The sequence below is a fragment of the Pleurodeles waltl genome, chromosome 4_1 (genome assembly GCF_031143425.1).
Source record: "Pleurodeles waltl isolate 20211129_DDA chromosome 4_1, aPleWal1.hap1.20221129, whole genome shotgun sequence".
Taxonomy (NCBI): Eukaryota; Metazoa; Chordata; class Amphibia; order Caudata; family Salamandridae; genus Pleurodeles; species Pleurodeles waltl.
This window is the reverse complement of record NC_090442.1, coordinates 858024671-858313028: the sequence shown is the minus strand read 5'-3', so window position 1 is coordinate 858313028 and position 288358 is coordinate 858024671. Positions and strand designations below refer to the sequence as shown.

The 288358-nt window shown below is 45.6% G+C and overlaps 1 protein-coding gene across 2 annotated transcripts; it reads left to right on the top strand.

The window, feature by feature from the left end:
- The first annotated feature begins 71777 nt into the window (after positions 1-71777).
- On the top strand, positions 71778-276215 carry RLIG1 (RNA 5'-phosphate and 3'-OH ligase 1). Of its 2 annotated transcripts, XM_069229620.1 has the most exons (8): positions 71811-72032; positions 118315-118432; positions 118742-118837; positions 148965-149081; positions 157801-157998; positions 185254-185423; positions 217721-217934; positions 274575-276215. In XM_069229620.1, exons 1-7 carry the CDS (start codon positions 71943-71945, stop codon positions 217910-217912), a joined length of 981 nt encoding a protein of 326 aa, XP_069085721.1. In that variant the 5' UTR covers positions 71811-71942; the 3' UTR covers positions 217913-217934; positions 274575-276215. The 2 variants fall into 2 exon arrangements, with proteins under 2 accessions (XP_069085720.1, XP_069085721.1); XM_069229619.1 differs by lacking the exon at positions 274575-276215 and having other exon boundaries at positions 71778-72032; positions 217721-219397.
- Positions 276216-288358: the final 12143 nt, after the last annotated feature.

Here is a 288358-nt window from a genome sequence, read left to right as displayed (position 1 = left end):
AAAGTGGGGGTAACAATGCTAGAAAGAGGCTACCTTCCTACATCAGGCAACACCACTGCCAACAACATCTGCACCTGCTACTGGAATTGAGGCCCAGCAGGAGGACCCACAGGCCACCAACATTCCTACCCCTGCAGTGGAGGGACCCCCGCAAAAGAGGTTACCCATCCAGACATCCTGCAGGGCCTGAGGCCAAGACCAATCTCCCCACCAGGAAGTGATCCCTCATCTGAACTGTCACCCTTGTGTGCCACTGTTACATCCTGTTGGCTGTCCAAAACCAAGTACACATCATACCGGGCAAATGCATAAAGGACCTGTGAGACACACAGCTGTACCACCCCCTCTGATCAGCAACCAGACCATTACCCCACTCCTCTGGACTGTTATGTCATACACCTAATAAACATAAATTCACACAAGTCATGGTGCACGTCTCCTCATTGTATGTAGTAACAATCCTGTTTCCAAGCAGCAAATATATACACATGTCGGCACCACAACAATATTAAACTGACAGATGTAATGGGATACCCCAGCAGATGTGTAAGTACATCCAAACTGTAATGAGATCAATTCTCAACGATGGCAACAGACAATACAGTAATCAGGGTACAGACAGAGATGTGACCTGAAGAAGGAAAATGAAATGGAATCAGGCATAATGTGAACCAAGTCATACATCCTCAGCATTTGAACACATACACAGGATGACTGACCCAGCACCTATGATACCACATATGTAAGGGCCTGCATAGACACTCACACACAGTCTCCTTTTGTACTTTCTGTTTCCGCCAGGTTTTTTGTGGCGGCCAGCCTGCCCCGGATACCTAGGTGGCGTGGTGACTCGGAATATGGTGGGGGGACATTGGCTTCCCCTGCATGAAGTTGGCTTCCGCCGCCGGATGCTGCTCGTTGACGGTGAGGGTGCTGGCGGTGAGTTGTCTGTGTTGCATTGGGTTTACCGCCTTACTCGTTATATGGTGGTCTGCACCGCCACTCTGGCGGCGGTCATAACACCGCCACCAGCGTGGCAGTCAGGTTACCGCCAAACTCAGAATGACCACCTGAGTTTTTCTTCATAATGTGATTGCCTCTTTTTCTGCATGATTGGATGTGATTCCTCTCTTCTGATTCCTCCCAGGTTCCGATGGGTACAAAACCGAATTAGAGAGAAAAGGAAGGAGGTTCTTGTTGCACTCAAGAAAGAGGATGTTACGTGCAGAGTGACCCGGCATAAAAAGAACTCTGCTCGCTCATTGGTGGTTTAGTACTGTAGTGTTTTTCCTTAGTGCTGATGGGAAAGTTAGTTCATACTGTTAATGTTGAAGCTGCTGAATTGTAATTAAGGAAGAAAGCAAGGCATAATCCTCACCTCCGTGTCCTTAATAGAATTGAAACTTGATGTAGGTGTAGGTGTAGATCTAACAGTTTCTATCTCTGGGGGGAAACTCATGCCAACTAAAAATAAACACTAACATAACAACTACCAGAGTAACAGCATTTCAAATTCTACATATAGCCTTGGTAAGGAAGCACATATTTGTCTAGAGTCAGACATTTGGTAGAATATATCAGCAGGCAGATTCAATATTCTGCCCCAACTTCTACTTGTGCAAATTGAGCAAAACTTTCAATTGTTAACTTGTGGTTATTTCATTCAGGTTATACACAATAGCCTTCCTGAGGCATCCCTAGCCCTACTCTATCTTCTTCTAAGTGTGTTAACCCTGCTCACCCACAGCAACCTTGGCCCTAAGGAATTCTCCTTAATAATTTATATTTGTCTATGTTAGAAAATAGTTGTCACGTTAATTTGTCACAGTCTTTATAGTTTGATGTAGGCACAGTACATTATTTGTAAAATCAGATACAATTTCGCTGAAATAAATCAAATAGATATTGATTGTCAGGTCTTATTTTATAGTATTGTCTCAAGTGCGTGAATTAAATGTTGTCTTAGTGGACATTAAATGCAAGAACAACAAGGTGATGGATGGAATGCTTGAATTAATCTCAGCCACTGGTAATTGCTCAGGGCCACATCCCAATCCATTGTTTTCTTGCCCACCATGCCACCCCAGTTTGGACCCAACCATATGCAAATCAGTCTTGACCCTGCTCCCCAAAGAACAGTCCAGCCCAAACTGCCAGGCTAGTTTCTCCCTAGACTGAAAACAGGCATCCTGGGGCGGGTTACGGGGTATCACCCATCTTTAGCCAGGCTAGCTTGAATCCAGTGGGACAATGAGCCCGGGACCCACATCTGGGCATATCCAGCGCACTTAGGGTAGCAAAGACAAAAACAACAAGGTGATGGATGGGATGCTCAAATTAATCTCAACCACTGGCAATTGCTCAAGCCGCATCTCAAGCCATCCTTTTTTGCCCACCATGCCACCCCAGTTTGGTGTATTTTCTGGTTGAGGGAGGACCTGGCTTGCTAGTTCAGGCTGGACTGTTCCTATTGAAGCAGGGTCAAGAACGATTTGCATATGACTGGGTCCAAGCTGAGGTGGCATGGCATGCAAAATAACGATGGACTGGATGCGGCCCAAAGTTATTATCAGTGGCTGAGATTAATTCAAGCATTCCATCCAACACTTTTGCATACTTTATTATGTCTAAGTGTGATATGTCACAGAGGGTCGAGTGATTCTGATCTCAGTTTATTGGGCTCTTGATTCTTTGTATTAGGCACATTTTCTGTGGAGTAGGTCCACTGCGACAAGGTGCCTGCACTCTCTTGGATTTCCTTGGTGCCTGTTGATTTTTTTCTGTGTCACTTCTACCTCTAGATTCTGTTTCTTTGATGATGGTTTGTGTTATGCATTCAATTGACACACTAGATATCAGTTGTCTCCTACTACTTGCCATTCCAATCCCAATTGTGGCCTTTCCTTTTTCACACTTGTTCCTTCATCAGGATCATGTGTTTGTTCTGATGCCAAGCCAATGGCTCCCCTACTTTCAGTACTCAAATCTTTATCTTCAGGGGATACTTCCATACCACTTTGTGAAATATTCAGGAACTTGGATGTCACCCACTCTGGTCCTTTAGCATGCATGGACACAGAGCTCCTCAGACATGGCTCTAATGTTGCCACTTCATCAAGCGGATACCTCACTCTGTAAGTAAGAAATGCATGTACCTAATTGTGTTTTCTATCACATTTCACAGCAGTGTCAGTGATTACATTCACCTGATAGGGTCCCTTCGACCTTGGTTCCAAGCAGGATTTTCAAACAACTTTTTAACAAGGACCCAGTAACCAGGTTTAAGGTTGTGATACAGCTTCTTGCTCACGTGGCATTCACAGCTCCAACCTGGTAAGAAGCAGAACGCACACCATCAGCTAACCTCCTGCAATAGTCAAGAAGAATGTCATCTGTGATATTTAGCATTTGCAGGCACAGCAGGTAGTGACATAGAACATCCTATGAGTATATCATGTGGAGACAATCCTGTCCTTCTGTCATGAGTGCTTCTAAGACGTATCAGTAGTAATGGCAAAGCATCACGTCATTTCAGAGAAGCAGGTGCACAACCTTTGGCTAAACTAAGTTCCTCAACTATTCCTGATGCTTTAGATTGGTAGCTGTAAAGCAGTCTCTGTTGCACTTGACTTGCTACACACAGCCTTCTGTGGACCTTGTTATTAAAATGGGTCTCTCGGTCTGACTCCAGAGAAACTAGAAATCTGAACCTTGGAATGATTTCACGTAACATCAGTTTGGCTAATGTGAAATTGTCAGTTCTTCATGTTGGGTAGGCTTCCACCCATCAGGACAAACTTCATAATATAGCCAGGATGTATTTCAGTCTGTTACAAACAGATATTTTGATAAACTTCAAGTACATCCTATTAAAGGGTCCCCCTGATCTTCCTGTGTGGCTCAGTGCTACATGGGTTCTTCTCCCTACATCCATCTGCTGACATGTCACACACCTATGGCATAAATCTTCAGCAAAAAAGCTGATTAAACCAGTTCTGCCTAAATAATCTCACCATTATGCCCTTCCAATGTGTGCAGGGCCATGAAAATGTATTTTTTATGGGAAATAACACGTATTCAGGTCATCCATCAGCTGAAACCCAAATGTCATTAGAATTTTTAGCACATCCTGCTTTGATTCATCCTTGCTTCTGCCTCTGAAACTTATTTCTGCAATCTCTTCACTTCCTCCTATGTATCAGCTACAGGCAACAGCATTGAAAAGGTGGTTTCCTCGTCAGATTCATTTCTATATTCTCTGTTAAAAGTGCATGCCACAATCCAACAATACTGAGCAACGTCATTGGCATATCTGTTTCCAACAGTTGCATAATCATTTCTACTCCTGTAGGCTGTACTGCAATTCTTGTGGCAATTGTAATTCTTGCAACAATCTCATCACATGTTTCCCATTCTGGATTACTGATCCTGATGAAGTCATGAATCCCCTTTCTGACCACAACCATCCGGAATCATGGACCAAACCAAAGCCTTACTGTCTGTCCATAAATATATTTGCATGCTATTGTGCTTCCAGATAGCAGGTTCATGTAAGGGTGATCAATGCTGTTATTTGTACAGAGTTTGTACCTTGTAGCCAGAAGGCTTCCACCACTTCCCGAATTGTACAAACAGCATATGCTGCTCTTAACATCCTCTCATTATCTCTTAAACATGAGCCATTGACATCCTTAATGTCAGGTTTTAGCTTCTTGCAGAAATCTGTAACATTTGACATTCATGCTCAACCTCTTCCCCATCAAATATTGAGTCTTTGTATGTGTGACCACAACTTCCACAGAGTTAGGGACCATTCTCTGCAAGAGGATTTCCCATAACTGTGCTCTTGCTTCTTTCAATACTGCCACCAGCTGTCGCAACCGATGTTAGGCAGCCGGGCACTCCTGCGGCAAAAGTGTCAAGTGTAGTTGAAAAATATGCCACACGTCTATGAGAGCCTCCATGCAATTAAGTAAACACTGAGAGTGCAACCCTCCCTCTTATTGCAAAATAAAGTGAACATTGTACTGTAAACAGGCATCCCCACTGCCAGGGCATCACAGAGAATGTCTCTCAACACTAGGATCGCTTTTGAGCAGTCGTTTTCCTATGTGCGCAGATGACGCGCATCCTTGTGTGTCAGCCTCATTAAAGGTTTGGCCATTAGCGAAAATTTGGGTATCAGCTTTCTACAGTATCCCACCATTCCCATAAACATTCTGAATTCCCTCTCCATTTTTGGTGGATTAATTTTTTCAAAATTGCTGTTTTTCTCTTTTATGACAACTTTCTCATTCCTTTTTCAATAAGATATGCTAAATACAGGACTTCTTTTTTCAGTGTTGCAACTTACTCAGGCACACATTGTAGGAGGCTGGCTTGCTTTGTAGTGGGTACCAAAGGTATTTGCACCTTATACCAGGTCTAGTTATCCCTTATTAGTGAAATTTAGTCAGTGTCTAGAAGCCAGGCTGTCTGGAGGTATCTGTAGGCAGAGCAGCCAAGGCTGAACTTGGAGACATGCAACCTCTTGCAAAACCATCCAAGTCACACAGTACTCACACACATGAAAGACAATATTCAGTGTTACAAAAATAAAGGTACTTTATTTTAGTCACACAATGCCAAAAATACTTGGAGACTATACTCCCTTAGGAGATAAGTAACTCATACAATATATACACTAGTAACCAGAAACAGGGAAGTACACAGTAGTAAAACAGTGCAATAGTGAAAATCACAATAGTTGCAATGGGCTTAGGGGGAACACAAACCATATACTAAAATAGTGGAATGCGAAAGTAGGTTTCCCACCTAGGCAAGTGTAGTGTGTAGAGTGGTGCTGGGAGTGTAAGAAAACACCAAAACACCAAAGGTAAGTAATGTACCCCACCCCGGAGCCCAGGAAAGCAGGAGTAAAACACAGAAAGTTTCCTAAAACACATAAGAAGTTGTGACAGAAGATAATGCAAGAACAAGAAGAGACCGAAAGACACCAGCGATGGATTCCTGGACCTGAAGACCTGTGGAAGAAGGGGACCAAGTCTAAGAAGCACTGAAGAGTCCAGGGAGAACAGGCGCCCCTTCTAACCCAGATGAAGGTGCAACACAAAAGACAAGACAAAGTCAATATTGCACCAAAGAAGACAGATGCGTGTTCCTGGTTGGTGCAGAAGATGTCCCACGCCAGATGGATGAATGCAGTCTGGTTTGCGTCGCTGGATTCTGCCAACAAGTCTTGGCACGCGCAAAGCTCACGGTTAGCAGAAAATGGTGCTGCCTGGGACCAGGAGGGACCTGGTGGCCTCTACCCAGGAGGAGAAGACAGAGGGGGCTCTCAGCAACTCAGCGAGCCCTTAGAAGACCAGGCAGCGTAACACAGGAGTCCCACAGCACGGGGACAAAGGAGGTACAAATGGAGGTCCACGCAGCATGACACAAAGGATTCCTGCACCGCCGGAGAACCACTCATGAAACTATGCATCACAGGATGGAGTGCTGGGGGCCTAAGCTGTGCTCTACATGAAGAACTTCTTGGAAGGTCGCACACAAGCCTTGGCAACTGCAAGTCACACAGTGCACGGGGTACTGTCTTCCATGGGAGGCAAGCTCTTACCTCCACCAAATTTGGACAGCTGGACATTGGGTCTGTCGGAGTTACTTTAGTCCACCACCCATGTCGCTGGATCCACGCCTGTCGCCTGGAGAGAGGACCCAAGCCACTGGTTGTTGCTGCAGGGAGGTGCCTGCTGAAGCAGGGAAGTGACTCTGTCACTCCACTGGAGATTCCTTTGGTTCTTCTGGTGCAGGCTGAAGATAGGCAGTCCTGGAAACCGTTGCAGTTGCTGGCAGGAGCTGAAGATACAATGTTGCAGAAGTCATCTTAGCTTCTTTGTTGCACTTCTGTAGAGTTCCTGGAACAGTCAGTGGTTGATCTGTCAGTAGAAGATGAAGTAAAGGATGCAGAGGATTCCTGATGGAGTCTTTCAATCTGAATCTGAAGAAACACCCAGAGGAGAGACCCTAAATAGCCCTGAGAGAGAGAGGGACTGGTCACCTAACCAGGTAAGCACTTATCAGGAGGGGTCTCTGATGTCACTTGCTGGCACTGGCCACTCAGATGCTCCTAGAGTTCCCTGACCATCCTGAAAACCAGATAGCAGAACCCAGGGTCACTCTGGAGGAGCTCTGGGCACCACCCCTGGGGTGGTGATGGACAGGGGAGTGGTCACTCTCCTCTCCTTTTTCCAGTTTCATGCCAGAGCAGGGCCTGGGGGTCCCTGAACCGGTGTAGACTAGATTATGCAAGGAGGGCACCATCTGTGCCCTTCAAAGCATTTCCAGAGGCTCTGGGAGGATAGCCCTCCCATGCCTGTAACACCTATTTTCAAAGGGAGAGGGTGTAACACCCCTCTCCTAAAGGAAATACATTGTTCTGCCTTCCTGGGATTGAGCTGCTCAAGCCCCAGGAGGGCAGAAGGCTGTCTGTGAGATGGCAGCAGCTGGAGCTGCAGTGGAAACCTCAGAAGGCTGGTATGACAGTACTGGGGGTCCACTGTGGAGCCCCCAGAGTGCATGGAATTGTGCAAACAATACTGAAATCAGTATTGGGGTACAATTCTCAGTTGTTAGACACCTTTCTTGGCCATATTCGGAGTTACCATTGTGAATCTGTGTATAGGTATTGACCTACAGACAGCACACACTTAAAAAGGCATCCCCACACTCACGAAGTCCAGAAAAATGGGCCTGGATGATGTTGGAGCACCTCTGCTAGTGTAGTGGTGCCTTCACACACAGGTACTTTGCACCCAGCCTTCAGGGTTGGAAGACCTGATATATAGGTGACGAATAAGTACAAGTATTAAACATGGAGTAGGTCTTGAGTCATTGAGATATATGTTAAATCGTAGATCAGTTAGTCTGCTTAAACATACAAAAATGATCCTGATGATGGTGGATTTAATTTTAAACCACAATGTATTTCTTTTCAACAACCAATGGTATAAACAAAAACAAGGAGTGGCGATGGGAGCCAGATTCTCCCCTTCTTATGCCAATCTCTTCATGGTGTGGTTTGAGAAGAGGTGGTTTTGGGGGACCTGGTGCCAGAGGGTGGCAAGACTATATACTATACTGGGGAAGATTAATTGACTATTGTTTCATTTTTGGACAGGCAATACAGCACAACTTATTGCATGTTGTGATTATTTGAATAACAATGATGTGAATATCAGGTTTACCTACAAATATAGTAAAGACAAAATAGAGTTTCTAGATGTAGAACTCTTTATCAATGAGGATCAGATTCACAGCAGACTATTTAGGAAACCCACTTTGTGTAATGCAATATTACATGCTTCAAGTGCACGTCCAAAACACCAAATACAAGCAATTCCATTTGGGTAGCTAGTGAGGGCGAGACGCAATTGTAGCAGGGATGATGATTTTGAGAAATGTTTACAAGATATGACTTTACGCTTTGAACAAAGAGGCTATACCAGGATTACTATCAAGGCTGCACAAGAAAGGATCAAGAATATCAAGAGAACAGAGGGGGTTATTCTAACTTTGGAGGAGTGTTAATCCGTCCCAAAAGTGACGGTAAAGTGACGGATATACCACCAGCCGTATTACGAGTTCCATAGGATATAATGGACTCGTAATACGGCTGGTGGTAAATCCGTCACTTTTCCGTCACTTTTGGGACGGATTAACACCTCCTCCAAAGTTAGAATAACCCCCAGAGTCTCTACTACCACGCCTTAAATCTCAAGAGGAAGATACTAAAAAGGTATGAGTGATTACAGACTTCAATGACAGTGCATATATCATGAAAAAGATGATGAAACGACATTGGAACATTCTTAAACAAGACAATATTTTGAACAATTTTAAATTGTCAGGTCCGCTAATTACATATAGAAGAGGAAGATCATTGAAGAATCTATTGTGTCGGACCTAATCAAGACCCAAAACCAAGGAGAATTGGCTTACTGTAAAGAATTTAGGCTTCTACAATTGTGCCCATTGTGGTGTTTGCAAATGGGCTTGTCATACCTTAACGAAGTATGTTGATTGTAGCGGAAATGTATATCAACTAAGATCACATATGACCTGTGGCACAAAGTATGCAATTTATATAATCAAATGCAAATGTGAACGTATAAATGTTGGTAGCACAATACATCCATTGAGAGTAAGATTTAGTGAACACTTGAGGGCATTAAAACAAATGGTTGAGAGATATCCGATTGTACAACATATAGGGGGTGATTCTAATTCTGGCGGGCGGCGGAGGCCGCCCGCCAGAATTCCGCCCCCATAATACCGCTCCGCGGTCAGAAGACCGCGGAGGGTATTATGAGTTTTTCCCTGGGCTGGCGGGCGGTCTCCAAAAGACCGCCCGCCAGCCCAGGGAAAAACTCCCTTCCCACGAGGATGCCGGCTCGTAATCGAGCCGGCGGAGTGGGAAGGTGCGACGGGTGCAGTAGCACCCGTCGTGTATTTCAGTGTCTGCAAGGCAGACACTGAAATACCTTGCGGGGCCCTCTTACGGGGGCCCCTGCCGTGCCCATGCCATTGGCATGGGCACGGCAGGGGCCCCCAGGGGCCCCGCGACCCCCCCTACCGCCATCCTGTTCATGGCGGCTTTCCCGCCATGAACAGGATGGCGGTAGGGGGGGTCAGAATCCCCCATGGCGGCGCAGCAAGCTGCGCCGCCATGGGGGATTCTGAGGGCAGCGGTAAACCGGCGGGAGACCGCCGGTTTACCCTTTCTGACCGCGGCCAAAGCGCCGCGGTCAGAATGCCCTGCGGGGCACCGCCGGCCTGTCGGCCATACTGTCTTGCACTGATCAAAATACCTATGCAAATATAAAATTCTTTGGTATTCCTATGGATCCCAGGGGAAGTCACAGGGAATTACAGCTGAGACATAAGGAATCGTTATGGATTATGAAATTACAAGCGGTGAAGGTGGGTCTAAACACAGACCATGAGCTGGAATACTTGTTAGGAACATAATACATGATTTTAAGAAAAATCCCACACATTAGGTCAATTAGAAAACATGCACACACATTTTGTTTTTTATTTTAGCAAAATTTGCAGCTCATAATCAATATATATGCATAAGTAATATTCTAGATTCGGTCAATAATCACTATCATTAATACCTACAGGCATTAGCCAATGTAGTAATAGAACAATGAAGTAGAAATAATAATATTACTGTCTATTTGAAAATATATATATTCAACAATTTCTATTGAATTAATTAACTTGGTAACATGATTTAGAATAGGTAACAGATTAATACACATGAATCACAGTAGGAATCCAAATGGATAGTAATTTTCTTATTTAGCTATAATATTCACGATTACTAAATATCATCAGGATCCTTATCTTGAATAGTAGACTTCTCTGATCTATGTTTTACACTTGGGGCAAGAGTAATATTATTTATGTATGAGTGAGACAGATAGTTTTAGTACACATGACAGAAGACACAGGGGGTCATTACGACCTTGGCGGGCAGGGCCCCCATTACGACATCCCCGCTGGGCCACCGGGCGCAAACCAAGTTTGTGCCCGCCGGCCCAGCGGGGATGAGACCGCAACATAGGAGCCGGCTCCTAATGGAGCCGGCGGTGTTGCGGCCGTGCAACGGGTGCAGTAGCACCCGTCGCGCTTTTCACTGTCTGCTATGCAGACAGTGAAAAGCTGGCCGGGGCCCTGTTAGGGGGCCCCTGCACTGCCCATGACAGTGGCATGGGCAGTGCAGGGGCCCCCAGGGGCCCCAGGACACCCCTTACCACCAGCCTCTTCCTGGCGGTGCAAACCGCCAGAAACAGGCTGGCGGTAGGGGTGTCATAATCCCCAGGGCAGCGCTGCTTGCAGCGCTGCCCTGGCGGATTATCACCGCCGGGGCTAAAACGGTGGGAAACCGCCGGCCCCGGTGGTGCGACCGCGGCACTACCGCCGCGGTCGTAATAAGGGCCTCCGTACGGCCAGCCTGTTGGCGATACGGACGCTACATTACCCCTGGCGGTCGTAATGACCCCCATAGTGTTTTAGTCCTCTTTCTGTTACTCTGAATGGTGGAGAGACAAAGAAATTGAAGTAGGACAAAGCAAAACGGGGTGCCAGCTTACGCGCGCAATACGCAGATGCGGTTATTTAAACATCGGGTTCTTATCGCACTCGTTTGATGAGCGTACTTACATTGCATGGGAAAGAAATACAGGAAATTGCCATGAGAAGATAAGCGGGTGGAGGTGCCACAAATATAACCTTAGCAATACAGTTTGGTAACTGAGATATAATCATATTGAAAAGTTCAAATGATTGCATACTTTAATGTGGGCACTTGAAGCAGCTCTAGAATTACATGAGCGCTAATATGGACATTACCGGTTAGAAACTATACTCAGGAGTAATGAGGGTGCTGCTAATAGAATTTAGCAGTATAGCCCGTGGAATTGATTTGGAACCATACTGAGGGGCTAAAATGATCATATACCTCAATGTGGGCACTTGCAGCGGCTCCATAAATACATGAGCGTTACTTTGGTTATTTTGGATATAACCATTGAAATACATTTTATTTATGTTTAAACTAGATGGTGACTGATCGATATACATTCTAACTTTAACTTATCAGTTAGGACTCTGAATAATTACAGATAACATACTATACAAGTAAGTCATATAAACCACTGGTATTCTAGAGAAATGGAGAATAAACAACGGTATACTTAGATGGCCACTCAACTATGAACAAGGAATTTATGACAGCATGAGGATTAATACTGGGAAATAAGGAACTTAATAAATAATGGTCAGTTTACATTATAAATATGGCAATATTCACAGGTGTGTGCATGTACACAGGGTGTGCACTAATTTGGAAACAGGGTGAATAATTGCATGGGAACTAGTATAATTCTCACATAATGTAATTAAGACATTGGGAATGTAACCACCTTATAGTACTCATTACTTCACAACTTAATATAGAGTCTACACAGGGGGAATATTACACAGATAATTTTCAACCAGAATATTGGAGATTTCATATTGTCACCCTCTTGACACCGCATGGTGAGCTAAATTAGCAACATTACAAATCTGTTACTTTGAACTAAATTCTATGTTATATATTTTCACAGCCCTGATAAAGTCTAATGGGAGATTTTCCTGATGAAACAAGTGTTGGCTGAGTTGATGAATATAAGGCTGTTGTAACGTGGAGATTTAACGCAAAGTTTATATGATTTAAACTTGGATGGATACTTAAAGGATTTCTGTTGGACTTTCAAAAATTATAAGGATCGCTGGGGATGCCACATGGGCATGTATATGGACTATGAGAAATTACAGTAAACACTATATGAAACAATGGATACTGATTATATACTGTGAAATATATGAACTGTAAATGACTAGCTGGATGAGTGCCTGACAATAACTACATGTGACATATAAGTGACCTGGTGCAGTGAAAATGGCTGTGAAATAGTGCATGTACTATTTCACACAGGCTGCAATGGCAGTCCTGTAGAAGCCTTTGTAAGGAGTCCTTATGGGTAGAAGAAGAAATGCTGCAGCCTATAAGGATCCTCTGGAACCCCAATGCCCTGGGTACCTATGTACCATATACTAGGGACTTATAAGGGGGTTCCCTATGCCAATATTGAGTGAAATAGAGAGTCACTAGTATGTAGTGACAAATTTAGAAACAGAGAGAGCATGAGCATTGGAGTTCTGATTAGCAGGACTCTAGTAACTATTTAGAAACAGTGAAACACACTGACAAGCAGGCCATAAACCATAAGCACTGGGGTCCTGACTAGCAGGATCCCAGTGGCACAGTCACAAACACGCTGACATTAGCCAGAAATTTGGGGGTAACATGCCAAAAAGAGGGTACTTCCCTACACATGTTGAGTCCCTTCTCAGCCAAATGATTACATACATCAATTGTGTCCCATTTACAAGCTTCTTGTGTGCTTGAAGCCACAAGTAGGTCCTCAATCCACTGCACAAGAACTGAGTTACAAGGAATTTGTAAAGTCTCAAGATTCTTTTTCAAGAGCCGATTTAAGATTGAAGGACTCTTCGTACACCCCTGTGGAACCCAGCACCATGCAAAGCCCTATCTCTGAACACAAAAGAGAACAAGAAATTATAGAACTGAAAAAAGGCCTGGTAGACATCCACAACAGGAAACCATTCTGTATCACAAGGAATCTGAAATAATATTGTAGCTGGATTCCAGTACCCGCGGACAACATGGAACAACTATACTGTTCATTTTTCAAGGATCCTGTACAGTTCCACACTTACTGTTAGGCTTCTGTCAACCCATATTCAGCAAATTGCAAGGACTTCCAACTATTTCTCTGAACATTGTTTCAATCGCTGGAGTGATTCGAGCCACTATTTCAAATGCAAGATTATATGGTGGCATTCTCGGAAACACTGCATTCTCTTTTATTGTTATTCAGACTGGTTCATAACTTTTGATTAGTCCAATGTCTCTCCCTGAAAAATCCCACACTTCTGATTTTGCACACTTCAGGGACTTATCTAAAGGTTTTGTCTGCCAACAAATCACATTCTTTTATGTGCATACTGATTCCTGTTAGTACCGCAAGAATGAACAGTGACACAAAAATCCCCATAGCTCACTTTTCATGATTTTCTTGTCCACTGTGCTTCCTGAATACTTGTAACAATTGTTCATAATAAGCATGCATTGACTCTTTAGCTTTGTGAGTTGTTCTGGTAATTTTCAACTAATCAATGTCCCTTGCTGGTACCTTTCCCTTCAAAAAGGTAATCACCTCATCATACTTTGTCATCATTATAGATGAGGGAGCACGGGTACGCACATCTCTTGGAGGCTCTGTGCATAGCCATTGCATAGCTATCTTACATTCAGCCCATAAATCACTTGGTACCACAGTCTTACAGAAAGTGTTCGAATCTGTTTACAGTACCTTTGAAATTTTCACAAACCTGTCAGCTTGTGTAAACCATTGGATAGAATTCTCTCTCAAGTTTTGGAAAGTTGCTTGTGAATGTCGCCAAATCACTTCTACTCCATAGTACATGAACATACCCTCCACCTGGTACCTCCCTCATTGGGAACGTTAGAGACTGATCTTCATCTAGGGGTAATGGTGGTGGCCTAACATTAACTTCTGTAGTATCTTATTATTTAGTTTTCTTCTTTCTTTGCCCACATGCTTTCTAATCTATCAAAACCGCTCCATTTCCAAATGCACTTAAGCAATTTAGCAATGTGCACTGTCATTCCTGAGGATCACATACTCAAAATAGCTTCATCATCTAGCCTACCCTAAAGCTTTTCTGTAAAGGAATACTTGTGGAGAGGTCCTCCTTGTATTTACCTGCCAATTTATTGTGTGTGGCAGCTGCACTTCTTATAATTTCCTTACTTAGGTATATCAGATAATTTTCCTGATTTTGATTCAAATGTGAAATATCTAACCTTCCACAAATACTTTCTTCCAACTTCACCTTCAGTATCAGTACATCTATGAGCCTCGCCCTTTCTTGACTAGTAGATGGTCTCTCAATATCTCCTGTTCCTTTATTCTCAGGAGTAACCTCAAACCATGGTGTAAATATTCTATTAACAAACGGTCCTGTCTCTCCCTGTGCAACTGGAGATGTTAAAATAGTTCTTCTCCCTTCTCTTACTGATTGGACTTTCTGTGGTGAGGTCCAAGCAACAATTCTTTAGCTTTGCGACATCAGAATAAACCCTATAATTTTCTACTGCTACAGCTCCAGTGATGACAAGATTCGGAGCAATGTTATTTAGTGCAGTTGCAACAGGAATTGCTAATGTCTGAGCTGATGCACCTTGTGTCTCTGGTGCAGAAACAGTAGCAATAGAAGATGCAAAACCTGGAGCAATTACATTAGTGGATGCTTCTGTAATCATAATTGTTGGAGGTAGTCCCCCAATCTGAATTATATTCAGGTCAATAGGGGTTGTAGCTACTGCACCACTAGTGGTCTTAACACTTTCCGAACTTTATGATGGAGCTGCATATGGTGGTGGACATGAAGACAACAAAGCATCTAATAAGTCATCCCCGAATGACAATGAGTAAATGTTTTCCTTACAGTCTCCTCAGATTAATTTCCCTGCTTTGGGTTTTTAGGATTGAGCGTGCAAAGCGCTCTGTCCCTGGTGTAATCTCTCTGTGGGCTTTTAACCACGCCCATCAGTTTAATTACTTTGAGGGCTTACCTTTTAAAATTCTCTTGATTTCATTAGTGAAAGGCATGCATAAGTCATGCCTTTTCCGGTGTTTAGCCCTCGTCAAGCACTGGCCAACTCCTGAAAACTTACCAGGCTCCATGTATGGTTTCTGGACTACTTTTTCTCTTTATTACCTATGCATAGTGATCTCGCTGGGCAGTAATCGAGCTCTTTGCATGACATTGACCTTGTTACATGGATAATTGCACTTTTGCCAGTTACATGTAAAATTGCACTTTTGCTGGTTGCATGGATATTTGCACTTTTGCCGGTTACATGGATAATTGCACGTTTACCAATATGTTTCACTGCGAGCGAACTTCTGTTTCCTTTTGTGTGTTTGCTTTGTGCTCTTGGCGGCCATCGGCTTGCTTATATGAAACTGTTTTACTTTTCATTTTCAGTTTATGTGGCAAGAAAAGTCTGTTTCCGAGTTTACAAAGCTAATAGCTTTAACTCAAACAAACGCAAGACCCATTGCATTGAAATGCTTATTTTTTTTTGTCTTTTTCTATAAATATGGCTGGGTACATCCTCTCTGTAGGAAAGTACTATCTTTCTTGGTATATTACCCCCAATTTCTGCCTGTTTGTCAGTGTGTTTTGCCTGTCTCACTGGGTTCCTCCTAGCCAATACTCCAGTGCTCATAGTTAATGGCCTATGTATGTATTAGTATGCTTAACTATCACTGAAGTTCTGCCAATCAGAACTCCAGTGCTTATGCTCTCTCTACTTACAAAACTTGTCACTACACTTTAGTGACTCCATGTTCCAATTCTGAGTGGCACATTGGACCCTCCTTATAACTCCCTAGTATATGGTACCTACCTAACCAGGGCATTGGGGTTCCAGGAGATCCTTATGGGCCGCAGCATTTATTTTGCAACCCATAAGGAGCCCATACAAACCTTTCACCAGGACTGCCAATGCAGCCTGAGTGAAATAGTGCCCACACTATTTCACAGCCATTTTCACTGCACATAGGTAACTTATAAGTCACCTATGTCTAACCTTTACTGAAGGCTAGGTGCAAAGTTACTGTGTCTGAGGGCGCCCTTGCAAAGGTGCCCCCACGTTGTCCAGTGCCAATTCCCCAGACTCCGTGAATGTGGGATATCATTTTAAGCGTGCACTACATACATGTCAATACATATATGTAGCTTCACAATGGTAACCCCGAACATGGCCATTCTCCCCCAAATCCAAATCTGGTATTGGGGGCAATCCCATGCACCCTGGGGTTTCAACCATGGACCCACAGTACTGCCAAACCAGCTCTCTGAGGTTTCCACTGCAGCCCCAGCTGGTGCCACCTCACAGACAGGTTTCTGCCCTCCTGGGGACTGAGCAGCTCAATCCCAGGAAGGCAGAATAATGCATTTCCTTTGGGAGGAGGGTGTTACACCCTCTCTTTGGAAATAGGTGTTACAGGCATGGGAGGGGTAGCCTCCCAGAGCCTCTGGAAATGCTTGGAAGGCACAAACGGTGCCCTCCTTGCATAATCTAGTCTACACCAGTTCAGGGACCCCCAGCCCCTTATCAGGGGCGAAACTGGACAAATAAAAGGGGAGTGACCACTCCCCTGTCCATCCCCACCCCAGGGGTGGTGCCCAGAGCTCCACCAGAGGTTCCCAGGTGTTAGCCATCTTGGATTCCAAAGTGTGGGGACCCAATGGAGACCTCTGAGGGGCCAGTGCCAGCAGGTGATGTCACAGATCACTCCTGATAGGTGCATACCTTGGTAGGTAGCCAATCCCCCTTTCAGGGCTATTTAGGGTCTCTCCTCTGGGTGTTTCCTCAGATTCGGTTTGCAAGATTCCTCCAGGACTCCTCTGCATCCTCTGCTTCAGCTTCTGACCGTCTGCTCAACCGCAGACTGCTCCAGGAATCGCTGTAACTGCAACAAAGTGTCCAGGACAACTCCTGTGACCTGCAACTTCAGCTCCAGCCAGCTTTTGGAACAGTTTCCAAGGTATGCACCCTCTGAAGGACTGCCTGTCTTCACCCTGCACCAGAAGAACTGAAGGAATCTCCCTTGGAGTGACGGAGTCACTTCCCTGCTTCTGCAGGCACCCTTCTGTGATGACAACCGGTACTCTTGGACTCCTCTCCTGATGACGAGCTTGCTCCCTGGAACACAGGTGGTGGACCGAAGTGACCCAGACTGTCAAAGGTCCAGTTGTCCAAATTTGGTGGAGGTAAGAGCTTGCCTCCCTGTGCTGCAACAATACCCCTGTACACCGTGTCTTCTGCAGCTCCTTGGGCTTCTGTGCTCTTCTTCCAAGAATCCTTTGTGCACACCATAGCCCAGATCTCCAGCACTCCATCCTGTGACGCACAGCTCCCTGAGTTGTTCTCTGGCAGCGCGGGACCCTCCAGTGTAGTGCTGCGATGACCGTACTTTGCATCTTCTTTGTCCCCGTGTTCTGGAACTCCTGTGGGTGCTGCCTGGTCTTCTGAGGGCTCTCTGAAGTGCTGAGAGCCCCCTCCATCTCCTCAGACCGAGTTGAGAGCCCCAGGTCCCTCCGGGTCCAGGCTGCTCCTTTTTGATGGAAACCTCGTACTTGCTTGAAACAAGACTTGTTGGCGGAACCCAACAACGCAAACAGCCTGCATCCGACAATTTGATGTGGGACATCTCCTGCACCATGCAGGAGCCTGCAGCCATCTTCTTTGGTGCTCTTCTGTACTTTTCTTCTGACCGGAGAATCCATTTTTGCACCTCCTTCTAGGTTGGCAGGGGCTCCTGTCATTCCTGGACTAATCTTCCACTTCTGGACTTGGTCTCCTCTCTCCACAGGTCCTCAGGTCCAGGAATCCATCGTTTGTCGCTTGCAGTCTTGCTTAGTTCTTGCAAAATCCTTTATTACGACTCATAGTGTGTCCCAAGGAAACTTGCTGTACTTTACTCCTGCTTGCCTTTGGTCTTTCTTTACCCTCTCAGTGCCCCTCTACACACTACACTTGCCTGGGGGGAATTCAACATTTGCATTCCACTATTTTAGTACATGATTTGTGTTGCCCCTAGGCCCATTGCAATCTATTGTACTTTCTACTGTTTGCACTATTCTATGACTGTTTACTTACCTGATTTTAGTTACTAGTGTACATATTGTGTATAATACTTACCTCCAGATGGAGTATTGCCTCTAAGATATTTTTGGCCTTGTGTCACTAAAATAAAGTACCTTTATTTTTGGTAACACTGAGTATTGTTTTTTATTGTGTATTAGTACTCTGTATCTATAGTGGTATTTCAGGAGCTTTGCAAGTTTCCTAGTTCAGCCTAAGCTGCTCTGCTACAGCTACCTCTATCAGCCTAAGCTGCTAGAACACTACTACACTTCAATAATAAGGGATAACTGGACCTGGTATAAGGTGTAAGTACCTTAGGTACCCACTACAAACGAGGCCAGCCTCCTACACTCGCTCTGTCAAATACTTTTTCATTGATCTTGTGCTACTGACGAAGCCACAAGCATGTATGAATCCCTTCATTTGTCACCATATAATGACCTGGCATACCTTCTGGTGGAGACTCCTCATCGTTATGGACAGAGACTCGCACATCACCTCTAATTAAAGTCCTAAGGGCTTTATAACATTTCATGACAACAGAAATTTAACAACAAATGAACAAATATCATTTAAATTAATTTCAATGTTTTTGTTCAATTTTTAGTTCCATACAATACAGTATTTGCTTCCAAATACAACACAATTTCTTCTTTGTGTGTCTATCACAATACATCAACTGATGATTCACCAACCGATCCCAGCACAGCACCTTGCACCGACTGACCTATCACAGCGCGACACACTGTGGCGCATTTCTCACTCCTACCTGTAGTTCACCTCGATTTACAATTTTCTTGTACACGAAATCATACATTATTTAAGCAAGCACAATAAACAAATAACTCTTGTCTGCTTTGCTAAACATCAAGAAACATTCAGAAATAATACCTTCTGACTTCCTCTCATACACACACTGATCAAGTCCTGACCAGCAGAAATTCACCCTGACTGATATAGTTTCCTCTTTGTGCAATAGGTTCTTGTTAGAAATGGGGTCTTTGGTTGGCAGTCAGGTTACCCCCTGTCCAAGCAAGGACCCTCACTCTAGTCAGTGTAAGTCACACACAATCCAAATTAGCCTGTGCCCACCATCTGGTAGCTTGGCACTGAGCAGTCAGGCTTAACTTAGAAGGCAATGTGTAAAGTATTTGTGCAATAAATCATACAATACCACCATATAGCACCACAAAATACACCACACAGTGTTTAGAAAAATATATAATATGTATCTGGATAAAGGCAGGTCAAAACGATCAAAGATGCAATAAGTAAATGTAGAGATATCACTGAAAAGTGATATAAAGTGTCTTTTAAAAACCAAAAAATTCTCTTTCAAGCACAAAGTACCTGGTTCACGTGAAATATCTCCGCAAAGAACCGCAGAGGAGGAGATGCGTGGAAACAAAGGGGTGTGCGTTGATTTCTCAGGTCGCACACAGCGATTTAGTTTTCACGCAGGGACGGCTGTGCGTCGCTTTCCGCCGGTCAGTCGTGGATCCTCTTCGGGTTGCAGGGTTTTCAGATGCCCCGGGAATGGGGCATGGATTTCCTGCACTGGTAGGACAAAATCACAGGAGCTGCGTCCATCCGGTGGGCATTGTGTAACATTTTCTACCGCACGGCAGGCGCTGCGTCGATTCCTCTCTGGAAGTCAGGCTGGTCGTTCCGGCTCAGCTGTGCGCAGATCCAGTGGGCCGTGCGTCTAATTTCTGGTTGCTACACTGGCGCTGCATTGATCTTCTCATTGCAAAGTCGAGCTGCATCGTTCCGGTTCGGCGTGCGTTTCAATTTTCACTGCGGTGCAGGCTGTGCGTTTTCTGGAAGGCTGTGTGTCGAATTTCGCCGCAAAAGGAGTCCTTCTTGAAGAGAAGAAGTCTTTTTGGTCCTGAGACTTCAGGGAACAGGAGGGAAGCTCTATCCAAGCCCTTGGGGAGCACTTCTTCACATCAGCCAAAGAGCAGCAAGGCAGCAGGGCAACAGCAAGGCAGCAGTCCTACACAGAAAGCAGTTAGGTGAGTCCTTTGGGCAGCCACGCAGTTCTATTTGGCAGGATGCAGGTTCTGGTTACAAGTTTCTTCTCCAGGAAGTGTCTCAGTTGGTAGGGGCAGAGGCCCTGTTTATATACCCAAATGTGCCTTTGAAGTGGGAGAGACTTCAAAGAGTGGCTTAGAAGTGCACCAGGTCCTCTTTCAGTTCAATCCTGTCTGCCAGGGTCCCAGTACGGGGTGTAGCAGTCCTTTGTGTGAGAGCAGGCCCTCCACCCTCCCAGCTCAGGAAGACCCATTCAAAATGCAGATGTATGCAAGTGAGGCTGAGTATCCTGTGTTTGGGGTGTGTCTGAGTGAATGTACACGGAGCTGTCAACTAAACCCAGCCAGACATAGATTGTAAGGCACAGATTTAAGAGCAGGGAAATGCTCAATTTCTAAAAGTGGCATTTCAAAAATAGTAATATTAAATCCAACTTCACCAGTCAGCAGGATTTAATATCACGATTCTGGCCGTACTAAATATGACCTTCCTACTCCTTCCAGATCAGCAGCTACCATTCAAACAATGTATGAGGGCAGCCCCAATGTTAGCCTGTGAAGGGAGCAGGCCTCACAGCAGTGTAAAAACTAATTTAGGAGTTTTACACTAACAGGACATGTAAACTACATAGGTACAGGTCCTGCCTTTTGCCTACACAGCACCCTGCCCTATGGGTTACCTAGGGCACACCTTAGGGGTGTCTTATATGTAGAAAAAGGGGAGTTTTAGGCTTGGCATGTACTTTTAAATACCAAGTCACCTTGGCAGTGAAACTGCACACACAGGCCTTGCAATGGCAGGCCTGAGACAAGGTTAAGGGGCTACTTAAGTGGGTGGCACAATCAGTGCTGCAGGCCCACTAGTAGCATTTAATCTACAGGGACTGGGCACACATAGTGCCCTCTACTAGGGACTTATAAGTAAATTTAATAGTCCAATTGGGTATGATCCAATTATACCATGTTTAAAGGGAGAGAGCATACATACTTTAGCACTGGTTAGCAGTGGTAAAGTGTGCAGAGTCTTAAAACCAGCAAAAACAGTGTCTAAAAAGTGAAGGGAGGCAGGCAAAAAGTTAGGGGTGACCACCCTAAGGCTGTCAGGTCTAACAGTTCTGCTAATACCAATCACTATTAATATGATCACAACAATTTTTTATAGCTCCTGTCTCAATTGTGCAGTAGATGGTACATCAGGAACGTATACCACAATAACTGGGCAGACAAGTAATACCACAATTTCTTATTTTCCTATCTTATCTGTCCCAGGATCTTGGACTACCCTGAATCTGATAACAACTTTAACTGGTCAACATCAAAACGCATAAGCACAACTAAACTATAAACTTTACTAGAACGCAAACACATAACTTCCACAATGTAACTCAAACCCAACATAGACAATTGAGAACACCAACCCTATTGATACTCACACCACCACTCCAACCACCGTTGGAACTGCGAGCTTCTTCAGTCTTCAAGTTTGGGCTTTGAATTTAAGGGACACGGGCACTTCTAAACTGAGGCAACTATTTAATTTCAAGCTCCTTTCTCATGTCACATTAACCTTCCTCCTGCTACCACTTGAAGGTGCAGAGATCTTTGTACCTTAGTCTTCTGGTGTAATCATAAACCAACCCACACAACTGGCCATATGGATTTTTATTTGTCAACAAGGAGAATTTAAAAGAAACAATCATTTACATCAAACTCACATAAACAATAATATCCATTTAAGCTTTATAATAATGAATGAAGAGGATCTGAATGAGTTAAAGGGTTTTATTATCAATCCAATAAAGTTAAATTGCCTTATTGAACAAAGATTAATCAATAAGTCATCATTGTTACAAATTCAAATAATCCATTAATTGATCATTCAAAACAAGGTTAGATACCAAATTAGTAAGTAATACAAATAAAATTGAGATAATATAGCAAGTGTGCTCCATAAAGGAATTCTCTAATCTAGTTTAAGCAGGAAATTATAGTTTCTTAAATCAGCATAGAATGGTATCAGCTCAGAAATCCCAAAACAAGTTCTGTTGAGAGAAGAAAAATGCATGAAGCCTTTGCAAATAAAGAATATTTCCAGCTGGAAAGTATTAGCAGTTATAAATCAGCAGACATCTTTTGGAAGGGAAAGGTTAAAAAGGAAACCTCTCCTGAAGAGAGCTAGTCCTGCAGATGGCAATAAAGAATACAGTAGGCTCTTGATGACTAGAAGCCAGAATGCCAGACTACTCTAGGAACATACGCTAATATACATTTTCAAAATAAGTTGAAACAATTGACACATTCCCTATACTGACATCCAGACAGATGTAAGTAGGCTCCTGGGAACAGGTAAACTCCCTAGTTTCTCATATCTTCACAATAGCCTACAGGAACATGTCCTTGAAAAGATACTTCGTCAACATATTGCAGTACAGACAGTTCTTCCTATGAGTCATGCTTTCTGCCATCTCCACTCCTCCCAGTGAGATCCTCACTGTCAGTTGTCTAATACATAACAAATGCCTATTCGCTAACTAACAGAGGCTTCAGGAAAGTTACAGCATCTGAAGTGGAAGGGAAAAACATCTTTTGCAAAGCAACAGTTCAATGTGAAAACAGGCCTTTCAATGCTAGTGTATAAATCAGTGTAAATATGGCATCAGTAGTTAGGCTAACTTAAGTCATTACATTATTATTTTTGGTATGCTTATAATACCTAAGTATGAATACCTACCACAAAATTTGTATTTACAATACATATGTTATTTTGCACAGACTTTCGCATTTTCTATTTGAATGTGCTTTTACTTTCAAAAAGGAGGAAAATTTGCTCTGTCAAGGACAAACCTAGTTTTAATAATAGAACATATTTAGGTTCAACACTTACCTGTGGTAATACCTGCTTCAGGGGAAAAAAGGAGCAAAAAGAAAATTATAAATGCCACATCTCATGAGAGCTCAGTCTATGAGATGTGAGAGAGCTATATAAAGGTGCACTCCATAAAACTTCAGTATAGTCCCTGCAGTCATGGAGGAGGAAGGGCATACAGCAGTCTGTAGAAAGGTACGCATTGATGAGAACACTTATGTGAAGGCAGTTGAGCAGGAAGTTCCAGTTTAACAGCATTTTTCTTCTCCTCAGGACCTTTAAGGGATAATAAATAAGGCAGTGGCCACTGCCTTGAAGGCGCAAGAACCTCCACCTAAGCAGTCAAAGGTTTCAGATCCAGTAGAGGATGAGTCTGAACAGAGAGGTCGCAACATTCAAGGTCTAGATTGTTTGGAGTTACTTAACTATATCAGGCAGAACCTGGGATTTCCTGAACCAGCCTCAGTTGATAAAGATAATTTCTTTGCTCAGTATCAGGAATCTAAGTCCTTATATTTACATCTTGCTATTGAAAGGATTTTTTCAAAGGAATGGAAGGATGTTAAGAAGCCAGTTTATCCTAGGTTTCTCTCAAAAAGATATCCTTTGGGAAGTTTTCAGGAGAAGGATCTATCCTGAATAAAGGTTGACTTTCTCATGGTGGGGTTATCCTCTCACGGTTCCATAGTTTCGAGGATGCCTCGTCTTGAGATGTGGTTGATAAGAAGGTAGATACTGTGGCCAAGACAGTCTGTTCAGCATCTGCCTTTGTTGTTAGAGCTTCAGCTTAAGCATCATATACTATTCAATACCTGTTTAAAAATTTCAAGCATTGTTGTAAGGGATCCAGCAAGACTCAGACTTCAATGAGAGACTGTCAGCTATAGAACAGCAGGTCAGATTCCTGGCAGCCATTTCTTTTTATTTTCTGTTTGCTTTTGCTTCCACCTCAATATCTGCCATTTCAGCAAGAAGACATACATGGATGCATTCTTAGAGAGTTTATGTAGTTCAAAAGGCTATGCTGAGCTATTTTTCTTTTACTGGAACAAAACTGTTTGGAATGCAGATCTAGGAGTTGAAGAAAAAATTAGCTGAACACATGAAACTAATGGCTTCCCCTTACCCTTCAAGCAGAGTTTGTTGGTTTTTGGGCAAGCACTGTTGTTCTTCTCAGAAAGGGGTTGAGGCTTCTTTTCAGCCCTTTCAAGGAAGAGGATGTGGCAAGGGTAACCCTCACTATGAAAAATCCCAGTCTCAAACAGCAGGATCATCATAGTCAACAACTTAAAAATCCTGATTATGCCGCACTGGTTGGAGGTCAGCTTCTTCAGTTTATCGTCATTTGGAATGGGTCAATCTCAGATGCATGGTTACAAAATAGAATTTCAGGAAGACCCAGAAGATGTTTTGTAAATACTCCAGTTCCTCAGTACCCTCAAAAAGGAAGGTCATCCTCCAGGTTGAGGAGAAAGCTATAGTTCCTGTCCCTCAAGAGAAATGTGGGAAGGGGTGTTGTTCAATAATGCTTAAGGTAAAGAAGCCTTCAAGAGACTCCGGGCCTCTCCTGGACCTAAAGAAACTGAATTGATATCTCAACACAGATCTTTCAAAATTGTAACTTTACAACTGATTTCTCCTTCAATTTGTAAGGGAGATTTTTAGCATCTTTAAACTTATAGGATGGTTACCTGAACCTCCCTGTTCATGAGCACTTTCAGAGGGTCCTGCCAGTCTGTGTATTACAGAAGCACAACCAGTTTAGAGAACAGCATTTTGGACTTTCCCGAGCACCAAGATTGTATGCTAAGGCGCTCGCACCTTTGGTTCGTCTAATACTTGGGCAAGGCAATAATCTTTTTTCTTACCTTGATGATTTACTAATGTGCATTTTCTCTTTCTAAGACACTACTTCATGTTCAGACTGCATGCTGAGTTCTTTAGAACTGTGGGGTATTTTTGAACTTCAAAAAATTCCAGTTGAAGCCATCCCAGTCTCTCCAAGACATAGGAACAGTTTTTTAGACACAGGAGGCAAAGTCAACCCTTCTAGATCAGGTGAAACTGAAGTTCACTCAGCAATTGAGAAATCTGTTGATAAAGGATTCATGTCTTATTTATTGATTGTTCCTTGATCCTGTCTTAATTTGTTTCCTGTGGTGAAGCACCAGTTAAACCATTAAAACTCATGGTCTCAGGAAGAATTGTCCCTGTATACAAGGAGGGGAACAAAGATATTCCTCATTGTTACCGGCTGATTTGTTTGATTGGTGCTGTTGTGAAGGTTATTGGAAGGGTGCTCTTAGACAGGTTAATGATGTGGACGGAGACGAATAATTTAATTTCTGAGTTACAATATGGCATTAGGCCAGGGAGGCAATGACTGATTAATGTCTGAATTTATATATGATCATAAAAAAACACGTTGTTGCTCAGTTGGAGTCGATCCACCTTGCTTTTATGGATCTCAACTCTGCTTTTGGCAGTTAATTGAGAGAAGCTGTGCAGTCTGCTTCTCTCGATGGAGGTAGACCCTGACATTGTGATCCTTTTAAGAGATTTATATGCATGTACCTCAGCATCTTTTCGGTACACCCAGCACTCTGCTAGTACCTGAGTTTTCAGAACTAGGAGAGGGGTATGTCAGGGGTATATCCTTGCCTCTTTTATGTTAACCCTTTATGTAAATGAGTTAGAACATGGCTGCCTGTCGGTGGAGGCAGACTGCCCAAAGGTAGGGGTGAAGTTGCTCTCTGTGCTACTTTATGCTGATGATGCAGTCCTAATGGCTATGCCCACCATTGGTTTACAGCTGTTATTGAATACCTTTGTAGCTTTCATGGGCAGCCTGGATCTTTCAGTTAATTCAAAAATCTTATTTTATGGTAGTGAGCCCACAGCCTACTAGAACCAAATCTTTTCAGGTGGGTAATCACAACTTGGCCAAAATGCCAGCTTTTTCCTATCTTGGAGTTTTGTTTCATTCATGCAGAAATTGGAAGCCTCTTATTGCTAACAAGAAAAAAAAGTTTCTCAGGGCCAAATAGCTTTGTCCAGAGTTCAGGGTCTAGACGACCCTGTGCCCTAGCCAAGGTTCATCAGGCCAAATGTGTTGCCAAGATCTTATATGGAAGCGAAGTCTGGGGTAGGAGGGCAGACATCCTGCAGACTGATGAAAATGTATTTTTAAGGTGTTTGCTGAGGGTGCTCTAAAGTGTTCCAGCATTTTGTGTGCATGAGGAACCAGAGGATAAGTGTACTTGGGACATTATTGCTGCTATGCTGGATCAAGATTTGGACATGGCAGGAACCGCAGTTGAACATGCTGATCCTTAAGGACTGTCTGTCACCCGACTATACTGGTAAGATCCTGTGGGTCGATTTTGTTGACAAGGTTCAGATTAAGTATGCTGCATTATTTAATGGCTTCTCCTAGTGGTTGGAGTCAGCTCGGCCCACATGTGACAATGCGTCTCCTCAGGACACCCTACACTTTATAATGTTTCAAAGGTTACCCAGGAAAATGTTTATAATTCCCTCAATGAACTTTTATGCAAGTTCGACCTGCTTTTATGTTTTTGCATGTTTTATCTAAAAAGAACATTATTTTGAAAGTGATCTGTTTTTCAAGAGCTGCAATGAGATTGAGGAATTCTAAGCTTGATTACCTTTGTTGTTGTTGATTGGTGATTTTAGTTATATGACCTTGCTATTGATATCTTGTAGGGTTTTCTATGCTGATTTTATTGTTTAAACTGTAATATGTATGTTTAGATCATTGTTGTAGTTATGTATGAGTATGATAAGGTATTGTTTGCTTGGCCTGCATACTTTTATAGTATGATAATGATATTGATGATGATGATACGAAAGACTCCTTTCAGTGACAGAGACTACAAGACAAGACTTGAACTGGTTGCTAGTTCTGAAGTATGTGGTCAAAGGGTTGTCCCTGATTACTTTGGACCCAAGGAATATCACTACAGGTGCCGGTCTGAAGCATTAGGGAGCAGTATTGAACAATCATTTCACTTAGGATCTCTAGCCACAGAAGGAAAAAAAATTAAATCTAATTGGTTAGAGCCAATAGCTATCTTCAGATCTCCTCAAGTCTTCCTGTTTGTAGCTCACTACTAGGCAGCCAGGATAAAGACAGACAATCAGGAAGCCAAGGTGTATATAAATCCTTATCAGGAACAAAATTTTGAGCCTTGGCGGTGCTAGATCGGGAGATAGGGATCTAATAAAGAAACTAATCTCCTCTCTCCGAGAGCAGTTCATCTTCCAGGGTGGGAGAATGGGCTTGCAGACCTGCTAAACAGAGATTTCCGCTGTCTATCTTGATGAGTACATTTCCTGTTATTTTCAAATAGATCATCCAAAGATTTGGGCTTCCTTGGATAGACATGTTTGCCACAGAAGAGAAATAAATGATTCCCTGATTTCGATCCTTGGATCCTTCTCAGAAGGCTTGGGCCCAGGATGTTCTGTTGATTCAGTGGTAGAAGACCCTATTTTAGGCCTTCCTTCTTCTTCCCTTAATCTTCATAGTTCTCAGGAAGGACAATCAGGGAAAGGCCTTGGTTCTCTAGTAGCCCCTCATTTGCCACGGAGACCGTGTTTTCCACTTCACCTCAGGTTGGCAGTGGGGGATCCTTGGATCCTACCATCTACACCATCTCCATTGACAGTTCCTCTTTTGCCAGGGTTCTACCTCTTGAGACTCAGACTAATAGAATGGAACTTAAGAGGTCAAGACTAATTAGCCAGGATGTTCTGAGGAGATAGCTCCTCAATTCACCAATCTAGAAGATTTTCCATCTATTACTGTCGGAGCAGGAAAAACTTTGAGGTCTGGTTTAGTCAATAGTTTTGTCTACTGTCTCCTTTCTTCCTAGTCTTAGTCTAGAGATTTTAAGGGATGGGCTTTTGCTAGGACTTACAGCGTTCACCTTGTGTAGTCAATGGGGAGCTATTACGATCTTCAGGGACAGATGATTTGTAAATTCTAGTTTCCTAGCAAAGTCTAGTTGTCAGATTGCTCAAAGCTTTTTCTAATAAAAGGCATTTTATTCACGCTTCCATTGCTCAATGGGGTGTCCCTTTAGCTCTTAAAGTTCTACAAGATCCCCAATTTAGCCTCTAGATTCTGTCCCTTAAAATGATTAACATGCAAGTTATTTTTTTACTAGTTGCCATTATGTCTGACTGAAGACTGGAGAAAATTGGCGCCACACACAAGTTATTTCCAGACAAGGTAACAATAAGAGCTGATCCAGCTCTCTCACAAATGGCATTTTCTTTCCACTTAAAGGAGAACATTTTTTGCCAGTTTTTCCCCCTTCCTCTTCTTTGGATGAAGAAGCTTCTCTACATTTGTAAGATATCCAAAGAGGCTTATCTATCCACAAGGTTTGTTCTACTTAGTACAGGAAGGTTCAGTTCCCATTTGTAAATTTTGGAATTTCTAATAAGAGACTTCGCTAAAATTCACCTACTTTAAGTAGGTGGGTGTTAGAGATGGGGTCTTTGGTTGGCAGTCAAGTTACCCCCTGTCCAAGCAAGGACCCTCACTCTAGTCAGGGTAAAAGAGAATCACCCTCAGCTAAGCCCTGGTCACTCCCTTGGTAGCTTGGCACGAGCAGGCAGGCTTAACTTCAGAGTACTAGGTGTGAAGTATTTGTACCAACACACACAGTAACTTAGTGAAATCAATACTAAATGACACAAAACCAGTTTAGCAAAATAGGAAATATTTATCTAAACAAAACAAGACCAAAACGACAAAAATCCACCATACACAAGTAAAGTTAATAATTAAAAAGCAAAAAGAGTCTTAAATCCTTTGGTAAACAGATAAAACACTGTTAGCGTTGAAAAGTACCTGGGTCGCATTAAAATAACACGCATGCGCGAGTGTGCATCGAAAAAGGTAAGCAGTGCATTGATTTCTCACCCGCAAGCGAGCTCGTGCATCGTTTCTCCTTCTTCAGTCAGTCCGGCGTGCGTTGCTTTTCCTCCCCGTAGGGGAGCGATGCATCGATCTGGGCAGCACTTGGGTGCGGGCAGTTGTTTCGTCATTTTTCCACGCCCAGCAGGGTTTGTGTTGAAAATGCTGCTGTACGGTGATAGCAAAACTGTGCTGTGTGGGTTGAGACGATACCAGCCTCCATCAGCGATGCAGTGCTTTGTTTCTCCAGCCGCGTGCATCGATCTCCCAGCCGCGCTGCGTCAATTTCAGCCACGGAGCCGGCAGCACATCGTTTCTTCAGCCGTTCTCGGAGGTTGTGTCGAAAATCTCCCTGCACAGCAGTTGGAGCCTGGATTTTCAGGCTTGGTCTGCCAGCTTCACCTGTCAAGGCCCCAGGAACTGGATAGGGCACCACTTGGCAGGGCAGGAGTCTCAGCAGAGTGTCCAGGTACTGGGAGGGGAAGTCTTTGATGGCCCTGACACTTCAACAACAGGAGGCTAGCTAAGGGCAAGCCCTTGGAGATTTCTTCACAAGCAGGAATGCACAATAAAGTCCAATCTTTGCCCCCTTTCACCAGGCAGAAGCAGCAACTGCAAGATAGCTCCACAAAGCATAGACACAGACAGGGCATCTCTTTCCTCAGCTCTTCAGCCCTTCTCCAGGCAGCGGTTCTTCTTGATTTCTAGAAGTGATCTAAAGTCTGTGGTTTTGGGTGCCCTTCTTATACCCATTTTTCCCTTTGAAGTAGGCTTACTTCAAAGAAAAGTCTCTCTTGTTTGTGAAATCCTGCCTTGACCAGGCCCCAGACACACACCAGGGGGTTGGAGACTGCATTGTGTGAGGGCAGGCACAGCCCTTTCAGGTGTGAGTGACCACTCCTCTCCTTCCTCCTAGCACAGATGGCTCATCAGGATATGCCGGCAACACCCCAGCTCCCTTTGTGTCACTGTCTAGAGAGAGGTGCAAACATCTCAACTGTCAAACTGACCCAGGCAGGAAATCCACAAACAGGCAGAGTCACAGAATAGTTTAAGCAAGAAAATGCTCACTTTCTAAAAGTGGCATTTTCAAACACACAATCTTAAAATCAACTTTACTAAAAGATGTATTTTTAAATTGTTAGCTCAGAGACCACAAACTCCACATGCTTATCCGCTTCCAAAGGGAACCTACACTTTAATCATATTTAAAGGCAGCCCCCATGTTAAGCTATGAGAGGGATAGGCCTTGCAACAATGAAAAAGATTTTGGCAGTATTTCACTGTTAGGACACATAAAACACATTAGTATATGTCATACCTTAAACATACACTGCACTCTGCCCATGGGGCTACCTAGGGCCTACTTTAGGGGTGTCTTACATGTAAGAAAAGGGAAGGTTTAGGCCTGGCAAGTGGGTACACTTGCCAAGTCGAACTGGCAGTTTAAAACTGCACACACAGACACTGCAGTGACAGGTCTGAGCCATGTTTACAGAGCTACTAATGTGGGTGGCACAACCAGTGTTGCAGGCCCACTAGTAGCATTTGATTTACAGGCCCTGGGCACCTCTAGTGCACTGTACTAGGGACTTACCAGTAAATCAAATATTCCAATCATGGATGAACCAATTACATTCACATTTTGTATAGGAGCACTTGCACTTTAGCACTGGATAGTAGTGGTAAAGTGCCCAGAGTAACAAAAACAGCAAAAACAGAGTCCAACACACATCAAACACCTGGGAAACAGAGGCAAAAAGTTAGGGGAGACCATGCCAAGAATGCCAAGTCTAACACGTGCCCCCCAGCTGAAAGTGGGGAGCAACTACCTAACTTCATGGGAGCTCTCATCACCAAGGATTAGAATCTGGACAGACCATCAGCACTGGTGTGTTCTGTACCAGGACGGTGTTCCAAAGTAAGGTCCATCCCCTTTAGGGAAATGGACCACCTTAACAGTTTTGGATTCTCAACCCTCATCTGCATTAACCATCAGAGGGGGCTGTGGTCGGTCTGAACCCAGAAGTGAGTCCCAAACAAGTAGGGTCTTAGCTTGTTCAGCTCCCAGACCACAGCAAAAGCTTCACGTTCTATGGCACTCCACCTATGTTCCTTGGGAAATAACCTCATGCTAATGAAAGCTACGGGCTGATTTAGGCCCTCTTCATTAGGCTGTGAGAGTACTGTTCCAATACCATGCTCTGAGGCGTCTGTTTGCACAACAAACTCCTTGGAGCAGTCAAGTGCCTTCCTCACAGATGCTGTGCATATGGCAGCCTTCAGGGCATCAAAAGCAGTGTGGAAAGCCTCTGTCCAGATCACCTTTTTGGGTTGCTTCTTAGAAGTCAACTCAGTCAAGGGGGTAACAATGGTACCATACCCCTTGACAAACCTCCTGTGGTAGCCAGTGAGGCCTAAAAAGGCTGTCACCTCAGTCTGAGTTTTGGGAGGCTCCCAAGCCAGAATGGTGTCACTTTTTGGCTGTAGGGGTGCCACTTGTCCACTCCCTACCTGGTGTCCCAAGTACACCCCAGAACCCTGCCCTATTTGGCACTTGCTTGCCTTAATAGTGAGGCCTGCCTTATGCAGAGCCTCCAACACTCTGCAGAGGTGTTGCAGATGTTCCTCCCATGTGGAACTAAAAACAGCAATGTCATCCAGGTCGGCGGCACTGAACTCATCCAGCCCAGCCAACACCTGGTTGACCAACCTCTGAAAGGTGGCAGGGGCATTCTTCATCCCAAATGGTATCACTTTAAATTGAAAGTGCCCATCTGGGGTAAAAAAATACAGACCTCCCATTGGCCCTCTCAGTTAAGGCAATCTGCCAGTACCCAGACGTTAAGTCAAACGTTCTGAGGTAGGTGGCAGCTCTCAACCGATCAATGAGCTTATCAGCTCGGGAGATGGGGTGTGCATCAGTCTTGCTGACCGCACTGAGTCCCCGGAAGAACACACAGAACCTGAGTTCTGGAGTGACACCAGGTGCAGCGACCTTTGGGACCAATACTACTGGGCTGCCCAAGGACTGCTGGAATGCTCAATAACCCCTAGGGTTAACATTTTGGATACCTCACCCTTAATGCTAGTCCTTCCCCTGTCAGTCAACTTTCTGTTTAATGGGTGGACTGTTCCCAGTGTCTACGTCATGTGTGCACAAGTGTGTGACCCCTGGGATCAGAGAAAATAGTGAGGCGAACTGTTTCAACACCTGGTAACAGTCCCTCTGCTGCTCTGCAGTCAGGGAGGGGGAGAGGGTCACTCCCTCCACGGACCCATCATTTTCTCCTGCAGTCAGGAGGTCAGGAAGAGGCTCACTTTCCTCTTCCACCCCATCATCTGTTGCAAGGAGCATGGACAGTTCAGTCCTCTCAAAGTGTGGTTTGAGGCGGATAACATGCAGGACCCTTAAAGGGTTCCTGCGAGTCTGCAAGTCTACCAGACAGATGGCTTCACTCTTGCGCTCCACCACCTCAAAGGGCCCAGTCCACTTGTCTTGGAGCGCCCTAGGCTCTACTGGTGCCCTCACCCACACTTTTTGACCAGGCTGACACTCAACCAGAGTGGCATTCCGGTCATACCACTGTTTAATATCCTCCTGGCGTGCTTCCAGGTTCTCCTGTGCAAGACTCCTGAAGCGGGCAGTCTGGTTTCTCAGAGCCAGCATGTAGCTAAATACATCCTGGGGGTGTTTACTAGGAGCTTTTTTCCAAAGCCTCCTTCACCAGACTTAAAGGTCCCCTCACAGGGTGGCCATAGATCAGCTCAAGGGACTAAACCCAAGTCGTTTTTGAGGCACCTCCCTGTAAGTGAACAGAAGGCATGGTAAGAGGATGTACCACTTCCGCCTCAAGTGCTCTGACAGGCCCATAATCATGCCTTTCAAGGTGCGGTTGAATCTCTCATTCAGACCATTGCTTTGGGGGTGGTAAGGGGTGGTGAACTTGTAGGTTACCCCACACTCCTAACACAGAGACTTCATATACGTAGATATGAAGTTGGTACCCCTATCACATACCACTTCTTTGGGGAACCCCATGTGGGTAAAAACTCCTATTAAAGCACGACCCACCACAGGGGAAGTGATTGACCTCAGAGGAATGGCTTCTGGGTACCGCGTGGCATGGTCCACCAAGACCAGGATGAACCTGTTGCCCATGGCTGTCTTGGGATCCAGAGGCCGCACAATGTCAATACCAACCCTTACAACGGGGGTACTAACAACAGAAAAAGGTTGGAGGGGAGCCTTACATTTCCCCCCACTTTTGCCACTTGCCTGGCAAGTTTGGCAAGACCTGCAATATGCATCTGAGTGCCTGCGCATTAGGGGCCAGTGAAAGTGGGTGACAAGCCTCTCAAAGATCTTGTCCCGCCCCAAATGTCCAGCTAAAGGCACAACATGAGCCAACCCCAATAGGAAGGCCCTGAAGCACTGGGGTACCACCAGCACACGGGCTGACCCAGGCTCAGGAACCTTAGGCTCAATATACAGGAGGTTGTCCTCCCAGTAGATCAGTTGAGATCCTGGCTCCTTGCCAGCCGCCTGGTCTGCAGCCTGCTGCTGCAAACCCTCCAGAGTGGGGCATGTCTTCTGTGCTGCACAGAATGCTTCCCTGGTGGGCCCCCTTCCTTCTGCCACTGCGACAGCTCAGAGACCTCCCCCAGTTCAGCCACCTGTTCCCCTGTAGGCTCCAGGGCATCACCGTCAGGCTCCGCCTCCTCCCGGACTGTGGGAACTTCTGGGGCTGGGTTGCCCACGCCCCTTGTCCTTCTTTTTGGTAGTCCCCTGGGCCACTGTTTCAGGCTCCGGGGGCTCTTGACAACCCTGATGGGTTGCCATTGACCTGGTAGATATGCATACCCACCCATGCAAACCCAACATCTCCAAGTGTGACCTGTGTTCCACCTATTTCCAAGGGGAATCCTCCAGGTCATTACCAAGCAAACAATCTACAGGCATGGTTGGACTCACACCTACCTTCAAGGAACCTGAGACCCCCCCCCCCCATTCAGAGGGAACCTGTGCCACTCTACACAGGCGCTCTGAGTTGTCCACTGCAACTATTTGGTGAAATACATGGGGGTCAATCTGCTCTTCAGACACCAGGTGACTCCTCACTGTAGTCACACTGGCTCCTGTGTCTCTCAGAGCCTCCACCCTCTGTCCATTGATAGTCACCCACTGCCTGTACTTCTTAGTGTTCTCAGCCACGAGGGTTCTCTGGACCATCTCATTGTCCCCTAGAGAGACAAGGGTCATCTCAGCTGGCTCCCACCCACCTGGAACCATCTCATCCCCAAGCGCTACACTAGCCAAACCCTGGGACTGAGCACCAGTGGGTGCCGGTGTACTCTTGGGGCATTTGGGCTCCCCCCTCACATGACCAACTTGGTCACATGCATAAAACTTATGTAGGGGGCCCCCTGCCACTGGCTTCCCTTTGGAGAACCATAGTTTCTTTTCACTGGGGGGCTTGGACTCTTTACCCTGGGAATCAGATTGGGGCCCTTTAGAGAACTCCCCCTGTTTACCCTTACCCCCCCTTTCTTCTGAGAGGGATCCTGCCCACCCTTGGCGTGGTCTCCCCCATACCTCTTGAGGACCCTGGTGCTCTCCCAGCAGTCCGCTTCCTGTGCAAGCTTCTTGGGGTCAGTCAGCTTGCTGTCAATTAGGTGCTGGCGCAGCTCTGGAAAACATAAACTGTACAAGTGCTTCTAAGCAATCAAATTGTAAAGCCCCTCATACGTTGTTACCTTACTGCCCTTCACCCAACCATCCAGTGACCTGCAGAATGAATCAACACATTCCAACCAAGTTTGGGATTCCTTCTTCTTATAGGACCTAAACTTGTCTTTATACTGCTCAGGGGTGAGACCATATCTTGTGAGTAGGGCATCCTTCATGATAGAGTAAGTGAGCCCCTGAGAATCCCCTAAGAATGTCTGAGTATCCCTCCCCTCTACCTCAAAGTGCTTCCACAGACCTGCCCTCCCAATGAGCTTCAGGGGCCAGATTCATGTGGAGAGCAGACTCATACCCCTTGAACCACAAGTATATGTCATCCTCTCTCTTGTAATTCTTCAGTATGTCTTTTGGAATGTGTACCCTTCTCTCAAGCTGCACTGTGCTATTGCTGCCACCATCTCTACTGGACTGGCTCCTATGATCTAACTCCTTCAAGCTAAGCTCATGAGCCAGCATCCTCTTCCTTTCCTCAATGGCCATCCTTCTCTCTTCCATCTCTAGAATGAGCTTCTTCAGCTCCAATTGGTTATCTCTCTCTGCCTGTCTGTCCTGTAACTCTTCAGGTGTCAGACCCTTGGAGGACACACTGCTACCTGCCCTGGAGACCCTCTCCTTGGACATAATAGGCCCACCCACTACATCATTGTGAGTGACTTGCACCCCCTCCTATCCTTCTTGCTTCTCCTCTGTGTGCCCCTCAGCTTCTTTGGCTGTCACCCAGGCCCTCATCGCCTTTTGCAGCTCCTCTTTCTTGGATGAGCTCTTACTGGGATAGGCAAAATCTTTACAGAACTGCTTCAACTGAGCCACTGTACAGCTCTCCAATTTCTCTAGGTCAAAAGCAGCTCCAGCTGATGCATCTCCAGATTGAGACATGAGGAAGAGTTAAAAAGTGCAAAGTTCCAAAGGCAGAAAATCACTACAAAATGACACAACAACAGTTTAGGAAAATAGGACATACTTATCTAAACAAAACAAGACCAAAACGACAAAACTCCACCATACACAAGTCAAGTTAATAATTAAAAAGCAAATAGAGTCTTAAATCCTTTGGTAAACAGATAAAACACTGTTAGCATTGAAAAATACCTGGGTCGCTTTAAAATACACGCACGGGCGAGTGTGCGTCAAAAAAGGTAAGCAGTGCGCCTGAATTCTCACCCGCAAGCTAGCTTGTGTGTTGTTTCTCCTTCTCCAGTCGGACCGGCGTGCGTCCGGGCAGCACTCGGGTCGGGGCAGTCGTTGTGTGTTTTTTTTCCACACCCAGCAAGGTTTGCATCGAAAATCCTGCCGCACGGTGATAGCAAAACCATGCTCTGTGGATTGCGACAATACCAGCCTCTATCAGCGATGATGTGCATAGTTTCTCCAGCCGTGTGCATCGATCTCCCAGCCGCGCTGCAAGCACTGTGTCAATTTCAGCCATGGAGCCGGCGGTGTGTCGTTTCTTCAGCCGCTCTGAGGTTGCGTCGGAAATTTCCCTGCATGGCTGTCTGTGTGTGGATTTTCAGGCTTGGTCTGCCAGCTTCACCTGTCAAGGCCCCAGGAACAGGATAGGGCACCACTTGGCAAGTACTGGCAGGGGAAGTCTTTGATGTCCCTGAGACTTCAACAACAGGAGGCAAGCTCAGGACAAGCCCTTTGAGATTTCTTCACAAGAAGGAATGCACAACAATGTCCAGTCTTTGTCCCCTTTCACCAGGTAGAAGCAGCTACTGCAGGATAGCTCCACAAAGCACAGTCATAGGCAGGGCAGCTCTTCATCCTCAATTATTCAGCTCTTCAGCAATTCTCCAGGCAGAGGCTCCTCTTGATTTCCCGAAGTGATCTAAAGTCTGTGGTTTTGGGCACCCTTCTTATACCCATTTTGCCCTTTGAAGATTTTCCTCTAAATCCAGTTAAGGGAAAATCAACAACAGCAATGTCCGCTTCTTGGGCAGCATACAAGGGAGTATCCCTTAAGGATATTTGTAGTGTGACTATCTGGTTTCCCCAAAAAACACATAATATACATGCATGAGCAATTTTGTTTCCATGATTACTCACATGAAATCTTGTTTCCATAGTTGTTCCCTATATCGTGAGTTTTTAAGCAATGCACTCACATTATAAATATGAGCACAAGGTATAACTGGAGTTGTGTCAGACCCTTGGAGTCATTTTTAGGTCTCAGCTCTAAACGGCTCACATGCAATGTCTCGTACCGAGACATTCTGTGGCTACATTGTGGGCTTCAGCCCATCCTTAGGCTTGTCATTGGATGGCTCCATCGTCACTCTCACACTGTATTTCACCATTTGTGCATGGCATGCATTTGAGATTTCTTCTGTTTTCCCCTCCCAGACAGCAGAGATTAAGTACACAATCCCTCCACTATTCCTAATTTTATTACCATTTTAGAGACTTCTTCTAATGACAGTGTGCAGCAGACTGGATGTTTTAAATCCAGATGGTTGTATGATGGTGATTTACTTTTTCACATTGGTTGTGTTCATTTAATCTTATTGTATGAATGCATACTGGTTGTATGTCCTGGTAGTGTTTTGTCTAACTTAACTTGATAAAACATAATGTGGTAAATAAAATAACCATTGGCCCAATAATTACTAGTGTTGGACCTGGCATTCTTGGCATGGTCTCCCCTAACTTTTTGCCTTTGCTTTCCCAGGTTGTTGCTGTGTGCTGGACGCTGTCTTTACTGTTTTTGATACTCTGGGCACTCTATCACTGCTGACCAGTGATAAAGTGCAAGTGCTCCCTATGTGGCATTGTATGTGTAATTGGATTTCCATAATTGGCATATTTGATTTACTAGTACCTCCCTAGTAAAGTGCACTAGAGGTGCCTAGGGTTTGTAAATCAAATTCTACTAGTGAACCTACATTACTGATTGTGCCAGCCACATGAGTAGCCCTGTAAACATGGCCCAGACATGCCACTGCAGTGTCTGTGTGTGTAGTTTTAAACTGCCAAGTCAACTTGGCAAGTGTACCCACTTGCCAGGCCTAAACCTTCCCTTTTCTTACATGTAAGACACCCCTAAGGTAGGCCTAGGTAGCCCCATGGGCAGGGTGCAGTATATGTTGAAGGGGGGACATATACTGATGTGTTTTACATGTCCTAACAGTGAAATACAAACAAATGTGGTTTTCACTGTTGCATCTCTCTCATAGGTTAACATGTAGACTACCTTGAAATATTCTTAAAGTGCAGATTCCCTTTGAGAGCAGATCTAAATGTGGAGTTTGGGGTCTCTGAACTCACAATTTTAAAATGCATATTTTAGTGAAGTTGTTTTTTATATTGTTAGTTTGAAAATGCTACTTTTAGAAAGTAAGCATTTTCTTGCTTAACCATTCTGTGACTCTGCCTGTTTGTGGATTCCCTGTCTGGGTCAGACTGACAGTTGGGCTGTTTGTGAATCTCCTCTAGACAGAGACACAAAGGGAGCTGAGGTGTAGCATGCATATCCGGATGAGCCATCTGGGCTAGAGTAGAGGGAGGAGTGGTCACTTACACCTGAATGGGCTGTGCCTGCCCTCACACAATGCAGTCTCCAACCCCTAGTGTGTGTCTTGGGCCTGGACTAGGCAAAGCAGGATCCTATAAACAACGGAGACTTTTCTTTGAAGTTGGGCAACTTTAAAGGCAGAAAAGGGTATAAGTATTGGACCCAAAACCCCAGACTTTAGATCACTTCTGGATTAAAGAGTAACCTCTGCCAAGGAGAAGAACTGAGGAAAAGTACTGCCCCTGCCTGTGACTGTGCTTTGTTGAGATATCCTGCAGTTGCTGCTTCTGCCTGTGAAAGGGGACAAAGTCTAGAATTTGTGGTATATTCCTGCTTTAAAAGAATCTCCAAGGGCTTGGACTGCGCTTGCCCCTGTTCTGAAGTCTCAGAGCCATCAAAGACATGCCTGACATCGACTCCTCTGGATGTACGCGGATCCAACATTTCACACCGACGCCGCCTCACCTCCAACACTCCCTAGCAAAGACCCAATGCCTCTTCATGACACCTCCGCTCCTTCGCTCCACAGCACAAAATCCAACGCTGCCTCAGATCCAGCAACAGGGTGATCCCCAACTCCTGGGGGTCTGTGTGACTCCATGACCGGTGCCACTGGTATCGGATTGTTGGGAACAACGCCGTGATATCACCAATTCGAAACATTTGTATTTCTAAGCACTATTTTTGTGTTTAAACTTTAAAAATTCGTAACTTGACTTGTGTATGTTGGATGTTTGTTGCTTTACTCAGAAAAAAATATTGACTATTTTTCTAACATGGTCTTGAGTCATTTTGTAGTGTTTTTACTGTATTACTGTGTGTGTTGGTACCGATACTTTACACATTGTCTCTGGGTTAAGCCTTTCTGCTTGTGCCAAGCTACCAAGGGGGTGGGCGGGGGTTAACAAGGTGTGTTTCTCCTTTGCTCTGAATAGAGGGAGGGTCCTTGCTTGGACAGGGGGTAAACCTGACTGTCAACCAAAGACCCCATTTCTAACATTGGTGGCAGCGGTGGGATTAGACTTGTCTTTCTACTTCACATACAGTGATTAAGTGTACACTACTATTTTCAGTGCAGACCATTACGTAACCACATACCACTTGTTTGGTGATATTGTTTCTTTTCTCTTCTTGGACTTCATCTGCTTCCATTTTTTTTTCATTTTTGAACTTCTCATTGGGAACTCTTTGTTCTGCCTTGGAACTTTGCACTTTTAACTTGACGTCATGTCTCAATCAGGAAATGCACCAGCTAGGGCTGGTTTTGAGTTCAAGAAGCTAGAGAGTTATGTAGTTGCTGAGCTGAAACAGTTCAGTCAGTATCTTGCCTGTCCCATTATGAGCTCCTCCAGGAAGGAGAAGTTGCAAAAGGCACTGAGGGCCTCGGTGACAGCCAAGGAGGTTGGGGTCACACAGAGGAGGAGCTTGAGGGAGAGGAGGTGCAAGACACCCATGAGGGTGTAGTAGAGGTACTTGTACTGCCAGAGGGAGGGTTTTTAGGGCGGGTAGCTGTGTGTCCTCTAAGGGTCTGACTCCTGAAAAGTTGCAGGACAGACAGGCAGAGACGGTGCACCTGTTTGAATTAGAGAAGCCTAAGATGGAGCAGGAGATGGAAGAGCGGAGGATGGCCATTGAGGAGAAAAGATTCTCTTGGCTCACGAGCTTAGTTTGAGGGAACTAGATCAGAGGAACCAGTCTAGTATAGATGGTGGCAGCAGTTCCATTGTGCAGCTTGAGAACAGGGTGCACATTCCTAAAGACCCAGTGAAGGATTGTAAGGAAATGCCTCCTTGGCATGGTTACCCCTGACTTTTTGCCTTTTATTGATGCCAGTTATGATTGAAAGTGTGCTGGGATCCTGCTAACCAGGCCCCAGCACCAGTGTTCTTTCCCTAAACTGTACCTTTGTTCCCCCAATTGGCACAGCCCTGGCACAAATATAAGTCCCTTGTAAATGGTACCCCTGGTACCAAGAGCCCTGTTGCCAGGGAAGGTCTCTAAAGGCTGCATCATGTCTTATGCCACCCTGAGGACCCCTCACTCAGCACATGCACACTGCCTCACAGCTTGTGTGTGCTGCTGGGGAGAAAAAGACTACAACATGGCACTCCCCTCAAAGTGCCATGACCACAACCCACTACCTGTGGCATAGGTAAGTCACCCCTTTAGCAGGCCTTACAGCCCTAAGGCAGGGTGCACTATACCACAGGTGAGGGCATAGCTTCATGAGCACTATGCCCCTACAGTGTCTAAGCAAAACCTTAGACATTGTAAGTGCATAATGAGTATATGGTCTGGGAGTTTGTCAAATACGAACTCCACAGTTCCATAATGGCTACACTGAAATCTGAGAAGTTTGGTATCAAACTTCTCAGCACAATAAATGCACACAGATGCCAGTGTGGGATCTATTGAAAAATACACCCAGAGGGCATCTTAGAGAGGCCCCCTGAATACCAGTCCTATTCCTAGTGCTAGTCCGACCAGTTTCTGCCAGCCTGCCACAACCAGACGAGTTGCTGGCCACATGAGGGGAGTGCCTTTGTCACTCTGTGGCCAGGAACAAAGCCTGTACTGGGTGGAGGTGCTTCTCACCGCCCCCTGCAGGAACTGTAACACCTTGCGGTGAGCCTCAAAGGCTCATGCCTTTTGTTACAGCACCCCATGGCATCCCAGCTAGTGGAGATGCCCGCCCCTCCGGCCACTGCCCCCACTTTTGGTGGCAAGGGTGGAGGAGATAATGAGGAAAACAAGGAGGAGCCACCCACCAGGCAGGACAGCCCCTAAGGTGCCCTGGAGTGACTCCTGCCTTTAGAAATCTTCCATCTTGAGATTGGAGGATTCCCCCAGGAAAAGGGATGTGCAACCCATCCCCTCAGGGAGGAGGCACAAAGAGGCACTGGTTACTGCCCCCAGACCTAAACACACCCCTAAATTTAGTATTTAGGGGCGACCCTGAACCCAGGAAATCAGATTCCTGCAACCTACACAAAGAAGAAGGACTGCTGATCTGAAAGCCCTGCAGAGACAACAGAGATGACAACTGACTTGGCCCCAGCCCTACCGGCCTGTCTCCCGACTCAAAGAACCTGCACAGCGACGCATCCGACAGGGACCAGCGACCTCTGAGGACTCAGAGGACTGCCCTGAACCCGAAGGACCAAGAAACTCCTGAGAACATCGGCAATGTTCAACAACAGCAAAATCTTTGTGACAAAGAAGCAACTTTTAAAGAACTCACTCTTCCCACCGGAAGCGTGAGACTTCACACTCTGCACCCGACGCCCCCGGCTCGAGCTCCAGTGAACTAACACCACAGAAAGGACTCCCAGGTGACTGCAACTTCATGAGTAACCTGAGAAGACCCCCCTGCACCCCCACTGCGACGCCTGTAGAGAGGATCCAGAGGCTCCCCCTGACCGTGACTGCCTGGTAACAAGGAACCCAACACCTGGACCAAGCACTGCACCCGCAGCCCCCAGGACCGAAAGCAACCAAACTCCAGTGCAGGGTGGACCAGCAGGCGGTCCTCTTCCTAGCCCAGTCAGTTGCTGGCCCGAGAAGACCCCCTGTGCCCTGCCTGCAACACCTAAGTGACCACCGGGTCCCTCCATTGCTTTCTATAGCAAACCCAATGCCAACATTACACACTGCACCCGGCTGCCCCTGTGCCGCTGAGGGTGTGTTTGTGTCCCCCCAGTGCTCTACAAAACCACCCTGGTCTGCTCCCCGAGGATGCGAGTACTTACCTGCCAGCAGACCGGAACCAGAGCACCCCTGTTCTCCATAGGCGCCTATGTGTTTCGGGCCCTCCTTTAACCTCTGCACCTGTCCGGCCCTGTGGTGCTGGTGCAGTGACTTTGGGGGTTGCCTTGAACCCCCAACAATGGGCTGCCTATGCACAGGAGACTGAACTTGTAAGTGCCTTACTTACCTCAGAAACTTAAACATACTTACCTCCCCCAGGAACTGTTGATTTTTGCAGTGTCTACTTTTAAAATAGCTTATTACCATTTTAACCTATACTGTGTGTACTACTGTTTTAATTCAAAGTTCCTTACTTACCTGTGTGGAGTACCTGGCATTTTATGTATTTACTTCAAATCTTGAATCTTGTGGTTCTAAAATAAATTAAGAAAATATATTTTTCTATATTAAAAACTATTGGCCTGGAGTTAAGTCTTTGAGTGTGTGTTCCTCATTTATTGCCTGTGTGTGTACAACAAATGCTTAACACTACCCTCTGATAAGCCTACTGCTCGACCACACTACCACAAAATAGAGCATTAGAATTATCTAATTTTGCTACTATCAACCTCTAAGGGGAACCCATGGACTCTGTGCACACTATGGCGGTCATTATGAACATGGCAGGAAAGACCGCCGACCACCGCGGTGAACAGAATCCCGCCATTGGCGGTGAATCGAAACCCGCAATATAATGAATGAAAAACCCAACCCCGCCAAAAATTCCCAGACCACCACTCCCTGCCATGACTGTCAGCTGAAATCCCGGCCCACCCCACCCTCCAAATAATGATGCACAATTCACCTCGGCGGACAGCGGAGGCCAGACGAACATTGGCGGCTTTGACCGCCACGGGCAGCAAGTGGACTTAACAGCAACAAGTGCACACATTGGATAGGCGTATCACCCACACACCTAACACACATCCAGAACCCCATAAAACACCCCCAGACACACCCCACAAGCCCTTGCAACGAAACCAGGACAAGAATACAGAGAGCACCAGAGCCAGACAGCGAACGCCAGCATACAGGAGACGCACATCGACCCACAGAGAAGCATCCTTACCCCATCCCAAAGCCATCCACCACACTCACCATGTCCCCCCCAAAAATCCACGGTTCACCGAAAGGGAGCTAAGGACCATGGTGGACGAGATCCTGAAGGTAGAGCCATAAATATTCGGGCCGAGGTACAGCACACACCCATCGCGCGGAAATTGGAGCTGTGGCAGACCATTGTCAACAGGGTGAATGCAGTGGGACACCATCCACGCACCAGGGACGACATCCGGAAGAGATGGAACGACCTGCAGGGGAAGGTCAGGGCCATGGCATCTGGGCACCACATCGCAGTGCAAAGACTGGGGGAGGGCCGCCAACAACACCACCGGACTAAACCGACTGGGAGGAGAAGGTCCTTGCCATCCTGCACCCAGAGGGACTAACTGGACTCACTGGAGGAATGGACTCGGGTAAGTCATCTCCAATACCCCATATACAACACATCTGCAATGCATGTACCACCCCTCCCACACCCACCTGGGCCTACACCCCACCCAGCCATTACTCACCACATCCACCACCCTGCATTACCTACAACCCACTAACAGGCCGACATCACTCCCGCTGTGCACAGCCACCCACCCCTGCACGTACCCAGAGTGGAACAATACCTCCCACCACAATGCAACCTCACCACTGGCGCTAAATGCTATGTCAGCCTCTCAAAGGCACCCTGGAAGGCAACTGAAATTAACACCAGCACAAAATAGCACAGTCCTGTACACCTCAAACCTACATGCATATGTAACAGACGTGTATGTCCCCCAACAGGCACCACCACCCATGCAACCCTAACGGACGGGACAAGGAGTGCCACTGCCCTCCAGTGAGACAGACCCACCTCACAAGACCTTGGTGAATGATCCCTGGACACTGATGAGCAGGCAGGCCCCTCACACAGTCCTGGATTCTCACCATGCAGCAGCCCCACCCAGGAAACCACTGTCACCCCTAACACCCAGTCAAGACCAGCAGGCCAGGGAAGGCGTACCCACACCAGTGTACCCAGGGCACAGACTGGTGGAACATAGCTACAGAGGCCACAGTCTCCCACTCCCAACATGCAGGAAGGTGAGGGCCCCAGTACAAGTGGCACGTCCAGACCTGTGCAGGGGACACAGGCACAGGGGGCTAGGGCAAGTTCGAGTGTCCCAGTGGGCCAGGTGGGAGGCCACAGGATGGATGCAGCAGCCCAGGACGTTATTGCAGAGGTATTGGGGGCCTACCAACATACCCAAGACAGGTTGGCACAAATTGTGTCCACCCTGGAGCAAAGTCAGAGGATGCAGCAGCAACAACACCAACAGGCCATGGAGCAGTGGAAAGAGCACAATGCCACAATGGCCACCATTGCTGGAGCACTGCTGCAGTTGGTAAAAAACCAGTCTGACACCCACACCGGACAAGACACCGTCACAACCGCCCTGGACAACCAGCATCTACTGACCCAAGCAGCAGAAACACCCCAGGAAATACCCTCCCAGGAAACACAAGGGCCAACCATGCCTCCCCAAGAAGCTCCACAGCAGGCGCCCAAACGTACACTTAGGCCAAGATATGGCACTGGAAACCCAGCTAAGAACAAGGCCCCCTCCAACAATTGACTCTGCTACTAATGCAAAGCAACCATCCCACCCATTCACCAACAACACTTAGCTGAGGGCAATATGAAGTACTGTTCGACAAAATGGACCCATCTAAACCATCCAACAAGGCTGCCACCAAGTTGGTTTTGAGGACACCCAACCCTTACAACTCCCATCACTGTATATAGCACAATTCACTCAATTCTACCAATAAAACACATTTCATACTTGTAACGCTGTCCCCTGTCTTAAATTGTGAACAAAGTGGAGTATGGATGTAACTGGCAGAGAACAACTTAATTGGCAAATTGTGCTTGATGGTGGTACTGTGGGCCCAAATGGTGGCAAGGGGGGAATGCATATATTTTCTGTCAGTACCATGCAGAAGTGGTCCATGTATCGCTTATCATGACCAATCCCCGTAATATGACAGAGCATACTGACAGTATTAGTCACTAACCCCAATGACAGGCTTAAATCTCACACAGTTATTGGAAGTAGAGTTGTATCAGTTTGTTCCCGGAATGGACATCTTACCCTTCCTCATCCTCACCATCACTCTCCTCACCTCTCTAAGGTAGCTGATCAGGACCTATAGCACCCTCCACCTTCAAGAGGGGGATAGAATATCTCACTGCCACATTGTGCAGCATGCAGCAGGCCACCACTATTCTACACACCTTATCAGGCCCATAGGCCAGGGAACCCCCAGATATATGTAGACACTGGAATCTTTCCTTCAGGAGACCCATGGTACGCTCTATTACCCTCCTAGTACGTCCATGGGCTTCATTGTATTTCCTCAGTGCATCCGTCCTGGGATTCCTCACTGGTGTCAGGAGCCAACGCAAGTTTGGATAGCCAGAATCGCCTACAAAATGGTTCAATACAGACTCGTCATTGTTATGTCAGACAGGTTGGTTTTCAGCAATGTGTCAGTTATTGACAGGCAAACTTACCTATGATCCACCCTCTGTCCTCTTGTAGTTGTTCCATCTTCTGTAGCACACTACTGTTCCTCAACACAAATAAATCATGGACTGAACCTGGAAACATGGCATTCACATGTGAAATGTGCTGGTCTGCAGTACACACCAATTGGATGTTCATGGAGTGAAAAGTTCTTCCTGTTTCTGTACACCTGTTCACTCACTCTTGGAGGGATGATGGATATGTGTGTGCCATCGATGGCACCTATGACATAGGGAATGTTTGCAAAGGCATAGAAGTCAGACTTGATGGCAGGGAGGTCAGTACTTTGGGGAAACCGCACATAGGATTGCAGATGTTCTACAAATGCATTCAGAAAACTTGTCAGTACCTGGCTGAACATTGGCTGTGAGAAACCAGCACCCATGCCCACTGTCACTTGAAATGAGCCTGTGGCCAGGGAATGGAGTGCGGCGAGCACCTGAACTTCAGTTGGAATGGCATGCTGATCACGATTTCCCAGAGTTAGTGCAGGATCCAGTAATGCATAAAGGTCCTGAATAGTTGCACGTGTGCGTCTGTAAGTGATTATGATCTGACGCTCCACCATGTTCCCCATATCCACAAGTGGTCTGTACACCGATGGTGCCCTTCCTGGCCACAAGGGTCGGTACCTACGAGGGTTTACAAAAAGGAGTGATGAAGACAAATACATAGGCACACTTTTCAACATTTCTGCACTGCATTGTTCATTGTAATGGCTCTCCAATAACTGCTACCTGACAGATATACATGTACATCACTAGGAGGGAACAGAGTAATTCATGTGTGATACTATACGGAATGGATAAAAGCCTAGGTGCTTCATGTGGCTAGTAGGCCCTGCATTGTGAGTAGTAGGAAATTCAAGATGCGTAGGTGATGGCAAAATGTCTGCCCACTGTAGATCGGCCCCTTCGTTGTGGAAGTGACCTCATACCGCTAGCGGTTGACGTCACAGTGTAAGGCGGTTTTGACTGCTGTTCGCACCTTCATTGGCTAACATGGATGCGAATGGGGAATCCTGGCATATCATGATTGCCACCGGCGGTGACGGTGCATACCGCCGCGGGACGTGCGCACGTTCATCATCGTTTGATCACTTGACTCCCTGATCTTGTGTGGACAGGTAGTCCACTCTGTGTACTGCTGTGGCCTGCCTCTGGCTATGGATGTGCCACATGGTGCAGGTGAAAGGGCCTCGGCCTTCACCCAGGAAGAACTGGAGAAGCTAGTGGACAGGGTCTTGCCCCTGTACAGCAAGCTCTACGGACAGCCAGAGGTACAGGTGAGTCTGGGTTTCGAGGGCACTGTGTGAGTAATGGATGGTGTGGATTGGACATATGTGTGCTCCTCTGAGTCTGCATGGGCCATGGTGCATGGAATGCTGTGTGCGACTGTCCTGTATGTCTGAGAGTAATGGCCGTCCCATGTTGGACAATTTGCCAGCTGTTCCTATCGTGCAAGTGCCTGACCTCTGTGTTCCATTTCTGTGTCGCCCTTCTAGGTCAGCGCCCACCAGAAGAGGGCACATTGGCATGCCATTGCCAAGGAGGTGCGGACCCTGGGGGTCTACAATCGGCGGAGCACCCACTGTCGAAAGAGGTGGGAGGATCTGCGGCGCTGGGCGCGAAAGATCAGTGAGGCCCAGCTGTGGAAGTCCTCCCAAGGTGGAAGGGGTGCCTGTCCGGCACTGACCCCCCTCATGCGACGGATCCTGGCAGTGACGTACCCAGATCTGGATGGGCGCTTGAAGGCTGCACAGCAGTCACAAGGGGGTGAGTACTCATTGACCATACTGCAGTCTGGAAGGATGACTAGGTGTGCAATAGGGCTCATGCTGCTTAGAGCAGGGAATTTGACTGGTGTCCATCTACTGTATGTTCCCCAAAGGGTGTAGGGGTGTCCCTGTCAGGTTTCACCTACCTCTCCATAATTATTTCAGGGGATGGGTGTAGAGCAGTATTCTGGTCAGTAGTCAAGGGCATGGCCATGGGCATAGTGTACGGTGCTGCCTATTGGGTGTGTTTGCTGGGTGAGTGTATGTCTGGCCATTCAGCTATTTACAAGTGTCTCTCCTGTTTTGTCTCCCCATCCCTGTTCTCTTGTGTTGGTTTGGTACAGCATCAACATCAGGCAAGGGAGCTGAGGCACCAGCACGTGGGGAGGCAGCGGCCCATGGATCCTCTGAGGCAGAGACAACGGACGCCCAGGGGACCAGTGGGTGGGAGGGCGAGGGGACTTCCACCGGGGAGGCTACTACCACAGGAGGTAGTGACTCTGAGACCTCCACCGATGGGGGTACCCCGGCAGTGGCAGACTCAAGTGCACACAGCACTACCCTGAGATCTTCCGCCATCCCCATACCATCACTGCCCTCCCTTCTGCTTCCCACCAAGTTGCCCATGCCCGCCCACCCAGAAAGGTGGGCGTCTCCTTTGCCCCAGGCACCTCCTCCCCTGCCCCAGTAAGCCCTGCTGCCCTCACAGAGGAGGCTATTGACCTCCTGAGAACCATCTCTGTAGGGCAGACAACCATCGTCAATGCCATCCAGGGGCTAGCATCAGAGGTGCAGCAGACCAATGCCTATCTGTAGGAAAGTACCATCTTGCCTGGCATGTTACCCCCATATTTCACTGTATATATGTTGTTTTAGTCTATGTGTCACTGGGACCCTGCCAGGCAGGGCCCCAGTGCTCATTAGTACGTGCCCTGTATGTGTTCCCTGTGTGATGCCTAACTGTCTCACTGAGGCTCTGCTAACCAGAACCTCAGTGGTTATGTTCTCTCTGCTTTCCAAATTTGTCACTAACAGGCTAGTGAATAAATGTACCAATTCACATTGGCATACTGGTACACCCATATAATTCCTTAGTATATGGTACTAAGATACCCAGGTTATTGGGGTTCCAGGAGATCCCTATGGGCTGCAGCATTTCTTTTGCCACCCATAGGGAGCTCTGACAATTCTTACACAGGCCTGCCAGTGCAGCCTGAGTGAAATAACGTCCACGTTATTTCACAGCCATTTACCACTGCACTTAAGTAACTTATAAGTCACCTATATGTCTAACCTTCACCTGGTGAAGGTCGGGTGCAAAGTTACTTAGTGTGAGGGCACCCTGGCACTAGCCAAGGTACCCCCACATCGTTCAGGGCAAATTCCCCGGACATTGTGAGTGCGGGGACACCATTACACGTGTGCACTGTACATAGGTACCTACGTATGTACAGCGTCACAATGGTAACTCCGAACATGGCCATGTAACATGTCTAGGATCATGTAATTGTCATCCCAGTGCCATTCTGGCATTGGAGGGACAATTCCATGATCCCACGGGTCTCTAACACAGAACCCGGGTACTGCCAAACTGCCTTTCCGGGGTCTCCACTGCAGCTGCTGCTGCTGCCAACCCCTCAGACAGGTTTCGGCCCTCCTGGGGTCCAGGCAGCCCTGGCCCAGGAAGGCAGAACAAAGGACTTCCTCTGAGAGAGGGTGTAATACCCTCTCCCTTTGGAAATAGGTGTGAAGGCTGGGAGGAGTAGCCTCCCCCAGCCTCTGGAAATGCTTTGATGGGCACAGATGGTGCCCATCTATGCATAAGCCAGTCTATACCAGTTCAGGGATCCCCCAGCCCTGCTCTGGTGCGAAACTGGACAAAGGAAAGGGGAGTGACCACTCCCCTGACCTGCACCTCCCAGGGGAGGTGCCCAGAGCTCCTCCAGTGTGTCCCAGACCTCTGCCATCTTGGAAACAGAGGTGTTTGTGGCACACTGGACTGCTCTGAGTGGCCAGTGCCAGCAGGTGACGTCAGAGGCTCCTTCTGATAGGCTCTTACCTTTCTTGGTCGCCAATCCTTCTTCCTAGGTAGCCAAACCTCCTTTTCTGGCTATTTAGGGTCTCTGCTTTGGGGATCTCACCAGATAACGAATGCAAGAGCTCACCAGAGTTCCTCTGCATCTCCTGCTTCACCTGCCAAAGGATCGACCGCTGACTGCTCAGGACGCCTGCAAAACCGCAACAAAGTAGCAAGACGACTACTAGCAACCTTGTATCGCTTCATCCTGCCGGCTTTCTCGACTGTTTCCAGGTGGTGCATGCTCTGGGGGCAGCCTGCCTCCTCTCTGCACCAGGAGCTCTGAAGAAATCTCTCGTGGGTAGACGGAATCTTCCCCCTGCAACCGCAGGCAACAAAAGACTGCGTCACCGGTCCTCTGGGTCCCCTCTCAGCACGACGAGCGTGGTCCCTGGAACTCAGCAACTCTGTAAAAGTGACTTCCACAGTCCAGTGACTCTTCAGTCCAAGTTTGGTGGAGGTAAGTCCTTGCCTCCCCACGCTAGACTGCATTGCTGGGTACCGCGTGATTTGCAGCTGCTCCGACTCCTGTGCACTCTTCCAGGATTTCCTTTGTGCACAGCCAAGCCTGGGTCCCCGACACTCTAACCTGCAGTGCACAACCTTCTGAGTTGTCCTCCAGCGTCGTGGGACGCCCTTTTGTGACTTCGGGTGGACTCCGGTTCACTTTTCTTCTAAGTGCCTGTTCAGGTACTTCTGCGGGTCCTGTCTGCTTCTGTGAGGGCTCCCTACGTTGCTGGGAGCCCCCTCTGTCTCCTCATCCAAGTGGCGACATCCTGGTCCCTCCTGGGCCACAGCAGCATCCAAAAACCCTAACCACAACCCTTGCAGCTAGCAAGGCTTGTTTGCGGTCTTTCTGCTTGGGAACACCTCTGCAAGCTTCTTCATGACGTGGGACATCCATCCTCCAAAAGGGAAGGTCCTAGTCCTCTTCGTTCTTGCAGAACACCAAGCTTCTTCCAAGAGGTAGCAGCTTCCTTGCACCCTCAGCTGGCATTTCCTGGGCTCCTGCCCACTCTCGACACTGTTGCAACTCTTGGACTTGGTCCCCTTGTCTTACAGGTACTCAAGTCCGGAAATCCACTGTTGTTGCATTGCTGGTGTTTGTTTTCCTTGCAGAATCACCCTATCACGACTTCTGTGCTCTCTTGGGGTTGTAGGTGCACTTTACACCTACCTTTCAGGGTCTTGGGGTGCGCTATTTTTCTAACCCTCACTGTTTTCTTACAGTCCCAGCGACCCTCTACAAGCCCACATAGGTTTGGGGTCCATTCGTTGTTCGCATTCCACTTTTGGAGTATATGGTTTGTGTTGCCCCATACTATGTGCTCCTATTGCAATCTACTGTAACTTTACATTGCTTGCATTACTTCCTTTTGCTATTTCTTGCATAATTTTGGTTTGTGTACATATATCTTGTGTATATAACTTATCCTCATACTGAGGGTACTCACTGAGATACTTTTGGCATATTGTCATAAAAATAAAGTACCTTTATTTTTAGTATATCTGTGTATTGTGTTTTCTTATGATATTGTGCATATGACACCAGTGGTATAGTAGGAGCTTTACACGTCTCCTATTTCAGCCTAAGCTGCTTTGCCATAGCTACCTTCTATCAGCCTAAGCTGCTAGAAGCACCTCTTCTACACTTATAATGGATAACTGGACCTGGCACAAGGTGTAAGTACCTCTGGTACCCACTACAAGCCAGGCCAGCCTCCTACATTGGTTGTGCAGCGGTGGGATAAGTAACTACTTACCACTTTGTCATTGTGTACTTTTCATAAGAGAATAATATACAAAACAAGTTCAGTGTATGTACACCTAACCAAAAAGTTTTGCTTTTCTCCTCTGATACATTCTACTAAGTGCTGAAAAGTACTCTAAAACTTCTAAAAAGTTTCTAAAAGTTTGAAAAAGTTTTTTCTCTGTTCTTTAAAAAGTCCTGAAACTTGTTCTTTCTTCTCACTGTCTCTAAACCTTCTTTTATCATGTCTGCTGTGGAGTCTGCTCTTAAAATGGTCAATACTACCTATGACAATTTAAATTTCAAGAGCCTAAGGAGTCTCTGCTTAGATAGAGGTTTAGTGATAGGAAAGAACCCTACAAGAGAGTTTCTGTATAACATGCTCATTGTGAATGATGAGTCCCCAGCAGGCACTTCAAATGAGAAGTTAATAGATAGCTCCCATTCTGACTCTGGGGAACTCCTTGAGGGAGGTGGGGAGGGTTCTGTTCTAAATCTGCCCCTTAGCAGACCACCTAGCAATGCTGGTAGTAATAGGAGCTCCCATCATAGTAGGGATGTTTTTAATCCTGGAGGCCAGGTTGTTAGAGTCCAAGCTGTTAGGGACAGATCTCCCTCTGTTGTTTCCAATTTATCCTCAGTGTCCAAGCATTCCCAACCCACCCACCCTGAAGACAACATGTTAGAAAGGGAACTCAAAAGGTTGAGAGTGGAAGAGACCAGTCTGAAGCTTAAACAGCAACAGCTGGCTCTAGACAGGGAATCCCTAGACCTGGAGAAGGAGAGACAGAGATTGGGGTTAGGACCCCATGGTGGCAGCAGCAGTATTCCTGATAGTAATCCTGTTAGAGAGCATGATTCCAGGAATCTGCACAAGATAGTTCCCCCTTACAAGGAGGGGGTGACATCAACAAGTGGTTTGCTGCACTTGAGAGGGCCTGTATGGTACAGGGGGTCACTCAAAGGCAGTGGGCTGCTATATTGTGGCTATCTTTCAATGGAAAGGGTAGGGATAGGCTCCTTACTGTTAGAGAAAGTGATGCTAACAATTTTGCAGTTTTGAAGGATGCACTCTTGGATGGATTTGGTTTAACCACTGAACAATACAGGATTAAGTTCAGAGACACCAGAAAAGAGTCCTCACAAGACTGGATAGACTTTGTTGACTGTTCAGTGAAGGCCTTGGAGGGTTGGTTACATGGCAGTAAAGTTTCTGACTGAGAAAGCCTGTATAATCTTATTCTGAGAGAGCATATTCTGAATAACTGTGTGTCTGACTTGTTACACCAATATCTAGTGGACTCAGATCTGCCTCTCCCCAAGAATTGGGAAAGAAGGCAGACAAATGGGTCAGAACAAGAGTGAACAGAAAAGTTCATACAGGGGGTGACAAGGATGGCAAGAAGAAGGATGGTAAGTCTTCTGACAAGGGTGGGGACAAAAGTAAAACTGAGTCTTCATCAGGCCCACAAAAGTCCTCTGGTGGGGGTGGTGGGTCCAAATCCTCTTCAAATCAAGTTAAAAAGCCTTGGTGTTATTTGTGTAAAGTCAAGGACCATTGGACAACTGATGCCAGTTGTCCAAAGAAAAACACCAAACCTCCCACTACCACAACCCCTACTGCAAATTCTAGTGTCCCTAGTAATAGCAGTGGTGGTGGGAGCAAACCTACTAATAGCCAATCCAAGGGAATAGCTTGGCTCACTTATGGTAATTTAGTTGGGGTTGGTCTTGTTAGGGAGACCACAGAGGCTGTGTTAGTCTCTGAAGGTGCCATTGATTTGGCCACCTTGGTTGCTTGTCCCCTTAATATGGATAAGTACAAGCAACTTCCCCTAATCAAGGGTGTTGAGGTTCAGGCCTACAGGGACACAGGTGCCAGTGTTACCATGGTAATAGAGAAACTGGTACACCCTGAACAACACCTACTTGGTCAGCAGTACCAAGTGACAGACAATCATAACAACACTCTTAGCCACCCCATGGCTGTTGTGAATCTCACCTGGGGGGGGGGGGGTTACTGATCCAAAGAAAGTTGTGGTTGCCTCAGATTTACCTGTAGACTGTCTACTAGGGAACGATTTAGAGACATCAGCTTGGGCAGAAGTGGAGTTGGAGGCTCATGCAGCAATGAAGGGCATTCCTGGGCATATTTTTGCTTTGACAAGGGCTCAGGCCAAAAAGCAAAAAGGACAGGGTAACTTGGATCCTGGAACAATGGACCAAGTGCTCCCTAAAGCTAGGGTTAGCAAGGGAAAATGCCTACCCACTATCCCTCCCTCTACAGATGATTCTCCTTCTGAGGAAGAAGAATTTCCTACCTGTGCAGAACCTTCACCAGATGAGCTGGCAGCAGACACTGCTGAGCTTTTGGGTGGAGGGGGGCCTGCCAGGGAAGAGCTGAGTGTGGCACAGCAATCCTGTCCCACATTAGAGGGTCTCAGACAGCAAGCTCTCAAACAGCAAAATGGGGATGTCAGTGACTCACATAGAGTTTACTGGGAGGACAACCTCTTGTACACAGAGGCAAGGGACCCAAAACCTGGAGCAGCCAGGAGATTGGTCATTCCCCTGCAGTACAGGGGGTTCCTCCTAACTCTGGCACATGACATTCCTTTGGCTGGGCATTTGGGCCAGATCAAAACATGGGAAAGGCTTGTCCCCCTGTTTCACTGGCCTAGGATGTCAGAGGACACAAAAGATTTCTGTAAGTCTGGTGTGACCTGCCAAGCCAGTGGCAAGACTGGTGGCACACCAGAGGCTCCCCTTATTCCACTACCTGTGGTTGGGGTTCCCTTTGAAAGGGTAGGGGTTGACACAGTTGGCCCCCTTGACCCTCCTACTGCTTCAGGCAATAGGTTTATCTTGGTGGTTGTGGACCATGCCACAAGATATCCTGAAGCAATTCCTCTAAGGACCACTACAGCACCTGCAGTAGCAAAGGCCCTCCTGTGAATCTTTTCCAGGGTGGGTTTCCCAAACGAGGTTGTATCAGACAGGGGTAGCAACTTTATGTCTGCATACTTGAAGGCTATGTGGAAGGAATGTGGTGTAACCTGCAAATTCACCACACCTTATCATCCACAGACTAATGGACTGGTAGAGAGATTTAATAAAACTCTCAAAGGAATGATAATGGGACTCCCTGAAAAACTCAGGAGGAGATGGGATGTCCTGTTACCTTGCCTCCTTTTTGCTTACAGGGAGGTACCCCAGAAAGGAGAGGGCTTCAGCCCCTTTGAACTCCTATTTGGGAACCCTGTAAGAGGTCCACTAACACTTATGAAGGAGGGTTAGGAACAACCTTTAAAAGCTTCCAAACAGGACAAAGTGGACTATGTACTTGGCCTAAGATCCAGAATGGCTGAGTACATGAAAAAGGCCAGTAAAAACCTTCAGGCCAGCCAAGAGCTGTCGCGCCGCACCGCGCGGCGCGAGCCGAGCGTTCGGCACAAGCCGTGTGTTCGGCTCGGGCCGCGCTTCGCGTCTTTAAGACGCGGCGCGCCCCGAGCCTTTCCTGCACCCTACGAGGCCCCAGGGCTTACTTGGGGCCTCGCGCTGCTCTCTCCCTCCGTCTTGTTGGGGTCTCCTGACCCCTCTTACCTGTTTGGGCTCCTTTTCTTCTTTTTTCTGTCTTCTTCCTTTTTTGGGTCTGTTTCTTACTCTTTCCTTTATGTCTTTTCCCCTTCCCAGGTTACCCTTGTCTTCCCAGCATTCCTCCTTCCCTATTCTCTATGGTTTCTGCTCCAGTCTATTCTATCTACTTTTCCCTGTCCAAGATGGTGTCCTTTTTCTTCCTGTGGGTCACTTCCTGTTTTATGGTATTTAAGGGTGGTGTTTTCTTTTCCTCTTTGCGCTGCAACACTCTCTGTTTCAGTTAGTGTCCTCGCTCCTGATTTCCTAGCCTTTGGCTCTGGATTTCGCCATTTCAGTGTTATTACGTCAGTTCCTTTGATTCCTGTTCCTCTGTTCTTGTTCCAGGAATCCTCTGCGAATCTTCTTGGAGGTTTTTTCCTCTTCTTCTGAAGGGGTTTTTTCCCTCTGGCGCTACTTTCTCACGGTCACGGTCTGTCCTTGGCGTTTCCTTTGCCTACAGCACCGTGGCTACCAGAAAGAGTCGCCCCTTTTTGGGCCAAAGTCGAACTCTCAAGATCCACGCCTCAAGATCTGCAAACTCCAGGCGCAAGCAGCACGTGAGTCGTGACAGATTGCAGCGCCCAACCATCCCGACGTCTTCTAACACCATGGAAGACACTGTGGTAGCTGCTGCGGATCCGGATCAAGCTCTGCTAACTACAATTCAGCAACAAGCTCAAGAATTACAGCAACTACGCAGTGAGAATGCTGCGCTGCGACAGGCTTTGGCTTTCCGCAGTGGTGATGTCCCGACGCTCTCCGCCTCTACCCATCTTTTTTCGGGTGAACCAACCAAGCTGCGTGAGTTCCTTGATTCCTTAACAGTGTACTTCGCCTTCCGACCCACCCAATTCTCCCATGACAGAACAAAGGTGGGTTATCTCATCAGTGCCTTATCTGGTCCTGCCTTGACCTGGGCAACCCCGATGGTATCATCTAACGATCCGGTATTGTCGGATTATTCCGCCTTTGTGAACCGCTTCAAGCTGATGTTTAGTCGTCCGGGATTGGAGGCTTCAGCGGAAGAGGCCTTATGCGATATTCATCAAGGTTCACAAGATGTCCTTCAATACATTACACGCTTTCGTCAACTAGCGGCAGAGACCACCTGGGTGGAACGTACTTTGGTGACTTTGTTTCGTAGAGGACTCAAAGAAGAAATCAAAGACGAACTAGTACATTCCACCAGAGTGGAAGATCTTCGTGGCCTGATGGATCAAGCCCTCTCCATCGAGTATCGCCTTCAGGAACGGAGAGCAGAGAAGAGAAAGAGCAGAGGGTCTTTTCAACCAAGCACCTCACGAGTTTTTCCGCATCGTTCTGAGGAACCTCGCCCTCCTGTCAGAGACACCGAAGGAGAACCCATGCAGGTGGATACAACTCGAGGCCCTCTCTCCGCTAGCGAACGAGAAGATAGACGAAAGAAGGGTTTGTGTTTATACTGCGGTTCTGCCGGCCACATACTGCGTACCTGTCCAGTACGTCCATCAAGGCCATCGGGAAACGCCGCTTCCCGTCCTCTGTAAGAAGGGAGGGGACGGGATTAGCAGCTATACCTTCCATCAGTTCTTTCAATGACAATACCACATCCTTGTTCATTTTACCAGTAATGTTACAATTACCTGATGGCCGTCAAGAGAAGTCTATGGCACTACTAGATTGTGGAGCTAGTGGTATTTATATGGATAAGAAGTGGGCCACCACTCAACAAGTTCCTATACAACCTAAGGAGATCCCAGAACAAGTACACACGGTGGACGGATCTTTGATATCATCGGGTCCAGTAGATACAACTACCCTGATGCTGAATCTACAGATCAGTAACCATCAGGAACACATCTCCTTTGATCTTATAACTTCCCCCAACCATACCATCATTCTTGGAATCCCGTGGTTCATCAGACATAATCCATATGTGAACTGGGCTACCCGGACGGTTTCCTTATCTTCACAGTTCTGTCACGAGCACTGTTTTGCTTCAGACAAGTATTGGTCGCCTAAGAGATCAATAATCACGGAGGGTACTACCGGTTCGACCATAAATACAGTCCAAGGAGTTCCTGAACACTATTTGGATTTTCAAGATGTCTTCCAAAAACCTTCCAAACCTGTGTTACCTCCACATCGAGATTACGATTGTGCTATTCCCTTGGAACCTGGCACTATCGTTCCTTTTGGCAGGATGTATTCCCTCACGGAAACTGAAAAGGAAGTACTAAAGGAGTATTTGGATGAAAATATTCAAAGTGGTCTTATTGTTCCATCGTCTTCTCCGGCCGGGGCTCCTCTCTTTTTCGTACCCAAGAAGACAAAGGATCTTCGCCCTTGCCTGGATTTTCGAGGCCTGAATAAAATAACTATTAAAGATCGTTATCCTTTGCCTCTCATAAGGGACATTTTAGAGGCAGTCAGAGGGGCCCAACGGTTTACCAAACTAGATCTACGGGGAGCCTATCACCTCTTACGCATTAAAGAAGGAGATGAGTGGAAAACGCCCTTTAGGACTCCATTTGGTCACTTTGAATACAGGGTAATGCCTTTCGGTCTTACTAATGCCCCGGCAATCTTTCAGAGATTTATGGACTCAGTATTCTCGGATCTCCTGAATCAGACAGTTGTAATCTACCTTGATGATATTCTTATTTTTTCCAGAAAACCCGAACTCCATTCTTCCCATGTGAAACAAGTCCTTCAACGACTCCGGGCACATCAACTATTTTGCAAACCCGAAAAGTGTGAGTTTGACAAGACGGAAGTCAAATATCTAGGATATCATTTAAGTACCACCGGAGTAGCTATGGATCAAGAAAAGGTACAAGCTATCCTAGATTGGCCTTCTCCATCTTCTATTAAAGAAACACAATGCTTTCTAGGATTGGCGAACTTCTATCGACAATTCATCGCAGACTTTGCAAAACAAACTAGCCATATAACTCACACTTTAAAGAAGGAAAATCTTATTAAAGGGTTTGTCTGGACTAAAGCTGCCGAAGCAGCCTTTCAGGATTTAAAGAAGGCATTTACACAAGCTCCCATCTTAAGACATCCCGATACCAACAAACAATTTATTGTCGTCACCGATGCTTCTGAAAAAGCCATTGGTGCCGTCCTACTCCAACAACAAGAGGATGATGGACTTGAACATCCTGTTTTCTATTTGTCTCACATACTCTCTATTGCAGAACAACATTACTCAGTATTGGAAAGAGAATTGTTGGCTCTGAAAACAGCTTGTATTGAATGGAGGCAGTTTCTGATGGGTTCCAAGGAACCTTTTGAAGTGAGAACAGACCATCGAAACTTACAATGTTTACGAAATTTCGTATGCCAAAATAGTCATCAAGCTCGTTGGGCCTTCTTCTTCAGCCAGTATGATTTCTACATTACATATATTCCTGGCTCCCAAAACATTCTGGCTGATGCTCTGTCGCGTCGTTATCCAGATTGTACTCCTGTCCCAGCTCAACCCCTACTGGAACCTAGTAAGATCATTGGGGTAGCTCAGTCTTTTCTGGAGGAGGTACAACTGGAATACCCCAATCTATCTGATGATGAAGTAGAGAACTTAAGGCCTCTTTTACATAAGAGACAAGGATACTATTATTATCACGATCTGTTATTCATCCCTACTAACAGAGTGAGAGAAAAGGCATTACAAATGTGTCATGATTCACCGGTTGCTGGTCATAGAGGCATCAAGGCCACACAAGAACTGTTATCACGATTTTTCTGGTGGCCTACTTGGAAACAGGATATTGAAACATACGTTCAGGCTTGTCCCACATGCGCTCAAGTCAAGATTCCCCGAACCAGACCTGCAGGATTACTCCAGCCCTTGCCGGTCCCGCCTACTCCATGGCACACCATCTCTACTGATTTCATGTGTTCGTTACCACTCTCAGCAGGAAACCGGGTAATCATGGTCACTGTGGACTCCTTTACTAAGATGGCTCACTTCACTGCCTTGAAAAAGCTACCTACATCCCAAGAATTAAGCCAGATATTCATCGAACATATCTTCCGTCTTCATGGACTTCCTCATACTCTTATATCTGATAGAGGACCTCAGTACATTTCCCGGTTTTGGAGGTATTTTTGTAATACACTAAACATCGATAGAGCTCTGTCATCGGGCTTCCATCCTCAGACCAATGGACAGACCGAGCGTCTGAACCAAGGCTTAGAACAATACCTTCGTTGTTTTTGCAACTCAACTCAAAGCAACTGGAACACTTATCTCCCTATTGCTGAATTTTCTTACAATAACTCAGTCCATAGTGCCTCCAAGACCACTCCTTTTTTCTGTTCTTATGGTTTTCATCCTACCTCTTTTCCTACTTCTTCTCTGTCTCCCACTCCCTTGCCCGCTATTACTCATTTTTCCAAACGTCTTCTACAAATCCATAGACTGATTCGTTCTAATCTCTTACACACCAAGAGATATATGAAGAAAGTAGCAGACAAGAAACGTAGGGCCACTCCGGACTACCATCCACAGGATAAAGTTTGGCTTTCTTCTAAATTCTTACCCTCACGTCTTTCTCAGAACAAATTCACACCTCGCTACTACGGGCCTTTCCGTATTCTCCAGTTGCTTAATCCTGTCACTGTCCGTCTTCACTTGCCTCACACGTGGAAGATTCATCCAGTCTTCCATGTCTCCCAACTCAAACCTTATGTACCAGATCCGTATTCTCGTCAGTTTTCCTGTCCTCCTCCTGTCTTAGTGGATGATGTTCCTGAATATGAGGTTCAGGAGATTTGTGACTCTCGTCTTTTTCACAGCCGTCTGCAGTATCTTATTCATTGGAAGGGTTATCCTCTCAGTGAATGTTCTTGGGAAGATGCATCTTCTGTTCATGCTCCTCTTCTGACTCAGCGCTTTCACCGTTTATTTCCTTTCAAACCAGGGCCTTCGGGAGGGGGGCCTACTGTCGTGCCGCACCGCGCGGCGCGAGCCGAGCGTTCGGCACAAGCCGCGCGTTCGGCTCGGGCCGCGCTTCGCGTCTTTAAGACGCGGCGCGCCCCGAGCCTTTCCTGCACCCTACGAGGCCCCAGGGCTTACTTGGGGCCTCGCGCTGCTCTCTCCCTCCGTCTTGTTGGGGTCTCCTGACCCCTCTTACCTGTTTGGGCTCCTTTTCTTCTTTTTTCTGTCTTCTTCCTTTTTTGGGTCTGTTTCTTACTCTTTCCTTTATGTCTTTTCCCCTTCCCAGGTTACCCTTGTCTTCCCAGCATTCCTCCTTCCCTATTCTCTATGGTTTCTGCTCCAGTCTATTCTATCTACTTTTCCCTGTCCAAGATGGTGTCCTTTTTCTTCCTGTGGGTCACTTCCTGTTTTATGGTATTTAAGGGTGGTGTTTTCTTTTCCTCTTTGCGCTGCAACACTCTCTGTTTCAGTTAGTGTCCTCGCTCCTGATTTCCTAGCCTTTGGCTCTGGATTTCGCCATTTCAGTGTTATTACGTCAGTTCCTTTGATTCCTGTTCCTCTGTTCTTGTTCCAGGAATCCTCTGCGAATCTTCTTGGAGGTTTTTTCCTCTTCTTCTGAAGGGGTTTTTTCCCTCTGGCGCTACTTTCTCACGGTCACGGTCTGTCCTTGGCGTTTCCTTTGCCTACAGCACCGTGGCTACCAGAAAGAGTCGCCCCTTTTTGGGCCAAAGTCGAACTCTCAAGATCCACGCCTCAAGATCTGCAAACTCCAGGCGCAAGCAGCACGTGAGTCGTGACAAGAGCTCCAAAAGCAATGGCATGACCAGACGGCTGTTCTGATTCAGTACCAACCAGGACAGAAGGTGTGGGTATTGGAGCCTGTGGCCCCTAGAGCACTCCAAGACAAATGGAGTGGACCCCACCTCATTGTTGAGAAAAAGGGCGAGGTCACCTACTTGGTTGACCTGGGCACTGCCAGGAGTCCCCTTAGGGTGATTCATGTCAACCGCCTAAAACCCTACTATGACAGGGCTGATCTCACCCTGCTCATGGCAACAGATGAAGGGCAGGAAGAAGAGAGTGACCCTCTCCCCGATCTCTTCTCCTCCACTGAAGAGGATGCTCTAGTGGAGGGAGTAGTTTTAGCAGATTGTCTGACTGCAGAACAGAAAGACAACTGCATAAATCTCCTTGGACAGTTTTCTGAACTCTCTTCAACTGTGCCAGGCACCACATCTTGGTGTGAACACACAATTGATACTGGAGACAGCATGCCTGTCAAAAGTAAAATCTATAGGCAGCCTGACCATGTCAGGGACTGCATAAAACAAGAGGTTCAGAAAATGTTTGATCTAGGAGTGGTTGAACCTTCTGAAATCCCATGGGTGAGTCCTGTGGTGCTTGTACCAAAGCCTCACTCAAAAGATGGAAAAAGGGAGATGAGGTTTTGTGTGGACTACAGAGGTCTCAATCAGGTAACAAAAACTGATGCTCACCCTATACCCAGGGCAGATGAGCTCATAGATACACTGGCATCTGCCAAGTATCTAAGCACCTTTGATTTGACTGCAGAGTATTGGCAGATCAAATTGGCAGAGGATGCTAAACCTAAAACTGCATTTTCAACTATAGGAGGGCACTACCAATTTACAGTGATGCCCTTTGGGTTGAAAAATGCACCTGCCACTTTTCAGAGGTTGGTGAACACAGTCCTGCAAGGGTTGGAGGCTTTTAGTGCAGCATATCTTGATGATATAGCTGTCTTTAGCTCCACCTGTGATGAGCACCTGGTACACCTTTGGAAAGTTTTGGAGGCCCTGCACAAGGCAGGCCTCACTATTAAGGCTTCAAAGTGCCAGGTAGGGCAGGGAAAGGTGGTTTATCTGGGACACCTGGTAGGTGGAGAACAGATTGCACCACTTCAGGGGAAAATCCAGACAATCATGGATTGGGTTCCCCCTACAACACAGACCCAGGTGAGAGCCTTCTTAGGCCTCACGGGTATTACAGGAGATTCATTAAAAACTATGGCTCCATTGCAGCCCCACTTAATGATCTCACCAGTAAAAAGATGCCTAAAAAGGTATTGTGGACAGCTAGCTGTCAGAAAGCTTTTGAGGAGCTCAAACAGGCCATGTGCACTGCACCTGTCCTAAAAAAGCCCATGTTACTCCAAGAAATTCATTGTTCAAACTGATGCATCTGAATTAGGGGTAGGGGCAGTCTTATCACAACTGAATTCTGAGGGCCAGGATCAACCAGTTGCTTTTATCAGCAGAAGGTTGACTCCTAGAGAAAAGCGTTGGTCTGCCATAGAGAGGGAGGCCTTTGCTGTGGTCTGGGCACTGAAAAAGTTGAGGCCATACCTGTTTGGCACTCACTTTATTGTTCAGACAGACCACAAACCTCTACTTTGGCTAAAACAAATGAAAGGTGAAAATCCTAAATTGTTGAGGTGGTCCACATCCCTACAGGGAATGGACTATACAGTGGAACATAGACCTGGGAGTACCCACTCCAATGCAGATGGACTCTCCAGATATTTCCACTTAGACAATGAAGACTCATCAGGTCATGGCTAGTTTTATTGTACTTCGTTTGGGGGGGGGGGGTTTGTGTTGAAAGTACCATCTTGCCTGGCATGTTACCCCCATATTTCACTGTATATATGTTGTTTTAGTCTATGTAGTCCCAGTGCTCATAGGTATGTGCCCTGTATGTGTTCCCTGTGTGATGCCTAACTGTCTCACTGAGGCTCTGCTAACCAGAACCTCAGTGGTTATGCTCTCTCTGCTTTCCAAATTTGTCACTAACAGGCTAGTGACTAAATTTACCAATTCACATTGGCATACTGGTACACCCATATAATTCCCTAGTATATGGTACTAAGGTACCCAGGGTATTGGGGTTCAAGGAGATCCCTATGGGCTGCAGCATTTCTTTTGCCACCCATAGGGAGCTCTGACAATTCTTACACAGGCCTGCCAGTGCAGCCTGAGTGAAATAACGTCCACATTATTTCACAGCCATTTACCACTGCACTTAAGTAACTTATAAGTCACCTATATGTCTAAACTTCACCTGGTGAAGGTTGGGTGCAACGTTACTTAGTGTGAGGGCACCCTGGCACTAGCCAAGGTACCCCCACATCGTTCAGGGCAAATTCCCCGGACTTTGTGAGTGCGGGACACCATTACACGTGTGCACTGTACATAGGTACCTACCTATGTACAGGGTCACAATGGTAACTCTGAAAATGACCATGTAACATGGCTAGGATCATGGAATTGTCCCCCAATGCCATTCTGGCATTGGGGGGACAATTCCATGATCCCCCGGGTCTCTAGCACAGAACCCGGGTACTGCCAAACTGCCTCTCCGGGGTCTCCACTGCAGCTGCTGCCAACCCCTCAGACAGGTTTCTGCCCTCCTGGGGTCCAGGCAGCCCTGGCCCAGGAAGGAAGAACAAAGGACTTCCTCTGAGAGAAGGTGTGAAGGCTGGGGAGGAGTAGCCTCCCCCAGCCTCTGGAAATGCTTTGATGGGCACAGATGGTGCCCATCTGTGCCTAAGCCAGTCTACACCGGTTCAGGGATCCCCCAGCCCTGCTCTGGCGCGAAACTGGACAAAGGAAAGGGGAGTGACCACTCCCCTGGCCTGCACCTCCCAGGGGAGGTGCCCAGAGCTCCTCCAGTGTGTCCCAGACATCTACCATCTTGGAAACAGAGGTGTTTGTGGCACACTGGACTGCTCTGAGTGGCCAGTGCCAGCAGGTGACGTCAGAGGCTCCTTCCGATAGGCTCTTACCTCTCTTGGTAGCCAATCCTCCTTCCTAGGTAGCCAAACCTCCTTTTTTGGCTATTTAGGGTCTCTGCTTTGGGGATCTCACCAGATAACAAATGCAAGAGCTCACCAGAGTTCCTCTACATCTCCCTCTTCACCTTCTGCCAAAGGATTGACCGCTGACTGCTCAGGACGCGGGCAAAACCGCAACAAAGTAGCAAGATGACTACTAGCAACCTTGTATCGCTTCATCCTGCCAGCTTTCTCTACTGTTTCCAGGTGGTGCATGCTCTGGGGGTAGCCTGCCTCTTCTCTGCACCAGGATCTCTGAAGAAATCTCCAGTGGGTCGACGGAATCTTCCCCCTGCAACCGCAGGCAACAAAAGACTGCATCACCGGTCCTCTGGGTCCCCTCTCAGCATGACGAGCGTGGTCCCTGGAACTCAGCAACTCTGTCCAAGTGACTTCCACAGTCCAGTGACTCTTCAGTCCAAGTTTGGTGGAGGTAAGTCCTTGCCTCCCCACGCTAGACTGCATTGCTGGGTACCGCGTGATTTGCAGCTGCTCCGGCTCCTGTGCATTCTTCCAGGATTTCCTTTGTGCACAGCCAAGCCTGGGTCCCCGACACTCTAACCTGCAGTGCACAACCTTATGAGTTGTCCTCCGGTGTCGTGGGACTCCCTTTTGAGACTTCGGGTAGACTCCGGTTCACTTTTCTTCTAAGTGCCTGTTCAGGTACTTCTGCGTGTGCTGCCTACTTCTGTGAGGGCTCCCTACGTTGCTGGGCGCCCCCTCTGTCTCCTCATCCAAGTGGAGACATCCTGGTCCCTCCTGGGCCACAGCAGCATCCAAAATCCCTAACCGCGACCCTTGCAGCTAGCAAGGCTTGTTTGCGGTCTTTCTGCGTGGGAACACCTCTGCAAGCTTCTTCACGACGTGGGACGTCCATCCTCCAAAGGGGAAGTTCCTAGTCCTCTTCGTTCTTGCAGAACACCAAGCTTCTTCCAACAGGTGGCAGCTTCCTTGCACCCTCAGCTGGCATTTCCTGGGCTCCTGCCCACTCTCGACACTGTCGCGACCCCTTGTCTTACAGGTACTCAGGTCCGGAAATCCACTGTTGTTGCATTGCTGGTGTTTGTTTTCCTTGCAGAATCACCCTATCACGACTTCTGTGCTCTCTGGGGGTCTTGGGGTGGGCTATTTTTCTAACCCTCACTGTTTTCTTACAGTCCCAGTGACCCTCTACAAGCTCACAAAAGTTTGGGGTCCATTCGTGGTTCGCATTCCACTTTTGGAGTATATGGTTTGTGTTGCCCCTATACCTATGTGCTCCTATTGCAATCTACTGTAACTTTACATTGCTTGCATTACTTCCTTTTGCTATTTCTTGCATAATTTTGGTTTGTGTACATATATCTTGTGTATATAACTTATCCTCATACTGAGGGTACTCACTGAGATAATTTTGGCATATTGTCATAAAAATAAAGTACCTTTTTTTTTAGTATATCTGTGTATTGTGTTTTCTTATGATATTGTGCATATGACACCAGTGGTATAGTAGGAGCTTTACATGTCTCCTAGTTCAGCCTAAGCTGCTTTGCCATAGCTACCTTCTATCAGCCTAAGCTGCTAGAAACACCTCTTCTACACTAATAATGGATACCTGGACCTGGCACAGGGTGTAAGTACCTCTGGTACCCACTACAAGCCAGGCCAGCCTCCTACACTATCTGGATGGCATTCACTGTGCCGTGTCTGCCCTACAGAGATCTTTTCAGGCTCTGGCCTCCTCTCGGACAGCAGACAGTTTCCCTGGCCATTCCCCCCCCTCCAACCTCCTCTACCCCTTCCAGCACCCCACTCCCTTTACCCATCCAAAGCACACAAGCAGACCCGCTGACAGGCACATCAACACACAAGAAGGACACTTCAAAACACAAGCACCACACCTCCCACCACAACCATTCGCACAGCCAACAGACACCTGCACACACAACGTCCACTTCTCCCAGTGTGCCCACCTCTTCCACCTCCCTGTCTGTACCCTCTACATCCACACCCTCATGCACTGCACCTTCACTCACTGTTACTACTCCTCTTCCTGCACTCACCACAATAGCAGGCAGCCATACATGCACTTCATACACCACACCTGCACTCACCACCTCTACTGTAGTTGACACATGCAGCACTCACCATACTTGCAGACACCCACCCAACATACATCCACACTAGCTGTCTGTCTTCTCCCACTGTGTCCACCCCCCCACCTCCCAAGACACACAAACGCACAAGACACCCACCCATCAGACATCCACCACACTATAGCATACTGAGCAGTCAACTGCACCCACTACACGCACCCCTACACCCCATACATCCACTCCCTCTGCCTCCACTCCCATGCCCTCATCCACGCCCACCCCAATTGCTCCCAAGAAACGTTTCCTCTCCCGTGCTGACCTCTTCCAACCCACTCGCCCACCCCGTCTTGTCCCCAAACATGCCTACCTCCTTGCCCTTTCCGCTCCTTCCACATCACAGCCCACCCTGGTCCACCCTTCACATTCCTGTGCTCCTTCCCCAGAAAGAAGAAGGCCCGGACAGAGCCTAGGCCATCCAGCTCCACCCAAGCCAAACTGCCCCCACCCCCTTCAAAGGAGAAGCCTACCCCCATCCACCCTCCACAAGAAAGTCAAAGGCCTACCCCTGTCGAAAATCCCCTGACCCCCACTACCCCCTGCCCCCTTCCGTGAGGTGCCCGAATCCCCATATGGTGCCCCATTTTGTGGAGTACCCAGCACTTGTGGGAGTCAGGTGGGGCCCGTTGTGGCCCATGACAATTGGAATTTTACGGACTGGCCATTGGCCCTGTTTGCACTGTTTGCACTGTTTGGCTCAGTGAGCTTCCTAATAAAGTTTCTGTATGGCCTGTGTTTGGGCTGCACGCAGTTACACCCTGGTGTTTGTTTTGATTTTTAATGAGTGTGGGGCTTTTGTATATACTATAGTCAAGTTGCATTAGCCTTTGGTCACTGGATGGTTGGGTGAAGGCCAGTAAGGTAGTAAGGAAGGGCTTTACAACTTAATTGCTTGGGAGCATTTGTACAATCTTTATTTTCCAGAGCTGCACCAGCACCTGATTGACAGCAAGCTGACTGACTCCAGAAAGCTTGTGCAGGAAGCGGACGGTTGGAAGAGCACCAGGGAGCAAAAGAGGTATGGAGGAGACCACACCAAGGGTGGCAGGGTCCCTCTTAGAAGAATGGAGGAGTAAGGGTAAACAGGGGGAGTTCTTGTCTTGTCCCCAAACGTGCCCAACTCATTGCCCTTTCCGCTCCTTCCACATCACAGCCCACCCTGTCCACCCTTCACATTCCCGTGCCCCTTCCCCAGAGAAGAAGACGGCCCAGTCAGAGCCTAGGCCATCCAGCTCCACCCGAGCCAAACTGCCCCAACCCCCTTCAAAGGAGAAGCCCACTCCCATCTGCCCTCCACAAGAAAGTCAAAGGCCCACCCATGTCAAAAATCCCCAGACCCCACCACTCCCTACCCCCCTTCCGTGAGATGCCTGAATCCCCATATGGTGGCCTGTTCTGTGGAGTACCCAGCACTTGTGGGAGTCAGGTGGGGTCTGTTGTGGCCCATGACAATTGGCACTTTACAGTTTGGCCATTGGCCCTATTTGCACTGTTTGGCTCAGTGAGCTTCCTATTAGAGTTTCTGTGTGGCCTGTTTTGAGCTGCACGCAGTTACACCCTGGTATTTGTTTTGACTTTTAATGGGTGTGGGGCTTTTGTATATACTATGGTCAAGTTTCATTAGCCTTCGGTCGGGTACGTACCTCTTGGTGAGGGGTGTATGACTTGTGCTGCTGGGAAGGGTTGGGGGGTCGTTGCCTGATGGGTGGAGTGGGTGGGTATGTAACTGTGCCCTTTCCTCCCTTGTGTCGTAGGTTGCGGTACTTAACGTCGACGTCTTCGTGGTTGGTCTCTGTCGTGTAGGTGTATGGCAAGGAGCAGGGACGGCATGATCTGCAGCTCTCTATCCATGGCTGCCACTGCACGTTCTGTGGGACTCCGGTACGTGGTTCCTTATATTTGGTTCATTTCCGCCTGGCTTTGTGTGGCGGTGGTTCCCGCCCCGGAACTAGCGGTGGAATGGTGGTTCATAATTTGATGGGCGGGTTGAGCCTTTCCGACGGCCTGTGGGCGGACTCTGCCGTCGGCGGCGGAACTCCTCTCCTGGCGGTGGGTAGTTTGCGGGATGCGTTTGTTTCTTTGGATCATTATTTGGCAGTCCGGACCACTCCTCTGTTGGCAGTTTCTACCGCCACCGCTGGCGTAGCGGAATGGACCGCCATGTTCGTAATGAGGGCTTATCTCTCACTTTGAGATAGTATATACAGAGCCAACTTCCTACAAGGATTATAAGAGGGAGGATGATATCTACTTGTGGTTTGAGGGGTAAGAGTCTGCTCTCCACATGAACATGGTCCCTGAAGCCCTTTGGGGGGTGGGTCTGTGGAAGAACTTTGAGTTAGAAGGGAGGGACACCTTGACATCCTTAGGGGATCCTCAGGGACTCACCTACACTATCATGAAGGACGCACTACTCACAAGGTATGGTCTCACGCCAAGCAGTACAAGGACAAGTTTAGGTCCTACAAAAAGAAAGAATCCCAAACTTAGCTAGAATGTGTTGACTCTTTCTGCAGGTCACTGGATGGTTGGGTGAAGGCCAGTAAGGTAACAACGTATGAAGGGCTTTACAACTTAATTGCTTGGGAGCACTTGTACAATCTTTATTTTCCAGAGCTGCGCCAGCACCTGATTGACAGCAAGCTGACTGACTCCAGAAAACTTGTGCAGGAAGCGGACGGTTGGAAGAGCACCAGGGAGCAAAAGAGGTATGGGGGACACCACGCCAAGGGTGGCAGGGTCCCCCTTAGAAGAATGGGGGGGTAAGGGTAAACAGGGAGTGTTCTCTAAAGGACCCCAACCTAGTTCTCAGGGTAACGATCCCCAGCCCCCAGTAGAGAAGAAGCTATGGTTTTCTAAAGGGAAACCTGCAGAGGACGTCCCCGCAAGTGTTATGCATGTGACCAGGTGGGTCATGTGAGGGGGCATCCGAAATGTGCTAAGTGGACACCGGCACCCACTGGTGCTTAGTCACAGGGTTTGGCCAGTATAGCCCTTGGGGAGGAGTTGGTTCCAGGTGGGTGGGAGCCAGCTGAGATGACCCTTGTCTCACTTGGGGATATTGTGAAGGTCCAGGGAACCCTTGTGCCTGAGAACACTAAGACGTACAGGCAGTGGGTGACAATCAATGGAGAGAGGGTGAAGGCTCTGAGAGACACAGGAGCCAGTGTGACTACTGTGAGAAGTCACCTGGTGTCTGAAGAGCAGATAGATCCCCATGTACTTTACCAAGTAGTTGTGGCAGAGCGGTGCAGGTTCCCTTTGAATGGGGGATGGTCTCAGGTGCCTTGAGAGTAGTTGTGAGTCCAACCGTGCCTGTAGATTGTCTGCTTGGCAATTACCTGGAAGATTTCTCTTGAAAGGAGGTGGCACACAGGTCTCACTTGGAGATGTTGGGTCTGCCTGGGTGGGTGTGTGTGTGTCCACCCGATCAATGGCAGCCCGTCAGGGTGATTTGGAGACCCTGGAGCCTGGAAGAGTGGCCCAGGTGTCTGCCAGAAGGAGGAAGGGCAAGGGGTATTGGAAACCTGCTCCAGAAGTTCCCACGGTCTGGGAGGAGGCTGAAACTGAGGGGGGTGCCCCAGAGCCTACAGGGGAACAGGTGGCTGAACTGGGGGAGGTCCCAGAGCTGACTCAGTGGCAGCAGGAAGATGGACCCATCAGGGAAGCATTCTGTGAGTCACAGAAGACATGCCCTACTCCGGAGGGTTTGTCGCAGCAGGCTGCAGACCAGGCGTCTGGATCACACTTGAACTACTGGGAGTACGGTCTCCTATATAGTGACCCTAAGGTTGTTGAGCCTGGGTCAGCCAGTATGCTGGTGGTACCACAGTGCTACAGAGCCTTCCTACTGGGTCTGGCTCATGATGTGCCTTTAGCTGGACATCTGGGGCAGGACAAGACCTTTGAACGGTTTGTCACCTACTTTTACTGGCCCAAAATGCACAGGCACTCAGATGCATACTGTAGGTCTTGCCAAACTTGCCTGGCAAGTGGCAAAAGTAGGGGGGGTGTAAGGCTCCCCTCCAACCTTTTCCTATGGCCAGCACCCCCTTTGAAAGGGTTGGTATTGACATTGTGGGGCCTCTGGATCCCAAGACAGCCATGGGCAACAGGTTTATACTGGTCTTGGTGAACCATGCCACCCGGTACCCAGAAGCCATTCCTTTGAGGTCAATCACCTCCCCTGTGGAGGGACGTGCATTGATGGGGGGGGGGGGGTTATCTTGCATGGGGTTCCCCAAAGAGGTGATACCTGATAGGGGTACCAACTTCATTTCAACATAAATGAAGTCTGTATGGAAGGAGTGTGGGATGACATATAAGTTCACCACTCCTTATCACCCCCAAAGTAAAAGTCTGGTTGAGAGGTTCAACCGCACCTTGAAGGGCAGGAGCATGTGGGAGGTTTGTTGAGCTATAGAGCTGAGGAGAAGTTCTGTCCCTGCCTGTGACTGTGCTTTGTTGGGCTATCCTGTAGTTGCTGCTTTGGCCTGTAAAAGGGGACAAAGACTGGACTTTGTAGTATATTCCTGCTTGAGAAGAATCTCCAAGGGCTTGGACTGAACTTGCCCCCTGTTCTGAAGTCTCAGGGCCATTAAAGACTTCCTCTGCCAGCACTTGGACTCTCTGCTGAGACCCCTGCCCTGCCAAGGAGTGCCTAATCCAGATAAATAGGAATATGCTGTGAAGCAAGCTGAGACATGGGGTGGAGGGGAAACACAGGATAATGCTGTGAAGCAAGATGAGAAGAGGGATAGCTGAACTGTACAGCACAATTTAAGGATAACAAATAATGCGCTCCACTAAATGCCACAATGTAGGCAAGGGGAGGTACAATGTAAAGTAATTAAGGATAAATCCTGAAGAGGCGACAAATTACAGTACCTTAGCTTGGTAACTTCTCTCAGAGTGATTCCACGTATCGAAAGGGAGAGACAACCAACGCATATAAGAACATGTCAATGTCACCATGAGGATGTCGAGGTACACAGTCTGCTTGCGCAGACCAATCACCGCCAATGTTAAAGACAACACAAAGTGAAGTACAGGTCTTTATTTTGTGTCTCCTCTCTCACTTCTTTTCAGCTCCTTCATAGGATTCTCACAGATCATAATTCTCAGCATCAACATTCTAAGGCAGGCTGCATTCCTCAACTGAAGGAATACACCAACTGTGGTTAAAAGAAGGGGATGAGTAAGGGGAATGAACTAATATATATAAAAGTGAATAAAGAATTATATATGAATTATAATAAAAAGGATAATAACTGCACATTATATCAAGTACCTTGCAAATATGGGGGTATTGGCACATTTTACCATTTTATATTACACAAGAGTTGCATTTTCTGTGGGTGTTGTAGTTATACGACATAAATGCGTTTTTCTTCAAGATGACGCGTCACTCATTGTATCACACATAAGACATGAAAATTTCACACATTTGCAAATTGAACATTTGGCAACTACGTACACGTACTCAACATGCCTTTCTGTAGTAGCATACAGGTGCAGCAGTGTAAAGATAGAGAGGGGTATTTTTCTCCCAGAAACAGCGTGATCATTTTTAGTGAACAGACAGCCTGGCTCTAAAATGTCTGCCGCACAGGACGGAATACCCGCTGTAACATCATCATCCTGGATGTAGTGCGTAATTAACGAGAAACGGTATAAAAAAATGTGGGCCATATGGGGGCGGGCGGAGTGCGTAGAGGACACCATTGGTGGCCATAGCCGCATAAAAAAAAAGCCTTCTAGAAGAAAACAAGTTCGACCTTTCCATAGGTAAGACACGCTTAACATGGCCGCCACAGTACGCAAGTACGCTAGCTAGACTTATTTGGATCGTGCTGAGTTGACTTGCTTCTGCAGGAGCTTAGTCTTTGCCGTTTCTAGAACGGGTAGTGCGAGCTGAGTAGGAAGAGCCATGCAACGGCCGGGATCCGTACAGCGGAAGATCCCCTGCTTATTCCTGACGGAGGTGAAGGATGAACCCTCGCACAAAAGGGAGAACCAGGTAAGGAGGCCCGTGGCTGTGCAACGCCAGCAGCTCCAGGCTGGGAATGTTTGAAAGTGAGTGATTTCCGCGACAGGGGGCGCTCTTGCCAAGCTCATGATAGCCCTGGGCTTTCTTTGGTCTTCCTGAAAAGAAACGTGTGGTCGGTCTACTTAGCTGTAGTAGTTGTTTTGAAGCTAATAAAGACAGCCTGGTGGTGCTAATATACTAGTTTGTGGGGAGGGATAGGAGCGCTTGCTTCATGCTTATATGGCATCTCAAGCACACAATCGTTTATCGTAGTATAACGGCCCTTTCACAAGAGAGCCCCAACTGCGCAGGTGTCTTTTGCAAGGTATTATTTATAGTTGTGAACGGTCACAACGAGTAGCGACTGACATGCACAGCCACACGACTTCACTTTCTTTTGTACGATTTTACATAGCCATCTCTTTTGTTTGCAGTTTAATTTCACGTGAACTGAACCACTTTATGTTGAGTCTACGCAGGACCTAACCTGGTTTCCCTGTTCCAAAGTCAGCAGCTCTGGTCTATGTTCCTCGCCAAACACTCGAGCTCCGACACCTGTTTGAGAAAGCAGAATGCATAACCCCCGCACTTAGCTTAATCCCATTACTACACATGCCACATAACCTTTTCTGAATACATTTCCACCAGCCGTGTGTTCGCATTGCTGTGGGAATAGTTGGCCGCAGTTTCATTGCATGCATGGTTTCTACCTTGCATCATTGACCTAATAAATCACAGTGTTCAGTTACAATTCAAGATGACAAGGTTATACAACATTATTACTGTGTCATAACAAGTTCTGAGTGGCATAAATTATTCTGGCATGATCATGAATCATAATTAGACCAGTCATAAACCAAATTTGACAGGTCATACATAAATCCTTTCAACAGGATCATAAAAACCTCTCTGTGTGACGGTCATAAATCATCAACAGTTGATATGTCCTGAATCATCTCTCCCATACATCAATCAAGTCCTTGTCATTTGCTTGACATAATTTTGACACCATTGTCATCGAGGCTATCCTCCATGCTGCTTTTGGGGTCAAAGTTTTTTGTTCTTTCATTCGTGAGGGGGGTAGCCTCTTACTGCTGTTGGGCTCAACTCGCTGCCTTGTCTGTCCATTTTGTGCCTTGCCAACCGCTTACTCCCCCGTCGGCCTACTTGCCCTGCTTCCTTTCCATCCAACGTACACCCCTTTTACCGCTCACTTGCTCTCTCAGCCCTCCGACAATGCTGCTGTTCTGGTGTGGGTCTCAACATTTCTTGCTCACTGCCCCTACCGCACAAATGTACCTTCTGCAGGGGCAGCACGGTACTCTTAACGCCCGTGCCGCAGCTGAGGGTGCGTTGGTGTCCCCAGCGGCTGTTATAGCGCCAGCTCCAGATGTCCTCTTAGGGGATGGCCTCCGCCAAAGTTTGTTTACTGCAAGGAACTTCCAAAATATTTCAAGATTCAGCAGAAAGATACATGTTGCAAAGAAATGTCAGCCAGTTTTCTCTGTTAGCATGTACTGCACCTCCTTCATGTGTAACCATCATCAACCTGTGATATGCATAGACCAGATTCAGGTGGGATACTCCTGGTTTTTGAAGCCTAAAATAGTTTTATTTTTGGATGTTTCCCACCTGAAATTGCCTTTCCTTCAATAAGTCAATGTGGGTAATATATTTTCCTCATTTTTTTTTTTTTTTCTTTGAAATCACCCACTTTTTTTCAAGTGTTGGCATGTTATGATTTGATCCCAATATATGCATGTCAAACACTGATACACCTTAATCACCTATTTTGATATTCTGATATTCACCTACATGCAGTGTTCCCCCCCCCCCCCCCTTCCCTTCCTCCCAACACACACACGCTTTGATAGATGGCTTGGTACATAAAATCAAATGTGCTTGTATAGCGCATAGCTACCAAAACCGGGCCTCCCAGCAATAAATGCAAAACAACCCTTTACAGACTTACCGCTGCTTCCTCATTCTGCCATTAAAAAAGATGTGTTTTTAGCATTTTTCTAAAACTGGCTTCTGATGCTTGCTTTCTAAGGAACACCTGCAGGGAATTCCAGAGCCTGTCAGTAAGAAAAACAAAAGAGCAACCTACACTCCTTGATCCTTGGTACCACAAGACATCCTTGGTTGCTAGACCTTAAGGTTCTTCCTGAAAAATCGGGCTCGAATAACAACCAAATGATTGAGGGGCCTTTCGCTTAAATGCCAAAGCTGCTCTGGCTGTCTGATATTTTGGAATTCTGTAGAGCGTTCTTGCAGCAGCATATTGTATCACCTGGAGCCTCTTAATCGCATATTTTGATCTTCACAAGTATAGGGCATTTCCATAAACAAGACAGGAGCTTATAAAACTCTGTACCACTATTCTTCTTGTGGCAAAATGTAGCATCTACAAGAATTTTCTTAAAGATCTTAACATGCCAATGCATACCTGTAGGAAGCTGTCTCTGTATATACTATCTCAGAGTGAGAGATAGTGTGCACAGAGTCCAGGGGTTCCCCAAGAGGCTTGACAGAGACAATAATAGATAATACTAATGCTCTATTTGTGGTAGTGTGGTCGAGCAGTTAGGCTTTGTAGGAGGCTGGACTGGCTTGTAGTGAGTACCAAGGGGTACTTGCACCTTGCACCAGGCCCAGTTATCCCTTATTAGTGTATAGGGTGTCTAGCAGCTTAGGCTGATAGATAATGGTAGCTTAGCAAAGCAGCTCAGGCTGAACTAGGAGACGTGTGAAGCTACTACAGTACCACTTAGTGTCATATGCACAATATCATAAGAAAACACAATACACAGTTATACTAAAAATAAAGGTACTTTATTTTTATGACAATATGCCAAAGTATCTTAGAGTGTACCCTCAGTGAGAGGATAGGAAATATACACAAGATATATATACACAATAGCAAAAATATGCAGTATAGTCTTAGAAAACAGTGCAAACAATGTATAATTACAATAGGATGCAATGGGGAAACATAGGGATAGGGGCAACACAAACCATATACTCCAAAAGTGGAATGTGAACCACGAATGGACCCCAAACCTATGTGACCTTGTAGAGGGTCGCTGGGACTATTAGAAAATAGTGAGAGTTAGAAAAATAACCCTCCCCAAGACCCTGAAAAGTGAGTGCAAAGTGCACCAAAGTTCCCCTGAGGACAAAATAGTCGTGTTAGAGGGAGAATGCAAGGAAAACACAAATCAGCAATGCAACAACGATGGATTCCTGTCTGAGGGTACCTGTGGAACAAGGGGACCAAGTCCAAAAGTCACAAGCAGCTCGGAGATGGGCAGATACCCAAGAAATGCCAGCGGTTGGTGCAAAGAAGCTCTTACTAGGCTGAAGAACTGTGAATACTGCAGGAACGACAAGGGCTAGAGACTTCCCCTTTGGAGGATGGATCCCCCACGCCTTGGAAAGTCGTGCAGAAGTGTTTTCCCGCCGGATGGACGCCAACAAGCCTTGCTACACGCAAATCGTGCGTTTGGCGTTTTTGGACGCTGCTGGGGCCCAGGAGGGACCAGGAGGTCGCAAATTGGACCTGCAGAGAGAGGGGACGTCGAGCAAGACAAAGAGCCCTCACTAAAGCAGGTAGCACCCGGAGAAGTGCCAGAAACAGGCACTACGAGGATGCGTGAAACGGTGCTCGCCGAAGTTGCACAAAGGAGTCCCACGTCGCCGGAGACCAACTTAGAAAGTCGTGCAATGCAGGTTAGAGTGCCGTGGACCCAGGCTTGGCTGTGCACGAAGGATTTCCGCCGGAAGTGCACAGGGGCCGGAGTAGCTTGCAAAGTCGCGGTTCCCAGCAATGCAGCCCAGAGAGGTGAGGCAAGGACTTACCTCCACCAAACTTGGGCTGAAGAGTCACTGGACTGTGGGGGTCACTTGGACGGTGTCGCTGGATTCGAGGGACCTCGCTCGTCGTGCTGAGAGGAGACCCAAGGGACCGGAAATGCAGCTTTTTGGTGCCTGCGGTTGCAGGGGGAAGATTCCGTCGACCCACGGGAGATTTCTTCGGAGCTTCTGGTGCAGAGAGGAGGCAGACTACCCCTACAGCATGCACAAGCAGGAAAACAGTCGAGAAGGCGGCAGGATCAGCGTTACAGAGTTGCAGTAGTCGTCTTTGCTACTATGTTGCAGGTTTGCAGGCTTCCAGCGCGGTCAGCGGTCGATTCCTTATCAGAAGGTGAAGAGGGAGATGCAGAGGAACTCGGCTGAGCTCATGCATTCGTTATCTAAAGTTTCCCCAGAGACAGAGACCCTAAATAGCCAGAAAAGAGGGTTTGGCTACCTAGGAGAGAGGAAAGGCTACTAACACCTGAAGGAGCCTATCACAAGGAGTCTCTGACGTCACCTGGTGGCACTGGCCACTCAGAGCAGTCCAGTGTGCCAGCAGCACCTCTGTTTCCAAGATGGCAGAGGTCTGGAGCACACTGGAGGAGCTCTGGACACCTCCCAGGGGAGGTGCAGGTCAGGGGAGTGGTCACTCCCCTTTCCTTTGTCCAGTTTCGCGCCAGAGCAGGGGCTAAGGGGTCCCTGAACCGGTGTAGACTGGCTTATGCAGAATTGGGCACCTCTGTGCCCAACAAAGCATTTCCAGAGGCTGGGGGAGGCTACTCCTCCCCTGCCTTCACACCATTTTCCAAAGGGAGAGGGTGTCACACCCTCTCTCAGAGGAAGTTCTTTGTTCTGCCATCCTGGGCCAGGCCTGGCTGGACCCCAGGAGGGCAGCTGCCTGTCTGAGGGGTTGGCAGCAGCAGCAGCTGCAGAGAAACCCCAGGAAGGGCAGTCTGGCAGTACCAGGGTCTGTGCTACAGACCACTGGGATCATGGAATTGTCCCAACAATGCCAGGATGGCATAGAGGGGGCAATTCCATGATCATAGACATGTTACATGGCCATATTCGGAGTTACCATGGTGAAGCTACATATAGGTAGTGACCTATATGTAGTGCACGCGTGTAATGGTGTCCCCGCACTCACAAAGTTCAGTGAATTGGCTCTGAACAATGTGGGGGCACCTTGGCTAGTGCCAGGGTGCCCTCACACTAAGTAACTTTGCACCTAACCTTTACCAGGTAAAGGTTAGACATATAGGTGACTTATAAGTTACTTAAGTGCAGTGTAAAATGGCTGTGAAATAACGTGGACGTTATTTCACTCAGGCTGCAGTGGCAGGCCTGTGTAAGAATTGTCAGAGCTCCCTATGGGTGGCAAAAGAAATGCTGCAGCCCATAGGGATCTCCTGGAACCCCAATACCCTGGGTACCTCAGTACCATATACTAGGGGATTATAAGGGTGTTCCAGTAAGCCAATGTAAATTGGTAAAAATGGTCACTAGCCTGTCAGTGACAATTTGGAAAGAAATGAGAGAGCATAACCACTGAGGTTCTGATTAGCAGAGCCTCAGTGAGACAGTTAGTCACTACACAGGTAACACATACAGGCACACTTATGAGCACTGGGGCCCTGGGTTACCAGGGTCCCAGTGACACATACAACTAAAACAACATATATACAGTGAAAAATGGGGGTAACATGCCAGGCAAGATGGTACTTTCCTACACAACCCCCCCCCAAACGAAGGACAATAAGACTAGCCATTACCTGATGAGTCTTCATTGTCTAAGTGGAAATATCTGGAGAGTCCATCTGCATTGGAGTGGCTACTCCCAGGTCTATGTTCCACTGTATAGTCCATTCCCTGTAGGGATATGGACCACCTCAACAATTTAGGATTTTCACCTTTCATTTGTTTTAGCCAAAGTAGAGGTTTGTGGTCTGTCTGAACAATGAAGTGAGTGCCAAACAGGTATGGCCTCAACTTCTTCAGAGCCCAGACCACAGCAAAGGCCTCCCTCTCAATGGCAGACCAACGCTTTTCTCTAGGGGTCAACCTTCTACTAATAAAAGCAACAGGTTGATCCTGGCCCTCAGAATTAAGTTGTGATAGGACTGCCCCTACTCCTAATTCAGATGCATCAGTTTGGACATAGAATTTTTTAGAGTAACAAGGGCTTTTCAGGACAGGTGCAGAGCACATGGCCTGCTTCAGCTCCTCAAAAGCTTTCTGACAGTTTGCTGTCCATAATACCTTTTTAGGCATTTTCTTGGATGTGAGGTCATTAAGAGGGGCTGCAATGGAGCCATAGTTCTTAATGAACCTCCTGTAATACCCAGTGAGGCCTAGGAAGGCTCTCACCTGAGTCTGAGTGGTAGGGGGAATCCAATCAATAATAGTTTGGATTTTCCCCTGAAGTGGTGCAATCTGTTCCCCACCAACAAGGTGTCCCAGATAAACCACTTTACCCTGCCCTATCTGGCACTTTGAAGCCTTGATAGTGAGGCCTGCCTTTTGCAGGGCCTCCAAAACTTTCCAAAGGTGGACCAGGTGATCATCCCAGCTGGAGCTAAAGACAGCTATATCATCCAAATATGCTGCACTGAAAGCTTCCAGCCCTTGCAGGACTGTGTTCACCAACCTCTGAAAAGTGGCAGGTGCATTTTTCAAACCAAAAGGCATTACAGTAAACTGGTAATGTCCTCCAATGGTAGAAAATGCAGTCTTAGGTTTAGCATCTTCTGACATTTTGATCTGCCAATACCCTGCAGTCAAATCAAAAGTGCTTAGATACTTGGCAGATGCCAGTGTATCTATTAGCTCATCTGCCCTGGGTATAGGGTGAGCATCTGTTTTGGTTACCAAGTTGAGACCTCTATAGTCTACACAAAACCTCATTTCCTTCTTTCCATCTTTAGAATTGGGTTTTGGTACCAGTACCACAGGAGAAGCCCATGGACTGTCAGAGTGCTCAACCACTCCTAGTTCCAACATCTTCTGAACTTCTTGCTTTATGCAGTCCCTGACATGGTCAGGCTGCCTATAGATCTTACTTTTGACAGGTAAACTGTCTCCAGTATCTATAGTGTGCTCACACCAAGAAGTGGTGCCTGGCACAATGGAGAAGAGTTCTGAAAATTGTCCTAGGAGATTTATGCAATTATCTTTCTGCTCAGCAGTAAGACAATCAGCCAAAACTACCCCTTCCACAAGAGCATCTTGTTCTGTGGAAGAGAAGAGATCAGGTAGAGGATCACTGTCTTCTTCCTGTCCCTCATCTGTTGCCATGAGCAGGGTGAGATCAGCCCTGTCATAGTAGGGTTTCAGGCGGTTGACATGGAGCACCCTAAGGGGACTCCTGGCAGTGCCTAAGTCAACCAAGTAGGTGACTTCACCCTTCTTTTCAACAATTGTGTGTGGACCACTCCATTTATCTTGGAGTGCTCTTGGGGCCACAGGCTCCAAGACCCACACTTTCTGCCCTGGTTGGTACTGAACCAAAACAGCCTTCTGATCATGCCATTGCTTCTGGAGCTCTTGGCTGGCCTGAAGGTTTTTACTGGCCTTTTTCATGTACTCAGCCATCCTTGATCTGAGGCCAAGTACATAGTCCACAATATCCTGCTTAGGAGCTTTTAAAGGTTGTTCCCAACCCTCCTTTACAAGTGTGAGTGGACCCCTAACAGGGTGTCCAAAAAGAAGTTCAAAGGGGCTGAAGCCCACTCCTTTCTGGGGTACCTCCCTGTAGGCAAAAAGGAGGCATGGTAGAAGGATATCCCATCTCCTGCGGAGTTTTTCAGGGAGTCCCATAATCATGCCTTTGAGAGTTTTATTAAATCTCTCCACCAGTCCATTTGTTTGTGGATGATAGGGTGTTGTGAACTTGTAAGTTACACCACACTCCTTCCACATGGCCTTTAAGTATGCAGACATGAAATTGCTTCCTCTGTCTGATACTACTTCCTTTGGGAAGCCCACCCTGGAAAATATTCCCAGGAGGGCCTTTGCCACTGCAGGAGCTGTAGTGGTCCTTAAAGGAATAGCTTCAGGATATCTTGTGGCATGGTCCACTACCACCAAGATAAACCTATTGCCTGAAGCAGTAGGAGGGTCCAGGGGGCCAACTATGTCAACCCCTACCCTTTCAAAGGGAACCCCAACCACAGGCAGTGGGATAAGGGGTGCCTTTGGAGTGCCACCTGTCTTGCCACTGGCTTGACAGGTTTCACAGGACTTACAAAAATCTTTTGTGTCCTCAGACATCCTAGGCCAATGAAACAGTGGTACCAATCTGTCCCAAGTTTTCATTTGACCCAGGTGCCCAGCTAAGGGAATGTCATGTGCCAGTGTTAGGAGGAACTTTCTGTACTCCTGAGGAATCACTAATCTCCTGGCAGCTCCAGGTTTAGGATCCCTTTGCTCAGTGTACAAGAGGTTGTCCTCCCAGTAAACTCTGTGTGAGTCACTGACATCCCCATTAGCCTGTTTGACAGCTTGCTGTCTGAGACCCTCTAATGTGGGACAGGTTTGCTGTGCCACACTCAGCTCCTCTCTGGCAGGCCCCCCTTCACCCAAAAGCTCAGCAGTGTCTGCTTCCAGCTCCTCTGGTGTAGGTTCTGCACAGGGAGGGAATTCTTCTTCCTCAGAAGTAGAATCCACTGTAGAGGGAGGGATAGTAGGAAGTGGTTTGCTTCTACTAGCCCTAGCTTTAGGGAGCACTTGGTCCATTGTTCCAGGATCCAAGCTTCCCTGTCCTTTTTGCTTTTTGGCCTGAGCCCTTGTCAAAGCAAAAATATGCCCTGGGATGCCCAGCATTGCTGCATGGGCCTCCAACTCCACATCTGACCAAGCTGATGTCTCCAAATCGTTCCCTAATAGACAGTCTACAGGTAAATCTGAAGCTACCACAACTTTCTTTGGACCAGATACCCCCCCCCAGTTGAGATTTACAACAGCCATGGGGTGGCTTTGTGTTATGTTGTGAGCATCGGTTACTTGGTACTGGTGTCCAAGTATGTGTTGTTCAGGGTGCACCAGTTTCTCAATCACCATTGTGACACTGGCACCTGTGTCCCTGTAGGCCTGGACCTCAACACCATTTATTAGGGTTAGTTGCTTGTACTTCTCCAAGTTATGGGGGCAAGCAACCAAAGTGGCTAAGTCAATAGCCCCTTCAGAGACTAAAGTAGCCTCTGTGGTCTCCCTAATCAGACCAACCCCAACTAAATTACCAAAAGTGAGCCCAGCTACTCCCTTGGATTGGCTATTAGTAGGTTTGCTCCCACCACCACTGCTATTAGTAGGGACACTAGGTGTAGCAGTAGGGGTTGTAGTGGTAGGAGCTGTGGTGCCTTTCTTTGGACAACTGGGATCTGTTGTCCAATGGCCTTTTATCTTACATAAATAGCACCATGATTTCCTTTCCTTGTTCTGATTAGAGGAAGGTTTGGGCCCACCACCCCCACCAGAGTGTTTTTGTGGGCCTGATGAAGACTCATTTTTAGATTTGTCCCCACCCTTGTCAGAAGACTTACCATCCTTCTTTTTGTTGCCATCTTTGTCACCCCCTGTATGAACTTTTCTGTTCACTCTTGTTCTGACCCATTTGTCTGCCTTCTTTCCCAATTCTTGGGGAGAGGTCAGATCAGAGTCCACCAAGTACTGGTGCAACAAATCAGACACACAATTATTAAGAATATGCTCTCTCAGGATTAAGTTATACAGGCTGTCATAATCAGTAACTTTACTGCCATGTAACCACCCCTCCAAGGCCTTCACTGCCTGGTCAATGAAATCAACCCAGTCTTGTGAAGACTCCTTTTTGGTATCTCTGAACTTGATCCTGTACTGTTCAGTGGTTAAGCCATAACCATCCAGGAGTGCATTCTTAAGAACTTGGAAATTGTTAGCATCATTTTCTTTTACAGTAAGGAGCCTATCCCTACCTTTTCCAGTAAATGATAGCCATAGGATAGCAGCCCACTGCCTTTGAGGGACATCCTGTACAGCACAGGCCCTCTCAAGTGCAGCAAACCACTTGTTAATGTCATCCCCCTCCTTGTAAGGGGGAACTATCTTATGCAGATTCCTGGAATCATGCTCTTTTGCAGGATGACTATGGGGAATACTGCTGCTGCCACCATGGGTATCTAAACCCATCTTCTGTCTTTCCCTCTCTATTTCTAAAGACTGTCTATCCAAATCCAGCTGTTGCTTCTTGAGCTTCAGTCTGGTTTGCTCCACTCTCAATCTATTGAGCTCCCTTTCTAACAATCTGTCATCGGGGTGGGTGGGAGGGACATTTCTAGATACAGAGGTATGATGGGAATGAACAGAAGGAGACCTGTCCCTTACAGAGGGCACCCTAACAGCTTGGCTACCAGTATAATGTGAGAGCACATCATCAGTATGATGTGATTCAACCTCTGTACCAACTATGCTAGACTGTCTAGTAATGGGCAGGCTGAGAAGTTTCTTTCCTGAACCTTTTCCTGGGGGAGTCCCTGGATCAGATTGAGAACCATTAGCTACTTTTTCTACAGATTGGGCACTTATGGCCTTATCTTGTACTCTAAGCATATTAATTAACAGTTCTAAAGAAGGATTCTTCCCTACACTCAAACCTCTCTCTATGCAGAGACTCCTTGCTCCTTTCCAGCTAAGGTGATCATATGCAAGTTTGGACAGTTCAATTTTTTGGCCTGTGCCAGACATTTTTTAGAGAGAGTAAAAGTGATAGACAAAGAGAAAAAAGTTTTCAGAACTTTTTGGAAAGACAGAAAAAACTTTTTAAACTTTTAAGAACTTTTTGAAAGTTTAGAAGTACTTTTCAGCACTTAGAAAAGAGTGAAAAGAGGAAATGCAAAACTTTTTGGCTATGTGTATATACACTGACCTTGTTTTGTATATTTTTCTCTTATGAAAAGTACAATGACAAGAGTGGTAAGTAGTCTCAAAGCACTTATCCCACCACTGCACAACCAATGTAGGAGGCTGGACTGGCTTGTAGTGAGTACCAAGGGGTACTTGCACCTTGCACCAGGCCCAGTTATCCCTTATTAGTGTATAGGGTGTCTAGCAGCTTAGGCTGATAGATAATGGTAGCTTAGCAAAGCAGCTCAGGCTGAACTAGGAGACGTGTGAAGCTACTACAGTACCACTTAGTGTCATATGCACAATATCATAAGAAAACACAATACACAGTTATACTAAAAATAAAGGTACTTTATTTTTATGACAATATGCCAAAGTATCTTAGAGTGTACCCTCAGTGAGAGGATAGGAAATATACACAAGATATATATACACAATAGCAAAAATATGCAGTATAGTCTTAGAAAACAGTGCAAACAATGTATAATTACAATAGGATGCAATGGGGAAACATAGGGATAGGGGCAACACAAACCATATACTCCAAAAGTGGAATGTGAACCACGAATGGACCCCAAACCTATGTGACCTTGTAGAGGGTCGCTGGGACTATTAGAAAATAGTGAGAGTTAGAAAAATAACCCTCCCCAAGACCCTGAAAAGTGAGTGCAAAGTGCACCAAAGTTCCCCTGAGGACAAAATAGTCGTGTTAGAGGGAGAATGCAAGGAAAACACAAATCAGCAATGCAACAACGATGGATTCCTGTCTGAGGGTACCTGTGGAACAAGGGGACCAAGTCCAAAAGTCACAAGCAGCTCGGAGATGGGCAGATACCCAAGAAATGCCAGCGGTTGGTGCAAAGAAGCTCTTACTAGGCTGAAGAACTGTGAATACTGCAGGAACGACAAGGGCTAGAGACTTCCCCTTTGGAGGATGGATCCCCCACGCCTTGGAAAGTCGTGCAGAAGTGTTTTCCCGCCGGATGGACGCCAACAAGCCTTGCTACACGCAAATCGTGCGTTTGGCGTTTTTGGACGCTGCTGGGGCCCAGGAGGGACCAGGAGGTCGCAAATTGGACCTGCAGAGAGAGGGGACGTCGAGCAAGACAAAGAGCCCTCACTAAAGCAGGTAGCACCCGGAGAAGTGCCAGAAACAGGCACTACGAGGATGCGTGAAACGGTGCTCGCCGAAGTTGCACAAAGGAGTCCCACGTCGCCGGAGACCAACTTAGAAAGTCGTGCAATGCAGGTTAGAGTGCCGTGGACCCAGGCTTGGCTGTGCACGAAGGATTTCCGCCGGAAGTGCACAGGGGCCGGAGTAGCTTGCAAAGTCGCGGTTCCCAGCAATGCAGCCCAGAGAGGTGAGGCAAGGACTTACCTCCACCAAACTTGGGCTGAAGAGTCACTGGACTGTGGGGGTCACTTGGACGGTGTCGCTGGATTCGAGGGACCTCGCTCGTCGTGCTGAGAGGAGACCCAAGGGACCGGAAATGCAGCTTTTTGGTGCCTGCGGTTGCAGGGGGAAGATTCCGTCGACCCACGGGAGATTTCTTCGGAGCTTCTGGTGCAGAGAGGAGGCAGACTACCCCTACAGCATGCACAAGCAGGAAAACAGTCGAGAAGGCGGCAGGATCAGCGTTACAGAGTTGCAGTAGTCGTCTTTGCTACTATGTTGCAGGTTTGCAGGCTTCCAGCGCGGTCAGCGGTCGATTCCTTATCAGAAGGTGAAGAGGGAGATGCAGAGGAACTCGGCTGAGCTCATGCATTCGTTATCTAAAGTTTCCCCAGAGACAGAGACCCTAAATAGCCAGAAAAGAGGGTTTGGCTACCTAGGAGAGAGGAAAGGCTACTAACACCTGAAGGAGCCTATCACAAGGAGTCTCTGACGTCACCTGGTGGCACTGGCCACTCAGAGCAGTCCAGTGTGCCAGCAGCACCTCTGTTTCCAAGATGGCAGAGGTCTGGAGCACACTGGAGGAGCTCTGGACACCTCCCAGGGGAGGTGCAGGTCAGGGGAGTGGTCACTCCCCTTTCCTTTGTCCAGTTTCGCGCCAGAGCAGGGGCTAAGGGGTCCCTGAACCGGTGTAGACTGGCTTATGCAGAATTGGGCACCTCTGTGCCCAACAAAGCATTTCCAGAGGCTGGGGGAGGCTACTCCTCCCCTGCCTTCACACCATTTTCCAAAGGGAGAGGGTGTCACACCCTCTCTCAGAGGAAGTTCTTTGTTCTGCCATCCTGGGCCAGGCCTGGCTGGACCCCAGGAGGGCAGCTGCCTGTCTGAGGGGTTGGCAGCAGCAGCAGCTGCAGAGAAACCCCAGGAAGGGCAGTCTGGCAGTACCAGGGTCTGTGCTACAGACCACTGGGATCATGGAATTGTCCCAACAATGCCAGGATGGCATAGAGGGGGCAATTCCATGATCATAGACATGTTACATGGCCATATTCGGAGTTACCATGGTGAAGCTACATATAGGTAGTGACCTATATGTAGTGCACGCGTGTAATGGTGTCCCCGCACTCACAAAGTTCAGTGAATTGGCTCTGAACAATGTGGGGGCACCTTGGCTAGTGCCAGGGTGCCCTCACACTAAGTAACTTTGCACCTAACCTTTACCAGGTAAAGGTTAGACATATAGGTGACTTATAAGTTACTTAAGTGCAGTGTAAAATGGCTGTGAAATAACGTGGACGTTATTTCACTCAGGCTGCAGTGGCAGGCCTGTGTAAGAATTGTCAGAGCTCCCTATGGGTGGCAAAAGAAATGCTGCAGCCCATAGGGATCTCCTGGAACCCCAATACCCTGGGTACCTCAGTACCATATACTAGGGGATTATAAGGGTGTTCCAGTAAGCCAATGTAAATTGGTAAAAATGGTCACTAGCCTGTCAGTGACAATTTGGAAAGAAATGAGAGAGCATAACCACTGAGGTTCTGATTAGCAGAGCCTCAGTGAGACAGTTAGTCACTACACAGGTAACACATACAGGCACACTTATGAGCACTGGGGCCCTGGGTTACCAGGGTCCCAGTGACACATACAACTAAAACAACATATATACAGTGAAAAATGGGGGTAACATGCCAGGCAAGATGGTACTTTCCTACAGGCTTATCAGAGGGTAGTGTTAAAAATTTGTTGTACACACACAGGCAATAAATGAGAACACTTACTCAATGACTTAACTCCAGGCCAATAGGTTTTTATATAGAAAAATATTATTTTCTTAATTTATTTTAGAACCACAAGAGTCAAATTGAGGGTAAGTACCTTAAAAGTAAGGTGCTTTGCATAGGTATAGATAGATCTTTGAAACAAAACAGTAATGTACACAGTTTTGCATAAAATGGCATTAAGCTATTTTAAATGTGGACGCAGTGCAAAATTCAACAGTTCCTGGGGGAGGTAAGTACAGGTTAGTTTTGGAGGTAATTAAAGCACCTACAAGTTAAGTCTCTCTGGGGCATAGGCAGCCCACAGTTGCAGGTTCAAGTCAACCCCAAACACCCAGCACCAGCAACACAGTGCCGGTCAGGTGCAGAGGTCAAAGAGGGGCCCAAATAACATAAGTGCTTATGAAAACTAGGGGTGCTCTGGTTCCAGTCTTATAGCAGGTAAGTACCTGCATCCTCCGGGGCGGGGAAGACCAGGTGGTTTTGTAGAGCACTGAGGGTGGGTCCGAAGAAGGCACACAAAATACACCCTCAGCGGCACAGGGGCGGCTGTGTGCAGTGGCAAACAAGTTATCTGGTTTTATATAGAAATCAATGGAGGGACCTAGAGGTCACTCAGACGTTGCAGTCAGGGCACAGGGGGGTTTCTCCGGTCAGCCACAGACTGGGCAAGGGTGAGGGCCACTTGCTGGTCACTGCTGCACTGGTGGTTGGTTCTTCACAGGCCTGAGGGCTGTGGGTGCAGTGCTTCTTTCAGGCATCGGGTTTCTTTGTTACTGGGCAGACGCGGTCAGGGGGGATCCTCTGGATTCCCCCTGCAGGCGTCGTCATGGGGGTGCAGAGAGGTTTGCTCAGGGTGGACACATCGTCAGAGTTGCCTGGGGATCCTCTCTGCGGCATTGGTTTCCCTGGACACAGGCCAGGGGCGTCGGGTGCAGAGTGGTGGGGACTCACGCTTCTGAAGTGAGGTGAGAGGCCCTCTTAAAGATGGTTTCTTCTTCTTGCTTTAGACAGAGCTGTTTCCACAGGAGTTTCTTGGTCATTTGGAGTTGCAGGGCAGTCCTCTGAGTCGGCAGAGATCGCTGGGCCCACAGGATGCGTCACTGTTGCAGGTTCTTTGAATCGGGAGACAGGCCGGTAGGGCTGGGACCAAAGCAGTTGTTGTCTCCTTCTTCTCTGCAGGGTTTTCAGGTCAGCAGTCCTTGTTAGGTCGTCAGGAATCTGATTTCCTGGGTTCAGGGTCGCCCCTAAATACTAGATTTGGGGGTGTGTTACGGGCTGGAGGGCAGTAGCAAATGGCTTGTCCATGAGGGTGGCTACACCCTCCTTGTGCCTCCTCCCTTTGGGGACTGGGGCACATCCCTAATCCTATTGGGTTAAATCCTCCAAAGCAAAATGGAGGATTTTCTAAGGACTGGGTCACATCAGCTCTGGTCACCTTAGGGTTGGACCGGGCTGAGGGGGTGACTCCTCCTTGTTTTTCTTATTATCTCCCCGGACTTGGCGCCAAAAGTGGGGGCTGTCTGGGGAGCGGGCATCTCCACTAGCTGGAGTGCCGTGGGGTGTTGTACCACCAGGCTTGAGCTTTTGAGGCTCACCGCCAGTTGTTACACTTCCTGCAGGGGAGGTGTGAAGCACCTCTACCCAGGACAGGCTTTGTTCCTGGTCACAGAGTGCACAAAGGCACTCACCCCATGTGGCCAGTTACTAGTCTGGAAGCAGCAGGCTGGCAGAGACCGGTCAGCCTACCACTAGCAGTTGGGCTGGCATGCAGGGGGCATGTCTAAGATGCCCTCTGTGTGCATTTCCCAATAAATCTCACACTGGCATCAGTGTGGATTTATTGTCCTGAGAAGTTTGATACCAAACTTGCCAGTTTTCAGTGTAGCCATTATGGAACTGTGGAGTTCATGTTTGCCAAACTCCCAGACCATAAACTCTTTATGGCTGCCCTGCACTTACAATGTCTAAGAATTGGTTTAGACACTGTAGTGGCATAGTGCTCATGCAGCTATGCCCTCACCTGTGGTATAGTGCACCCTGCCTTAGGGCTGTAAGGCCTGCTAGAGGGGTGACTTACCTATGCCACAGGTAGTGGGTTGTGGGCATGGCACTCTGAAGGAAGTGCCATGTCGACTTAGTCTTTTTCTCCCCTGCAGCACACACAAGCTGTGAGGCAGTGTGCACGTGCTGAGTGAGGCAACCCCAGGGTGGCATAATACATGCTGCAGCCCTTAGAGACCTTCCCTTGACACAGGGCCCTTGGTACCAATTTACAAAGGACTTATCTGTGTGCCAGGGCTGTGCCAATTGTGAGACACAGGTACAGTTTTAGGGAAAGAATACTGGTGATGGGGCCTCGCTAGGAGGGTCCCAGCACACTTGAAAAAGGCAAAGATTTAGGGGGTAACCATGCCAACAGTGGCATTTTCCTACACAACCCCCCCCCCCCCCAAACAAAAGAGGATGAGACAAACCTTTCCCTAGAGAGTCTTCTTTTTTTAAGTGGAAGAACCTGGAAAGGCCATCTGCATTGGCATGGGGCAGTCCCAGGTCTTTGTTCTACTCCAAAGTCCATTCTGTGTAGGGATATGAACCACTTCACTGTCACCTTTCATCTGCATGAGCCATCTGAGAGTTCTGTGGTCAGTTTGAACTATAAAGTGAGTTCCAAACAGGTATGGTCTCAACTTTTTCAGTGACCAAACCACAGCAAAGACCTCCCTCTCAATGGCAATCCAACACTGCTCCCTGGGGAGCAACCTCCTGCTAATAAAAGCAACAGGCTGGTCAAGGCCATCATCATGGTTTGGGATAGGACTGCTTCTATCCCATGTTCAGAGGCAGCTGTCTGCACAACGAATTGTGTAGAATAATCTGGAGCTTTCAGAACTGGTGCTGAGCACATAGCTTCTTTTAGGGTGTCAAAGCCCTTTGACAGTCTAAAGTCCAGTTAACCTTCTTTGGCATCTTTTTGGAGATGAGTTCTGTGTGGGGAGTTACTATGGATCCATATCCCTTCACAAACCTATAGTATCCAGTCAAGCCAAGGAATGCTCTGACTTGAGTCTGGGTTTGTGGAGGTTCCTAGTCCAGAATTGTCTGGATCTTGGGTTGTAATGGTTGCATTTAGCCTCCACCTACAAGGTGTCCCAAGTAAACCACTGTACCCTGCCCTATCTGACATTTGGATGCCTTGATAGAGAGGCCTGCTGCTTGCAGGTCCTGCAAAACCTTCTTCAGGTTGACCAGGTGATCCTGCCATTTGGAGCTAAAGACAGCAATATTGTCTAGATATGCTGCACTAAAGGACTCCAAACAAGAACTTGATTCACCAACCTTTGCAAGGTGGCAGGGGCATTCTTTAAGCCAAAGGGCATAACAGTAAACTGATGATGCCCATCAGGTGTTGAGAATGCTGTTTTCTCTTTTGCTCCTGGTGCCATTTTAATTTGCAAGTGCCCTGCTGTCAAGTCAAAGGTACTTAAAAATTTGGCTGCGCCTAATTTGTCAATTAGTTCATCTGCTCTTGGTATGGGGTGAGCATCTGTCTTGGTGACAGAGTTGAGCCCTCTGTAGTCGACACAAAACCTCATCTCTCTCTTTCCATCCTTGGTGTGAGGTTTGGGGACCAAGACCACTGGGCTAGCCCAGGGACTGTCTGAGTGCTCTGTCACTCCCAACTCCAGCATCTTGTGGGCTTCCACTTTGGTGCTTTTCTTGACTTGGTCAGACTGTCTGAAATTTTGTTTTTGACAGGTAAACTGTCTCCTATGTCCATATCATGGATATACAGATGTGTCTGACCAGGGGTCAAAGAAAAGAGCTCAGCAAACTGCTGTAAGGCTTGCCTGCAGTCAGCTTGCTGTTGGCCAGAGAGGGTGTCTGAATAGACAACTCCAGCTACTGATCCATCTTTAGGGCCAGTTGAGAGGAGGTCAGGGAGAGGTTCTCTCTCTGCTTCCTGATCCTTATCAGTAACCATCAGCATGGTTATTTCTGCCCTGTCATTCTAGAGTTTAAGGCGGTTAACATGGATCACCCTCTTGGGTGTCCTGCTAGTGCCCAGGTCCACTAGGTAAGTGACCTGACTCTTCTTTTCTAGCACTGGGAATGGGCCACTGCATCTGTCCTGGAGTGCCCTGGAAGCCATAGACTCCAAAACCCAGACTTTCTGCCTTGGTTGGAATTCAACTATTGCCGCCTTTTGGTCATATCACAACTTCTGGAGTTATTGGCTGGCCTCAAGGTTTTTGCTTGACTTTTCCATGTACTCTGCCATCCTTGAGCTGAGGCCTAGTACATAGTCCACTACATCTTGTTTAGGCTCATGGAGAGGTCTCTCCCAGCCTTCTTTTACAAGTGCTAGTGGTCCCCCTTACAGGATGGCCAAACAGAAGTTCAAAGGGGGAAAACCCTACTCCCTTCTGTCGCACCTCTCTGTAGGCGAAAAGCAGGCATGGCAGGAGGACATCCCATCTCTTTTTGAGTTTTTCAGGGAGCCCCATGATCAAGCCCTTCAGTGTCTTGTTAAATATTTCTACACGACCATTGGCTTGTAGATGATAAGGTGTGGTGAACTTATAAGTCACCCCACACTCATTCCACATATGTTTCAGGTAAGCTGACATGAAGTTGGTACCTCTGTCAGAAACCACCTCCTTAGGAAAGCCTACTCTGGTAAAGATACCTATGAGTGCCTTGGCTACTGCAGGGGCAGTAGTCGACCTAAGGGGAATTGCTTCAGAGTAGAGGGTAGTATGATCCACTACTACCAGTATGTATTTGTTCCCTGAGGCTGTGGGAGGTTGAAGTGGACCCACTGTGTCAATCAGTAATTTGTTTAGTGCGCTACTCACACGGTAGGGTCTCAAGGCGTGGGGGGGGGGTGCTACTGCTCGAAGAGCCAGGTCTTGAGGTGCTTCCTGAAGGTCAGGAGGTCCTGGGTCAGACGTAGGTTGACAGTGCGGGAGTTCCAGGTCTTTGCGGCAAGGTGGGAGAAGGATCTGCCCCCAGCTGTGGTGCGGTGGACGAGGGGGATGGTGGCGAGGTTGGCAGAGCGGAGCTGGCTTGTCAGAGTGTATAAGTTGAGGTAGGCAGGTCCAGTGTCGTGTAGAGCCTTGTGGGCGTGGATCAGGAGTTTGAAGGTGATCCTTTTGTTGACGGGGAGCCAGTGGAGGTCTCTGAAGTGGGCTGAGATGTGTTTGTGGCGAGGGAGGTTGAGGATGAGTCATGCTGAGGCGTTCTGGATACACTGGAGTTTTCTCTGGAGCTTGGTAGTTGTTCCTGCGTAGAGTGTGTTACCGTAGTCCAGTCTGCTGCTGACAAGGGCGTGGATGACCGTTCTTCTGGTTTCTATGGGAATCCATCTGAAGGTCTTGCAAAGGGTGTTAAAGCATGAGGATGAGATGGCGTTGACTTGCTGGGTCATAGTGAGCGATGAGTCCAGTATGAAGCAGAGGTTGCATGAGTGGGTGGTGGGCGTTGGGGCGGTTCCCAATGTGGCAGGCCACCAGGAGTCATCCCAAGCTGCTTTGTTGGAGCCGAAGATCATGATCTCAGTCTTCTCCGAGTTTAGTTTGAGGTGGCTTGTCTCCATCCAGTTGGCGATGGTGTGGAGGTTGGTCTTGGCGGTTGCGGGGTCCTTCGTGAGAGAGGATCAGCTGAGTGTCATCCGCGTAGGACACGATGTTGAAGCCGTAGGATCGGACGCTGTTGGTGAGCAGAGCCATGTAGACATTGAAGAGGGTGGGGCTGAGTGAGGATCCCTGGGGGACTCCGCAGATGGTGTTGGTGGCTTTTGACAGGAACGGTGGGTGGCGGACTCTTTGCGTTCTGCCCGAGAGGAAGGATGTGAGCCAGTCCAGGGCTTTGTGGGGGATTCCAGCGTCGTGGAGGCGTGTGCAAAGTGTGTGGTGACAGATGGTGTTGAAGGCTGCAGAGAGGTCAAAGAGGATGAGCGCAGCGGTTTCCCCTTTGTCGAGCCTGCTTCTGATGTCGTCGGTGGCAGTGATAAGGGTGGTCTCAGTGCTGTGGTTCTTGAGAAAGCCGGACTAGGAGATGTCGAGTAGGTTGTTGTCCTCCAGGAAGCAAGATAGCTGGCTGTTGACTATCTTCTCGATGACCTTCGCAGGGAAGGGGAGCAGGGAGATGGGCTGGTAGTTCTTGAGGTCTTCGGGGTCGGCTTTGGGCTTTTTGAGCAGGGCGTTGACTTAGGCGTGTTTCCAGCTCTCCGGGAAAAAATGGCGGTTTCGAAGGAGCTGTTGATGATGGTCCGGAGCTGGGGGGCAATGATTTGTCTGGCTTTATTGAAGACGTGGTGAGGGCAGGGGTCGGCGTGGGATCAGGAGTGGATGGTGCTCATGGTCTTGGTGGTTTCTTCGTCATTGCACTGGGTCAAGGCATTCAGGGTGTTGGAGCAGATGGGTGCGTTGCTGTCGGCGTTGGCCGTAGTGGTGGTGGGAAGCGGCGTTATGAAGCTTTCATGGATGTCTGTGATCTTGCGGTGGAAAAAGGTAGCGAGGGAGTCGCAGAAGTCTTATGAGTTAGGGGGGTCGGCAGAACAGGATTTGGGGTTGGTGAGTTCCTTGATGACGTTGAAGAGCTCCTTGCTGTTATGTGCGTTGTCAATCCGTTCTTTGTAGAAAGCTCTTTTGGTGGTCCTGATGAGCTGGTGATATTTGCAAATGGCTGATTTGAGGGCGGTGTGGTTGCTTTCTGTTTGCTCTTGGTGCCAGGTCTTCTCGGCTTTCCGGCATTCCCTCTTGGAGGTTTGCTGGTCTGTGGTGAACCAGGGAGCTATCTTGCTGGTGCGGGTGTTGGTAGTTTTTCTGAGTGGTGCGAGGGTGTTGGCGCAGTCGAGCCATTGCTTGAGGTTGAGGGCGGCGGTGTTGGGGTGAAGGGGCGTGGGCGAGGGTGGAGATCAGTTGGTCCTTGGAGATCGTGTTCCACTTGCAGTGAGGGGTCTGATGCTGTTGGTGGTGGATGGTGGGTTTCTGAGAGGACAAATGGACACAGTGGTGGTCGGTCCAGTGGAGTTCGGTGGTGAAGGTGATGTGGCTGCTGGTGAAGATGATGGCATCGAGTGTTTGGCCGGCTGAGTGGGTGGGCGTGGTAACAAGTTGCTTGAGGCCGAGGCTGGCGAGGTTGTCCAGTAGTGCTGAGGTGTTGCTGTCGTTGTTGTTCTCCGGGTGGAAATTCAGGTTGGCAAGGAGCATGTAGTCCGTGGAGGTGAGGGTGGGGGAGCTGATTGTGTCGGCGATGGCGTCGCAGAATTGTGGGCGGGGACCCCGGAGTCTGTAGACAAGGGTTCCTCTCAGGGTGGTGTTGGCGTTGACGTGGATCTTGAAGAGCAGAAGTTCAGCGGCATCTAGGGCGTCGTGGGTGTCGGTAGAGATCCTGATGGAGCTCCTGTGGACTGTGGCTAATCCTCCTCCTGGTTTGTTGGTGCGGTCTCTTCGGATGATTTTGTAGCCCTCAGGGATGGTTTTGGAGATGCCTGGTTCCGAGGAGGGGTTCATCCAGGTTTCTGTGAGGAAGGCGATGTCTGGGGAGGTAGATGTGAGCAAGTCCCATAGCTCAACGGTGTGCTTGTGGACGGAGTGGGTGTTGAGGAGGATGCAGCTGAGGTGGTTGTTGTGGGTGGTGTTGTTGGGGTGCTTGGTGAGTTGAGCGCAGGTTAAGTTGCAGGTTTGTTTCGAGAAGGGTCCATGGGTGTGCCTAGGGGAGGTCTGGATGCAGGGAGTGGGGCAGCCAGGGTTGAGCGCAAGGAGTTCTTCTGCAGTGTAGCAGCATCTGGCAGCGTGAGGGGTGCCTGGGCCAGGGGGACTGGCGCTAGGCGTGGTCCAGGCTCAGACAGGTGCATACTGGCTTGCCTCTGCGCGCGGCCGCCATTAAGAGTGGGAGGGAGGAGCAGCTGGGAGGTGGGGATCGGTGGCAAATAGGGGGGCGGGACCGCAGGGGACGCAGTGGCAGGAACGGGAAGAGGCAAAAAACAGCCAAGACCGAAGGAAAACAAAAAGGCAGTAAGCAGAGTCAGAAAGGCAGTAAGCAGAGTCAGAAAAACTGAATAAGGCACAGAACAAGGCACAGAATGTGAAAAAGTGGCACAAATAAGAGGACAAATAACAATAACAGGACAAACACGCAATACTTACGGCAACCACTAGACACCAGGGATGAGGCGTAGGTGGGTGCCTGCTTGTGGTGGAGGGCCTCAAACTCGCGGCAGTAGCGAGGTCGGGGGCACGGTGGCAAACCGGGGGAGCTGCGCAGCATGTAGAGTGAAACCTGGCCTTTAAAACAGGTCAGGGGTCACACCACACCAACCCTTTCAAAGGGGACCCGCACCACTGGAAGTGAAATGAGGGGGGCCTTTGGATGGCCACCTGTCTTGCCACTTGCTTGACAGGTGACACAGGAGCTGCAAAACTCCTTTACCTTCTGGGACATATTGGCCCAATAGAAATGGTTAACTAATCTTTCCCAAGTCTTGGTTTGTCCCAAATGCCCAGCTAGTAGAATGTCATGGGCTAAGGTGAGGATGAACTCTCTAAACTCCTGAGACACTACTACTCTTCTAGTGGCACCAGGTTTGGGATCTCTTGCCTCAGTGTAAAGGAGTCCATCCTCCCAATGGACCCTGTGGGATCCACTGACACTTCCTTTTTCCTTCTCAGCTGCTTGCTGTTTCAGGCCTTCAAGAGTGGGACAAGTCTTTTGTCCCTGGCACAGCTGTTCCCTTGAGGGTCCCCCTGGGCCCAAGAGCTCTACATGATAAGGCTCCAGCTCCATGGACTCAGTTCCCCCAGGGGATAGGGCATCTTCCTGGGAAGAGTGGTCCTGTTTCTGTTGCTGTACAGAGGCTTGTCCCCCAGTCCTTTTACCTTTTCCCTTGGAAGGTTGGGCCATTATGCCAGACTCCAATATTTGTTTTTCACCCTGTGCTCTTGTCTTAACACACACCAGTTCAGGGATACCCCACATGGCTGCATGGGTCTTGAGCTCTACCTCAGATCATGCTGAGGACTCCAGATCATTCCCTAGCAAACACTCCACTGGAATTGCAGAAGAGACTACTACCTGTTTCAAGCCACTAACCCCTCCCCATTCAAAGTCACCATTGCCATGGGACGGACTTTAGTTTCATTGTCAGTATTGGTGACTGGATATGTCTGTCCAGCCAGATACTGTCGTAGGGAAACCAGTTTGTCATCAGGGTGACACTGGCACCTGTATCCCTCAGGGCTTCTACTTTGTTCCCATTTATCAAGAGCTGCTGCCTGTATTTTTGCATGTTAGGCTGCCCGGCAGCTAGTGTGGCTAAATCCACCCCACCCTCAGAGACTAAAGTAGCTTCAGTGAGAACCCTGATTAACTCTGGGCACACTTTTGATCCCACCTGGAGACTGGCTATTCCAGGGCTAACTGGAGTAGTAGTAGTTGTGGGACTTTTCTTGGGACAGGCCTTGTCTCCAGTTTGGTGTCCATGCTGTCTACAGTTGTGACACCAGGCCTTCTTGGGATCAGAGTTATTACCGTGGTACCCATTTATGGACTGTGAAGAGGCTCGGGCCCACCCTCCTGAGCAGGGTTTTGGGGCCCTTGTGAAGACTCTTTATTTTTGTCCTCTGATGTCTCACCACCCTTCCCCTGGGGAGTCCCTGGGGACTCACACTTCTGGAGTGAGATGAGAGTTTCTTCTACTTGTTGCTTTAGACAGGACTGCTGTCCACTGCAGTTCCTTGGTCCTTTGGAGTTGCAGGGCAGTCTTCTGATTCGGCAGAGGTTGCTGGCCCTGCGGGATGCGTTGCTGTTGCAGGTTCATTGAATCAGGAAACAGGCCGGTAGGGCTGGGGCCAAAGCAGTTGTCGTCTCCTTCTTCTCTGTGGGGTTTTCACGTCAGCAGTCCTTCTTGTTAGGTAGTCAGTAATCTGATTTCCTGGGTTCAGGGTCGCCCCTAAATATTAGATTTAGGGGTGTGTTTAGGGCTGGAGGGTAGTAGCCAATGGCTACACGTTCCTTGTGCCTCCTCCCTTTGGGGAGTGGGGCACATCCCTAATCCTATTGGGCTAAATCCTCCAATGCAAAATGAAGGATTTTCTAAGGAGTGGGTCACATCAGCTCTGGTCACCTTAGGGTTGGACCTGGCTGAGGGGGTGACTCTTCCTTGTTTTTCTCATTATCTCCCCAGACTTGCCTGCCAAAATGTGGGGGCTGTGTCTGGGGTGTGAGCATCTCCACTAGCTGGAGTGCCCTGGGGCATTGTAACACCAGGCTTGAGCCTTTGAGGCTCACCGCCAGGTGTTACACTTCCTGCAGGGAGAGATGTGAAGCACCTCCACCCAGGACAGGCTTTGTTCCTGGTCACAGAGTGCACAAAGGCACTCACCTCATGTGGTCAGAAACTAGTCCGGAAGTGGCAGGCTGGCAGAGACTGGTCAGCCTAGCACTAGCAGTTTGGCTGCCATACACGGACAACTCTAAGCTGCCCTCTGTGTGCATTTCTCAATAAATACCACACTGGCATCAGTTTTGATTTATTGTGCTGAGAAGTTTGGCACCAAACTTCCCAGTATTCAATATAGCCATTATGGAACTGTGGAGTTCGTGTTTGACAGACTCCCAGACCATAAACTCTTTATGGCTACCCTGCACTTAAAATGTCTAAGAATTGGTTTAGACACTGTAGGGGCATAGTGCTCATGAAGCTATGCCCTCACCCGTGGTATAGTGCACCCTGCCTTAGGGCTGTAAGGCCTGCTAGAGGGGTGACTTACCTATGCCACAGGCAGTGGGTTGTGGTCATGGCACTTTGAGGGTAGTGCCATGTTGATGTAGTCTTTTTCTCCCCAGCAGCACACACAAGCTGTGAGGCAGTGCGCATATGCTGAGTGAGGGGTCCCTTAGGGTGGCATAATACATGCTGCATCCCTTTTCAGACCTTCCCTGGTCACAGTGCCCTTGCTACCAGGGTTTCCTTTTACAAGGGACTTATCTGTGTGCCAGGGCTGTGTCAATTGTGGAGACAAAGGTACAGTTTTAGGGAAAGAACACTGGTGCTGGGGCCTGGTTAGCAGGGTCCCAGCACACTTTCAATCAAAGCTGGCATCAACAAAAGACAAGAGTTTCGGGGGTAACCATGCCAAGAGTGGCATTTTCCTTCAATACCCAAGCCAATTTGTTGGCTTGAGTCTCCATTGTGAGCTTGTCATGTATTCACACGACCCAGGCTTTTTACTCTTGGGATGTTTTCAGTTTGTCTCTCTGATAGTCTGGTCATGCAAGTTCCTGCCACCTAGAACTAGTGTTGCCTACCACCAACACCTCAGTTGTCTCCTCATTGAGCTTTAATCTGCTGTTAGACATCCAATCTGTGACTTCGCTTAGACAGGGATTTAATTGTTCAGTGGCTTGAGAAGTGTTAGGTGTCACAGCCAGAATAATCTGCATCTCGTCTGCGTATGACAGTAAAGCCAGCCCATAAGAATGATCAATGTCTGCCAGTGGGCGTACATACCAATTAAATAAAGTGGGGCTAAGTGACGAGCCTTGTGGGACCCCACAGGTCACAGCATAGATAGTGGAGGCAAAGGAGTTGTTGAACACTTGAAAGCTCCTGTCTGTTAGAAAGGATTCCACCATTTAATAGTGGTCCCTGTTATTCCAACCTCCCTCACCCTTTAAATTAGGATAGCATGTGAGACCTTATCAAAGGCTGCACTCAGGTCCAACATGATCATCACTGCTGAGTCGCCTTGATCCAATGCCATTAATGCATTTTTCATACTGGGACCTGTCCTGAAGCCTATCTGGGTAGGATGGTAGATGCTGTGCATTTCTAAAAAAAAAAAAAAAAACACTAGACAGGTGCTGGTTAACATGTTTTTCCAGTATTTTGCTGACTTATCGGAGCAAGGTGATCGGTCTATAGCTATCTGCTAGTTCGAGGTTTGGCGAAGGCTTTTTAACAAAGGCTTCACAATGGAATGCTTCCAGGCTTTCGGTACGTCTGCTGATTAATGTCAGTGATTAGTAATACCCCTAATAAATTCATGCACCAGCTGCGCACCTCATCCTAAGATATCTGGTTGGGCTAAATCTAGCAGGGAGCCAGATTTGATAAATCAAATTCATAGTTTCGCTATTTAGAGCTGTCAAGGTAGGTCCAGTATATTCCTTGTCTTATCTATTTATGTTGGGGACAGTAGCTGATGGGAGGAGAGTAAGGATTTTGTTGATTTTTTTTTTTAGTGAAATAATTGGCCAACATATTGCAGCGCTCCATGGATGGTGAGAGCCTGAGGTACATGATGGTAGATGTAGGATAGTGCCCCTTTTGGCATGGTTACCCCCCACGTTTTGCCTGATATCTGTTGATAACTTAGTGTGTGCTGGGATCCTGCTAACCAGGCCCCAGCACTTGTGTTCTTTCACTAAATTGCACCATTGCTTCCACAATTGGCACACACCTGGCACACAGCTACGTCCCTTGTAAAATGTACCGGGGTACCATGGGCCCTGATGTCAGGGATGGTCCCTAAGGGCTTCAGCATGTATTATGGCACCCTAAGGGACCCCTCACCAAACACATGCACACTGCCTTTGCAGCATTTGTGTGCTGTTGGGGATAAAATGATAAAGTTGACATGGCATCCCTCTCTGGGTGCCATGCCCACAAACCTCTGCCTGTGGCATAGGTAAGTCACCTCTCTAGCAGGCCTTATAGTCCTAAAGCAGGGTGCACTAAACCACAGTCGAGGGCATAGCTGTTTAAGCAATATACCCCTACAGTGTCTAAGTCCATTCTTAGACATTGCAAGTGCAGTGTGGCCAAATTGAGTACATGGACTAGGAGGTTGTCATTATGAACGCCACAGCTCCATGATGGCTTCACTGAAGAATGGGATATTTGGTATCAAACTTCTCAGCTCAGTAAGTCCACACTGATGCCAGTGTTGGATTTATTGAAAATGCGCACAGATGGCATCTTAGAGATGCCCCCTGTATTTCACCCAACCCTTTAGTGTAAGCCTGGCCGGTCCATGCCAGGCTGGCACTAACAGACAAGTTCCTGACCCCATGGGGTGAGAGCCTTTGTGCTCTCTTGGGTCTGGAACAAAACCTGCTCTGGGCTGAGGTGCTTCACACCTACCCTTGCAGGAACTGCAACACCTGCCTACACTGCCACAAGGCACTCCCACTAATGGAAGATGCCCACCCTCTGGACCAAGCCCCACTTTTGGCAGCAGGTGTGGCAGGAAAATTAGTAAATGCAGGAGGTGTACCCACCCCAGCTAGGACCACCCCTAGGGTGCCCAGAGCTGAGGTCAACCCACCCGGACAGAATCCTTCATCTTGCTTCGGAGGGTATTAGCAAATAGAGCTAGGAATGTGCCCTGCTCCCCAAAGGGGGTGGTCAAAGGAAGGGTGTAGCTACCCTTGGGGGCAGTAGCCGTTGGCCGCTTCCCTCTGACCCCTGTAATACCCCTAAATCTAGGATTTAGGGGCACCCCTGAGCCTTGCTGTTCAGATTCCTGAAAACCTAATTATAATAAGAAGAAGAACGGAAGAGCCGCACCAGCAGAAAAGATTTCAGATGACAACTGACTCGGCCCCTGTCCTAACGGCCTGTCTGCAGCTTCAGGACTCCTCCTACCGGAAGACGACTAGTTCTAGAATGCCAGCAGCCTCTACAAACCTCCAGAGGACTGCCTGCCTATCCAAGGACCAAGATCTTCGAAAGACATGGGCCCTGTCCACAAAACCCTCCAACAAGGACTCCAGAACCGCCTCAGATCTGCAGTTGCTGCCCACTCTGCACTCGACACCCACATCTAGGTTGCCCACTGGTCCAGAGAAAGTCCCCAGGCGATTCTAACCTTGATTCCAACCTGGGCTGACCCCTCCTCAACACGACAACGTCTACAACCTAAATCCCGAAGAGCTTGCCCCCCTCCCTGCCCCCGTGACCGGCTCCGGTGAAGATTTGTTGACGCCTAAAGGTACCCCTACACCCGCAGCTCCCTGGCCTTGGGGGAACCCAACTGATGTTCCAGCAATGTCCAGTGGGCTCTGTACCTACCTGTCCAGCAGTTGGTTTTCTTAAGTCGACACCCTGGACAACGCCTGCAGCATCTTTGTGACCCCCAGGGTTACCTCATTTAAAAGTATTGGGCGCCCAATGCTGTGTTTGCTCCCTGCACCTGGCCGCCCCTGTGCCGCTGAAGATGTGTGTTAGGTGCTGGTCTGTGCCCTGAAGTCGTGGGTACTTACCTGCAAGCTGTTTCTTTCCAAGTGCCCCCTTTCTCCATAGGATTCCATTGGACGCCCGATACCAAATTTAACCTCTGCACCTGACCAGCCCCATGTTGCTGGTGGTGCACCCATGATGTATTCCTAAACTTCGACCTGTGGACATCTTAACCCTCGAAGACTGGGATCGTAAGTCGAGTACTTACCTGAAAATTGTGTTACTTTTTCTCCCCTAGGATTGCATTGCTTTCTATGAGAAATTGCACTAGGTCTCCTTTTGAAACTGAAAAGTATTACTTACCTGTAAATTGTTTTACCATGGAATTCCAAACATCGTGCATTTGGTACTTGAAAGTGATACATTCTTGAAACTCACCACAGAGATCCTTTTGCTTCTAGAAATAAAGTAACAAAGTATATTTTTGATACATAAAACATTGGCTTGGAGTTAGTCATTGAGTGTGTGCCTCATTTCTTGACTGTGTGTGTACAACAAATTCTTAGCACTACTGTCTGGTAAGCCTAACTGCTTGACCACACTACCAGAATAGATAGCATTATTATTTTCTACTAGCCTCTGTAAAGCCTCTGGGGGTCCACTGGACTCTGCACCATATACTTTACCTTGATATAGTATAGACAGAGCCAGCTTCATACAATACGGCCATGAAGCTTTTAACTTCAGGGAACAATTTCCTTGTTTTGTTAGGAGACACTTTTATTTTCATTTGAAGATACTGAATTTTGATCTGCTTTATCTCCTGTTTGTACTTTTTAAAGGCATTTTTATATCCCTTTTTACAGTCCTCATATACGCTTTTCCTAATTGTCTTTTGCTTCTTCCTAGTTTTTCTTTTTAGATGGGTTAACTCTGATGTAAACCAGGGAGACCTCTTCTTATGTTGCCCTACTTTGGTCAGCCTAAGGGGAATTCTCAAGGTTAGTAAATACATTTAATGTTGATGCTTGGATTACTTACTGGTAATCTCTTCATTAACATTGTATTTCAAAACCACAATTTTAAACCCTCTCCAACAATTTCTCTAAGGGAGCGGAGTGTCGGAAAGTAGGACTATGATGAGAAAGACTATGAATCAGAGAAATGCAGATAAACAGTAAGTAATCTGAGCATTGCCTTCCTTGCCCATCTTCCTTGTCACAGTCCTCACGGGTGAATGTATAACCAAAATGTGTGAAAGATTATTTCAGAAAATACACACTACAAACATAACTGATTTATTACATGATATCAGAAACTTATTGTGCTACTGGCAACACCGCTGAGCCAAAAGAAGGCACCCCACTCTAAAATTGTAGTGTGAAATTAAAGTATTTGGGGAGTACCAAGTTGCTGCATCACATATATCCGTTAGGGAAGGTCCTTTAAAAGTCAGACATACTCCTAGTGAACCAACCCTGTATCAAAGAGCGAATAGGAATATTTTATTTTTGGTAGACCAAAGAAATGGACATTTTCACCTACCTACTGAGAGTAGAAGCCAAGGGAAGGTGTCATACCATATGTGACTAATAAGTCTACTATTCGAAATATGGCTTTGTCTATTTATCTGCTAAGAGCAACCCTATCTACATCCAGAAGGTGCCAAAGAAATCACTGTTCATTAGAGGGAGAAGGAAAAACCTCAGGCAACACCAGTTCTTGGGAGAAATGGAAAGAAAGGATCAGGTATTAGAACTACCGTATCCAGTGCGTAAAAAATCTCAAAATAGGTTCGATGGCTGGAAGGCCTCAGTCTCTCCCTGTCTATGCCCTGAATAAATGACCACAATGAAAAAAATACTTGGAGTTGAATTTAACTCTAATGGGGCAAATGGAGAACACTGAAGTGTAGCTAAAAACAGTGGGAGAGAACTGGAGTGTGAACCACAGGCCGTTTGATGGGGAAAAAAAACTTCTCAGCAGCTCTGAGGCTAAGTAGTCAAATCCATCTATAGAATTGAGCTTTATGGGCCTGATCACTGCCCATTGGCAACAGCATATTAACACAGATAACCTTATCAGAAATCCATTTTTCAAAAATTCTAGCATCAGATGACCTTTCCTTGCTTCTAATCTTCACCTTTCAGTCACCAAACTGCAAGGGAAAGGCACATGAGAGTCCTCCCTGGAAGTACTAGGTATCTCAGAGGAGATGGAGAGATCAGGATAACCCAAGGTGATCCCATCACCAGTTGACAAAAAATTAGAATTCAAGTACTCTGGGCAGAGTGAGAAGCCACTGAGAGCACTTCTATTTGTTCTTCCTTGTCTGTGGACAAAACGCTCCTTAGTACTGCAAACAGGAGGTGGGGAGAATGGGGGAATTGGGGGGGACGGGTAGGTGGATTGATGAACACCAGACCCCTGGGCTCCCTGGAACTCATTGCATCCACTGCCCAAGAATTCAGGTATGGCGGAAGGGAACATCATTTAGGAACCAGTGAATGGCAAAATAATCTAACCAGGGCATCCCCATATTCATTTTACTTATCTGAACCTAGGGACAATGTCTCATGGATACTGAGGATTTTCCTTCAAAGATAAATTGCCATTAAAGCAATTACTGTCTCCTCTGCCCAGATCCAAGTGTGGTCGCAAGGTGCTCTAGTTATGGAACAATTGTGTTTCCTAAATGGTTTACATATGCTCTTTCACCTGACTGTCCATATGGAGTCTCTCCGTCTGGTTCTTGGGGAAAAAAGGACAAGGCAATACTGACTTTGTATACTGCTGGCAGGTTATTCCAGTTGGAAGAGTGAACTGTCCCTCTTTGACCACAGACCTTGCACTGACTGATCTCTCATCTTTGCCCCCCCAGGCCAGACTGCTGGCATCTGCGGTCACTGATCGAAGTGGGGGGGGGGAGGGGAGCTAGCAAAACCCCTTTGTTGAGACTGGAAGGGTTAAGGGTTAAGCCAGCATTGCTACTTGACCACTATCTCTGGAGAGATCGGAGCCATGATGTTGTACTCTTTTAATCCAGGGTCCCAGTGGGTCAGAAGGTAATTCAATAGATGATATAGATGTAGGTGAGCCCAGGGAACTAGGAAAAGAGAGGCTGCCATGCCTCACTGAACTGCCAGCCAATGTCTTACTGGAGCCTCCTAGAGGCTGAGCAGAAGTCTGTTGTTTCTTTGGTTTCTGCATTCTTGCTGAAGGAATACATACCCTTCCCATGTCTGTCATGAACAGGGCTCTGATAAATTGCAGTCTCTGGACCAGCAGAAGCTGAGATTTGTTCTTGCTCAATAGGAAGCTGTGGGATGACGATATCTTGAAAACCATTCGAACTGCCTTGAGACCCTTTGAGAAAGAAGAGGCAAAAATTAGCCAGTCATCAAGGTAGCGAAAGACTAACATACACAAAGCATGCAGATTACCCATCAGTGGAGCTGCATCGGACCTGTAAGATGCAGGAAGGGGGCTGAACCTGCTCCAGTCACCTGGTGAGTGGGTGCCCCGCTGAGCAGGAGGGGCAGCTGACAGAAGGGACGCACCGGCTACGGAGAGCCACTCATGAAGACACTAAAAAAACCATAGTTGGTGCCAGAGGATAAACTGAGTACTCTATGGCCTATCTCAAATGACCATGATTGTTGTTAACAGCCTCTCAGGTACTGGGCGCCTCACTTCTGACCTCTGGACTGGATGACTGGGCTGCCACTGTGATGAGGGTGAGACTGATCCCCATAATTTGCCACAAACACTGGCTGTGAACGTGCAACACTGGTGATACCGTATCTACCCAGGAGACTAGTGCAAGGACATGGTCCAATTAGCCAGGTGGATCCTCAACAGCTGCCCCCATCTCACTCTCAGTGATGTGACCCACATTAATCCCCAGGATACAGTTTCATTACAGCAGGCAACAGTGAGATGGGTAGCCAACTTCCTACTAAATACTGAGAAACCCTATGGACCGACCTTGGCATTGGGGATCACTTAGCAATATAGGCCTAAAGGATATAAAGGGGTAGGCACAACACCAGGATACTGCCCCTATCACAAGGACAATAGTAAGCTAGACCCACAATGGCACAGTGACTGTTACACTAGAAGCACACTGCCACGTTCGAGGCCATACTACAAGCAGCCTTAGATGTTAAAACCACCCTAGAACCCAAGATTGACACAGTGGGACTTGGGCTGCTGCAGGTGGAGCATAAAAAACTGACAGACGGAGTGGTGAAAAACTAGTCCACGCTCACAATTGTCCGTCTCACAGTATGAGATACGCAAGATGCTGTGTGAGGAAGTACATAACCTGAAAATCAAAGCAGATGATGTAGGGGAGTGCTCCCAGCAGAATAACATGTGCATAGTGGGTCCGACTGAGCGAGTGGAGTGACCCAGCATGGACTACTACCTTCAAGAATGGTTAACACACATAGGGGGTCATTACGACCCTGGTGGCGGGTGGTAAGCTGGCAGTAACACCGCCAACAGGCTGGCGGTGTTATGCCAGCAATTATGACCGTGGCGGAATTGCCACGGCCATACCGCCGGCCCCTCCACTTTCCCGCCAGGATTCCGCCTGGCGGTCATAATGAGTCCCCGGGCAATAGCCTGTCCGTGGCAGTAAGGGGACTTGGGGTGCCCCTGGGGGCCCCTGCACTGCCCATGCACTGCCCATGCACTTGGCGTGGGCAGTGCATGGGCCCCCAGGCATAGCCCCGTCGCGCATTTCACTGCCCGAATTTCGGGCAGTGCAATGCACGACTGGTGCTACTGCACCCGCTGCACATCAGCATTGCCGCCTGCTCTATTACGAGCCGGCAGCAATGTTGATGTGACATTTCCGCTGGGCCAGCAGACGGTAACACTGTTACCGTCGGCTGGCCAAGCAGAAATGTCATAATAGGGAGCCAGGAATACCGTCAGCAGCTACTGAGCAGATGGCCAAGAAAAGCACCAAAGTGGTCTCAGCAGTGGAAATGCAACACAGCCCTCAAACAGAGACACCACGAGATGAGTCAGCACCTCACCTGGAGACTGATAGTGACAACACCAACAGTGCTATTGCTAACTTGAAACAAGGCCCGGACCATACACCAATGACTGTTGATGACCTAATTTGACAGGTGCGTTGTCAGGAGTGCCCTGCTCTGAAAACAATGTACTGTAACTCTATGAGTCGGGACAGATGGGAAGCCACAGCAGCAAGACTCCCACTTGACTACATTACAGTGACACATAAGACTGGGCAATGTTGATGTTGAACGGAGTCACACATAACATAGCGGGGAGGCAAGGAAGCATGACAACAGACATGGACACTCTCACGGTATCCGAGAGGGATCAGTTTTCTGTGCAGCTGTTTTGTGTACACATTGTGGGAGGGCAAGTTTAATAGCTACTGCCAAGGTTGGGGAGTTGGGAATTCTTTATCTTCATGTTGCGAGTTAGGCCTAGCTACTGCAAAATGTACTTTGAGTGGGCTGCTCGGGTGAGTTTTGGGGAGGTGGAGGCCCTGGAGCGAGCACTACCTTCACATCCTTCATAATAAGGATGCCGAGGATTAGTGGATATACTGCCTCCCAGTATACAGTTCTCACTTGGAATGTCAGGGGCATGGCTAGACCTACAAAAGTTTATACGAATATCTCATATCTGAAAAGGCAACATGTACACTTCGCATGCCTTTAGGACACAAACTTGATACTGTCCAAGCTAGAAAACTACAAAAAGGCTGGTGAGGGAGTGCGATAGGCACTGCGTATTGTGGTAATGCCCGAGGAGTGTTGCAATGGGTGGCTCCCGGAGTTCAGTTTACCCTTCATTCTAGCATGGTTGACACAGTGGACAGGTATGTAGGAGTGGTTGGGGAGCTGGAGAGTGGCCCCATATCGTTAGTGGCTATATATGTGCCTAACACAGGAATACACATGTTCTTCTCAACTCTGACACCAGCCCTTTTGAACAACGCACAAGTACAATGTATTACCTGGGAGGAGACTTTAATTGTGTGCCAGACATCCATCGAGTCCACTCTACTCACTCCCACCCCCCCTTATTATCGGGTACTCAACCAACAATGGCAATGCAGGGACTCCAACAATGGGTGCAATATATGGGGGCTCCTTATACCCAGACACCCAGGACTATTCGGTATTCATTCTACTCTGTACTGCACACACTCCACATGAGAATAGATTTATTCTATTGCATAGTGGGCATAATCAACAAAGTTAGAAATGTGGAATACTTAGGCCATAATCTGTCTCACAAATGCCCACTCAAACTAACCTTCCAGTGAGGCCACTCACAAATGTGGGTACCAATGTGGAGAATGTACCCGGAGGCACCTAATGATATGGTGTTCTAACATACTGAGAAGCACAACGTAGATTAAGTCATCAGGAACAGCTGGACTGGCTTGCGCAACAAAATGCAGAAGAGGACAAGGCAGGGCATTTACTGACTAGTCTTCTGTGCACTGGCCAACTGCGCACACATTAGGGCAATCTGTAACCTAAAAGAGGAGATAGTAAATATACGAGTGAGATTAATGCAATATCTCATTCTTACTATGCAAGCCTATATGCCTCACAGGAGAGACCCCACTCGGCTGCGCAGCTTCCGAGAGAAAATATTTCTCCCGGTTGTTAATGCACTCCAATGAATGGAACTTGAAGAACCGGTAACGCCCCAAGAGTTTAAAAACACACTAGCTATTGCCCCCAAGTTCTTATAGCTGAATAAAACTGCAAAAGTGCAACAGGTTTCTCCCTCACTGAGAGAGGCAAAACTGGGGCGGGACCCCCTGTCATTGACCTCCTACCGTCCTCTCTCATCATTATTGAATGTAGACTGGAAAATATTGGGATAGGTGCTGGCAAACGGATTACTACCCCTGGCACAGACCCTGATACATCAAGGCCAGAATAGTTTTATACCAGGGCGGGAACCTTTTTAAACCTCTGCCTCTTATTTAGCGTCATGAACTAGGTGAGGTGCCACCAAAAAAAAAACAATGGATTGCACTGCTTGATATTGAAAAAATGTTTGACACGCTGGTGTGGTAATACCTGATGAAGTATTGCAGAGGATGTGATTTGGGGTCGAAGTTCTGTTGCTGGGTGTGGCATCTCTGCACAACCCCCATGGCGAGAGTATGTACTGGCAATCTTGATAATATCAGAAATTATACACATACAGAGGAGCATCAGAGAGGGGTGCCTCTCTACCCCATCATCTTTGCCTGGCAATTGAGCCCATGGCTTGCCTGCTGCACACTAAAGTCCTAGAATAGGGGATATTGATGTGCAGGACCTGGCACCTAGGCCCTCATTATGAACATGATGGTCTGGGCTGCCATGTCGGTAGTGGCAGTAATTACCGCCACCGGCATGGTGGCCCAGACCGCCATATAATATCCATAGCAGAACCGCCACTTTTGTAACTCTGCAACCGCCAGGCAGCCTGGCGATGGCGGAGTTAAATATCCGACAGGGCAGTGCTGCCTGCTGGATAATGTTGCTGGTTCCACCAGCCCTTCCCTGGCAGTTTACCCCGCCAGGGAAAAGCTGGCAGAATGGGTGCCTCAGGGCCCCTGCACCAGGGGCCCCCGTGCACAGCCCTATCGTGCATTTCACTGCCTGATTTACGGGCAGTGAAATGCGCGACAGGTGCTGCTGCACCCACTGCACTGCTACATTACCACCGGCTCCAGGTGGAGCCGGTGTCAATGTACAGGCCCTACATTCAGCTGGGCCTGCTGGTGGAAACACTGTTTCCGCCCGCCGGTCTTGCTGAATGTACATTATGTGGCTGGCGGGGTCTTCTGCGCGCTGGCGGTCTTTTGTTGACCGCCAGCGCCGAACTCGGTGGGTTTTCCTGCTGAGTTCATAATGACCCCCTTAGTGTCTCTATATGCAGAGGATAGACTGATCTACCTTTGTAATGAGACTTTAAATAATCGGGAACTGTCGTAGGTCAAGGAAATAGTAAATTACTTTGGGATAGTGTCAGGTTGCAGGTTAGTTCATGTTTATTCACCTTGATCAAGATACCGCAGACGGTACAAAAGATTTTTCCCACAGAAGGGGTGCGAGTAACTTGCTACCTTTAAACCACCTAGTGTTCCGTAGCTTCACGGAGAAAGAGATCTGATTGATTGCAACCTGGGGAAGTCTCTGAAATCCATCCACCAATCCCTGCCATTCTGGAATATATTGGCACTGGGGCATAGAACAATAGCCAAAATGGTAATACTACCCAGACTGCTATATTTCTTTGTGGCACTACAGGTGATACTGATTTTTTTTTTTATATATTTTTTTATTTTTATTGTGGTCTTTAGTTGACAGAGGTACACTCCCTTATCCAACTAGGGACCACAATCCTAGTGAGTGAGTCACAACACAATCCAAATTATCCCGTGCTCACCCTCGGGTAGCTTGGCACAGAGCAGGTAGGCGCAACTTAGAAGACAATGGGTAAAGTATTTGTGCAATAACTCGTACAGTAACACAGTGAAAACACCACAAAAGTACTCCACACCAATTTAGAAAGATACTTCTCTGAATAAAATAAGATCAAAATGACAAAAATCCAATATGCATAAGTCGAGATAGCACTTTTTAAAAGTTTAAATTAGTTTCAATCCTTAAAAATCAGTGGTAATATCCATGTAACACACAGTACCTGGGATGCGTCAAAAAGAATGATGCATGGGTGCCGCAGAGGAGGAGATGCCGCGTTGGATTTTCTGGCGCGTCTCAGACGATACGTAGTTTCTTTCCACACTGTAAGGTGATGCATCAGTTTCCAGGAGCACTGCCTTGGTTCCTCACTGCGTTGCGGGGATATTTTGACTGCCAGGGACGAACCGCTGAAAATCCTTGACCTGCTGGTAGAAGGAGCAGGTGCTGCGTTGGTCCGGTAAGCAATGCAGCAATTTTATTATTTTTTTTCTTCCCATTGCGAGGCAGTCGCTGCGTTGATTTCTGCAGGCATTACGCCTGGGGTGTAGCCTTTGTTGCCCTGAGACTCAGAACAGGCAGCAAGCTCAATTCAAGCCCTTGGAGAGCACTTGTGGGGAAGGTAGAGTCCTTCCAGCAGAGTCAGGGGCTAGCGGGAAGCAGGGCAGTAGTCCTTCTCAGCAAAGCAGTCCAGATGAGTCCTTGAACAGCCAGGCAGTCCTTCTGACAGAGTGATGGTGTAGATCCAAAAGTGTCTGATTTGTTGGGTCACAGACCCAGTATACATACCAAAAAATGTCTTTGAAGTGGAGAAAACTTCAAAGAGTGGTTTTGAAGTGCACAAGTTAACCTTTCAGCCCAATCCTGTCTGCCAGGATCCATGTGGGGGAGGGAGGGTTTATCAGTCTTTTGCGTGAGGGCTGGCCACTGGCCTTTGAAGTGTAAGAGAGAGCACCTTCACCCTTAAGGACCCAGGGAGACCCATTCAGTATGCATATGTGACTGAGGGTCCTGTGTTTATTGCTGTCTGGGTGGAATGCACAAGAGGAGCTGTAAACCGGCACAGACAAGATGTGGATTAGAGACCGGCTGTAAGGCACAGATGGCAGCAAGTGCAGAGAAATGTCCACTTTCTAAAAGTGGCATTTCTAAAATAGTAATATTAAATCAAACTTCACCACTAAGCAGGATTTGCTATTACCATTCTGGCCATACTAAACATGACAGGGCTACTCATTCCAGATCAGAATCTACCACTTAAAAGTATATAAGGGCAGTTATAATGCAGGCCTATGAGAGGAGCAGGCCTTACAGTAGTGAAAAACTCATTTATGAGTCTTCTCCTACCAGGACATGTAGAACACAAAAGTACATATCCTGCCTTTTACTTACATAGCACCCTGCCATATGGGTTAACTAGGGCCTACCTCAGGGTTAACTTATATGTAGAAAAAGGGTAGTTTAAAGCTTAGCCAGTAGTTTTAAAAGCTAAGTCGAAGTGGCAGTGAAACTGCACACACAGGCCTTGCCATGGCAGGCCTGAGACATGGTTAAGAGGCTACTTATGTGGGTAGCACAAACAGTGCTGCAGGCTCACTAGTAGTATTTAATTTACAGGCCCTGGGCACTTCTAGTGCACATTACTAGGGTCTTACAAGTAAATTAAATATGCCAACTGGGTAGAAACCAATGTTACCATGTTTAGGGGAGAGCACATGCACTTTAACACTGGTCAGCAGTGGTAAAGTGCACAGGGTCCTAAAACCAGCAAAAACAGGGTCATAAAAATTGAGGGAGTTAGGCAAAAAGTTAGGGGGTGGCCACCCTAAGGCTGTCGGGTCTAACAATTACTCACTGCCTTGATTTGGGGAGAGGGCCACTGCCAAATGGCACTTCAGATAGTGTATTCTCCTAAGAAATGGTGGGGGCTAGGAGCTCCCAATTATGAACTTCCCTACCACAACCTAAAACTAATGTCCAATGCGATGAATGGTCAATGGCGTGGGATAGGGAGACATTATATGTGCAATCTCATCTGGTGCACTGATCCATAATACAGTGGTTGATGACCCACGGTAATGAAACAGTCAAACACCACTCCTTGATGACTGTATTTAAACAGTGCTGGATGACATATGTTACAAAAAAAGAATCTTCATTGCCATACGCACCGCAGCTACCGCTGTGGTTCTTGCCAGAATCACCTATGTTGGCAATGCTGCACGACATACACCAATGGCAGGAGGCAGAAATACAGGAGTGGAGGCACTTGATTATGGACAGAGGTCTGAAAATATTTGAAGAAATCCAAGATGAATATAACTGAGTAGGATGGCAGCATCCATATGGTTGCTGGGATGGGAGGGACCAAAACCTCAATCTTACTCCAAGTCCTCCTTGTACATTGCACCTCCAGGCGGACAATTAGGTTCCTATATGCCACCCTGTTCCAACAGGGGGAACCTCATTATGTCTGTTGAAGGAGCGGTGAGAGGCGCGACGAGGCTGGAGATGGTGACTGGGGGTGTGGACTACGCAGCTTGAAACTTATTTCTAAAAATTCAAGACTGAGATGCAAACATTTCAACTACCTACACAAACATGCTTGACACCAGCACATATAGAACATATGTACCCAGGAGCATTTATCCAATGCCTGGTAACAGAAGCACATATTATCCACCTGGTGTGAACATGCCCTTTGGTAGAACAATTCTGGGAGGAAATAATACAGACGATCTCTGAGCTCATGGGGAGGCTGTTCCTGGGAATGATGGAGCTGGGCATAACCAAGAACACCGAGAAAACTAAATATCAATGCAGATTTATCACCGTAGCAGTGGTGCTGGCCAAGAGGCACATAGCCATGGCATGGAAGGCAGCCCTAGCACTGAATACAAGGGAATAGCTGTAAGACTTGCCCAAGTAGACCGTGGTGGAAATACATACCTTGTCGGCTCTTCGGGCAGAGGGAGGAACGAGAACAGGTACACCCACTTAGATGATATTCTAGTGAAGATCGAAGGCAAATCTGACAATCTGCCCCCCTGAAGGGATCACATTAGAGACCCATATGAGAATATCAATACTAATGCAATGCTCATACAGTCATAAAGCACCACATGATCACTGACTCGACCTCTACAAATGGGATCAGATTGGACCTGTCCCTGCTCCCCATAACCCTCCCACTGCACCACCCTCACTAGGTTTGAAACACTGACTGAATATGCTCACACATGGGGAGGGCCCTGGAACACATCCAGTACACCCGATTAGTAAATGCCTGACCTTAGTTGGGTTATGTATTCAATGTTAATAATGGTTATGTTTTCCCAGGCATTGTAGTTGACTCCTGCGACCATCGAATGCCGATGGCTTGGTAAAGCACAGTGAATAATTGTAACTACAGCTTGATCTGTGCAGTGATGGTATGTATTTTTGTGAGACGAAGCTGTCTTCTATACTTTATTAAATTAAAATGAATAATGAACTACGATAAATATCATTATGTACACCTATCGGGAATTAGCCAATTTCTACGTTTTAGGGGTCTGAGCACGAACACTGGTGAAGGTGACAGAAATGTCTCAGTGCAAGTTCTATAACCAGCAATAAAATTCAGCCTAAAAATGGAGGTGGCCACTCAAAGGGGCATTTTCTCACAGGAGCCAATATTGAGCATCCCTATGTCACTCCAGAAAAGGAGTTGACCTATCCACTGGCTCTATGTGGTGTGGTTGTAAACATAAGTAGGGCCCGTACTGGACAAGTTGAGACAATTTTCTGCTCTGTCCAGGCTTGTAATAAGTTTACGAACAAACGTATTGGTTCAGTTCTGTGCACATCATATTCTTTTAAAAGTTAAATGGGACCTGCTTTTGAAATCCAGATATAAAGTCATTGAAGGCATTTTAAACATTGTGATTAAAGACTCAAACATACGTATTTGTGCATAATTAATTTAATTATGCTGAGCATTATAACAATTTAATATGCACCCCATGTTGGCAGCTGCATATAACTTTAGAAGGGCAACCTTTTATTTGAGGGGAAATGTACACTTTTCGTCGACTCTGCTAGTTACTGGGATGATTGAGTGCATCCTAAATGTGAGAGACAAGGACAACTGTTCCCTTTATTAAATTGTTCTTCACAAAATTAGATCAGGTCAGTGTAGTTTTGTAGTAAATGGAGATCTCTGTTGTAATACCGATGAAACCAAGACGAAAATAAAAATCTTAATTAATGTTAAGATCAATGAATTAAAATCATGTATTTGTTCCTATTTTTGCACACTAGACCCACTCACGGTCTACCTACAAGTGAGCATACTCTAGCTACAAGTGAGGTTCTGCTTCTAGGTCAGTCACTTACTATATATGATAGGATTGAATTACTTACTGTAGGAGGCTGGCCTGGCTTATAGCGGGTACCAATGGTACTTACACCTTGTGCCAGGTCCAGTTATCCCTTATTAGTAGATTAGAGGTGTTCTAGCAGCTTAGGCTGATAGAGGTAGCTATAGCAGAGCAGCTTAGGCTGAACTAGGAGACATGTAAAGCTCCTACTATACCACTTATATCACTTAGTACTATATCACAAGAAAACACAATACTCGGAGTTAATAAAAATAAAGGTACTTTATTTTAGTGACAATATGCCAAAGGTATCTCAGAGGATATACTCCCTTGGGAGGTAAGTAATATACCCAAAATATACACACATAAACCAAATCAGGCAAGTAACCAGTTAGAAAGTAGTGCAAACACTGTAGAACACAATAGAATGCAATAGGGAAAAATAGGCCTAGGGGCAACACAAACCATATACCCCAAAAGTTTAATGCGAACCACGGATGGACCCCAGGCCTAGTGTAGTGTATAGAGGGTCGCTGGGAGTGTAAGAAAACACTAAGGGTGTCCAAGATACCCCACCCCAAGACCCTGCAAAGTAGGAGTAAAGTTACCCTACTACCCCAGAAAGACAGTAAAGTTGGGATAGGGGATTCTGCAAGGACAACAACTGACTGCAAAACACTGAAGACGGATTCCTTGACCTGAGGACCTGTAAAGGAAGGGGACCAAGTCCAAGAGTCACGCAAGTGTTCAGGGGGGGCAGGAGCCCACTAAACCCCAGATGAAGGTGCAAAAGGGCTGCCTCTGGGTGGAAGAAGCTGAAGATTCTGCAACAATGGAAGGCACCAGGAACTTCTCCTTTGGTCAGAAGATGTCCCTTGGCGTGCTGGAGGATGCAGAGTTGTTTCCACGCAGAAAGACTGCAGACAAGCCTTGCTAGCTGAGAGTCGCGGTTGAAGGTTTTGGGTGCTGCGAGGGCCCAGGAAGGACCAGGAGGTCGCCCCTTGGAGGAGGAGACAGAGGGGGCGCTCAGCAACACACAGACCACACAGAAGCAGACAGCACCCACAGAAGCACCTGAACAGGCGTTGAGAAGACCGGAGTATGACGGTCGACTCAGCACAACAAAAGGGAGTCCCACGAAGTCGAGTCCAACTCAGTGTGTTGGGCAATGTAGGACAGAGTGCTGGGGACCTGGGCTAGGCTGTGCAGGAAGGAAGTCTTGCAGAAGTGCACAGAAGCCCGAGCAGCTGCAGTTCACGCAGTACAAAGGATTACTGTCTGGGTGGGGAGGCAATGACTTACCTCCACCAAATGTGGACAGAAGGGCCACTGAGCTGTCGGGGACACTTGGACCCAGCTCCTGTGTTCCAGGGACCAAGCTCATCAAGATGAGAGGGGACCCAGAGGACCGGTGATGCAGAAGTTTGGTGCCTGCGTTGGCAGGGGGAAGATTCCGTCGACCCACAGGAGATTTCTTCTTGGCTTCCAGTGCAGGGTGAAGGCAGTCAGCCCTCCGAGTATGCACCACCAGGAAACAGTCGAGAAAGCCGGCAGGATGAGGCGCTATAATGTTGCTGGTAGTCGTCTTGCTACTTTGTTGCAGTTTTGCAGGCGTCCTGGAGCAGTCAGCGGTCGATCCTTGGCAGAAGTCGAAGAGCGAGGTGCAGCAGAACTTTGGTGAGCTCTTGCATTTGTTATCTGGCGAGATACCCACAGGAGAGACCCTAAATAGCCCTCAGAGGAGGATTGGCTACAGAGAAAGGTAAGCACCTATTGGGAGAGGTCTCTGACGTCACCTGCTGGCACTGGCCACTCAGAGCTGTCCATTGTGCCCTCACACCTCTGCATCCAAGATGGCAGAGGTCTGGGACACACTGGAGGAGCTCTGGGCACCTCCCCTGGGAGGTGCTTGTCAGGGGAGTGGTCACTCCCCTTTCCTTAGTCCAGTTTCACGCCAGAGCAGGGCTGGTGGGATCCCTGAACCAGTGTAGACTGGCTTTTGAAAGGAGGGCACCATCTGTGCCCTTGAAAGCATTTCCAGAGGCTGGGGTAGGCTACTCCTCCCCAGCCCTTAACACCTATTTCCAAAGGGAGAGGGTGTAACACCTTCTCTCTGAGGAAATCCTTTGTTCTGCCTTCCTGGGACTGGGCTACCCAGGCCTCAGGGGGGCAGAAACCTGTCTGTGGGTTGGCAGCAGCGGTAGCTGCAGAGAAAACCCCGGAAAGTTAGTTTGGCAGTACCCGGGCTCTATGCTGGAGACCCGGGGATGCATGGAAGTGTCCCCCCACCCCCAATACCAGAATGGTATTGGGGGGGACAATTCCATGATCCTAGACGTGTTACATGGCCATGTTCGGAGTTACCATGGTGACGCTACATATAGATATTGACCTATATGTAGTGCACGCGTGTAATGGTGTCCCCGCACTCAAAGTCTGGGGAAATTGCCCTGAACAATGTGGGGGCACCCTGGCTAGTACCAGGGTGCCTACACACTAATTAACTCCGCACCTAACTTTCACTAAGTGAGGGTTCGACATATAGGTGACTTATAAGTTACTTAGGTGCAGTTAAAATGACTGTGAAATAACGTGGACGTTATTTCACTCAGGCTGCAGTGGCAGTCCTGTGTAAGAATTGTCTGAGCTCCCTATGGGTGGCAAAAGAAATGCTGCAGCCCATAGGGATCTCCTGGAACCCCAATACCCTGGGTACCCAAGTACCATTTACTAGGGAATTATAAGGGTGTTCCAGTGTGCCAATCGGAATTGGTAAAATTAGTCACTAGCCTGCAGTGACAGTTTTGAAAGCAGAGAGAGCATAAACACAGAGGTTCTGGTTAGCAGAGCCTCAGTGATACAGTTAGGCACCACACAGAGAACACACACAGGGCACAAACTTATGAGCACTGGGGTCCTGGCTAGCAGGATCCCAGTGACACATATCAAACATACTGACAACATAGGATTTTCAGTATGAGCACTGGGCCCTGGCTAGCAGGATCCCAGTGAGACAGTAAAAACACCCTAACATATACTCACAAACAGGCCAAAAGTTGGGGTAACAAGGCTAGAAAGAGGCTACCTTCCTACACTTACGGTTACTCTTACTTCTTCATTGTCTAACTTTAGACACTGACTTATTGTATTTTGATGCAAGCTTTTCGCTATCTGCACATAAGCACGCTGACTAAGGCAATGGGTGTTTTTGTCTGGACTCAGTTTCATGTTTCGTACTCGAGATCATTTTTTGGCACGCTACTATATAAACTAAAGGCTTCACCAACAGAGTTCTGATTCTGATTGGGAAAGGAGTAAGGCGTTCTATGTAGAAAAGGCCCTCCTGCTCCCAGGTAGATGACTGGTTTAATGAGATAGCAGTGGCCAGTGCTCACGATAAATCTTACTGTGCTGACATTCCACATTGCTCTAGCACAGCTGTTCTTAACCTGTGGTCCGGAGACCCCTTGGGGCAGACACACCTACTAAGGGGTTCCACGTCTGCTTAGAAAAGTAGATAATTATTAACATATTAATAAAGGGGATATAAATAAAGAAAGACATGTAAAATTTAAAAATCTAAAACGTCCATAAATGTGAACAAATGTGAAATTGGAGGCTAAAAATGAAGTTGATTTCCTCAGATTGATTCGTAAGGGTGCTGCCGATGCTTCATATATAGATGATGGGGACCTGAGTTACATTTACAAAAGCCCCATTCTTCTTTTTGTTCTTTATATTTGTGAAGTAAATAAAATATTTCATCGTGTGTATTGTTTGAATGTCTGGTTCTGTATTTTTGTTTATTTAAAATCATTGAAATTGCATATGGCAGTGTCCCCAACTTCCAGTAATATATCAGCAATGATCCCTCCCGTATTCCAACAGCGATTCGGTTGTGGGGTTCCCGGATTCTGGGAGTGATTAAGTGAGGGTCCACATAAGTCAGAAGGTTAATAACCACTACTCTGGGACATCTGTAGAATTTATAAATATGTTTGGTTTATGTGCATGCCGAATTTCCTGCTATTTAACTGTTCCACATTGCGCTATAGCATGGATACTCAAAGTACGGCCCGGGGGCCGCATGCGGCCCTCCTGGCCTCTAATTGTGGCCCCCTGGTGAACAGCAGCACTTGGCTGCTGTTCACTTGACAAAGCAGACAAATTCAGAAACGGGCATACTTTATTTACACATTAAGTGACCTAGACAACTTATTTGTAGGAATACGTTTACTTTTAAAAGTATCTTGCACTAAAAGTAAAAATGTGATAAACTGTCTGCAAACTTCAAAAAAATGCATTTTATTAAAATACATAAGCGTTTTACCTTACTAGATCAGATTATAGCACTGCATTGAGAGGCACTTATTAGAAGTAATACTTTCAGACATGATCTTGGAAACACCCAGGCCCTCCCCATTCTGAAAACCATGCCATGAGTGAACCCAGAGGCAAGTAATTTGTCAGGTGCACCTTGTGTGTATCCTTGTTTGTTATAGAATTGGAACAACATCATAGTTTATTAAATAAAACACAAGAGAATTTTTTGTATAGCACACATCCTAAACCTGTGTATTTCAAGGGTCTCTCACGTGGTGTTGAAGTAAAAGGAGGCAAATCAAATCAACCAATTGCCTAGGATCACACAGTTTGGTCAAATGAGGAAGCAGGGACTGATGCATAGTTTTCTAGTATCACATTTTGCAATTCAGCTACCAGATGAGTATCTCTTTTTCTCTCTGTTTTTCATACCATGTATCTGCTTCGCCCCACACCCACTTCCTATGCCCAGTTTTCATCACCCCGACTCTCTGCGTGCTGTCCTTAGTGTGGCCCTCGGGCATGCCACAGACAGTATTTTGTGGCCCCCGGAGAAATGTTTGCTAGTACCCATGCGTTATAGGTATGCCGTTATGTACTGTTTTTATTTTCATGCACATTGGGAGTCTGTTACTTCAAAATGACACTTGAGGAAAAATAATAGAATAAGGACTCAAAGCTATGCATAGAAAGTAAAAAAATAAATTAAAAAAAGTTGGTATTTGAAAGCATAAGAAGTATGTACGTTTTCTTTTCTTGTATGACCCCTTGCTATTGAGCAATTTTGAAGATGTCTGGGTACAAAGTCCAGTTCGGCGTTTTAAATTTGTTAATTTGTAGATCTATTTGTGCTGAAAAAATTGCACCATGTACTGCACACCTACAGCACAGAGTAGAACATTTGCCTGTATTTGTTTGCAACTAATTCTGTTCTTCCAGTTGTTCCATGCTGTTGATTGTTTACTACTTAGTTGACTTGGGCATTAAAATTAAAATCTGTTTAGCCTTTTAAGGTTTTGGCAACCGAAATTATAAATCCGAAGGCACAAGAGGCCGATGTATTCAGTGCCCTCCCTACTGAAAAGGTGGATGGAACCTGCTGCTACGTGACCCTTTATAAAGGTAAAATTGGATAGAACTCGGTGTTTAATTACACTTATAGGCATTTGTATGTCCTGCATTTATATGTATATGCATTTTGGCTAGTGGCTCTGTTTTTTTTTTGTTTTTTTTGTGGCTGGTCATTGGTTTAACAAAGTTTGTTCTACTGCACCTCTCAAGACTGGGCTAAAGAAAAGTATCCTGGACTGCCTACATACTACCTTGGCATCATACACACTCTAGGAGGGAAACTATATTCTAACCAGAAGAAATTACTATTTTGAGTAGGTGTTTCAATCCATGTATTCTAACTTGAATTTTTGCTAATAGGACAGCCATACCTCTGGGCTCGTCTGGATAGAAAACCTAACAAGCAAGCTGAAAAAAGGTATAAAAGATTTGTCCACGCTAAACAAGATACAAAAGGTTGGTGTAATTTCCTTGTAGATTCTGTATTTTTCCGATTATTAACATCCTCTGGAATGCAGTTGTTTTTTTCTTTAAAAGGTTGGTTGACGTTTCATAAAAAACAATTTATTGAGAGGAGGAAAATGGTAAGAGAGATATTACTTGCTCAGTTTGACTCTCCTAGTTGCAACTCAAATTAATAATATCCTTTATTATGTGTTGATGCGTCACGAATGCTTTGAAGAAATCCCACGTTCCTTTCTGAGTATTTGTGAGAACCATTTTCTTAAAATGAATTGGAAGTATTTTGGTAAAGTACACTTTGTGCAGCCGTTTTCAAAACTCTGTACCAGGTAAGGCAGCTTTTTATCTGTATGCATGATGTGGCGAGGCTATTGTTGTACTTTGTAACCTGAGCTTGATGGCGGTGGCAGCTGTGTTCAACCTGTTGAGCCTTTAAAGAATAGGGACGGTCGAGAATTGAAATATCTGATTGACTATGTTTGTCTCCCTTTTTTGCCTTGCATTTTCTGAAGACCGCTCCGTTCCATTGCGTACTGAAAAGCTTTTATTGAATTTTCTGAACAAACATCAAGATTTGCTTAGCGGAAATATAAAAAGACGGCACTTTAAAAGTAGCAGCATAAAACGCAATAACATCATACACAAGCCACGATAACAAATACCAAGAAAAACTCTTAACCTGCACTTGTGTCAAAGAAAAACAATTAGTGCTCAAAACATTTCTTTTTTGTACATTGACATTGTTGCATCACACCAAAGACCATAATTACAAATCATTCGCAGTTTACTATATAATAACTGTGGCATACGTGGACTTCAGAAACTACCAGCAGAATCAAGTCTAGATTAAAGTAACTGCAACCACCAACATTGCATATTGAATAGTGTAGGAAATTGAATTAGAATTGTATGCGAATGGAGGCCTCGATCTTGTCGAAAACAGTGACCCAACTTCCACAAAGCCAAGACTAGCTAGCACCTGGGGGTGGGAGTTATATACAGAAAAATAAACTCGGATGGTATGTTCTTAAATTGCAATATTTTGGAAGGAAAAATAAACATGCCACAGCCAGGTTGCTGCAATTTTCAATGACTACATTAGGAGGCAGTAGTGCATCAGTGTTTTAATACTAAAAGCACTGCTCTCATGGCACAAGGATAGTTCTTGGTATATGCATTCCTCTGAATACAGTTTCGCTAGTTTCTAGCAGCAAACGTTTTAGATTCAAAAGTAGCTGGTGAATCAACATCTTTCATTTAGTCTTTGGTGCTCTAAATGCCACCAGACTACCAGCAGCACTCCTTGGACACCAGGCAGTGGGTTCAAGTTGTTTTCTCGGCGGCCGTCTCCATGGTCACGGGGTTCCACAGACAACTCGGATGTATCTCAATTAGTTTGACTTCATGTTTCAGTGTTTGAAATGCGTTATAGGGATCGATTTAGAGCTGCTAGTTTGGGGAAGGGATGGCCAGAAAGTAGCGAAGACTGAATTTCTGTATTTGGTGATTTTTCATCTTTTGCTTTGTATATAATAGGTAGAATCATGAATTTGATTCTCTGCAGCACCATATAACAGTGGAGTGACTTCAAAGTGCGGGTTGTGTGCAGGGGAATAGGAGACCATACATTTCTGGGGGGACAGCGACAGCCCTGGGGACTTTTCAATTGACCCGTTGTTTGCGAAATGCAGGCTCCGATAAATGTACACAATCATATAGTTTGGACATGAAATAGGGGGAAAGGAAGGCATATTGTCACATTTTGAAAGTATGTTTTATTGTTATTTAAATTCACAAAGTATTTAGACCAAATGTGAAAAAACATGTTGATTAACCTTGCATCTTCATACACCAGGCAAATAAAGGTAGGAGGGTGAAAAGGAAGAGAATACCCTTTGTGGCCCTCACCAATCATGTCCCTCGCCTCATGCACATTGAAACCACACTGGAAATAAAAAAAGCGATCGAGTACAATAATTGTAAACTGTGTTCTGAAACGGTAGTTCTGATAACACTTCTACTCTGTGCAATCTTGGGCAGCTCAGCTCCACATCAGTCAAAACTGGGAGCATTTACACTGAAGAAGCTCTTGGTATTAGAGGCTATTTAATACATAGGATTCTGTGATTCCTGTACAAACGGCAGTCAGTTTGTATATAAATCGGCTACTTCTGATGCATCAAGTCACCGATTATAATTAAAAGACGTCAGGACTTGACTTTAATAAGGTTATTACAGTCGAGTTCTGACTCACAGTGCCTTCTGCCAGCAGCCAAGGTGAAAGGCAGGTCAGGTCAGGTCACAGCTGTTTAAAGCAACAAATTGAACATTGCTTTTCTTTCTTCTGCTCTATTTTAATAGCTTACAGTTCCAGAAGCTAATCACTAAGGTGGTGGTTCCCAACCTTCTGATTCCTGAGGACCCCCACTGAATCACTACTGGAAGCTAAGGATGCGCACACAATTTGTATGATTTAAATTTCAAACATTAAAACAGTAATTCACAAATAAGTTCACAGCAAACAAATACTCAAATTACTAAAGATATAATTATTTTATATTGAAAAAATATGCAACGATCAAAACAATTTTAGTGTGAAGATTGGCGCTGCATCTCAGTCGACTAACCTTTCATTGTTTGGTCTTATTTAGGAAAGCTGAATCCTCAGGTCAGCTTCTACACTTCCCAAGCGATTTCTGTTTTTATATTTTAGGTACATAAGAAGTGAGTAGGCTTTTTCACATAAATATGTGGTTGAGAAAGGAAGCAAAACCTTAAGGGCTTGTCATCTCTCCACAGCCTCTCAGTCGCATGTAATTCATTTGTTTTATAGCACCTCTCATACCAGTGTAGGGTGTCATAGCACTTTACAGGGGACTACACGATGTGGGATTCACGTCACCCAAACGTGTAGGCATTTTCTAACAGTGCTTGGTCTGGAAAAGCACAAACTCACGATTCAGAACATAACACAGTGGTTAGCATTGACTTTAATAATAAGAATTTATTTCTACACAAGCAAACCCTTTTTAGCTGTATAAGGAAAATGAGACTGGGGGAAAAAATATAGCTTTCTAATTTGTGCAAGCAGTTTGCATGCAGCTCTTTGATGGCATTTCATAGCTTACTGTTCTAGATTACGATTTCAATTTATGATCTGCGCTGTAGCAAAAGAATCTCTGTGACGGAAGCAGTAACCCACTGTGCTATGCACACAAAATACTTTTCTTTTCATGATACATGTTCCTTGCAGCGGAAATATTAACCATCTGCACTACCTTAGATGATTTAAAACTGCCACTAGATAAAACTCCAATCTCTCTCCAGCAGGTACATTAATCCAAGTATCAGGTACTGACGTAGACAGTTATCTTGAAACTTTAATTTTTGCCCAAGAGCTGCTTGATGTAAAAATAACTTTTCAGTGCTTTTAAAAATGCTGCACAACAGAAGTAAGAAATATAAAAATGCATATGTTTCTAGAGGCCCTATCTGGAGAAGTGCCTTCCTGCTGGCCCAGGCTTACAAGTCCCCCGGGAATTTGTCACAGATGCCTAAGGGGGCCTCAGATCACAGGCTGGTAACCACTGCCACTAAGGTTTTAACAAGCATTGGCAAAGCCAGGAGGTCTCATCTATGCAGAGCTATTGGCTTTGCCAATGTGTTTTAGCCATGTTGTAAAGTAGCATGGCTACTGTTCAGCATGGTTAAGTTAATGGCGTAAAGGAGAATGATGTGTCAGAGTGCCGTTAATTGGTGTGGCATAGTGTGTTGAGGAGTGAGTAAAGTGTTGTAGAGTGCAGTAGTGTCAGAATGGAGTAGAGTTTCACAGTGGAGAGGCATAAAGAAGAGAAGAGCGGCAAAGACTGGAGTAAAGTAATATAGAGGGGTGAAGAGAGTTGAATAGTGTGTCGAGCATTGTACATTGCCGTGGAGAGGCATGGAGTGGAGTAGAATATCATAGATTGAAGTGGTATAGAATGTCATGGAGTGACATAGAATGGAGTAGTATGTCATAGAATAGAGTGGAGTAAAGTGGCATAGAGGCAGTTGTTACAGAGTTCGGTAAAGTGTTGTAGAGAGGCACAGAATGAAGTTGAGTTTAATGAAGTAGAGTGTCAGAGTGAAGTATCATGAGTGTAATGTCAGAGTGAAGTGTCGTAGAGTGGTTGAGTGAAGTGGTGCAGAGTAGATTGGAATAGAGTGCATTGGTTTTTAGTAAAGTGGTGTACAGTGCATCAGTTTAGAGTAGTGTGCACTACTCTAGTAGAGAGGCACAGAATGGAGTGGCACACCATAGAGTGCAGTGGTGCAGAGAGCTGTGCCATACGGTGATGTGGTGCATGGTAGAGTGGAGTGCTGCAAGATAGTGGCGTAGAGTGTAGTGGCAGAGTACATTGGTACAGAGTGCAGTAGAGTAGCAGAGTTGAGCAGTGGTGAGTAGAGTGCAGTGGTACAGAGTAGAGTGGTACAGAGTTGAGTGGTACAGAGTTCAGAGGCAAAGTCTGCAGTGTTGCAGAATAGAGTGTCATAAAAAACAGTGGCGTAGAGTGGCATAAAGTTCAGTGGCATAGAATGGTGTAGAGTATAGTGGTGCTGAGTAGAATGGAGTAGCGTAGTGTGCAGTGTTGCAGAGCAGAAGGTCGTAGAGTGCAGTGGTGTAGAGTGTAACAGTACAGAGTAGAATAGAGTGGCATACAGCGCAGAGGAGTAGAGTAGAGTGCTGCAGTAAAGTACAGTGGTATAAACTAGAGTGGTGTAGAGTGCATTGTTATAGACTGCAGTTATACACAATAGAATGGAGTGGCCAAGGCTGAAGTGGGGCATTGGCACAGAGCAGAGTAGAGAGGTGCAGGATGGAGTTGTACAGAGTAGATTGCAGTGGCGTGGAGGTACAGGGTAGAGTAGAGTGTAGTCGAGTGATATAAAGTGGAGTATGCATAGTGTGGTAGCGCACTGCCATTACAGGCAACAAATCTTCCATTGAAATGACCATTACATTTGCACATGCAGTTTAAAGTATACAGCGAACATATGTTAAAGGTTTGAAAGGTCATTACCAAGTGTATTGATTTGTTTTGATCATCTTAAAATATTTGTTCCCCCCACACTTATATTTTTTTAAGTACCTGCACATTTTATTCAGAGATATTTAAAGTTTGTTGTGTGGAGGAAATAAAATAACATCTTAAAGCCTTCCTCCACCACACCCCCAGTAGCCAGCGCGATTGTCGTATAAGTCCGCTCACTTTGAAGCCAAGAAAGAAAGAAAAACACCACATTCCATGGAAAGACAGAGCCTGTCATTTGACCTTGGTCTTGAAATGCACAGCAAGTGAAACCAGATAAGAACAAGATCTAAAGGCCTGCTTACAGAAAAAAAGCACTGGTGGACGTTTGGAGTAAACAAGAGATACTCTACAGGAGGGACACACTCAAACAGGACAGCCTAATACAAATACAGCTAATAAATAGAAACCAAGCAAATGTGAGTTACAAAGCCAAAGATAAGCAATACATTCCCAGGAAAGCTTTCCAAATGTCCCCTAAATGTCCTCATCAAACCAGATAATTGTGATGTCTGGTAGGCTTCGAGCTAATGAACTCAACCTTCAGCCTTGTTCCTTTAAATGTTTATGGAACTCCTCTGTGACTTGCAATATGTTTTTACTGTATGGCAGGAGATGCTTTATCCCTTATATCATTGGTATTCACAAACATTTTCCCAGGGGCCACAAAGATTGGTTTGTGATGTGACCAAGGACCGCATTGATACTAGCAGAGTGCCGGGGGAGAGTTTGGTAGAGTGCTGGAGGGTGGTGGGGGATTGACAGTATGGTGGATGGGAGGGAAGCAAAGCATATAAGTCTAGTGGCTGAATTGCACAATTTGGAACCAGAAAACCTGAGATTAATCCTGGATTCCCCACTCTACCAAATTTTGTGATCCTGGGAAATTGTTTTATTTCCCTTTCCCTCCTTTTTCTTCATTATTGCATGTAATAGAATCTCAAAATACATTACTCCAGAATTTGTGCTGTACAAAACCTTTTTCTGTGCTTCATTTAATAAACTATATTGTTGTTCATGTATAAAGAGCCCAGGCCACCCGAAGAGTCCAAATAACTGACTTGCCTCTTAGTTCACTATAGGCATTTTTTTTTTCCAGGGTGGGGGGGGGGTGAGGGAGAATGAATGTTTCTGAATTTATGTTTGAAAACTAGAACTTAAAAAGAAAATACTTCTCAATGCACTGATATAACCTGATGTACTAAGATGAAACATCTATGCATGTTAATGCCATACACTTTTTGATTTTTTTTTTTTAAGAGATCTTATCATATTTTTACACTTTATCCGCAATATGGCTTTAAAGATAAAGGTGTTCCCAAAGTTAATGGTTCATGACAACTTAGTTAGTTACTTCCTTTCTTTACCTTCAATTAACATTTAAATGAAGGTTTTCTTGTTTATTTAACATGCTTTTGATCATAGTGCTGAGTCGAGTAAACAGCACCCCAGCACTGCTTTTGCCTCATGTAAAGGTCAGAAGGGCCGCATGTGGCCTGCGCACTGTACTTTGAGTATCACTGCCTTATATTAAGAACTGTGTACTGAACATTATACCCTCATGCAAAGCTTGGTGAGCCTGTACACTGAACCTCCATACTCCCTTCTACCAGACCTGTGTACCGTCCGCCATCCCCTCCATCACATGGAGGGACACTGTGTGAAATGGAACATTCATGATGAGCCAATTATGAAACACGTCAGAAGATCTTGCCCTCTGTAATACAGATTAAAATATATGCAGAATTACCACATCCTTCTTTTAGACACATAAAGATATCTGAGGTCTGCTATGTTCTTTTTTTATTCCACGTTGCTGAAGACTAGGATTTTGAATCATCAACCTCCTCTGGCCTAACCTACACATGAGAATAAGGATTCTGTGCCCATGAAATAAATGCTGCCGCTGCTCGGAGATCTGACAGACCAGAATGCAATATGCCATCTAAACACTGCAGCAGTCAAACTGTATCTTGATATTTAGGGCCTTTTACACACTCCCTTATGGGCACACAGTGTACTCTCTGTATTTTACTGTAACATTATGACGTGTGCAGATGTAAGCAAATGCATTAATACAAACACTGTATTGCTAATGCCTTATTTGGCTATCACCAGGAACACTGGAATTATGCAGTTGTGCGCGGCAGTGTTTTTCGCATAATTATGGATTGGCCACAAAATTCATCATCTGCTGCATAACATGCAGATTTAAACAAAAAAAAATGTTCCTAGCTCAACCAGTTAAAACATTACTAAACGCGCAGCAACACATGTTGGTGCACATTGTCTGGCCCCTTTGCAAAAGTTGACTGCTAATCTTTCTCTTGCTTGTTGCTATATTTAAGTGTTAAGCTGATACTAACGAGGTCCAACCTAAGCCAAGAGAGTGTTAACAAATGTAAAAAGGACAAAATAATGAAATAATATCACAAAATGTGTCACATTATGCCAACTATTTTGCCTCTTCTTGCTGCATAACTTAGTAAACCTGCTACATAATTTGGCCTTCTCCGGTCACATAATTCCAGTGGCCCTGATCATCACAAATGTATCCTTATATAGCTGTTATTTTTTATTTGCCATTTGTTTCTGCCACTACTCGTAAAAAAGAAAATGAATTAAAAAAAATACAAGTAAATCAAGAATGTTAAAAAGATAATATACTTCAATATGCTTAAGTATGTAACAAAAACAACAACATAACTAATAGCTCTAAACAAAACTGCCCAAAATGAAACATGGCTTCTCCCAGTTTGCCACACTGTAATCCAACTAGTCATTACTTAGATAAGAAACATTACGTGTAAATGTTAGAAAGAGATACCCATCTGGTAGCTAAATTGTGTAGTGTGAAAAAGTAAAATCTTAACTTCCATGTTTCACCAAATGGTGTGATCCTAGGCAACTACAAATACTCAGGGCACAAGTCCTAAAAAGAAGTGGGGGGGACTAACCAAGTTAGGCAGTTTGCAAGTGACACCACAGCGCATGATATAGCACGTGACATTACATTTAGCATCACGATCCATGACCTCACAGGAAGTAGCATCAGATCTTAACACCTCAGACATATGTTTAGCAGGTCTATCTGAGCGCATTACTGTATTTAGCAAACAAGATTTTGCTTTGGTGTTGTGCCATAAAAAGTTGTGCAAAGCTGACACAAAATCTGGGCTTCAATTTTTAAATGTATTTTTTAGAGGCTTTGCCACAAAGAAATTGGCATAAAGGATGAATGTGGCAGTAAATCAGTTCTGTTTAATTGGTTGCAAAGTCTTCATTTAAAAATATCTTGTGGGGGTTAAGACACCTGCTGAAAAAATCTTTGTGTGCCCATTATATCTTGGGGAATAATAATGTTTATGTATGAGGTAAAGCGCTTAGACACCCTGCATTGGGATGAGTAGCACTATAAAAGAAAGAAAGCAAAATAGTGATAGTTTAATTGTTATTTGTGTAAATACTGGGATAGACCAACACAACACACATTCTGACAGTGCATACATATTTCTTGTATGCATGGATTGAACAAAGTGAAAACCATGTCTCTCTTACGTACCTGTGAAGTAATAGCAAGCTGTGCGCCTCCTTTTTTTTTTTTTTTTTCTCTCTCTCTCTCTCTCTGTAGCAGCAAGGTGTGAGGCTCCAGGCAACTACCAGCTTGAATAAACAAACAAAAGGAGAACATTCTTTTGTGCCCTTGTTCCCCCCACCCTCGTCCCCTACTCTCCAGAATCTGGGGTGGATACATCCTCCACACTTACTACTTCCATGGTGGTGTGGTTAACTTTGTGCCACTTAAGGAATAGTTTACTGACCTTCTTTTGAAGTCTCTAAGATTCCTCAACAGATTAGTGCAATGGTGTATAAGCATTATTACATTAGTCTAGAGAGACAACGTTAGTGCCTGCAACTTTCTACTCATCTTCAGGTTGGAAGATGAGAAATACTCATTTTGAAGATGGTCGAATAAAATGAGTGTCTACATGAGTGGAGCTGTTTTACTTTCTTAGTGATGGAATCTGTAGTAGTCCCACTCTTGGGGCCACATGAAAGGTATTGCCTTATTATGTTCATTGTACTAAAGTTTCCAATTTGGAGCTATTCATATTTATGTTTTCATTCATTCCTGGAAATTCTTCTGACATTCTGTGATATTGCTGCAAGTTGCTTGGTCTTGCTCTGATTAAAGAAGTATTTACGTATTGCTAGCATCTAATTATAATTCGACCTGATATTGGGCCATCAATTTGATAAGGACTGCCTGTATACAAGCAACAGGATTGGTGACAGTAATGGGCGTTTGACTAGTTCACAGATCATGGTTTTCGTAACAGAGAGACTGATGAGCTAATCGTGGCTGACTGGTAGCATTCAGTGAAGCATAAGCCAACCCTTTCTTGGGCCAGTCGTTTTACCCCATGCACACATCCAGTCTACCCAGTAGAACTGTGCCAAAGGATGCTAGTATATATGTTAAGAACTGGGGAAAGATTTATTTGACCCCCCCCCCCCCCCAAATTTAATTTCGTTTTCCATGTTAACCTATAACATTTGGTTGCAGCACACAACCCTGAGGTAGTATATCGCAGTACAATGCATTTTGATACTCCAACATTCTGTTTTCCCAAACACCCCGTGCATGACCTGGTTCCCCTGCAAAGTCCCCAGTCCCTGAATGCTCAGTGCAATCACAATTACAAGTGAATGTAAAGGAGCCAATTCTGCTAATCTCCCAAGTCCACTCCATGAGTCGGGGAATGACACGGGGAGTGCAGTTCTGAGTTTTTCAAGCAGCCTACTAAGTGATCCCACGCCTTGACCTTGTCAGTTGTTCCCGTCCCGTCCTCGCTTCCTGGAACACTGTGGTCTTGCATTCTGCCCACCTGCAGTGGTCCACCCTCAGTCTTGTTCCACTGGGCCCCTTTGGGTCTTTCCAATGCATAGTGATCTCCCTTCATGCTAATATCCTGGCTATATCAATAAAACAAGTGATAATCTTGACTTTATTCGGGTGGAGGTTACTCCCTAGGAGGTAGGTCAGTGGGGAACACGGTAAGTGTGTAGCATTTATTTAATTGTTGGCTTCTGTGTATGTGGAGACATGAACTCCAATATAATAGTAGTAATTATGTCCTTGATAAAGGTTGCTGATTGTGGGTCTTGTGGAAAATGTAATGATCTAATTCTATCAAGTGCATGAAGAAAAAAACAGTCTATACATGCCCAGAGTTTACAAGTAGAATAGTGTAGGAATCAGGCTCTCTATATAGTACACTAAAATGAAGTACACTGTGAAGAGAATCCAATGGATCCCCAGTTGGTTTGCAGGGGCAAAAGTAGATAGGACTAATGCTTTATTTGTGGTAGTGTGGTTGAGCAGTTAAGCTTATCGGAGGGTAGGGCTAAGCATTTGTTGTACTCACAGAGGCAATAAATGAGACGCATAGAATTAGTCCGAGACCAAGTTAGAAAAATAATATTTCTTTTTATATATGTTTCAAATCCAAGAGCTACATAATTGGTTAAGTAGGCTTTTAAGCATAAATACTCTGCAGTTTTAAAAGTAGACCGTTTGTGCAGTTTTCAGAGTTCTCGCAATGTTATCTATGGAGGAAAGCAAAGTTCAGCACACACAGGTTTAACAACGACTTACAAAGCCAATCTCAGGGATTTAAGGTAAGTATTGGGGCACTGAGCAGAACCACACCAACAGGTCACACCGGATGGCACTGGGGCGGTCAGGTGCAGTAAGGCGTCAGGTGCCCAGTGGTTTCCTAAGGGAGGTTGACCTTGTGACAAACCAGCTGCAGGCTCTGGCTGGAAAGCTAGTTTGGGACAACAGCCAGTTAGATAGTAGACTTGTGGTGCTTGGGACGTAGTTGCACCTTTGGTCCTCTTCTCCTGTGCCCAGGGGCAATGAATGCAGGTGTGTCTTTTGGTGTTGGGTTTTCCTGTCCAGGAGTACTAACATAGAAGGATCCTGTGAGTTGAGGCTATAAGTGTCGTGGGGGAGTCCAGTTGGGGTGGACCCAGGGTGGACTCGAGCTCGCAGGACCTCAGCTGGAGGGTCACGGGTGCAGTGATTGCTGTAGGCGTCTGGTTTTTCTTTCACCACCGGGCTGGGGCAGAGGGGGCCTGCGTGTAGATTCTGCAGGTGACTTATTTGAGTCCAGGAGGGGTGACACTCAGATGGACTCTGGCTCAGGACACCTGGGAAGCCCTGCTGGCACCATTGGTGGGCTTCTCGTCGAGGTTGTTGGGTGCAGGGGTCACTTTAGGTGTTGGGATTCCAGGCTGAATCCTCGTTGGATACTTTGTTGCAGAGGTGGTACACTATTCACAGGAGCCTGAGTCTTTTTTAGAAGGCAGGCAGTCTTCCTGGGTTTCTTGAAGCTGCAGGACGAGTCTTTTTGTGCATAGTCCGGTGAGGTTGGCAGACAAGCCAGAAGGGCTAGTACTGGGTCAGCTGTTTCTTCTTCCTCTTCGAGGTCGACCCTTCTTTGTCCTGCTTCTAGGGTTCAGGGGTGCCACCTAACTACTCAATTTAGGGGCGTTCCAGGGAGTGCCAGGGGTAGCCAATGCGCTGACCACCTTTAGGGCATCTACACCCTTTCTGTAACCACTTCCGCTGGGAAGTGGGCATAACCCTAACCCTTGTGGCCTAATTCCATCCAAACAAAATGGAGGAATTTAAAAAGTCATCTTCACTTCAGCTTGTCCTCCTGAGGGGTAGAACTGGCATGAAGTAGGCACTCCTCCCAATTTAACAAATTTTACCACCTATGCTGCCACCAAAAGTGGGGTCCAGTCAGGGGGGTTGGTCATCTCTGCCATCTGTAGAGACCTGGGTTGCATTTCAAAGGCAGCAAGCCCTTTGAAGCTCCCTGCCCTGGAATGTCCATCCTGCTCTGGACGAGGGGTTATCACATCCACCCTGTAGGAGGCTGGCCTGGCTTATAGTGGGTACCTTGTGGTACTTACACCCTGTGCCAGGTCCAGTTATCCCTTATTAGTAGCATATAGGTGTTTCTAGCAGCTTAGGCTGATAGAAGGTAGCTATGGCAAAGCAGCTTAGGCTGAACTAGGAGACATGCAAAGTTCCTACTACATCACTTATATCCTATAGCACAATAGCATAAGAAAACACAATACTCAGAGTTACTAAAAATAAAGGTACTTTATTTTAGTGACAATATGCCAAAAGTATCTCAGAGGATACCCTCACTTAGGAGGTAAGTAATATACACAAATTATATGTACACAAACCCAAAACAGGTAAGTAACAGTAAGAAACATAGTGCAAACATGTCACGAATGGACCCCAGGCCTATGGGAGATTGTAGAGGGTTGCTGGAACTTTAAGGAAACAGTAAGGGTGTCCAAAATACTCCAACCCAAGACCCTGAAAAGTAGGAGTAAAGTTACCCTACTACCCCAGAAAGACAGTATAGTCGTGATAGGGGATTCTGCATAAACCACAAGCACCAGCAAAACACTCGAGACGGATTCCTGGACCTGAGGACCTGTAAAGGAAGGGGACCAAGTCCAAGAGTCGCGATAGCGTCCGGGGGGGCTGGAGCCCAGGAAACCCCGGATGAAGGTGCAAAAGGGCTGCCTCCGGGTGGAAGAAGCCGAAGATTCTGCAACAACGAAAAGGGCTAGGAACTTCTCCTTTGGATGGAAGATGTCCCACGGCGTGCTGGATGTTGCAGAAGTGTTTCCAGGCAGAAATACCGCAAACAAGCCTTGCTAGCTGCAAGGGTCGCGGTGGAGGTTTTTGGGTGCTGCTGGGGACCAGGAAGGACCAGGATGTCGCCCCTTGGAGGAGGAGACGGGGGCGCTCAGCAACTCTGAGAGCCCCCGCAGAAGCAGGCAGCACCCGCAGAAGTACTGGAAGATCTGTGAACTCAGAGTCACAATAGGAGGATCCCACGACGTCGGAGTCCAACTCAGTGAGTTGGGAAATGCAGGACGGAGTGCTGGGGACCCGGGTTAGGCTGTGCACAAAGGAATCCTTGGAGAAGTGCACAGAAGCCGGAGCAGCTGCAAATCACGCCTTACACAGGTTTGTTGTCTGGCGTGGGGAGGCAAGGACTTACCTCCACCAAATGTGGACAGAAGGGCCACTGGACTGTGGGAGACACTTGGACCCAGCTCCTGTGTTCCAGGGACCACGCTCTTTAGGATGAGAGGGGACCCAGAGGACCGGTGATGTAGAAGTTTGGTGCCTGCGTTGGTAGGGGGAAGATTCCGTCGACCCACGGGAGATTTCTTCTTGGCTTCCATTGTAGGGTGAAGGCAGACAGCCCTCAGAGCATGCACCACCAGGAAACAGTTGAGAAAGCCGACAGGATGAGGTGCTACAATGTTGCTGGTAGTCGTCTTGCTACTTTGTTGCGGTTTTGCAGGCGTCCTGGAGCAGTCAGCAGTCGATTCTTGGCAGAAGTCGAAGAGGGAAGTGCAACAGAACTCTGGTGAGCTCTTGCATTCATTATCTGAGGAATAGCCCAGAGGAGAGACCCTAAATAGCCAGAAAATGAGGTTTGGCTACCAAGAAAGGAGGTTTGGCTACCAAGAGAGGTAAGTACCTATCAGGAGGGGTCTCTGATGTCATCTGCTGGCACTGGCCACTCAGAGCAGTCTATTGTGCCCCAGCACCTCTGAATCCAAGATGGCAGAGGTCTGGGACACACTGGAGGAGCTCTGGGCACCTCCCTTGGGAGGTGCTGGTCAGGGGAGTGGTCACCCGCCTTTCCCTTGTCCAGTTTCGCGCCAGAGCAGGGCTGCGGGATCCCTGCACCGGTGTAGACTGGCTTATGCAGAGATGGGCACCATCTGTGCCCATCAAAGCATTTCCAGAGGCTGGGGGAGGCTACTCCTCCCCAGCCCTTCACACCTATTTCCAAAGGGAGAGGGTGTAACACCCTCTCTCAGAGGAAATCCTTTGTTCTGCCTTCCTGGGACTGGGCTGCCAGACCCCGGGGGGCAGAAACCTGTCTGAGGGGTTGGCAGCAGCTGCAGTGAAAACCCCGGAAAGGCAGTTTGGCAGTACCCGGGTTCTGTGCTAGAGACCCGGGGGCTCATGGAATTGTCCCTCCAATACCAGAATGGTATTGGGGTGACAATTCCATGATCCTAGACATGTTACATGGCCATGTTCGGAGTTACCATTGTGATGCTACACATAGGTAGTGGCCTATGAGTAGTGCACACGTGTAAAGGTGTCCCCGCACTCACAAAGTCCGGGGAATTTGCCCTGAACAATGTGGGGGCACCTTGGCTAGTGCCAGGGTGCCCACACACTAAGTAACTTGGCACCTAACCTTCACCAAGCGAGGGTTAGATATATAGGTGACTTAGAAGTTACTTATGTGCGGTGAACAATGGCTGTGAAATAACGTGGACGTTATTTCACTAGGGCTGCAGTGGCAGTCCTGTGTAAGAATTGTCTGAGCTCCCTATGGGTGGCAAAAGAAATGCTGCAGCCCATAGGGATCTCCTGGAACCCCAATACCCTGGGTACCTAGGTACCATATACAAGGGAATTATAAGGGTGTTCCAGTGTGCCAATGAGAATTGGTAAAATTAGTCACTAGCCTGCAGTGACAATTTTAAAAGCAGAGAGAGCATTAACACTGAGGTTCTGGTTAGCAGAGCCTCAGTGATTCAATTAAGCACCACACAGGGAACACATATAGGCCACAAACGTATGAGCACTGGGGTCCTGGCTAGCAGGATCCCAGTGACACATACCAAACATACTGACAACACAGGGTTTTCACTATGAGCACTGACTAGCGGGATCCCAGTGAGACAGTAAAAACACCCTGACATACACTCACAAACAAGCCAAAAGTGGGGGTAACCAGGCTAGAAAGAGGCTACCTTCCTCCACACCCAGAAGAGGCATTCGTTGTGGGCCTCCAAGAGCGTTGTCCCACACCTCTGGGAGCCAGAACTCTGCCTAGGATGGCTTCACTAGTTTGTACCAGTCAGTAAACACACCAGTAGCTGGATAGGTTTTCAGGGGGCACCTCTAAGGTGCCCTCTGCGTGCATTTGTTAATAAATCCATCACTGGGGGTCAGTGAGGGTTTATTATTCTGAGATGTTTGATACCAAACATCCCAGGATTCAGAGAAGCCATCATGTAGCTGTGGAGCTCGTAATGACCAGTGTCCAGCACATGCTTTTAAAATCGCTTACCTGTGCACCTACTATGTCTCAGAATTGACAGACACAGTAGGGGCATGTTTGCTTATGCATATATGCCTTCACCTGTACCTGGATGCAGCCAGCTTTAGGGGTGAGTGACACCTGGTGCATGTAGTGATAGGGGACCTGCCACACAGGGGCATGTTACATGTTGAGTTTTCAATTTAGCCTGCACCAACACATACAGCTTGCAATGGCAGTAGTGTCTGGGTTAGGTGAGGGGTCCTTGATGGTGGCTCAATTGGTGCTGCAGCCTTCAGAGACCTTCTTTAGTACCCCGGCCCTTGTGTTCAGGGGTACCATTTACTAGGAACTTACAGTGGTAGCTAAAGAGTTTGCCAATTGGGCAAAACAACTGTGCAGTTTTGGGGAAAGAGATCTGTCACTGGGGACCTGTTTTGCGGGGACCCAGTGCACTAACAGTCAAAATCACACCAGAAACCAGGCAAAAAGTGGACGATGACCATGTCAAAAGAGGCACTGTCCTACAAAAAGGTACAGTTTCAATATTAGCAATATTCAATAACTGCTGATCTGTTTACCTGTTGGGTTTGCAGCCTGTCCAATGTGTTTTTCACACTGGGAAATGTTTAACCTTAGCTGAACTAGGTGGTATCCTGTCACGAACATGCAGCTGTACTCATTTCTTTTAAACTAGCTTGTTGCTCTATGACATTACTGTGAAGATTATGGGGGAAGGGTGAACATATTGGCTGCTGAGGTTTAGAGAGCAGACCGTTTCATCGTTGTGCTTCGTTCAAAAGACCTCAGAAGGATGGAGGGCTGATACAGACGTTCAACCTGAAGGTTATCATATCTTTATTTGTTGTTTTTATTTTCCCCCATTGGGGTTTAGGGTTTTGCTCAAAACTCTCCATATTTGAAAATTCCATGTGACGTAGCCATTAGTATCTGGATGCACTTTCTTTTGTTTTCGAGGTAACATTACACCAATGGTTCTGTCAGTGATGGGTAGGGGGCTATCCAGTAACAGTTCTGAGTCAGACTCACGTGATTATTTTTTTATTGTTTTTTTTTATTGCCCTGAAGGTGTCTCAGAACTGGTACTTTTAGGTTATTGTTTGTATTCTGATCACTATTTGGATCACGGCAGTAACCTATGGTAGCGGGTGAATAGTAGTCGAGTGAATGATCAAGATTTTACGTTAAACTGCTATGTTGGGTGTTCTATATGTTGCAACCATCATAGAACTGTTGATTTGTTAAGAGAATCCAGCTCCAACCAGCACCGAGCACTTTTCCAACTAGGGTATTTATGAACCTCAAAGTAAAGTAAAATAGCAGATCATAAGGATGATTTCTTTGTTTTTTATAAAGTGCTTACTACCACTTTACAGTGATTCCCAAGTGCTGAAAGAGAAGGAGATGAGGAAAATTCCAGTGGGAGATAACAGAACTACAACCAGTGCCGACTTTAGGACAATGCGAACAGTGCCACCGCACCTGGTACCAAGATGGAGGGGGGCACACTGAAGCAAAGTCAAGAATTGAGATTACTCGGGCTGTGCTGCCCGCACTGCAGATGCTTGCAACTACAATTCACGTTTTTTTTGTTTTTTTTTTGGAGGGGCTGTGTTTTATTTTCAGAATTATAAATACATAGATGTAGAAATATGTGTATGTAGATATAGCTATACATTGGGTGAGTGTAGGGCCCCATCTTGGCTGTACCAGTAAGGGAAGCTGCAAGGCCTGACCTAAATCACCTAGCTGTGGTTGCTTTCATGTCCCCAAACCTGGCTGTAGTATATTATAGCTTTATAGCCCCCCCCCGTAGCTGGCTATACTGGCTATTAAAGGCCCTCTCCAGCGTTAACCCCTTCGCTGCCAGGCCTTTTCCCCCTCCTGTGCCGGGCCTTTTTTTGCCTATTTGGGGCAGTTCGCGCTTAGGCCCTCATAACTTTTTGTCCACATAAGCTAACCAAGCCAAATTTGCGTCCTTTTTTTCCAACATCCTAGGGATTCTAGAGGTACCCAGACTTTGTGGGTTCCCTTGAAGGAGGCCAAGAAATTGGCCAAAATACAGTGAAAATTTCGTTTTTTTCAAAAAAATTGGAAAAAGTGGCTGCAGAAGAAGGCTTGTGGTTTTTCCCCTGAAAATGGCATCAACAAAGGGTTTGCGGTGCTAAACTCAGCAGCTTCCCAGCTTTCAGGAACAGGCAGACTTGAATCAGAAAACCCAATTTTTCAACACAATTTTGGCATTTTACTGGGGCATACCCCATTTGTGCAATTTTTTGTGCTTTCAGCCTCCTTCCAGTCAGTGACAGGAATGGTCATGAAACCAATGCTGGATCCCAGAAACCTAAACATTTCTGAAAAGTAGACAAAATTCTGAATTCAGCAAGGGGTCATTTGTGTAGATCCTACAAGGGTTTCCTACAGAAAATAACAGCTGAAAAAGAAAAATATTGAAATGGAGGTGAAAAAACCATCAATTTTTCTCTACGTTTTACTCTGTAACTTTTCCCTGCAATGTCAGATTATCGAAAGCAATATACCGTTACGTCTGCTGGACTCCTCTGGTTGCGGGGATATATAGGGCTTGTAGGTTCATCAAGAACCCGAGGAACCCAGAGCCAATAAATGAGCTGCACCCTGCAGTGCGTTTTCATTCTATACCGGGTATACAGCAATTCATTTGCTGAAATATAAGGAGTAAAAAATTGCTATCAAGAAAACCTTTGCATTTCCAAAAAGGGCACAAGATAAGGTGTTGAGGAGCAGTGGTTATTTGCACATCTCTGAATTTCGGGGTGACCATAGTAGCACGTGAATTACAGGGAATTTCTCAAATAGATGTCTTTTTTACACACACTCCTATATTTGGAAGGAAAAAATGTAGAGAAAGACAAGGGGCAATAGTACTTGTTTTGCTAATCTATGTTCCCCCAAGTCTCCCGATAAAAATGGTACCTCACTTGTGTGGGTAGGCCTAGCACCCGCGACAGGATATGCCCCAAAACACAACATGGACACATCACAGAAAACAGAGCTGTTTTTAGCAAAGTGACTACCTGTAGATTTTGGCCTCTAGCTCAGCCGCCACCTAGGGAAACCTACCAAACCTGTGCATTTCTGAAAACTAGAGACCTAGGGGAATCCAAGGAGGGGTGACTTGTGTGGCTCGGACCAGGTTCTGTTACCCAGAATCCTTTGCAAACCTCAAAATTTGGCTAAAAAAACACATGTTCCTCACATTTCTGTGGCAGAAAGTTATGGAATCTGAGAGGAGCCACAAATTTCCTTCCACCCAGCGTTCCCCCACGTCTCCCGATAAAAATGATACCTCACTTGTGTGGGTAGGCCTAGCACCCGCGACAGGATATGCCCCAAAACACAACGTGGACACATCACAGAAAACAGAGCTGTTTTTAGCAAAGTGACTACCTGTAGATTTTGGCCTCTAGCTCAGCCGCCACCTAGGGAAACCTACCAAACCTGTGCATTTCTGAAAACTAGAGACCTAGGGGAATCCAAGGAGGGGTGACTTGTGTGGCTCGGACCAGGTTCTGTTACCCAGAATCCTTTGCAAACCTCAAAATTTGGCTAAAAAAACACATGTTCCTCACATTTCTGTGGCAGAAAGTTCTGGAATCTGAGAGGAGCCACAAATTTCCTTCCACCCAGCGTTCCCCCACGTCTCCCGATAAAAATGATACCTCACTTGTGTGGGTAGGCCTAGCGCCCGCGACAGGATATACCCCAAAACACAACGTGGACACATCACAGAAAACAGAGCTGTTTTTAGCAAAGTGACTACCTGTAGATTTTGGCCTCTAGCTCAGCCGCCACCTAGGGAAACCTACCAAACCTGTGCATTTCTGAAAACTAGAGACCTAGGGGAATCCAAGGAGGGGTGACTTGCGGGGCTCGGACCAGGTTCTGTTACCCAGAATCCTTTGCAAACCTCAAAATTTCGCTAAAAAAACACATGTTCCTCACATTTCTGTGGCAGAAAGTTCTGGAATCTGAGAGGAGCCACAAATTTCCTTCCACCCAGCGTTCCCCCACGTCTCCCGATAAAAATGATACCTCACTTGTGTGGGTAGGCCTAGCGCCCGCGACAGGATATGCCCCAAAACACAACGTGGACACATCACAGAAAACAGAGCTGTTTTTAGCAAAGTGACTACCTGTAGATTTTGGCCTCTAGCTCAGCCGCCACCTAGGGAAACCTACCAAACCTATGCATTTCTGAAAACTAGAGACCTAGGGGAATCCAAGGAGGGGTGACTTGCGGGGCTCGGAACAGGTTCTGTTACCCAGAATCCTTTGCAAACCTCAAAATTTGGCTAAAAAAACACATGTTCCTCACATTTCTGTGGCAGAAAGTTCTGGAATCTGAGAGGAGCCACAAATTTCCTTCCACCCAGCGTTCCCCCACGTCTCCCGATAAAAATGATACCTCACTTGTGTGGGTAGGCCTAGCGCCCGCGACAGGATATGCCCCAAAACACAACGTGGACATATCACAGAAAACAGAGCTGTTTTTAGCAAAGTGACTACCTGTAGATTTTGGCCTCTAGCTCAGCCGCCACCTAGGGAAACCTACCAAACCTGTGCATTTCTGAAAACTAGAGACCTAGGGGAATCCAAGGAGGGGTGACTTGCGGGGCTCGGACCAGGTTCTGTTACCCAGAATCCTTTGCAAACCTCAAAATTTGGCTAAAAAAACACATGTTCCTCACATTTCTGTGGCAGAAAGTTCTGGAATCTGAGAGGAGCCACAAATTTCCTTCCACCCAGCGTTCCCCCACGTCTCCCGATAAAAATGATACCTCACTTGTGTGGGTAGGCCTAGCGCCCGCGACAGGATATGCCCCAAAACACAACGTGGACATATCACAGAAAACAGAGCTGTTTTTAGCAAAGTGACTACCTGTAGATTTTGGCCTCTAGCTCAGCCGCCACCTAGGGAAACCTACCAAACCTGTGCATTTCTGAAAACTAGAGACCTAGGGGAATCCAAGGAGGGGTGACTTGCGGGGCTCGGACCAGGTTCTGTTACCCAGAATCCTTTGCAAACCTCACAATTTGGCTAAAAAAACACATGTTCCTCACATTTCTGTGGCAGAAAGTTCTGGAATCTGAGAGGAGCCACAAATTTCCTTCCACCCAGCGTTCCCCCACGTCTCCCGATAAAAATGATACCTCACTTGTGTGGGTAGGCCTAGCGCCCGCGACAGGATATGCCCCAAAACACAACGTGGACATATCACAGAAAACAGAGCTGTTTTTCGCAAAGTGACTACCTGTAGATTTTGGCCTCTAGCTCAGCCGCCACCTAGGGAAACCTACCAAACCTGTGCATTTCTGAAAACTAGAGACCTAGGGGAATCCAAGGAGGGGTGACTTGCGGGGCTCGGACCAGGTTCTGTTACCCAGAATCCTTTGCAAACCTCAAAATTTGGCTAAAAAAACACATGTTCCACACATTTCTGTGGCAGAAAGTTCTGGAATCTGAGAGGAGCCACAAATTTCCTTCCACCCAGCGTTCCCCCACGTCTCCCGATAAAAATGATACCTCACTTGTGTGGGTAGGCCTAGCGCCCGCGACAGGATATGCCCCAAAACACAACGTGGACATATCACAGAAAACAGAGCTGTTTTTAGCAAAGTGACTACCTGTAGATTTTGGCCTCTAGCTCAGCCGCCACCTAGGGAAACCTACCAAACCTGTGCATTTCTGAAAACTAGAGACCTAGGGGAATCCAAGGAGGGGTGACTTGCGGGGCTCGGACCAGGTTCTGTTACCCAGAATCCTTTGCAAATCTCAAAATTTGGCTAAAAAAACACATGTTCCTCACATTTCTGTGGCAGAAAGTTCTGGAATCTGAGAGGAGCCACAAATTTCCTTCCACCCAGCGTTCCCCCACATCTCCCGATAAAAATGATACCTCACTTGTGTGGGTAGGCCTAGCGCCCGCGACAGGATATGCCCCAAAACACAACGTGGACATATCACAGAAAACGGAGCTGTTTTTCGCAAAGTGACTACCTGTAGATTTTGGCCTCTAGCTCAGCCGCCACCTAGGGAAACCTACCAAACCTGTGCATTTCTGAAAACTAGAGACCTAGGGGAATCCAAGGAGGGGTGACTTGCGGGGCTCGGACCAGGTTCTGTTACCGAGAATCCTTTGCAAACCTCAAAATTTGGCTAAAAAAACACATGTTCCTCACATTTCTGTGGCAGAAAGTTCTGGAATCTGAGAGGAGCCACAAATTTCCTTCCACCCAGCGTTCCCCCACGTCTCCCGATAAAAATGATACCTCACTTGTGTGGGTAGGACTAGCGCCCGCGACAGGATATGCCCCAAAACACAACGTGGACATATCACAGAAAACAGAGCTGTTTTTAGCAAAGTGACTACCTGTAGATTTTGGCCTCTAGCTCAGCCGCCACCTAGGGAAACCTACCAAACCTGTGCATTTCTGAAAACTAGAGACCTAGGGGAATCCAAGGAGGGGTGACTTGCGGGGCTCGGACCAGGTTCTGTTACCCAGAATCCTTTGCAAATCTCAAAATTTGGCTAAAAAAACACATGTTCCTCACATTTCTGTGGCAGAAAGTTCTGGAATCTGAGAGGAGCCACAAATTTCCTTCCACCCAGCGTTCCCCCACATCTCCCGATAAAAATGATACCTCACTTGTGTGGGTAGGCCTAGCGCCCGCGACAGGATATGCCCCAAAACACAACGTGGACATATCACAGAAAACAGAGCTGTTTTTCGCAAAGTGACTACCTGTAGATTTTGGCCTCTAGCTCAGCCGCCACCTAGGGAAACCTACCAAACCTGTGCATTTCTGAAAACTAGAGACCTAGGGGAATCCAAGGAGGGGTGACTTGCGGGGCTCGGACCAGGTTCTGTTACCCAGAATCCTTTGCAAACCTCAAAATTTGGCTAAAAAAACACATGTTCCTCACATTTCTGTGGCAGAAAGTTCTGGAATCTGAGAGGAGCCACAAATTTCCTTCCACCCAGCGTTCCCCCACGTCTCCCGATAAAAATGATACCTCACTTGTGTGGGTAGGCCTAGCGCCCGCGACAGGATATGCCCCAAAACACAACGTGGACATATCACAGAAAACAGAGCTGTTTTTAGCAAAGTGACTACCTGTAGATTTTGGCCTCTAGCTCAGCCGCCACCTAGGGAAACCTACCAAACCTGTGCATTTCTGAAAACTAGAGACCTAGGGGAATCCAAGGAGGGGTGACTTGCGGGGCTCGGACCAGGTTCTGTTACCCAGAATCCTTTGCAAACCTCAAAATTTGGCTAAAAAAACACATGTTCCTCACATTTCTGTGGCAGAAAGTTCTGGAATCTGAGAGGAGCCACAAATTTCCTTCCACCCAGCGTTCCCCCACGTCTCCCGATAAAAATGATACCTCACTTGTGTGGGTAGGCCTAGCGCCCGCGACAGGATATGCCCCAAAACACAACGTGGACATATCACAGAAAACAGAGCTGTTTTTAGCAAAGTGACTACCTGTAGATTTTGGCCTCTAGCTCAGCCGGCACCTAGGGAAACCTACCAAACCTGTACATTTCTGAAAACTAGAGACCTAGGGGAATCCAAGGAGGGGTGACTTGTGTGGCTCGGACCAGGTTCTGTTACCCAGAATCCTTTGCAAACCTCAAAATTTGGCTAAAAAAACACATGTCCCTCACATTTCTGTGGCAGAAAGTTCTGGAATCTGAGAGGAGCTACAAATTTCCTTCCACCCAGCGTTCCCCCAAGTCTCCCGATAAAAATGATACCTCACTTGCGTGGGTAGGCCTAGCGCCGGCGACAGGAAACACCCCAAAGCGCAACGTGGACACATCCTAAATTTTGGAAAAAAACAGAGGTGTTGTTTGCAAAGTGCCTACCTGTAGATTTTGGCCTCTAGCTCGGCTGGCACCTAGGGAAACCTACCAAACCTGTGCATTTCTGAAAACTAGAGACCTAGGGGAATCCAAGGAGGGGTGACTTGCGGGGCTCGGACCAGGTTCTGTTACCCAGAATCCTTTGCAAACCTCAAAATTTGGCTAAAAATACACATGTTACTCACATTTCTGTGGCAGAAAGTTCTGGAATCTGAGAGGAGCCACAAATTTCCTTCCACCCAGCGTTCCCCCAAGTCTCCCGATAAAAATGATACCTCACTTGCGTGGGTAGGCCTAGCGCCCACGAAAGGAAAGGGCCCAAAACACAACGTGGACACATCACATTTTTTTATAAAAAGCAGTGCCTACCTGTGGATTTTGGCCTGTAGCTCAGCCGACACCTGAGGAAACCTAGCAAACCAGTGCATTTTTGAAAACTAGAAACCCAGGGGAATCCAAGATGGGGTGACTTGCGGGGCTCTGACCAGGTTATGTTACCCAGAATCCTTTGCAAACATCAAAATTTGGCCCAAAAAACACTTTTTCCTCTCATTTCGGTGACAGAAAGTTCTGGAATCTGAGAGGAGCCACAAATTTCCTTCCACCCAGCGTTCCCCTAAGTCTCTCGATAAAAATGGTACATCACTTCTGTGGGTAGGCCTAGCGCCCACAAAAGGAAATGGCCCAAAACACAACGTGGACACAACATATTTTTTCACAGAAAACAGAGGTGTTTTTTGCAAGGTGCCTACCTGTGGTGTTTGGCCTGTAGCTCAGCCGGCCCCAGGGGGGGGGGGCAGAAATGCCCTAAAATAAATTTGCCCCCCCAACCCCCACCCTCCCCCGCCGGGAGCGACCCTTGCCTACGGGGTCGCTCCCCCTGCGTGACATTGCCACCAAAAAACAAATCCCCGGTGCCTAGTGGTTTCTGCCCCCTTGGGGGCAGGTTGACCTAAACTCAGACAATCTGCCCCCAAGGGGGGCAGAAATGGCCTAAATACAATTTGTCCCCCAGGGGAGCGACTTTTGCCTGATGGGTCGCTCCCCATCTCTAAAAAAAAAAAACAAAGAAAAATTCCCCTGGCGCCTAGAGGTTTCTGCCCCCCCCCCCCCCGGGGGCAGTTCGGCCTAATAATAGGCCGATCTGTCCCCCGGGGGGGCAGAAATGGCCTAAAATAAATTTGCCCCCCCAACCCCCACCACCCCCCCGGGAGCGACCCTTGCCTACGGGGTCGCTCCCCCTGCGTGACATTGGCGCCAAAAAACAAATCCCCGGTGCCTAGTGGTTTCTGCCCCCTTGGGGGCAGATTGACCTAAAATTGGCCAATCTGCCCCCAGGGGGGCAGAAATGGTCTAAATACAATTTGCCCCCCCAGGGGAGCGACCCTTGCCTGATGGGTCGCTCCCCATCTCTAAAAAAAGAAACAACAAAAAAAAAAACACACAAAAAAAAAATTTCCCTGGTGCCTAGAGTGTTCTGCCCCCCCGGGGGGCAGTTCGGCCTAATAATAGGCCGATCTGTCCCCCGGGGGGGCAGAAATGGCCTAAAATAAATTTGCCCCCCCAACACCCACCCCCCCCCCCCCCCCGGGAGCGACCCTTGCCTACGGGGTCGCTCCCCCTGCGTGACATTGGCGCCAAAAAACAAATCCCCGGTGCCTAGTGGTTTCTGCCCCCTTGGGGGCAGATTGACTTAAAATTGGCCAATCTGCCCCCAGGGGGGCAGAAATGGTCTAAATACAATTTGCCCCCCCCAGGGGAGCGACCCTTGCCTGATGGGTCGCTCCCCATCTCTAAAAAAAGAAACAACAAAAAAAAAACACAAAAAAAAATTGCCCTGGCGCCTAGAGTGTTCTGCCCCCCCCCCCGGGGGCAGTTCGGCCTAAAAATAGGCCGATCTGTCCCCCGGGGGGGCAGAAATGGCCTAAAATAAATTTGCCCCCCCAACCGGCACACCCCCCCCCCCCGGGAGCGACCCTTGCCTACGGGGTCGCTCCCCCTGCGTGACATTGGCGCCAAAAAACAAATCCCCGGTGCCTTGTGGTTTCTGCCCCCTTGGGGGCAGATTGACCTAAAATTGGCCAATCTGCCCCCAGGGGGGCAGAAATGGTCTAAATACAATTTGCCCCCCCAGGGGAGCGACCCTTGCCTGATGGGTCGCTCCCCATCTCTAAAAAAAGAAACAACAAAAAAAAAAAACACAAAAAAAAAATTGCCCTGGCGCCTAGAGTGTTCTGCCCCCCCCCCGGGGGCAGTTCGGCCTAATAATAGGCCGATCTGTCCCCCGGGGGGGCAGAAATGGCCTAAAATAAATTTGCCCCCCCACCCCCCCCCCCTGGGAGCGACCCGTGCCTACGGGGTCGCTCCCCCTGCGTGACATTGGCGCCAAAAAACAAATCCCCGGTGCCTAGTGGTTTCTGCCCCCTTGGGGGCAGATTGACCTAAAATCGGCCAATCTGCCCCCAGGGGGGCAGAAATGGTCTAAATACAATTTGCTCCCCAGGGGAGCGACCCTTGCCTGATGGGTCGCTCCCCATCTCTAAAAAAAAAAAAAAAGAACAAAAAAAAAAAACACAAAAAAAAAAATTGCCCTGGCGCCTAGAGGTTTCTTCCCCCCCTGGGGGCAGATCGGCCTAATAATAGGCCGATCTGCCCCCAGGGGGGGCAGAAAAGGCCTTCCGAAAAAATTGCCCCCCCTGGGAGCGACCCTTGCCAAAGGGGTCGCTTTGTTGCGTGACATTCGCGCGCAAAAACAAACTCCCTGGTGTCTAATGGTTTCTGCCCCCCTTGGGGGCAGATTGGCCTTATCAAAATAGGCCAATCTGCCCCCAAGGGGGGCAGAAATGGCCTAAATATATATTGCCCCGTAGGGGAGCGACCCTTGCCTAAGGGATCGCTCCCCACCTAAAAAAAAAGAATTCATCACCAAAAAAAAAAAAAAAAAAAAATGGTCCCTGGTGCCTAGAGGTTTCTGCCCCCCCTGGGGGCAGATCGGCCTAATAATAGGCCAATCTGCCCCCAGGGGGGGCAGAAAAGGCCTTCCTAAAAAAATGCCCCCCTGGGAGCGACCCTTGCCCAAGGGGTCGCTCCCTTTTGCCAATTTCAAGAAAGAAAAAAAAATACCTGGTGTCTAGTGGGGTTTCAAAAGCCGGATTGCAAGCAATCCAGCTTTTGAAACCTGTGAGAGACTTCAAAGGGAAGGAAATACATTTCCTTCCCTTTGAAGCCTCTCGGGGCCTCCCCCATGGGATTGAAAAAGAAATGCAAAAGCATTTCTTTTTCAATCCGCGATGGGGGAGACCCTGTGACTAATCAGCGCGCGCTCGCGCGCTGACGTCACAGGGGGGGTTGGGGGGGGTCGGGGGTGGGAGGGGAAGGGCTTCCCCTTCCATCCCTGACTTGGGGGGGTGGGGGGGAACCCCACAGAGGGAGCGAGAGCGCTCCCTCTGGGCTGTGTGCCGAGGACGTAGTGGTTACGTCCTCGGCACAGCAGCACTGTGCCGCAGGACGTAACCACTACGTCCGCGGCACAGAAGGGGTTAAAGGCCAAGCAGAAAGGGAGGGCCTTTAACAAAGGAGGGGGAATTTAATGCTGGTATAGCCCAGCTATGGAGTGCTATAAGTCTATTAGAACATTCTGCCACTAGAAGGTAGAATGTTCTAATAAATAAAACAAAGGCCTTACGGAGCCCGAGGGGATTTGTGAGGCCTTCTTTCACAGCAACAGCTGTGAATGACAACATTGGAATGATGGCGCTCCGGGCTTCTTTCAGCCTATCTATGCTTTATCGGCCTATATATGCCTGGAGCACACCCATTGTTTTCAGTGGAGCTCCCAACATTCTAATGTTCTAATACAGTTTAAGGTCCTGGCACATCTGTTAAAACTCCAGGATTCAGCTGCATCAGAAGTGGCAGGAGGAGACTGATCAATAGAGCACAACGCAGACCAAAGCACCCAAGAATTAATAACTATACGCACTAGTAAGGATTTCATGTGACTCTTACACTTTGTATCCCTTGACTTGTGTAACATTTCCTAAACATCGATTTACACAATTGTAAGATTCATTATCTCTCTATTTAATGTGTGTGATATAAAGTGCGCTGACATTCTACATTGGAATGAGTCGTGCTATGAAAGAAACTAAATAAATGTGAGAGTTGAGTGGGGGGTGTTATGGAAAGATGATGGTCACCATTGGAGGGTGGGAGTGAGAAAATCCATCAAGACAGAGGTCAGTGGCAGGGGAGGAGGGGTGCCAACAGAGATTATCGCAGGGCACCACCAACGCTAAAGTCGGCCCTGACAGCAACTTGCAGAGAAAAGAATCAAAAGTTGATGGTAACGTCTCACAGTTTATCTAGTCCCATTAACCTGTTCCAATCCCGACCTTCTCTTCTACCTCTTATGTCAAAAGTTGCCAAGTATGAAATGTAGGAACATCGAGTTGTACAGCTGTTCCCACCTTATTTGCTTCCTGAGATATTTGAATCCTGTCAGAATAAAGAAAGGAAGAAAAACGAGCAATCCACAATATATCTTGCTGCTTTTCAAAGGGAAAACATCCACTAACTCAACAAAAGCTACATTTACCAAATCATTTCTTTATTTACGTTGCCTGAAATATTAAGAGCATCAAAACGTTAATCACGAAAACAAAATTGATCTCAGAACTCACAATAAATAGCAGTTCACTTGTGCATGACAAGCGTTCAGACTCAGTCTTTCAAATAGCCGAACTTGTTAAGGCATGTATATCAGCGTAATTGATGGGTCTGAGAAAACTTGAAATATTCACCAAATACTGTCAGAGTTTTGGCTCAAAAATCATTTCTCTAAGTCTACGTTGAGCAGTCTTTCTTGGTGATCAGGTATAGAATAAACAAGTGGATTCATGTGCAGTCCGCAGATTCCCACCCCTAAGATTTCAGTCATTCTTTTAATTCCAGTAAAGGGCAAGATCAACCAAATAGCCCATCGTATTTAGCTACAAAGGAGTGAAAGTAATTTGTGTTGAACCTTAACAAATAAATGAAAGCAATTATTGTTCAAAGCATACGTTTTTTTAACATAGTAGATACGTTTATTCATTCAAATGGTGGGATTCGATCACCCTTGCGTTAACGCCTCTGAACAAAATGTAATACCTTATACTTATCAAAGGCAGTTTTAACAACGCTTTATCACCATCCACTGTCCATCTATTTTACAGACCGCCTTAATTTTCTGAGTGCCAGCATGGTGATGGCTATCTATCTTTTCAGCAAATTATGCTGTCATGAATCGAATATACCCGCAAATTTGATTTACAGCAAGATAAATGAACTTCATCCCAGTCATTTTTACTACTGTTTGGAACGGGCTCTTGCCTAATGAAGATGTTTTAAGGTGTCCCTTTACAAAATGTACATGAACTTGGAACCAATTTGGTTATGTACCTAATGTGTTTCTGTGTTGAGATGCTTCTCCCAGTGCTGAGCCTAATCGCCATCCTTTCAACATAATCAGTTGTTAATCAGCTATTTGTACCTGGTAGACTGGCCCATTTTTATTTGGAGGGGGGGGGGGAGACTCTGTTTTTTTGTTCACGTTTATCATGTAAACCAAAGCACAGTGTATTATCTACAGGCTACAGTATTAGTTACCTATTTCCAGATACGTTAAAAACATGACAACAGCAATCGTTTTCAGTGATTAAAGTTGAATTGTTGCACTACTGGAAGAGAGGTTATTTGATAACTAGCCCCACTATTGACCTCAAACATTTTGGTATTCCCAAACACATCCTCTTAATGTGTATATTATCTCTCCTGGTTTGGGGCAGTGATCCATATCTCTCCACCACTCTCTATGTACTAGATCCTCTTATTCAATCCAGAACAGAGGAATGTAACTTTTAGTGACCAGTAAACTTGTAGCTAGTGTGAGACACCCAGTGGTCCCTTCCAGTCACCTCTTATAACAAAGTGTGCTTTAGAATAGGGGTGGGAGTCGGGTGTTTGAATGCCTCACCCATTCTCCAAGTATTTTGTATTTACCTCCAGTAATTTATTACCCTCAGATTATGTGAAGACAGGTAACATCACAGGGAATTGGGATTATTCGCTTCATGGGGGTCATAATATATTAGGTGAAAATACTTAGACTGTAGTACCTTGAAGCCGGAGGATATTAACAGGCAGCGTTAGGCAGTTTTAGACCCAAGTCATATGTCATCCTCTATGGTGCCCGGTTCAGCTTCCCATTTTCTTTTCAAGTCCACCCGAATGTCAGGAGTATTGATGGTCAATAGTCTAAACCCCATTTGCTTCATGGTTATTTTTGTTTTCAGAGGTCTTAAATTCGAGAACTGATGCAAGATCTTAATTTTATACACATTCATAGGAACTTGAATCATCAAAGATCAACTGTCTGTTTCAGTCATCCACCAGGCCATAGAGGGGATACCCTTGTAAGTGTTGTGTGCCACTTAATGTTTTGAAGGCCTGCTGCCACCATTTCAGTAAGATTTTGGTCAGCTACCGTAATCTGTGTGGAATGGGGTGAACCATGGAGTAATCTTCCAGGGCAAGGACTCAAAGATGATTATGTTTTAAAGTGGTGGCTGGCCCATTTCGCTCACTATAGAGTCAGTCATTAAGAATTAGTAGATACGATGCTTAGAATCCAGTTTGCTATACGCATTCACCCATCGTAAGTTGCTTGCATGTATTTTGTAAAAGAAACTTAAAACTGAAGCCCACCTCAAAAGTATTTCAGTAATGTTGACTGTAATTCTGAAAATAAGTTAGTGGGTATTTTGTTTAGTATACGTAAGCCAGGGGAGTGTTATCATTGTGAGGCGTGCCCTCCTCCCCAAAATTGAAAGGGGCGAGGAGTGGCATTGTTTTTCCCATAAATGTGACAAATTTGTCTATATTTTTTTGTTTTAAAGAATTTATTTGGAATGCGGAAGCGGATTTAAAAACAGTCCCCGAGTCCTGGATTCCTGCCAAAGAAATTGCCCAAAGCAACGGTCAGCCACTGCCCGATGAAACTGGACATATTCCGGGTGAGGACTCATAAGAACCCTTTGTCTTATTTGTTTTTGCCAGATGTTAAATTGTAATGTGGATCTTGTTTGTAGCAAGATGGTTTCCAGATGAAAATTGCTGCTCATCTTAGCATTTCTAACTGTAGGGTTTGCAGCTGATAGCATTGTGTGTTCTTTAACTAAATGGAAACACTGCAGACTTTCATTATTGAACAATTTCAGACAGAGATGATTATTGTTGTTCAGATGTTTCTAACAGTCAGTGTTTTCTGTTGCATAAGAATATTTAACGTAGGCAAAGAAGACCTTGATTTGTTTATGATTCTCAAATGCATTCATTATTTATAGAATTGACTTGTCAATCTACTTCCTGGATGTCTAGCGCATTGGTTCTCGGCGGTGGGCCATGTTATTATGGCATGCAGATCACAGGGATGAGTTTCTTCTAGAACCTCTGATTTTGGTTAATGCTATTTTGGAATACTTTGTAATTAAGGATTTATTATATAATTTTACATGCTATTTTTCAAGGTTTTAATGATGGTTCATAGTCCACTTATAACAAAGCTTATGAACGAAAACCATAGAAATGCTTTGTGTGCTTGCCCATTTTAATTCATCTACTGCCTGTTTAATTACATTACAAAGATAATGCTTAAGCTTGTTCTGATAATTCGGTTTAACTGATGGTCAGTTATTTTTGTAAGGCTCCTCCACCCCTTCAAGTATACAGTTTTATGACTATATCTTGTCGTTCCTCGTAAGTATTCAACATTTAAGGAACATCTTTATAGCATCTTCTGAACATACCAAGAGTTCATTTTTAAAGATGTATTGTCAAAAATCTTTTCTAGTAATAAATCCTAACAAAAGAACTTATCATTTTAGGATTTAATATTAAAAAGCAATGTATTACTCCTTTCTTGGATATTAACTTACAGTCATGAAATAAAGGAAAACTGATATCATTCTGTTCTCTAGAAAGGCCCACTTTCAGCAGATTTGAATTGCTGGCTACAAAATTCATGGTGGCCCAACTGTAATTAGTCGAATTGGATAACTTACTGTAGACTAATGTTTTGGGTGAAATTAGGTAGCCCACTCTGGTTCCACTGCATATGTTCTCTTTGTTTTTCCTCTTTCACCTATTTCTTAAATGTAATCTTAAGATCTTAATTTTGGGTATTCCTCATTCTCCAGTATTGGGGTATCTTTCATAGATTCACATGCTTGAATCATTCCCCGTCGAAGTGGGAGTCCCACGGTACCTAGAAAGCAGTAGAAAAAAATCTCTCTTCTTTTTTTCTTTTCACTGTAGACAATGGCAGAAACACATTCACTTTCATAGCTTATTAGCCTCATTAGAAAGACCCAAAGTTCAGCCAATCAGGTGGGACCACCCCTTTAGAACCTTCAGCACAGAGGCTCAGTCTCTCAGATGTTATACTGCAAGTCATGTGTAAGGGAATCTCCCTAAGCTCTGCTCAGTTTACCTTCTTTTCAGGAGATATTGTCCAGATATTTCATTTCTAAATTTTCAGCTGTACTTTGTCATCATGTCCACAGCTATGAAAGGTTTATTTAGACCTTGCAGCACCTGTGGTAAGTTAAGGCTTCATTGTGAGGACCCTCAAAAGAACTGTATCTACTGTCTTCATCTAGAACATAAGGTGAAGGACTGCAAAATCTGTAGAACATTTCCCAGCAAGACTCTCACAGATAGAGAAGCCAGACTCCTTTGTTGGCTCCGTAAAACGTAAGTCCAGAGAGTCTCTGATGAGGAAAACAGTGATACTTCAGTGGCCTCAAAGAAGAGGAAGAGGTCTGTGGAGAGTTCTTCTCCAAAAGCCAGTAAGTCAGCCAAGAGGCTGCATGCTTTCAAGGAAAGAGCTGATGAATATCCCTCAACTTCAAGAGAACATGGTGGTAATGTTCGCTCTGAGCCGTCTACTCCAGCTACCACCTTAAAGAATATAAAGAAATCATGAAGCTCCCTGGCGCCATCGGCATCTAAAATCTCTACATCGTCGACAGCACCGTCGACAAGCGCATCGTCAACGGCAGGCTTCGCTTCATCTACGGCGACATTTACAGCTCCATCTTTGCTTATGATCATGACTTCATCACCCGTGTCTTCAACAACTATAACGTCGGTGAGTCTAAAGTATGGTCCTTCGGCTGCTCAAACGATAAAGATTTCAAAGAGACCGTTGGTGGAGAAAAAAGTGAGGTCTCTATCATCGAGGCACGCACTGCCAACATCAGCCTCTGCGGGTATGCTGCAAAGAGCATCGTCGAAGACTGTTCCACTGACGGCACGAAAATCTACTTTGCCATCCATGACGTTTTCACCGTCCACGAGATCGTCGACGACCACACCATCGACGACACCACCGTCGATGACCGCACTGTTGACGTGTCAAATTTCTGAGTCCACAACCAAAGAATCTAGAGAATCTTCTTTATTGCCTTTGAGAATTCTGGCAATAAGACGGAAGTCCAGTCAACAAACTCTTTTGCCCTGTCGTACGTCACCTAGTAAGGTATCGCCGGCAGCTCCACAACATCTGTTTGATGATGACGTGGAGGAAGACATATACTCGAACAATGGTCTGTTCCCGGTGGCACGTAGCCCTTCAGACTTGCGTATAAAATGTCAGGAGGAAGATCATGCAGGCCAGCGTAGGTCCAGGAATCCATCTTCCCCACTTACTGTGCCCCCGGATAGAGAAGGGTGGCGGTTAGATTCAATTGGAAAGACATTTTCAACAATGGCAGCCACCACACTCAGAGCAGCGAACTCCCTGGCAATCTTGGGAAGATACCACTGTCAGATGTGGTCAGACATATCCCAGTTTATCTACCTCCTGCCTGAGGATAGTAGAGTGGAAGCGTGTAAGATATTACAGGAAGGTCGCTGCTGTACTGAGACGTCAGGGGTGGCTAAAAGCTACATATTTTCGCCCAGAAGTGCAACTGAGTATTCTAGATATGCCTTACGATGGAGAGCTATTATTTGGCAAGCACATTGATGATGCCCTGCAGTCGATAAAGGCAGACACTGAAACAGCTAGATCCCTGGGTATGCTACAATTTAAAAAGGCAGCCCTTTTGAGGAGCAATAAGAAGAGGGCTTTATTCTTACAGAGGCGGCTCACATCAGTATCAACAGCATCCGTCCTACCAAGGCCAATTACGTTCCACCATTGGTCAACAGCAGTTGCATGCTTATCGGCAACCATCATCTGCACACTTCCAGCAAACCACAAGAGGAAAATCCTCTTACCAGGCCAAGGACGCGGCGAGAAAACACTGACCTCCATCAGTTGCCTGCACCCAACCCCTATTCCAGCACTCTGATAGGGGGCAGAACTTCCAACTTCTTTCACCAATGGTCCCAGATTACATCAGACAGATGGGTCCTCAATATTGTCAGCAAGGAACACACACTAGAGTTCCATCAACCTCCTCCGTAAGTGCCACCAGGAGGACCCCCACCTACCCATCTAAAAGAAATCCTAGTAAAGATTGCCATCTTGATAGACAAGGGGCAATAGAGATCGTACCGAAGAATCAGAGGGGAACAGGCTTCTACTCTCGCTTCTTCCTCATACAGAAGAAGACAGGGGACTGGTGACCTATTTTAGTACTTCGCTCTGTGAACAAATTCTTGAAAAGAAAATCATTTTGTATGATCACCCTTCAAGATGTGCTACGCTTAATCAACCAAGGAGATTTCATGGTGTCCTTGGATCTCCAGGACGCATACTTCCACATCCCTATTCATCCCGGTCACAGGAAATTCTTACAGCTCAAGGTTGCAGGCACCCATTATCAGTTCACAGTGTTACCTTTTGGCCTCAGATCGGCCCCACGAGTTTTCACCTAGGTCCTAGCACCAGTTGCAGCCTACCTCAGGCAGTTGGGAATCCAGTTGTTCCCATACTTAGACGACTGGCTAATAAAGGCACAAACCGCTTCCAAAGCGGCTAAGGACACAGACATGCTTATCCTTCTTCAAGGCGTTGGGTTTAACAGTCAACTACCCAAAGTCTCACCAAGACCAGTCGAACAACATCATCTTTCTAGGGGCTGTTTTGGACACAGAGCGAGGAAGAGCTTTTGCTTCTCAAGACTGATGGAAAAAACATCAAAATCTAGCGAACCGCCTCAGCAGAAGGTGGTCCACTTCTGTCCGGACTTACAAATCTTTTCTGGGGATGCTCTCTTCGTGCATTCCGTTGATAGCAAACTGTCGCCTCCACATGAGAACACTTCAACAACAATTGGACATTCAGTGGAAACAAATAAACTGATCTTTCAACGATATTGTCCAAATAACCTTAGCAGCGAGACAAGCCTTAAAGTGGTGGAAAAACACCCCTCTATTTTCGGAGGGTCTCTCCTTCCTGAAAGACAAACCAGTACACATTCTAACAACGGATGCGTCTTTAGAGGGATGTGGCGCACACTTACAGGACCTATCAGTGAGAGGAAGATGGTCCACTCAGGAATAAGCTCTCCACATCAACATATTGGAATTAAAGGCAGTTTTCCTGGCGCTCAAGGCCTTCCTCACCAAGATCGGAGGTTCCTCGGTGTTGATAAGAACCAACAATACCAGAGTCGTGCATTACCTCAGCAAGCAGGGGGGTACAAGATCACAGGCGCTGTCTCTTCAGGCACAGGAACTGTGGCTTTGAGTTCTCCGTCATCATATAACAATCAGAGCAGAACATCTCCCAGGAGTTTCCAACACTTTGGCAGATGCGCTAAGCAGAACTCGAGTGACTTGTCACGAATAGAAGCTCAACCAGGCAATTCTCAACTGCCTCTTTCGTCGTTGGGGCAAACCCAGTCTAGATATGTTTGCAACAAGGGAGAACAAAAAATGCCAACACTTCGCAAGCTGGCAACTGCAGAGAGGGTCAAAGGGTAATGCATTTTTGATCAAATGGTCAGGGATCTATGCCTACGTTTTTCCCCCGCTCCCACTCATCCCGAGACGTCTTCAGAAGATGAAGAGAGAACCGTGCCGACTTCTGTTGATCTGTCCCAGGTGGCCGCAGCAGTTTTGGTTCACTGAGCTGCCACTCCTCTCGGAACAGCCTCACAGGCAACTGAGACCAACACCAGACTTGCTAACGATGAATCAGGGGCAGGTCTGTCATCCTAACCATACTTTACTTCGATTATCGGCCTGGCTCCTAAATTCTATGAGTTGGACGGTTTAGATTTCCCTTCAGACCGTCGAGAGGTGCTCGCCTGTCCCAGAGCCCAGTCGACGAATAAGACGTACAGACTTAAGTTGAAGAGATTCTGCATATGGTGCAAAACCTTCAATCCTTTAAAGTCTTATCCAGAGCAGATTCTTCCTTATCTTTTACACTTAGCGAAATCAGGTCTCTCCCATTCGTCTATCAAAGTTTATCTAGCAGCCATCTCTCGTTTCCGCCGTACGGCAGTTTTACCATCTTTTGGTCATCCAGGATAATAAAGCAATTTCTAAAAGGTTTGTTAGGATGTTTCCTCAGATTCAGCACCTTCCTCCTTCCTGGCATCTGAATATTGTGCTGTCCCAGTGGATGAGGCATCCATTTGAGCCTATTCACAAAGCCGACCTGAAATATATCTCTTGGAAGACGGCGCTCCTTCTGGCCCTTACTTCCGCAAAGACGGTTAGTGACATTCAAGCATTCACAGTCTCACCACCTTTTCTACAATTTAAATCAAATATGGTCATTCTGAGGGCTAACCCAAAATTAATTCCTAAAGTTCCTTTGAACTTTTTTTTTAATTAGCCAGTGGGTTTAAAGACTTTCTTCCCGAACCCTCGAACCGAGAGCGCGAGCATTATATTGCCTAGACCTTAAGAGGTGTCTGAAATTCTACATACAGAGGACTAGCAACTTTTGAAAGGCTGATCATTTGTTTATTAGCTATCGCCAACTCACTAAGGGGTATGCTGTTTCCAAGCAAACCATAGCACTGTGGATCTCCTCTGCCATACAATTCTGTCACCAGCTAGTGGGAAGACCACTAATAACCAACATCAAGACGCACTCCACTAGAGCAGTATCTAAGTCAGCAGCTCTCTTCACAGGAGTGCCTCTAAACCAGATTTGCAGAGCAGCAACGTGGACTCGCAGCCACACCTTTACTCAACACTACTGCCTGGATGCTGCTGACAGGATGGATGCAGCGGTAGGACATGCAGTTTTGCGTAATTTATTTGCATAAGGTAAGCCAATAATCTTCTTTACCCGCCATCCTCGAATGCTGATATTTCCAGACTAATATTTATCTTATATATAAAGTATATATTTGTATATAGATATTGATAAGTATATCTAACTATAGCTGTATGTATGTATACATATATATTTATATAAAGATATGTAATGAATGATGTTTCTTATAGATATAGATGTTAAAATCTTCTTGTACTGCTGACTATTCTGATTCAAGCATGTGAATCTATGAAAGATACCCCAATACTGGAGAAGAAGATAAGTTACTTACCTATAACTGTGGTTCTCCAGTATTGGTATCTTTTATAGATTCACATGCGACCCTCCCTCCTCCCCATGGAGGCTCACCTCTTTTGTATCTCTTGAATTCACTAGTGCTGGAAAATCTGAGAGGCTAAGCCTCTGTGCTGAGGGTTCTAAAGGGGTGGTATCACCTGATTGGCTGAACTTTGGGCCTTTCTAATGAGGCTAATAAGCTATGAAAGTGAATGTTTTTTTGCCATTGACTACAATGAAAAAAAAAAGGAAAAAGAAGAGATTTTTCTACTTCTTTCTAGGTACCTTGGGACTCCCACTTCGACGGGTAATGATTCAAGCATGTGAATCCATTAAAGATACCAATACTGGAGAACCACAGTTACAGGTAAGTAACTTATCTTCTTAATCGTGGGTTTGTATTTCAACATATTGTTTGAAATGTTTTGTCTTCACGTCTAATTCGTTTTTTATAAGGACAGTGGAACTGTTTGGCTTTTGCCTTCACTTTACACACATTCAAGTGTTTTCTAGCATGATTAGTTTCTGACAGCCCCACAGAGGAGGAGACTTCATCAGGCAGGATAAGAAAACACTGTAGTTCAGGTTACTTGGTCCAAATCATACTGACGGTGTACATGCTTTCAACTAAATCCTTCTTTTAGTGATTGAGCCAGGTTTAGGTATCAGTAGCTCAGTAAACTGGTTTTGATTGTGATCAGTGCGGCTACACCCAACTTAAAGTCAATAAAATAGGAATAGGGTGCAAGGTTTCAAAGATAAGACTGATATCGGAACCTGTTTTTAGTGAGCCCTCTCCCAATCAAAATTGATGAAAACTAAAGAAGACAAAAGAGGGCGTGTCAGTTTAAAATTGATTGTGAACTGGTGTGAGTCATTTCAGTTTTGCCTGTCTCGTTCTTTGTACCATAGTTTGCCTTCAGCTTTTCATTTCCTCTTTTTTGGAATCTGTTACCCTTTCAAACCTGAATGAGGTATTCCGTCCTTCATAATACCACTGTATCACTGGTTACAAATTCTTTAGTGCTCCTGTAGGTGAAATCTCCAGTCACTCAATTTTGACAAGTGGGAGGCTTATCAATTAAGAGATGAATGAACTTTGGATCCGCCTCACCTGTCTTCAAGCTTTTTGATGCCTGTTAGGTCTTAGGCACTGCAGAAATCTATTTCTGAACTTTTGCTGCACCTTTACCTGCTGAATGAAAGCCTTGTTTCTGAGGGAGCCATTCCGTGTTTATATGGTTCTTCCTACTCTCTCCAGCCCTTCTCCCCCTCCTATCAACAATTAACTGTATCCCTTGCCTATGACCTTGTGCAGCAGCAGTCAGTGTTTCTGTGTCATTTAAGTATCTGTCAGAGGGTGAGTACTCAGCCATTCTTTCCTGCAGTCCCTTGCCCGTGGATTTAAATGTTCTGACTGGGTGAAGATAGAGGGAATCCTAGAAACTGTAATGACGCAGCTGAGGTGCATTAACCTTTGCATGCAAAGCCATATCAAGTGCACCATGTGTGCAGTCACCTGCAGCTTGACATAATTACAGTCTGAACACAATTGTGTGTTCCTAAAATAAGATGGAGTGTCACTAAGTAGTATCAACCAGGGTGCAATTGTCTAAATCTTTGTATCTGCAACATTATCTGGTAATAAAAACAAAAAAGAATAAATAGGATAGTCCCAAAAGGAGGGAGACGGGTCACAGCCCGGTCACAGCCATTAAACAGTGGTCTACAGTAGTAACATTGCTGTTTTAATTATGAATAAGGAATCTCAGCCTGCAGTGACAAAATACTCAACATCGGGTGAATATGTGAGAAATACCAACGCTGTAGAGGCAGTAACACGTTAGAACCTTATAACTTTGCAAACAAATCTTTAAGTAGGCAGGCATCTGTGGAAAACAGGCTATTTACTTTTGGTTCAAAAGACCCAGTAGTGTCACACTATTAAGAGGACCTAGATTTTGAAGTATACTGTATTACAAACTGTTACAGCACTGGGCGCCCCTGTGTGACAGTGAATACTATTCTATTTGATATTTGCTGAACAGTTGCCCTTCTCATGGGAAGTAGTAACGCTATTGGTCTATTGCTTAGAATGGGCATGTGTTTTTTTAGCATACACTTAGCTGTTACTGTACCAATATGCCAAACGCCTGTGCTGCATTTGTACAAACACTAACTACTAATTAGAAAACATTCTTCTTGTTCAGGTTGGGTGCCCGTCGAGAAAGGAAGCAAGCAATATTGTTGGCACTCTTCAGTGATAAACTATGAAGCTGGAGTGGCTCTTGTGCTGAAACCACAAGATGAGGATCCAGACACTTTGGAAATTAGTCTTATAAAATTATGTGATCTGTTAGAGCAAACTCTAGAACTTATTGGTACCAACATTAATGCTAATCCATATGGTAAGTCTTTAACCTTCAATGTGCATTTGTAGTGGTGCTTTGAATGTGCATTACTCTGAAGAAAGAGCTGTTGTTCAGGGAATTGCATTTACATTAGATACTAAATAATCATAGCCTGTTTGTAATTGATTTATGCATCCAGTTAAGTCAATTCATTGAGCTGATTTCATGTTCCAAGTAATTTGTATAGTGTGTATGACTCCTAAGGTTACATAAAAGCTCTGTATATGTTTGTTGAAGTTTTAGCATTCTTTCAAGGCCATTAATTCTGTACATGGAAATTGTTCTTCAGCTGGGAGATTGCCACACACCTTGGTTTTACAAATATCGAGTTATTTGAGGCTTTTTCTCAATTTAAAGAGGAAAACATATTTTGTGCCTATAATTGATCCATAATCAACGTGCTTTGATACTTTTTCTGCTAGTTGGCAATAGTTTTTCAGTATTTAAAAATCAACTGCGTGTGTGGAGTGTTGATTTCAGAATGGATCTGTATGATTCTCTGTGATTCTCTTTATACACATTTGTTTTTGCACACCATCACATGAAAGGCATCAGTCATTAGGGAACATAATTTTTTGTACACTTCAATCTCAAGCTAAAAACAAATTGCGAATCAGTTATATTGTTGACAAGAATGATGGATCTGAGAATCATGTTGTTTTCTGGGACAGCCCAAATACATGTGAAAAAATCTGCTGACCTGCTGTCCCCTGTTCCCAATCAAGTAGGATCGGTATGCGCCCACACACAGGACTGAAAAACGAAAATTAACATTATAACTTAAAAAAAAAAAGACTCCATATGCATGTTACTGAAGAATATTCCCAGTTTCTGGGTTATCCTCCTGTCAAGGAGAATTTTTGGCTATGCTTATCCGGTGCATTTCGTTATGAATGGTACGATTTCTTCTTCCATTGTTCTCTCACCCTGCCTCTTGCCTCTCCACATAAGTTGTTTTTTATTTCTATTGTTTAACCCCTTGGCTGCTGGGCCTTTTCCACCCCCAGTGCTGAACTCTTTTTTTGGCTATTTGGGGTAGATCGCGCTTAGGCTTTCATAACTTTTTGTCCACATAAGCTATCCACGCCAAATTTGCGTCCTTTTTTCCAACATCCCAGGGATTGCTAAGGTACCCAGAGTTTGTGGGCTCCCCTGGAGGAGACCAAGAAACTAGCCAAAATACAGCTAAAATGTTGATTTTTCAGAAAAATGGAAGCAAAAGGCTGCATAAAATTAGCATGTTTTTTTCCCCTGAAAATGACATCAACAAAGGATTTGCGGTGCTAAAATCACCATCTTCACAAAATTCTGAACTCAGAAAGGGGTCATTTGTGTAGGTCCTACAAGGTTTTCCTACAGAAAATAACAGCTGAAATAAAACAATATTGAAATTGAGGTGAAAAAAACACACAGAAAGCGACAGACAGATATGGAAATTGATGGTTTTATGGTTCTCAGTTCAAGCTACACAAGAATGTTCTCTGTGAGAGAAATAACACATGAGCGAGAGAAAGAAACATGAGGTACAGCCTTGTATTTTTAAATGTAATCGGTCCGTTTGTAAGATAGACAGTCCTTTCTATATACCTAAACACATTTTGTGGATATTAAAAATGCATTCTTTTCTACCTCATCCACATATTAGCATAGTGGCATTTCAGCATGTGCTAAGCTGCACTAAAATAGACCATGTTAGGATAAGTCATAGTAAAGTCGATAAACAAGATATATAAACAGCCATTTTTCTCCATGTTTTACTCTCTAACTTTTCCCTGCGATGTCATATTTTCAAAAGTAATATACCGTTAAGTCTGCTGGACTTTTCTGGCTGCGGGGATATATATATATATATATATATATATATAGGGCTTGTAGGTTCATCAGGAACCCTAGGTACCCAGAGCCAATAAAGGAGCTGCACCTTGCAATGGGTTCTCATTGTATACCGGGTTTTCATTGTATACAGTTACAGCAATGTATTTGATGAAATATAAAAAATGAAATATAGGTATCAAGGAAACCTTTGTATTTCCAAAACGGGCACAAGATAAGGTTTTGAGAAGCAGTGGTTATTTGCACATCTCTGAATTCTGGGGTGCCCATACTAGCATGTGAGTTACAGGGCATTTAAAAAACAGACGTTGTTTTTACACACTGTCTTACATTTGGAAGGAAAAAATGTAGAGGAAGAAAAGGGGTAATAACACTTGTTCTGCTATTCTGTGTCCCCCCAAGTCTTCAGATAAAAATGGGCCCAGTGCCCGCGACAGGAAACGCAACATGGACACATCACATTTTCCCAAAGAAAACTGACGTGTTTTTTGGAAAGTGACTAGCTGTGGATTTTGGCCTCTCATTCAGCCCGCACCTAGGGAAACCTACCAAACCTGTGCATGTTTGAAAATAAGATACCTGGGGGAATCCAGGATGGAGTGACTTGTGGGGCTCTCACCAGGTTCTGTTCCCCAGAACCCTTTGCAAACATCAAAATTGGCAAAAAACAATTTTTCCCACAGATTTCTGTGCTGCAAAGTTCTGGAATCTGAGAGGAGCCACAAATTTCCTTCCACCCAGCATTCCCCCAAGTCTCCCAACAAAAATGATACCTCACTTGTATGGGTTGACCTAGTGCCCGCAACAGGAAATGCCCCAAAACACAACAAGGACACTTCACATTTTCCCAAAGAAAACTAACCTGTATTTGGCAAAGTGCCTAGCTGTGGTCTTTGGCCTCTAGCTCAGCTGGCACCTAGGGAGACCTAGCAAACCTATACATTATTGAAAACTAGATATCTAGGGGAATTCAGAATGGGGTGACTTGTGGGGCTCTCACCAGGTTCTGTTATCCAGAATCCTTTGCAAACCTCAAAATGTGGCCAAAAAAACAGTGTTCGATGGCATGTGTAGCTGCAGATACACATGTTGTGCATAGCCCGCCATTTGGTGTTGGGTCGGAGTGTTACAAGTTGTTTTTCTTCAAAGAAGTCTTTCGAGTCACGAGACCGAGGGACTCCTCCTCCTTTGCTTCCATTGCGCATGGGCGTCGACTCCATCTTAGATTGTTTTCTTTCCGCCATCGGGTTCGGACATGTTCCTTTTCGCTCTGGGTTTCGGGACGGAAAGATAGTCAAAACTTCGGAAAACTACGTCGGTATTGTTGCGTTCGGGATCAGGTTAGATAGCATCGACACCGAATCGGGAAGAGCTCCAAAAGCCCTTCGGGGTAATTTCGATCCCACGTCGGGGCCTGGTCGGCCCGACCGCGTGTAACGTCGACACTGATGGAACGGACCCCGTTCCGATTCTGTCCTAAATGCCACAATAAATACCCATATACAGACCAACACTTGGTCTGTAACTTGTGCCTGTCGCCCGAGCACAAGGAAGAAACTTGTGAGGCCTGTCGTGCGTTTCAGTACCAAAAAACGCTCCGTGACCGGCGAGCCAGAAGATTACAGATGGCGTCCACGCCGTCAGGACACCGAGAGTTCGAGGAACAAGGAGAAGAAGAGGAAGCCTTCTCCATCCATGAATCGGACTCGGAGGAATTCGACGTCGAACAAACTGTGAGTAAGACGTCGAAACAAGCACAACACAAGAAAACAGACAAGGCCCAGGGGACGCCACTGCCAACAGGCCATGGCTCGACCCATAAAGTAGGTGACCGTCCATCGGCACTGAAAAAGGCCGAACTGGTGCCGAGATCGTCCGACTCTGGTCGAGACGCAGGCACGCAGCAATCTCGGGACCGAGAAAGTGCTGCCGAAAAAGATCGACGCCGAGACAGCGGAACCGAAGCTGCTCGACGCAGAGACAGTGGCACCGAGGAAGATCGACGCCGAGAAAGCTCGATGCCGAAAAAAAGAAAATTCGCCTCGGAGCCGAAAACAAGCAGAGACAGTTTCGGTGCCAAAACGACCAGCAACCGAACCAACTGCCAGCTCATATACAGAGGAACAATCACTGTCCTCTCAAATGCGCAGACACAGATTTGAAGAAGAGTTACAGACCACTGATGTAGACCACACACAAAAGCGGATCTTCATACAAAGTGGGACAGGGAAGATTAGTACTCTTCCCCCAATCAGGAGAAAAAGGAGACTTGAGTTTCAACAAGAACTAACACCACAAACAAAAGTGGTGAAAAAGGTAACTCCGCCACCCTCTCCTCCACCTGTAACTCATATATCACCGGCACAGACTCCGTCACACTCACCGGCCCACACCACCATGAGCCAAGATGACCAGGACGCTTGGGACCTATACGACGCCCCGGTATCAGATAATAGTCCTGAATCGTACCCTACCAAGCCCTCACCACCCGAGGACAGCACAGCGTATGCACAGGTGGTAGCTAGGGCAGCAGAGTTCCATAACGTGTCATTACACTCAGAACCTGTCGAGGATGACTTCCTTTTCAACACCCTCTCCTCCACCCATAGCACCTACCAGAGCCTGCCTATGCTTCCAGGAATGTTGAGGCACGCAAAGCAGATCTTCAACGAGCCGGTCAAAAGTAGGGCAATAACTCCAAGGGTGGAGAAAAAATATAAAGCACCGCCCACAGACCCTGCTTTCATCACATCGCAACTGCCACCAGATTCGGTTGTAGTAGGGGCAGCTCGCAAGAGAGCAAACTCGCACACATCAGGCGAGGCGCCACCTCCGGATAAAGAAAGCTGCAAGTTCGACGCAGCTGGGAAAAGGGTCGCAGTACAAGCTGCAAACCAGTGGCGCATCGCAAACTCTCAGGCGCTCCTAGCGCGATATGACAGAGCCCATTGGGACGAGATGCAGCATCTCATCGAGCATCTACCCAAAGAATTTCAAAAACGGGCAAAACAAGTGGTTGAGGAGGGACAAAACATCTCCAATAACCAAATACGCTCCTCTATGGATGCAGCGGACACAGCTGCAAGAACAATAAACACCGCAATGACCATAAGAAGGCACGCATGGTTGCGCACATCTGGCTTTAAACCGGAAATTCAGCAAGCAGTGCTCAATATGCCGTTCAATGAAAAACAATTGTTCGTACCCGAAGTGGACACGGCAATTGAGAAGCTGAAAAAGGACACTGACACAGCCAAGGCCATGGGCGCACTCTATTCCCCGCAGGGCAGAGGCACTTTCGGAACCTTCCGCAAAACAACCTTCAGAGGGGGGTTTCGGGGTCAGGCCACACAAGCCAGCACCTCACATTCAACACCGTCCACCTACCAGGGACAGTACCAAAGGGGAGGCTTTCGGGGCCAGTACAGGGGAGGACCATTCCCTAGAAACCGGGGAAATTTCAAAGCTCAAAAACCCCTACAACCAAACAGTGACTCACAAGTCACTCAACCCCTCCACACAACACCAGTGGGGGGAAGACTAAGTCAATTTTACCAATCTTGGGAGGAGATAACAACAGACACTTGGGTCTTAGCAATTATCCAACATGGTTATTGCATAGAATTTCTCCAACTCCCTCCAAATGTCCCACCAAAACCACAAAATATGTCAAAACAGCATTTAGACCTTCTGGAACTAGAAGTCCAAGCATTACTGCAAAAGGACGCAATAGAATTGGTACCATGTACACAACTAAACACAGGAGTTTACTCACTGTACTTCCTAATACCAAAAAAGGACAAAACACTGAGACCAATCCTAGATCTCAGAACACTAAACACCTACATCAAATCAGAACACTTTAACATGGTCACGCTACAAGACGTGTTACCACTGCTAAAGCAACAAGACTACATGACAACCTTATATCTAAAGGACGCGTATTTCCACATACCGATACATCCCTCGCACAGGAAATACCTAAGGTTCGTATTCAAGGGAATACATTACCAATTCAAAGTGTTACCGTTCGGTATAACGACCGCACCAAGAGTATTTACAAAATGCCTAGCAGTAGTTGCCGCACACATCAGAAGGCAGCAAATACACGTATTCCCGTACCTAGACGATTGGCTAATCAAGACCAACTCCCTAACAAAGTGTTCACACCACACAGATTATGTCATACAAACCCTCTACAAACTCGGTTTCTCCATCAACTATGCAAAATAACACATTCTGCTGTGCAAAACACAGCAATACTTAGGAGCGACAATCAACACAACAAAGGGACTAGCCACTCCAAGTCCACAAAGGGTTCAAAATTTTCACAAGGTTATACAAGCCATGTATCCAACACCAAAAATACAGGCAAAGATAGTATTAAAGCTCCTAGGCATGATGTCCTCATGCATAGCCATTGTCCCAAACGCAAGACTGCACATGAGGCCCTTACAACAGTGCCTAGCATCACAATGGTCACACGCACAGGGTCACCTCCTAGATCTGGTGTTGATAGACCGCCAAACATACATCTCGCTTCTATGGTGGAACAGTATAAATTTAAACAAAGGGCGGCCTTTCCAAGACCCAGTGCCACAATACGTGATAACAACAGATGCTTCCATGACAGGGTGGGGAGCACACCTCAATCAACACAGCATCCAAGGACAATGGGACGTGCATCAAACAAAGCTGCATATAAATCACCTCGAATTGTTAGCAGTATTTCTAGCGTTAAAAGCATTTCAACCCATCATAACTCACAAATACATTCTTGTCAAAACAGACAACATGACAACAATGTATTATCTGAACAAACAGGGGGGAAGACACTCGACACAGCTGTGCCTCCTGGCACAAAAGATATGGCAATGGGCAATTCACAACCACATTCGCCTAATAACACAGTTTATTCCAGGAATCCAGAATCAGCTAGCAGAGAATCTCTCTCGAGATCACCAGCAGGTCCACGAATGGGAGATTCACCCCCAAATCCTAAACACTTACTTCAAGATTTGGGGAACACCTCAAATAGACCTATTTGCAACAAAGGAAAACGCAAAATGCCAAAACTTCGCATCCAGGTACCCACACAGGCAGTCCCAAGGCAATGCTCTATGGATGAACTGGTCAGGGATATTTGCGTACGCTTTTCCCCCTCTCCCTCTCCTTCCATATCTAGTAAACAAATTGAGTCAAAACAAACTCAAACTTATACTAATAGCACCAACATGGGCAAGACAACCTTGGTACACAACACTACTAGACTTGTCAGTAGTACCCCATGTCAAGTTACCCAACAGGCCAGATCTGTTAACACAACACAAACAACAGATCAGACATCCAAACCCAGCATCGCTGAATCTAGCAATCTGGCTCTTGAGATCCTAGAGTTCGGACATTTAGACCTCACCCAAGAATGTATGGAAGTCATAAAACAAGCTAGAAGACCATCCACTAGACACTGCTATGCAAGCAAATGGAAAAGGTTTGTTTGCTACTGCCATAATAATCAAGTTCAACCATTACACGCATCTCCAAAAGATGTAGTGGGTTACTTACTACACTTACAAAAATCAAATCTGGCCTTCTCTTCCATTAAGATACACCTCGCAGCAATATCTGCATACATGCAGATTACCTATTCAACTTCTCTATTTAGGATACCTGTCATTAAAGCGTTTATGGAAGGCCTGAAAAGAATTATACCACCAAGGACACCACCTGTTCCTTCATGGAATCTACACATCGTTTTAACAAGACTCATGGGTCCACCTTTTGAACCCATGCATTCTTGCGAAATACAATTCTTAACCCGGAAGGTTGCATTTCTCATTGCCATCACATCTCTAAGAAGAGTAAGTGAAATTCAGGCGTTTACAATACAAGAACCTTTTATCCAAATACACAAAAATAAGGTAGTCCTAAGAACCAACCCTAAATTTCTACCAAAGGTTATTTCACCGTTCCACTTAAATCAAACGGTAGAACTACCAGTGTTCTTCCCACAGCCAGATTCTGTAGCTGAAAGGGCACTACATACATTAGACATCAGAAGAGCACTAATGTACTACATTGACAAAACAAAAGAAATCAGAAAAACAAAACAACTGTTTATTGCATTTCAAAAACCTCATACAGGAAACCCAATATCAAAACAGGGTATAGCCAGATGGATAGTTAAGTGCATCCAAATCTGCTACCTTAAAGCAAAGAGAGAGCTGCCCATTACACCAAGGGCACACTCAACCAGAAAGAAAGGCGCTACCATGGCCTTCTTAGGGAATATTCCAATGCACAAGATATGTAAGGCAGCCACATGGTCTACGCCTCACACATTTACTAAGCACTACTGTGTGGACATGCTATCCGCACAACAAGCCACAGTAGGTCAAGCCGTACTAAGGACTTTATTTCAGACTACTTCCACTCCTACAGGCTGAGCCACCGCTTTTGGGGAGATAACTGCTTACTAGTCTATGCACAACATGTGTATCTGCAGCTACACATGCCATCGAACGGAAAATGTCACTTACCCAGTGTACATCTGTTCGTGGCATTAGTCGCTGCAGATTCACATGTGCCCACCCGCCTCCCCGGGAGCCTGTAGAAGTTTGGAAGTTATCTTCAACATTTGTACATTTGTAAATATATTACTTAAACCTTAATTGGTACATACTTATTCATTCCATTGCATGGGCACTATTACTAACACAACTCCTACCTCACCCTCTGCGGGGAAAACAATCTAAGATGGAGTCGACGCCCATGCGCAATGGAAGCAAAGGAGGAGGAGTCCCTCGGTCTTGTGACTCGAAAGACTTCTTCGAAGAAAAACAACTTGTAACACTCCGACCCAACACCAGATGGCGGGCTATGCACAACATGTGAATCTGCAGCGACTAATGCCACGAACAGATGTACACTGGGTAAGTGACATTTTCCTTTTCCTCACATTTCGGTGATGGAAAGTTCTGGAATCTGAGAGGAGCCACAAATTTCCTTCCACCCAGCATTCCCCAGAGTCTCCTAATAAAAATGGTACCTCACCTTTGTGGGTAGGCCTAGTGCCTGCGACGGGAATAGATCACACAATGGTCAATGTTGGTCCTTACTTGAAGGCAACTGTTGACCCTGGGGCGATCCTTTCCTGAGGCAGGCACTAGGTAGGGGTACTCAAGTGGGGTAGCGTTTTTATCAGGACAGGTGGGGAAACACTGGGTGGTAGGAATTTTGTGGATCTCAGCATATTCCTGTAGTATGTGTGACCGAAATTCAAGACAAAATTGAGTTTTTATTCAACATTCAACTTTGCAGTGTATTCTGGGTAAGAAAATTCAGGTAATTCACACAAGTCACACCTCTGTGGACTCTCCCTGATGTCTAGTTTCCAGAAATGTCTGAGTTTGTTAGGTTTCCCTATATGGCCGCTGAGCCCATGACCAAAAACGCAGGTGTCTGCCTTCACAAAAACCAGTTTGTTTTGCCATAGATAATTTTGATGTCTCCACAATATGATTTGGGCGGTGGAATTTGGGGCTGAACTAAATTGGGGAGCTCCCAAGAGAGCACTCTCTGTGCTTGCCGCCGCATGCACCTGCTCTCTGGATTGGGCTAACCCGCTATTGTCCCGCTGCACAGACTGTGCTTGCAAAGGGACAGCAGGACTGTCCTCATCATCTCCCTCATAATCAATGGAAGAGGAGATATCGAATGGGAACTCCTCCGACTGAAAAATCACTCCCAGAGTCTGCGCCATTGTCCTATCCCTCAGATGCTGTCTCAGTATCTGCTGTCTCAGTATCTGCTGTCTCAGTCTCTGATCCTACGTTAGAGCTGTCCTCTATAACCCGAGAGGGCTTGAGCAGCAGTCATCCAACGAGATGCCATCTCTGCTACTGTTGCTCTAAAGCACTAGCCTACATAGACTGTCACAAAATTGCTGGTGGGTGTGTGTAATACGCGCAACAGTAGAGGCCACCTTATCTTCGCTTCTTTCCCTCAATCAGCACGTTCTTTGAAGACACTAAAAAAAAAACACTATTACTTCACCTTGTCACATACCAATCATCACAGTTTTTAGCACTTCTAGCACCCAGTCCAACAATCATTGTTGGTGCTCCCACTCCCATGACCTTCTCCTCGGATTACCTCACTACCACTCAGCAAAATTGCCCTTCATCTCTCCATAGCGCCCCCCCCCCCCCACACACACACACACATACATACATTTAATTTGTATTATAGCGCAGGTGACGGCTGACTTTACTAATCTACTCAGCTATTTACATAAAATACAGATTTGATCTTTGCAGTAGGCATATAAACCTTCTGCGCTAACCTTATGGCATAAAAACTGCCACTAGACAAAAGTCAGACCCCTTTCTAGCAGAAACATAATCACAAGACTTAATTGACTTTTTTATTGCTGCCTAAAAGCTACATTTGAAACTCATCAGTTGAAGTATGTGCATTGCTTTGAAGACTCAAGCTGCAACTGCAAGAGAACTGGTGGTAAAAAAAAAATATATATATATATATATATATATATATATATATATATATACCTAGATATGTATCGATCTATCTATATATATATATATATATATATATATACCTAGATATGTATAGATCTATATATTTTTTTTAATAGCTGTATGGTTTCCATTGGGGGCCATAGTGGCCCCCCCAGGGAAACTCTAAAAAAAAATTATTGCCCCCACAGGGGGTCGCCCTGCTCATGGGCGACCCCCCCGTCAATTTATTTCTTTTTTTAAAATGTCTTTGTTTTAAAAAAAAATGTAAACCACTGGATCGTGCCCCCCTCCTCCCCCCCCCAGGTAAACCTACCTTTAAAAAAAAAAAAAAAAAAAGTCCCCATTGGTGCAGCCCGTTTTCCGAGGGGGCTGACCCCTACATCCCCCAAGTGAAATCCCTGGTGTCTAGTGGGGGTTTCGGGCCAGGAAACCGGTTCAGGAAGGCCTTGTTTCAAAGGGGAGTCTCCCCTTTCAAACGAGGCCTTCTCAAACGTCGGGAAGGCCGTTTGGGCCGGTTTTCCCCACTGGAGCTCCGGTGAAGAAAACAGATAGCGACGTCAGCTTGTAACAAAGGGGATGGAGGGGGGGCAGGGGGAGACATGGAAGATCTTCGTGTCTTCTGTTTTTTTTTTTTTTTTTAAATAAACAAAACCCTCAGGTGCGCAACGCACCAGAGGAATTTTTAGCCCCCTCATTGGTGTCTGCCACTGGTTGTGACCTGCACCAGGGAGGTAGTAGAGCGGACCTCTGCCAATGGCCGAAACCCGCACTGAAGCGGTTAAGGTAGTATTAGCCTCCTCTTCTGTGCTTTTTGTAAATTACAGTTTCGAGTCATTCGTTGGATATGCATCTGAGGGGCAAAGCATTGAGCATCAAAACCTGTACTTTGCGGTACCAGTGATCTTTTTTTAAAGAGGATCCAGTTCCCAAAGTACATCAGAGCGGTGCTTCTATGAAAGACCTCAGTTAAATAGGCTGGTGCATCCTGAAGTAGGATCATGTGTCAAACTTCCCAAGAGGTTCATTGCCCTTTTAGCTTGACAAATCCCAGAGTCTTGACAGCAATTGCTTTGTGCAGAAGTACTTTATAGTTTCAGCAGCTGTGCTGTTCTCAATATTATACTGGTGTACCAAGAATGGCTTCTTTCGGGAACTCAATACCCTGCTCCCCAAACGTATATTGGGCAATGGTCTCTGCCGGATTGCCTTGAAGTTAAAACTGCCTGTGGTAAGAGGTGGATTAGGCACCCCTTCATTTGAGACCTATTTTCTATTGGCCCAACTGCAATGGGTATCCTGGTGGATAGCCAACTGCAACCTTGGAGAAACATGCCACCACTCCTCACCCCTCACTTCAACTGCTGTTAGAAAATTCCTACTCCAGCGGGCACCATCGAACCCCCTCCCGCACTCTCTGCAAGTGCAGGTAGCCTACAAATATCTGGCCAGAACATGCACTCTGCCACAACACATCCTTCCATATTCCCCAGGGTTCCCTCTGCAGGTCTTCCACCCTACTCAGGTGTAAACACAGCCTCAACACTACATAGCTGGCAGGATTGCTCCCTCACCATGGCCACTGATCTATTTTTGGGTGGCCACCTTATCCCCTATGAACAGCTTCAAGCTGACTTTGACCACCTGGCTGGGCATTTCCTTACTTAACGCGAACTCTATAACACTTGCCCCACACTCTGGCGGACTAGAGACCAAGAACCCCTGCCGCACACTGTACTGCAGACGCTTCTCACCATGGGAGAGGGTCGTCACTTGATTACTTGGCTTTATAAAGAAATCCGTAGTCACACCAGCATTTCCCTGGGGTCCCTTAGAAGTACATGGGAAGAAGACATACGGGGGGTGCTAAATGGTACAGAATGGACCCAGGCATTTGCATTCCCCCATACCACGTTCAAAAATAGCCAATTCCATATCCTGCACCGCACATACTTGACACTGGCACTACTCAACCGCTACTGCCCCACAGCAGACCTGCACTGTCCCCACTATAATTTGGAAAGTGCAGATTTCCAACACATGGTATGGCCCTGTCCTGCCCTGACCTCATACTGATGAGATATACATGCCACACTGCGTGAAGTCACTGAGCTCACTGACATACACTTAGAAGGCATGCGTCCTTGGTATCTTGTAACATAGGAAGAAACACATTGCCCACACTTGTTTCGCTGGCTTGGCTCTGGTTATGGTCAAGAGATTACTTATATTGCACTGAAAGGTCCCTTCTACTCCACCATTGGCAGCCTGGCAGGGTGCTGTATGCAACTTGGGACTGCCCTTCGCTACAAAGAGGCGCTCAGTATCCGCAGGTGTCCTGTATCCCCTGAATGGGACACAGTATTGACACAGGTCCTACATCGCGCATCCCAAGTCATTCTGTCTCTGTGAACATGATGTCTAGATTTCTTCACTCCATATACCCACCACATGCACTATTTCTATAGATGTCTGTAATGCCCATCACCCCCATGCTTCACTTCCATTCAGTTCCTTGCCAACTCTTGCTCTACATTTCCACTGCGGAACAATCCTTCAACCCCCACCTTGCAACTCACCTGTATTGTTACCGACATACCACATGCCCTACTGCCTGGCAAATCGACCTCATACACCATGCCTATCTCCAGATCCACCATAACTTTTTGTCCACATAAGCTATCCACGCCAAATCTGCGTCTTTTTTTTCCAACATCCTAGGGATTCTAATGGTACCCAGAGTTTGTGGTTTCCCCTGGAGGAGACAAAGAAAATAGCCAAAATACAGTGAAAATTTAGTTTTTTCCAAAAAAATGGGAAAAAAGGGCTGCCGAAGAAAGCTTGCGTTTTTTTCCCTGAAAATGCCATCAACAAAGGGTTTCTGGTGCTGAAATCACTATCTTCCCACCTTTCAGGAACAGGCAGACTTGAATCAGAAAACCACATTTTTCAACACAAATTTGGCATTTTACTGGGACATACCCCATTTTTACTATTTTTGGTGCTTTCAGCCTCCTTCCAGTTAGTGACAGGAATGGGTGTGATCCCGGAAAGCTAAACATTTCTGAAAACTAGACAAAATTCTGAATTCAGCAATGGGTCATTTGTGTAGATCCTACAAGGTTTTCCTACAGAAAATAACAGCTGAAATAAAAAAATATTGAAATTGAGCTGAAAACAGCCATTTTTCTTTGTTTTACTCTGTAACTTTTTCCTGCAATGTCAGATTTCTGAAAGCAATATACCGTTTTGTCTGCTGGACTCTTCTGGTTGCGGGGATATAAAGGACTTGTAGGTTCATCAAGAACCCTAGGTACCCAGACCCAATAAATGAGCTGCACCCTGCAATTGGTTTTCATTCTATACTGGGTATACAGCAATTAATTTGCTGAAATATGAAGAGTGAAAAATAGGTATCAAGACAACCTTTGCATTTCCAAAATGGGCTCAAGATAAGGTTTTGAGGAGCAGTGGTTATTTGCACATCTCTGAATTCTGGGGTGCCCATACTAGCATGTGAATTGCAGGGAATTTCTCAAATAGACGTCTTTTTTTACACACTCTCTTATATTTGGAAGGAAAAAATGTAGAGAAAGAAAAGGGGCAATAACACTTGTTTTGCTATTCTATGTTCCCCCAAGTCTCCCGATAAAAATGATACCTCACTTGTGTGGGTAGGCCTAGCGTCCGCGACAGGAAATGCCCCAAAACACAACATGGAGACATCACATTTTTTGACAGAATACAGAGCTGTTTTTTGCAAAGTGCCTACCTGTAGAGTTTGGCCTCTAGCTCAGCCGGCACATAGGAAAACCTACCAAACCTGTGCATTTTTAAAAACTAGAGACCTAGGGGAATCCAAGATTGGGTGACTTGTGGGGCTCTGACCAGGTTCTGTTACCCAGAATCCTTTGCAAACCTCAAAACGTGGATAAAAAAACACGTTTTCCTCACATTTCAGTGACAGAAATTTCTGAAGTCTGAGAGGAGCCACAAATTTCCTTCCACCCAGCGTTCCCCCAAGTCTCCTGATAAAAATGATACCTCATTTGTGTGGGTAGGCCTGGTGCCCGCGACAGGAATAGATCACACAACGGTCAATGTTGGTCCTTACATGAGGCAGCTGTTGACCCTGGGGTGATCCATTCCTGACGCAGGCACTAGGTGTAGGCACTCAAGTGGGTAGTGTTTTTATCAGGACAGGTGAGGAGTCACTGGGTGGTAGGAATTTTGTTTATCCCAGCATATTCCTGTAGTTTGTGTGACAGAAATGCGAGAAAAATATCGTTTTTATTCAATATTTCAGCTTTGCAGGGTATTCTGGGTAAGAAAAGTTTGGGGAATCCACACAATTCATATATATATATATATATATCTATCTACATAGATATATCTATAGATATATCCATGTACATAGATATATCTACATAGATAGATATATCTATATATATATATATATATATATATATATAGATCTACATATATAGAAATCTATTTTTTTTAGTTGTTGTATGGTTTCCTTGGGGGCCAAAATGGCCCCCAGGGAAACCCTACAACATCTATAAAAAAAAAAATTGCCCCCACAGGGGGTCGCCCTGCCCACGGGCGACCCCCTGTCCTTTTATTTTTATTTTTATTTAAAAAAAAAATTAAAAAAAAATGTTTCCCGGGGGGGTGGGGGGGCACCTACCTTTTTTTTTAAAAAAAATATGCCCCCGGGTGGGGGCCGGCCCGTTTTCCGATGGGGCCGACCCCCCCCCCCCCCCCCCCCCAAGTGAAATCCCTGGCATCTAGTGGTGATTCCTGGCCCTCGCAGCAGAAGGCCTCGTAAGAAATGGGAGAGAGTCTCCCCTTTCTTACGAGGCCTTCTGAAAGTGTTTCCTGGCCCCCAATCGCAGCTGTGCTGACGTCACAAAGGGGTGGGGGGGGGGGGGAGACACGGAAGCTTCCGTGTCTCCCTGGGTTATAAAAAAAAATCCTCGGGGCGACGCACCCGAGGATTTATTAACCCCCCTCCCTGGTGTCGGCCACTGGTCGTGACCCGCACTAGGGAGGTAGTGCGGGCGTCGGCCAGTGGCCGACGCCCGCAGTGAAGGGGTTAACATCATGGGGGACTTAATTGTTGATTTCTTTCCCAATTGGTAAGCATGCTACTCCTCAGTGTCCCCTACTGTATGTTGTTTTTGGTATATGTTTGCCTTTCGTTCTTGCTGTAAAATTATGTCTCATAATGCACAATTCTAAAAAACATATTTAAAAAAAACTTTTTAATGCATTGCTATATGCTGTATGGGCCTCCAGACCAGAAAGACTGTTTTCTCAATGGTAATAGCCTGCCCCAGGCCTACAAAAAGCTTTATATAATGTTTCATTATATAGGTACTCCTTGCATCGTGAAAAGTTTTTGCTGTTTGTCAACCTCAAACTTCTCAGCTGAAGGAGACACCAAACAATGTTGATGTTTTCAGAACTTTAAAGTTTTACCTGCAAGCTATATTACCTATTTGAGTTTTCGCTAAACTCTGGATGCCTCATTATGATGTCTTAAGGCAATAAAGGAACATTTCCGTTGCTAGGTGAATAGTCATGTGTATCTTAAAACACTGGAGAAAAAATGGTTATGCACATCGGATTCTTAATGATCATTTCACCATAGCTGAGACAGAACTGGCCTACCAGAATTGAATACCAGTTACTATTTTTTGTAGGGCCGTACTGTAGGCCACTGTGAATGCTTTATGCACTCACTCATTGGATGTATAATTGGCAAAAATATGCAATAGTCTGCAAGAATTTTTTTTCACAAATTGTTGCAGCATATTTGATATCCCTCTAACCGTGTTATAAGCTCTAAATCTGACTCCCAGCCAACGGGGAATTGATAAGAGTCACAGGATAAAGGAAAATTCAATCAGTAATGAAAACATTATTCAATTTCAATAAATCATGAAAGTGTAAATATAAACTTATCGGTGTGACAGTATTAAAATTTATCCCAAACACAATAAAAGAAAAATGAAAAACACCTTGCCACTCACAGCACAATATTAAAATTTTAGTAAAAACCCCAGAGCCAAATGGAGGTTCTGTACAACATAAATCATTTAAAAAAATACGCTGTTTACCAGCACCTGGGCCATTTTACAAGGGTACATTCACAGGGACACGAACGTTAATTTCCGTAGCAATCTCAAAACAGCATTTATCCATAACACTTCCTAATCAAGAGAGCCCTCCTGATGAAATTAAGAAGAGCGTGGCAAATTTCATACGACTCCAATGAATGCAAAAGTCTAAGGCCTGCTTGATATGAACTGGGCCTGAATAATCTCAATAAGGGGAGCAAAAATGCTGATCTCAAATAATGATAAAGTGAACAGAAAAATAAAAAAATAAACAGTAGATTGCTTCGGTGTGTTGTCACCTTCTTCCCTCATACTTGGGATCGCTGGCACATTAAGTGTAGTAGGTTTAAATGAGACAACCTCCAAGGCAGGATCATGGGCCAAGTGTGAGCTTGAGTCAACCGAGCCTGGGGGACACATGGAGTGATGGCAGTCAGTCAGTTAGTCCCCTCTAGGTTGGCTAGAACAGAGAAGCGATTGTTGAAACAAAGCTGTGAAGCGGGTGCATGAATTACCAGGTGGCCCGAAAACATATGTTTAGTAGGAAGGCCTCCATGCGGACCCCTCTGTGGGGCATAAAAATAGTCCAACATAACACTCTCATTCGACTATTAGAGTGTGACAAATGACTTAGTGTGAGTAAAAGCTGCCTCACCAGCCCAGGTATTCTGAAGTTGACGACCACACAATCTCTGCCCGGTATTACTGGATTGATGGCCAATGCTCGATACTCACCTGACTGTAAGTATCTCATGTGGAAGATCCCTTGCCCACCCTGCATTAGATCTAAGCCAGTGTATAACTTTATATTTCAAGGTGTCTTCCTGTTCCATCATCCCTTTAGGTACAATAGGGACATGGTCCAAGATAATAACCTAGGGGGTTGAGTCAGGAGGAAGATGTAAGGGTGAATGAACTGGGTGACTGATGGCTGACCTTACAAGGGGCACCTCTGGACTCGAGGGGCAGGCCCCATTTGGCTGAGGCCCTTTCTTATTTAAAGTGACAACTTCAGGGTCAGGAACTGATCATGTCTTGGCCATCCCCTTGTGCTGCATTTGACCACTTGTGGGCTTGGAATGAGTGATCCCCAAAGACCCTTGGGTTCTGGAGTTAAGTTCAACACAGTGTTCCCCCGATGGTTAGGCGGTTGATGGCCATTCAGAGCAGCTCTTTCCTCCAAACCTTGTTCTAATTTGGCAAAGAGATCCTTTCTGAGGGCAAGTACTAATGATTCTGTTTTGCTAAAAATTTAATGACAAGGCTTAACAAAACCTCCTAAGTGAGTGATAATTCCACCTTGAGTCCCGGCATTTACAGGAAGGTCACCTGGAACGCCAAAGTTCAAAGGCTGGTCGCAGGGCTTCCTTATGTAAGCGGCTGCTTATTACACCTACTCCTTTTTGACAGTGGTGAATCTGAGCAGGAACTGGGAACAGCAACAGAACCTGTAGATGGTTTACCATGTGAGTAATATCTTCCCAAGGTCCGCGCACCAAATTGCCAGTCCCCGGATCATTGCCACTAATATGCGTAGCAGGCCTGGATGCGTAAATTTGACTTGTATAAATGATGTCCGATACCCTGCTGGTATTAATTGAATCATTGGGCAGTAACATCACTCCTTCACCAGGTGCCTTTTGATCCCCAAGGGTCTTGTGAGATGGTTAGACACAAAGAAGACCTCTTTACAGGAGTAATCTTTCCTTCAACCCATCCGATTTCAGTGTTAAAAGTGCTCATTACCCTCGAACAATTAATTAGCATGGGAGTTGTGTTGGATAAGGTGTGAGCAGCCACTGCCGGTTACCCTTGAGGACCCTGAGCCTTGCAAATTTCTTTTGCCCATAGTCGTGTGTGGGGGGAATGTGAAAAAAGTCAGCTGGTTGACTTTATAATTATTCTGTATGGTTATCCCACAAATCTTACCTCCAGTTTTCATTAATGGACCAGATGAAAGAGGGGTGGCTCAGCCTTGTCTGGCCGCAGATGGGCCCGGGCAGCACCCTGGCACGTTCCATGCAGCATGAATTGAGGATTTGCTTTACAGCACTGTAGCCCCACCAGGTGCAGAAAGCTCAAAGGGTCATCTCAGTGTGTCCAGGGTCTTGCTGGAAGATGTAGTCCTTCCCAAAATGACGGTGCGAGCAGGCAAATTATAACCCGCACAGTGGAAACTCAGGATGCGCTTTATAGCACTGTAGCCCCACCAGGTGCAGACAGTTCAAAGTCCCCCTCCAGGAACCCAGGTGATTGCTGGAGGATGTAGTCCTTCCAAAAAGAATGGTGCGAGTAGGGATATTATAATCGGCGCAGCAGGAACTCAGGACATGCTTTATAGCACTGTAGCCCCAAAAGGTGCAGAAAGTTCAAAGGGCTATCTCAAGGGGGCCAAGGTCCTTGCTGGAAGATGTAGTCCTTCCCAAAACGATGGTGCGAGCAGGCAAATTATAACCAGCTTAGCGAGAACTCAGGACGTGCTTTATAATAATGTGGCCCCACCGGTGCAGAAAGCTCAAAGGGCCAACTCGGGGTCCAGAAGCTTGCTGGAAGGTGTAGTCTTTCCCAAAACGATGGTACAAGTAGGCAAATTATAACCAGCGCAGCAGAAACTCGGAATTCGCTTTATATCGCTGTAGCCCCACCAGATGCAGAATGTTCAAAAGCCCGACTCCGGGGGCACAGGGGATTGCTGGAAGATGTAGTCCTTCCCAAAACAATGGTGCGAGTAGGGAAATTACAATCTGCGCAGCAGGAACTCAGGGCATGCTTTATAGCGCTGTAGCCCCACTAGGTGCAGAAAGTTCAAAGGGCCATCTCAGAGGGCCCAGGGGCTTGCTGGAAGATGTAGTTCTTCCCAAAACGATGGTGTGAGCAGGCAAATTATAACACATTAATTTCAGGGTAAAGCTGGTACTCCCAATCCATCTTCTGCCTCCCTCTTTTTCCTTCACATCACTTGTTCTGCCATGCGTTAATTTAGCATATTCTGCACTCATAGCTAGAGATTACACAAATTTCCACAGCTTTTAAAGAGTCAACATAGGCCGATTTAATGTAGCTTTTTTGGCAATATTTCTACAGCAAATGTCCTTCGTTTCAGGATCTATTCCTATATGCATGCTAGTGTTAAAGATTCCGTTCAGTGAAAGCACGTTACTTGGCCTCCATATAATGACCCTTCCAACAAGGAAGAGACTGATTTTAAAAGCGGTTGGAGTTTAGTTTTGAAGCAAAGAAAGCTCTTATAGGGCCAGTGGCGTAGCTTGGGTTGTCAGCACCCGGGGCAAGGCTTGTCAGCACCCGGGGCAAGGCAAGTAATTTGCGCCCCCTAACCTGTGGATTTTAGCACTCGAGTCCCCCCCCAGATGTTGCGCCCGGTGCGGCCGCCCCCCTGCACCCCCCACGCTACGCCACAGTATAGGGCCTCAACAGACACCCTTAATGCATTATAGTGGACTCTGTGGTACTTTCAAATGGAGAATGTATCTGGAGTTATATACTGCGCCTGGGTTTGTAGAAATTGTAAAGAAGTGGGATGGAAGAGCAAAAGCATTGCATGTTGCCGGTATCAGAGTAAAGGAAAGGTCCTTATATGAAATTACCAAAAGGGGATTAGGACAATCCCAGAGCAGTTGCACTGGGGGGGAACAGCTCATTAAAGATCAGGATGTGGCTGTGTTTTGGGAATGGAGGGTTCAGGAGAGGGGAGAGGGAACTCATCTTGGGCAGGACAAATAATATAACTAGTTTATGATTTAACGTTTTGTGTTTTGAGTATTTGTGCATTTTACACCACATCAGCCCTTTTCTTTTATTTGCTCAAACAGTTGCCAATGCCTGTGCTTTTATTCAAGCTTCTATCAGTTTTGCCAACTTTATGTATCTTGACCTTAAAAAGAACACTTATTGGCTGATACTGGGGTTTAATCTTCGTAGAAGAAACAGAACAGCTGAGCTTTTCAAAGGCAAGATCTGTTGTCCCGGCTTGCATTGAAAAACTAGAGCTGAATACTCTCTGCTAAAATGCAAAAGGATTGTTAAGACTTGGATCTCTATGCACTATGGGAGTGGTTTTTTTCATAAACATTAACTTCTACTCTGTATTTACTAGGAGACCCGTAAGTTTGCACATTGCAGTCAATATAATTGTCATAATAATGAGATGTAACTTATCACATCTTGCGCTGGTCATATTCATGATGATGGTCTGATAGAATTAGCAAACTCAAGCATTTAAATGGAAGATGAGTGATGTATTGAGCAACCCTCTTCAACTGTAATAGGTTATCAGAACACTTTTAGTTTCAGGGATATGACACAAAAGGTTTCTAATCAGTAATTAGTGGAATAATAATAAACATAACCGTGACATTTTGGAGTGTAAGAGGAAAAACTAGAATGCTGTTAGTCAGTATAGTTGTGCATTTAGAGTACTGGCATAAACCCAGCAGGGGATAGATTTACCCGCTCAGTCTGTTAAAAAGATGTGGTCCAACACTGAGTGATGGAAAGAACAAGTAGAAAAAAAGTACCAGTACGCAGCAAAAGGATTAAAGCAGAAATGATACTTCACTATTAGTGACATAGTTAACATGAACTATATGAGGTAAATAAAGGTTTGAAGTAGAATATTGAAGATGGAAAGATCGACATGTAAAGTAGTATACCCAGTTTAACACATAAGATGATTCAGATGTTGAATACAACTAGGCTCTTCACCCTAATTGAATTACATAAAAGAATTATCAGAAAAGCTCATATAACCCAAAGTGGTCTCTTTGCTAATATTGCAATTAACAAGTTAATATAAAGCCCTGATACTAACACTTCTTATTTATTGGAAAAAAGGAATGATGAGCCTGCGGACAAAATTAATTTGATTTTCGAATAAGTGACACCGCCCATAAGAAAACATTAATTAGAATGTGGCTTTTGCAGCAGACATCTTATCCCATTCAAAATGCAAGGCTTCCAGACATTTCTACTTGTCTAGCAAATAGATTAGCAAAGCTTGTGCTCGCCTTAAGTAGGCTTGACCAGATAAGCTTCTGCAAATATAGGGTACCACATCCATTATGTACGAAGAAAAGTAGATGTATTGATTTAGCTATAAGAGACTCTACTTAGCACTTGATCTGGAGGAGGTATCTCATCCTTTTAGATTGTAAATTGCTGTAATTGGTATGTCCAAACGTGGATTATGGTGCTGAATCTCAAAATGCATCATGGAAAATAGCGCAGAAACAAAAATAAGCAGTACATTATTCATTCTATAGGGTACTGTTGATTAAACCATTCATTCAAACAAATTGGAAATTAGCATCTAATGAAGAGAAGCTATAAAATGGGAACACAAATTGGCTTTTGTTTCAGACAAAATTACATCAATATTGATTTGAACATTCCTCTCAAAATAAGAGAGAGAATCAACCCGTTCCTCAAGATTTCAGGATTACAAATACACTTTGCAAACCCAGGGTCCATTAACATATCTGGTTTAAAAGTGAAGAGGAAAAAATAAACATGAAATGGTTCTAAAGGTTGGTTAATATTCTGAAATTATATTGAAAGCTTTATATGTAATACTTATGCAGTGGGAAAAATAGCTGCAATATGTTTCACTTAATAGCCTCTATTAATTTTGAATGTCTTTTAGAAATGATAGTTTTGTACCCTATCTAATCTAGAGAAACTGTTGATTTGTTGAGTATAAAGAAAGGCAGACTCATGAAATCAAAAAGACAGGCACCCATGTGTGACATACGTGGGCGGATTGAATCAATAGAGGTGCCCAAAAGTATATTTTTATGGGGAACTTAGTGATTAGTATTGAACAGGAGGGTGTAGCAAATATGTCTAATCTTCGAAATTGAGCATATACCTGTAATATGTCTGATTCTACCAATGCATATTTAAAAATAGATACAATTTAAATTTTAAGTTCACTTGGTGCAGTTGAGATAATTATCTAGCATATGAACTTTAATATGAAGAAAGAGTTAAAAAAAAAAAAATTACTTTGGTGCCTACACTGTTAAACATTCATCCGGCAGATCTAGGAGTAAAAGATAAGCTTCCATCCTACCATTGAACAAATGATATTGTATTCTTTTCAGTTATGTACTTTCTTTTTTGCCAAATCATGATTGATAATTTGGCAATAAAAATCAAATGCAAACCATAGAATTGTTATTGGCTTTGGGTAGGGCCTCTGATCCAAGAGGAAAATTTATGAAAATCCTCATAACCAGAAAAGCTGTCCAATACTTTTTTTTTTTGTTTGTTTGTTTTTTACCTGAAAGTTAAGTTTACATAATCTATAAAACCAGATAAATACATCATTACTAAATAGCTAAAAACATCTAAAATTGCTAGGTCTTAAGCTAGAATAGCCTTTAAAAACCTTCTCAAAGCATATTACATCAGGGAACTCCAAGTTTAAAAGAAGCAAGATTGCCTCACTGGAGCTTCCAAATTGAATTATATATTGCATATAGGAAACGTTTTGAGTATCGTTTTCTGGGACTCAACAAGAAATTTTGTAAATCTACATCTTCTGAAAGGAGACTGATGTGTTCTTCTGCAGCTGTTGATGTGGAAGATCTTAACTATTGTTTACAAAGTTTGCCCCTGCTGTATGTTGTCACAATACCAGAGGGTTGTGTGATGACGTAACAAAGGTCCGGTCTGCTCGCTCTAAAACCCTCTGTGAAGTTAACAAAATGTGCATGACAACCATTTGTGTCCACTGGCTACAATAACCATCCTTTGATACTTGAAAGTGATGAATCAAAGTTGTTGCCCTGAACCCAATCATTGAGCTATTCTACAGTTACATTTAAAATCTTTTTGCAATTATCAAATTTAGCTGGTTAGAGAATACTAGGATTCATTTATTTTATTTTTGCCAAGCCTAAATAAGTCATTTCTTGTGTGGTGTCACTGAGAAATCTAATTGGTAACAGAGTAGCATGCTCTAAATAAAGCGTCCTCCCCTGTATTTGCCAGTCTTTTGTTCCCCACACACTCGAAGTCAGTCGCCTTTATCCGATACTCATAGCCTTCTTTAGACCGCTTGGAAACAAAGGAATCTGAATAAATCAATTTGGTGTCTGTTAGCAAAACTTTCCATGGTTTGGGGGAAAATAAGTGAGACTCCGCATCTTTAACATCATGCCCAGTAAAATAAGAAAACTTTTATGTATATGTTTTAGCACTCCCCACTGGTGGAGTTAGACAATGTTTCTTCTGTGTGCAATTATAAACTATTCTTGGGATACCTGGTCGGTGTAGAATACGAGGTCCCTAATGGAGATAACAGAACATTTCCCCATAATTTGCAGTGTTTGTGTAAACATCCTCAATTTCAAATAAAGTATAATATTGAAGCTCAGAAAGCATATAATCAACTGGTTTTACATCCCAGTCATTAGAAACAACCCCGCTGTAATAATATCATTCATTGATATTTTAAAACCATACAGAATTTGAATCATTTTTGTAGGGCCAAAGATATCAAATGGCACTTTATTCCAAACAATCCTGTTAGGAACTGGAACATCTAAAATGTTCACAAGGGACAAGTCTCTTTGGACTTTGCTGCTGAATTGGTAAATTAGGTTGAAAATCCTTAGCTATTATCACACAGAGTGTTCAGGAAGTTAATGACCATATATCAGCAGAATCAATAACAAAAACCAATCCAAGGCACAAAGGTGAGCAAAGTCAGAAGTATCCACAGAAAATACCATAGATGAACCAAATAGGTATGTTTAAGCCAAATGTAGAGCTTACATGCTTTTTGATACAGGTGCTGTAGATGGGGCTGAAGAATTTGAAGAAAACTAGTTAATGTTGACAAAATAACCAGAAGCAGCCTGTGCAAAAACCTGGAGTCAGTACAGGTGAAAGTGAACTAGTAGATGTATCCATTAGTGGTTTGTTACAAACGATCCCATCCGTTTTTGTTACATTTGAAGAGTGCATATCTAAATTCTGGACATCCCTGGTTAATGAAGTGGTGACAGGAATCAGCAAAGGTTAATTCTCTGCCCTCCCCATGCATTGGGAAATAGTTTCATCATTGTTGAGTGCTTGAAGTGGTAACTCCTGAATGGTAGCGAGAGGGGTACAGGAACTACTGAGGAGTCCACGTTGTCTACTTTGAAGGATTGGCCACATGGTGCAGTTTGATGTTGTCAATTCAAACAAAGTAGTTTTCATTAGAACCAGGCAGTGGTGGTAGAATTACAGTTCTGGTACCTTGCATTCCCTGAGGAACCTTTACTCTGTAAGATGGGCCAAACTTCTTCTTTTTGAGTATCTTTTCACAAAGTAGATCCCCAGCTTTAGGATTCCAGCCTGTTGTTGGTGGCAAATCCCTCATTCCCATGGTGGTGGCATGTGCAGATGAATTTTCATTACTGAACTGTTGTAATCCCTGCAAGACAGTGACATATTCCTTCATGTCAAAAGGTGTTACTGCCACCAGGGCCATCAAGATCTAGGACTTACATAGGTATCCCAAACAGGACTTCGAAAGGGTTAGGTTCTCATAAAGACCTTCCGGGCAGATTTAGTGCTCTCTGGACTCCATACAGATGATGTGGCCAACTATGAGCTGAACCTAATACTCTAGCTGTTAATCAAATTTCCCTTGGTATGATAGGGGGACGAGAAGTGCAGTTCAACACCCATCATGGCCATGGTGTCCCAAGCAGGACCCTGGTCCGTATGGAATGCTGCAACTGCATATGTCCCTATGAAAGCTTGCAAATCTTTAATAACAGTTAGAGCCTCAGCTGATCATTGTGGCCACACCTATAGGAATCCGGAGCATGAATCTGCTGCAACAAGAATATATTTGTATGCACCACCTGGCAGTAAGGGTCCACAGTGGTCCAGGTACACACATTGTACCTCGTCCCAGGGTGCATGTTTCCGGTCCAGAAAGGACCTGGCCTGGCAGTTCGGGCTGGACTGTTCCCGTGGGGAACAGGGTCAAGACTGATTTGCATATGGCTGGGTCCAAACTGGGGTGGCATGGTGAGCAAAAGAACAATGGGTTAAACCTAGATCTGTGAGTGAGGTTGAGTGTTTGAAAAGTTTCAACACTCCATCATCCTTTTGTGTTGCTGTAGTTTCAATCGCCTTCTAGCCCTTAGCCCATAAACTAAAGCGGTGGTCAATCATTTAGTGTCAATGTTTGAAACCTCCTTGTTCAATGGGCACCAGCTTATTGGTCTGTATCCACTGCTTTATGAAACGTAAGATGGCTTTAGAATATAACTAAATCCCAACATCAGTAAAGCTTATCAAGCAGACATTACTAGCATCTGCTGAGTCCTTCTTAAATATAGGCTTTATTACAGCCCCTTTCCAGCTACCCGAGAAGTTCCTAATTTTGTTACAGCAATAAAACTCTTTTTTAAAAAAAAAGTTAGCCCACCATTTTGGATTGTAAGGTAATCGCTAGTAGGTTATCTGGTCCTGTCACCTTTAGAAAAGTTATTATTTTTCTTAGTGAAATATTACTTAAATAAGATACGCGCTCGTCTGCCAGGACTGCACACCTTGTTGGTTCTATTAACTTCTTGCAAGAATTACCTATTTAGATTTAGATTGTTGGGATACAGTTTTAGATGCATGTGTTTTGTAGGACACATACATCTTGCAGTCTTTTTCTAATGATTTCTAATATTTTCCACAGTGTAACAGAATTGGTGTGCAAAAAAGCAAGACTCCTCCCCAAACTCATATTTCCGACTTTTTAAATCTATGTGGTTAATTTTGATTGGTAATCCCTGTACCAGTGCTGTCCATTAAAAAATACATTTTTTAAGTATTTGGGTTTTTTTTTACAATGAAGGTAATAAACAATGTTTGGGTTTATCCTACTGTCATGCTAGCACAAAACACTCTTTTGTTGTATTTTAAATAAAGAAAATATGTGTATTGAGATTCAAATACCATATTCCAGACCAGTCTCAAACAGTGCACATGCTAGGCAAAAAAAAACTAAATTTATTTTTACTTTTTCATTTGATTTTTAAAATGAGATTTAATCAGTTAAGTCTGTTGGTAATTACTATGAAAATAGTGATCTTGTGGTATACTTTTGTATACTTTATACTTTGGATAGACATGCAGTCAATCCAACTTGTTCAAGGGGTTTTAATGACCAAACAGGTGCTTCTTGTTTTTAAAGTACATTTATAATGTTTTTTATTTAGTTTTTTCTAGTTTTGAATGTGAGGATAAAATGTAGTCCTGTTAATTGTAGCCCAACACCTTTGTACTGACCTTAACTCCAATATTTATATACAAGCTCGCTTCCACACAATATGAGGGTAATAAGCGGGTATCTAGACTAATTTACTTTCAGACTCCTCATCTCATTTAAGAGTACTACCATTGGGTCCAAGTGTAACTCTAAGCTCTTAACATGTTTTATTTTTGCCATCACATCTTCATTGAATATTTACATCTTAACTACATGGCTACCAAATAGATAAATGCCTTCTGTTTGCAAACCTGCTCTTCAGCAGGATATCTCGGATTATTTCCTTTCCCTAAACTTTTGTATAGAGGCGATTCCTGTCTTTTATCCATGATTAGCACTCTGAATTTGACTGATATGTTTGTCATGTTGCTGTTTGCCGTTAATGTTTCGTAGGGGCTGCCTTCTAAACTGATCATTTATTTTATTTGAAACGCTGTTTTGTTGCGCTAAAAAATATATTTTTCTAATTTAGGGTTAGGAAGTAAAAAGCATCCTATCCATTTTCTGGTACCACATGGACTATTTCCTGTAAAGAATCCCCCAACGCTAAATTATAGTGAAGTTCTTTTGTGGTTTGAAAGCTTCAAAGAAGCCAAAATTGAAGGAATAGTATGGCATTGCAAAGATGGAGCATTGATAAAGGTGAGTAAATCTTATTGGATAATAATGGTCTTTTTTGGTAAGTAAAGAAGGACAAGGAAACAAAGCAAACAGAAACCTGCAGTCTGTTTTAGTCCTTAATATTGTTGTGCTCTGTTGTGCAGACGTTCATAATTCTTTAGTTTCCCATTCATTAGAAACATAAACCTTTTTGTAGATGTGTTAACATGAAATTGTCCATGTTATCATTGGCTTTTACTTTCCAATAAAGCAAGCAACTCTATTTCAAAGGAGAGCATGGATAATTTTGTTTTACTTTTTTGTTCTGCTTGAGACAGTTGTATAAAAACTTAGACACCCCCTAACCATGATTTGATAAACTTTGTTAAAGATAAGCAAGTAATAACACTGGTTTTCAGTGACTCATATGAGTGAAGCATGTTTTAGAATGTGTTTATAATGTATTTTTATAGTCACAAGTTATTAATTGTCACTATTGGTATTCGGGGATGCATGAGACATAATATATTGTGTTCTGTCTGTAACTTGAAGTTACTGTAAATATTCTTTTAATTTGTACATGTTCACACTCCGCAACCTATACCTTTTACACAACAACTATAAAACATAAGTGTATTTTTATAGATCCTAGTGTCCTGAAGAAGGCCAATTAAGCATTTTGGCTGGATAGCTGGATGAAACATGTTGACCAGAGAATTGCAGTGGCAACCATAATAAATTTAAATTTGCTGTTTACCTGGTAATTTTAGCTTCATACAACTCTTGATACAAACCTTTAGAATATTCTGGTCTTCAAAAAGAAAAGCTCTCCACCAGGGGCCCATTCAGACAGTATGCTACCTGCTGTGAATGAGGAGTGGACTTTATGATGAAGAATGCCATCTTTGGGGCTTGCGGGCTTTGCGTCCTGAAAAAGAGATGCCTTTTGAACAGGAAAGGCTTCCAAGAAGAAACTCCTTATAAAGATTTTCCATATCTTTTATTTTTGATCTTATATAGACCTGCAAGTTGTTCATGTGTAGTGCAAAGGTTATGATGAACTAGTATTTACTGAGTCATTTCTGTCATTTTTTCAAGTTCATAATACATTAATGCCAACTGTGTGAAATGCAGCATATGATAATAATCGGAAGGTAAAATGACATAGTTATTCTGAGATCTGCATGCACACTAGGGTTGTCTTTGTATTCCTCATTTGTCTATCAACTGAAAAAACTGTATGGAAAGATCCTTTCAGCCTACAAATATTCCTGATTGGGTGGTTTCGCTTTTTCAGCGATACTGCATAGTTCTATTTGTACAAAACAAAGCCGTAATGAGAGAGGCAATATGAGAATCCAATGTTATTCAGTCATGCTTTACAGATGAAGAATGTGAAGTCTCATGAAGTAGTAGTAGTAGCAGTGGTCACTTTCATCACTGTCTTCTTATGGTACTGATAGCCTACTAGTACAGCCATCTTGAATCCTTTTGTCCCTCCCGCTGGACCAGAGACAGAAAAATCTGCCTAAACTATGCTTAAAGCCTACAGTTGAACAATTTAAAAATGTGGGGTGGAGAAAGGGGGCGGGGTACAGCGTTTTTTGTCCAGAGAGTTCTCCGCATCAATAAATGTACGTAAAATAAAATTCACATAAAATCTTTAGCATATTCTGTGGTTATCCTGAAAATCTGTTATAAATGTCGCCCTCATGGGCTGATGTTAAACAGACGTTTTTGAGCAGGTCATATCTTCTTACCTGATGTTTGTGTCACGCGAATTAGCATACTTTATAGTTTCTTTTTTATTGGTATTGGGTGAGCAACATGTTATGGTTGAAAACTGTTCAAGAGAAAATATGTAGAGGCTTACACAAGTTCCCAAAAGCTCAGTGAGAAGTTTCCTAACTACTGTGAATGAAAGTTTCAGTTCTATAAGGAACAAAGAGGCAAAGACTTTCTTTTAATAGAATTCACAACTACGGAGTAAAAACTACAGGTCCCAACCTTCTAGTGTGGCAGTAACAAAGACATGGTCAGAATAACCAATGACCATCCATAACAGAGTGTATATATGGATATTCTTCTCACCCACTAGCTTTTTTTCATTGAGCTTGGAAAAGCCATCCGTTTTCATCCTGGTTATTTCTTCTCCGACGCAGGAGAATTAAAGTAAATAATGTATTGCAATCTTCACAAGCATTGAGGTACGTAATTCATCATAAAACCATTGACATTAATGAGATCACATTATCAGTTTACAACACCTTATACCATTCAGTAGATTGAAGAATATAACCAACGTTTTAGAAACAAGATATAGCCCAACTGAGGGGGGATCTAGAAATCTCATAGCTCTGGGTGGGATAATATTTGCCTGTGTTTAATTAGTAGAATTAAAAATTTCCTTCATGATAGCTAGGAAATGTTTCATTCTGTAACAGAATCTAAAGCTTAGATTATGCTTATTCAAAGCTTTCTTACTATCAACATTGCAGTTTCAGGGACCACTTTGAAATAAAACTTCTTGAAAGAGGACCAGTCTGCTGTCCTGATAATATCCTCTAAATTAGCCCCCAGTGGAAAAGCCTGGGATTCTATGGCACTTCTGGAAGAAATTGTACTGTGGGAAGTGTGAATGTTAGTTGAGAAGGGTAGCTACCAACCTCAGTTAATAATCAGTCTTTGTCCGGGTGAACCACTAATGTCACTAAATAGCGACTGCAAAGAACAGGCTTAATTTAGAGGCAATGTATAAACTATTTATGCAGTGCTAAATTAATAATAAAGCCGGATGCAAAACAATAAAAGTCCCAAACGATATAGAAAAATAGAGTAACATTTCATAAACATAGCACCACCAAAATGACAAAAATCCAATACGGGCAAAAGGAAATATGAATTTTAAAAGTTTTTTAAGTAGAAATAACAGCAAGAAGAACAAAGTGCCCATCATTACTAATGGTCTCTGTAGAACAGGATCTAGGCGCAGTTTGACGCTAACTGTGAATGAGCCCTAACTAATGGGTTACCGTTCCTGGAGGTAACCCTACACATGCTGGACATTTTCATGATGGCCTGTGGGCTGGGGAGGGTGTATAGCGAGTGTAGTGTGTTAATCTTAGTGACCTCTCACATTTAACACCAGTCCAGTTTTAGGCAGTTCCTGTGCCCACAACTACCTCAGTCTGGTAGAACAAAGCAGAGTTTTCAGCCAACAGGCATGGAAAACACAAGAATTGTTTTGGCTCCTGGCTTTCGGCCTTTGAAGTGCACCTCAAATGCTATCTGTAAATCTTGCAGGCTGTGACACTTTAATGTCAAAAGGAAAGCCCTCTGTGACTGGAGCCTGACTGGCTGAGAGACCAAAGAAGAGCCCTTACCTGTATCAGCTGACATTTGCCTGTGACAGGGAAGTGCCGCCCAATGTCATTTGAAAAAAAAAAAAACTGCAGACCTGTCAACCAAGATGTGACATTCAAGCAGGACTTGCCACTTTGATATCAAAAGGATCCTACCACCCTTCTCCGCATATTCTGTCAGGTTCTGATGGTTATCCCTGCCTGTTCAGGTTCTTCCTCTCCTGAGCAAATTCACCACTGTTTACAGGGGTGTGGAATTCCCATAGCCCAGTGGTTCCCAAACTGTGCGCTGCGGCACCCCGGTGCGCCGTTAGAAGTTGCCAGGGGCGCCGCGCGCAATCTTGAAAACATGACACACTTTTAGAAAAGAATAATGCGCGCAGTTTTTACTAGCTTATGTTGTGCGGTAAAAATGATTTTCCAGCCGAGAAACTCAGTTACTCCCGATAATTCTTCCTACATTTCCCACTTCCCCCTTTGCTTCCTCTCTATTATTTCTCAGACTGCTGCAGTCCGTGGGGAGGGAGGATTGCTCGGTGGTGCTTGTATGGCAAGTTGGTTTTCAGCATGGGGGAGTTACATGAGCCCCACCTGTCAACGTATTGCCGTCTGCAGCATGGTTTCACCCAGCAGCGGGATTACGTCGTTTTTAGAACCTTCGGTCTTGCCAGGCGTGCTGCAGTTCAGAAGAGAGCACTGGGGTGTTATTGCTACCCTCATTATAGTGCGCACATCGTCAAAAACCGGTTTTGTTGAATAATCTGGTAATTATCTTCTGATATAATCCATGCTTTCAGATTGGATACATTTTGAATGGTTTTCTTCATGCTGTGCTCAAGATTGATTTGCTCCAGGACTGCTGAAGATGTTGATTGCAGTATTTTACATGGGGCCTGGCATATCATATGAAGTAACAGCATTAGCTTTCTAGAAAGGTCACCTTTTTCTGGCCAGTTACTAAAGAAGTGTAGAACCCTGTTCATAACCCAAGTCCTAGTGTACTGAGGTATCCTATCCCAGTCAATCTGATACCTCCCATGAGCTTGAAAACCAAAAACTGAAATCCTGCTGGGTTCCCTTCTACATTACCCTCCCAAAGGACCAATATCTTTCTCTATACAGCAACTAAACCAAGCCGGCAAGGCTGATCCATATCTTTTGCGAGTACTTGATGCTCAGGATTGCTGTATGATAAAGACAATTCCTTGGCATCATTATCATCTTAGATTGTAATTCTCCTTTCCATGAGTACGAGAATGTTGGCCATGATTGTTGTATCTCTTCCCTTGGAAACGGATATATGCCCTGGTGATGTGGTAGAATAACTGGAAGATAGCAAGACCTTTCGGGAAGTGCAGGGAAACATGCTCGCATACTCCAAACTGGAGTGAAAAGAATCATTTCAGCTAGTTGTCTCCTGTTTGAGCTGTAAGCCGGGTTATCATCCTGAAAGATGGGAAGGTGTTGTTCATCCCCTCAATTCAATCTAGTAAAAAAGCACCCACCTGAGACTCGTATAGGTCTGGCCTGTAGCAGAAAAACCTTGGAACCTGTGTATTCAGTCTGGATGTGAATACATCACTGGGGGAGAGACCTCACCTGAGGGAAAGGCAATAAAATACCTGAGGATTAAGGTTCTGAATGCTAGAATCCTTCAGGTAACATGAGTTCCAATCTGCTTCTGAGTTGGATTGGTACGGAAGATGAACTGCTTTCTCACCTGTTCCCTCTCCAGTCCGTAGTGCCGTAATCTTTAGTGATTTCAACCTGCCTCATGATCTAGTTCCAGCTTGCTCTCTTGTTTGACCACTAAAATGTCCATCCTCAGAAAGATGCAACAAATGCTTTAGGAAGTTCATTCAGGCACCGACTTCCTCCTGTGAAGCTCTTACCACATCGAGCTCTGCAGCCCCAATGGCTGGCATTCAACTCTGCCAGGATGTTCGGTACTGGCCCAAATGTTGCCTGGCCATTCCACACCTCCATGTGGCCCAGCCACCACAGCATCTCCTTCCCAGGTTCCTCAGGCAGTGGAATGTCCTTCGTGTAGGAGAGTCTGAAGGACCTAGTAGTACAATGGGTGTGGAAGGATAGTATAAATTCATAAAAGGCAATAGAAGTCCTGGCCCATTATCCTGACAAAAATTCACCAGATATCCTTTCCACTGCAAGAAATATTTCTTAGTTCTTTATTGACCTGATCTTGTTGAGGGTTGTGCCAGAGTTCCACTCTCTTAGTGTATTGTAAATGTGAGGAAGTTCATTATGGTCTTGAGATTAGCGTGTGAATTTTTTCCGGATTGAGTCAGAAACCCAGGTCTATTAGAGGTAACAGATTCATTGGAGCTTATTGCAGCAAGGTATTTTTGTCCTGAGCCATGAAAATGAGGTAATCAAGATAAACTTTACCCTGCTGCCTCCCGCTTGCAGTGAAACTACTACCAGTTCGAGAGGCTTTGAGAAGCCCCATGGGCATAAGAGAGACAAAACAGAAGAACTTTGAATCCCATACTTTGTCTTGCCAAAAAAATTGTACAAAACGTCTGTGAGATGACAAAATAGGAACTGCCAGCTAGGTGTCATATAAGGTTGAGACAAATCATACAGTCTTCTGCCTGAGAAGATCCCTTAAAGGATGGACACCCCCCTCCCCCCCCTTGAAATGTCTGTAGACTAGCTACCCATTGAATTCCCTTACGTTGACAACCAATATTACTCCTTTTTCCTTATAACTGGTTGCCTCTGAAGTCTCTTTTGAAGAAAAGATCTTTCTATCACCCCTTGTGGCCTCCAAAGTTATCACGTCATAATTGATCCGCTTTATGATGTCCCCTGAGTCGGTCGGTCATACCACTTGAAATGGTGAACACCAAAACTCTATTTTGTACCTCTTCATGTACTGTAAGACACGTACATGAAATCTGCCAGTTGAAAAAGCATTCTGCAGTCCGATTTCCCCCATCTTCAGTAGGAAGAGTACTGAACTCTTACGTGAAGAGTTAGTTTTGTCTGACCTCATTTTGCCAGTTCGAACCCTGCTGAATTTGCTCCTTGAGGGGAAGAAGGGAATGAACCCTTATTGGTCCTGCCAGTCTACTGTTCTGGGACCCTGACCTCCATGAGTACTCTGATTAAATCCTCGGCTGGATGAACTACCCGTTGCCCCACGCATCCCACCCCACACCACACCTTTGCAGTGAAAATGTTTGAAGCAGATAGGGCCCCATTAAGCTCTGTAAAGGCCTGTACGAATTTCAAGAGGTCCTTGACGAAAGCCTCACTAAAAAGATTTACTTTGGCTTCAACCCCCACCTCTGAAGAGGCCAATTCTGCCAGCTTCTGATCAGGTCTTAGGATGATAATGCGCCTGTGCTCTGTGGACAGTGGGCAGTTTGATTTGCTTAAAATGCAGATCACTTGCTGGGCCCATCTTGAGAGGACCTCTGAGTCAACCTTTTCCCCTGATTCTTTGGCTGTTCCTGCCGTCTCCCTAATTTTAGTCGGAGGCCCTGCGATGTCTAATAATTTGTCCTAAAATTTGTCTCATGGTCCTTAATCAATTTGTCCAGAATTTCACCGCAGTGGTGTTCAATTCCGGTATGGCCCCCACTCTACTCTCCAAGGGATGGGGGTGGAGAAGTCTTTGAGACTCCACCCGTAACCGGTTTCTCACCTCCTTATCCAAAATGTTGGTGAAGTCTCTGTTTTAAGTAGTAGGAACGTTTGTGGGTGGTTTCCCACTTCAAGGAGCAAGGGTGTCCTATCATCAGGATCAAAGAGGCCATTCTACACATTGCAGTCCATGAGGGAAAGTTTTTTTTTTCCACTCATATTTGGGTTTTTCCTTGGCATGCCATGAGATGCCAGTTTTTCAATATTTTGGCTTGTGGTCCGAGTTGTCTAGTGTTTCCCCCACTCATTCTGTTTGAAGAACTAATCTTGGCAATGTCTCTGTTCGGCGACCCCACATAAGTAGGGCCAGCCGTTTTATTTCCCTGGCCATCCCAAACGGCCCACAACATCTTAAGAACTTACCGAAATAAACTGCCTTCTTTCGGAGTTCATTAGAACACAGATCCTCTATGGTGGACCTTCCTTCACACACTGAGTGAGTCATTGCAGAAACACCATCTGCGTGGGGTTGTTCTGCATCTTCTGCGGGGCTTTCATTAAGGCCTGTTGAAAAGTGGATTTTTAGTAAGGGCAGGTAAGTGCCTAACCTGAGCAATAGGTCTCTAACCTCTACTAGGTCCAGTCAGGTCTCAATAAATTAATCCTAGCTCAACCCTTGGTAGCTTGGCAACGAGCAGTTAGGCTTAACTTAGGAGGCAGGTGTGTAAAGCTTTTATCACAAAACAGTAAATAAGTAAAACACAAAAATCCAACACCAATTTATAAAAATAGATTATATTTAATTCTTTAAAATGACACCAAAACGATAAAAATCGGATAAGGGAAACTGGAGACAAGAATTTTTAAAGAATTAATCTTTTCTAGTGCATAGAAACTAAAAGCGCCACTCGGGAGATCTGGTCGCACCTCAACCGGGGCAAAGTCAGAGTTTAAGGCAAACCGTGTTAGGGACCTGCTCGGCTACAACAAGCGGGAGGCCTCGATCAAACGTTTACCTTTGGACTTACTCTTTTTCTTGAAGATTTTCTTCAGCAGATGCAGTCACCGATCCAACCTCCCTGGAGCCCTCTTCGGATACACATCGCAGGAGACCTCAATGAAGAATTCTATCTTCGGACTTATGCGATTTTTCAGGACAAATCTTTGTCCGGGCCGAAGTCGAATTTGGATCCAACGTCCCTGAAGCCCTCCTCTGATACGTGTCGTGGGAAGTACCGGTCAACTTTTTACATTTGGACTTTGTCACTTTTTTTGCGCTTTTTCTCTATGACGTCGGACAACCCTCCACAGCAAGCTGATTTAGAGTCGATGTTGTCTGATTGCCTTTCCAGGAGGCCCCGTTGAAATCCTGTAAGTCTGGTGCTCTAGAGCTTTTCAGTGGGACGAACCTGCAAGTCTGGCCGGGTCACGGTCGACGTAAGCCAGCTTGAATCACGACGTTGGGTTGGTCCCTTTATGGAGCTTTTTTCCAAAAGTTCTCCAAAATATTCTGGATCTTCTTCCAGAAGGTCTTTGAAGGTCCTTTAGGAGTCCCCAACTCACCCAACGGTTCCAGAAGCTCTGAGGTGCTCCTTGAGTGTTAGGACTCCAACTACCAAAATGCACCTGGCTCAAACTCCAGAATGACCACTGGACAGTGGTCAGTTGGTCAGTTTCTTCAGGATTTCATGCAGGGGACTCTGGTTAGCTATTTTTCACGTGTACCAAACAGGCTGTCCCTTCTTGAACCAGTTGAAGACAGGCAAAGTCCTTTTTGTGGTGACGCACAAGTATGCAGCCGGTGCAGTCTTTCAGAGTGAAATGCCCATGTGCAGGTCAGGGGTCCAGCAGGACAATCTTTCTTCTGTCATTGTTTTTTGTAGGGATCTGAGGTGTGGGTGCATCTCTGCCAAAATTAAGCTTGCTTCTGGGGTGAAAGCAGGGGGGAGCAACTGTCCAGTAGGAAGCAGGGCACCACCCTCTTTGATGACCACTTCCTGCGAAGTGTGGCAAAAATCAATCCCAGACAGCAACACTCCTTTAAAAACCAAAATGGTAGAAACTGAATTTTGGAGGTTAGGTCTGGCTGAGTCCACCCACTGGTGTGGGTAAAAATCCTTAACACACCCCTTTCCTAATCTAATCAGTAGGGTACATGGTTGCCTGGGTTTGCAGGAAATTAGGGTGGTCCTGGGCTGCTCCAAATGTCCTTCCCTCCTTTGAAGTCCAGTTTGGCTGCTCTCCCACAATCCGGTTTCCCCCTTCTGCAGAGACTGATCTCGTCACCCAGGCACATTCTCTGTCTTCAGCCCAGGCCACTTCATACCTCATCAAGGCAGCCTGGCCAGGCTGCCAGAGGTTGGCTAATTCAGAGAAGGGCAGTACAGAGCTGAAGTTGTCAACTTTCAGGCAGAGTTCTAAAACTCTTTCCCTCAACTAGTCATATTAAATTCAACAATTGAACGTTGTTGGATTTAGTATAACAATCATTTTGATACCAAACTTGAAATACCTAGCTCCTCTTGGGAATTGATTAATTAAAATAAAGTCTCCCCATTTTAGCCTATGAGGCCCATTCTCTACTGTTAGAAATGGGGTCTTTGGTTGGCAGTCAGGTTACCCCCTGTCCAAGCAAGGACCCTCACTCTAGTCAGGGTAAGTCACACACAATCCAAATTATCCTGTGCCCACCCTCTGGTAGCTTGGCACTGAGCAGTCAGGCTTAACTTAGAAAGCAATGTGTAAAATATGTGTGCAATAAATAATGCAATAACACAGTAGAACACCACAGCAATACACCACACAGTGTTTAGAAAAATATTTAATATTTATCTGATAAGTTGCAGGTCAAAACAATTAAGATGCAATAAGTATATGTTGAAATATCACTGTAAAAATGATATAAAGTGTCTTTAGTCTCTAAAAAGCAACAAATGTCTCTTTCAAGCACAAAGTACCTGGGTTGCGTTCAAAATATCTGCAAGGAACCGCAGAGGAGGAGATGCGTGGAAAACAGGGAGTAGTGCATCGATTTCTCAGGCCGCACACGGCGATGCTTTGTGTATTTTCCACGCAGGGAAGGCTTTGCATCGATTTCTGGTGCTCAGACTTGGGTCCTCTTCGGGTTGCGGGGTTTTCGGACGTCCCAGGGACGATGCGTTGAAATCCAGCACTCGCAGGACGAAGTCACAGGGGCTGCGTCAATCCGGTGGGAGTTGCTTGGAAATTTCCACCGCATGGCAGGCGCTGCATCGGTTCCTTTCAGGAAGTCGGGCTGGGTTGTTCCGGCTCGGCTTTGCGTCTATCCAGTGGGCTGTGCGTCAAATTTCCGGTCGCTACGCTGGTGCTGCGTCGATCTTCTCCTTGCGAAGTCAGGCTGCGTTGTTCCAGTTTAGCATGCAGTGAATTTTTCACTGCAATGCAGTCTGTGCATCGTTTTCTGCAGGATGCGCGTCGTTTTGCACTGCACAAGGAGGTGTTCTTAGAAGGAATGAAGTCTTTTTGGTCCTGAGACTTCAGGGAACAGGAGGCAAGCTCTATCTAAGCCCTTGGAGAGCACTTCTTAGCACAGCCAGAGAGCAGCAAGGCAGCAGGGCAACAGCAAGGCAGCAGTCCTTCTCAGAAAGCAGTCAGGTGAGTCCTTTAGGCAGCCAGGCAGTTCTTCTTGGCAGGTTGCAGGTTCTGGTTCAGGATTTCTTCTCCAGGAAGTGTCCTGATGAAGTAGTGTCTACCTCAGAAGTGTCTGAATTGGTAGGGGCACAGGCCCTGTTTAAATACCCAAATGTGCCTTTGAAGTGGGGGAGACTTCAAAGAGTGACTTAGAAGTGCACAAGGTCCCCTTTCAGTACCATCCGGTCTGCCAGGGTCCCAGTTGGAGGTGTGGCAGTCCTTTGTGTGAGGGCAGGCTACTGTCCTTTGACATGTAAGTGTCTGGCCCTCCACCCTCCCAGCCCAGACCCATTCAGTATGCAGATGTATGCAAGTGTGGCTGAGCATCCAGTGTTTGGGGTTTGTCTGAGTGAATGCACGAAGGAGCTGTCAACTGAACCTAGCCAGACATGGATTGTAAGGCACAGAAGGGTTTAAGTGCACAGAAATGCTCACTTTCTAAAAGTGACACTTCTAAAACAGTAATATTAAATCCAACTCCACCATTCAGCAGGATTTTGTATTACCATTCTGGCCATACTAAATATGACCTTCCTACTCCTTTCAGATCAGCAGCTACCACTCAAACAGTATGAGGGTAGCCCTAATGTTAGCCTATGAAAGGAGCAGGCCTCAAAGCAGTGCAAAACGATTTTAGGAGTTTTACACTGCCAGGACATGGACACTACACAAGTACATGTCCTGCCTTTTGTCTACACAGCACCCTGGCCTAGGGGTTACCTAGGGCCTACCTTAGGGGTGACTTATATGTAGGAAAAGGGGAGTTTTAGGCTTGGCAAGTACTTTTAAATGCCAAGTCGAATTGGCAGTGAAACTGCACACACAGGCCTTGCAATAGCAGGTCTGAGACATGGTTAAGGGGCTACTTAAGTGGGTGGCACAAGCAGTACTGCAGGCCCACTAGTAGCATTTAATCTACAGGCCCTGGGCACATATAGTGCACTGTACTAGGGACTTATAGGTAAATTAAATAAGCCAATTGGGTATGATCCAATGTCATCATGTTTTAAGGAGAGAGCACACGCACTTTAGCACTGGTAAAGTGCACTGAGTCCTAAAGCCAGCAAAAATGAGGTCAGAAAAAGAGAAGGAGGAAGACAAAAAGGTTGGGAGTGACCCTGCAGAATGGCCATTTCCAACAACTACAGTGAGGGGAAAAACAAATTTGGCTATTTTTACTCACCAGGGTTTATAAAACACTTTATAAGGTCTCTGCTTATTGGGATATAGCACCCAGCCCTAGGGGCTCTTAGGGCACACCGTAGGGGTAACTTAAATGTAAAAGTAAGGTAGTATAAGACTTTGGAAGTACTTTTAATTCCAAAGTCGAATTTACAATTAACTTTCATTTAAAAGCAGCCAGCAAGACAGGCCTGCCTTTAAAATGACACTGGGCACCTCAGCAGTGCACTTATGGTTGCACTACCAGTGCTGTGGTCCCTAAACCTACACGCCCTACCACTGCTGGGGTCTCTAAACCTACATGTCCTACCATTTACTAGGGACGTATTGGTAGGTTTATACTGCCAATTATAATTAGCCTAATTTGCAAAGTCCTTTTAATCAGAGCACAGGCCCTTGGGACTGTTTAGCAGTGCCCAGAGCACCATCAGAGTCAGAAAAACACCAGCAAAAGGTGAAAAATGGAGGCACAAAGTTAGGGGGCTTCTGCAATCAGCCCAGTTTTTTCACAAGGCCACTTCCACTGATCTTTAGACAGACATACCCAGCATAATGGCAAAATCCAGCTCTATGCCATGACACTCTTCGACATGGGCTGTCTGATATAGCCTTGGTCCTCGGCCATTATGTCAGTCTTGAGGAGATCAGGAGAATATATAATTAACCTGTAATCATGGGCCAAACCTAACTAATCCCTAGAGGATTATCTGGGATTTCTTCACCCTATTTTAAAATACACTCTGCGGGTTTGCTGGCATGCACCAGAATGCCAGTGGTGCAAAACAGTGGCACGGATGACGCTTTGATGTATCTGTGCCAACCAGAATATTATGTTCCTATCATATTGGCTACCTAATCAGAGTTTGAGAGTATCAGACCTCAGTGTGAATCGGGCAATGTCCAAATTATTTCCGTTTGGTGCTCTGGGGAAGGTCACTCTACAGGGACTCCTGAAAGTGGGTCTCCTGTAGGTAACTTCTTGCATTAGTTACCTTGGAATTAAAATGACATAGGATGTTGAGTCGTTCACTACCCTAAATATAGACCGGGCGCAAGAAGGCCTGAAACCTTAAAAAAAAGTTTGGAATACTCTCCTGTTGTCCCTGATCAGTAAGCTAGCTTTGGTCAAGATGATTATATTACCTCACTGTTTATCTTTCGGGGTTCTATGTATGTCACACCTAGGAAGGCTTATTGTTGAATAAGTTAAACTGATTGTAGAATTGCTACGGGTCACCGGGAAGAAGCAGGTGGGCCTGGCCCCAATCAGATAGACTTTGGAAAAGGGGGGGATTGGAGTTACCATGCTTGGAGGTCCATTTTCTGGCTGCCCAGTTGCAACATGCAGTGCACTGGCTGAAAGTGGGAGGATGGTGGGGGGGCAACTTGGAGAAACAGTTGTTGGAGGGTACATATGGGGAGGTATTCCTGTCTGGGATCATAATGATGGGAGCAGGTGTCTCTCTCTCTGTGGCGTATGTGGTTGGACAGATGTACTGGATATAGAATTGGGTAGTCCGGGGAGTGCTCCCTCACGCACCATATGCACCAGAAATGTGTATCTGTACTTTATGCCTTTTTAGCAAAGATCATACAAATAATATTCATTGATAAGTGGTGGGCCGGAAGTGTGATACCCTCAGATACCTATATTTCAATGATATCCCAATGATAAATTTGTCAAACTAGCTGAAGCAATAGAGACCTTTACCTTGGGACTGGGCATTTTTTGCAATTTGCTACGATTGCGCTACAGTTAGGGGAATTTGACCAACATTCCTGGAGGAACCTCCGGAGTCACAGGAGTTAGTTACTCTGCTTAATATGGCTGGTGGAAGGAAGTTGTTTCCTCATGTTTACAGTGCTCTGCAGGATGACATTCTGAGGCACACCCTGAAGATACAGGATAGATAGCAGGAGGCTGAGGGAGACCCTTTAACAGATAAGGAAAGTGGGTGAAAAGATCCTACGCTAACTCAGTTCATATTAATACAGTACATTGTTGTACACCAGTTGTACTTGTCTCCTAAATCACTACATGCTATTTACCCACGGCAGGTGTCCTCCATTCCACATTTTTTAACAGCCGGAGCACATTTTCTACACATTGTCTGGGGGTGCCCAATCATTGACAATTACCGACAGGAAGTGGTTACTGGGCTAAATAGAGCCATGGAATAGACCACCACTATAGAGATCAGACCGTGCTCCCTTGGTCTGGTTCTGGCCAAAAAGAAAAGAAAAAAACTTTGTTGGAAAGTCATACTACTGGGGTTGCTGCTAGCCAAGCGTAGGTTGGCAATCCAGTGGATCTCCCCTAACCTGCCCCTGTTGGATGACTGGCTGAAAGACATGGCAGAGCAGGTTGTGGCAGAAGAAAGTCCTATGCGGAAAGTCTGCATAAACAATAAGTTGGCATATGATTTGTAGGCGTGAGCAGCGATGCTCTCTGACTTGCTCAATCCACCCGATGTGAGGCCACCGTGAAGGTTGTACATGACCAAGCTGTATTGTAAAGGTACAATAGTTACAACACCCCTTCAGGTGTGAGTTGGGTGGTTGAAAATGAGGAAGGAGTCTGGAAGAGCAGGAGCTTTTGAAAGTATATTACATGCATGCTCTCTCTCTAGCTAGATTTGGATATCATCAAATGACATGTTGTTTCTTGTTCCATACTAATGTTAAAGTGGAGCCATGGAGGCAGGAGGTGGTATTTCTTATTGCGGTACGAAAATGTTGTAAATCTGATACCAATTATAACAAATGTCAATAAAGAATGTATACAAAAAAACAATGCTGCAGGACTGTCTCCTGCGTCTTACCATCGCATAATCCTTTCTCCACTTCCAAAAAGGAGTCAGCACTTGAAAATCAGTGATAGCAAGGTGATTTAATCCTAATATCACACCATTGTTCCACGTAACAATCATCTACCCATTTTTGTCTGCCAAAAGCCTTTCTCAAGACAGTTGATGCCTTATTGTGAAACCAGTATATACTATTGTGATACAAACCATGTTTGTTAAAAATACAACCCATACTGCCTACAGATATATCCATAATCTCGCAATTATGTCTTCCTACCTAAAAAAAACATTGCTTTCAATTTACAAATGTTTCTACATAAATCCAAAATCTCAAAGTATCGCAGTTAATAGACCTAAATAAAATACAGAATTTACTTCACTCTGCAGCTCGTTTGATGTGCCAAAAGAAACCAGGCATGTCTTTTAAGTCAAATCAAATCTTGTCCCACAGACCCTGCACAATTCAATAGCTATTTTGTCTGGCAGAATAAATAAGGATTTATAGAATTTTCTGTGTAAAACAAAGTTTCTCTCAACTTGCCCCAGTGTTCATCAATACAAATAATTACTAAGTAAGCTTAGAATAACAAAGATTGTGTGATTAGTTGTGCTGACAAGGTTGGCAATGTTGTATTATGGCCCTTAAAAATGTATATTGATGGAGCATACAAACAGCCTGGAGATAAAAACTGCTATGAAAAGATAGAAAAACATACTTAAGTGTGAAACAAGAATATACAGTCAAATGTCAAATTTGATTTATCGCCCCAGTTGGCTAATCATGGGTGCTTATCTCAGGATCTGAGTTCCTTCCATTAATTGCTTCAGCAATCTTGAAATCCATCAATCTTGTCTACAATTACCATGATACCTAAAACAAAGAATCAAAACATGAAATCAATTTCTCACTGATACCGTAATACAATCGAGCGAGATAATTGCTTTTGTTAAAACAATCCTAGTTCTTAATGAACATGCTCTAATCCTCTGGAGTGTTTTATTCCTAGCTACTTCATACACAACCTTTTCACGACTGTTCCTTTTTGCATGCAAAATCTCTCCATAAGGAAGCCATTCCTTTAGACAGGGGTGTGGAATTTATTAAAATATCTACTTGTCCAGGGGACAGGTTGCTTCTGAAATCTACTTGTCCTGTAAAAAGATCGACTTGTCCCTTTGGTGCCATGTAGTGTGGCAACAAATTATGGCAGCAATCCCATTATGTAAGTGCTCTGATAATAGCCTCTCTGATTATGCCAGGGCTACTACCATAGTAGGGCTTGAATACTTGCAGTTTCAATCCCTACTGCCGCAATTTCCTTATTTTGCCACCTTTCTGCAGATCTGCCTACTGGGGCTGGAGGAAGCAGTAAGCAATAGTTCCAGGGCTGGAATGCCTTTGAGTCTGCAAACCTGCTAACCTGCATGTTTTAAAGATTTTTACCAGCTTCTCTCTAATATTTTCCCATAATAAGAAAGGTCGGACATTTACTCCTGACAATGGCAGAATTAGAACTTCTTCCAGGGTTGGGAAGAAAGTGGCTGGAGGGAAAATGAACTTGCAAATGCTCAATCGATTTTTACATGAGCAAATCTACACATCGTATTTACCCATGCTAAAATACAGTTCACAAATATTTTATGGGGGTACGAAATATACCATGGGTGCACTTTTGTGACTTTCTTTAAGAATTTGGGGTCACATGTAGGTAGGTTCAGATTTGCGACCTGCAAATTGCGAGTCGCAAATCCGAATGTAGGATGGTGTCCCTGACACCATCTGTGATTTGCAAGGGCTTCGCAAATGCCCACCTCATAAATAATCATGAGGTGGGTCGCAATTTGCGACCCCCTCGCGAATGGCGGCCCCTCACAGGGATAGTGGCCTGCTGGAGACAGCAGACCACCATGTCTGTGATTGCTTTTCAACAAAGCAGTTTTTTTTTTTTGGTTTTTTTTTTGTAATGCAGCCCGTTTTCCTTAAAGGAAAACGAGATGCATAACAAAAATGAAACGTTTTCGTTTAATATTTTCAGAGCAGGCAGTGGTCCGCAGGACCACTGCCTGCTCTGAAAAAATGTTTACAGTGACATTCACAATGGGGAAGGGGTCCCATGGGGATCCCTTCCCTTTTGCGAAAGTGTTAGCACCCATTTGAAATGGGTGCAAACCGCGATTGGTTTGCGCCCGCGTTTGCGGTCACAAAACAATCCTACATTGCACTGCGAGTCGCAATTAGGAAGGGAACACCCCTTACTAATTGCGAGTCGCAAACCTGTTTTGCGATTCGGTAACCAGGTTACTGAATCGCAAAACTGGGTTTGTGCATCGCAATGTGCTTTTTGCACGTCGCAAACCGCGAAAGTCGCTGTTTGCGACATGCAAAAAGCTACCTACATGTGGGTCTTGGTCCCATAAATTAGGTCTGGTGTTAACAAAGACATTTTGTTTTTATTAAACTTCTATTTCTCTCTCTTTCAGCTGGCTTTACTGTGAGTGATCTCATTCTGCTCTTCCACAAGGAGCATATTGCCACACAAAGTAGTTTTGTTCAGTGTCAGGAACTACAGTGGCAATCAGTTACGTAACGAAACTGGAGGGTGCCCCTTTGCAAAGAACATGGAGGAGCCCCCTCTCCAGACTCACGCAGGGCAGGTGCTGTGCTGAAGGGGCCCCCTGGAGGGCGGCTGCAGGGCCTTTGTTATGCCGCTGGTGGCAACGTGTGCTTTTAGAGTTCAAAAACGTTTTGGCGGGGTTTTGCCAGTGTTTGTTACAATGTTGAGGGCCTGGTAGCTCCCACAACAATAAAGTGTTACAAAAGCCATGTCAAAACAAGACACGCATTGATGGAACTAAGACTTATAAAAATATGTCAGATCAGTTGGCTTTGTCAGTGTTTGTTTATTTTCATGCTTCCCATAATCGTGTTGAAAATGGTTACACTGATTTTCCATTAGAAATATTTTTGGGAAATACTAGCATGCATCAACACATTTTACTAAATGATGCTTCATTTGCATCCAATCAGAGAGCATTCTGGGAGCATTATACTTAGCCTCATAGCCTAAACTTTTCAAACATGTGTATATACGTTTTTGTTTTTTTTGTACTGGAACCAACGTCAGTAGTGAAGTGTGACCTTAAAACATTTATTTACAGCACTCACCCTAATAATGAAGGTTTCCAAATAATGAACCATAAATACAAGTTCGAACAGCATTATCATTTGGAAACACATTACCTCAACTGCAGAGAGTTCCACTCTCTGTAAACAGGCAGCCAAAGGGTTTGTGCTGCAGGGGGTTGGGCCTACTTGTCCCAAGGACAAAGTAAACATAAAAACTTGTTGCCCTTGACCCCAAACAAGATGTCCGGGCGTCGGGCGATAGGAATTCCACATCCCTGTTTAGAGCAATAGGATGGAAACTGCCCACATGTAGCAGGCTGTTTCCAGCTTTAGATTTTATTTACATACTTGTACATATTTTATTGTTATTGATCATTATTTGTACATCTAGAAAGACCTTGATTGTTCACTATCCTTATTAGTGAAATAAAGATTTAAGTAGTCACAATTTTCTCAGCTGTGGACGTGGAGCCCTTCGGACGAATAAACCGGTCATCTGTGTACCTGAGCCACAATACAATATGGCAGGACCAATGGTCCATGTCTGTGCTATGGTTCATGTGTTCCTACCACCAGCTCGTATGCAGATGTGCAAAGCCGGGGGTGAGACAGGTGCCATAGCTGTCCCTCACTTCAGTTTGAATATGTAAATGCTCACCTGTAGACAAAATCTCATTTCTAAGAGCATTTCAGTATGGTGGTAAAACTTCAATGGATACGATACTAAATAGTGGGTTATAGCTTGTCCCCACAATTCATAAGAATAAGACTAACACCTGTGCCTTAGGATTTTCAGCCTTCAGAAGCGAATGCTCATCATTGCTTAGTAAATCTCGTTTACTCCTGATAATGAGTTTCTTGTGATAACTCACTATAACTGTCAAGTATTCAGTTTCTTATATCTTTTCAATGCATGCCTCATCCAATAGCCTCTTCTAAATACATGTCTTTTGACTGCACCACAATGTTGCCACCCTTATCTGAGGCTTTTATGACACAATTATTTTTGTCATGTTGGGACAGGAAAGTCCTGTGCATGGTAATGGACATGCAGCCCTGCCCTGAGTGCCCACCTGTACTGCTGTCTGGAACCCGAATGCTGATTTCTTTTGTAATAGGCAAATCCTGACATGCATGTGCGCTCCAACATAGTCATGTCTCAGATTGCAGTTTTGTTGGACTGAGAGGGGTGCCCAAAGTGCAACTCTCATAATGGTGGAAAGCTATTGCCTTCACCAGGTGATAAGCAGCACAAGCACGGTGGTGGCAGCATGCCTTTTAGTGATCAATAGAGGAGAACATATCCTTCTTAACCCATCACTGCAGTAAGGGTACCTTGGACTGCTCAGACCACACTAACCCACAGAGTCAAGTGCTAAATAGTTACTTGGCCCAGTTGCTCAAAATCTATAATAAGATGGGGCCTGGACATCAGGAGAACAAGGCCTCAACACCCACATTGGTACCTGTAACCCTGCTTGCCTTATTCCGCTCTGAAAGGGCTTCTTACAGAGAGAGATAATCTTAATCTCTCTATGATATTCTTTACTGCCGTTACCTCATCTTGCTCTCTTGTTAGCACAGTTGATATTCAATTTTTAAAGTCATTAATCACACAGTCTGAAAATACATCAATAGCATCATGTGGTAACTTTTGAAATACATTTTGTTGAGGTCTGAAAGAGCCTCCTGATTCTTGACTGACATCTAGATGTAATGTTTCAAATACTTGTTGTTTATCATAAGAGTCAGCAATAGCTCAGAGTTTTGTTCAATGTTGAGTTAAGTGCTGTAGGAAAGTACCATCTTGCCTGGCATGTTACCCCCATTTTCACTGTATGTATGTGTATATGTATGTTTTAGCCCCTGTGTTACTGGGATCCTGCTAGGCAGGACCCCAGTGCTCATAGTATGTGCCCTGTATGTGTTCCCTGTGTGGTGCCTAACTGTATCACTGAGGCTCTGCTAACCAGAACCTCAGTGTTAATGCCCTCTCTGCTTTCTAAATTTGTCACTGCAGGCTACTGACTAAATTTACCAATTCTCATTGGCACACTGGTACACCCATATAATTCCCTTGTATATGGTGCATAGGTACCCAGGGTATTGGGGTTCCAGGAGATCCCTATGGGCTGCAGCATTTCTTTTGCCACCCATAGGGAGCTCAGACAATTCTTACACAGGCCAGCCACTGCAGCCTGAGTGAAATAACGTCCACGTTATTTCACAGCCATTTTTCACTGCACATAAGTAACTTATAAGTCACCTATATGTCTAACCCTCACTTGGTGAAGGATGGGTGCAAAGTTACTTAGTGTGTGGGCACCCTGGCACTAGCCAAGGTGCCCCCACGTTGTTCATGGCAAATTCCCCGGACTTTGTGATTGCGGGGACACCATTACACGCGTGCACTATACATAGGACACTACCTATGTATAGCGTTACAATGTTAACTCCGAACATGGCCATGTAACGTGTCTAAGATCATGGAATTGTCACCCCAATACCATTCTGGAATTGGGGTGTCAATTCCATGATCCCCCGGGTCTCTAGCGCAGAACCCGGGTGCTGCCAAACTGCCTTTCTGGGGTTTCCACTGCAGCTGCTGCTGCCAACCCCTCAGACAGTTTTCTGCCCTCCTGGGGTCCAGGCAGCCCTGGCCCAGGAAGGCAGAACAAAGAATTTCCTCTGAGAGAGGGTGTTACACCCTCTCCCTTTGGAAATAGGTGTGAAGGACTGGGGAGGAGTAGCCTCCCCCAGCCTCTGTAAATGCTTTGATGGGCACAGATGGTGCCCATCTCTGCATAAGCCAGTCTACACCGGTTCAGAGATCCCCCAGCCCTGCTCTGGCGTGAAACTGGACAAAGTAAAGGGGAGTGACCACTCCCCTGACCAGTACCTCCCAGGGGAGGTGCCCAGAGGTCCTCCAGTGTGTCCCAGACCTCTGCCATCTTGGAAACAGAGGTGTTGGGGGCACACTGGACTGCCCCGAGTGGCCAGTGCCAGCAGGTGACGTCAGAGACCCCCCTCTGATAGGCTCTTAACTTTCTTGGTAGCCAATCCTCCTTTCTTGGTAGCCGAACCTCCTTTTCTGGCTATTTAGGGTCTCTCCTCTGGTATATTCCTCAGATAACTAATGCAAGAGCTCACCAGAGTTCCTCTGCACCTCTCTCTTCGACTTTTGCCAAGGATCGACCGCTAATTGCTCCAGGACGCCTGCAAAACCGAAACAAAGTAGCAAGACGACTACCAGCAACATTGTATCGCCTCATCCTGCCGGCTTTCTTGACTGTTTCCTGGTGTTGCGTGCTCTGGGGGTCACCTGCCTTCACCTTGCACTGGAAGCCAAGAAGAAATCTCCTGTGGGTCGACAGAATCTTCCCCCTGCTAACGCAGGCACCAAAAGACTGCATCACGGTCCTCTGGGTCCTCTCTCAGGCTGACGAGCGTGGTCCCTGGAACACAGGAACTCCTCCAAGTGACTCCCACAGTCCAGTGATCCTTCAGTCCAAGTTTGGTGGAGGTAAGTCCTTGCCTCCCCACGATAGACTGCAGACCTGTGTACTGTGTTATTTGCAGCTGCTCTGGCTCCTGTGCACTTCTCCAGGATTTCCTTTATGCACAGCCTAGCCTGGGTCCCCAGCACTCCGTCCTGCAGTGCTCAACCCTCTGAGTTGGCCTCCGATGTCGTGGGACCCTCCTTTGTGACTTTGAGCCAGCTCCGGTTCACAAATCTTGCCTGTGCGGGTACTTCTTCAGGTGCTGCCTGCTTCTGTGGGGGCTCTCTGAGTTGCTTAGCACCCCCTCTGCCACCTCCTCCTCCAAGGGACGACATCCTGGTCCTTCCTGGTCCCCAGCAGCACCCAAAAACCTCTACCGTGACCCTTGCAGCTGGCAAGGCTTGTTTGCGGTATTTTTGCGTGGGAACACTGCTGCAACCTTCATCGCGACGTGGGACATCTTCCATCCAAAGGAGAAGTTCCTAGTCCTCTTAGTTGCCTCTTTCATCCGGAGGCAGCCTCCTTGCACCTTCATCCGGGGTTTCCTGGGCTCTTACCCCCCCAGGACACTATTGCGACTCTTGGACTTGGTCCCCTTGCCTTGCAGGTCCTCAGGTCCAGGAATCCGTCTTCAGTGCTTTGCTGGTGTTTGTTGTTCTTGCAGAATCCCCCTATCACAACTATTGTGTCCTTTTGGGGGTAGTAGGTGTGCTTTACTCCTACGTTTCAGGGTCTTGGTGTGGGGTATCTTGGACACCCTGACTGTTTTCTTATAGTCCCAGCGACCCTCTACAAGCTCCCATAGGTCTCGGGTCCATTCGTGATTCGCCTTCCACTTTTGGAGTATATGGTTTGTGTTGTCCCTAGACCTATGTTCACCTATTGCAACCTATTGTAATTCTACACTGTTTGCATTGCTTTTCTGACTCTTACTTACCTGTTTTGGGTTTGTGTACATATAACTTGTGTATATTACTTACCTTCTTACTGCGGGTACTCACTGAGATACTTGTGGCATATTGTCATAAAAATAAAGTACCTTTATTTTTAGTAACTCTGAGTATTGTGTTTTCTTATGATATTGTGCATATGATAGAAGTGGTATAGTAGGAGCTTTGCATGTCTCCTAGTTCAGCCTAAGCTGCTGGCAAAGCAGCTTAGGCTGAACTAGGAGACATGCAAGCTCCTACTATACCACTTCTATCATATGCAGCCTAAGCTGCTAGAAACACCTCTATTCTACTAATAAGGGATAACTGGACCTGGCAAAGGGTGTAAGTACCTACCACAGGGTACCCACCATAAGCCAGGCCAGCTTCCTACAAGTGCCCAATAAATCTCACCTATTTGGAGATTTACAAATCTCGTACAGGTAGGTGGGGGTTGTGTGTTCATACCTTTGTCTTTTTTCACCTAAAAAATAAATAAAACAATTTTAGGACATTATAAACTCCGATATACCTAGTCTTGTCTGCAAATAGTTTAATGAGGTTTCAGGCCAGTTTAACGAACAATTATCTGTAGCAGAACTACAGATCTTGTTCCTTGGACTATTAGTCAAGCTAATTTCCATTTTTTTTCATCGCTGCTGTTTGTTGTTCCTTCTTCTCTTTGCTGCATTCTCCTCCATTTTATTTTATTGTTCCTTCCACCCCTTCTGTTGCATCTCCTCCACCTTTATATTTTATTTGGCCTATCCTTGGTCCCTGATAAACCATACTGCCATCTGTAATACATAGATACTTGTTAGTGACTCTTTAACTTACCACTTCTGAGCTTATATCCAAGCTCAGATCAGTTGTGTGATTTGTATTTTAATATACTCTGTCAATGTTAGATTTTATGCCTGATAAGTATATTTGTCCCTGTTAATAGTCTCTCCTACCCCTTGAATATTTTGAGATTTTGTTTCCATTTTGATGTTAAAATTTGTTCAGCCTCTTTTATTCCCATTTTAAAATGTCACTGTCCCCTTGTTTATCAATCTCATCATTGAGTGCCTTAATTTGTTCAAAAGCTCACCCTTGTCCCTACTTACATATTCCACGAATAGCTCGATTATCTTTATGGACACTTGTGTATTGCACTTGGCCCATTCTCTCAGCGTTTGTAGGTTACAGTTCTCACTACTAAGTGTAATCATTATTCTGAGTTCTCTGGTACCCCACCCACTTTGATATAGCATTATAGGGAGGTGCTTTGCCACCATTTTGAGAGTTCATTACAGGATAGTTTCTCATGTTTAAAGAACAGCTGCTTTAATGCTTGGGATTGCCTTGGATTCATTTGTCCTGTTACTTGTTGTGTTTTCAAGTACACAGCTAAACAGATTTGATGCTAACTCTTCTCTTGATCATCCACTATGTTCTGTACTTTGGGAACACCAAAATTATATTATGCTTATGTCAAAGTGTGCCTCCTCCTACTAAATCTGATTACTCTCCAGGCATGCTTGTTGCAATAACTATGGCACTCAGTACATGATCCTCAACGCCCATTTCACATCAAGTATATGAGGGGGCTTTGTCGAACTGGATTGGATTTACAGCCCCAAAGTGCCAAAATGCCCAAAAGCACATAACTGGAGGCGGTGCTCAGCCTATCCAAGGTTCACCCTTCTCTGTATTAACAATACGCAATCCTTCCTACAAATATGAAAAGGGTACTGCCACACTCCCAATAAGTGCAAAACTGTTTCTCACCAACAAGAAGCTGAACGTGTTTTGGCTACCATATAGCCTTGGTCACTATTTGCTGAGAGTAGTGTTTATTATTGATTTATTCATATTTTTTTATTAATTACTGGAAAAACGAAAGGTTACAGGGACATTATAGTGAGACTAACATTTGAAAAGCACAAAACCATAGAAATTCAGCAGTTATAGTTACCTCACCCAACTACAGCTTACTCTCCCCGCAATGCACTGCTTATGATCTCACATGTTAAATCACTCATGACATGGTCAGTGACATTACTGAAGGCATCTCAAATTACATCACTGATGACATCGCTGATGACATCATCCAGTGAGGGTTGTGTAAACGTTTGAGAATTAAACATTTATAATAATGTTACTGCATCATTAAAATTACTATTTGTTTATTACGAGTAATAAGTGTTAATTATTGTAACATATATTTTCTCTATGGCTCTTTGACTGTATCACCATTTCAGTGGATTTCTAAGTGGCTCTATGGGTTTGAGGCTGGGTTTGTGAGTGCTTCTGTGTATTACTGTGTGCGAGTGACTATAGGTCTGAATGAGTGTATGAGGTTATTTTTTTTTTTTTTTTAGGTGTGAGAGTGTCTCTCGTATGGATGGGTCATTAGAGCTGTGGTTGGTTGTATGGGTGTGTTTTAAGGATGCTTGAATGGATGTGCAAGTTGTATATACAGGGAGTGCAGAATTATTAGGCAAGTTGTATTTTTGAGGATTAATTTTATTATTGAACAACAACCATGTTCTCAATGAACCCAAAAAACTCATTAATATCAAAGCTGAATATTTTTGGAAGTAGTTTTTAGTTTGTTTTTAGTTTTAGCTATGTTAGGGGGATATCTGTGTGTGCAGGTGACTATCACTGTGCATAATTATTAGGCAACTTAACAAAAAAAAATATATACCCATTTCAATTATTTATTATTACCAGTGAAACCAATATAACATCTCAACATTCACAAATATACATTTCTGACATTCAAAAACAAAACAAAAACAAATCAGTGACCAATATAGCCACCTTTCTTTGCAAGGACACTCAAAAGCCTGCCATCCATGGATTCTGTCAGTGTTTTGATCTGTTCACCATCAACATTGCGTGCAGCAGCAACCACAGCCTCCCAGACACTGATCAGAGAGGTGTACTGTTTTCCCTCCTTGTAAATCTCACATTTGATGATGGACCACAGGTTCTCAATGGGGTTCAGATCAGGTGAACAAGGAGGCCATGTCATTAGATTTCCTTCTTTTATATCCTTTCTTGCCAGCCACGCTGTGGAGTACTTGGACGCGTGTGATGGAGCATTGTCCTGCATGAAAATCATGTTTTTCTTGAAGGATGCAGACTTCTTCCTGTACCACTGCTTGAAGAAGGTGTCTTCCAGGAACTGGCAGTAGGACTGGGAGTTGAGCTTGACTCCATCCTCAACCCGAAAAGGCCCCACAAGCTCATCTTTGATGATACCAGCCCAAACCAGTACTCCACCTCCACCTTGCTGGCGTCTGAGTCGGACTGGAGCTCTCTGCCCTTTACCAATCCAGCCACGGGCCCATCCATCTGGCCCATCAAGACTCGCTCTCATTTCATCAGTCCATAAAACCTTAGAAAAATCAGTCTTGAGATATTTCTTGGCCCAGTCTTGACGTTTCTGCTTGTGTGTCTTGTTCAGTGGTGGTCGTCTTTCAGCCTTTCTTACCTTGGCCATGTCTCTGAGTATTGCACACCTTGTGCTTTTGGGCACTCCAGTGATGTTGCAGCTCTGAAATATGGCCAAACTGGTGGCAAGTGGCATCGTGGCAGCTGCACGCTTGACTTTTCTCAGTTCATGGGCAGTTATTTTGCGCCTTGGTTTTTCCACACGCTTCTTGCGACCCTGTTGACTATTTTGAATGAAACGCTTGATTGTTCGATGATCACGCTTCAGAAGCTTTGCAATTTTAAGAGTGCTGCATCCCTCTGCAAGATATCTCACTATTTTTGACTTTTCTGAGCCTGTCAAGTCCTTCTTTTGACCCATTTTGCCAAAGGAAAGGAAGTTGCCTAATAATTATGCACACCTGATATAGGGTGTTGATGTCATTAGACCACACCCCTTCTCATTACAGAGATGCACATCACCTAATATGCTTAATTGGTAGTAGGCTTTCGAGCCTATACAGCTTGGAGTAAGACAACATGCATAAAGAGGATGATGTGGTCAAAATACTCATTTGCCTAATAATTCTGCACTCCCTGTATGAGTGGTCGAGTGGGTGTGTAAGTAGCTGTATCTGTGCGTGAGGGGATGTTAGAGTTTCTGTCGGTGTGTGAGTGGATGTGTAAGTATTTGTATGAGTCTAAGTGTGTATGTGTGTTAGTGCATTTGTGAGTGGCTCTATTGGTGTGTGAGTGGTTCAGTGAGTGGTTGTATTGGAGTGTGTAAGTGGGTGTGTGAGTAGTATTATGGGTCTGGTAATGGGTGTTTGAGTGCTTCTGCGAGTAGATAAGTGGGTATGTGTTAGTGGCTTTGTGGGTAGTTGTATGGGTCTGTGAGTGAGTGCTTATAAAGGTAAGTGTGTGTGTTAGTAGTTCTGTGTATGTGAGTGGGTGTGTGAGATTCCGTCGGTGCAAGTGATTTTATAGGAGTGTGATCGGGTGTGTCAGTGCGTGTGTGGTTGTCAGTGCGTGTGTGAGTGGTGATATAGATGATTCATCAGTGATGTCATCAGTGATATTATTTGAGAAGTCATCAGTGATCTCACCAACCATGTCATGAGTTATGTAATATGTGAGGTCATAAGCAGTGCGTAGGGTGGCATAATTTATAGTTAGGTGAGGTAACTATAACTGCAGAATTTCTATGGTTTTGTATGTTTTAAGCCTAACTATAAGATCCATGTAACCTTTTGTGGGTTTTTTAAATGTTATCTCCTAACTATAACATCCATGTAACCTATGTTTTTTCAGTGAATTTCTAAGGTCACATGAATTGTATTTTCCTAACTATAATGTCCATGTAACCTTTGGGTTTTTTTCAGTGAATTTCTGTAGTTTTTTTAAATGCCCTGCACCCCGGCCCCCACTGGCTACCAACTAAACAGCACAAAGAAAAAGCAATAAGAAGGAACTCAAAAATGTGCAAAAAGGAAAAATTAAAGTAGTGAAAACTAGGGAAAAGGAAACATACGGTACACAAAAATTGAAAGAAAAAGCCTGGACAGATAGTGAAAGCAAGGAGAGAGGGCACACAAATACAGGGGGAAAAAACAAATATAAATCGGTAAAAAAAAGAGGGAAAAGCAAGAAAAATGCCTGCAGAATAAATGGAGGGGAGCTTGGAGAAATCAGTGAAAACAGGGGGAAAGCAAAGACAGGCGACAGTAATGGGGGGGGGGGGGCAAGTAGAAAGCTATTAAGACAAGGGCAAAACAGAGAAGGCACTCAAAAGATGGATAGGAAACCAAAGTGAAAGCAGTGAAAATGAGGAAAGGCAAGAAGGTGGCACACAAAAAAGAATGGGAAAACCAAGGAGAAAACAGTGAGAGCGAATGGGGGAAGTCACAAAAGAAAAGGGAAAAAATAAGGAGAAATCAGAGAAAATGTGAAATTAATGAAGAAAAAGCAGTTAAAAAAAATATAACAAAAGCTAGGAATAAAACAGTCAGAACATAAAGGTAAATATATAATGTGTTCGTTTAAAAAAAATCAAAAAAAGTTTTTAAAAATAAAAAAAATTCAGACCCCTCGGTTCTTCTGCAGAACTGCAAACATAGACTTGGCCGTACTCTATGGTTTTTGTTTCGATCACGTGATCGGAATGTATCAGTGAATTTAGGTTCACGGGTTCGATAAATATTAAAAAAATATTTTAACTATATAGGTGCCTCTCTTTTGAATAATAGCATGAGTGTGAAAATATTTGGCGCCTTTGCGAATCTGCGGACCGGATTTGCAGAGTCTCTTGATGCCAGAAAGAAAGTATGTTTTCATTGGTTAGTGTTTAACCACACCTGTTTTTCAATAAAGCCACTCCCAGCATATTTCTATGCTCTACTCCAGTGGTTGCTCTTCAAAGTTGAGAAGGCTAAAGGAGTGCCCACCTAAATCAGAAGATCTACAGATGATCCCGGATGAAGAAAAACACGCATCTGATGAGAAGAAATAAAGTGAAATGCAGCAATTCTTCACAATCCCCTCAGGGGAAAAGAAAGAATGTGCCAGATTCATGCAGTGCATCACCACAGTTAGATTTCCCCATCGTGAACTCTCCGTCAACCCCAGCATACAGACACATGGTCTGTTAGGCTCTGAGATCCAGCCTTGAAGTTTAATGACTGACAGTTCACAGGTGGCATAACCCTTAGCTGGCAGCCAAACACACAAACAGTAGAACTTAGATTCATTCATTCATTCATTTGCACTTGTAGAGTGCATGGCTACCCACAGGCGTGACAGCGCTAAGTACGCAACTAGCTGACCAAGGCATTAATGATGAAAGCAGCCAAACAACCATGTTTTCAGGAGGTTGCGAAAAGGAAGTTCCAAGTTGGTTGTCCATAGGGGAGGGGGTAAGGAGTTCCATAGCTTGGCAACATTATATGGAAAAGAACAACCTCAACTTTTCACTTTTTTGATGAAGGGGACCACTACAAGTGGAGAATTAGTAGACCGCAGATTTCTGGTAGGGGTATACAGAGAAATCTGGGATTGGTTAATCGAAGGGTCATTGTCCAGAAATGCCCTATGCGCTATACAGGTGGATTTAAATGTAACCCTTTGGGCCACGGGAAGCCAATGGAGGGACAGGAGTGCTTGCTGGGCTGACTCTTGTCTAGGAATGTTATGGAGCAACCATGCCTCCAAATTCTGTACGACCTGCAATTTCCTTACTTCCAATTTTGGGGCTCCTCAATACAAGGAATTCCTGTAGTCCATGCAAGATTGTATCAAATATCCTGGACTACGGTTCTCTGAGAAAGTGGAGGGAGCAGATTAATTTTCCTAAGAGTCCTAAGGATGCCATAACAATGTTGCAGTTAATTTTTAGCCTGAATTTCCATGGTTAATACTTTGTCTAGCCAAAAGCCTAGACTTTTTATAACCACCTTGGGAGAGGGAGGAGTGCCTGAGATGCTAGGCCATGGCAGGCTCAACTGAGGGTGCGGGGATTTCCCCAGAATCATTAGTTCCATCTTCACTCTGTTCAATTTCAGTGCGGAGTTGTTCATCCAATTGGATACGGCCTCTAGACAGGGGCCTAAGACCATGGAGCAGGGATCCTACTTATGAGAAATGGCAAAAACCAATTGCGGATCATCTGCATATGAGATCCGAAATGACTGAACGATGTTGGTCAGAGGACACGTATATACATTGAACAGTATAGAACTTAGGGCCAGATGTAGCAAAGGGTTTTCCCCATTCTGTGTCAGTGGGAAAATGTGTTTGTACATATGGCCCTTAATGAGGAGTCCTGAGGGACTCAACTGTTAAATGAAAAAATGTCACAGGTCCAGCACCCCCCAAAAACCTCCAAGGTCCTATTACTAAGAAAAGATTGGAGCCAGGTAAGGACATGGCCCGCAACTGCCACGTTGCAGATTCACTCAATAAGAATGTCATGACTAATTATATAAAATGCTGCACCGAGATCGAGGAGGACGATGGCAACCGATTCTCCTCAAACCAGTAGCATTTTAGTTTTCTTGACCACTGCCAGGAGTGCAGTTTCTGTCCCATGTTTAGGTCTCAACCCAGTGTGGGTGAGATGGAGAACATTGTGAGCCTATAGATATTCTGAGAGGTGCTTCATTAACATGACTATCCAGTACTTTGCTTAAGCTAGGCAACAGGGAAATGGACCTGTAATTCCCTGGGTGAAGGAGATCAAGATTAGTTTCTTCAAGGAAGGCCATTATCATGGCATGTTTCAAGGCTGTGGGGAGAATTCCTTTGGCTAAGCAAATATTCAAGATGCCAAGTAGGGTCGGTAGGATCTCATCAAAAACTTCAGCTAGGATAAACGAAGGGGCAGGATCCTGAGGGGAACCTGACTTAACTTTATTGAAACGTCATGTCAGGAAACGTCCTGAGGACAGTGTCACGGACCAGTTGGCCATTACTGTGAACTATGGGGTTAGTTTCAAATTGGATGGAAAGTAACGTAAATAACACCAATTTGTTTCTGGAAAGACCTTGCAATATCATTGCAACTGGATGATCATGATTCAGGGGTTGGAGAGTTAGAGGGTGGATTTAAGTTTTAACAATCCAAGGTGCATTCAGGGCCATTTTTATTTTCCCATCATAATATGTTCTCTTTACAGATTTGATATCACAGTGGTATTTTCTGATGATCTCCCTATATTTTGATTTGCCTATTTCTGAGTAGTCATTCCCGAGAATCTCTCTGCTTTCTTACAGAGTTGTCGTAAAGTCCTGAGGTGAGAGTACTAAGGAGTTGATTTAGGCTTAGTGTATCTGGTTTGAGTTTTTATAGAAATTACTAGGACCAAGGATTGATTAATCCAATGCGAGGACTCGCTATAAGCCAGATTGTGGTCTTTGTTGAGTTTAGGTCTAGTTGTAGTAAGGGTCTGTATCCATGAGAGAAAATATTGAGTTTAGACTACCAATGACCTTGTGGTACACCTGGAAGGAGGACGCGGGCAAGAGAGATTAATAGTGAAGAGAATCATAAAATGGTCGGACCAAGTGATTAGAAATGGGTCCTGGGTTTTTAACATAACATCATTAGAGAAAACCATGTCAAGCAAATGCCCTTTTTCATGCGTAGGGCCCAAGACAAGTCAGATGAGTTGAATTGCTGAGATATCCTGCAAGATCAGATTTCCCAGATAGGCAAGAACACTACAATGGTCTCCAGAGATAAGCTTCAATAAAGCACACATGGCCAGAGGGGCACATGCATTCTCAAAACACCCTAAAGTTTGATGCCACAAATAGTTAGGTACACTTAGCTCATCAGGACAGAGCACACACAGCACACACTTTGACCACACACCCCTCAGGCCGGAGATCGCTGGCCCACATTGTGTCCATGCCAGGTTGAGACCCACCTGCATTCCCTATCTGAAATTTGTAACAATGACTCTGTGACAACTGTTTGCATTTTTTTGTTTTATTGCACCTAGAGAAATGTATAAAACTTGCTTCAGTTTGATGAACCATGAGGCAGTCCTCAGACTGCCTCTCATGGTACATCGGTTCTGTAACTGCTCTCCCGGTCGGAATGTTTAATTAAACAAACCTTTTCCTGTTTTGCCAGACTCCTCTTGTCTCTTGTTTTTTTTTTTTTTTTGTTTAAGGTAAATTCTCATTCCAGCAACTGCCTTACATGGCCTAGGTACCCTGGCTACCATATACTATGGACTGATAAAAAAGTCAGGCCTTGCCAAGTGGGCATATCCAATTTTACATAACTTTGGTATAAGTAAAAGCACTGAGGTTTGGTTATCAGGCCGTGGTGCACTCTGAGTCAAAAACCAGCAGCATCAGTCAAAAAATGTGGGGGTGAACATGCAAAAACAGGGTGGTTCTAAACATGACAACCTCTCCCTCTAATGCGCCTAAGGCAGGAGACAACGCACAGCAAGTGTCTGAGTGTTGCTTTTCAAAAGAAGGGGCCTGTGTTCCTTCCAAAACCAACCACAATCTAAATCTTTAAAAGACATAATTGTAAGGTTTCTTGTGAAGTGCAAACTGCGACCACAAGCCACGTCTGAGACTACCTCTAGCCAAATAAAAACAGAGGGATTACACTGAAATTTGACAGGTTTTCTACACAAGAACGTTGTTGCTTTAAAAACATTGACAGTATTGTTTCTGTTCCATCTCAGGCTAGTTTTAAGTAATGGTAAGATGCCATAGTTTCTTTTTGAAAGCTGGAATCGTGATGTGTCGTTAATAACTTTTTTTGTGTTAACATGATTCTTAATTAGACAATTAAGTCTGCAACTTTTCTTTACTGCGCTGATCTTTTCTGATGCTTGGACTGGTTTTTGTTTTTAGTCTTTTGGATAGCCCTTGATATACAAATCTGTGTTGATTTATTAAAGAAATTAACGAATGTACAAATTGCTTGTTAGCTCTCCATGAATTGGGGTGTGGGGGGGGGGGGCTGATCATGGGCGAGACCTTGTTGTAGGGTGGTCATCTGCCATAACAGAACTATTTTAGCCATGCATGAGTGTTCCAAGTAGTGCTGATAGGCTGCCAGCCCTGTTAGAATGAATATAAAGTCTGATTTTGTAACAAAAGAATTCAAATCATGCATAGTGACCTATACATGATTGTTAATGAGTTGCTAAATTCTGTTGGCTAATCCAGTTTATTTGCTTTTTTTTTTTTTTTTTTTTCAGCTGCATCGACATCATCTTGGATTGCGGTGGCCAATTTCAGATACCCGGTTGAGCTCTCAACCAGCATTTGTGAATGTTAACTTAGCTCATTATGAAGGAGACTTTCAGTCAAAATCTCTGTTTACCTTTCTTTCTTCCAGGGTAGGCCAAAGGTTCGAAAGGCTCAAAGACCTTACTTTGGATGGAATATAATGGCTATACAGAAACCTAAAAGGTTTGTACCAACAAAGAGTTATCCATCTGTTTTTCAAACTTGACATGGTTTGACACATTTCGAAAATCTAAAAATGTAAATCTATTGACTGAACAGGTGGAACCTTGTGGCTAAGTCAGTAACATGAAAGCACCATGGGAATTTGACTAGGTTTAAGTCTACATTCAGACATTCGCGTAGCCGCTGAAAGAGATCGTTTTTTTTGCTGTTCAAAATAGTGGTGTAAATATGAGATGAAAGGATTGTAGTTTGAGGCATATCATTCCTAATATGTTCCTGAAAGACCTTTTACCTGCTGTATAATTTACTGACAACATCTTGTTTTCTTCTTCATTCCATTTTATTAACATTCTACAGAGTAGAACCTCATTCTATCCAGTTACACATTTTTTTTTAAAGTGCAATATTTGTTCTAGGACTGTCTTGTTCCTTTGTGAATGGGAGGTTCACATTTTTTGCCAGAGATGTATAAAAGTGATGTTTTAAAGTACAGTGTTTATGTAACATTAGTAAATGGCTACCTTCATAGGATCTTAGGAGTGCATCCTAAGGCTTGTCTGTCTAATAACTAGGGGGGCTAGTGAATCCTTCCTTTAAGATAAGTCAGTTGGATATAAAGGCAGTGCAAAAGTATTTAGACCTGCAACGTGAGGAGGATAAAACACGTATTATGGTGCTTTACCCCAAGACATGAGGGTCCATTTTAATCTTAAAAGAACGTGACAACTGTTTGTGGAATCCTGGCAGTCAGATTACAGAGCATGCTATACAAACATTTACCTTGTTACCTTTTTTTTGTATTTCTTTTAGTTAAGTTTTGGCAATGGCATTGCAGATGTTACCATTATGGTAGAATTAGTGTTGCTATGCACTGCCCGAAAATCTAGGTCTTTGATGCACCTGGTCTGGTGATGGAGGCTGTTAACGTTAATAAAACTTTTTTGATCAAATCAGGATGTACGTGTATAAGGAACTACAATATTATCTGTCAGAGGGGAGATATAAGCTACGACCAAACTTCCTTGTTCCTCCAAGCCATATCTTTATATGTTGGAAGAACTTGAGAAAGCTAGGTCATTGAAATCCACTCTAGATTGAGTCACCTTATTGAATAAGGTTGGCAGAGACATATTTTGTTTGTCATGGCGATTTCACATTGAGCAAGATTACCACACATTGCATTTCTCCCCCCACTCTGTTGTTGCAGTATTGAGTTGATTGCACCCTCAGTAGGACATTAAAAAAGGTGAAATAAAGCTCAATAATGCACCACATTAGAGTTCAGGGTTATGTGGGAACATGGTAATATGGATGTTAGACCAGCGTTTATCATAGATTGTAAGATAGCCTAGTCTGTGCAACGAAGAATATATGATTTTGAAATTTTTGTACTGGTTACATCCCAGACTTCATCATGATTGAATTTGGGTATCTGCAATAATCCTAATAAAATGTCAACTTTTTTCAGCAGTATTTACAATGCATTTCATTTGTATGGGTGTACATGACCGAAAAGGATTTTTTAAAAGCTTTTTTTACACATCTCAGGCCACTTTGCTCCCTATCTAAGCGTATTATTTAGGAAGGTTGTTTCTTTGACCATTATTAGTTAGTGGTTGCATTGCACCTTTGAAAACAGTTAAGTATCTGATGCCTAATTTATTATCTAGTTGTCTGTTTCTAGCTTCTGTACTTCAAAGAGTTTTTGGAGATTTAACTTTGAGAGGTTGGAGAAAAGCCTTTTTAGCAGTGTTTCACAAGTTGTTCCTAACCCTTCTCACTCTGGAAGTCTGAATACTTAAACATTTTACCAGCTGCTCTGGTTTTGTAGATAAATGGCACACTTGCCTAAGCTATTCTAACTTTAGGTTTTTTCATACTTTCTTCTGTGGTACTGATCCACAGCTGCATTTTAAATTTGTCCCAACAAATCAAAAAAGTTTCTTTGGTTATTCCTGGTAGATGGCGTCCATATTGACCACAAATTTCCTTGCCATTATTAAAATTCTCCTTCAGCATAGCGTCCTACATCTTGACCGTTTTGGTTCTACCTGACAGTGGTAGTTATGAGTGAATTAACTTTTTGTAAGATCATTTAATGGGATTTGAAATCCTGACTTGATGGAAAGAGTAATGCTGGAGCGCTTTGTGGTAGGATTGTGGTGATTTAAGGCTGATTCATTGAGAAACTTTGGGCTGTGAAGTATTAAGTGCATAACTTTGATAGATTATGTGTACTGTATTTCTGTAGATGGCTGGATTTGTGTCTAAAACCTTTACTTTAAGAACCCGAGACATGTAGGAATAATGGTCTTGGATGCAAAATGTTGTGAAACTCCTTTCAAACAGTGGTTCATTTACACTATTAAGGATGTTTTTATTTGTGTCATGCACTATAAAAGTGGTTGATATTACTGTTAGTTAAATAATACAGTGGGCATCTATTTAGGTGGTTGTTTGGAAGTGGACAGCATTGGAATACACCAGTGAGGCAAAATATTGTGGAGTAGAAAAGGAAAGCAGAGGTGTATGTATGTTGTGTGTGTGTGATGGGGAGACCCATTGAAGGTAGTTCCACCAATATACTACAATGTTAAATCTAATTTTAAACACAGTAAATAGTTAGAATCTCATTAAAATGAAGTCCATGGCTCAGTTGAGTATAATGCTATTTGAAAAATTACAGATATGCAATTTGAATATGATACAACAATTATTGTGGTGCTTTGCGCTAAGCAGATGAAGCCCAGTTCTAATCTAGAGGCAACGGGATACTGGTTTGCAAAAAATCGCCAATAAACTTATCAAGCGCTGCATTTTGTCTTTTGTATTGTTAAATTCTTTGTTTCAGTTAAACTTGGAGGATTTCATGCTAAGGAATACTGAACTGTTCACTTGTATTCAACCACCATGTACACATTTATAGTAATCATTATCAGTAGGAGCAGCCACTCTTTCACCTGCTGTATAAATATATTTGATTCGCAGAGAGAAGTTTTTGGACACCACCTCCGCCACGTCCGTGGGATTTTGTTGAACACTAATAAAATCTCAAAAGCAGCACTTTTGTTTAAAAAAAAACAAAAAAAAAAACAGCCTGTGCTTTCCACAAAAGTCACTGCAAAATGTTTCAAGTGCTGTCACTGGACTGAATTACAGGAATGTGTCCAGCAGGCAGGAGAGGAGTATAAGTTTCTCTACTGCCTGTGTATCACACCAAAAAGAAAAATCTCTTTTACAGGGTTATCCACAGTAGAGAATCACAAAACAACTTTCAAACAATATTCCAGAGGTAGTGAAGACTGTAAAAACATGTCGGTGCTGGCTCTTCTCCTGGAAGCTCGGTGAGCAGTTCTTGCACTGCCTGCCATCTTTTTCCTGCACTGCCAACCCCACATGGTACTGCACTCTAGTGAGCAGGAGCTGATGATTCAGGAAGCAGCTCAGGTTTTTAAAACTCCAGAGATGGTGGAGTTTGGTGAGGCAAGGGAGTATTGCAGCGGAAAGAGTACTTTGAGGGAAATGGAGTGACAACTGTGTAAGCAGCGAAGGTTGTCATAATTCCCAAGAATTCTATGTTGTATGTGAGACAATCGGCAACCTTTTTTGACGAACCACAGTTTATAGGCAGGGATACGAGAAACATAAAACCCAGAATGCTGTGGGCTGCTGGATAGAAAATATGGACTGGATGAAGGGGAGAATGGAGCCAGGAAGATGCCTTGAGGAGAAGCAACAGCAGGAATGCCTCTTAGGGTGGGGAAATTAGTACTACTGAGGAGGAGGGTGTAGTGAGCGCATAGCACAAGGAAGAAACAGCAGAGTGGTCCCAAGAGGGTGATGGCAGAAATATCTTCCACACAGTCCTGAGAAGAGATGCTTCAAACTTCACTGTCTTTAAAGAACTTATTTGATTATGTGGATCACCTAGAACAATACACTGTTAAGTGTTTTTTGCACCTGAAATATTAAACATGTTGTGTATAATATACATGTTTTTTCCACATGCTTTTCTCATGTTAGTAACCCTGCTGTAAAGCACTATCAGCCCTTGTGCAGAAGATCTTCATTATGCTATGCCAAGCACTGAAAAACACAAACTTTGAAGAGATGTAGGCATTGCCACCACAAAGGGCTGTTTACAGCACTCTGCCTCTGGGGCACGGAGAGCCTGAAGTGAGCCAAGCATGTCTGCACTCCAACCTGTAAATCTTAGCTGTGTCCATTTTTAGGTCTTTCCTAGGAAACAGCAGAAGCTGCTTAGTTTACAAAAACACTGCTTGCCAACGTGAAGTGAGCTTGAAGCCCTCCCAATGCTTACCATTGGTTAGTTTTATTGTCCCTCTCATTTGCTTGATTTTTTTTTTATTTTTTTTTTATATTTCCTAGTTTGTGAAAGGATTTCATTTCTCTTCTTGTTTGTGTCCCTTCCCTAGAGCTCAGCCTCCTCCTTTTTGTCCTGCTGATTATTTTTTCAGGCACTACTTTTTCATTTTGATTGAGCACTCCATGAGAGTGCATGTTTTGCAGCTGTCTCCTCTCCCTTGCATGCTTTTCTCTGCCACCCCTCCACCACACTCTGTGCTGCTGTCCCTTGCCTGTGTGCGTCTTTCTGCGCCCTCTGTATTGATTGTTTGCTTGTCCCCATGTTTTCTTGCTTGTGTTAATCTTCCGCCAGAGCTGCTGCCTGCTCCCACCCACCTACCCTCCCAGCTCCCACCCACCCTATCCTTCCCTGCTAACCACCCACCCTCTTCCCACTGAAAGCTCCCAGCCTTCCAGCTCCCATCTGTCCTCCCACCCTCCCTTCGCTCAGTGCACAGACCCACTCTCCCTGCTTACACCCGCCCTCCCTGCTTCTATCCGCCCTCCCTCCCAGCCACTTCTCACCCACCCTGTCTCCCACTTATCTCTCACCCAGCCTCCCTGCTACCACCTAGGGGATCCTAGATTCCAGTGTCAAATTTATTTTAAAAGAGGAGGGGGCTGCCTGCCCCACTCCCCAAGCCAGTATCAGCCCGGGGGACCCCATCCCCTGCGGCCCCATAATATACAGTGCCGTGGAGTGACCAACCCCCAGGACAATGGTTTCCTGCCAGTGAGAGTGTAGGCATACTCCTGCCTTTACTCTCCCAGACAGGGAACTTAACTTTGCTCTTGCCTGGCGGGATCAGTTAAAAAATGCTGCTCCTTCTCAGGCAGGCGCAGAGAAAAAGTGCTGGCTCCCACCAGTTCCCTGTATGGAGTCTGCAAGGGCTCCCTCCCCATGGTCCCCAGCGTGCACTGGATTGTGGGTGCACTGGGTGAGCACCAGGGCACCCACCTAATATTTAAAAGGTGCCCAGCTCACATCAGGGTGGCTGGTTGGGGCTGTGGGGCGCCCCCGCCCCAACCCCCCTCAGCCCCAGTAAAAAATCAAGCTTTAGGGGACCCAGTTGGGCACACAATTGAGAAGAAAACATGCCAGTTTCCACTATAACTGGCATCTGCGCCAGGCATTGACATCATTGATGACAAGACTATGCATTTTGAAAGTGTGAGTTATGGTTACTTTAGGGGACAAGTTATACTTACTTTTTTTTTTAGTTTAAAACATTACATTGTCACTAAACTTCAACTAACTATAGCAGTACTTTAATCTTTGTATTTTTCAGTGAATATTTAAGGTTCTTTTAATGTCGAGTAAAATTACAATTCCTGCCTCTAATGTAACTATAACCTGTCTTTTTTTCAGTGAATACATATAAAATCATTTTTTAATTTTTTTTTTTTACACCTACTGGCAGTCGCCAGTATGTATTTATAGTTAGGACCTAGTTACCATAGGGAAAGTGTTTTTTCACTTCTCTATATCGTTGGCAATGTTTGACGAATCTTCATGAAATTTTGTTTTTTTTAAAGAGTGTCTTCTTGGGTCTTCTTGCGCATGGAAAGTTTCATTGCGATCTGTCAAGCAGGGCCCAAGAAAAAGCAGAGGGGTGAAAGAAGTGTGTTTCCTGTGTTAATTCCCATAGAGATTTTATACATGACTACAGCCTGAACCACTTGATGGAATTAAACCAAATTTGGTAGAAAGGTAGCATTTGGTCTAGAAAGCACTCTTCGTGTTCTTCAATGTAAATCTGCTCAGTAGTTTTCGATAAATCAAAGGAAAATACATTTGTATATCTGGGCTGAGCCTAAGCACAGATTTCATGGGGAGATCTGATTCGCTGTCAGCACGTCAACCAGAAAGCGATGGCAGCCATCTTGAGACCAATCTACTTGATAGCACCCCACTGAAGTACTTTGTAGTGAATGGCAAGTTCTGAGGGTCACAAAATGGAGAACGTATTAAGGGTGATATCAAATTTTAGTTACAATATAAATCATTAGTTGATGGTACCATACACATTTTAGGAATGGTGGTGTGTTCTAAAGTGATAACTTGTGCTCTAAGGTAACTGTAACTCGCACTTTGCCATGCACTGCTAATTACCCCAGATATTACATCACTCTTGACATCCTATACAAACTCATTAATAATATCACTGTAACATTTGCAGTAAAATTATTGATGAGAAAACTGTGCATGTCGGGGACGCAAGTTATAGTTACCTTAGGTCTCGAGTTAGTTACTTGTAATAACAGCTGAATTTCTATGGTTTTGTGCATGTGAAATCTGAACCTAACTGTAACGTTCCTATAACCTTTGGTTTTTAAATTTTTATATATATATATATATATATATATATATATATATATATATACACACACATCTGTGTGTCCATACTCTCAGCCCACCTCTCTCTCCCTGCACATTTCTATTCTGCTTGCATGATTACACACACTCATACATCGCTCCTTCCTAGAAATGTACACAAACTCTGAAGTTAGTACACCTGAATCTAATTGTGTCTTTCCTAAAATAAAGAGCGAACTAGAACATTTGTTTTTTTCTTGTTTTATTTAGTTACATTTTCTCTCTTACGATACTGGGTACAAAAAACATAACAGTTTGGTCAAAATCTCACATGTGGTTGGGAAAAATGGCAAAGTAATTTAAAGCTATGCTATGCTTAATGAGCAAGCTACATTAAATGTAATTAGAGCAGCTCCCGAAGAATAAACTTTTGCTCAAGCTGACATCAGTGTCAATACTAAAGCAACAATATTAGTGGCTCTACTTACCTATGAATGCGAAATGGTATGTGCAGCAATGTATTCTTTGTCAACACACATATCAAATGCAGTAAGACCAGCACATACTTCACTCACAATACCTAACATACTATTTCCCACATGTTCCTCTACCATATTGGACCACTACCAGTAGTCAATCAATATAAGTACATATTTGTTGTAGACCATTCCTGTCTAGAGTCCTCTAGGTGTGGTCACAAAAGATTGCCACTGCTTGAGCAGTCATAAGACTTGCAGTGCCTCGTAGCAATGGGAATAGTTTATACCTTTCATCAGACAGTGGTTGTGCATTCATAACTAAGGTGTTTTTGGATGCTACATCTGCTCTGGGGTACGGCTGCTATACCCAGATATTAATATGCCGCACGCCATCAACAGCAATTCAACTCGTAATCATGATATCCTTGTTTGGTAATTGTTATCGGTCTTCCACCATTGAGCCATGTGTTTCTGAGGTTAGTCTAATTTACCCGGATATACAATGTCACAGGGGAATTACTCTTTCCTGACTTGGAATGTGCAAGGCATGGTATTCACCAATGAAAGGTATCAAATTCATGCACAGTTGAAAAGATTGGAAGCACACATTGTATACAGAAAAACAACTTGGTACAACAGGACAGTGACTGACATAGGTGGAAGGGACAATTCTTTTGGACCTCATTAGTTTTTTTTTTATACTAACAGTGGGATAGTAATTGATATGGAGGGCGGCTATGTGCTAGTTGGAGGCTGACTGGATGGTTTTGTTGTGTTTCTGGGCAGTGTATGTGCACGGAATTCAGATCCTAAACTCCTTATACATAAAATTAGCATGGGCCCAGCTTCCATGGTTACTTGGTGAGATTTCAACTGTGCTGGATGTCGCCTTAGGTTCCAACCCACCTGGGCGTCAGACCTAGAGCATTGCCTGCATGTGTGAGTCATTAGTTGATATTTGATGTGCTAGGAACACCTTCCATAGAGAATATCCCTCTTTCTCCCCCCAAATAGCCTACATGCTCAGACTGTATCATGTGCACTGCCAACTTAGTTTCCCTAGTCACTCACACCAAGTGCCATGGCATTTCAAACTCCAGTGGCTGGAAGACCCTCTCTTTAAAGGTACCACCAGAGAGCAATCAGAGAGTATTTGCAGAACAATGAAGATGGGGCCTCCTCCCCAGTAGTGGAATGGGAGGCTTTTGAGGCTGTGATTAGGGGAACCTGTATCCAAACGTGATGAGATATGACACATGAGTTGGGGTCAGAACTCCAAAAACTCCATGTTCTGTTTGGAAAATAAATAAATATTGAATGAAAATGTGTGTGACATCCTACTCCACACCCATGAGTGATTTGCTACACTGATGGAAGGTCTGAAATGCCTAGACTGGTCTTCATACACAGCCAAAACACATGCAGAGGCTGACAAGCCTAGCAGGCAACTAGCATAGTTGGTCCACTCACAGCATTCCATAGTCCCCATGAAGTCCATAGAAAAACACATGTATATCCAGTCCCCTCGCCACTGTAGAACACAGCTAAACGCATAAGCACCCTTCCAGCTTCTGCCATAGAGACCTTGGTTATCCTCCTTATTGAAACCCTGAGCCAACCAGGAAGTACCATCTTCTTACAGACTGTAGACAGCTGGCCTGGTATGTCGTAAGCACCTGTGGTGTTATCACCCTATTTCAGGTATTCCCTATTAGTGAAGTATAAGCAGTGTCTAGGAAGCCAGGGCTGTCTAGATGTAGCCGTGGATGAGCAGCCAAGACGTATCTAGGAGACATGCAAAGCTTCTGCAGTACCACTGTAGTCACACAGCACTTACACACAAGAAAGAACCACACAGTGTTACAAAAATAAAGGTAGTTTTACTATGGTAACACAAATATTAAAATACTGTATAAGCAATACCCCAACTGGAGGTAAGTAAACACACTATCATTTACACATTAGCAATCAATAAATAGCATAGAAGGCAATAGGCATTGGTAAAAGCAATAGCACATAGTGAGGGCCTTAGGGCAGAGCCAAGCCATATATTAAAAAGTGGAATGTGAAAGGCAGTCCCCCACCTGATGAACTGGAATCAGTAGAGGGGAGCTGGAGGAACTAGGAACCCCAAGAGGTGAGTCTCAGAGTGGCCCTCAGCGACCAGGAGAGCAGAGGTAAGAACCTAATTTTCCCCAAAACCAACAGGAGGACTTTGGAAGAGGATTGTGCCAGGCCCATGGAAGAATCCAAAGGTGGATCCTGACAGAAGAGGACCTAAAGGAAGGGAACCAAGTCCAGTTTGTGATGGAGTGTCCGTCTTTGGCAAGAGCCATTACGCAACCTTCTGTGGATGCAGGACCAGGTCGACGGTGGAAGAAGAAAGTCGAAAGTGCAGCACAGGACAAGAAGACAATTTCCAGAAGTGATGCAAGTGATGTCCCATGTTGGCGGTCGTGACGCAGTTGGTCAGTCATGCTAGAAATCTGCTAACAAGCCTTGGCGAATGCAGGAGATGAAGAAGGTTTTGCAAGGCTGAAGAGGACTAGCAAGGTCCAGGAGACTCGATCCAAGTAGGGGAGTCCGGGATGACGCTCAGCAGCTGGGAGAGTCACAAGAAGAGGAGGGATCCCCAACAGGTGACCTACGGGCAGCGGGCACAGCAGTCACGTTGAGTCCCACTCAGCATACCTTAAGAGGAGTCCCACATCGCTAGAGCAGCAGGCTGGAGACTGTGCTTTGCAGGAAGAAGGGCAGGGGGCCTGGGCTACACAAAGTCTGAAAATCCCTTGGAGGAGGAACAAACAAGCCTTGGTAACTGCAAGAGTCGCAGGGTACAGGGGTACTGTCCTGCAAGGAGAGGCTAGGGCTTACCGTCTCCCAAGTTGGACAGCTGGTAAGAGGACCAAGGGGACAACTCCAGATCATTACCCATGATGCAAGATCAATGCAGTTTCGAGGAGAGTAGATCCACGCAGCCAGTCGTCATTGCAGTTGATGCCTGCAGATGCAGGGGAGTGACTCCTTCACTTCAAGGGAGATTCCTTCTTACGTCTTGTGCAGGCTGAAGACTCCTCACCCTCAGAGGATGCACAGCAGGGGAAATGTTGCAGTTGCTGGAAGGAGCCGGAGAAACAATGTTGCAGAGCGGAGTAGACACTGAAGTTGCAGGTTGTTGGTTCCTGGATGGTCCAGTTGCAGTCCCAGTGGCCAGAAGCTGAACTAAATGATGCAAAGGAGTCCTGCTGGAATATTGCACGTCAAATCTGAGGACCCACCCAAGAGGGAGTCCCTAAATAGCCAAAGGAAGGAGGATTGGCCCCTGTGTAGGGTGACTACTTATCAGGAGGGGGCTGTGATGTCACCTGCCTGACCTGGCCACTCAGATGCTCTCAGGGGCCTTTGCCCACCTTGGATTCAAGATGGCAGAATCAAGTGGCCACCTAAAGCGCTCTGGGCACCACCTCTGGGGTGGTGATGGGCAGGGGAGTGGTCACTCCTCTTTCCATTGTCCAGTTTCGCATTAGAGCAGGGATCAGGGGTCCCTGGACTGTGCAAACTTGTTTATGCAAGGAGGGCACCAAATGTACCCTTCAAAACATACCAGTGGTTTAGGGGAGGCTACCTCTTCCAAAGCCATGTAATACCTATTAAGGTGAGGGAGAGGGAGAGGGTGTTACCTCCCTCTCCCACAGGAAATCATTTGTTCTACCTTCCTCTGCCTGAGCTGGTCAAGCAGCAGGAGGGCAGAAGCCTGTCTGGGGGTGGCAGCAGTGTGGGCTGCCTGCGAAACCCCAGAAGACTAGTAGGGGCAATGCTGGGGGTCCTCTAAGGAGCCCCCAGAATGCATGGAATCATACAGCTAGTACTGGCAACAGTACTGGGGTATGATTCCGACATGTTTGATACCAAGCATGCCCAGGTTTTGAGTTACAATTATGTAGCTGGACAGAGGTAGTGACCTGTGTCTAGTACACAGGTAAGATGGATATCCCTACACTTACGAAATCCAGTGTAATGGAGCTGGAGTTCATAGGGGCACCTCTGCTCAGGCAGGGGTGTCCTCACACACAATTACCTGCACCCTGCCCTCTGGGCTAGGAGGGCCTACCATAGGGGTGTTTACAGTGACCAGGTGCAGTGACCTGTAGTGAAAGGGTGCATGCCCCTTTTCACGCAGGCTGCAATGATAGGCCTGCTGACACATTTTGCATGGGCTCTAATGGGTGGCACAATACATGCTGCAGCCCATGGGGAACCCCTGGTGCCCCAATGCCGTGGGTACCTAAGTACTATACAATAGGGACCTATATGGGGGCACCAGTATGTAAATTGTGGCGTGTAAAGGGTACCAAAGAAACCAAATTTAGTGGAGAAAACATAATCACTGGGGTCCTGGTTAGCAGGGTCCCAGTGAAAACAGCCTAAAAACACTGATAAACAGGCCAAACCATGCTAAAAAGAGTGTCTTTCCTATGTTCATTTTTTGGTGGTCCTACTGACCATCTGCGACCCGGCGACCGAATTGGGACATCATCTGCATCTCCTGGGCTCCACAGCTGATCTTGATCTTCCTTCGTCAACGTGGATCTTCATCCACAGAAGGGTGGGTAGTGGCTCCTGCCCCTCCTGGACACCCCTGTGTGGACTGGACTCTGTCCCCTTCTTTTGCAGGTCCTCTTCTTCCAGAATCCACTGTTTGGTTCCACCGGTCTGCTCCTGGTCTTGCAATCTTCATTTTCCAAGTCCCCTTGTTAGTCTTTCGGAAGACCAGATAACTTCACTCTGCTCTCCTGGTTGCGGGGGGTCACCTATGTACTCCCCTCTTGGGGTCCTGTGTTCTCCCTGCTCCCGTCTAACTAATCTGTGTACTTAAATGGGAACCTCACTTCACATTCCTCTGTTTTAATATTTGGTTTGGTCCCCCCCTATAGGGCACTAACAATTTTTCACTAATTCTTGCCAATGCTTGTTGTGTCTATATGCTAATTCCTAATAATTACTGTGTGTATATATAGTGGGTACTTGCCTCCAGTTGGGAAACTGCCTATAAGTAATCTAGTTCAGTGGTACTATAATAAAGTACTTTAATTTTTCTCACACTGTGGTTTCTTTCAGGTGTGATAAGTTGCTGTGTGATTGCTGTGGTATTGCTAGTGCTTTACACTCCTAGGTAAGTCTTGGCTGCTCACCACAGCTACCGCTAGAGAGCCCTGGCTTCCTAGACACTGCCTCACTAACTAATAGGGGATGCCTGGACCTGCTATAAGGTGCAGACACCATAGGTGTCCACCACACACCAAACCAGCTTCCTACAATAAAAACCCAAAACTGCCCTATCAAGGGAAACTTTAGAAATATACCAAGGCAGTGACCTCCCATTTCCCCCCCCCCCCCCCCCGGAGCCCCACAAAGGCCACTTGATACCTGATAATGCAGCTCTCTTAATGGTGATCCAGAACATCCCTGGAAGACAAAATTGGGGAAGTCTGGTCGGATTTCCCACTCCTGCGATACGACTTCTGAAACATGGCAGCAGGTATAGGAGGGAGTTTCTGAATTGGAAGACTCTACCCGTACCCAGGGGTCAGCCTTGGCAGAGTTTAAGAAAACCACCAAAGACCTGATGTGGAGGGTTGAGGATGCTGAAAACCGGGTGAGATGAAACAGCCTATGATTGGTGGGATTCCCGGAGAAAGCCGAGGGGTCCAAACATGACTGACTTCCTGGGACAATGGCTTCATACTACGTCACAGTGGAAAACTTCTCCACCTGCCTTGTTATTGAAAAAGTTCACAGGGTCTTTGCAGCCAGGCCGCCGCCTTGCACGCCTCCGCTTGCAATAATAGCCTGCTTCCTGAACTCCCAAGACAGAAATGTAATCCTTAAAGAGGTGAGTCAAAAACGGGAGGTCAAATACAATAATTCGAGCATTATGTTAATTCCCAACCACTCCAGAGAAGTAAAAAAGCAGAGGAGAACCTTTGATACAGTAAAGGTCAAACTACGAGCTATGAAGCTTCAATAGAGCTTGCTTTTTCCATCAAGCTGAAGGTGTTTCAAGATAAAGCCCACTTCTTCCTCACCCTAGAGGACGCCTGGCGTGACCCTCTGTGAGTCTACCAAGTAAAGCCACTGCGTTTGTTAACTAGGGGCAAGGCCTAAACTCTGGACCTCATCCAGTAATCGTAAAAGGAAGATGACAAGAGGGTGGAGATCATTTAAAAGGTTCATTGATGGATGGGTGAGAGGTGAGAGATCAGCAGAGTCGGAGAAGGAGATGCTGAGGCAGGAGTTCCAGCCTTCTCCAGTGGTGAAAGTTGACACGCCCCCCCCCCCCCCCACCCCCCCCCCCCCCCCCCCCCCCCCCCCCATCCCCGGTGCATCAAGAGATTGATGATGTGCTTGACCAGGGTTGGGATAATGTCTGATCCAGAAGAACTGTATGGAGGAACTTAGGAACCTGTAGACTCCAAATGAGGTGGGGCATAGTATGGCCCTCAGCGGCACATTGGCTTAGCCAATGAACTGGACATACTTGGGCCCATATTTAACAGAAAACGGCATAGGGATGTGCCTGTCATGTCTGGCATTTTGCTCTTTCTATGCGGGCTGTTGTAGGAAAGTCCCATCTTTCTTGGCATGTTACCCCAATTTTTACCTGTATATCAGTGTGTTTTTGCCTGTCTCACTGGGATCCTGCTGTTCTGATGGATAGGACCCCAGTGTTCATCATTTATGGCCTAATGTGTGTGTTGTCAGTAGTGCTTGACTGTGTCACTGAAGCTCTGCTAACCAGAACCTCAGTGCTTATGCTCTCTCTGCATTTACATTTGTCATTATAGGCTATTGACTTCATTTACCAATTTCAGTTGGCACACTGCCCCCCCCCCCCTTATAAGTCCCTAGTATATGGTACCTAGGTACCCAGGGCATTGGGGTTCCAAGAGATCCTTATGGGCTGCAGCATTTCTTTTGCCACCCATAAGGAGCCCAGACAAACCCTTCCACAGGCCTGCCATTGCAGCCTGCGTGAAATAGTGCACGCACTATTTCACAGCCTTTTTCACTGCACTTAAGTAACCTATAAGTCACCTATATGTCTAACCTTCATTTACTAAAGGTTAGGTGCAAAGTTACTAAGTGTGTTCAGGGCCAATTCCCGGGACTTTGTGAGTGTGGTGATGCCATTACACGCGTGCACTACATATAGGTCGATACCTATATGTAGCTTCACCATGGTAACTCCGAATATGGCCATGTAAGGTGTCTAAGATCATGGAATTGTCCTCCCATTCCAAATCTGGTATTGGGGAGCCAATTCCATGCATCCTGGGGTCTCTACCATGGACCCCCAGTGAAGCCAAACTAGCTCTCTGAGGCTTGCAATGCAGCTACAGCTGCTGCAACCTCACTCCCAGGGTTCTGCCCTCCTGGAGTCTGAGCAGCTCAGTCCCAGGAAGGCAAAACAAAGCACTTCCTTTGGGCAGAGGGTGTTACACCCTCTCCCTTTGGAAATATGTGTAACAGGCTGGGGAGGGGTAGCCTTCCCCAGCGTCTGGAAATGCTTTGAAGGGCACAGATGGTGCCCTCCTTGTATAAGCTAGTCTATGCCGGTTCAGGGACCCCCAGTCCCTGCTCTGGCGCGAAACTGGACAAAGAAAAGGGGAGTGACCACTCCCCTGTCCATCACCACCCCAGGGGTGGTGCCCAGAGCTCCTCCAGTGTGTCCCAGACTTCAGCCATCTTGTTTTCCAAGATGTGGGGACACTCTGGAGGACTCTGAGTAGCCAGTGCCAGCAGGTGACATCAGAGACACCTTGGATAGGTCCATACCTGATAAGGTACTCAGTCCCCCTCTCAGGGCTACTTGGGGTCTCTCCTGTGGGTTTCTCTTCAGATTCTGCTTGCAAGTTTCCATCAGGAGTCCTCTGCAACTACTACTTCATCCTGAGACCTCGGATCAACCGCAGACTGCTCCAGGAACCGCTGTAACAGGAACAAAGTATCCAGAAGGGCTACTTTTCCTGTGCAACTTCAGCTCCAGCCAGCAACCGCAACAGTTTCCATGGTGTCCACGCTCTGGGGACTCCCTGTATTCACCCTGCACCAGAAGGACCGAAGAAATCTCCTGTGGAGTGACTGAGTCACTTCCATGCTCAAGCAGGCACCTTCTAAGTATAAGACCGGTTCTCTTTGACACCTCTCCTGGCGACAAGCGTGCTCCTTGGAACATAGGTGGTGGACCCCTCTGACACAGACTGTCCTGAGGTCCTGCTGCCTCAATTTGGAGGAGTTAAGGCCTTGCCTTCCCTGAGTACGACAGTACCCCTGTGCACCATGTCTTCTTCACCTCCAGAGGCCTCTGTGCACTCTTTGCAAAATTCCTTCGTGCACAGCCTGGCCCAGGTCCCCAGCACTCTAATCTGCGATGCTGAACTCGCTGAGTTGTTCTCCAGCGGCGGGGAACCTTCCTTTGTAGTGCTGCAACAATGCAATTTGCACCTCCCTTGTTGTGTGTCCTGGGACTCCTGTGGGTGCTGTCTGGTGTTCTGATGACTCTCTTAAATGCTGAGCGCCCCCTCTTCCTCCTCACATAGAGTTGAGGCCCCCAGGGCCATCCTGGGTCCAGATAGCGCCATTTTGACGCAAAACGCGACTTTGCCGTAAGGCTTGTTGGACAAATCCATCACCAAATCTTGCCTGCATCCAACATCTCTTTGTGGGACATCCATTGCATCGTGCAGGAACCCGCTGATATCTTCCGTGGGTGCATTTCTGCACTCTTCGTCCAACCGGGGACTCTTCTTTTGCACCCTCTTCTTGGTTGGCAGGGGCTCCTGTCCTTCCTGGAACTTCTTCCGACTTCTGGACTTGGTCTCCTTCCTTTGCAGGTCTTCAGGTCCAGCAATCCACCATTTGTTGTTTGCAGTCTTGCTTGGTTCTTGCAATAACTCTAATCATGACTTGTAGTTTGTCCTAAGGAAACTTTCAGTACTTTTACTCCTACTTTCCTGGGCTCTGGGGTGGGGTAATTTACTTACTTTTACTGTATTCTTACTCTCCAAGCGATTCTCTACACACTACACTTGTCTAGGGGGGAATTTGTGATTCGCATTCCACTTTCTTAGTATATGGTTTGTGTTACCCCTAGACCTATTTTCTCCCATTGCATTCTATAGCATTTCCTATTGTTTGTACTATCCTATGCCTAATTACTTACCTTATTTTGGTGTCTAGTGTATATATTGTGTATAATACTTACCTCCAGAAAGAGTATTGCCTCTAAGATATGTTTGGCCTTGTGTCATCCAAATAAACTACCTTTATTTTTGGTAACACTGAGTATTGTCTTTACTTGTGTATAAGTACCGTGTAACTATAAGTGGTATTGCAGGAGCATTGCATGTCTCCTAGTTCAGCCTAAGCTGCTCTGCTATAGCTACCTCTATCAGCCTAAGCTGCTAGAACACTGCTACATTTCACTAATAAGGGATAACTGGACCTGGTGTAAGGTGTAAGTACCTAAGGAACCCACTACAAAGGCCAGCCTCCTACAGCTGTAGAATGCAGCACATATAGAAAATTGAAGAAAAAAAACAAGGAATAATAACAGTATTCCTTCTCTTTGCGCCTTCCTAACTCCATCCTTAGGGCGGCGTTAGATTTTGGTGCTGGCTCAGGCTTACAAAAGCACGTAAATCTAAGGCAGCGTCAAAGTGCAATGGGTGTTGCTGTGGCACGCCCACAGCAACACCCATTGCATGGCCCTCCCACGCAAAGGGCTGTGGGTGAAGGGGCCGTATTTACAAGGTGGCGTTAAGCCACAAAAGGTGGAATAATGCCACCTTGTAAATATGGTGCAGGGCATTGCACCACTGGAGCGTCATAAAAAGTGACACTGTGGTGGTGCTATGGGCTCTTAAATATGCCCAAAGGTGTGGGGCCAAGACATGAGCTACTCCACTCCCTCATCCCCCAACAAATGTACGTGAGGTGTTTGGTGTGAGTAGAGTAAAGAGTGAGGAGTTTGTTGAATTCACTAGAAATACTAGAATATGTTGACAGAGGAGTGGGAGGACAACAGAACTGTTGTTCAAGGATTACGAGCAGTTCTGAAAGTTATGTATGGGTGGATGATTGCAATGTTTGGTGGAAGGTGGGGTGGGGGAGATTCATTTATTTGGGTGTGTGAATAGGTTAAGGTTTATTTGGAGCAATACCAGTAACACTTCTGCATGCATGCCAGACATGAAACAAGGATTGGGAAACAGGTACAGAGACCACTATGACACAGGGCAAGACCCCAGGGGATACACATTTTTCAATCATGTCCTGGAATGTAAACGGCTTGTGTAGGAAGGTCAAGAGGGGTCTCATGTCCCAGTATATCCGTAGACTTTGCCATCATGTGGTGCTACTACAAGAAACACATCTGAAGGGGTCCCACAGTCTGTTCCTGGTTACGGGGGCATATACCACCCTGGCTCACGCAGTCTTCACATCAGGCTCTAGAGGGGTGGCAATCCTAATATGCATGTCCCCATGTTTCCAGGTGGCCTGTACATGGATAGGCCCTCATGGTAGGCATGTAGGAATTCAAGGCATATGGGGGTAGGGCAGCTATCACTATTGTGAGTGTACGTGCACCCCCACAACTACAAGCCCACACATTGGACAAAGTGGCTGCCATTTTCCTTGAGCCCTCTTCTTCGATTCATATCCTAGGAATTGACGTTAATGATATGTTATTCCAGTCAATAGATTGCTTATTTAGGGGTCCATAGGGTTTTTCCTGACTTGAGTACATCTTTACCCCAGTGGGAGATGATGATGAGGTAATGCAGGCATAATACCTAGTGCGGGAATTATCCGACCATTCCCAACTATGGGTAACCATAGAGCAGAGCAAACAAAAAGGTTCCCTGCGCTGGAAACTAAATGCCTGGGACCTGAGAGATTCCGATGTTGGAAGGGAAATATAAATTGACACTGAATGATATTTTGAAGGAAATGTGGCGTTACTGAGTCCAGTGTGTGCAATTTGGGAGGCATATAAAGTGGTCATAAGAGATTACTCACAAAATATTTTTTCACACCAAACGAAAAGGGAATTGGAAAAGATCAAGAAGCTGGAGGCTCGAATCAGTATGCTTGAGATGGCACACCAAGACATCCAACCATGTGTAAAAGTCCGACAATTAGCAGTAATGAGAGCGGAATAACTATCCCAGTGTGAGGTTAGGAATTCACAACTGGCAACTCATCACCTATATGATGGAAATAATGCAGGCAAATTGCTGCAGTGTAATTAGGGAGATGGAAGCTAATTAGATTGATACAGTTGAAACAGTGGTAGGCTATATCTATTCGACAGACACCCAAATATCAGGACCAGATACTATAAAGAGTTTAATGCACCATGTGCACTGGCAGATGTCACTCAAATGCGAGAATTCCTTTAGGCCATAGAGGTCCTGACGCAGACAAACAAGGACTGTTTGGACCTCGAGAGAGAGACCTGGAGGTCGAGTAGGTCTAGGGAGCAATCTCTAGACTTAAAAAATTCTGCCAGGAGACTGTTTGGCCTGGGTGTCTTTCTGGTTTTAAGAGCTACCCCAGAATCTTAGGGCTATATCTCATAGACATGTTCCAGGAGGCGAGGGATGCTGGGCAGTTGCCACCAGATCTTCAATGTGCAACTATTACAATAATCCATACCGAGGGTAAACCTAAGTCGTATCACCTGATTACACTTCTTAATACAGAGGCCAAGTTATTGGCCACGATTCTGGCAGCCAGAATGGCCAAGGTCATAACAACGCTGATCCATGGGGGGGGGGGGGGGGATCAGTTCATTTTTATGCTGGGTAGGTCCACCTGAGATAATTCCTTAAGTGGTTGGCAGAAACTCTGGGCCAAGCAATGCCACACGTTTTTCTTTCACTGGATGCAGAGAAAGCATTTGATCCAGTCCACAGGTGTAGGAAGCTGGCTCTGTATATACTATATCAAAGTGAGATATAGTGTGCAAAGTTCAGGGGTTCCACAGAGGCTTAACAGAGGCTAAAGTAGATAATACTATTGTATCTCTTTTGTGGTAGTCTGTCGAGCAGTTAGGCTTATCAGAGGGTAGTACAAAGCATTTGTTATACACACACAGAAAATAGAAGAAGCACACACTCAATGGCTTAACTATATTGTAAAAATATATTTTCTTAATTTATTTTTAGAACCTCAAGATTCAAGTTGCAGGTAAGTACCTTAAAAGATTTGTATTTCACACATGTATCAACAGTTGGACACTACAATTTTCAGAACAGTTCCTGGGGGGAAGAAACGTTTGGTTGGGTTACAGGTAAGTACAACACTTACAGTTTCAGTCTTCGGATTTTAGGAAGTCCACTGGTTGAGGTTCAAGTTAAACCCAAACACCCAGAGGTCAAAGTTGAGCAAAATTAACATGGGCTCCTATGGAGACGGGGGGGGGGACATGGAATCAGATCTCCTGCAGGTAAATACCCGCAGCTCAGAGTGCAGACAAGGGTGGATTAGAAGAGCACTGGAGGTGCCACAAGTAAGCACCAAACATACACCCTCAGTGGCACAGGGGCGGCCAGGTGCAGGGTGCAAATAGGATGTCGGGTTCCAATGCTGGTCTATGAGGAGACCCCGGGGGTCACTCAGAGGCTGCATACGAGGTCCAGGGGGGTGTCTCGGGCACTCCACCGGTCAGCCAGGGATGAGGGCTGCCGGCTGAACGATGAGGCACCGGGGTTCGGGTCTCCAAGGCCTGGGGGCTGCGGATGCAGTGTGTTCTTAGGCATCAGATATCTTCATCTGGATCTTTGCGGCCAGAGGGGTCCTCGGGATTCCCTCTGCAGGTGTCGTCATGGAGGGTGGAGAGGTCAACCCAGGGTGGACAATCGCCTGGGGACCCTCTCTTGCTAGGTGGACCACTTGTACACGGGCCGTGGGCGTCGGGTGCACAGGGGTCAAGACTCGCACATCGGGAGTGAGGTTTCTTCAGACAGAGACGCTGCGCTCGGCAGTTCTTGGTCCTTTTGGGTGCAAGGCAGTGCTCTGGATTTGGAAGAGGTCGCTGAGCTGGCTGGATGCGTCGCTGGTCTTTTTGCAGGTTCTTTGAAGCAGTAGACAGGCTGGTAGGGTTGTGGCCAAAGCAGTTGTCTTCCTTCTTCTCTGATGGGGGTTTCAGCTTAGCAGTCCTTCTTCTTCTTGTAGGTCACCAGGAATCTGGTGAGCTGGGTTCAGGGAGGCCCTTTGACCCCTAAAACGTCCCTAAGTCTAAGGTTTAAGTGCAGAGCCCTGAGGGTGGCTACACCCTCTTTGTGCCCACTCCCTTTCGGGAGGGGGCACATTCCTATCCCTATTGGTCCCTGTCCTCCAAACCAAGATGGAGGATTCTGCAGGGAGGGGGTCACCTCCGGACACCTTAGGGGTGGTCCTGGCTGGGTTGGTCACTCCTCCCTGTTTTCCCTAATTTTCCTGCTAGACTTGCTGCCAAAAGTGGGGCTTTTTTCCAGGGCCGGGCATCTCCTCTAGCTGGAGTGACCTGGGGTACTGTAACCCGATGCTGGAGCCTTTGAGGCTCACTGCCAGGTGTTACAGTTCCTGCAGGGGGGAGGTGTGAAGCACCTCCACCCAGGACAGGCTTTCTTTCTGACCACAGAGTGCACAAAGGCACCCCCCATGTGGTCAGAAACTTGTCTGAAAGTGGCAGGCTGGCGCAGACCAGTAAGTCTTACACTAACAGTTTGGCTAACATACAGGGGGCAGCTCTAAGATGCCCTCTGTGTGCATTTTTTAATAAATCCCACACTGGCATCAGTGTGTGTTTATTGTGTTCAGACATTTGATACCAAACGTCCCAGTAGTCAGTGAAGCCATTATGGTGCTGTGGAGTTCGTAATGACAAACTCCCAGACCATATGCTCAATATGGCTACACTTCACTTACAATGTCTAAGAATCGACTTAGACACTGTAGGGACATGTTGCTCATGCAGCTATGCCTTCATCTCTGGTATAGTGCACCCTGCCTTAGGGCTGTAAGGCCTGCTAGAGGGGTGACTTATCCATGCCACAGGCAGTGGTTTGTGGGAATGGCCCCCTGAGAGGGGTGCCATGTCGACTTTTTCTTTTTCTCCTCTCCAGCACACACAAGCTGCAAGGCAGTGTGCATGTGCTTGGTGAGGGGTCCCCTAGGGTGTCATAATGCATGCTGCAGCCCTTAGAGACCTTCCCTGGCCACGGGGCCCTTGGTACCAGGGTTACCTTTTAAAAGGTACATAACTGTGTGCCAGGGCTGTGCTATTTGTGGAAACAAAGGTACAGTTTTAGGGAAAGAACACTGGTGCTGGGGCCTGCTTAGCAGGGTCCCAGCACACTTTAAATCAAAGTTGGCATCAACACTAGGCACAATGTGGTGGGGTAACCATGCCAACAGTGGCACTTTCCTACACAACCCCCCCCCCCAAACGAAAGAGGATGAGACTAACCTTTCCCAAGAGAGTCTTCATTGTCTAAGTGGAAGAACCTGGAAAGGCCATCTGCATTGGCATAGGCAGTCCCAGGTCTGTGTTCCACTACAAAGTCCATTCCCTGTAGGGATATGGACCACCTCAAAAGTTTAGGGTTCTCACCTTTCATTTGCATTAGCCATCTGAGAGGTCTGTGGTCAGTTTAAACAGTAAAGCAAGTGCCAAACAAGTATGGCCTCAGCATATTTAAGGGTCAAACCACAGCAAAGGCCTCCCTCTCAGTGGTACTCCAATGCTGCTCCCTGGGGAGTAACCTCCTGCTAACGAAAGCAACTGGTTGGTCAAGGCCATCATCATTGGTTTAGGACAGGACTTCTCCTATCCCATGTTCAGTGGCTTCTGTCTGTACAATGAACTGCCTAGAATAAATAATCTGGAGCTTTAAGAACTGATACTGAGCACATGGCTTCTTTCAGGGTGTCAAAGGCCTTTTGACAGTCAAGGGTCCAGTTTACCTTCTTTGGCATCTTCTTTGAGATCAGTTCAGTGAGGGAGGTCACAATGGACCCATATCCCTTCACAAACCTCCTGTAGTACCCAGTCAAACCAAGGAATGCCCTGACTTGAGTCTGGGTTTTTGGAGCTTCCCAGTACAGAATAGTCTGGATCTTGGGTTGTAAAGGTTGCACTTGGCCGCCACCTACAAGGTGCCCCAAGTAGACAACTGTGCCTTGCCCTTTTTGGCACTTAGATGCTTTAATAGAGTGGTCTGCTGATTGCAAGGCCTGCAAAACCTTCCCCAGGTGGACCAGGTGATCCTTCTAGCTGGAGCTCAAGACAGCAATATCATTTAGATATGCTGCACTAAAGGACTCCAAACCATCAAGGACTTGATTCACCAACCTTTGAAAGGTGGCAGGGGCATTCCTTAAGCCAAAGGGCATAACAGTAAACTGATAATGCCCATCAGGTGTGGAGAATGTTATCTTTTCTTTTGCTCCAGATTCCATCCTAATTTGCCTGTACCCTGCAGTTAGATCAAAGGTACTCATAATTTTGGCTGCACCTAACTTATCAATCAATTCATCTACTCTGGGTATGGGTGTGCATTTGTCTTAATGACAGAATTGAATCCTCTATAGTCCAGACAGAACCTAATTTCTCTCTTGCTATCATTGGTATGAGGTTTGGGGACCCAAGGCCACTGGGCTAGCCCAGGGACTGTCAGAATGCTCTATTATTCCTAAATCCAGCATCTTGTGGACTTCCACTCTGATGGTCTCTTTGACTTGGTCAGACTGTCCACAGATTTTGTTTTTTACAGGTAAAACGTCTCCTGTGGCCACATCATGGGTACACAGGTGTGTCTGACGAGGGTTCAAAGAAGAGCTCAGCACACTCCTGTAGTACGTGGCTGCAGTCAGCTTGCTTTTGGGCAGACAGGGTGTCTGAATAGACAACTCCACCTACTGATCCATCCTTAGGGTCAATTGAGAAGAGGTCAGGGAGAGGTTCACTCTCTGCTTCCTGATCTCATCAGTAACCATCAGCATGGTTATGTCTTCCCTATCATTGTAGAGTCTCAGGCAGTTAACATGGATCACCCTCTTGGGTGTTTTGCTAGTGCCCAGGTCCACTAAGTAAGTGACCTGACTCTTTTTCTGCTAGGACTGGGTAAGGGCCACACCATCTGTCCTGAAGTGCTCTTGGAGCCACAGGCTCCAGAACCCGAACTTTCTGCCCTAGCTGGAATTCAACCATTGCAGCCTTTTGGTCATACCACAACCTCTGGAGTTGTTGGCTGGCCTCAAGTTTTTTGGATGGCCTTTCCTTTTACACAGCCATCCTGGAGTGGAGGCCAAGCACATAGTCGACCACATCTTGTTTAGCCTATTTGAGAGGTCTCTCCCAGCCTTTTTTTAACAAGTGTCTGTGGTCCTGTTACAGGATGGCCAAACAGAAGTTCAAAGGGGGAAAACCCCACTCCCTTCTGAGGCACCTCTTTGTAGGCTAAAAGCAGGCATGGCAGGTGGACATGCCATCTCCTTTTGAGTATTTCAGGGAGCGCCATGATCATGCCCTTCAATGTCTTGTTGAATCTCTCAACAAGTCCATTGGTTTGTGGATGGTATAGTGAATTTATAAGTCACCCCACACTCATTCCACGTGTTTCAGGTAAGCTGAGAGGAAGTTTGTACCCCTGCCAGAAACCACCTCCTTAGGGAAACCCACTCTGGTAAAAATACCAATTAGGGCTTTGGCTACTGCAGGGGCAGTAGTTGACCTAAGGGGAATTGCTTCAGGGTATCTGGTAGCATGATCAACTACTACCAGTATGTACTGATTCCCTGAGGCCGTGGGACGTTCAAGTGGGCCCACAATGTCCACACCAACCCTCTCAAAGGGTACCCCCACCACTGGAAGTGGAATGAGGGTGGCCTTTGTGTGGCCGCCTGTCCTGCCACTGGCTTGGCAGGTGATGCAGAAGCTACAAAACTCCCTAACTTTCTGGGACCTGTTGGACCAATAAAAATAGTTCACAAGTCTGCTCCATGTTTTGGTTAGTCGCAGATGCCCAGCTAGGGGGATTTCATGGGCCAAAGTGAGGATAAACACTTCAAACTCCTGAGGCACTACCACTTTTCTCGTGCCACCAGGTTTAGGATCATTGGCCTCAGTGTAAAGGAGCCTCCCACTAGCCCTGTGGGAGCCACTGACATCTCTCTTTTCCTGTTCAGCAGCTTGCTGTCTCAGGCCTTCAAGAGGGGGGACATCTCTTTTGTCCCCGGCATAGCTGTTCCCTTTTGTGTCCTCCCGGGCCCAAGAGCTCTACCTGATAAGGCTCCAGCTCCATGGACTCAGTTCCCTCAGGTGATAAGACATCTTCCTGGGAAGAGAGGTCTTGTTTCTTTTGCTGTTCAATGGCTGGTCCCCCCGGCTCTCTTACCTTTTCTCTTGGCAGGTTTGGCCATTATTCCAGGCTCCAACACTTCATTTTCACCCTCTGCTCTGATCCGGGCTCTGGGTTTCACACACACCAGTTCAGGGATTCTCAGCATGGCTGCATGGGTTTTGAGCTCTACCTCAGCCCATGCTGAGGACTCCAGATCATTCCCTAGGAAACATTCCACTGGGAAGGCAGAAGAGACCACCACCTGTTTCAGGCCAGTAACCCCTCCTCATTCTAAAGTCACCATAGCCATGGGATGGACCTAGGTACATTGTCCGCATTGGTGACTGGATAACTTTGTCCAGCCAAAAACTGTCAAGGGGAAACCTGTTTTTCTGTCACCATGGTGAAACTGGCAACTGTATCCCTCAGGGTTTCTACCTTTGTCCCACTAATTAAGAGCTGCTGCTTGTATTTTTGCATGTTAGGTGGCCAGGCAGCCAGTGTGGCTATATCTACCACACCCTCGGAGACTAACGTAGCTTCAGTGTGAACCCTGCTTTGCTCTGGGCACACTGTTGATCCCACCTGGAGGCTGGCTCTTCCAGTACTAACTGAAGGAGTGATAGTGAGATTTTTCTGGGGACAGGCCATGTCTCCAGTTTGGTGTCCATGCTGCTTACAGCTGTGACACCAGGCCTTCTTGGGATCAGAGTTTTTACCCTTGAACCCATTTGTGGACTGTGAAGAGGCTCAGGCCCATCCTCCTGATCAGGTTTTTGGGGGCCCTTGAGAAGACTCTTTGCTTTTGTCCTTAGGTGTCTCACCACCCTTCCCTTGGAGGCTTTGTGACCCCTTTCTTTTGGTCACCCCCTGTAGAAGTCCTGGTCACCCTACTCTTGACCCAATGGTCTGCCTTCTTTCCCAATTCTTTGGGAGAAATTAGGCCTAGGTCTACCAGATGTTGAGGCAACTTATCACTGAAGCAGTTACTTAACAGGTGTTCCTTCATAACCAAATTATAAAGCCCATCATAGTCATGCACTCCACTGCCAGTTATCCAACCATCTAGTGTTTTCACTGAGTAGTCAACATAATCAACCCAGGTCTGGCTCAAGGTTTTGTGAGCCCCCCTGAACCTAATCCTATAATCCTCATTGGAGAATCCAGAGCCCTCAATCAGGGAGCCTTCATGTGGTCATAGGATTCTGCATCTTTACCAGATAGTGCGAGGAGTCTATTCCTACACTTGCCAGTGAAGTTAGTTCCCAAAGGAGAGCTCCCAAGTGAGATCTGTTTAACTTTCTGGTTGCACCAGCCCTCTCAAAAGCTGTGAACCACTTGGTGATATCATCACCTTCTTCATATTTTGAGACAATCCCCTTGGGGATTTTTAGGATATCAGTATTCTCTCTGACCCTATTTGTATTGCTGCCACAATTAATGGGTGCTAAGCCCATTTCAGCTCTCTCCCTTTCTATAGCTAGGAGTTGTTGCTCCAAAGCTAACCTTTTGTCCATCCTTGCTAAAAGGATGGCCTCTTCTTTCAGGCTGCCCTCAATGTTCCCAGCAGAGCTGGACTCCCATGTGGAAGATCCTGATCCAGTAAATCCTATCCTTGGAGACAGGGGTTTGGGGACCCTGGTCTCCCTAGTTAGGTGAGGAGGGGGGAGGTCATCTACCTCATCTCTAACATCTTCCTTGTCTGAGTGGAGTTCTTCCTCCTCAGCCGGGTGATCCCTGATGTACTCTGCCAAGAGCTCCTGGAGCTTGACCTTGGTAGGGCTGGAACCAGTTCTAATCTTTTCAATTTACAGAGGGACCTTAACTCTGCCATCCCTAGTTGAAGGTAAGGGGTGAGGTTGAGTTCCACAACCATGTCCTTTGTGCTGCTCATTATGTTACTAAAAGTTAGGATTTTTTTTTAGTAAAAACTACTTCAAGTAACTAAATACTAACTTAAAAATAACTTTTAAACTTAAAAAGAGATGCTAAGGGGACTTAACCAAGGCCCTAGAAGGACTTTTAAAAATTTTGAAAAAATCGTCAAATTTTAAAATCAGTTTTCTAAAGGCAATTTAGTTGTGTGATCAGGTATTGGCTGAGTAGTCCAGCAAATGCAAAGTCGTAGACCCCACCGCTGATCCACCAATGTAGGAAACTGGCTCTGTATATACTATATTAAAGTGATACATAGTGTGCACAGAGTCCAGGGGTTCCCCAGAGGCTTAACAGACACTAAAGTAGATAATACTAATGCTGTCTTTTGTGGTAGTGTGGTCGAGCAGTTATGCTTATCAGAGGGTAGTGCAAATCATTTGTTGTACACACACAGAAATTAGAAGCACGCCCCAGACCAATAGTTTTTATATTGTAAAAATAAATGTTCCTAATTTATTTTTAGATCCTCAAGATTCAAGTTGCAGGTAAGTACCTTAAAAGATTCGTATTTCACACAAGTATCAACAGTACTTTGTTTGAGATAGGTAAATATTACAGTTTTTGAATTATTGGCAATAATCTGTTTGAAAAGTGGACACAGTACAATTTTCAGAACAGTTCCTGTGGGGAAGAAATGTTAGGTCAGTTTGCAGGTAAGTACAACACTTATAGTTTCAGTCTCTGGGTTTTAGGAAGTCTCCCAACTGGTGGACTTCCTAAAACCCATAGGCTGAAACTGTAAGTGTTGAGACCACACTACCCCAAAAGGGGTTCAAGTTAACCCCAAACACCCACCGCCAACAACACGGTGCCGGCTGGGTGCAGAGGTCAAAGTTGAGCAAAATTAACATGGGCTTCTATGGAGACGGGGGGGACTTGGAATCAGGTCTGCCTGCAGGTAAGTACCCGCGGCTTGGAGGGTAGACCAGGGGGGATTAGAAGAGCACTGGAGGAGCCACAAGTAGGCACCAAACACACCCTCGGCGGCACAGGGGCAGTTGGGTGCAGAGTGCAAACAGGCCATCTGTTTTCCAATGGTGGTCTATGAGGAGACCCTGAAGTTGTCGGAGGCTGCAGGCGAGGTCCAGGGGGGTATCTCCGATACATCACCGGTCGGACAGGGAGGAGGGCTGCCTGCTGAATGATGAGGCATCACGGGTCGGTTTCTCCAAGGCCTGGGGGCTGTGAGTGCAGTGTGTTCTTACGCATTGGACATCTTCATCTGGAGCTTCCCTCTGCAGGTGTCATTGTGGAGGGTTGGAGAGGTCAACCCAGGGTGGGCACTTGCTTACAATTGCCTGGGGACCCTCTCTTGCTAGGTGGACCACCTGGACACGGGCCGTGGGCGTTGGGTGCACAGGGGTCAAGACTCACACATCCGGAGTGAGGTGGGAGTCCTTGGTTGTAGCTGTCTTCAGACAGAGCCACTGTCCTCTGGAGTTCTTGGTCCTTTTGGGTGCAGGGCAGTCCTGTGGACGCGTAGGTTGTCTTTTTGCAGATTCTTTGAAGAAGGAGACAGGCCGGTAGGGCTGGGGCCAAAGCATTTGTTGTCGTCTTCCTTCTTCTCGGATAGGGGTTTCAGCTTAGCAGTCCTACTTCTTCATGTAGGTCACAAGGAATCTGGTGAGCTGGGTTCAGGGAGGCCCTTAAATCCTAGATTTAGGAGCGTTTTAGGAGTCAGAGGGCAGTAGCTAAGGGCTACTGTCCCTGAGGGTGGCTACACCCTATTTGTGTCCACTCCCTTTGGGAAGGGGGCACATTCCTATCCCTATTGGTCCCTGTCCTCCAAACCAAGATGGAGGATTCTGCATGGAGGGGGTCACCTTAGCTCTGGACACCTTAGATGTGGTCCTGACTGGGGTGGTCTCTCCGCCCTGTTTTCCCTAATTTTCCCACTGTCCTTGCCGCCAAATATGGTTGTTTGTCTGGGGGCGGGCATCTCCACTAGATGGAGTACCCTAGGGCACTGTAACCCGAGATTTGAGCCTTTGAGGCTCACCACCAGGTGTTAGTTACTACAGGGTGGAGGAGTGAAGCACCTCCACCCAGGACAGGCTTTGTTGCTGACCACAGAATCCATATTTGGATTTAACATTCTGAGTTATTTGATACCAAAGAACCCAGGGTACAGAGTGGCTATCATGTAGCTGGGGAACCCGGGTTTAAACAGTGTCCGGTACACGTCCTTAAAATGGCTGCTCTGTTCACGCACTATGTCCCAGGTTTGGCCAAGACACTGTGGGCGCATATTGCTCATGCCAATATGACCTCACATATAGTATGGTGCACCCTGCCTTAAGGCTCGAAGGTCTGCTATAGGGGTGACTTAACCATAACCTATGCAGTGTAGGGTGAACAGGGCAAAATCAAATCAACATACTGTTATGTTGCACATGCAGTGAGTGCCCATAACCTAGAGTGGTAATAAACCTCTCAAAAGACCTATCACAGTAAGCTATCTACACACTAATCTGGAACAACAGTATAGCCAGGCACTGGCCAAGACCAGGAGCATTGTAGAATGAACGTTTGGTGTGCTGAAGTCCTGCATCCGATGCCTGGACATTTAAGGAGGGAAATTGCTATACACACTTCCTATGGTGTGTACAATCATCCTTGTATGTGCCATCCTAGACAACATGGAGGACACATAGACAACGTGTGTATGGAAAAAATGTCCCATGACCCATTAGGTGCAGGAACATATGGAGGAGGACAGGGGGAGATCCACCACACAATGGATCGTAGGCAGTGATGTGATCACATTAGGCAGATTTTCCTTGCATAAATTTATGCTTACTGGATGGGCAAAAACCCAGATATGAACTGATTTGTGCAAAATGTAAATAAATGTATGTCCACATTCTTTGTATTTAAAATTTCATCTCACAGTCACCTTAAACATCAACTTGCACCTCAACTACAACTAGGCCTCAACATATAACAATAATGTTGTCAGACCCATTGAGCAACATTCCCCTTATTCAAACCACTTATATAGAAATGCTATCTATGCAGTTGACTGCATTAAAGGGAAACGCCAGGCATGCCACATATCCACATCAAAAATGATCATTCCTGTCTTCAGGCGCTTATTTATTTAAGTTTCTTGTAGAGCGCGGCTGTCACCTAAAAGGTATTCTGGTGCTGAGGGAAAGAAACAAAGAGGTAGGGGAGAGTGGCAAATCCCAAGTAATGTACGACAGAAACTGGCTCCCAAGATACCGCCAGGTGTCAAACATCAACGAGGAAAAGGCCAAGTTTTTAATGCTTTTTGAAAATACATCGAATTCAGAAGATGTTGCAGAGTGTCATTAAGGTGATTCCAAATATGAGCTGCCTTAATCATAAAACACGCCCTCCTTGTCTAGATGTCCTGAACTTTGTCGTCTGGCCAGATTTGCAGAAGAGCGAAGTCTTATTGGAGACATACCAACATATTTTCTTTTGTTAAGGGACTGGGCCAGGTTTGTGCAGAGATTTACAAACAATACACAGAGAATTGAACTGAATTTTTTGTCTTAGAGAAAGCCAGTGTAGCTCCTTCAGACCTAGGAAAGCTGAGATCTTCTGGGCAGGTACAAAGCCAATTTGGCCGCTACAACTTGTACTCTATGGAGCCTTTTAAGCAGGTTTTCAGATGTGCCTAATAGCAAAGCATTGCAATAATCTAACCTGCTCAGGATTACGCTGTGCTTTACCAATATCTTTGAGGCAGGGCGCAGCAGGGGCAAGTTTTTACACAGTGCCGGGTTTGGAAAAAAAGCAGGTTTGTGCAGTTTTATTCACGTGAGCTTCAAGGCTCAACTTTTTGTCAAACAATACCCCCAAATTCCGGACATTATCAGATGAAACTGAAGTTCCGTCGGAGAGAACTGACCAAAAGATGGCCGGCAGTGTGGCCGGACACTTGTTTGCCGAGCAACAAAGAAATTCAGTTTTGGCCCCTTTAAATTTCAAGGAATTAGCTCTGTGCCACACAATAATGTCATTCATGCAGTCATAAAAAGTCCCCAGTGGCATCCTCTGGGTACCTTCCAATCATATAGTTAGTTGGGTATTTTCAGCCTAATTCACTAGGCTGACCCCATGAGATTTAATAAACAAGATGAAAGGACTCATGTGAATATTAAAAAGTATTGAGCTGATTGAGGAGCCTTGTGGAACCGCATGTTTAGTGGCCCAGAACTCTGAACAAAAAGGTGGCAGAGACACTGCTTTTTGCCTATCTGATAGATAAGACTGGAGTCACTTCGCAGCCATGCCTCATACTGATTGCTTCCACCCATACCAGTAACCTATTGTGATTAACCATGTCAAAAGCATCAGAAGGGTCTAAAAGAATCAGAACCACTGATTGGCCTCTATCAACATGTATACGCAGCTCATCCATAGCAGAAGGCAGAGCTGTTTCGGTTCCATGCCCTGGTCGAAATCCAGATTGCTCTTCCTCCAGGTTTTGACTGCTTTCCGAATAGTCCAAAAGGGACGTACTAACCCAATGTTTCAAAATCTTAACTGGATAAGGCAAGAGAGAAATAGGCCGGTAGTTGCTGTGAACAGTCGAGTCTAGCGATGATTTTTTTAATTAATGGAGTCACAATGGCCTTTTTCCACATTTTAGCTACCAGGCCAGTCTGAAGAGATTGACAACTTATTTGTCAGAGTATTGGAAAGCGTTCTGATGAGAACTCCTTCTAAATTCTGTGGGGCAGAGGGCCAGCCAGTGATCCTGGTGATAGAGACATTGCCAAGGATTCAAAATCATCCTGCAAAGGGAATTCAGAATATTCCAGTGCATTTACAAGTATATTGTCCCTGGTACTAAATAAAGAATCCTTTCCTGTGTTGGTCCCCAGGGGGCCACTGGCACCCGGGCCACCTGAGTCAGAATATCCAAGCCCTTGATAATTGTATTATTTTTTTCCTCAACGAAATGTGCGATATTGTCACACACTGCTTGGGAGACAGGTGTGGGGTGGTTCAGACAGACTGGTTGAGAGAGTTCACGTATAATGTTGAACACTTTCTTCACGTTGTTGGGTGCAGCCAAGATGGCACTAGTGTAGTGTGCCTTTCCAATTTCGATCTTATGTTGTCCCAGTGCTTCTTTAAGGGCAATCTTGTCCTCATCTTTATAGGCCTTCAGCCACTGTTTTTCGGCTTACTTACAGGTAAGCTTTAGGGCTTTCAGCTTGGAACTATACAAGGGAGCTGATAGTCTCCCTGCAGTTGTCAGTGCTTTAATAGGGATAATCTGGTCAAGAACATTTCTAATACTACTATCCAGCTCTGTATAGTTTTCCTCTGCCAAGCCGCCCTGACCATAGGAAGAAGGAACATCGAAGGAGGAAGTATCCCCCTGCACTTTGAAAAGTTTATTCCATGCTCTACCAACCTGACTTGTGACCGTTTTTGCCCTCTGCGGGTTGAGTCTCTACCCTGTAGGGAGAAAGTCACCAGAAAGTGATCTGTTCAGCAGAGGGGAGTAATGTCATTAACAGTAGCAAGGTTGTGAGTAGAAAAATAAGGTCTAGGATATGACCACTGTGAGAAACTGGGTTGTTGGTTGACTGGGTAGTGAGACCTGGTCAAACAGCCACAGTCCCTTGCAGAGTGATCCACAAAAAGTCACTAAATTAACCTGTGCTTAACTCTGGGTAGCTTGGCACAAACAGCAGTCAGGTTAAACTTAGAGGCAATGTGTTAAGTATTTATGCAAGACACAAATAGCAACACATTGGAACCACAACACAATAAAAATCCCAAACCAATTTAGAAAAATAGAAAACATTTTAATACATTTGTTGGCACCAAAACCATCAAATACAATTAGTAAAACTTGAGGTATGATTTTTTTTAAGTTTAAGATTCAAAATAGCAAGTCCTCAGTTTTAGAAAATGGCCATCTGGGCACTTTTAGCACCACAACTAAGGGTCCATGAGTGGGTGGAGATCTCTTGAGGGGGGTGCAAGACTCACTCAGGCTGGGTCCAGATGCAGGTTTAAGATGGTGGGAGCCTGTTATGCCCTTGTGGTTCAAAAGAGGAGACCAGCTGAACTAGTCCTTGAAGTCACTTCTGCGGTCCTGGGTGTAGGTGGTGACAGGGCTCTGCAGCACCGCTGGTCTGTGAAGGTCCCAAGCAGGCTTCAGGAAGTAGAAGCAGTCCTTCCAGGCATAGCAGCAGTCTGGCAGATTGCACAGCAGGTCACAAAGTAGGCAGTCCTCTGAGAGTCCTTCCACAAGTCAAGTAGTGAACTGAGGAGCAGGTCTGAGAGTCCCTATTTCATACCCTGGTGCCCCTGTCCCTAGAAGTTTGGGAGAAGTTTCCATATGAGCCTTCTAAGTTCCAGAAATTCCCTGCCTCCCTTGCCTTGGTCCCTGGCTGGCTGCACTGAAAATGCAGGGTTGTTAAGCCTATGTGTGGTGGCAAAGCCCAGCCTATTCAGTTGAAAGTGGGGCTTTGCTTAGCTCCGCCCCTCCGTCAAAGGCCCATTCAGGCTCTGTTAATCCTCCTATTGTGTGACTGTCTGGGGTGAATTCACAAAATCCCAACTGTCCGTTACACCCAGTCATGTGACCTAAGACAGGTTATAGGCATAGAGGGCTAAGGGCAGGAAAATGCCAACTTTTTAAAAGTGACATATTCAAACTTGTAATGATAAAACCGACTTTACCATTAAAGAGGGTTTATCATTACAAGTTCATAGGTACCAAACATGACATATCTACCACCTCTGTTTTAGGAATTACAGCTTATTATTTTTTAATATGGAAACCCCATTGTTACTCTATGGGAGGGGTAGGCCTCTCAGTAGTGAGAAAAATAATTTGAGAGTTTTGTCACTACAAGGAGATGAAAAAATAAAAGTGCATGTCCTTCCTTTTAATTGCACAGCACCCTGCCCTATGGGCTAAATAAGGCCTGCCTTAGGGGTGACTTATATGTAATAAAAGGGGAGTTTACGGCTTTTCAAGGGGTTTTAAATGCCAAGTAGACCTGGCAGTGAGACACTGCCTTCAGGCTGCAAGGAGAGGCCTGGGGCACGTTTTAAGGGACAACTTAAGTGGGTGGCACAATAAGTGCTGGAGGCCCAATAGTAGCCTTTAATTTACAGGCCCTGAGTATATGTTATACCACTGTACAAGGGACTTATATGTAAAGAAAATATGCCAGTCAGGTGTATGCCAATCAGACCATGATGAGGGGAGTGAGAACCTGCACTTTAGCACTGGTCAGCAGAGGTAAAGTGCACAGAGACTTAAGCCCAACAGAGCAAAAATCCAGACAAAATGGAGGCAAGCAGTCAAAAGGTTTGGGGGAAGACCACCCTAAAACTGACAGGTCTAACGCGCCCCCCCCAGCTGAAAGTGGGGAGAACTACCCAACCTCTTGGGAGTTCTCATCACTAAAGCAGAAGAACCTGGATAGACCATCAGCATTGGCGTGGTCTGACCCAGGTCTATGGTCACCATTAAGTCCATTCACTGTAGGTAGATAGACCACCTCAACAATTTTGGATTTTCACCCCTCATTTGCACGAGCCACTTGAGGGGCCTGTGGTCGGTCTGAACCTTGAAGTGAGTCTCAAACAGGTATGGCTTCAGCATCTTCAGTGCCCAGACCACAGCATAGACTTCTATCTCAATGGCACTCCACTTCTGTTCCCTGGGAAGCAGCCTCCTAGAGATGAAGGCTACTGAATAGTCTAGGCCCTCATCATTGAGCTGTGAAAGTACTGCCCCCATACCATGCTCTGAACCATCTATCTGTACTATAAATTATTTTGAGAAGTTGGGGGCCTTGAGCACAGAGGCACTGCACATGGCTTGTTTTAGGGAGTCAAAGGCTTTCTCTCAGGCCTCTGCCCAGATCATCTTTCTGGGCTGCTTCCTTAAAGTCAGCTCAGTCAAGGGGGCAAAAGTGGTGCCTTACCCCTTTATAAACACCTTGTAATAATGTGTGAAATCCCAGGAGGCCCTCACCTCTGTCTGAGTTTTGGGTGGCTCCCAGGCTAGAAGGCTCTCTATTTTGCCCTGATGGGGCTGCACTTTACCCCCACCCACCAGGTGTCCTCAGTACACCACTGACCCCTGCACTATCTGGCACTTACTGGCATTGATAGTCAGGCCTACGTCCTGCAGGGCCTGAAGCACTTCCTGGAGGTGGAAGAGATGGTCCTTCCAGCTGCTACTAAAGACATATTCTAAGTAAGCAGCACTGCTTGATGTACCAGCCTCTGAAAGGTGGCAGGGGTGTCGTAGTTGGACTCTCGCTCCTAGGTGGGGCTGCTGGTTCAGGGATAACAGCTTTTTTGTTTGTAGGTGACTAAGCCATCCTACAACAAGTTGCAACTGTCAGCCCAACTTTTCTGGCTCACAAGCAGCACCTCACCAAAAACCCCGACAGAAAAAGGTTATTTCTAGCAGGCTTTATGTATGGACTCTAGAGTGCAACATCTCATGGGAGTCGTGGTGGAACAGAGATTACCCTTTTCTCACATTAGCAATAAGTCTCAGTCACACACAGGCAATGAAGGAGATGCAGGAAAGGTTTTCAATATATTTATTGAAAAGACTGCAATTTACAGTAAAATGCATGAGCTGCAATGATTATGATAATGAACAGTGCAGGAAGCATAATTGTGAAAATGAGAGTTGTGAATACAAAGACTCCCACCTTCTTGCAATAAACATGAGATGTAAAAATCCCTAGCATGAAGAAACTAATGAGAGCTAGGTGTGATAAACCTAATCTGCCAGTACCATGTACATGAGAAGTGCCCCCCAACCCTCGTTACCTTGAAATTAGGTCTCTAGATCAGACTCCATGGTGACACAAAGGCTGGGTCTGCATCAAGTCGACATGCAGCATAGATGTCATTGATGTCATCTGGTAGGAATCTCTCTGATAACCCTGTCTGTGTGAGGTATAATTATACAGACCATTTAGGACCCCTAACGCAGTTATGTTTCATAACAATAGATAAGAAGGCATACTTGTGGCAGCAATTATGTAAACAATCCACAAGTATACATGATGTTCCTGTCACCCATAAAGGAGAAGGGGACATGATGTGAATACCTATGTACATTATTCGATTATGACACTGATAGTGACGCCTTCACAGAGTGACACTGATAACGCAAATCATTAGATTTCTCTAAGTAAAAACAAAGGCAGCCATCTTAAAAAAGAAACAATAAAATAAATAGGCTAGGACAAAGCAGGCTAAGTAGATTAAAAGTCACTAGGTGACAGAGGCACAGGCCTGCAAACCAAAAGGCTAAGCTAAACTCCTGAGTCCCATTTAAACTAAATAGGATCCACTACACCCTCCCTATTACCGAAACAAGGATGATGCCATGATGATGACTGTAGGAAGGTAGCCTCTTTCTAGCATTGTTACCCCCACTTTTGGCCTGTTTGTGAGTGTCTCAGTGGCATCCTGCTAGCCAGGACCCCCAGTGCTTATAGTGAAAACCCTATTTGTCAGTGTGTTTTGCCTGTCTCACTGGGATCCTGCTAGCCAGGACCCTATTGCTAATAGTTTGTGGCCTGAATGTGTATACCTGTGTAGTGACTAACTGTGTCCCTGATGCTCTGCTAACCAGAACCTCAGTGCTTGTGCTCTCCCTGCCTTTAAATTTGTCACTATAGGCTAGTGACCACTTTTACCAATTTCAGTTGGCACACTGGAACACCCTTATAATACCCTTGTATATGGTACCTAGGTACCCAAGGTATTGGGGTTCCAGGAAATCCCTATGGGCTGCAGCATTTCTTTTGCTACTCATAGGGAGCTCAGACAAACCTTTACACAGGACTGCCACTGCAGCCTGAGTGAAATAATGTACACGTTATTTCACAGCCATTTTCACTGCATGTAAGTAACTTATAAGTCATCTATATGTCTAATCTTCACTTGCTGAAGGTTAGGTGCAAAGTTACTAAGTGTGAGGCCACCCTTGCACTAGCAAAGGTGCCCCCACATAGTTCAGGGCCATTTCCCCGAACTTTGTGAGTGCGGGGACACCATTACACGTGTGCACTACATATAGGTCAATACCTATATGTAGCTTCACAATGGTAACTCCGAATATGGCCATGTAACATGTCTAAGATCATGGAATTGTCCCCCCATGCCAAATCTGGTATTGGGGTGCCAACCCCATGCTTCCCCAGGGCTCCAGCATGGACCCCGGGTATTGCCAAACCAGCTCTCTGGGGTTTTCATTTCAGCTACTGCTGCTGCCACCCCACAGACAGGGTTCTGCTCTCCTGGGGTCTGGGCAGCCCAGTCCCAGGAAGGCAGAATAAAGAATTTCCTCTGAGAGAGGGTGTTACACCTTCTCCCTTTGGAAATAGGTGTTAAAGGGTCGGAAGGGGGTAGCCTCTCCCAGCCTCTGGAAATGCTTTGAAGGGCACAGATGGTGCTCTCCTTGCATAAGCCAGTCTACAACTGTTTAGGGAACCCCCAGTCCCTGCTCAGGTGTGAAACTGGACAAAGGAAAGGGGAGTTACCCCTCCCCTGTCCATCACCACCCCAGGGATGGTGCCCAGAGCTCCTCCAGTGTGTTCCAGACCTCTGCCATCTTGGATCCAGAGGTGTGAGGGCACTCTGGAGGCCTCTGGGTGGCCAGTGCCAGCAGGTGATGTCAGAGACCCCTCCTGATAGGTGCTTACCTGCCTAGGTGGCCAATCCTCCTCTGAGGGCTATTTAGGGTCTCTCCAGTGAGCTTTTCCTCAGATAACGACTTGCAAGAATTCACAGAGTTCCTCTGCACCGCTCTCTTCGACTTCTGCCAAGGATCGACCGCTGACTGCTCCAGGACGCTTGAAAAACTGCAACAATGTAGAAAGAAGACTACCAGCAACATTGTAGCGCCTAATCCTGCCGGCTTTCTCAACTGTTTCCAGGTGGTGCATGCTTTGGGTGCTGCAGGCCTTCATCCTGCACTGGAAGCCACGAAGAAATCTCCTATGGGTCAATGGAATTTTCCTCCTGCTCCAGCAGGCATCAAACTTCAGCGTCACCGGTACTCTGGGACCCCTCTCATCCTGACGAGCATAGCCCCTGGAACACAGGTGGAGGACCCAAGTGACCCACACTGTCCAGTGGTCCAACTGTCCAAATTTGGAGAAGGTAAGTCCTTGCCTCCCCTCTCCAGACAGTAATCCTTTGCACTGCGTGAACTGCAGCTACAAGGGCTTCTGTGTAAATTTCCACAAAATCCTGCATGCACAGCCAAGCCTAGGTCCCCAGCACTCTGTCCTGTGATGCTTAGCTCCCTGAGTTGATCTCTGGTGTTGTGGGACCCTCTTTTGCAGTGTTGAGATGACCGCAGTGTTCAGACTTCTTGAACCCATGTTGAAGGACTTCTGCAGGTGCAACCTTCTTGTGCGTGGGCTTTCTACATTGCTGAGGGCCCCCTCTGTCTCCTCTCTGAATTGGCGACATCCTGGTCCTTCCTGGGCAGCACCCTTTTTCTTCATCCGCGACACTTGCAGCTAGCATGGCTTGTTTGTGGTATTTTGCCAAGGCAACAACTCTGTGTCCTCCAGCACTCCGTGGGACATCTTCTGCACGAAGGAGAACTTCCTAGCACCTTTCATTGTTGCAGAATCGTCAGCTTCTTCCATCCAGAAGCAGACATTTTGCACCTTCATCCAGGGTTTAGTGGGCTCCTGCCCCCCGTGGACACTTTCACGACTCTTTGACTTGGTCCCCTTCCTTTTCAGGTCCAGGAATCTGTCTTCGGTGCATTGCAGTGTGTTGTGGTCTTTGCAGAATCCTCTATCGTGACTTTAGTGTGTTTCTGGGGAAATAGTAGTACTTTACGCCTACTTTCCAGGGTCTTGGGATGGGGTATCTTGAACACCCTTAGTGTTTTCTTACACTCCCAGCGACCCTCTACACACTACACTAGCCTAGGGGTCCATTCGTAGTTTGCATTCCACTTTCTTAGTATATGGTTTGTGTTGCCCCTAGGCCTATTGCATCCTGTTGTATTCTACATTGTTTGCACTACCTTCTGACTGTTTTACTTACCTGATTTTGGTTTGTGTGTATCTTTTGTGTATTTTACTTACCTCCTAAGGGAGTATATCCTCTGAGATATTTTTGGCACATTGTCACTAAAATAAAGTACCTGTCTTTTTAGTAACTCTGAGTATTGTCTTTCTTATGACATAGTACCTATATGATATAAGTGGTATAGTAGGATCTTTGCATGTCTCCTAGTTCAGCCTAAGCTGCTCTGCTATAGCTACCTCTATCAGCCTAAGCTGCTAGAACACTACTAATCTACTAATAAGGGATAACTGGACCTGGCACAAGGGGTAAGTACAATTGGTACCCACTATAAGCCAGGCCAGCCTCCTACAATGACGCCATATATGGTTCATGAGTCCAAGATAAAATGCTCTGAGCTAAAACATGCTAAAATCTAACTAAAAACTATCTAAAAACATACAAAGAGAGAGAATGTTGACCATGGCAAGCACAGCATGCTAAATGTTAATCAAATCAATAAGGCAATTTGGCATTACATTTCTAACTTTTAAAAAGGTCAATGGTCAAATTATTTAGCAATAATTGTGATACTGAAGAATGTCTCTGAAGTTATCAAAAGGAAGTGCATCCAGGAATGTCTCCACATCGTCAGATGTCACATCAATGACTGGATTGGCAGATGGACCCATGGAGCAAAAGTGTACAGAAGCTTCAAATGCAGGATCACCAGCAAAGGCAGTACCATCCATGGTGCTTGGTAGAGCCAGGTCATTGACCAGAGGTGACTCATGAGTGGCCTCGCGCATCAGCCAGTCTCGTGGGGAATGGCTGTGAATAAACCCTCATCGGGAACGTCAGCAGATCCTTGTCCACAGGAGGCACTGGCTGAACAGCAAGGCACACCAATGGTAGACACTCGAAGAGGCACCAGGTGCAATAAAAGACAGGTTGCACACACCACAGGACTGATCAGAATGACTATGACCAATCATGCTCCAATTCTTCCAGCAACGGGAGTACCAAAAGAACTGCACCATGCAATCACGGAACAGCTGGGTGGGTGGTAGTAGCTCCATCACTCTGCTTAGCTGAGAAGGCACAACCACTGTGTATTAGGAACAGCAGCAGCAGTAGTATCCCACCAATCAGTGCCATAGTCATAGGAAAGCCGCCCAACACGCTTGAAAAGAGTGAATGAATAGCTGATGGAATTACTCCAAAGACAGTCTGGAAGATGGAAACAAATCCAGACCCAAAACAGCCTTAAAGAAGCGCACAACCCCTGTAGTGCTTGAGGCGTTAAATATTCCTGGAAACCAGCTCTCCAAAGTGCTTGGGGAAGTTGGTATTTAGTAGGAATTGTATCTCGGCTGATGATTCTGCTATCTGGAGATCATACATCTCTCTGGCTGAGTCAAAGCCACTTGTTTTTGGAACAATAGTGCCTTTAGTCTGCTCAGCTTGTAATAATTGACATTAGTAGTATCAATGTGAAGCCACATTTCTACTACTCTTGTCTCTTATGTGGGGGGGGGGGCAATAGAACATGTCCACAACAGGTTTCAATTTGAGAGGCTGAAATTGCGTAGGCAATTCCTGGTCTCATCCCACAACAGCTCTGTTTGTTCAAAACCACATAACTTCCATTTGAAAATATATGAAATGCTGGATGAATCAAAGGGACGGGTTACCCTTCAGAAAGTAGGCCAAGTTCACGACTCCCACATTGCAAAGGCTGTGAAGGGACACTTGTTTGCAGATTATTGAACGACTAATAGTAGTCTCACATTCGCTTTCGCTCAGGAAGACCTCTGTTTCATGTTCGGACATTTAAACTCAAAAGCAACTCCCATTCTTCATTAAAATATCTATCGCCAAGCTGCTCGTATCTGCCCACAGCAAGATGTTTCAAGCATTTCGTGGAACAAAAGGTGGAAATTGGCAGATTTAAAACGCCATGAATGTGCTTTACTGTTGATGGTGTCTCTTCTATGGTGAAAGGGAGCTTTTCTAGCATTTCTATGTTGAGCATTGTGTAACTTTCTAACTTTTTAGCCAATATCTGTTGTCCCCTGGTTAAATTAAAAGCCGCAAACAAGTCACGACTGTTTATATATTTCCATGGGACATGGCCATTTTTTAGAATCTGTAACTTCCAACCTAACTGCATGATGGAGCTCAGCTGCCTTTGCCCATCTTGTAAAATGTCAATTGCAGAAGACACTATGGGGCATATTTATACATTTTGATGCTAAACTGCACTAACGCAGTTTTGCATCAAAGAGTTTAGCACCTGCTTGTTCCATTCCTGAGCATCAGCCGGGCACCATATTTATGGAATAGCGCAAGCCGGCGCAAAGGGTGGGCTAGTGTAAAAAAATATGACGTTAGCCGGGTGGGGGTGGCGGTATAGGAGAAAGGGGTTTTGCACCAAAAATATGACATTAGGCTGGTTAGATGCAAAAGAAATGCATCTAACCAGCCAACCGTCATTTTCTGATGCAAAACCATCCATACTACATGACTCCTGTCTTAGAAAAGACAGGAGTCATGACCACCACCCCAATGGCTAGCACAGGGGACCAGTGTCCCCTGGGCATGGCCATTGCACCCTTTTGCCATTCAGAAGGCCCCAAATTGGGCCCTTCATGGCACTTTAATAAAAAATAAATTACTTACCCTACTTACCTGGGATGGGGTCCCCCATCCTCCGGTGTCCCTCTGGTGTGGGTGGGGGTGTTCCTGGGGCTTGAGGAGGGCACCTGTGGAACCATTGCATGGTGTTTAACCAAGGAAATGGGTCCAAAGGTCCCCTACTCCTGGTCTGACCCAGGCGTTAACTAATGATACAAAGCAAGCTTTGCACCATTATTTAGCCCCTCCTCCCACCCATGCGTCATTTTAGCAGGGGAGGATAAATATGGGGAACTATGTGGTTAGCACCATTTTTTAGATGGGAACACCTACCTTGCATCTCATTGACGCAAGCTAGGTTCATGCATCTAAAAAATGGTGCAAGCTCCAATATGTTTACGTTAGATGGGTCTAACGTCAAAATATGGAGTTAGTCTTGCGCTGAATGTGTGTGTCAAAAAAAGATGCAAATTCTGCACAAGTGGAGTATAAATATGCCCCTATGTTATTAAGAGTGTATATTCTGTTCAGAGTATTCATGCCATTATCGACAACAGCTAAAGCTTTTTGCAAATTATCCTTATCTAGCTGCCTTAAACGTGCAGCCGCTTCCGTTTGCGAAAGCGTCCATATTTCATTGTATATGGCATACAAGAATCGTTTAGAGCGAGGCTTTCATGGACCTAGCAAAAGAACCTGCAAGTCTGTTTCCTTTGATAGAAGATTAAGCTGTTCTTTAACTGCTGCTAAGGTGTTAGTCAGTAAACATTGTTGGCATAGTTTACCCACACTCTATGTGGTAACTATACCCGAGTGTTGACCCAAGACAAAGCGAGGGTCCAGCCGGCTAATCTTGAAACCCTCTAAGAAATTCACAAAATGCACCTGACACGCATTTGTGTCTATTGGCCAAAACAACAACCCACTGGGACTGGAAAGTGTGGAATTATAGCGACCATCCTGAACCCAAGCATACAGGGGCATATTTATAGTCTGTTTGCACCGAATTAGCGCAATTTCTTTTTTTACTCGAATTCAGTACAAAACGAACTCTATATTTATACTTTGGTGCTAGACCAGTCTAGTGCCAAGTTTATGGAGTTAGTAATTTTTTTGGACGTGGAAACCTACCTTGCCTTAATGAGATGCAAGGTAGGCGTTCCCATGCAAAAAAGGACTCTATGGCCTTAAAGCCATATTTATACTCCCATGCAAAAATGGTGCACAGGAGGAAGGAGAGGTCAAAAAATGGTGCAAAGCTTGCTTTGCCCCATTTTTTAACGCTGTGTCAGTGCAGGCGTTAGGGGACCTGTGGGCCTATTTCCATGGTGGAACACCATGGAATAAGTCCACATGTGCCCTCCCCAGGCCCCAGGGACATTCCCACCCACACCGGAGGGACAGCGGAGGATAGGGGACCCCATCCCAGGTGAATACAGGTAAGTATTTGTTTTTTAAAGTGCCATAGGGGGCCTTGAAATGGGCTCCCATACATGGCACAGGGTTCAAAGGCCGTGCCCAGGGGACCCTGGTCCCCTGTGCTGGGTATTGGGGTCGTGGCATGACTCCTGTCTTTTCTAAGATAGGAGTCATGTGGTATGGATGGTTTTGCATCAGAAAATGACTCTAGGCAGGTTAGAGTCTTTTTTTTTACTCTAACCTGCCTAGCAGCATTTTTTGGTGCAAAACCCCCTTCTCCCATACCGCCAGCCCCACCTGACTAACGTAATTTTTTTTACACTAGCTTACCCTTTGCACCGGCTTGCACCATTCCATATTCATGGTGCCTGGCTGGTGCACAGAAATGGTGCTAGCCGGTGCTAAACTTTTTGGTGCAAAACAGCGTTAGTGCAGTTTTGCACCAAAAAGTATAAATGAGGGCCTTAGTTTCTCCTCTGTGACATTTAGGAATGATTGCCAATTGGTGAATTTGCCTGGTGTGGTGATACTGGGCATATTAATTTCCTTTATTTTTGGTAAATGTAGGCAGGATGCTTGTTGAACTATGTGATTTAAGAAGATCATTTGGGCAGGAATAGGGCATGCTCTAAACAAAGCTTCCCTACCCTGAATTTGGCAAACTTGTGTTCCCCAGGCACTCTTCACATGAGTGGTGCTTTCCTAGTATTCATAACCTTCAGCAGCAAGTTGGGAAACAAATGAATCAGAATAAATCAATTTGGTGTCAGTTAGAAAAATCTTTCGTATTTTTGAAGATGGTAATTTGAAATAATAAGAGACTGCATTTGTAGTGTCATACATAGAAAAGTATGCAAATTTGTATGTATACGTTTTGGGGCTCCCCACTGGAGGTGTGAAACAGTGTTGCCATTGTTTGTAGTTAAATACTGATCTATGTCTAGTTGCTCGGTGCAGGTAGTAATGTCCCAATTGATTATAACAGAACATTTCCCCATAATTAGCTATGTTCATGTACACATACACTTTCAAATACAATCTAATTTTGCAGCTCTGCAAGCATTGAATCAACTGTTTGAACACCCCAGTCATTGGAAACAACACCAATTGTAATTACACCAGTCATTGAAATTGTGAATACATATGGAATTTGAATAACTTCAGTAGGCCTGTAAATATCAACATGAACTTCATCCCAAACAATCCCATCTGGGTTTGGTACCACTAAAAGGTTCACAAGGGACAAGTCTCTTTGGACCTTATGTTAGGAAAGATAGGTTGTTAGTACTACATCCACTGGCTCGACAGAAGAACGTTCAGGAAGATACTGACCATTTATCAAGAGAAAGAAAACAGTCACAAAACCAATCCATGACAGAAAGGCAAGCAATGTCAGAAATATCCACGGATAATTCCATAATTAAAAAAACAAATAATTATTTTTAAGCCATATATACAGCTTATGTGTCTTTGAAACAGTTTCAGTAGCAGGTGCAGATAAGGTTGAAGAAAAGTCATTAAGGTCGATGAAGTAACCAGAAACGGTCTCTCCATGTACAGGAGCCGGTACATTACTGGTGGATGGATCCACTTCGCATGGAGGTTCATAGTAAACGGTGTTGTCAGTTTGTGTTGAATTGGAGTTGAAAATAGCCACATCTTGGACAGCTCTTGTCGGTGTAATGGTAACAGAAATCAGCAGAAGCTCATTTCCACCCTCCCCATGCTAGAGGGGGCATTTGTAGCAGCATTGTACATGTGTATATATTCAGAAGTGTTGTTCTTTCTTCTTTGAAGACGTATATCCTGTAGGGTAGTGAGAGGGAACCAGGGACTACCCAAGGGACCCTGAGTCTACTGTGCAAAGTCGGCCACATGGTGCAATTTGATGTTGACAATCGAGTCAAATCTGTTTGCTTTGGAACCAGACAGCGGTGGTAGTATGACAGTTCTGGTGCCTTGGATTCCCAGGACTTGGACCGGTGCTCTATAAGATGGGCCAAATTCCTTCTTCACAGCAATCTCACAAACCAGTTCCCCAACTTTAGGAATCTAGCCTGTAGAAGTTGTTGGTAAATCCCTTATTCCTAAGGTGGCAGCACTGGCGGATGAATTATCATCACAAAATTGCTGAAGCTCCTGTAAGACAGTGAGACGGTATTTATGTCAAAAGTTGTCTGCTGCCACCATACCAGGGCCATCTAGATCTGGGACATACATAGGTAACCCAAGGGGAATCTTGTAAGAAGTGCATCCTCCAAGGACTGTCTTGGCAGATTATTCAGTGCTCTCTGGACCCCATATAGGTGATGAAGCCAACTGCAGCCTGAACCTAATACTCTAGCTGTTAAGAACTGCTTTAGGTTACGATTCCTCTTCTCCACAACTCTATTACCCTCGGGATGAAATGGGGAAGAGTAATGAAGCTCAGCACCCATCATCCCCATGGTGTCCCTAAATGCCCTAGAGGCAAAAGCAGAGCCCTGATCTGAGTGGAATACTGCAACCGCATATGTACTGATAAAGACCAGCAAGTTTTTTACAACAGTTCAAGAGTCAGCTGACCGCTGTGGCCATACCCACAGGAATCTAGAACAGGAATCAACAGCGCCTAAGATGTATTTGTATGCATCATCAGGTTGTAGGGGACCACAATGGTCCAGGTACACACATTGTAGTGGCCTTTTGGACACCAAGAGGGATGTCTGCGATGGACGTTTGATGTTTGAGCCCTTTATTTGCAGGCAAATGTCGCAACAAGGAACATATTGCTTGATCTGTTTGTATAGACCCGGCCACCAGAAGCGTTTCTGCAAGAGTGTTATTGTGACACCCTCATGCACTGCTTTGATGACATCTAATCTCTGGTCTTGGTTGGGGATCACTCGATCTTCTACCCCAGGAAGTGTCGCAAAGTCAACATTCTGTGTACTGTTGTGATAGGAATGTTTTGTAGGGTATGTTTTTGGAAGAGGCTTGAATTTCATTATCCAATCTTGTGTGAGAACGAGTCACTGCAGCAACAGAAGCCGTAGCTACTGCTGTTTTGGCCGCTTCATCAGCCAAGGTGTTGCCAATAACGAGTACTCCTACACGTTGGTGGCCCAATGTAAGTACTACATGAGCATCAACAGCTTATCCTTAAGATCAGCCACCCTCCCCCACAGAGTACTGTGTTATGGTGTTCCTCTTTCAGTCTCTGAACCAGTTCAACCGCCAATGATTAAGGTAATCATTGTAGGACTGGACACAGTTTTGCGAATCACACACAGTCAATGTGACGTGTCTTGGATCTGTATGTTCCAGTGCCAAGCTAAGAGCTTTAAGCTCAGCCAGGTGTGCTGTGCAGTAAGCTCAGCCAGGTGTGCTGTGCAGTCCTATAGGGTCTGTGTGTAGGTATTGTGAGGGTACAATACACCATCCCTCATCACTCCGCTCATGGCGACACAAGCGGCTGGCTGAGTATTAATGTTTTGTATCTATAGTTGGTTGTGCTGAACCATCAGTGTATATGACAGTGTGATATCTGTCATGTGGCAAGATGTTAAGAGGTGCAGGGTACTCCTGCTCATATTGGAGAAATTCTTGTGTTTGAAGTTTTGGGTCAAAGTTGTAGTCAACATCAGTGGCAGTTGGTGAGGTTGCTCATTGAATCCAATGTGGATGTAATGCTTTGGAATTAGAAACGCTTGCTTTGGTGGCGGCCTCTAAGGCTGGCACTGGGATAACGACAATAATGCATTTTCCTTGGGCAAGTGGCCATCTGTACAGCAGCCAGAATTTTTTCTGTGGGTGCGGTGCATTGTTCTACATTGGAATATAAATGTGATTTATATGCTATGGGCACCATGTCGCCCTCATTAAAGGTGGCATAGGTGAACACAATGGCACCAGCAATTATTCTGATGACCATATTTGATTTATTGTCACATGTGTGTAAGTGTTTTGCTTCTCGCATGTCCTGCTGCAATCCTCTAAGGGGGTGCATGTGTTCAACTGTCCAGTGTCTGCTCGAAAAATATGGGTAAATTAGATCAGTGAGATGCGTGATGCGTTGTGCATAATCTGGAATGTAAGTTCTGCCAAAGTTGAAGAAACCTAGTAAAGACTACAGTTTCTTGATAATGTTTGGTGGTTGAAGTTGAGCACATTTTTCTAAAATGTGCAGGGCCAGGCTCTTACCTTATTTTGATAGCTCATATCCCAGGAACAATACACTGAGTAGGCCTATTTTAGTTTTCTTGAAATTTAATTGGTAGCCAAAGGCTGTGAATCCTAGAATGAACCGATCAACCCTAGCAAGATGAATGTTGATGTTGTCATCTGGAAGATAGATGGCAACCAAATAGGACAACGCCTTGTGGTCAAAATCATGCAATATTGATGTTACACGGGTTGATAACACTGGGCCCTGCAGCAAACAACAAAAGCATTTTCAAATGAGAATGCACTCAGGCCCCGACTTGCATGTGCAAAGTTCTGGCAGAAGAAACCGTGGGAAATAGCCAAGGTTGTTTTGTATTTTTTACACACTATAGGCCAGATTCAAGGGAAAATGATGATGCGCGTCACTGCACCAAATTTGGAAGCGTCGTGCACCGTAATTTTCACAATGCAGGGATGCACTGTATTTAATAGAATACGGCACACCCCTGTGCTCCCCACTGCGCCGGTGCTGAATTTGCTGCTGTGCACCAATGTATCCTCTCTTGCACCATTGTGAACACCTTCCTGCACAAAAACAATCTTAAATGGTGATTCGCTCTTTCTATGTGAGACGCTGAATACAACACGCTTAGAAAGAGCAAACAAATGAGGAGAAACAAAACATTTCTCCTTGTTGTGCCCTGTTAACGCCACCCCTGTGGTGGTGTTAGATTTGGCGCTGTCTCAGGTTTATGATAACTCATAAATCTGGGGCAGTGTCAAAATGCAATGGGTGTTGCTGTGGAACACCCACAGCAACACCTATTGCATGCCCCTTCCTCACAAAGTGCTGCGTGTGAAGGGATTGTATTTACAAGGTGACGTTAAGCCACAAAAAGTGGCTTAGCGCCATCTTGTAAATACGGCGCTGTGCATAGTGCCACTGGAGCATCACTAAAAGTGACGCTCCCGTAGTGCAAGGAGCTCTTAAATATGCCCCATAGTTGTTAATTAGTGCAGTGCTGTGTGAATTTTGTATTGCATGTGTAATTGTGTCTGCAATCTAAGATTATTCTATTCAATGGTCTGGTTTTGCAACAGGGAATAACGGGTTACTCATTGCAGAGACACAGTGCTCTATTACTCCCTGGTACTCGAGCGGAGTGAGTATTTCTCTTATTGGAGCTTTGGCCTCGTGTGTAACAGGATATTGAGGCTGAAGCTGGGATGTAGACCTGATATTTATTACATGGTAGGGGGAATCCTTATCCCAAGCTACATGGCTGTGGTATAGCAAAGGCACCTGTCCCAAAGCTCCCTTAACAGTGTAGGTTTGATCATGCACTAGAGGCGGTAAAACAGAGGGGAAAAAAAGCAAAATGGCAGCTCCCCCATGTGGGAGCTTACGGATGTGTTCAGGTTGCCAATCTCTTTCTGCCAATAGGATGTCACAATTAAGTTAATCCCCCAAAAATGACATTAATGGTGCGCTCTATGTCTCCCTCAATTTTGATGTTTAAATCATAGCCGTGTCGGGAAAACATGTCCATCCGTAATCTCGACTGCAAGAAAGTCGTTAGCTGCTGTCGCATCCAGATGATCTTTCAGACTCTGGCGACATATCCTGACTTCTGCCGCACTGCCCAGCAAGGTCACTGCCCACATTTTGTTCTTCAGCAATGTTCTCAAGTTTGCTGGCATGTTTAATTGAAATTGCTGCCACCTTTTTCATCTTAAATTGTGGCTTTTATTGTGGGGATTTGTCTTCTTTCTAATCTGTAGACTGCTGTGAATATTTCTTCTGTTTCGTGTAGTCAGGACGTTGTCTGACCGGACCACTCTCTCACTAAATCTATCTGGTGCGTCATGAAAGGAACGAGAGGGACGTGAATCAGTATATCTGTGAGGAGCCTATATATTTTTTCTATTTCTGAGATTACGTCTCCTTTCAGAGCTCTCCGGATGTGGAGAGTCTGCTTTCTGACTGCAGTACTTTTGCAATTTGGTAGGTGTGAAATGTGTATGTTGTAGTTTCTTCCTCAGAAAAGGTAACCCAGGAATAGAATGTTTCTGTTTGGTAAGCTTCACGAGCTTCCACAATTAATGTGACATCCCCGCCCTCATCTGTTAAGCCACGGGCTACTAAATGTTATGTTAATGGGTATCTGACATTTTCTGAAAGGTCTATGGCATTAGCCATGTTAAGTAATGAAACAGAGAAGGAACACCAAAAGGGGGGAAGTCCTTTTCAAGAGTTAAAGCTTGAACAACCTACAGCCTAGTTAGGTGCTCCCTGTTCAGCTGAGGAGGATTATCTTCCACAAGGCCACGGACATCTCCATATAATGGTACTTAGGGGTGGGACAGAGATACTCAGGACATCTGTAAATTAGTGCCAAAACACCATCGTTGGTGGCCCGTGTCGTAATTGGACTCTCTCCCCTAGGCAAGACTGCTGGTTCAGAGATGACATCACCTTTGTTTGTAGACAACTAAGCCAATCCTACAACAAGTCTCAACTGTCAGTGACAATCCCTCTGTTGCCCTGGGGTCAGGGTAGGGGAAAGGTTTACACCCTCCACTGACCCATCTTGCTCTTTTGATGACGGGGGGGTCAGGGAGAGGTTCACTATCCTCCTTCACCCCATCATCCGTCACCAACAGCATGGTGACCTCAGACCTCTTATAGCGGGGTTTGAGATGGTTGATGTGAAGGACCCTTAAGGAGTGCTTGGGGGTCTTCAGGTCCACCAAGTAGGTGTCATTCCCCTTCCTCTTTATTACCTCATAAGGCCCAGCCCAATGGTCTTGGAGCGTCCTGCGCTGCATTGGCTCCATCACCCATACTTTCTGTCCAGGCTGAAATTCCACAGAGATAGCCTTCTGTTCGTACCACTGCTTCATCACCTCCTGGCTTGCCTCCAAGTTCTCAGAAGCCTTCTTCCAGAACTTGGCCATCTGGTTCCTGAGGGTTAGCATGTAGCTAACCACATCCTGGAGAGGTTTCTTGAGTGCTTGCTCCCACCCCTCTTTAACCAGACTGAGAGGTTTCCTTACAGTGTGACCATACAGAAATTCAAAGGGGCTGAATCCAACCCCCTTCTGTGGTACCTCCCCGTAAGCAAAGAGCAGGCAGGCCAAGAGGTCGTCCCACTTCTGCCTCAGGGGGTCAGGCAGGCCCCAAGTCATGCACTTCAGGGTCTTGTTGAAGCTCTCAACAAGCCCATTGGTTTGTGGATGATAGGGCGTGGGGAACTTATAAGTAACTCCACATTCCTTCTACATAGAATGCATGTATGCTGACATAAAGTTGGTGCCCCTGCCAGAGACCACTTCTTTGGGGAAACCCACTCTGGTAAAAATCCCCATTAGGGCCCTAGCTACTGCAGGTACAGTTGTAGTCCTCAGAGGCATGGCCTCTGGGCATCTTGTACCATGGTCTACCAAGACTAGAATAAACCTGTTGCCAGAGGCTGTCTTGGGCTTAGATTATGCCCCAAGTGTGGATGCAAAGATATTTCTCGTAACCTACCTTTGTGAATACCAAAAAGTGATAAACATAGACTTTTTGTATAAACTTAGACTAAAATCTAGAGTGTGTATTTGCAATATTCACAAAGCAATATTTAAATTATTGTCTTGTAAGGCGATCAACACCATACACCAGGGTGAAGTTGAGACCTTCGGGGATCCCAATCCTACCAGTAAATGTAAATAGGGCATGGTTTTAGCTCTGTCAGGATTGCGTGTGATCTATTATAGTCGTAACATTGTGATGTGTATGGGGTTGTATCATTTACCTGTAACCAATTTACAGTAAGCGTACAAACACAAAATCGATTCGAAATTAATTACAGCATGGAATCCACTTTATTAATGGCAGCAGACCATATAAGTCGGCAGGTTGATCTTGGGGGAGTGGCTATTCTGGTCTTGCTCGATCTGTCTACAGCCTTTCACACCATATCACCATCTTTCATGGTGCAAAGGCTGAGACAAGCAGGAGTGTGCGATGATGCATTAAAACTGCTAGAATATTTCCTGACTGAGAACTCTCATGATCATTTGTGGCGATTTTAGGGCCCCCCAATTCCAGCTTCCGTGCTGGATCCCTCAGGGTTCTTCGCTGAGCCCTCCGCTTTTTAATTTGTACTTGTCCCTGCAGGCCAATTTAGTGTGCTCCTTTGGCTGTCAAGCCTTCTCCTATGCAGACGATACCCAAATCATTGTCTCCATCTCTGATGATTTGGCTGATGTGGCCAAGAAATGTAGCTTCTATATGGCTGCAGTCAGCAGTTGGATGAAGACTAACTGGCTTAAAATTAATGGAGAAAAAACTTAAATCATGTTTTTTTGGGGCAGAGAATTCCATCTGGTCGAATTGTTGGTGGCCTGAAACCTGTGGGATGCTCCCATTGCCAGTTAACACAGCTAAAAGCCTGAGGGTGGTCTTTGATAATGCTTTGACCTTTGACACCCAGTTAAATAAGACAGTAAGCATATACTTCTGGATCATCAAGACCCTTAATAAAATCCTTTTCCTCTTACCCCAGGAGTTGAGGGCTACAGCAGTCAGAGTGCTTATTACATCTCGCCTGGACTACTGCAATACCCTCTTTTTGAATGCAAACCAATATTCTTTGAACAAACTGCAGATGATTCAAAACGGGGCTGCTAGAGTGGTTCTAGGTTTGTCCAAAGCATGCTCTGTCAGAGAAGACGAGGTCCCTCCACTAGCTTCTTGTTAGGAAGAGAGTAACCTTTATATCGGTATGTTTAGTGCATAAGGCTCCCTACCAGAGGGATGCAGTCTATCTCAGGACTGCCTTTATGTGGTATACCCCTAGTGAGGTTATTAAGATCCGCTGGGCAAAGAAAGGTTGTTATCCCCAGGTTTCATAAGACCAGATGAGGGGAACGTGCCTTTTCAGTAGCAGCAGCAAGGCTGTGGAACAGCCTTCCTGAGCCTATTAGGATGGTTGATTTATATCTTCTGTTTCACAGGCAGGTTAAAACTTGGCTCTTTAGATCTTCTTAGTTGGGTAGGGGTTCTTTGTTTTGGAGTGGGTGGCCTTTTGACTTCTCCCTATGAACTGATGTCTGACTGCTCTTTGATGCCTTATGGTTAAAGGCACTTTATGAAATATATGAATACAATGCATTAAGCTCGGTGACGGGTGCTCTCTTACTAGAAAAATCCCTACCACTCGTGGTGTGAAACACGGATGTGTGCTTGCTCCCCTTCTTTTTAATTTGTTCATCGCAGACATGTCAACGTCTCTTGACGCTGGTAACTCTCATCCCCCTAACATTGGTGGCCTCAGGCTCAGTCATCTGTTTTACACCGATGATCTTGCATTATTTAGTTACATTAAGATTGGCCCTCAACGGCTGTTTAACCAACTTGCATCTTATACTTCAGAGAATCAACTGGAAGTTAATCTGCTTACAACCAAAGTGGTCTCCTTTGGAAGGAAAAAACATTCGGGCTCCAGTTGGTACTATAAAAGCTGTAAACTCGTTTCTGACCAGTCTTACAAATATTTAGGAGTGCACTTCAATTCCAGGGTCAGTTTTGTTAAACACAAGAAGGAGATCGAACTCAAAGCTGTGCCATTGCAGGTGGCCTTTTCCAAATTATCCAGAGTTTTAAAGGGGCCGACCCTCCTTCCCCTAATGGAAGTTATGAGAGCAAAGATTATCCCTTTACTGTGACTATGGTCAAGAAATTCTGTTGGGTAAAGGCTCCTGCCTATAAAATAGGCTGGTCAATAAAATCTATAAGAGTGTCTTTCATGTCCCGCGCCTTGCTTCAACTGCGCAGGTACGGTTGGAATCTGGGCTTCTGCATTTGGGGGCAGTTGGTGCCGGTGCTTCTTTGAAGCTCTGTCATAAGCTGTCGTGCCATGGATGGTCGTTTGGAGGCAATCTTGTGGCAAGAGATCAGTGAGTCTAAACCAACGGGATCAGACTTCCATTTTTTGGCTGAATGCAAATGGCGACTGGGTGCCGATGATCTTTGGGCAAGTAATCCCCTACCATTCTCTGTTCAAACTAGATGTAAAAAGGTTCATTCAACTGTATTCATATCACTCAGATCGCTCTCTTCTTGCTCAACGGAAGCATGCCTGATCAGTAATTAAATCCTTTAAGCCAGGTACCCCTTCTAGCTTTCTTCCCTGTTCTTATGGGTTCCGGTGGAAAAAGGCCTTCATGGCCTTAAGGATGGCAATTGGGGTGTCTTGAAACATCTACCTTAATGGCGGCTAACTTCCGGGGAAGGCATGACATGCAGAGGCTAAGCAATGCAGATAAAACTATTGATCATGTGGTTTGTCTGTACCCAGCTTTACTAAAGGAGCGTAGATTTCTGCTTCGGAACAAATGGAACGAACTGGGAATTTGTTCCTGTCGACAGCCTATCATCCAGTCTCTGGACCCTGCTAATTCAATGCTAAATGTGTTATTGACTAAGTTCATTAAAATTGCCCAATCGAAATTCAGTGGCACTGTGAGCAATGGATAAGTATGAGTGGAATTTTTCCCCCGGTCTTGTCATACTCCCTGTTAATGGCATATGTTGGTATTTATTGTAGTCATTATTAATGCACCACGCACTTCAGGGCCTGGGCTTTATGTATTTTGTCTTGTTATGTATTATGCAGAGTTCTGGGCTTGGTGGTTTATTCTATTTTATATTCTAGAACTGTTTTATACTTTTAGGCAGGAATGCTTTCTTTTTAATATGTCGTGTGTCCTAATCACGGTGTGTTTTTAGCATGTATTCAGCTTTTGATTGCATTTGTCATTTTTTTTCCTTGTTTTCTTTCCTTTTTGTTTAATTGTATTGGATTTTATTATTTGTACAATAAATTATGAATCCACTGCAAATACAACTGAAGTTTAACAGTAAATTGTTAAATGGCCATGCATGTATGGGCAATGTATGCAGGCCCAAATGAATCATGCTTCTTTACCTGCTGTGGAAATGTTTGCATGCTTATGGCACATGTACCATCATCTGAAACTAAATATACAGATAGTCAACATTTCTTTTGTCTTACACCCATAACACGGCACAAACGGAACAACCTATTATTGCCCAAATGTTGCAGCAAAGTGGAATGAGGTAGTGTGAGCTTGTCTTGACATGGTATGCTTGCTTATGTCCATATTTGATAATGAGACAGGTGCTGGTGAAGTGGAACATATAACCCAGACAACATTCCCAATAATCACCATTACAGTCTCATATAATCAGAATAACAGAAAATGTAAATGTGTTTTCAAAATGCAACTTTTACTATTGTTGTTTAGCTATAATATGCTCATACATGCTGCACATGTTTAAGCTTGCTAACAAAATGAGTTCAGTGTGAAAGACAATAGGCATGATCAGACATTCATGCTGATCAACCAGTAAAATGTTTTGTGATCCAAACCTGTACCAGTAGCTATGTGTGAAATCACATTTCCTAATTGGACAAACTTTGTGACCGTGTCAGCTGGCTAGCCATCACCAACCAACAATTCTTCCTATGATAGATGCTGCAAATGTTGGGTGATGGGCAAAATTATTCGTAATCATTGTTTAGTGTCATCCTGGTGGACAAATGGGGGCATATTTATATTATGTTTGCGCCGGATTTGCGTCATTCTTTTTAATACAAATCCAGCGCAAACTTAACTCCATATTTATATGTTGGTGCTAGATATTATAAAATATTGGAGTTGTAGTAATTTTTTGCCTGTAGAAAACTACCTTGTGCCAATGAGATGCAAAGTAGGCGTTCCCAGGCAAAAAATGACTCTAAGGCCCTAGTGCCTTATTTATCGTCCCGTGCAAAAATCACACACGGGAGGAGGATGGCCTTAAATAATGGCGCTAAGCCTGCTTAGCACCAATATTTAACGCCTGGGTCAGGGCAGGCGTTGGAGGACCTGTGGGCCTTTTTCCATGGTCAGAGACCATGGAAACAGGCCACAGGTGCAATTCCCTGTCCCCAGGGACACCCACACCTGGAGGACACCTAAGGATGGGGGACCCATCCCAGTTAAGTCCAGGTAAGTATGTTTATTTTTTTTTGCAAAGTGCTAGGGGGGGGCGGAGGCTACCTTGGGCCCCCCTACTTGACACTGTGCCCAATGGCCACGCCAAGGGGACTGGCCGTTGGGCTGAAGGGCATGACTTCTGTCTTTACTTGGCAGGAGTCATGTCCGTGGGGGTTGTGCGTGGAAATAAGTACGCTAATCAGGTTAGTCATTTTTTTTACTCTAGCCTAACTAGCGCCATTCATTCACGCACAACTTCCAGTTTCCCCTACGCACCCCACCCATTTAGCGTCAATAATTTTGACGCTAACTGGGCCTTACCGCCAGTTAGCGTCATAGCTTAAATAAGATTCCTGGCTGGCATCCAAGGATGGCGCTAGTTGGCGGAATACTTTTTGGCGCAAACCTGCGCTAACGCAGGTTTGCGTCAAAAAGTACAAATCAGGGCCATGGTATCTGAACATGTGTTGCTGTAAGGATGTTAGTACATTGCCACTAGGAATCATTTACTTTGCTACAGCACTTTTGCAACAATTAACCTGAGGTTTAGCAGCTGTAATCCAGCCTCAGGGGTACCAGAGCGTCGCTCAAAGTAGTTCATATCATACATTTGTGACATGGGGTGACCGCAGAAAGATTACACAGATACCATGGAGGATGTAAGGATGTAGGCCACCACTCTGTTCTGCCATGGTGTTGGACAATTCATTATCAGACTGCTTTTCTGATGCACACAGCAAGTATAGATTTCCACATGGCAGGGCATGGCCATATGGCTTGGCAGATCGTGACAGGATGTAATTAATATTACCTCAATGCAGACAGATTATGTTAGAGTACATTGGGCACATGTCACCAGTCTGCAAATGGAAATGTAATTACATGCCTTACTCATTGCTTCATATACTTGATGTGCCAATTCTGAGAGACATTCATACACTGGAAAGGAGTTGTTGATTTTCATGCATTGTGGAAAAGACCACGTGTAGGTATGGACTGTGTCAGCAGCATCAAGCCCATTACACTGCTCACCTACTGGTGCGTTACTTCTACTGGCTAGCACTAACGCTGTCCCCCTTGACTCATGGTACAAGGTTAACTGCTATATAAAGCACAAACTCTTTGTTCATATGAGAATTGCAGCATGCATGCATGCTTGCATGCACACACTCCTGACATGCAGAACCTTTTTGTTAATGTGAATCAAGGAAAGCAGCCTTGCTGAAATGTTTATACAGACACTAAGATATATTAAGATCACCATGATATTGCTACAACTGTATACCATAAGCTACTTTTGGGATTCCTGGTATTTGCCAGAGTCTATATTGGTGAACTGTCCAACAGGTCTGTTTTACGGGTGGAAGCTATCCAACCTCCATCTATGTTTTGACTATCTGACACAGAGTAAATCCATACTTTGCCTTGCATATTTCCAGATGGGTAAACCAATGCAGAAGCACACTTCTGTTACTTACTTTTTTTAATGGTAAAATTAACTTTTTGGTACTTGCTTGACGTAACTCATTTCACCTATGTTAATGACCAGAACAAACCCAGTTGCATGCTGAAATACCAACACCAAGTGTCCAAATCTGACACATCATGCTTTCAACTCAGTCTCAGAAATGATATGGCTACTATTAAGTTTATGCTGACACTGCCACACTGTATACCTACTCTGCCAGTACTTGAGTATGTTTGCCTTGTTTGATTAGGAAAAGTATATGTTTAAAAGGTATATTGTACACATCTCTATCCCAATATGTCGTTTTGAGCTGGCCAGCTACATGTAATGGTCTGCAAATGTGAGCCTATCATTGCAGACATCATGTACATTTTCAACTTTAGCTGATACATATTTTCTTTACCTCCCCAGACAACATAGGAGGCAAATCAGCACTACATAAGACTGGAGCGCTACCGCTAAATCTGCAACGTCACTAAGGCATACAAGAAGATGGGCACCTTGTATGAACAAGGAAAGGCGGCTGTAACCTGGAACAAAGGCAGGTGGGAAGAACAGAGACATTAGAAGGCCAAACCACGACAGGAGAGTGCCTGACAGCTGGAGGATTAACATAAGGCCATTCCAGGAATATTGTCTGCCCATCCAGTGCAAGCCACATAGGCCATGGACACAACCCCTGCCGTAGGCTCCTCATTTGAGTTACATGCCCTGAAAGGCCTTCAGGAACTCAAAAGACCTATGACAACCTCTGAGGGTGAGCTGTCAAGCCTGTGGGACATCATGTTAATGTTATGTAGGCAATGGAGCACTTCAGTAGGCAGATCTAACTGTCCCTCAAGCTTTTCCCTATTTGTTTACATGTTCTTTATTAGAGATAGTTATGTATGCATAGTGTAGAAAAGGATTTCGGATAGGTCTGGTGTAGGTTAGTGTATGTTTGTTAAATATTTTCCTGGTAGTAGTTTTTAGGTGTGTTTTTAGATGGGTATGTTTTTAGTAGGCGGTAGTTGATATTTAGTGTGTGTTTTAGCAAAGATACATTTAAAAAAATACAAAAAAGTGTTTAGATTTAAATGTGTAGGTAGTGTATATTTATGATGTGGTTGTGTTTTGTATTGTGCTGTGTATATATATTAAGGGAGGCAGGGGTAGATGTTTAACCTGTCATTTGTGTTCAATAGTTAAGAAAGTTTAGGATAAGTTAACATAGTGTATGGTAGAGTTAAGGTTAGTTAGGATAGGCTAGGTAGGTGTAGGTAGTTTTTAGTTGGTATAGTGTAATGTATTGTTAAGTTAATGTAGGCTACATAGGAGTAGTTAAAATAGATTTGTGATATATATATATATATATAAACACTTTTTCTTCTTTCACTACCTTGTCATCATTTCTTAATTATGATTTGCTAGCATGGAGTAAGTTGAGTTGAGTACATGATGTAGCAATTCCCTGCAGTGTTTCTAGATGTGAGTTACTTCGTGAGAGGCCTCTGGACAAGAATCAGTCTATCTCGCAATCGAATCACCTGAGGACTCTTCACCATTCTTTGGACACTGTCAATGGTCCGCTTCATGTGAACTGACGCACAGCCCAACACAGATAGTCACCTACTGTAGCACTGTCTGTGTAGGATATGCTACATGTATAGTAGGGATGGTTCTGTCAATCCAGAGTACCCATTCCTGGCTGTGCTGGGACACACGCTGCTGCCTGCCACTTACTAACTCAGCCTTGCACCATTGAACCTGTAAGTCATTGTTGTTAGCTGGTTCATAATCATGGATGTGGCCCCCACCTGCCTGCAGAACCTCAATCATCCCTGGAATTTAGTACTTGCTAAATGTGGCATTTCATGCATGTTACTTTGTTCAACTATTTGCTAACTTAGAAAACGATGTATCATGTTTCCTCTTCCTGGGTCTGCGCTCTGGCTCATTATTAGTGAAATGTGTGTATATTGTACAATTGATGTAATGTGTGGTTACACTCACCCTCTATGCATGTGAGGTTTCTGAGGGGCTAATGAACCAATACACCCTATGTATTCTGGTGTGCCTTTCAACGCCATTTATCCATTGACATAGGACCACAAATACGTATTGCTTTCATTACATGCATACTGACATCTAAGTTGTTGCACACAGCGTCTACATCCTTGAGTGGCGTTGTTTTGATGCTAAATCAGAAGGGTTCTGGGCATGAGCATCTGCATATTGTCAGTTCATGCATAATTGTAGTACTTATGGGATATCCTACAAGAAAGCATTGAAGCTATCATATGTGCTTAATCATGTAGTCATGATCACTGAGCAAGATATATGTGAATGCATGCCTTACAGGACACACGTTTTTCAGGTGGGCATTAGTGTGATTATTAATGCCTTTTCACTGTGTGCCAGTCAAATAACTGATGCTTAATGTAACACCATGGCACTCAATATTTAAATGAGACTTTACACTTAATGCAATGGCAGTGGATGTACATGATGCTTGGGCATATCCAACCTAGGTAGTAGGTGATAGTGACTGTAGAGCTATTTCCTTGAGATGCTAAGAAGTGGCTTTTGTAGGAACACAACCAACATTGTCTAGTTAGTCCTATCTGAAACAGACATACAACACGCTGGTACATGGGAGTGCATTTATTTTTCATGTTTGTACATAGGCATTAACAAATTTGCAGTTCTTCTAGCAAGAACCCTAACATTGTTTGAGAACAAAGATTGTCCAGACCGAGTCCATATGGGATACATGTCATGTGACATGTCAAGGTGGGGAGAATTCCAGTGAGCAGGATGGCCAAATAGCCATTAGGGAAGGTAAGCCTAATCAACAGCCCACAAATGGATCAGATAAATAGGTGGGCATACACAAAGGTGACAAAGGAGGAGGCATGATGATAAACACAGGTCCAATGAAAAACTGGCCAAGAGGCACAGGCAAATATTAATGGGCAGTTTGCCACCAGAAATTGGTGAAGTCTACATCTTCCTTCTCTGATGTGTGTTGTACATCCTTTGAGGGTGGTGGTGTTTGTGCAGGAGCATTGGAGGCCCACATACACCAGGGGCAAAAGATGTGGCTGCCCTGGTTTGTAGTGGGTACCTTGGGTACTTACACCTTATACCAGGTCCAGTTAGCACTTATTAGTGAAATGTAGTAGTGTTCTAGCAGCTTAGGCTGATCGAGGTAGCTATAGCAGAGCAGCTTAGGCTGAACTAGGAGACATGCAAAGCTTATGCAATACCACTTATACTTACACAGTACTTATACTCAAGCAAAGACAATACTCAGTGTTACCAAAAATAAAGGTATTTATTTGGTTTACACAGTACCAAAAATATCTTCGAGACAATAGTCCTTCTGGCGGTAAGTATTATACACAATATATACACTAGACACCAAAATAAGGTAAGTAATTAGGCACAGGATAGTGCAAACAATAGGAAATGCTATAAAATGCAATGGGAGAAAATAGGTCTATGGGGCAACACAAACCATATACTAAGAAAGTGGAATGCGAATAACAAATTCCTCCCTAGACAAGTGTAGTGTGTGCAGAATCGCTGGGAGAGTAAGAATACCAATCAAGTCTGCAAACAACAACTGATGGATTCCTGGACCTGAAGACCTGAAAAAGAAGGAGACCAAGCCCAGAAGTCGAAAGAAGTTCCAGGAAGGACAAGAGCCCCTGCCAACCCAGAAGAGGGTGCAAAAGAAGAGCCCCCGGTTGGATGAAGACTGCAGAAAAGCACCCTAGGAAGATGCCAGCAGGTTCTTGCAAGATGCAATGGATGTCCAACGACGTGAAGTTGGTTGCAGATGTGATTTCGTGTTGGAAGTTGCCAACAAGCCTTGGTTACAACAAAGTTGTGTTTTGCGTCACAATGGCGTTGGCTGGACCTAGCAGGGACCTGGAGGCCTCAACTCTGTGTGAGGGGGCTCTCAGCACGTCAGTGAGCCCTCAGGACACCAGATGGCACCCACGGGAGTCCCAGGACACGAGGACAAAGAGGGTGCAAAACGCGGTTGGTGCAGCACTGTAAAGAAGGGACCCACGACGCCGGAGGTCAACTCAATGAGTTGAGCATCACAGATAGAGTTCTGTGGGCCTGGGCCAGGCTGTGCATGAAGGAATTTTGCAAATAGTGCACAGAGGCCTCAGGTGGTGAAGAAGACGCGGTGCACAGGGGTACTGTTGCTCTCAGGGAAGGCAATGTCTTACCGCCACCAAATTGGGTCAGTAGGACAGTCTGTGTAGATGGGGTCCACCCTCTGTGTTCCAAGGAGCATGCTCGTCGCTGTGCGAGGAGTCCAAGAGAACCTGTTGTCAACTTAGAAGGTGCCTGCGTGAGCAGGGTAGTGACTCAGTCACCCCACGGGAGATTTCTTTGGTTCTTCTGGTGCAGGGTGAAGACAGGGAGCTCTCAGACTGTGCACACCGTGGAAACTGTTGCAGTTGCTGGTTGGCACTGAAGTTGCAGAAGAAAAGTATCCGTTGTGGATACTTTGTTGCTGTTACAGCAGTTCCTGGAGCAGGCTATGGTTGATCCGAGGTCAGAGGATGAAGTAGTAGTTGCAGAGAATTCCTGCTGGAACCTGCAAGTAGAATCTGAAGAGAACCCACAGGAGAGACCTTAAATAGCCCTGAGAGGGGGATTGGCTACCTTATCAGGTATGGACCTATCAGGAGGGGTCTCTGATGTCATCCGCTGGCACTGGCCACTCAGAGCCCTCTAGAGTGCCACCTTTCAAAGCAAGATGGCAAGATGGTTGAAGTCTGGTACACACTGGAGGAGCTCTGGGCACCACCCCTAGCGTGGTGATGGACAGGGGAGGGGGTTCCTGGGACTGAGCTGCTCAGACCCCAGGAGAGCAGAACCCTATCTGTGAGGTGGCAGCAGCTGTACCTGCAGTGCAAGCCTCAGAGAGCTGGTTTGGCAGTACTGGGGGTCCATAGTGGAGCCCCCAGGATGCATGGAATTGGCTCCCCAATACCAGATTTGGAATGGGGGGGACAATTCCATGATCTTAGACACTTTACATGGCCATATTCGGAGTTACCATTGTGAAGCTACATATAGGTATTGACCTATATGTAGTGCACACGTGTAATGGCGTCCCCGCACTCGCAAAGTCCCGGAAAATGATCCTGAACTATGTGGGGGCACCTTTGCTAGTGCAAGGGTGTCATCACACTTAGTAACTTTGCACCTAACCTTCAGCAAGTGAAGGTTAGATATATAGGTGACTTATAAGTTACTTAAGGGTTTGTCTGAGCTCCTTATGGGTGGCAAAAGAAATGCTGCAGCCCATATGGATCTCCTGGAACCCCAATGCCCTGAGTAGCTGTAGTGTGTCCCAGACCTCTGCCATTTTGAATCCAGAGGTGTGAGGGCACAATGGAGGCCTCTGAGTGGTCAGTGCCAGCAGGTGACGTCAGAGACCCTTCCTGATAGGTGCTTACCTCACTAGGTTGCCAATCCTCCTCGGAGGGCTATTTAGGGTCTCTCCTGTGGGCTTTTCCCCCAGATAACGACTTGCAAGAATTCACCAGAGTTCCTCTGCATCTCCCTCTTCGACTTCTGCCAAGGACCGACCGCTGACTGCTCCAGGACGCCTGCAAAACTGCAACAAAGTAGCAAGAAGACTGCCAGCGACATTGTAGCCAGTGGCGGCTGGTGACATATTTGAGTGGTGGGGCAACAAGGTTCACCAGGAATTTCACTGAGTGAGGAACCAATTTGAGCTAGTCCATCTGTCCCATGAAGGATTAGGAAAGGCTCTAGCAGTACAGTAATACTGACACCTGACTACTACATGTCTAACTTTAAATGATTTTCACCCATACCTATTTTTTTTATAGTGCTTTTAGAGGAGCGAGGCCCGGGGTTAGGTCACGCACAGATAGCAGAGCTCTCATCGCCAGATAGAAATAGACTCTTGGCGCACATCCCATTGTGCTCTGGAAATTAGAGAGAAGCCACAGCCTGGAACGCTCAACTGCAGGAAAGGGTTTCAGGGAAGAGAATGAATAAAACGTAGCCATAGGCAAAAAACACAGAAAATAACTGTGAAAATGGCACATCTGCTACACAGAGTTAGTGAAAAGGTGAACACAGGGGAGATGTTACATACCTTTGCTGCCACCTGTAAAGAACCGTGGTAGCGTTTCAAAGTGAGCAAGAATTATACTTAAATACAGCGTTTCGAAAATAAGTGCAGATATATGAACATACATTTTGACTTCGTAGAATACATTCCTCTAAAGGTTTTTATTCCTCACCCTCTCACATCAGCGCCTTCAGTGCACAGTAAACAAAAGTCACTGAAAAATTGCCGCCTGCCACAGCCACACCCTATCCCAATTCCCAGCTTGTCACAGGGTGGGAGGTCCCACCCACGCACTCTGCCTCTGGGAAGTTGGGAAAGGGTCGGGTGACAATGCTCTCCACCCCCTGATTGACGTGGAGGCTAACCCCTTCAGGGCTTGAATAAAAACGCCCGGGGCTTACTTGGCCTCTGCGTCATGAGGGGGTGGAGACTAGGCCTTGATGATGGGTCTTTGCTGAGCTGATGACCTCACAGGCCTCAGGGCTGTGAGATTATCAGCCCGGCAAATAGACTCACTTTGGGCCTGTAGTTGAAGTGAGTACGTGACCTCAGTCACGTCACTTCACTTGTCGAGCAACATTAATGCTGGACTGGTGTTGGTGAGTGGCTGTTTTTTAACATTTTATAAAGTTACAAGAGTTTATTTTAATTATTTTTTAATTTTAAAATGATTGCTCTTTTTGATCGCTTTATGAAGGGGGCAGAGCCCCGACGCCCATGTAAAGAAACCACCACTGATTGTAGCGCCTAATCCCGATGGCTTTCTCGACTGTTTCCTGGTGGTGCATGCTCTGGGGGCTGTCTGCCTTCACCCTGCACTGCAAGCCACGAAGAAATCTCCCGCGGGTCGACGAAATCTTCCCCCTGCTAACGCAAGCACCAAAAGACTGCATCACCGGTCCTCTGGGTCTCCAATGTAGGAGGCTGATCTGGCTTATAGTCGGTACCCTGTGGTACTTACACCCTGTGCCAGGTCCAGTTATCCCTTATTAGTAGAATAGATGTGTTTCTAGCAGCTTAGGCTGATAAAGGTAGCTATAGCAGAACAGCTTAGGCTGAACTAGGAGATAGCTCCTACTACAGCACAGTATTCAGTTGTGATAAGACTTCCCATATCCCTAATTCAGATGCATCAGTTTGAACAATGAATTTCTTGGAGTAACATGGGCTTTTTAGGACAGGTGCAGAGCACATGGCCTGTTTGAGCTCCTCAAAAGCTTTCTGACAGCTAGCTGTCCAGAGGGGCTGCTATGGAGCCATAATTTTTTATGAATCTCCTGTAGTACCCTGTGAGGCCTAAAAAGGCTCTCACCTGGGTAGTTCCCCTGTCCTCTTTGCTTCTTGGCCTGAGCCCTTGTCAGAGCAAAAATATGTCCAGGAATGCCCAGCATTGGTGCATGAGCCTTCAACTCTACTTCAGCCCAAGCTGAAGTCTCCAAGTCATTGCCTAGTAGACACTCTACAGGTAGGTCTGTGCATACCACAACTTTCTTTGGACCAGTAACCCCCCCAGTTGAGATAAACAAGAGCCATGGGGTGGCTAACAGTGTTATAATGGGCGTCAGTCACTTGGTACTGATGACCAAGTAGATGTTGCACAGGGGCCACCAGTTTTTCAATCACCATTGTGACACTGGCACCTGTGTCCCTGTAGGCCTCTACCTGAACACTATTTATTAGGGATTGTTGCTTGCACGTATCCATATTAAGGGGACAAGCAACAAGGGTGGCAAGGTCAATGCCCCATCAGAGACTAAAACAGCCCCAGTGGTTTCCCTAACTAAACCAACCCCCACTACATTACCCAGAGTGAGCCCTGCTACACCCTTGGACTGGCTATTTGTAGTGTTGTTTTTCCCACCACCACTGTTATTACTAGGGGCACTAGTGGAAGCAGTGGGGGTTGTGGTGGTGGGAGCTTTGGTGTTTTTCTTTGGACAAGTACTTTCACTTGCCCAATGGCCTTTGTTCTTACACATATAACACCAAGGCATTTTATTCTGATGGTTAGAAGAGAATTTAGACCCACTCCCAGAGGATTTTTAGTGCTCCTGATGAAGACTCCTTGTTTTTATCTTTGTCCCCACCCTTGTCATGTGACTTAACATCCTTCTTGTCTTTGTCACTCCCTGTATGATCTTTCCAGCTCACTCTTGTTCTGACCCATTTGTCTGCCTTCTTTCCCAATTCTTGGAGAGAGGTCAGACCTGAGTCTACCAAGTACTGGTGTAACAAATCAGACACACGGTTATTCAAAATATGCTGTTTCCGAAATAAGCCCTGAAAGTCAGACACATTGGTACCATGTAACCAACCTTCTGAAGCCTCCACAGAATAGTCCACAAAGTCTATCCAATCTTGTGAGGACTCTTTTCTGGTTTCTCCGAACTTAATTCAGTACTGTTCAGTATTTAAACCAAATCCATCCAAGAGTGCAGTTACAAGAGTACCATAGTTGTCTGAATCTTCTTCTCTGACAGTGAGAAGTCTATCCCTCCTCTTGTCAGAAGAGGACAACCACAGAAAGAAGCCAACTGCCTTTGAGGGACCCTCTGAAATTTGCAGGCCCTCTCAAGTGCAGCAAAGCACTTGTAAATATCATCCCCCACCTTGTATGGGGGAACAATTGTATGCAAGTTTCTAGTGTCAATGGTGTCCTCCATAACTCCTGAAACTGCTGCTGCCTCCATGGGGAACGAACACCAACCCCTGCCTTTCCCTTTCCACAGCCAATGCCTCCCTATCTAAGGCTAGCTGTATCAGCTGCAGCCTAAGCCTGGCCTCCTCCAGTCTCAGTTTCCTGAGCTCCCTATCTATGGAGTCATCCCCTGGAGATGAACCATGGGAACCTTTAGAGACTGAGGTGATATATGAATGGGCAGAGGTAGATCTTTCCCTAGCTTTGCTGACTCTAGTAACCTGACCTCTAGGTGTGAAGGGAGCCCTACCTGAGTGAGTACCCCTCCCACTGCCAGCTACACTAGTAGGCCTGCTGAGTGGAAGATCTTTGGAAGAGCCCTCCCCTGAATCTTAAGGATGATTCCTTAACTCTACGGGGGTAGAATCTCCCTTCCCATCCTCCTCCTGGTTATCAGCATGTTCCTAATCTTCCTGGAGGAGAAGGCTCAAAAGAAAATTCTTTTTGGGGTTCTTCCCTACATCTAAGCTTCTCTCTGAGCAAAGCCCCTTCAGTTCTTTGAAGGTCATGCCCCATAGGGAGTACCCAGGACCTCAGAGCTAGGCCCAGCAGTAGACATGATGTAGTTGTGTGGTAGTGTAGTGTAAGGAAAAACCTAACCTACCTACCCTCTCGTCTCTTTGAAAGGAAATAAGATACTAGAACCCTGTAACTAGGTATATGTGTATAGCTGTAGGTATAGAGTATTCTTTCCTGTGGAAAGCACTAGTGACAGCGTGATAAGGCAATTGCAAGTACTTATCCCACCGCTGCACCACCAGTGTAGGAGGCTGGCCTGGTTTGTAGTGGGTGCCTAAGGTAGTTACACCTTAGACCAGATCCAGTTATCCCTTATCAGTGAAATGTAGTTAGTGTCTAGAAGCCAGGCTCTCTAGGGGTGACACAAATGCCAAAAATACCATAGAGACTGTACTTCTTTAGGAGGTAAGTAATACACAAATTATATACACTAGTATGCAGAAATAGCTGTAAAAACTGTTAGAAAACAGTGTAATTAGTGAAAATCTTAATAGTTAGAAATGGGCCTGGGGAACACAAACCATATACTAAGAAAGTGGAATGCGAAAGTCGGCTTCCCACCTAGGTACGTGTAGTGTGTAAAGGGGTTCTGGGAGTATTAGAAAACGCCAAAGGTAAGTAATATAACTGTAGGAGGCTCGTCTGGTTTGTAGTGGGTACCTAAGGTACTTACACCTTATACCAGGTCCAGTTATCCCTTATTAGTGAAATGTAGGCAGTGTCTAGAAGCCAGGCTGTCTAGAGGTAGCTGTTGGCAGAGCAGCCAAGGCTGAACTAGGAGACATACAAATCTCTTCATTACCACTGTAGTCACACAGTACTTACACACACAGTGTTACAAAAATAAAGGTACTTTATTTGAGTCACACAATGCCAAAAATGCTCTGTAGGCTATACTCCCTTTGGAGGTAAGTAAATCACACATTATATGCCCTAGTGACCAGAAACAGGTAGGTACACAGAAGGAAAACAGTGCAAATAGTGAACATCACCATAGGTTACAATGGGCCTAAGGGGGACTAAAATAGTGGAATGCGAAAGTCGGTTCCCACCTAGGCAAGCGCAGTGTGTAGAGGGGTGCTGGGAGTGTAAGAAAACACCAAAGGTAAGTAAAATACTCCACCCCAGAGCCCAGGACATGCAAAGCTCTTGCAATACCACTGTAGTCACACAGTACTCAAACACAAGAAAGACAATACTCAGTGTTACCAAAAATAAAGGTACTTTATTTTAGTGACACAAGGCCAAAAACATCTTAGAGGCTATACTCCTTTAGGAGGTAAGTTTTCTACACAAATAATACACTAGTAACCAAAAACAGGTAGGTAAACAGTGCAAATAGTGAAAATCACAATAGGTTGCAATGGTCCTAGGGAGAACACAAACCATATACTAAAATAGTGGAATGTGAAAGTCGGTTTCCCACCGAGGTAAGTGTAGTGTGTAGAATGGCACTAGGAGTGTAAGAAAACACCAAAGGTAATTAAAATACAGCTCCCCAGAGCCCAGGAAAGCAGGAGTAAAACACAGCAAGTTTCCTAAAACACACTAGAAGTGGTGATAGAAGGTAATGCAAGAACCAGAAGAGACTGCAAGACAGCAATTGAAACTTAATGATGGGAAGTCGGAAGTTATGATTGTGGGGAATAGTACACACCCTAATCTTTTGGATCCCTACCCAGAGGCCTTCAGTAACCTCCCCGTCCCTAAGGATCATATAAAGAGTCTAGGTTTTTGGCTCGACGGTCGCCTTACAATGGAACAGCAAGCTAAATCGATTTCTTCCTCTTGCTTTGGTCTCATGAGAACTCTAAGGAAAATTCTCAATCTTCTGCCACCTCGAGCCAGAAGAATTCTGGTCCAGACTATGATACTCTCCCGTCTGGACTACAGCAATTCCCTCTTCCTTAGCTCTCCTGAGTACATATTGAAGAAACCTCAGGTAGTACAGAATGCGGCCGCAAGACTTCTGATGAATCTACAGAGACATCAATCAGCACTAACCTCCCTCCATTGGTTGCCAATAAAACAACGGATTTGCTTTATGGCCCTATGTATGGGACATAAAGCTCTCCATTATAAAGGCCCCCATATTCTATATTCCCACAAGAACCTTGAGCTCTTCCACCACCCAGTTAGCTCACATTCCACGGTTCAAGAGATCTTTTTGGGGAGGTAACTCCTTCTCAGTCAAGACAGCTCGCCTCTGGAATTCCCTACCTCCAGAACTTCGGCTGCAGCCACTGGAACTACCATTCCGGAAAAAATTAAAGACCTTCCTTTATTTAACTTAATTTTCCTATTTCTCACATAGCTTGGACTCTTGCACCGAATGTCACTTCCTTTTTAGCGCTCGGGGGCCTTCTGGTAGCCATGCGCTGTATAAATCTGCTAAACTAAATTAAACTAAACCAATGATGGATTCCTGGACCTGAAGACCTGTGGAAGAAGGGGACCAAGTCCAAGAAGCACTGAACAGTCCAGGGAGAACAGGCGCCCCTGATAACCCAGATGAAGGTGCAAAGGAGGAACCACCAGTGAGAAGACAAAGTCAGTATTGCACCAAAGAAGACAGCTAGGGGTTCCTAGTTGGTGCAGAAGATTTCTCACGCCGGGTGGATGAATGCAGTCTGGTTTGCGTCGCGGGATTCTGCCAACAAGCCTTGGTAAACACAAAACTCATGGCTTGCAAAAAATGGCACTGCCTGGGCCCAGGAAGGACCAGGTCGACTCTACCCAGGAGGAGAAGACCTGGTCCCACAGCACAGGGACAAAGGAGCTGGAAATGGTGGTCATCACAGCACTACACAAAGGGATCCCACACCATGGGGGAACAACTTATTCAGCTGAGTGTCACAGGACGGAGTGCTGGGGACTCGGGCTGCGCTGTGCACAAAGGATTTCTTTTAGAAGTGCACACAAGCCTTAGGAGCTGCAAAACACTTGGTCCACAGGGGTACTGTCTGCTACGGGAAGACAAGCTCTTATCTCCACCAAATTTGGAAAGCTGGACCTCTGGACAATCCAGTTCACTTTAGTCCCTCACCTGTGTTCCAGGATCCACGCACGTCATCGGTAGAGGGGCCCCAGAGTACCAGTCGTTACTGCAGAGAGGTGCCTGCTGAAGCAGGGAAGTGACTCCGTCACCCCACAGGAGATTCCTTCGGTTCTTGTGACGCAGGATGAAGACCGGCAGTCCTCAGGGCGTGCACAACCTGGAAAATGTTGCAGTTGCTGGTAGGAGCTGAAGTTACAGAGTTGCAGTAACCTTCTTGGATAGTTTGTTGCAGTTGTATAGTTCCTGGAGCAGTTCTGCTGTTGATCCGATGGTAGAAGATGAAGTAAAGGATGCAGAGGATCCTTGCAGGAGTCTTGCAATCAGAATTTCAGGAAACACCCACAGGAGAGACCCTAAATAGCACTCAGAGGGGGATTGGTCACCTAACGAGGTATGGACCTTTCAGGAGGGGTCTCTGACGTCACCTGCTGGCACTGGCCACTCAGATGCTCCCAGAGTTCCCTGACCATCCTGAAAACAAGATGGCAAAACCTAGGGGCACTCTGCAGGAGCTCTGGGCACCACCCCTGGGGTGGTGATGGATAGGGAAGTGGTCACTCCCCTTTCCTTTGTCCAGTTTTGTGCCAGAGCAGGGACTGGAGGTCCCTGAACCAATGTAGACTGGGTTATGCAAGGTGGGCCCGATCTGTACCCTTCAAAGCACTTCCAGAGGCTCTGGGAGGACACCCCTCCCATGCCTGTAACACCTATTTCCAAAGGGAGAGGGTGTAACACCCCTCTCCTAAAGGAAATGCATTGTTCTGGCTTTCTGGGATTGAGCTGTTCAAGCCCCAGGTAGACAGAAGCCTGTCTGTGAGGTGGCAGCACCTGGGGCTGCAGTGAAAACCTTAAAAGACTAATATGGCAGTACTTGGATGGTGGAACCAATACTGGAATCAGTATTGGGGTACAAATCCCAGTTGTTAGACACCTTACATGGCCATATTCGGAGTTACCACTGTGAAGCTGTATATAGGTATTGATCTATATATAGTGCACACATATAAAGTCGTCCCTGCACTCACGAAGTCTGGGAAAATGGGCCTGGATGATGAGGGGGCACCTCTGCTAGTGCCCTCACACACAGGTACTATGCGCCTAGCCTTCAGGGTCTGAAGGTTAGACATATAGGTGACATATAAGTGACCTGGTGCAGTGAAAATGGCTGTGAAATAGTGCTTACACTATTTCACTCAAGCTGCAATCACAGTCCTGAAGAAGTGTTTGTTTGAGCTCCTTATGGGTGGCAAAAGAAATGCTGCAGCACATAAGGATCTCCTGGAACCCCAATGCCCTGGGTACTAGGTACCATATACTAGGGCCTTATAAGGGGGAGGGGGGGTCCAGTATACCAATTTGGAGTTAAATACTGGTTTACCAGTATGTAAGTACAAATTTGGAACCAGAGAGAGCATAAGCACTGGAGTTCTGGTTAGCAGGACTCCAGTGACACAGTTGAGCATACTGACAAAAACAGTGAAACACACTGACAAGCGGGCCACAAATCATGAGCACTGGGGTCCTGGCTAGCAGGATCCCAGTGACACATTTAGAACACACTGACAAACAGGCCAAAAATGGTGGTAACCATGCTAGAAAGAGGCTACTTTCTCATAAGAACCCACCCAGAGCCCGGGAAAGCAGGAGTAAATCACAGTAACTTTCCTAGAACACACAAGTACACAAGAAAGAAGATATTTCAAGAACCAGAAGAGACTGCAAGACATCAACAATGGATTCCTGGACCTGAAGACCTTTGGAAGAAGAGGACCAAGTCCAAGAAGCACAGAAGAGTCCAGGGAGAA

What these genes read in the sequence shown, in the direction of transcription:
- RLIG1 (XM_069229620.1), top strand. Translation starts at nt 71,943, where the DNA reads ATGCAACGGCCGGGATCCGTACAGCGGAAGATCCCCTGCTTATTCCTG. An exon ending in CGCACAAAAGGGAGAACCAG is followed by an intron (nt 72,033 to 118,314) that starts GTAAGGAGGCCC and finishes AAATCTGTTTAG; the next exon opens with CCTTTTAAGGTTTTGGCAAC. An exon ending in AAGATGGAGCATTGATAAAG is followed by an intron (nt 185,424 to 217,720) that starts GTGAGTAAATCT and finishes TTTTTTTTTCAG; the next exon opens with CTGCATCGACATCATCTTGG.